A 244666-nucleotide genomic window follows, 5' to 3' on the forward strand; every position below is an offset into this window, starting at 1 on the left:
CCACGGACCTTTTGGCCACAGTGTGTCATGCCCTGAGCAAAAGCTAGTAAGCCACCTCTTACTTAGAGCGGTAAGAGCAGAAACGGCCCTAAAAACGACCCTTCTGCTTACTGAGCACCTATTGGGCACCTGACCCCAGACTAGGTGTGTTCATGCACAGATACCTGAAAAAGCCTGGCTGAGAGGTGGCCCCCCTCGGTGGCAGGGGACAAGCACAGCTGTTCAGTGCGATCCTTGCCCTGTCACTTCCCAGCTGGCAGACTTTAGGAAGCCACGTTGCCTTCGGTGCCTGAGTTTATAGACCTGCCAATGTTCAGGACGCATCCTAGCACAGCACCTGACCAGTGGGGTCTGACTTCCGAGCTCCTGTGCCCTCTGTTTCCCACGGTCCTGTGTGGTGTGGAGGCTGCTTCCCGCTGAGCTGCTGGCCTGTGGGAGACGCTGGCCCAGGATGGATGAGCCCAGGTCCCTTGGCTCTCCCCACCTTCCCACCTCCACTCCTCAGTCTCTCGTTCCTGACAGTGGCCGAAGCAACTGTGACTTGCGGACTGGCCCAAGCCAGGCCTGTGTGCACGTGAGCACATGTCGTGCACCGGTGTGTGTGTGTGTGTGTGTGTGCACGTTCTGTGGCTGGAGCAGGTGCCTTGAACCACTCTGATGCTCTGCAAGGGCAAGACAGATGTGGGCCCATGGTGAAGCCTGGATTGCGGGGTGAGTCCCAACATGTGACCAGCTACGCAAGAGGCCAAGGAAGTTGGAGTATCGCTCAGGAAGGATCGGGAACTGCAGACCCGCACCACATTCACCCCCGGAGCCCCCAGCGGACAGGCCTTCCGTGGCGCACCTCCTGTAAGAGTGGGGACCGACTGGTGTGGGCGTGTAGATCCAAGAGAACCGGTACCAACTGATGGGGTGGGGGACATTTGTCTGAGTCTGTAAGTGTGTGCCACATCAGCGAGGGCATGTAAGATCATTCATATTTGGGGCACCTGAGTGACGCAGCCAGTTAGGCGTCCGACTCTGGATTTCGGCTCAGGTCGTGATCTTCCGGTTCGTGGGTTCCAGCTCCACGTCAGGCTCGCTCTCCCTCTCTCTCTGCTTCTCCCCCTCTTGCACACGCACAGGCTCTCTCTCAAAATAAATAAATAAAACTTAAAAAAAAAAGAGATCACTTGTATTTAATTTTTTTTGAATAGCTAATAACCTTTTCACCTAGTACAAAAGTAAAAAGGTTTTCAGCGACAAGTGTCCTTCACGTCCTTGTCCCACATCTGCCCCGTTCTCACTTCTCCCTAAAAAGATCAAAGCCGTTCTTCATTTCTTATGTATCCTTCCTGAGTTTCTTTTTTTTTTTTTAAGTTTTTATTTATTATTTATTTTTGAGAAAGAGAGGGAGAGTGCAAGCAGGGGGAGGGGGGAGAGACAGCAAGAGAGAGGATCTCAAGCAGGCTCTGCACTGTCAGCACAGAGCCCCAAGTGGGGCTCAACCTCACAAACCATAAGATCACGACCTGAGCCAAAATCAAGAATCAGATGCTTAACTGACTGAGCCACCCAGGCGCCCCCTTCCAGAGTTTCTTTTAAATTTTTTTTTTAACATTTATTTATTTTTGAGACATAGACAGAGCATGAACGGGGGAGGGGCAGAGAGAGAGGGAGACACAGAATCGGAAGCAGGCTCCAGGCTCTGAGCCATCAGCCCAGAGCCTGACGCGGGGCTCGAACTCACGGGCTGTGAGATCGTGACCTGAGCCGAAGTCGGACGCTTAGCCAACTGAGCCACCCAGGCGCCCCTTCCAGAGTTTCTTTTTTTTTTTTTTTTTTAATTTTTTTTTTTTCAACGTTTATTTATTTTTGGGACAGAGAGAGCATGAACGGGGGAGGGGCAGAGAGAGAGAGGGAGACACAGAATCGGAAACAGGCTCCAGGCTCTGAGCCATCAGCCCAGAGCCCGACGCGGGGCTCGAACTCACGGACCGCGAGATCGTGACCTGGCTGAAGTCGGACGCTTAACCGACTGCGCCACCCAGGCGCCCCTCCAGAGTTTCTTTATACATAAATAAGCCCATACATACAAACCTGCATTCTTATTTCCTCCTGATTTTACTCAGCTTCATAGTATTCCATTAACCAGTCCTCTCTTGAGGCTCCATTGGTCCTGTTTCAACCTTTCACTTTAACAAATGTCGCTACAACAAATAACCTTGCACATAAAGTCACTTCTCACAACAGTGCGTGTATCTGTGAGCTGAATTCTCCGAAGGGGGGTTGTTGGACTAAAGCTTATATGCAATTTGTCATTTCGCCATATCTTGCCAGATTGTCCTCCATGGGGCAGGTGCCACGGCCTACCCACACGGCATGGCTTCTTGGATCTTAACCAGGATGGGCCACTGACTGTTTAGATGCACACATCTTGGCTTGGCCGATGGTACATGAGCCTTTCAGCCTCCCCAGCTTCCCATCCCAGCACTGGTGCAGGAATCTTGCACAACCACACAGGCCACCCCCAGTTCACGCTCCGTGTCTGTTCTCACTTTCTCTCCCGCCTCTTCCTCTGGAATAGTTACTAAGGCCGGAGCTTCCCTGCCCCCAACCACCACCCCCACACATACACAAATCGGTTCTGCAAAATAAAGGAAGTCGTCTGCCCACATTGACTCATTCAGCAAATCCATGAGTGCCTTCTAGGGGCCTGGCATCCTGCTACGTGCTATAGACATGATACGCAATCTTGGCCAGACTCCTTATCCTCTGAGCCCCAGGGTCCTCCTGAGTAAGGTGAGGGGTACAGACACAGGAAGTACCAAGTCCCCCACTAGCTCTAACGACGACATATCACCCCCAAATCACATTGTTAGTCTGTGTATATGTCAAAGGGAGGAAAGGCTTGGAGAACACCTCTGTGAGCTGATAAATGCTAGCACTTGTTTGCAAGGATGGTTTAAAGGCAATCAACCCAAAGAGCCCTTTGCAAGCTGGTGAGGAATTGCGCGTGTGTGTGTGAGTGTGTGTGTGTGTGTGTGTGTGTGTGTGCCCGTGTGTTCAGTGAGGTGTCCTGTGACCTCCTGCCCCCACCCCCATGGAAGAGTAAAACAAGCCTGGGTTTGGCATCAGCCTGTCCTTGTTTGAAACCCTATAGGCCCACTCACCGATTTTGTGACTGTGCACCTGCATTTGCCCCTTTGTAGAAATGGGGCGCCTTCACATTTCCCTCTCTGTGAATGTTGAATGGGATCCTAGAACTTAGCTTGTCGGGCAAGTAGGAAGGGCTCACCAAACTTGACCTGCTAGGAAGCAGGTTCCGAGAGCCAACGGTGGGGCTCCCATGACAGGGTCAGGCTCCGTGGCAGACCTGCTGGGTGCCCCCCAGCCAAGGCCACCGGCGAGTGTGGTGGAGCCGGCCCCGGGCTCTCTGCGGCGTCTGGACAGGCCGGGAGGCAGCCGGGACGAGAGACAGCTGGGAAGGTTGAATTGCTCGGTGGCTAGGGAGCACCTCCCTCCCCCGCCAGCGATCTGCATTTCAATGTGAGAAGGGAGGAAAGTAGGAAACTGCTCAAAGGGGTTACAATGATTAATCATTTAAAAAGCAAGATCTTAATTACAGGCCGCAATTTTTGCTATTTAAGGAGTCCATTAGTTGCCAGAAAGAAGAAGCAGAAATTATCACAGGTTATTCTCCCCCTAACGTGGAGAGGGGGTGGGGCGGCGGGGGAGAATCAGCTGCCGCTCCAAGCTGGGGTTGGGGGGTTGGGGGGCAGGGTCCCACCCGGGAGGAGGCCTGGCCAGGAGCCCCAGGGGCCTGCCTACCATCAGGGAGCAGAGGGAGAAAGATGCTTGTCAGAAACCTGGGCCATGGCACTGGGAGGTGGTGCGGGGGCAAGGACAGCTGCCCCTCTCTCCCCAGCTCTGGTGGGCTGGATATGCCACCTGTGGGTGCCCCTGGAGGCCTCCTCCAGGGCGGGGCAGCTGGTGGCCAGCCCCTCCCCCACCCCGGTGACCCCCACCCCCCACCCCGCCCCGGACCCCACCCTGCTCAGGAAGTGGGGTTAATTGCCAGGCCCTCCCCTCTGACCCCTCTGTGGGTTTTAGTCTTGTCTGGTCTCTGAGCCCCCAGGGCGTACAAAGAGGACCGGGTGTGGGGGGGGGGGGCAGTGCTAGGAGTCAAATCAAAATAACCGAGCCTCTTTAGCGGATTAATTACGATCCTCAGGGGCTGAAAGACCCAGAGATCAAGTCCCCACCCCTGCCCCGTGGCCTCCAAGGCTGCCGCCAGACTGCTTTCTCACCCTGGTCACCTAGAAGCCTGGGCACACTCCTACCCTCTGAGGGAGGCACTGCTGTCCTTGTCCCAGGTCCCGATCTGGGCTCCAGGCCTCCTCCCCAAGCCCTGGCTGGCAGCTCCCGAATCCCAGAAAACAGCCCCAGCGGACGGAGGGCTCCACCAGAGCAGGACCAGCTGCAAGAATCCAGAACCCAAATCCAGACGGTAGAGAGTGCCTGGTGCTCAAGTGCCTTCACAATTGGTAACTCAGGTGAGTCACAAATGGGAAGCGTAAGCCGGAACCAGGCCCCAGACTATCCTTATTCCTACGATGCCCTATGTTTAAAACAAGCTTGCAAGCAAGTCGCAAAGTTGACCAGCCTACCCAGAGGAAAGGTTTATTCCCTGCCAAGTCGGTTTGATATTAGGAGTAAAAGAAATGAAATCATTTCTATAAACAGTCCCTCCTGCCAGACTGATTAAGTGCCTGTGTGTGTGTGTGTGTGTGTCCGTCCATCAACCTCATCTGTTCTAACATTTAGGCCCCCAGAGGGCAGGCTGCTAAATCGGATTGAATGATAATTCCAGGGATTTCTGAGGCGGGGGGTGGGGGGGGAGGGAGACCCACGCCACGGATTCACAATACGGGTTTGAATTCAAAATAAGCAAACTGAGTGGTGGTGACTCTACCCTGGCTCCTGGCTCCTCCTCCTTAGACACTGCCCCCACCCCGTAGGGAGGAGAGCTTTTCCTTTAGTCAGCAGGTTCCCTGCCTCCAGGGGGAGCGTGCACAGCCCCTCCCCCATCTTCTCCTGCCCCTCCCCTTTCAATGCTGATTAATTGCAGTTAGGCACCCAAAACAGTCTGGGCCACATTCTTTCTTTTCTTTTAATTTTTTTTTAACGTTTATTTTTGAGAGAGAGCAAGAGAGACAGCACAAGTTGGGGGAAACATAGAGAGAGGGAGATACAGAATCCGAAGCAGGTTCCAGGCTCTGAGCTGTCAGCACAGAGCCTGACGCTGGGCTCGACCCATGAGATCATGACCTGAGCGGAGGTCGGATGCTTAACACACTGAGCCACCCAGATGCCCCAGGACCACATTATTTCTGATGCTGGTGCTTGTCACGGGGCTGCCTTGAAGCCACAGTAATCAGCAGCTTTTAGCTCGTCACTCTCCTGACACTCTTCACTTAGACCAGGCAACGGCAAATGTGATGGAAATAAGAACTTTATTTTCTGTTGTGTTCTTTCCGAGAACGGGAGTTGGAGGCCTGGGAGGAGGGCCTGGCATCTGGAAGCCACCCCTGCGAGTGATGCAAGATCGGGGTTCATAGCCTAGGGCCTGGCGGGGACACCTCCGCACCCAAGTCACCACTCAGCATCCTCGTGGGCCCTGCCCACCTCAGAGACCCGCAGAATGTCTGTGCCCGGAAAAGTTGTCTAACCTCAGGGAATCCTGGAGGGCATCCGGGACTAGGCCCCATCCTGGGTGCTGGCCCAGAAAAGCCCATGTGAAAATTAGGAAAGGGTACTCCCTCTGAGCAAATGCAGTTCTAGCAGGGCAAACAGCTTATAGATTGGGTTCAGGCCGGATTTTCACACCCCTGACCTCTGGGTGTTCAGGAAAAACCCTGAAACAAACAGATTGTATCTTACGCATGGGGAAACTGATGCCCCCTGTTCTAGGGCGTCCAGCTGCCAGGGGCCCAAACCCATTGTCTTATATCTCCTAGGCTGACCCCCTGGGAAGCTGCCAACCCATCCTCACAAAGACTTGGGGGGGGGGTGGGGCATCAGGACCCCAGCTAAAAGAAGCGGGTGACCCCGACGGCCCAGCAATCTGGGGAGCCCCAGACCCTTTACAAGGGGGCAGAGGAGCCAGAGAGGGGCAGGTAGCTTTTATTAACACTGAACACTGTTTTCCGTCTGTGTGAAGTTTTGTCACTGTTGAAGCACATCCACCTCCAGGATTTTGTCTGAGCCTCTCAATTGAACCAGGAAGCGGGGAGCCAGGGCCCGAGTGCGGAGTCCCCGCTAGAGATGCGGCCCAGAAGCTCGGAGAATGGGACTCACGCATCTCCTACGAGACGAAGCCGAGGCTAAGGCTAGATCCTGGAGCCCGTTGAGCTGGGACACAGTCCCCGATCAGATCGGGGACCTGGTGCCCTTCTGTGGGGAGAGAAACCCCCCGGATGCCCCCGCCTACCCATGCAAATCCTGGCGGCTCCTTCACTTAATGGCTGCAACTTACATCGCCCCCGAGGCACCGCACAAGATAGAAGACTGAGACTCATCCCCTAGCAGGAAAGTGCCTACCGGACGACCCTGGACCTCGGTTTCTCCACCTGTGGAATGGGCTTAATAACAGCATGTATTGTTATTAGTAATCACATCCAAAGGGTCATCGTGAAGACACATTGAGGAGCTGTGTGTGACGTTTTTGGCACAGTACCTGGTATACAGGAAACAGTCACTCCGCTCAATCACTCATTTAAATGGTAGCGATTTGTGTTGTGGGCCTAGGCCCAGGGATGCTGCTGGGATGAGGCGCATAGGCTCCGCCCCTCCAGAAGCTTTGTGTCCACGGAGGCAGAGACAGCCACATTGTGTGACAGGGCAGGGAGGCAAGGCCCATGTAATGGGGAGCTTCGGAGGGGCTGCTGACTCAGCCAAGGGGACCACGGAAGCCTGCAGGCTCAGGAGCAGTCTAGGCAGAGGAGGACGGACTGTGTTCCACCAGAAGAAAGGGGGGGTGCAAGGCCAGTCCACTCGCTTGGGGCAAGCGGAGGGAGGAGGGTGGGAGGAGGGGGAGGAGGAGGCCAGCTCCCAAGAAGCTTGTGTGAGCCCCACAGGGGAGCCTGGCCTTCAGGCACTGGAGACATGGGCACCGTTGAGCTCAGGGAATGGGAAGGTAGGAGAGAGAAGTGCCGGGGAGAGTTGGGACAGTCCCAAGGCGGGAGGAGACAAGCCAGGTTAGCAGAACGCCCAGCACTGGGGGGCAGGAAGTCTGGGAGCTACCAGCATAGGGAGGTAAGGTGTTAGGGACAGGGGTCCTCTCTTTTCGTTCAAATGGAGGTGCCATAGGGGCTGGCTCTAGTGCTGCAGGGACACCCCCACCCCCCACCCCGTGAGCACTGCCTCTGGGCCTGAGCCCCTGTCCTGGGAAGGAGTGTCCTCCAGCCTCCCGACAGCAATCTTCTAGACTCTGAGCCCTCTCGGGCTGGTGACCCAGTGTGGGACAACAAGGGGATCCCCTGGCGGCCCTCTCTGAACCCTCTCCTCTAAGTGCCAAAAGGTCTGATTGCTTATATTCTGCTCTGTGAACTCACGAAAGTCCCTTCGCCTATCTGGGCCTCAGTTTCCTCATCTGTGAAGTGGATCGGTTTCCTTCTGCCTCTCAATTCCTGGTGTTTACACCCATTTAGTCTGGGTGCTCAGCAGGCCAGCAGTGGGGGCTCCCTGCTGCCTTGATCCGTTAATGGCCCACACCCAGGGGGGGGCTGCGACCTACAAACGCAGGGATGGGCAAGAACCTGGTTACTTACTGACCAAGTACCACCCCAAACCTGCTGTTTGGCCCCAAACTGGCTCAGCCAGGGTCAGGCCCTCTTTAGGGCAGGCAAGAGGCCCAAGCTTAGTGTCTTTCCTCAGCTGGGGGGGTAGCTCCTGTTATCCCACATGGGACAGGTCTCCTTCTGCTCCAAGGGACATCAGGGGTTGGGGACGTCTCTGGCTGGCTGCCTCCCTCCTTCCCCGATTCATCCCTACAGCTGTGTCTGCACTCCCACCTCTGCCCTGGGCTTTTGTTAGTGATGAATTTGTGTGACATCTCAGAGGGAGGGCTCCCGGGTGGGCGGTGGGCGGGCAGATGGGAGGGGGAGGTGCTCCAGGCCCCCTACCCCCATTCTCCCGAGATGCTCATCTGCCCTCATTTGCAGGGCCTGAGTGAGCAGGACAGAGTCCCAGAGATGAGATGATGGCAGCATCCGGGGGAGGAGCAAGATGTATGGTGGGGCCACGGGACAGAGGACTGTCTGGTATAATACAGAGGCCACTATGGGGCTTCGAGCAACCTCTCTGGGAGTCGGCGCCCGATGAGTCCTGAGCCGGAGGGAGTTGAAACAAATGATCCTAACAGATCACACGCACGAATGGTCGGAGTGGGTGCAGCCCTGGGTTGAATCTACACTCTCCCACTTCCTAGCTGTGTGACCTTGCACAAGTCACTGGACTTCTCAATGTTTCGGCTCTCTGGTGCCTAATAGAAGGAAACAGTGATACCTATTCTAAAGGGTTCCTATCATGGAATAAAGTACCTAGCATAGCACCTACCATCCAGTAGGTGCTCAGTAAATGGTGCTGAGAGTATTGTTATTCTCACGGACAGGTGGTCCATAGTACCTTAGTGCACTGGGTCTTGTGACTGTGGGCAAACTGCATCCCCTGTCTGAGCCATCTGCGGAATGAAAGGCTTGATGGAGGAAGCCCAAGGCCTCCTGGCACGAGCTTTATGGTTTGTGGGCACTCTGGGTTGATGGGGCGGGGGGGGGGGGGGGCTGTGCTCACTGCATCATTTGTATGGGCTTCGAGAGTCCTGGGCCCCTGGAGAGGCTTCGACGTGGGAGGGGAGGAAGAGGGAGAGAAGAGATGAGGTGGGGTGGGGGGGAGTGGGGGGTAGGGGAGAGTTAGGGGAAGGATGGGAAAGGGAAGGGGAGGGAAAAGAGAAGAAGAAAGGGATGAGAAGCAGGAGGAAGGAAAGAAAGATGGGGGAGTGGAAGGGAAGGTGGAGGAGGGGGAGGCAGGGCAGGGGAGGGAGGGAGGAGAGGGGAGGAGGCAGAATGAGAGGGAAGACCCACCCAGCTGGGCTGCTGCAGTCTCTGCAGGGGAGAGCAGCCTGGAGTTAGCTCGCTCCCAGCGATCCCTGAAGGACTTCAGGCTTGTTGCGGGTGGGGCCAGGTGGCTCCCCTTCGAGGGCTGATGTCCAGAGCCTGACCCTGGAACCAGGGATGACCTTCTGGGTTCCAGGAATGGACCCCTAGAGCTTGGGTCACTGCCTCCCCCCACCCAGAGTTACACAGTTTGGGTGAGAACCATTGGCCAATAGGTGAACCATTTCCAACACGAGCACGTCCAGGGTGTTGTGCGTGAGCCCAGAGGCAGCTCCCTCTGGCCCAGATGAGGGACAGGCAGCGAGACAAGGGCAAAGAGCTCTTCTGTCTCTTTCCTGGAAGGGCCAGAACTTCCCCCACTCGGCGAAGGTGGCCACTCCCAGGGGATCGCTGGGGCTGGGTTGTCTGGGCAGATAGGGGGTCACAGCAGCCAGCCCTGGAGCAGCCTCTGGGACCTTGGCCATGTAGTTCATCCCTGGTTGGCATTCCTGCTCTCTTTCCTGAAGAGCAGTTAGAAGCACAGTCTAAGGAGTCAGACATCCATGGCCTTGAATTCCACTTATGAGCTGTGAGACCTTGAGAAAGTTATTTCTCTCAGCCTTAGTTTTCTACAGAAGGGTAACAGGGGAAGCAGAACGCTGTGATGTGGGGACAGGGCTCGACGGACCGGTGTGGAAAGGCTAAGGAGGTGAGGGAGGCAGTGGTAAAGATTTCTTTCTTTCCTTCCTTCCTTCCTTCCTTCCTTCCTTCCTTCCTTCCCTCCCTCCTCCCTCACTTTCTTCCTCCTTCCCTTCTTTCCTTTTTCCTTCCTTCCTTCCTTCCTTCCTTCCTTCCTTCCTTCCTTCCCTCCCTCCCTCCCTCCCTCCCTCCTTCCTTCCTTCCTTCCTTCCTTCCTTCCTCCATTCATGGTAGTGACAAGGGAGCGCGAGGCAGGCTGAGCGCAAAGTACAGGTTATCAGCATGCCCCGCCCCCAGGTGGGATATGTGTGATATTCTTTGGACACTCCTGGCCGCCCAAGAACAGGAGAAACGGAAGAAAGCAGATGGTTGACTGATAGAGATCAGTCCTGCAGGACAGGAATCTCCGTCAGTTTACGGATAACTTAGTAAACTGCAAGAAAAAGGCAATTTTATCCATAGTCTAATCTCCAGAAACCTATAGACTCCGTTTCCTGGAGCCCTAATAATCACCCTCATCAAGATGGAAGGGGGTTTAAGTGCTTGCCATGGCGATGTGGGAAACAAAGGCAAATGAAAAATGAAATTCCCTTACTGCCTACAGCCCAGTGACGAGTCCTTGAAACAGGCAGAGTGACCTCCCTCTAGGAGCTCAGCTGCCTCGATGATGATACTTTGGTAGGGGCAAAAGGGAATCTTGGCTTAACATTATCCTGACCCCCCAGGATCCTGTGAATCTCCTTAAACACATAAAAATTCCTTTGGAAACTTCCTTTATCTCTACCCCCCCACCCAAGATACATGCTGGCAATCAGACTCTGGGCTTATGACCCCCTGATAAACATCTGAAGGGTCTCTTGACTGAGGTTTTACCAGCCAGTAATAAATGACGTTTTCTTAACGGCCGCTAGCCCCTCAAGGTCCTGGAAATCTTAGTTCCAAAATTCCTTAGAGACTTACGCTGTCCTGAATCCCCTTCCAACCTGAAGGTATATAACTCGACACTCTTCACAACCCACCAGACAGCTCTCTGCCCACGGGTCCTGTCCCCGTGCTTTAATAAAATCACCTTTTTTGCACCAAAGATGTCTTCAAGAATTCTTTCTTGGCCGTCAGCTCTGAACCCCACCATCACCCCAAAACCCCATCAGTAGGAGCAAGGAGGACCCTGCAGCCCATCTCCCCTTGCTTTCAGCTGCCTCTTCAAGTGGCCTCTGCCCTGTCCACCCTAAGCTGCCTGTATGCCAGCAAAGCCCCCCCCCCACACCCCCAAATGCTATGCAACAGGTGAGTGGAGCACAGGGCATCTTCCTGGAGTCCCCTGGCCCCAGCGTTTAGCACCTGCTTTGTGTGTCCAGGGATGAGCAATGGAAGAGTAGTGAGCGGGTGGCCTGTGTGAATGGCCCCGTCCCGGGAAGGGGGGCGCGGGCAGAGGAGCTGATGTGAGCTAGAGAAGCAGGCCTTGGGCTCAGAAGTAGGTCTGGGTCTCCGGCTGCCTTCATGAGGAGCCTGGGAAACCCTCTCCCTGCCAGGCCACAGGCAGGGGTGGGAAGTCAGGGCCCACAGTGGCTTTGTACCCTACACAATTGCAGCCACTCTTCTGGATAAAGGGGCAGACAAAGGGGCCTTCGGAAGTGGCCACGCTGCTCAGCACCCGGGGAGGCCCCAGGAAGCCAGCTCTCCCCGCCGCCGCCCACCCAGGCATCCTCCCAACACGCCCCCACCGGCCCCACCATGGGGGGCCAGCTGGGCCCCAGCCACCCACAGCCTGGCAGCTGTGCCGGGGACTGATAAAAGCTGAGGGAACCTGCCCCCCCCCCCCCTTCAGAGGGCCTGGAAAGTACCGGAAGAGCGCCCCAGGGGTGGGGTGGGGGAAATGCTGCTTTCTCACTTTCCAGGACAGCAAGGACAGCAATGAGATGGTGGCTGATGAGAAAGGCCTTCAGGCCCCCCGGTGAGCGATGGGCCTCCTGAGGGGCCGCTGGTTTGCAAACAGGGCGCAGCTCCAGGAGGCCTGGACAGAGCTCCTGTTCTGAACCATCCCCACCACGGGCCACTCATATCCACAAGCCCCACGTCCTTCCCCAGCTGAGCTGTCAGAGGGCAATCTCCCCTGGGGGCCCAGTATCGGGGAAAACACTCCAGAAGGGCCCAGACTGGGGAGTCAGCAGGCCTGGGCTGGGCAGCTCCAGCTAGGTGATCCCAGCAGGGCCCTCACAGCCCCCTGGGCCTCGGTTTCTTCATCTCTAAATAGGGCTTGAATAGAAACAGTGCTTGCAGGGGCGTGCACTGCGTGAGGCGGTAGGCATCGGCCCCGACACATAGGCTATGCTCTGTAAATGGCATTTTGTGTATTTCTTAGGCCCTTATTTGAGCGTTCCAAATTAGTTGTGTCCGAAAGTCGTGCTGAGACAAAGGCTTCCAGCAGTCTTAGTAAAAGTGATGGGCTGGGGTGATGGGCACTGAGGGCTCCTTCCACAGTATCCACTTTTCAAAGGAACTTTTTTTTTTTTTTTTTCGGAATTCCTTTGGACTTACAGAACAGTTGCAGATAGTACAGAGTTCCGATGTGCCCTTTACTCAGATTCCTCAAACATTAACATCCTCTATAACCATGGTTCATTTGTCAAAATCAACGAGGTAATGTTTGTAAGATACAGTCAGCCGCCTTATCCGTGGGGGGTCCATTCCAAGACCCCCAGTGGATGCTTGAACCCACGGATGGGATGAACCTATACATGCTATGTTTTTTCCTATACATACATACCTATGAGAAATTTTAATCTATAAACCGGGCCCGGTAAGAGATTAACAGCAATCGCTAATAATAACCTAGAATAGTTAGAGCAACCCACTGTAATAAAAGTTATGTGAATGTGGTCTGTCTCTCTCCAAATATCTTACTGTGCTATACTCACCCTTCTTCTCTGATAATGTGAGATGATACAAGGATACAGAAGAAGGGAGGTGAGTGGCGTAGGCGCTGTGACGTAGCGTTAGGCTATTGCTGACCTTTGGACCATGTGTCGGAGAGAGGATCATCTGCTCGGGACCAAGGCTGACCTCCAGTAACTGAAACGGTGGAAAGCGAAACCACTACTAAGGGGCCGAGACGGTACCGTGAACTAAACGCCAGATGTATTTGGATTTCACCAGTGTTTCCAGTCATGTCCTTTGTTCCAGGGTCCAGTCGGGGTGCCATGTTGCCTTCAGCCACCTGATTTTCAATGGCTGAAAGGACAGAAGTGTCATTCTTCATTAGCTTCACAGACTCCCCAAAGGCAGAGCTCTCAACAGAGCTGTGTCCTCTGTGGGCCCAGGATCCGCACCAGCCATTCTGTGGAAGCAACAAGCCTTCCTTCCCCACCAGGAAGTGGGTTTGCTACGCTCATTAGCGCACAGGGGAGCAGAACTCTGGATTAGTGAAGGCCTTTGGTGGCTTCTTGCTGGCTTGGAAGTCCACAGGGGGAATTTCAGAGCTGTGCTGGACCACACAGATGGAAGCTGTGGCCCCCAAAGCATCTGAGAGGCCCTGTGTCCCTGCTGCCTGGTGCAGACACACAGCCTCAGCCCTACAACAGGACTTCCTATAGTTCAGAGGGTGGTTCCGCATCCAGATGTCCTTCTGGCTACCCCCGGGCACTTGAATGAGAATCAGTAGTCCCTGCCCATTCCTTAAGCCCACACCTGCGATTCCTCCCTCAGAGCTGCGTGGTGGGGCCCGACCGTGGGTACCTCTGAATCACAGCCCACCCTGGGAGCCGGGACTTGGCCGGACCCCCAAGAGCAGCGGAGGGAAGGCCCTGGTGGCTCGGGTGAGGAAGGGACAATACCCCCTTTTTCCGGCAGCTGGCAGAGCCTTCCAGGCCCTGAGCTTCTGAATACCTATTGGAGCCAGACACTGGACTCTGTTCCCCAGGCAGCCCCATGCCAGGCCTATCACCGCCCAGAGAGAAGGAGCCTTTCTTCCCTGTTGGCCAAAGCCAAGGCTCCCAAAAGAGCATCAGTGGCAAGGGCCGGGGGGGGGGGGGGCAAGGGAAACAGGTTCCCACCACCCTCGCCCAGCCTCCCCTTGGGAACCTCGGAGCTGGAAAGAGAAGTGTGTCACCCCCTTTGTGGGTCAAGTCTGCGCCCTCCTGACTCCGACACTACAGGATTCCCAGCCCCGCTTGGCCCTCTGCCTCCGTACCTCCCTACCTACTCACCGAATGCTCTGAAGACCTTTCACGGGCTCGGCCTGCTGGCCCGGGGAAGGCACACGCGCCGAAGCCTGTGGAGAGCTGTGTGCAGGTGGAGGGAGAGCCAGAGATCCAAAGATGAACGCTCACAAACAAGCACACGGCAGGGAACGGTTGTTGGAGCCCCATCGTGGGCGCTGGGATGGGGGCCCCATCACCTCATTCATCCTTACACAAGACACCGCAGACACACAAATATACACACCGAGAGACATAAACAGACACGCGTACCCATTGGAAAAGCAAAAACAAATACCTCACAGACAGACAAAGACAAACACCACAGACCCACAAAGATAAATGCGCCAAGGGTGTCCTATGGGACCCAACCTGGGGGCAGGCGAGTACCCCACCCACAGAGAACTGAAAAACAATAATAAAACCCACCTTCAGATTGTTTTTTTTTTTTTATCATCATCGTGCACCTCTAACTCTTCAGGCAGGTCAGTGATAAGACACTCTTCCCCCTCCCAAAATTATTTTGTTGATTCTCACCCGTTGGGGTTTCTTTTCATATTTTTTTCATATTGTTTTCACTTCATTCGTTCATCTCATTGTGGTAAAACAGAGAGACCATAAACTTTACCATATTAACCATTTTTTTGGTATTTTTTTAGTGAGGATATTTTAACCGTTTTAAAGCGTACAATTCAGTGACATTAAGCGCATCCACACTGTTGTGTAACCACCACCACCACCACCTATTTCCAGAACTTTTTCATCGTCCCAAACAGAAACTCGGTACCTCTTCAACAATAACACCCATTCTTCCTTGCCCAGCTCCCGGTAACCGCTTTCTCCTTTCTGTTTGCGTGAATTTGCTTACTTTAGCTTCCTCATATAGGAGGAATCTTACAACATGGGTCCTTTGGTGTCTTAGCCTGTTGGCTTTGATAATAAATATGTAGAATTCAAGTCAGCACATTTCTATTGCTTATCCTTTACTTAATCCCGTATTCTCCGTGGGCATTAATTTCAACAGCTCCTACCTCCACACTGGCCCCCAGGCAGGTTCCGATGGTCGAAAGTGTCCGAGTGGCCTCAAGTGTGGTTTGTCTCCAAACCCTAGCTCTGTGACAGTGAACTTGGAAAAACAGGACTTGAATCACTTAGTTTTACTTGTATTTAAAATTTTAAACAGGGGTTCCTGGCTGGCTCCGTCAGTGGAGCGTACAAGTCTCGATCTCGAGGTGGAGACTTCGAGCCCCACGTTGGGTGGAGAGATTACTTAAAAATAAAATCTTTAAAATAAGGCAATAGGCGCTCCTGGGTGGCTCAGTCAGTTGAATAGCTGACCCTTGATTTTGGCTCGGGTCTGACAGAGCCTGCCTGGGAGTCTCTCTCCCTCTCTCTCTGCCATGCTTGCTCCCTCTCTCAAAATAAATAAACATTAAAAAGAGAAATATAAACAAATAAATACATACATATATAAGTATATAAAACAAATAAGTAAAATATTAAACAGTGAACCAGAGAGTGAATTCTGAGGATATAATAGTTTTGTTCACGGGGCGCCTGGGTGGCGCAGTCGGTTAAGCGTCCGACTTCAGCCAGGTCACGATCTCGCGGTCCGGGAGTTCGAGCCCGCGTCGGCTCTGGGCTGATGGCTCAGAGCCTGGAGCCTGTTTCCGATTCTGTGTCTCCCTCTCTCTCTGCCCCTCCCCTGTTCATGCTCTGTCTCTCTCTGTCCCAAAAATAAATAAACGTTGAAAAAAAATAGTTTTGTTCAGAAAGTGTAAATTTTAGATTAAACAGACAATATTTTACTGAATTTGAGCAATTTGTTTAAAATGGAAGTTTCTTGGGGCACTTAGGTGGCTCAGTTGGTTGAGCGTCCGACTTCAGCTCAGGTCATGATCTCACGGTTCGTGAGTTCGAGCCCTGCATCAGGTTCTGTGCTGATAACTCAGCCTGGAGCCTACTTTGGATTCTGTGTCTCCCTCTTTCTCTGCCCCTCTCCTGCTCATGCTCTGTCTCTATCAAAAAAATAAACGTTTTAAAAAATAAATAAAAGTAAGTAAAATAAAATGGAAGTTTCTTGAGGGGCTTGGGGGGCTCAGTCAGTTATGCATCTGACTTCGGCTCAGGTCATGATCTCACGGTTCATGAGTTCGAGCCCCACGTCTGGCTCTGTGCTGACAGCTCAGAGCCTGGAGCCTGTTTCAGATTCTGTGTCTCCCCCTTTCTCTCTCTGCCCCTTCCCCACTTGTGCTCTGTCTCTCTCTCTCTCTCTCAAAAATAAACAAACATTAAAAAAATGTTTAATAATAAAATGGAAGTTTCTTCTTTTTAAATTGTTCCTATTTAATTCTAGTGTAATTTTATGCATTACTGGGACAGACCAATATATAGGGATATGCCCCTCCCCCTTTAAAAATAATAATATAGGGGTGCCTGGGTGGCTCAGTCAGTTACGCATCTGACTTCAGCTCAGGTCATGATCTCACAGCTTGTGGGTTCAAGCCCTGTGTTCGGCTTCTGTGCTGACATCTCAGAGCCTGGAGCCTGCTTCAGATTCTGTGTCTCCCTCTCTCTCTGCTCCTCCCCTGCTCACACTCTGTCTCTCTCTCTCTCTCTCTCTCTCTCCTTCAAAAATAAATAAACATCGGGGCGCCTGGGTGGCTCAGTCGGTTAAGCGTTCGACTTCAGCTCAGGTCACGATCTCGTGGTCCATGAGTTCGAGCCTTGTGTCGGGCTCTGGGCTGACAGCTCAGAGCCTGGAGCCTGCTTCCGATTCTGTGTCTCCCTCTCTCTCTGCCCCTCCCCCATTCATGCTCTGTCTCTGTCTCAAAAATAAATAAACGTTAAAAAAATTTTTTTAATTAAAAAAATTAAAAAATAAACATTAAAAAAATAATAAAAATAAAATAAAAGTATGTGTCCATTTTTTTCTTTTTTGCACTATAATGGTTATTGTATTGGTAATTTCATTTCTTTTTAAATGGCCTGACCTTATAGATGAAATTCAATAAAAGAAAGTTTTGGCTCCTTGCCATCTATTTACTGCCATTCATTTCATGATTATTGAAATTACTGCCAATAATTTTGTCTTATAGAAGAGGGATGGTGTTAAGTATTTGCTCAGGGTGTATGCTAGTTATGCCTCGAAAACACACACTACATCACACACACACACACACACACACACACACACACACACACACACACTGCTAAATGCCCCAAGCCACTGATCATAGAGTGGGTGGGTAGGTCTCAGTGGACAGCAGTCCTAGTGAAGGTGGGTCGCCGACCACCGGGCTCTGCCCTGACTGGGCGTCATTGGCATCTGGAGCTGACGGACAGGAGATGCCTCCGACTCAGACCCCAGAGGGCTCTCTGGAGCCTGCGGAACTCCCACCCCCTCTCGCCCCAAGGTCTCTTCCTCGCTGCACTTCCGAGGTCTACCACGAGGTGCCGCTGTGGCAAAGCGCCTAAGGGCCCCTTCCTAGCCCACCGAGCGAAGATTGCGGATGCCCCAGTTTGTGCCAGGCACCGTGCGCGGCCCTGGGATTCCAGATGGGTAAATTGCAGCCTCTCCTCCCCAAGTACGGCATAGCTTGGCGGGGGAGACTCACAGGGAAGCCGACAGGGACAGTGGCCAGTGGTTGCACTGCATGTTTCCACGGGCAGGAAAGATACTGCCAGTGCGGCGAGCAGAGCCAGGGAAACTGAAGCCTCAGAAACCACAGGAGCCAGGAGCAGGGGACATGTGTTCTGACCAGAGGTAGAGGCGTGCACAGGCCTGGAGGTGAGCAAGCATACTGGGGAGTCAGAAGGGGGACTGGCCACGGAGGGCCTTCAGTCCCAGCCTTTAGAGCTTGGTCTTTCCCAGTTGGGACAAAAGGGAGCCACCCAACGGTCTGGTTGGAAGGACATTTAGAGGGACACCTGGGTGGCTCAGTTAGCTAAGCATCTGACTTCAGCTCAGGTCATGATCTCATGGCTTGTGAGTTCAAGGCCCAAGTCAGGCTCTATGCAAACACCTCTGAGCCTAGAGCCTACTTCAGATTCTGTATCTCCCTCTCTCTCTCTGCCCTCCCCTACTCACACTCTCTCTCAGAAATAGATAGATATTAAAATTTTTTGGAAAAAAAAAGGAAGTACACTTAGAAAGTAGTCTTCTTCCATTGTGTTCAAAAAAATGGAGGAGACTCCCAAAATAAACAATATGTATACAACCAGTCATGAGTATTCATAGACTATATCTGCAAGATATACCACAATGAGGGACATTGGTTTCCTCTAGGGACAGGACTCCTGGCTGGGAGGAGAGACTTCCACTGTGTACATTTTGGTCATACTGAATTTTGAGCCATGGATTGAATCACCTTTCTGAAAAATAAACAGAAATTATTACATTGTAAAGTCTCTATGATAGAAAGAAACAAACTAAGGTCACTTTGGTTGTGTTGTATAGGATGAGTTGGAGAGACAGACTGGAGGCAGGAAGGCCATCAGAAGACTGAGGCATTGGTCCTGGGGAGAAATGGGGGGACCTGGGTTAAGCAGGGAGGCTGGGGGTGGGTGTGAGCACAGGGCTGGGAGTCTCCAGCCTGGTGACAGGCACAGCGTTCAGCTTATGAGCTTTTCTGGGGCTACAAAAATATAAGGGTCATGAAAATCAAAAATATTGCTTCCAGATTTTTAAAAGAAAAGTGCAAAATCCAAATGGACACATGTTTAATAAGCTGTCTATGGAATAGAACTCCATACCAGCCAGTCACCACACAACACACAGGGTAAATTATGTTCAATGTGAGTGCACCTTAATAGGCTTGGTATCAGAAAAGGGATGCCCCAGGGGAGCCCTCTAGGACCTGCCTGCATTCTATACTTCCAGGGCTGAAGCCAGGCCCCAGGGAGACTCAGAAGTCACACCCAGGTCAGGAGCAAGTTTCTGCGACTACAGATCCTTCCAGATATCCTCACATTGAGGCCCCTTCCTTCCCCAAAAGAGGAATCAGAGCAAGGGCAAGAGGAGGCAGCTCCCAGCAGCGGGGCTCTTTCAAGGAAGGAATGTATGGAGAAACAAGGTAGGATATCTGCCATGAAAGGGAAACTTGGGACCATCATGAGGGGTTGAGACCAACCCCTCCTTGGGCAGAAGAGGAAGCTGAGCCCAGAGAGAGGCAGAGATTGCCCCCAAGCCACACAGCCAGTTAGCTGCAGCACTGAGATTCACCCCACCTCCTCTCCCTCCCAGCCTTTGGTGGCCTTCACTGGGCCACTGATGCCCTGCATGTCCCACTCCCAAAGCCACCTCTGGGGGATCCCTCAGCCCTCCTCAGGCAGAACTGTCAACCACTCATGGCTCGATAAGGAATCCCAGGTCCTGCACATGGCTGTACCTTCTGGGGAGAAGAGTGGAGAGAAGGTCTTGGTATAAGCTCCAGGACATTTGCCTGACCCAGGAAGGCTCAAGGAACCACCTGTATTGCAAGCCTGTGAGTTGGCCTTCCCATCACACAGTTCCCTTATCCCAGAGGGCCTCCTTCACATCAATACATGAAAACCACCAGCTCGTCCAGCCTTAGAATCCTAATGTACACAAAGTAATGGATCTCCAGATTTGATTACATAACAATCAAAAACTTACATGAGGCAAAAAAAAAAAAAAAGCCTTAAATGAAGTTAAATGAACAGTGACAATTGGCAGAACACATCAACAACATAAATAAAAGGAGGAATAGTATCTATAATATATAAAGAGTTTCAACAAATTAATTTTTTAAAAGATGAGTAATCCAACAGAAGGCAAGGGTACTGTGAGTTAACAGCAGGAAAGGGGTTTTATATGATAGGAGGAGCTACACAAATCCGAGTGTCAGTGTTTTGGAAGAAGTCAGGGAAAGGAGGTTTATTCTCTCTCAGTGGGTACAGGACCAGCCTACCCTGTCCTGGCCTCTCTCTGGCTGAGAAATGTATTTTCTGTGTCATTCAGAAACCACACACACACACACACACACACACACACACACACACACACACACACACACACACACACACACAGAGCTGAGGAAACTTTCTCCTAAGAGCCCCTCTGTGTATCTTCTAAGATTTTTCAATCCCAGGAAGGGAACCCATGAATCCTATGAGAAACAGCTGGGCTTGAGGCCTAATGTGAACACTGGGTCACCCCACTACCTCCGCCCCTCCTCCTTCTTGCCAGAAGAGCTCCAGTTTTGTTCAGGCAGCCACCCCACTCCACACCAAAGGATTCCTGATTGGATCAGACCAGAGGTTTTCCATAGGGGCAGCAGCATCCCTACAGGCACTTCTATTTCTGTGGGACATTTTTGTTTGTCATAATGATGGGGGCACTGAAGATATTTGGTAAGCTTGGGTGGGGGCTAGAATTCCTGACATTTGCGATAACAAAGCTTTGGCCTAAATCCCACAAGACTTTTAAATGTCCCGCTAAATAGAGACATAGGTAAAAAAAATCTGAGCCCAGAATCTCATTCCACTTTACATGTTAACAGAGAAGTTTTTGTGAGCTTTAATATGTATATCAAATATATACCAGAGCACAACAAACACTGTGTACATTGAGAAATCTTCCCAAGAGTTACTAGGTAAACACAAACACGCACCAGGTGGCATTTTAGTCACCAAAACAATCCACCTGTATCTGTTTGCATCCATCACTGCCATGTTCATGGAGATTTTATATGGTGGTAAAGGTATCTCATTGTCCTTTAGAATACTTACACCTGAGCATACATCTTGAGCTACATATTATTATACATTTCATTTTGTTTTTCTTTTATACTCTTTAGGGTATTGTATTGGTGTATATTGTATTGGTGTTTTTGGTCTTTGGTCTTTGGATTTTTGGGGTGCTTTTTTTGCAGTTATATGCCTAAGTGGGTTTTAATTTCTACAGATTTCATTAGGCTAGTAATATTTATTATGCAAAGCAGGCACCAGGCCTGATGGGACTGGGAACCATTGGTCTGGGCCAGCTGGTGCCATCTGTCCTGATGATGACTATGAATCCATGGACTGGGTTGAGCATTTGCCTCTCATCTTTGGCGTGAACAAGCGGGGAATCACACGACCCTTATGGCCACTGGATGCTACCTTGTGATCATGAAATGGGAGTGCTTCCAAGGATAAAGCCCATATGGAGGATGAAGTTGGGTCCTTAGTGACATCCCTGGGCCTGATGCTACGATGCGCAAGGACATCCTTCCTCTGGACCTCCAGCTCTGGAGATACGGGTTCTTATTGGGAAGGCAGCAGCAACCAACTTTTGGGGACAATGGCAGGAGGGGGTTAAGATAGCACTGAAGCCTTGGTTTCCCCTTCAGAAAGAGGGAACCCTGGTGAGCAAGGAAACACTCTCCTCTTACTGTTGATACCAACATGGCTATTGATATTTCTGACCTTCTGAATGCCACCAGGATCCATGTCTCAGAAGGGACAGCAGCTGCTGGAGACCTATGCCATAGGCTTTCCTCCACCTCTGAGAAATGTTCTCGGGGCTCAAAGTGGGTCTAGCAGAAAAGCCAGGATTCTAGGTCTCCATAAGAAGTTGAGATTGAGTGTCCCTGGGTTAACCAAGAGTAGACTCAACACAAGCCACAGGAAAGTCCGCTTGGCAGAATCATGGCCTGTTACACACATCTGGAAGGGACTTGGGAATTTTCTGGTACAGTTTCACCGTGGATCAGTCCACATAGCATTGTTATGCTACAGTGACATCCCCCAAACCTTAGTGGCTTGAAACAACATCATTTTTCCTCATTCATGTTTATATGCCCACTGTAGGTCGGTGAGGGACCTCGGTTCATTATAATCACCCAGGGATGCAGGCCGAAGGGAGCTCCATATTGACCCCGTGCTTCCGCGACCACCAAGAACATGCCCAAACCCAAACTCGCTGCCCCTTAAAGCTGCTCCTGAAAAATGTCACATATCCCTTCCATTTGTATTTCATTGGTCAAAACGGGTCTTGTGGCCATGCCCGTGTTCACCAGACATGCAACAAAGGGTTGGGATATATAATCTTCCTGCAGGGAGCATGCGTGAAGGGATGCACACTAACTATAGGGAAACAGTACTACAGTGTCCCACACCTGGTTTACAGTTTATGTGGCCTTCCGGATTCTACCTGGGCTCCCAGAGGAACCTTTCCATGGGAGCAGATCTGACTGTGCCTGCTTCCATTTGAGGGCCCTCAGGGGGACCCCATCCCTGACCTGATGAAGTTCAAACTGTCAGCATGGCCATCAAAGCCATGCCCCTGCCCACTTCTCCAGCCCCTCTCCCTTTATCCCCCATTTACTTATGCATCCATAAATATCCACCGAATGCTGACCACTATGCCAAATTCTGGGCATGAAAGCCTATCAAAGACCACCCCTGTGAGCCCCTCAAGGGCCAGAACCACCTCTTGTTCACACCTAAAGACTCCCAGGTCCAGTCTGCCAAGGATCTCATACCTCAGGGCCTTTGCCCAAAGCCCTGCCACCCTCCCGCCTCCCGCTTCCAGCCCAGTTCTCCTCCCTGACTTCTGCAAACTGGGCTGTGCCACTCCTGGACACATCGCCCGCACAGCAGCTATGCAATGTGTCATTATAGGGCTTCCTCGCTGGTCTGTCTCCCCCAGCAGACTGTGGGCTCCTCAAAGATTATGGTGGATAATCCCCTGTGAAAAATGGTAACAGTTCAAAAAAAATTTATTTTTTTATTTTTATTTTTTATTTTTTTTTCAACGTTTATTTATTTTTGGGACAGAGAGAGACAGAGCATGAATGGGGGAGGGGCAGAGAGAGAGGGAGACACAGAATCGGAAACAGGCTCCAGGCTCTGAGCCATCAGCCCAGAGCCTGACGCGGGGCTTGAACTCACAGACCGCGAGATCGTGACCTGGCTGAAGTCGGACGCTTAACCGACTGCGCCACCCAGACGCCCCTCAAAAAAATTTTTTAATGTTTATTTCTGAGGCAGAGAGAGACAGAGCATGAGTGGGGGAGGGGCAGAGAGAGAGGGAGACATAGAATCAGAAGCAGGCTCCAGACTCTGAGCTGTCAGCATGGAGCCCGATGTGGGGCTCGAACTCACAAACCGTGAGATATGACCTGAGCCGAAGTCAGCCATTCAACCGACTGAGCCACCCAGGTGCCAAAAATGGTAACAGGTTAAATGTCAAACCATAAAGAGTTGTTAAATATGTCACAGGCATATTATGGGATATTCTGGAATGTTAAGAAAAAAAACAACATTAAAAATGATGGGATAATACTCTTTGAATTAACAAATCTCCTTTAGGATTCCAAACTCAAGGGACACCTTGAGAGGCGCCTCTCTCTCCCTCTCTCTCTGCCCCTCCCCTGCTGTCTCTTTCTCTCTCTCAAAATAAACAAACAAACAAAAACAAGACAGCTCTGTACATGCTGATACGGAACCGTCTCCAAGATTACTGTAAAGTGAAAAATGTGAGGGGCAAAACAGTTGTACAGTGTGCTAACTTTGTTGCACAAAACAGATACGGGGAAGAAAGTGTGCTTGTACACCCTTATAATACCTCTAGACAGATACAAAAGAAACGTGTTAATGGTTGCCTCTGTAGCGGGGAACCAAGGATGGGGCCCCAGGTAGGAGACTTACCTTTCTGTCTACCCTTTGTACAGACGGAATATTTTTTACAACCTACTTTAAAAAAAAAAAAAGTCAGGAAGAAAATGTGACATCCCAGCAAAGCATTCACGCTATCTTATTATCTTGAAGTAATAAATTCAGGTTTCGAAACTGTAGGTACATAAGACCCCTGCTTTTGTAGAGAAAAACGTATACTGCATCTCAATGTATAGGAAAATGTTGCATTATGTGCTATTTTAACTTGGTTTGATTTGACATTCTTCTGTTAAAAATTCAAACGATAAAAAAGGGAATAAATGGAAAAATATTCCCCTGCCCTCAATTCAGCTGCCTGTGTAGCCTCTGCTCGGTTCTTGCCTCTCCCAAAATTGTTAAAAGTCTGTAAGTTTGGAGCAGGACTGTAAGGGGTATTTTCTTTTTGGCCTTTTCCGAAATTTCTATATTTTCTCAGCGAGCCTATTTTATTACGGAAATAGGAAAAGTAAATACACTTTTTTTTTTTTTAATTTTTTTTTTCAACATTTATTTATTTTTGGGACAGAGAGAGACAGAGCATGAACGGGGGAGGGGCAGAGAGAGAGGGAGACACAGAATAGGAAACAGGCTCCAGGCTCCGAGCCATCAGCCCAGAGCCCGACGCGGGGCTCGAACTCACGGACCGCGAGATCGTGACCTGGCTGAAGTCGGACGCTTAACCGACTGCGCCACCCAGGAGCCCCAAAAGTAAATACACTTTTTAAGTGCTCGGGATTAAGAGGGGTCTTGAACCTCCTTCCTTCTTCCCTCTCTCTTTTCCTTCCTTCCTTCTTTCTCCCTCCCTCAGTCCCTCCCTTTCTTCCTTCCTCTCTAAAGAAACAGGCCTGGTGCTCCTGTGCAGGTTAGGGAGCGGCCTGGGTGGCAGAAGGGACCTTTCTAAGTTCCAGGAAAGGCCTCTAGTTCCGTGTTTAATAAAATCCTCCCTCCTCACCTCCTGCCCTGACTTGGTCACCTCCACCCTTCCCTCCCTCTCTACACCTCGGAGACTCAGGCCGCCTTTCAGATTTGAGGATGGCAGCCAGGAGAGGAAGCCTGTTGCCCTGTGGATTCTTCGGAGGAACTGAACACAGGAATTCCCTTCTGCCTTGTCCTCCCCCAGAGTCTCCAGAAACGGACCCGAAAAACAAAAAGGGAGAAAAGGAAGCAAGATGAAGAATTCCTCCTTTACAAGAGCCCAGGTTAAAAACAACGGGCCTTGGTAAAACCGCACCTTAATGAGGCTCCTTCCCAGCCTAATTGTCGCCATGGCAATGACCCCTAGCGGCCATCTTTAATTAACTCGGCGACAGAGTCACCAAATGAGCTCCTCTACTAAATTGCCCGCCAGCCCAGGCAGTCACGCGGCCCCTCCTCTGTCCTTTGGCCTCCAGCAAGGCTTTCTTCTTTACCTCCTGATTCTCCCTGGCATGGCCAGGGGAGGGGCTCAGACCCATGGTAATACTAATAACAACAACAGCAGAGTAACAATAATACCTATTATGCTAAGCGATTTATACGCATTATGTCTTTTAATCTTCACAGTAATCTTATGAGGCATGTACTTTTTCAGATGAGGAAACTGAGGCACAGAGAGACTAAGCCCGTGGGAGGGCTGGGATTTCAACACAAGCACTCTGGCTCCAAAGCTACCCTCATAATCCCTCCACTGGAGATGAAGTTCACGGGGTCACCTGCTTCTCTTGAGCCCAAAGACTTGGAGTTTCTTATCTGCTACTTTCCAGCTGTGTGACCCTGAGTCACTTACTTCACATCTCTGAGCCTGGTTTCTCATCTAGAACAGGGAAGGTGATTCAAGGGGGTCAGGAGTGGGGGCAGGGGCCTGACAGCCTCATCAGTTCTGTTCAGTAATGACTCCCAACTCCACCAGAACCTTCCTGTTGTCTTCACCCTGGTGTGGCTTCAGAGGCAAGATGGCATGAAGGTTAAGAGATAATAAATGTGATTATCCATCCAAAGCCCCGAGGACAGTGCCTGCCCATCGTGAGTGTTCAGTGAATATTAGCTGCTCCTGTTTTCACTAAGTGGATGCCCCTGTGAAAGACCTCCTCCGAGAGAGAGCAAACGGTCAGGAACGTGGGGAAAGAGGAAGCAGGGGAGGAGGCCCAGTTGCCACCAGTTTTAGAATAGGTGGGCGAAAGTCTCAGGTACCTGAGAATACACTGCAATGGCAGAGTCTAGCCGTTGACCAAAAATGGCAGCCTTCATCTTGCCCTGGCCTTGCCCACTGAGCACGCTTACATCAGCCTAACTAGATCAGATCAGGAGGTCCAGGTGCCAGCCACCAAGGCACATTAAAGCCAGAAGGAAGCAAGCAAGATTGACAGGCTCTACCCCACTCCACAACACATACCCCTCGGGGACACTCCCTAAAAGGTGCACAAGATATTTCTTGCTTTTCTATTCAATTGCCCAGAACTTAGTCAGATGTCCATACCTGGCTGGAAGAGAGGTTGGAAATGCAGTGTTCACCGGGGGCAGCCATAGGGAAAGGGAACTGACCTGAAGGCTTTGCCACAAACCTTTCAGTCCTTCTTCATACTACCCCAGAGTAATATTTCCAACCTACAACTTCTGACCATATCTAAATCCTTCAATGGCTCCCTACTGCCTTCTTCGTGAGCTCCAAATTTGTGAGCATGGATTATAAGGCCCTGCAGGATCTGACTCCATTGCTTTCCCTCGTACCTTTCATTCTAGCCTCACCAGGCCACTGGCCATTCTCCGGATAAGCCATGCTGCCATCGCTCCATGCCTTTACCCACGCCTGGAATGCCATTTGGCCTCTACTCCACTTAATTAGAACACTACCTCCTCTCTAAAGCCTTCTTAGGGACAGAGAGGAAGGTGTGACCAGGATAGACAGGAAAGGGTGTGCATTCAGACTTCGGCTGGGGAAGGAGGAAGCATTTTGCTGTCTAGGGATAAAGAAAGACCTGAGCTGGGGATGTGCTGGCCTTCCATACGCCAGCGGGAGGCAAGCTTGGGCTACTTTTCAGCCTCTGATGATGGATTCCAATTGCTCTTCTGCCTCCATCCGACCAATGAGAAGACTGAGACTTGGAGACAGGCAGTGAGTTACCCAAGGTCACACAGTGGCCCAGCAGGGACTCCTGGCTCCCCACTGGTGTTCACACTACACTTGCATTACTAGGCTGTAGTCTGTATATATAGATGTTTTATGGGACAAGGGACAGTCCTGGAGACATCATGCTGGGAGGCATGGTCCATGCAGGAACAGGATGGGCAAGCATGTCCTCAGACACCTCAGTCCCTCAGCAGCTCCCTTGGTAGCCCCAGGACAACACACACATCCACGGGGCCTGGGAGCTGCACTGGCCTGGCTCTGCAGTTCCTCCATGATATCAGGAGGGGGCGCAGAGCACCTCAAAAGAGGCCGAAGAGGCAAGGAAGCATCCGAGGAGACCACATGAGCCCATCTTCTGTCCTCAATCCACTTCCCTACTGTGGCCCCAGGCACCTGAGAGCCCAAGGTTCACCTTGTCTCTGCCCTTGGTGCTTGAGACTGGGGGCATTACCCTCCCCCTCCAGACACTGAATTCTCAGCCATTGTTCCAAACGCAGATACCAAGCTAGAAAGCCTGCCTCTGCTTCAAGGCTGCTCATCAGGGTTGTTTGGGGACCACCCTGGTCCTAGAGTCCCCACTGGCTGTCGGCGACATGGCACTCTCCCTGAGCCTGGATCCCTGAGAGGAATGCCACTACCATCTGCATAAATGACCAGCCAAGCAAAGCCAGACAACATTTAGGGGTATTATGTCTTTCCTGACTTGAAAACTAAGGTAAAAAGAGGTGTCAGTTGCTTTCCCAAGGGCAGACTGTGCAAGGAAGGTGACTCTGGAGGGCCTTGAGTTCAGGAGTACAGGCTGCCAAAGGGCATGTGGTCCAAGGCCACTTGGACTCAGACTCACTGGTTGTCAGGAGGCAAGAATGCGCCCAGCACCAGCCCCAATCTGGTCCCCACAAGGGAAAGGGCTGTGAAGTTCTGATCCCAGAAGAGGGAATGTCGAATCATTTTGCCAGCTGGGACCTTGAGTTCAAATAAAGAAGAAAATGAAAACCCCCTTAAACATATGTACCCTGGATGTCTTATTAAGGCAGATTGAACCTTAGAACTGGACTTTAGAAGCATGTGGAAGACTGAGGGTGTAGTCTGCCAACAGGGCACTTACCTGGCTGAAGATGTTTAGCCCAGTGCTTCACTATCCCTTGAGGTTCCTTCTTTCCTTTTGGCCTCCCTGACAGCTCCCAGTCCATCTTTCTCTTCCTTAGCCTGCCCCGAGTTTGTCAACACCAGCTACTATTTCCTTCCATTCTCTCTTGGTCTCCCCTCTAATCACCCCCCCCCCCACCATAGCCCAATTTCCTAAAAAGGACCTCTTCAAGGCTATATCCAAGGGTTCAATTCTCAATCCTCATCTAAGCTGACCTGTCAGCATATTGGACACTTCTGATCTCTCCTTCCTTCTTAAGACTTCCTCCTCCTGGCCTCAAGGACACTACTTTCTTTGTTCTCCTCCTAAAGACTCTCCTTCTTGATCTTCTTTACTAGATTCTCCTCATCTTCCTCCCTTCAAAATCAGAGTATCCCAGTGTTCAGGCCTTAGGGCATTTTTCTTCCTTCTACACTGAATCCATAGTGATCTCATCTTGCCTCACGGTTTTACATAAGGTCTATAAGGTGACAACTCCCAGCCTGGACCTCTCCCCTGAATGCCAGGCTTATATATCCAGTTGTCTCTAGGCCTTCCCTACCCTCCCTCCTGCCACCAACTATCTAACAGGCTTCCCAAATTTCAGAGTCAAGCTGATATCCAACCCCCCCAAAAAAAAATTCTACTCCTCCACTTACTCTCCCAGTTCAGGAAAGACAAACTCCATCTTCCAGTAGCTCAAATCAAACCCCACCCCACCCCCATCATCCTTGACTCCATTCTTCTTCTCACATCCCACCTCCATCCCCTCAGCAACTCATAGCAGCTCTGTCTTCAGAATACATAAGAAATCAACCAGTTCACTCACCAACCACTGCCCATCCTGATAGGTGTTTAAGGTGGGAGAAGTAGGCAGGGGCCAAGTCATTGAGGGGAAGAGCTCTCTCGGCTGTGGCAAGAACTTTAAATTTTACTCTGAATTATATGGGAAACCATATGAAGACTTTGAATATGATGACATCTGCCTCTTGAAAAAAAAAAAACTACTCTGGTGCTGAATGGAGAATGGATTAGGGGGGTGACAGGGGAAGTGGTGAGACCAGTAGGTGGATATTGAGGTTTGAAGGGGGAATAATTGATGGCGTGGACTACTTTCCTTCCATGAAGAATCGTCCACCTCGATGCCCTAGGAGCCCGTTTCAGAGGCGGAAAGGCGAGCCCGGGGTGTGGCTGAGCAAGCACACTCTGTGACCCCAGCAGAGGGGGCCCGCGTTTCAGCACCACTGCATGGACAGCTCCAGCCCCGCCTCAGAGCCTGGGAGTTCAGCCGGCGCGCGGCCCCCCGCCCGCCCCACGCCCTAGAAGCCTGCGGCTGGGGGAGGGGCCCTGGACTAGGCTTCGGCGAATTCCCTTCCCTTGGAAACCTCCCTTTGCAACCCTCTAAAACGCAGATAACAGTAATGCCGCTGCGCCGCCTCACAAAGCCGCCACGAGCGCGCACGGACTTTGGGGAACACCAAGGAAAGAGGTTGCCCAAGAGCAAGGCCCCTTAAGGGCCTCTTAAAATCGTTTCTGTCGCGGACTCCGGAGTTTATTTCCTCGACTTGGGAGAGCAAAAATGAAGCCACATCTGCGGCAGGCTGAAGGAAAGGACTATTTGAAACCTATTCTAGTAGCGTCCCCCCCCCCCCCCGCACAGTCCCAGGTAGCCAGCACCGCTCTGCGCTCTGCGTCGCGTCTCTGCATACCGAGCTCTGGAGAACTAAGCTATTTCTCCAAGACTTGGACAATCAGTCTGAATTGTTCCAGGCCCAATGCAGATTTTCACCCTCTGATAGCAGAGTTTCTCCCGGATGGAGTAGCACAGAGCTCCGTTCTCTCCTGTCCCCGGGGTCCCTGCCACCCTAACCAAATCTAATTTCCCTTGATGCGTCCGAACTGATTTTCTTATTTGGAGCTCAGCAGGATTCCTTCTTCTGGAGTTAGGGAGCACCACTTGGGATCCGCAGACTGAGGGGCCTTGCTGTGCCAACTCAGGCTCCTGAAGGCGCAATCTTGCTGGGTCAGGGAAGACAGTGGGGCCTCGGGATTTCTCTCCCTGAAATGACCTCTGGGTTTCAGGTCCGCAAAAAGGAGATTTCTCTCAGCTTCCCTAAGGGAAAAGGAGCCAAGAGTCGGACCCTGGCCTTAGGAATACAAGCTAACCACAGCAGGAGCCCAGCAGGGCATCCTCAGTGGTACCCACACTGCTAAACCCTGCAGCGACCCAGCTCTCTGCCAGGTCATCTCGCCACCTGCCTGGCCCTCTCTCCTCTCCTTCCCTCCAGTGTGGAGGCCCAGGAGTCTTCTGGGAAGCTTCCCATACTGGGAGGGGGGCTCAGTCCTTTGGCCTGCTTCTCTCTGAAATAGGGCAGGTGGCCAGGCTTCAACAAGACTGGGGTTTATGTGCCCCAACCTCAGAAAACTGCACACTGGGACAATAAGACAGATACAGAACTGGGGGAGTAGCTGGGAAAAGGTTTCTTAGCGTGAATGAGAGCCAAACCCAGATCTCTGACACCCCAGCTCCTTCTCTTTTTCCTTACTCACTAGGTAACCTTGGGCAAGTCACTTTTCATTTTATTGTTCTCAGCCTCAGTTTCTCCACCTCTGAAATGGGGGCATAAGGGTTCCTCCCAGGGGGCCTGCTATCAGGAATCACTGAGACAAAAGCAAGTCTCTTATCACAGCCCCAATAAGTGTTGTTCTGTTATTAAGATGTGGGTGCTGGGGCACGTAGGTGGCTCAGTCAGCTAAGCATCTGACTCTTGATTTCAGCTCAGGTCATGATCTCTCAGTTTGTGAGTTTGAGCCCCATGTTGGGCTCTGTGCTGACAGTGTGGACCCTGCTTGGGACTGACTCTCTCTCTCTCTCTCTCAAAATAAATTAATTAAAAAAAAAAAAAGATGTGGGTGCCTTGCTGGAAAGGGGGGTGGCTGAGGAGACTTCCCAGAATTAAGGGAGACTTCCCCCACTCCTAACCAGTTCATGTTCTGGTATCTCTCTAGACCTCTGGGACGTCCACTGAGGACGGGGTGCCTCCTCTCAGCTGAGTGCTGGGGGCTCAGCGGAGAAGCAGAATGCACGGCCCTGCACCACCTGGGCTTCCATAGCACAGGCCCCACCAGGACCCAAACCTGGGCCACGCCATAGCGAAGAGACCCTCGTGCTCAAAAAGTCCGGCCTCCACGTCTGCATTCATTCCAGGGCACATCACTGTGCCACTTATACCCCCCCCCCTTCCTGGCCTTCCTGCCCTTGCGACGCCGCCCAGCCCCTGGCAAGGACACCGCACACAGTAGGTGCTCTGTGAGGAGTAACTCCCTCCCGCTTCCGTTGGCCAGAGCCGGCTGCGCTGCGGCGCCTCGGGCTCCCCCTGCTGGCTCCCGTGGTAATGACCTGAGCCGTAGCCGCGGGGAGGAAAAGCAAGCAAGCTGTTTTTAACTATAGGGGACTCTCCTAAGGTACCACCACCAACCGCCCGCCCCCCGGCCACTCCCACCCCGTCCGCCACTTCCGCGAAAGGCACACGAAAAGAGGCTTTCAGGAAGATCTCATTTTCTGGCAGTTTTATCATCAATGCAAACAAAATGAAAAATGGACTCATTTACCCAACAAATATTTACTTTAATATTAATCACCATGGCTAACACGGAGCACTTACTTGCTGCCTGCGTGGCTCTCCTACATGTATTAGCTCATTTAACCCTCACAACAACGCTGTCGTGGTGGTGCTGTTATTATCCCCACTTTACAGTTGACGACACTCAGGCCCCAAGAGATGTGCCCCAGGTCAGGCCCAGCTGGTAAACAGCGTGGAATCCACCTCCAGAGCCCGGAGCCCCAGCCACAATTTTACACCATCGTGGTAAAACACTGTGGTAAGAAAAAGACATTGGAAGTGGCCTCAAAGCATTTCTTGGTCTCTAATTTCCCTGGGGAATTTCTCCTAGAAAAAGAAACCGACGAATGTTTTATCTAGACAGCGATGTTGGAATTTTGCTGGGCGTTTCCTGGGTATGTGTTTGCTTGTGGCAGCAGCAGTTACCAGGATAAGATAGTTTCCCTACATTTCAAAGGAGAGGTAAGGTTAAAAAAATAAATAAACAAAAGCATGCAAATCGCCAGCAGTTTGAGATCCCCACCCCTACCTCTCAAAACGACTTCCTTCCAGCAGAGAAGAGAATGAATCTTAGTAAGATTCAGTGGCCTGTTCTACACTCCTAAGAAGCCAGGAATCGAGAAGGAATTTGACCTACTGCTGTTCTTTGATGGCTTCTCCACCTCAAAGCGGATTCATCACTCTCTTCGTGAGCCTCTCCTTTGTTCCTGGGGGATGTGGATTAGGCCCCAGTCCCACACTCACCATGGGCCTGGGCACCGCTTTGGTGTTTGGCAAGAAGAGGGGCTGAATGAAATAAATTTCCCCATAAAATCTGACTGGTGATCATCCTGCCCTTATCTGGATCTTCCAGCAAAGAGAGCACACAATATTTCTCCATAGGACTGCTTCCCCCGTGAGACAGTTGGTAGGTTGGGTTCTTCCTTCTGTGGCTTCCCAGACCTAGCATTGCCCTGTGAGCCTTTCCTGAGACCTGGAGAAAGCTACAGATTATACTGAGAGCCAGATACCTGCCTTCTGTCTTCAGAGCCCAGTCCAGAGAGGAAATCTGGAAAGGGGAAATTTCTCTCCTCAAAAGGCATGGGGAGACCCACCTGAGCCTCAGAGGAAAATCCGGAGCATCTGGGGTTCACAGCATAGTGTGTATTTGCACGGGGGCGTGCCCTTCCAAGCCTCCTTATATCTGGTCTAGGAGAGGCTGGCCTAGATACACCAAAATACCGTAATGGTATTTCAGTCCCACAGTATTTTCCTGAGTTTCCATGTGTCAGTGTGGGCTAGGGGATGTGCACGTGCCCATGCACATGTGTGTTTATCAATTTCTGTATTTGAATACAGGCTAAGCATGGATCCAAGAATGTGACCAGAAGCAAGCCTCTCTCCTGGGGTGTGGGTGGGGTGACATCACCACAGTGTGCAAAAGCTGGTAAGTGTCCTACAGCCACAGAAAAAAATGGGGTCTGGATGATCCTAGGGGTGTATGTATACATACAAGTGTGCAGGAGTGCATGTGTATTCATAAGCAAATCCCAGTCTGAGTGGTGTGTGTGTGTGTGTGTGTGTGTGTGTGTGTACACAAAGACAAACCCCAGTCTGTTTCTATGTCTGGGTGACAGTGTCTGTGGTATGGGGCATATTTACAAACACTCCCCGACCCGGTTCTGTGACACTGTGATCTCGCAGCTGAGCGCACATGTATGCAAATTTGCATGTAAATAAGTGTGTTTACAATATAATCCCAAACCTATATGTGAGTGGCTGTGTTTGTGTGTCTAAATGTGAAGCTGTATCTGAATCAGGGTCTGGATGAGTCTGGGTGTACGAGTGTTTTACGTGCACACCCTGCCTGGTTCCCCATCCCCGTAGACATACTTGGGTGCTCTGACCACAGAGGCTGAGCCCAGACGGGTCCTGAGCGGCGGAGTGTGTGTAGGTGACCGGTGTTTATGGGCAACCCCACTAGAGCCTTTGTCTGGTGCCCACTCCCTGTGGCCCCTAAATTCCTCACCCTGGCAGGATCTTGGCTGTCCTTGCTCCCAGACCGCCTTCCCCAAGGAGTCCCTTTAACTCACAGCCCCTTCCCGGCCAGGGGGCTGAGAGTTGGGGGATATTCATCTCGGGGAGTTTTTGTTCCGCCTCATGAAAGGCCTCAATGGCTGGGAATACCATTCTAATTACAGGGAAGCCCAGCTTATGGAGGGGACACAAAGGGCTGTGATCTCATAGCAGCTCCTTCCATCCGTCAAATAAGGCTGTCTAATGACGGGGTGAGAGCTGTGAATGCCTAAAACAAACTCGAAAAGGAGGGAAAATAAAGCCGCCGGGGGCTTAAAATATATTAAATTACCCTGATTAGGAGTCGTGGCTTTGCAGAGCTGGTTGGAGGGGCTGAGGAAGCTGTGAGTCCCACTATTCACTTGGGGGGGAGGAGGGGTCAGTAGGTCGGGAGGGGTTCACAGAGCCCCGGCCCATTCTCATGCTAACACCAGGGACACACTGCAGGCTTAGTGGGCTGGAAAATAGAAATGAATTTGCCATAATCCTCCTCCTCCGGCTCCTGTCCCCAACCCAGGAGAAGTGGTGCCTAATTGCAGCTCCTTAGAGCCTGCTGGGCCCTGGGGCAGGGCCACACCCTGGAGCCTAGGCCCCTGGGCCTTCGCACCCCGTTTCCTCCTCTCTCCAGTGGGGTGGGCTCAGGGCCTGGCAACAGGTCCCGGTGGAGGGGTGGGGGGAGTGGCGGTGTGCACGTGTGTGAGTGTGCATACACACCCACGCTCACCCCTTCCGACGGTGCAAACCCTCACACCTACACACGCCAGGCGCAGACGCAAATATGCCTTCCCTCTACCTACACCCCTTCCCAAACGCACTTTTGTAGGCACACAATTTGTAGACACAGGGACTCCTCTGTGGGGGAGTACACACAGGCTTCCCTGTACTTTCACGGGCACCCACGCACGAGACAGGTTGCTTCTCAGATGACCACGTGCTGCCTCCCTGACATGAAAACACACACATGCACATAGCCCTTCAGATGTGCTCCCAGAACCAGGGACCTAGAATAATTTCAATGTTTTACAGCAAAGGATACTGGGGCCCAGAATATAGCCAAGGTACAGGCTTTTCCCAGGACCACCTGAGTGAGCCCTATCTCTGCTGCAAGACCCTAGATAATAAGCCTGGTCCTTACCTGGGCCTCAGTTGCCTACCATTAAAACAAGGTGCTTGGACTAAATGGCGCAGAAAACCCCCTCCAACTCAGAAACTAGGAGGGGCCGAGTGTCAGGGGCTACTCCCCCCTGCCCCTTCCCTGCCTCTGCACACTTAGCTGTGTATACACACATAACGCCACAGCGCACAGGACAATGATTCTGTCCAGTGTTCTGACAAACTAGAGGTCAGGCCTAGGAGCCCAGTAGCCTGCATCCGCACAGGTCCTGGTGCATGTGGGGGGCAACCACCTCGCCCACCCACCTTGAGCCTCGCTCATCTGTGGCTGGGTCCATGCGATTTTGCCAGTTTGTCACGCCAGGGAATCAGGGACGGATCTGAACCACAGAGCCCCACCGTGTGGCGCCCAGAACCCAGGAGAGGCATCCAAACAGGCTCCTCCTCGGTCGGGGGGCTCCCTCTGCCGGAGGATCTGGAAAGGCAGTGCAGGGAGGAATGCACGTGACCCTCAGACGTGACCCGAAGAGTCGGAGCAGTATGTACCCCACCCCTGTCCTCTGTTCCACTATAGGAGTCAGGGAGCCGTGGGCTAGACTGGAATGGAGACTGCGAGAGGAAACTGGGCAGAGAGCATGGGAACCAAGGCCCGACCTCCCTGCATCCTTCCCCTCGTGGTCTCTAGGAACATCCCCCTCCTTTCATAGCCCCTCAGAGAACCAGCAGACCCGGGTGTGTGGAGGGGGCCAGGGTGAGGGCAGACACACCCAGGCCCACCACCAGCAGCTGGCCAACCTGAGCCAATATGCCTCAGCGTTTCCACCTGTGCTGTGGGCGACGCAGGGCCCTGGGCAGCCAAGGAGAAGACCCAGAAAGGGCAGGAACCTCCCTCCCACCCACTCAGAGAAGGTGGGGACCCCAAACCTCCAGAAGACCTTTCTTGGGGGCCCTCAGGGTCAGCCGAGGCCCCTGCTGTCCTCTTGTCCCTGGAGGGAGGCTAGTTGCTGAGAATAGGGGCATGACCCCTGGCTGCAGTGGGAAAAGGGAGTACAATCCAGATCTTCCAAGCTTGGGCACCCAGATGCGGTGACGTGCTGATCAGGCATGGGATTGGGGAGGCAGAGCAGGGGTCTGGGGACCAAAGACACGTCCTATAGGCAGGGTTGTTCCAACGAACCAGGCTGTTCAGAAGGAGAGAAGATACAGGGATGGCAGATCCCTCCCCACCCACCCCACGGGGACCAAGGTATCTGCCCAGGGGCCACAGGTACTCCCAAGGTGGGGTGGGAGAACGTGGGTCTGCTGAAGCCTAATTGTGAGGTCAAATAACAGGCTTCATGCGCCCTAAGCGCTCTTCCTAGGCCCCAAGCATTCGCCGGCTGCTTCCCCAGCCTGTGACTTGCTTAGCTTTGTCAGAGCTCTGTTTTCGGGGCGGGGGGTGGTTTCTGGACCGAACCCCACAAGCCTTCTCTGGGCTTTCCAGCTCCAGGCCAGGCGGCCTGGCGCACCTTTGTCAAAGGGACTGTGGAAACTCCCCACAGGTCCGGAAGAACCCAGATGAAATGGGGGTGGGGGGAGATTTGGGGAAGGTGAGCTGTTTCAGGACCAGCCACGTTGGGTGGAGAGGGCATGGCTTATGCCCAGCGCTGAGGCCCAATGTAGCCAGGAAGGCCTCGCCTGGGCCCCCAGCGTTTGCCAAACGGCTGCCCTGGCCCGGGGCCTGGCTGCGCCCAGCGGGTAAGGGAACCAACCCCAGAGCTGCCTAGGCCTGCTCTGGCTCTTTTCTGCTCCTCCCCGGTTTTGGGGGAAGTTGGGTTGGATCCCTGAGGGATAGCAGAGACTGAACCAAGGGCGTGGCCAAGAAGAATGAAAACCGAAGGGCAGACTGGAGCGGACTGAAGCCCTAATTGCTCCCACCAGGCTCCAGCCATGCCTCAGTGACCAGTCCCAGTGTTTGGGGAGGGCGCCCTCTCTTCCCGGTCCCCGAAGCCCTTCGCTGCAGCCAGCTGCCCTGAAATCCATACATTCCTGAGGGAGCGCACACACCCACATCACATAGGCATTCAACATAAGCATACAAGAGCAACGAGAATTCGAATTCCAGAATTTTCTCCAAATAAAATAAAGCCGCAGGAGGCAACGCTCAGCCTCTAGACCCTGACGTGGGGAGGAGGCACCAGAGAAGGGGTTTGTTGGATACTCTACCGGAGCATCTCCCGCCGGCCTTTCCGGAGATGCCCCGGGGCCTGCTGCCCTCGATCTGGGGCGAGGAAAGCGCCCGGCGAACTCCATGGCCACAAAACGAGCCTGTGTGCCGTGGAGGCGGCCCACGAGCTGCCATGCAGGAACGCCCGAGTTCTCCCAACACAGGAGCCGCCAGAGTCCGATGTGTAGCCAGAAAGGCCAGAGATTGGGGAATTTCCAGTCGTTTTCAGTATAATGCATGTCTCCCTAAGTCACCCTCACAGTTCCGCGTCTGCCTCCGTGCAAATGGCCCACCCTATCAATTACCTCCCTTTACTCATAAAGAGAAACGGGATCTTGTTTTTTTCTAGAATATTCAAAAACGAGCGGCCGGATTTGGGTGAATTCCAGCGGGGCCGACCTTATTTTCTTCGGCACGATGGCGCTGCCAAGGCTCGGGAAGGATCTCCGAGGGCCGGTCGCCGGCACGGTGGTGGAGACCGACCGGAAAAGGGCTGGGGCCTTGGGGCCACCGGCGCTTCTGCGGAGAACCGCAACCCAGAGTTCGCACGCCCCCGCAACAGTCTGGGGGTCTCGTGCTCCGGCCCCGGCGCCTCTCGAGGGGAGAACCCAGGTTCCCCTGCAGGCCTCTCCCCCAGAGTCCGGGGCCGGGCACACTAGCCAGCACGACAGCGGGACCCTAAGGGTCCTACATAGTCTTTGGCAAGAGACTGGAGGCTGCATTTTCAGAGGCTGCCTGTCTTTAGCGTCAAGGGAACGAGCTAGGGAAACCCTAATATGCTGAGATTTTCTAAACATCCCGGATTCCTGAACACCCGTGACCATCGCCAGGAGCCAAGCAAGGGCTAGGCGGCAGAGCTGGGCTCTTGGCAGTGGCTCCGGGCTTCTATTTGTAAAATACAGAATGAAATCGGGAGAGCTGAATGTAGACAAAGCCATCTTAAAACGTTCGATTGGCGAAATCGCCACACTTAGCAAACACTTTCATTTTCAGAGCCGCCCGTGGCCGTAGGCAAGTCCAGAAAAATCGATTGTGTTTCCGGACGAATTCCACCCAGGGAACAACAGAGCCTTGGGAATGCTCGCCCGCCCCGCGCACATTGGAAACACATATATTGGAAGGAATGGCGGAGTTAGCCCTCAAACAAGCGAACCCTCCGGACGCAAACGTGCTTGTAAACTCACTTGCGCGACTTTGAGTTCATCTACACATTTATGCCTGTTTACCTGGCTTTTATACCCTCTGTGGAGCTGCTATATTTGTGTGGGCTAGGCCGGCCACCCCTTCTCTTCCTCCACGGAGAAACCTTAGCTGCGTGGGCCGGAAGCTACCATTCGGACCGGCCCCGGAAGAGCCACTTTTCCTTGTACTGGCCACGGTTTCACAAATTGAGTTGTCCCGATCCTTATAGTCTCGGTCCTGCACGCCCACGCCTTAACGGTCAGACCCAGGTGTAGAGCCCTACTGGAGAGAGGAAGACTGAGGATAGTGAAGGTTGGGAAAGAGAGTGCAGCTGCGGCCCATCGAGCCAAGGTTGAGGGGCACGGAGGACCCCTTGGCTCGCCGTTGCCAACGTTTTGCCCAATGTCTGGGGGACCCGCGGGATTGTGTGCAAATGTGTCCTCAGGCACCGTAGTGGGAACACAGGACTAGGCTTTTCCAAGACCGTGCATTCCGCGTGCTGACTTTTCCTATCAATGGAAGAGACGTGGGCAATTGACCCAGCGGCCTTCTCCTCTCCATCTATTGTGGCGGCTCAATCACGCATTTACCGAAAGAAAAGCGAGTTTATCTTAGCCTGGAGGAGCCTCGTGTTGCGTGTGTGTGTGACTAAAGGGTGGGGGAAATTCTGCAGCCACGACTGTGCAGATGGGCTGAGGATAGACACGTTCAGAAAAGGGCCAATTTCCCCTTCACAATGAGCGCTAAGTACCTGATAAATGGCGCTGGTGTTTATTCATGAGCAGGTACTTTGGAGATGGCGATTAGAACAGCCGCCCGCGCCGCCTCGCCAAGGTACTTAAAGCCGGGCAGGTGCAGCGCTGCGCGCGGCCTGAGCGCACAAAGCCCGCGGCCGCTGCGGCGCGGGGAGGGGCGTGAATGCGGGCCTCGCCGGGCCCCAAGGGCGCGCGGCGCGCAGGCACCTTAGCCTTTTGTTCTTCAGCCGAAGCCAAGGCCACTTCACCGAGGGGCGTCCCGGGAAAACCTCCCCTCTAATTACCAAGAATTTCCTACATCCCTCCTGCCGAAGCCCAGTCGGGCAACTCTCGGTCTGGCGGACGCGGGGACGCAGCGTGAGACCGGGTTCGGCGTTTGCGTAAATGCTGCTTACGAGCAGGCTGTTAGCTAACCAGCTGAGTAACTAACTCAACAACTAGGGAAGAAACAGAACCCGGGCCTGGGAACCACGCGGGCACGCAGTTCTGGCCTCCCCCGCCGCCGAGGCGCCACCTCTGGCCGCGCGGGTAACCTCGGGCTTTCAGGTTTTGTTTCAACTCCAAGGGGAGAAAATTGGGGTCTGTCTCTTTCCACAGCTTCCTGGCGCCAAGGTCGTGGGACAAACTCAATCTCGCCCTCAGAGTGGCTCCAGAATCCCTAAGAACCCCCAGTTTTCTGCCCATGATCGGCGGCCTGGGCGCGCGCAGAGAGAGTGCAGCTGGCGTCCGGCCTTGGGGGGCCAAGTGCAGCGTCCTCTGCGCAGGGACGCGGCAGCGCGTTTCCCTTGGGGCCCAGCCGGGCAACCTGTGTCTGACATCCCTCCCTGCTCCCCAGCATCTTCGAGGGTGCTTCATGTGCGTAACCTTGGGTCGGCTGAGGCGCTCCTGGGGTAGGCACCCCCGGCCTGTTCCCTGGGGCCTATTGGGGTCGCTTTTTTTTTTTAATCGTTTGGAAAAATAGACCAAGATCATTTCTCTCCAGTCCACAGAATTAGAGAGGAGAAATATGTGTTGCAAACAAGTTGGGTTCCCCCTGGGAAGAAAATTGTTTCAGAATGACCGTAAGCAAGGGGCAGGGATTTGATGTGACCCACCACGAGGCAGAATTTTCATTTGCCACCACGAAGAACCCGATGACTCTCCCATTCGATCAGACCAGGAAATTGTAGACACGAACCTTCATTATAGGTTTCCTTAGAACCTTGGGGTTCGAATAAATTGCAGATATAATAATCCCGATTTCCCCGGGGAAATCCGACCCTCGGCGTGTGCATGCAAACCGAAAGTGGTAACCCAGTAGAGCAGCAGGGAAGGGGCGAGGTCAGCCCAGTGCCCACGGCCCCCGGACGGCTCTGCCAGCCGCCAGCCGCGCCAGCCCCGGCCGGTGGCGGTCCTTAGTTAAAAGGATCGCAAGAGAGACAAGGCTTCACCTCTTGCCTTGCGCCAGAAGCTGAGTTAGGGTGGGAGAGTGAAGCATTCTCTCGAGTTACAGCCTGTGTCCCCTGCTCCAAGGAGACACCGGGGGATTAGGGGACCAACCGGTTACCGACAGAAGGCCAGAGACCCCAGACGCAGCACCCCCTCTCCTTGCGCGTCGCGGTGTGGCCAACGTCTTGCAAATAGCTTCATTGCACGACGGCCTTGGGTGAGTGTTGCGGGCTGTTCGGGGGCGCGGGACGGGCCTTGCCAATCCCCGCATCCGAAAAGCTGGGAGTCGGACCGCCAGGCGCTGGAGGCGACGGAGCCGGGCCTCTCCTGTCTCCACCGCAAGATGGCTGCCGGCCGGCATGTGGCTCCAAATTTAGGCAGAAAGTGAGAGATAAATTGGAAGGGGAGCGGGGCGTCGGTGGGACTAAAGACGATGCATTCCAAAGCAGTTTTTAGAATTTCCATTCACCAAACCTTTAAGGCACACCCAAAAGAAGCAGGTGTGGTCGGGAGGAGGGCCCTCCATACTAACTCCACCATTGATTTTCTTCACATTACAGATTTCGAATAAATCATAAAAATATAATGAATAAGATTCCTGGGGAAGCAGATAAGCCCAGCTGTCATCTTTGGCCCTGGACTCCTCAGATCGGCTCCCACTGGCTGAAAGTTGTTTTTGTTTTCCAAGGAAAACCATTTGGGCGAATGCATATGGGGCCCGCATGGGCGTCCCCAGCCTCGGATTCACACATGTCACTCTTTCGAAGGTCCACGGACCAAGGGCCTCCATCTAGCAGTCTAGGCCATGAGGCCTGCCAAGGGGGTGGGGGGTGGGGCTGGGTGGATATGCTCCTTTCCAGAACCTTTTCACCCATGAAGAGCCTTATCTGGTCTTGAAGTAGGTTGGGTCAGGAATCTCCAAAGGATTTTTGTTACTCCAGCTATGATGTCACAAACACCTTATATGTCAGCTGGTTGGTGATAGATAGAATCTCTATGTCCTGGAAAAGCCAGGAATATCTCACTAACCTGGCACCCTCCTCATCCCCAGGCCAGCGACAGATGTCAAGTGAGCTCTACTGAGTGTCACGTTCTGACCAGAAGGCTTCAAGGTGGAAGACAGACTCCTTGACCGGTCAGCTTGGTGTGTGTTGTTGCCCCCACCCCCCACCCCACCTCCAGCGACATCCTCGCTGCAGGGAGCCCCTCCACGAAGTAGGACAAAGGCAGCCCTCAGGATGAAGCCTGCGCTGGGGAACCCCCGAGAAAGCCCACTCTTCCCTGGTCATCTCTGATGCTGTTTCTGGGTTTGTGAGGAAAGGACTGAGGTTTCTCTGACCCAGGACCCTTGAAGGGTCTCTAGTAAGGGAGGACGCTCTTCCCCCACCCCCCAAGACCTGGACACACAGCCCCGTGTGGCACAGGTGGGCCACACTCCCCCAAGAAACTAGTTTTGATATCCACTTCACCAATGACTTTGGGGAAGGTCCCTCCCCCTCTTCAGCGTCCTCGTCTGCCCACGGGAGGAGGGTTATAAAAGAAGGCTCTTAACATCTCTAACCTGGGGCTCCAAGAAATGTGAGGGAAGGCAGCACACTGAGACTTTGAAGACTTCCGAGGACACTGGGGGCACCTGGGTTTACTCCCTGAATGTCTTTTTCTGAAACGTGGTCCTTTGATAACCAGTTTGGTAGTAGAGTTAGGCACAGAGACCCTGGAACCAGGCTTCCTGGGCTCAAATGTGACACAGCACTGCCATTTCCTACCCATGTGGCCTTGGGTACCCATGTACCCATTTTGCTCAGTTTCTCTGTGCCTCAATTTCCTCATCTCTGCAACAGAGATTAATAACGATCCCTATTTCACAGGGCACTGGACGGATTAACTGAGGTCATACATGCAGAGCTTCTAGAAGCATGCCTGGCACAGGTTAGCTGTTAATAGGAGCTGCCCAGACCCCTGGATGCAACCTCACTCCTCCCCAGTCTTCTGGGTTTTCCTCCACTGACCGTCACCATTTCTGTCCCTGCACCACTGCCAGGATCTCAGCCTCCTGTAGGTCCCAGCACCCGAGGAATGGGAGGGAGGAGGGCAGAACACCCATGCATTGTCTGCTTGCTGAGCACTTTGAGGACTCTCTGTGCCAGCCCTTATTTTCTGATATGGAAGGAAGTTGGGTCAGACTCCCTCCCTTTCTCTCTCCTCAATTCCACCCATAGACGGAGACAGCTGCGTGAGAACCTATGCCCTTGGCTTTAAAGAGGGAGAGAGTGAGGGAGACCCAGCTGATCCATTTCCACACAAGAGGGGTCCTGCTCAGAGGCGGTAGGACTATACTGCACAGAACCACAGATGTTCTCTACACACACACACAAACACACACACACACACACACACACACACACACACACACACACCAGTCAGCTCCCTGAGGGCAGAGGCTTTTCTGTCTCCTCTGCTGCATCCCAGTGCCTGAACACAATGCCTGGCACAGAACAAGCATCCCCCAAAAATAACATTAAGTCAATGAAAGGAGGAAGTGCCCACTGACCAGATCTGCTTCTGTGGCAGGTTCTAGTCTTAATTTATTTTCCACATTGAGAAGTGATAGTCAGATTTGGTAGCTAAGGGGAAAAAAAGAGAGAAGGGAAAAGAACATACTTCCAAGTTCTCTCCATAAAAGTCTTCTGTCTCAGCCTCCGGTTCTCTTACTTATCCGTGGGATCCTTCTTCCGACTTTTCCACCACACACACACCTCTAAGTGGTTAGGCTCCAGGAGAGACAAGATCCGAAGGGTCCGTATTTAACGTATCACCTTCAAAGACATTTGGGGAATCTATATGACCTCCTGGGGGTTGGGTTATCTGCCCACAGAAAGGAGCTGGTATCTTTCCACAGTCCAGGCCCCTCCTTGGCTGTTTGGTTAAACCGTTGGAAGACCAACTGGTGTCAGTTTTTTTCTTTTCTGAGGGAGGAGGGACATTGTTTTTTGAAAACGCAAAGTGACTTAGTCATTAAAGGTGATTGCTGTTAAAATAAATAACAGCTCTCATTCATGGATACATTTACATTTCTCAGGCACCTGACCGAGCACATCATCTTTTATCCTCACCAGGAACCCATGAGATCCATTTGCGAGCCCATTGTACAGATGAGGAAATGAAGTCATACGGTTGGTAAGGGAGAGAGTCAGGCTTTGAACACAATATTCCAAAGGCCGTTCATCCCTACTCTCTAACTCTTTTCTGTCTCTGAGTGATAAGGAAAGCAAGAAAACCCATGCGCAATCTGGTTTGGGAGGAATTTTCCATGACTAGCTTAGGAACAAAGCTAGAATGTTGGTAGTTCAGTCAAGCACACTGATTCTAAACCAAAGACACCTGGACCTCTTTCTAGCTTCGACGCCGAAGGCAATTTACTGAATGCCTTTACACTTCAGCTTCCCCTTCTGTAAAAGGGGGCTAAAGACCCATCTCCTTTAGTGGGGAGTTATTATATATGAATAACAAATGATTATTCCCTCCCCTCAGTCTACTTACAGAGTAGTGCTTAGTAGCGTTTAGCGCACTGCCCTTTGCAGAATGCCGCCTTAAATTTCCTCATTCCACCCATCCACGAGTCGGGGGCCTCAGCTATTAGGGGAGAAAATGGCAGCTTGTGCAAGATGTCACAACAACCCAGGGAGAATCAGAGCAGAGCTCAGGCCAGAAGTTCCTTCGCTGAGGAAGAGGAAGCGTCTCGAGCAGCATCTGCAGTTGGTTTTGCAGAAAAACGTTTCAGTCTCCCTTTTGAAAAGGGATGTAAACATCTTCCCAGGCTCCTCTGACATCAGCCTGTCAGTGATGAATCATTGGGAGCGTGAACACAGGCACTAGGTAGGTCACAGTCTCCATTTTTAGTCAACTTCCTGGTGGCCCCGCTGAGGCCTTGCAGGAGGGCCCAAGGTTTGATAAAGCGCGTGAAATCTCAGCCCCTCTGTGCCCTCGGGGACCCAGCCAGAGGGAGAGCAGAGCCTTACAGAGAGGAGGGTTCCCTTCTGACATTTCTTAGTTTTTAAATTTTAAAGCAATTGGCATAGAATTTGTCGTTTTGGGTTTTGTTTTTAATAACAAAAGTACAGGGGAGCAGCCTCTTCTGGCTGCTTCTTGCTTGTGAATGAGACCTCGGATGTAATGGACTAGAAGCAAAGCGCCCCTGGGAGATGGTATCTCAGTCTGAGCCAATGTTTAAAAAAAATCTCAATCGTCGACGCTTTTCAAATTTATGTGTGTTTGGTTTCAATTAATGGATCCAGAAATGATTTTATTTATTGAGTGTCTACTAAGCACTTGGCAGTGCCGCCAAAGGGGTTAAAAGGGGAAGTGATGTGGGGGAAATCTGGGCAGCCCTCCTGGAGAAGGAGGCAGAAACTTTAGCATGAATGAAATCCCACAGGTGAGAAATTTGGAGACTACAACAGGGAAGAAGACGAGAAGGGGAGCAGTGTGGCCTCAGGGGAAAGGCCATCTCCCCCTTTTTAATTTGCTAATTCCAGTTTGCTGTGAATTTAGAAGCCAGATATCAGGGATGTTACGTTAGAACCGTGTGTACAGCAGGAGGGCGTAAACGACTTCAGAGCGAGCATCAGGGAGAGGAAGGCAGGAACGGAGGGCAAGGTTTGGACCTCTCAGAAGCAGCTCTCTGTGCCAGGTCAGCTTGGCAGTGTGCCCGGCCGGTGAGGTACAAGCGAACACCTGTCCCCACACAGAATCCAGGAACTAGGCACACAGGGACAGAAAGAAGTTCTAGGCGCAGCAACAAGGGCCCGCTGTGGTCCCTGCACCGCCACTAGATCCCAGCCCGCCCGCCTTCACCCCAGCTACCACCCTTTGGCCCGGGGCCTTGATTCAGGTGCTAAGGTTGGAGCGAGGAGGGAGTGCCCTCAGCTGATTCTCCTAAGAGCCGAGCCACACGCACACATTCCGGGGCTAGATCCTAACCGGGGGCTCCTCCGGCCAGCATCGGAGGGGAGTCGAGGAAGAGCCAGAACCAGAGCTAGCGGCACAGAAAGTGGACACCAAGAGGCTAACCGACGAGAGATGGAGAAGCTAGACGCCCTTGGGAAAGGCCGGCGACCTCACCAGGCCGTCACCGGGCGCCCTTGCTCCCTGTGCCCTGGCCCCCGCCCCAGGCCTGGTACCCCCGAGAGCCCTGGAGCGGCAGCGCGCCCCCCGGAGGCCCGGTGGGGCTGCCCAGTCTCCCAGCCGCTTCCAGCACACGGCCCTCCGCGCTGTTCCTCCGGCTCGCACGGTCCGGGGCGGGGGGCGGGGCACAGGGGGTGCGGGCGCACCCCGCCACGGGTTCTTACCTCAGCGCGGGCATCCGTCCGACCAAGCTCGGTTTGCTGCTGGGACTGCGGGGCTGGGGAGGCTCCCACGGACGCGGACCGCGCCTCCCCCCCGCCCCGAGCCCCCAGACCCTACGGTGGCCCCGAGCGGGGGCGCCGGGACCAGGGGACAGGCGCCGCGCCGGCGGGAGGAGGCGGCTCCTGCGGGGCGCGGTGGGGCGGGGCGGGGGCGTCTGCCGGGCCCCGCCGGGAGGGGACTTGGGAGCGATTATCTTCCAGAACAAAGGAGGCCGGGGAAGGCTCCGAGCCCCCCGGGCCTGGCCCTGAACTTGAACTTGTACTTGACACTTCGTCCGGAAGGTGGCGAGGGAACCCATCTGAGCTAGGACGGAGGCTCATCCGTTCACCTCACGTCCCGGGGAGGGAGCGAGCCCGGGCCCCCCCCCCACCCCCTGGGCGCAGGGCGGGACCCTAGCATCCCCAGGTGCCCCCGGGCCCCGGTGCGCCCCAAAGTGCCTCGGACCCGAGGGCCCGGGTTTTCGCGTCCCCCTAGGAGAGTCAGGGTGCGGGCGAGGCCTCTGGGTCTCCGGCCGGGAGGAGTGGGCCGGGGCCCTGCCCCCCCGCCCCCCGACTCCCACCCCACTCTGGGCCCGGGCCGCAGCCGTGGCTGCGCGGGGCTGGCCGGATTCTCTGCACGTCGCGTCGGCGGCAGCTATTCAGCCGCTAATTGAACGTTAATGGCAGGTGCGGATGAGGTCACCGGAGCTGGCTTTTCTCACACATTTTTCATGCAAATTCGCGAAACTCTAAACAAATTTAAATAAAAAGCTCTTTGTGCCGCGCGCGCCCCTCCGTCCTCTCCCTCCCGCCCGGGGTCCTGGGTCCTGGCTCCTCCCGGGGCCTTGGGGCCCCGAGCCTGCTGCCCCGCGGAGCGCGGCCCGAGGCGGGAGCCGGGCGCCCCGCGGAGCGCCGCCTGCCGGCCAGAGGTGCACACCCTGCCGCGCCGCCCGTGGCCAAACGCGCCCCCGCTCCCGTGGGGCCGGAGCGAGAGAAGTGTCACTGGCGTCGTGGGGCAGAGCGAGGCCGGTGGCGCAGGAAACCCTCGAGGAGGCAGTGCGGGCAGTGGTTAAGTGCCTGGCACCTGGACAGGCGGGCCTGTGCTGGCACCCTGGCTACACTGGCACCCGCACCCACAAGGTGACCCATGGGCCACCTTGGTCGGCTTATACGACTTCACTCTCTCCGTTGGTTAAATAGGAAGTAAGATAGTGCCCAGTTATGCGTATGTATGTCTGAGGCTTAAGCCATGATTTAGGACACGAACAAGCACTTAGAATAGTGCCTGGCCCAAGAGAGTGGTGATTATTATCTGGGGTCCAAGGGCCTTGTGACCATGAATGCTGTGATTTTGCACATACATGGAATCACTTGTCAGGGGCTTTCAAGAGATTTACGACTCCTTGCATCCCATTCTGGTCGCAGAGATGAGATTCAGAGCCCAACTCCACTGCCTCTCACACCGTGTGCGGCTCAGCCCTCGGCTGTGTGGCTTTGCATAGTCCTTAGCCTCTGTTTCCTAGTCTGTAAAATGGGACTAAGTCTTGTGGAGTCATGGTGAAGGAGGAAATGAGAAACTCAGTTGGAGACTCAGAAGGGGCTTGTGAGCTGCCTCACAATCCAGAGCCTCCAAAGCTCCTCTCCTGAGGGCACTTCACCTGAGGGCACTTCACCTGAGGCTAGAGAGGCGGGCCCTGGGCCAGCCAGCAGCCTTCAACCTCTTACCCAAAGGACGCTAGCCCGGGTCAGGGAGACAGACTTTCCAAGAACTTGCTAGGAAAGAAACCCACTCTTTCCACCCATGCTAGGCCCCTTCCCACCCACCCCCACCACACGTTTTCTTTGCTAGTGGCTAAGTCGTACTGTCCTCACCCGTGTTCTCCCAGAAAAACAGACCAGAGGCATGGACGTTATCCACTGTGGGCTGGGAAGATGAGTCTGGAGACTCAGGGGGCAGAGTTCACAGGACAGAAAGGGGCCTCTCTCTCGGAATTTGCCCTAGTCTTCCCTCAGGACCATCCAGGGACCTACTGGCCTTGGAAAAGTCCCAGTGATTCAAGCTGACTGGGTGAGGTCTCTCCTCTCCCCACCTCCGCTTCTGCAACTTCAACTTTCCCCGAGCCTCCCATTAGGCCAGCCTCTGGGAAGCACTGGGGCAAGCCTGGGAGTGTCTTTTCCTGCTAGGCCCCTTCAGGTCAAGGAAGAAGCAGAATCCGCAGGAGTGCAGAGGAACCGCACTCGGGGGACTATGATGCTGTCTAATTGACCCTCAGACCCCACCCACCCCCACTTGCACCAGCTGGAGACCCTGGGCCTTCCCCAGAACCCTGCCCCAGCTCTCCAGTGCTCACTTAGGCTTGTCTTGACCAGCTGGGCTCCATCTTTGTCTCCAGGCCACCACCTCCAGGAAGCCCACCTAGACAATCCTACCGTCCCTGGACAGCTCTGGAGGAGAGACTATACTACCAGAGAAGACAAAGGCCCCAAAAGTCCAGGGCGGGACACACTGAGGGAGATAGATGGCATTAGGTGAAACTGGGGGAGGACCTCAGGCAAAGGACCATCTGCGGTGACCTTGCAGAAGAGGGGTTAATGTCTCTATGTGTGGGGGTTGGCAAGGGGGCATTGCAGCTTTAGGAAACTCCTTTAAGTGGCCCAGGCAGACAGGATCGCCTTGGGGTTAGGAGTCAAAGAGACTGGTTTGGGGGCAGTCTGGTTTTGGTTTTGGGGCACCTGGGTGGCTCAGTCAGTTGAGCATCTGATTCTTGGTTTTGGCTCAGGTCGTGGGTTCAGGCCCTGTGCCGAGCTCTATGGTGGAAGTGTGGAGCCTTCTTGGGATTCTCTCTCCCCTTCTCTCTGCCCCTCCCCTGCTCATGAGCATTTGCTCTCTCAAAATAATAAACTTAAAAATAGAGAGAGACTTGGTTTTGGACCTCAGTTCTGACCCTATGTGTGTGTGTGTGTGTGTGTGTGTGTGTGTGTGTGTGTGTGGCTTGGGACCTATAACTTTTCTGTGCCTCATTGTCCTGATCCCTAAAACGAATGTGCCAGTAATATTGGCAGCCCATGAAGTTATGGGGAGTCACTACAGCCCTCCTCGTGTGGCCATTGCTCATTTATTTCTTTAAGGTGGCCCTACAACCAACGTGGGGCTTGAACTCACAACCCTGAGATCAAGAGTCGGATGCTCTACCTACTGAGCCACGCAGGTGCCTAAACATGTGGTCACTCATGCTTCTTTCCTCCTCTCTCCGCTGGCCCCACAGCTGATTTGCGGTGACTGGCCATTGCTATCACCCAGGCCCCAGGGATCCCCGTGGGATTTCCCGCAGCTACTCAATCTGGCTCAGGGGTGCCTCTTTCCTCTGCTCCTCTCGGGCCCTGGCAGGTGGGTAGGGGGTGGGGGCGGCGGCCCCCTGGAGAGCTGCTACAGCAGCCGGATCCAGCTTGCAGGAGGCAAACCCACCCCGGACCTTGCTGCTACTACACCACCTGTTGCCTCCTCAGAGACACTTGCTGGTCCATTTACTTTTTTGCTGGGGGGGAGCGGGGGGACAGGGGCAAAGCAGGGGGAGGAAGCAATCCGCATTGGGCACCTACATTCAGCATGGTGGCATCTCTCTCAGGGAACACGGGAGATTTCACAGCTCCGTCCATTCGTCAGCCCAAGCCCACCAGCCACCCCAGCATGGTGACACCTTTACTGGGTGGCAGTGGTGGCAGTGGATGGGGGCACCTCCTCCCCTACCCTGGGCCCCAGCCCACCCCGAGACTGGACTGGTTCAGGCGTGTGGGGAGGGGACTAGGCCGGGGCTTCCAAGGGCCCCTCCTAAATAGGCAGCTCCTGAAGGTGGAGGGGCAAGGTCTACTCCCAGTGAAACAGGGAGCTCCCCCACCCCCCTCCCTGCTGAGGAGCTGGGACAAACTGATCACCTTCTCTTCCGCACGATGAAATCGGAATAATGATACCCACCTAAGCAAGACCCAGAGATACTAAGCCCGGCACTTAGTAGGCCTTTAATTAACAACAGCAGCCATGATGATGACGATGGGGGATTATTAGGCCCGCAAATGGCCAATGGCAGAGTCTCCGGGATGTTTTTTGCTGCAACATCACCAGCATCCGCTTAGAGCTCTTACCCTAATGTGGGTTAACAGAAGTTAAGCCTATTATATTCAACGGCCTCTTTAAAATTTTCAATACAAGTATTCCAGGTGCATGGAAAGGAAATAGAACAGTAGAGAAAAGGACATCCGTCCATCCCCAGAGACAGGAATCCAACACAGAGTTCCAGAAACTCTTCATATAGAAGCATATGCTTAGGACTGACTTCAATACACACAGGTAAGATCGAGCTCTATTGCCTGTTCTGCAGTTTATTCTCCTCAGGCAACAAACACGCTGGCCAACCTCCTGGATCAGTTTATACAGAGAGCTCTGCCACAGTGATTTTTTCAACTGTCTAATATTCCACAGTATGAATGGCCCACAGGTTCATTTCCATTGTCTTATACTCTCAAAGAGAAACGCTCTGACGAACATCCTTGTACAGACTTCTTGGGAAATTTTTGCATATATAACCGCAGAGTGAATTCCTAGCAGTGCAATTTGCTTGTGGCTGAGTATATATGTCTTTTACATTGTGATAATGCCACATTTCAGGAAATACTGTACAATTTACATTTTCCAGCCAACAGTGTTTGACAGTGTCTTCAAATAGACACATGATGATAGAGAAAGGCCCCAAAATAGCCAGCTGTGTGAGATCCGGGGGCCCGCTGAGAACAGGCCTGTTGTCCCAAGGGCAGTGCCCAGTGGCTTCCTCCTGTCTGGGCTTGTGCATGCCGGTGGCCCAGGGGGACCCTGAGTCAGAGGGGGGTGGGGGCCACAAGGGTGCTGGGAGCAGAGGGCGGACCAGCATGGCTAGAGTCCCGCCTGAATGGTTTCCTGTGGCCATTGTCTCTGCCCTGCCAGGTCTCCTTGGGGGGAGTCTGTTTAGGGGCCTGCGGAGAGGGGGTTGGGCAGGAGGAAGAGGAGGGTGCAGTCCTTGCCAAAGGCACCCAGGAATGTGTCGCAAGAGGAAGAGAAAGAGGAAGGGGGGGGGATCTCATCCCTGGGAGAGACGGGACGTCAAGAACCCCTGACTAATGAATAGTGAGTGTGCCCTTGAACCTCACTGGGCTTCGCCATTCTCAGGCACAGAACAAGAGCTGAGACACGTCTGAGCCCAGCTGCACGGGGACGGCGGCGGTTCATCTCAGACACTTTGACAGGCCGGGCCTTTTCCCTGCATAGCTCAGGTCCGCCTCCCAGCTCCCCTGGCAACGGCACAGCGGCACTGGCTCCCAGGTCCAGGCCCTGCCTGCTGTGAGCGGGAGGAGGGAGGAAGAGGAGCACCAAGGGGAGGACAGCTGGGGAGAGGGAGTCGTTAACTCCTAGAAGGCTGGAGCCCCTTGCTTTGGCCACCTCGCAGACTGCTGCCCTCGGTCCTCTGGGGCGGACGTACGGAGAGCAAAGAGCTTCTGTCTGCTGGAGGCCTGGTCAGAGCACCGCAGACCTGAAACAGGCACGTGGTGTGACAAGGGCAGAAACGGGGGCCCACTGGCCAAAGGCAGAGGCCCCTCCCTGCAGGATGGACGGTCAGGGCGCGTGTCCCCAGGTCCTTTGCCAAGTCCCAGGTGGGCATGGGTAGGGGTGGAGCTTGCCCCTTTGCCCAGGGCCGCCTCCTCCATCCTGGCCCCTGCCCGCTGCAGCCTCAGGACAGCGGCTCCTGCAGCTTCGACTTCTGCTTGATGTGACGATCTCCAGTGTCCTGGAGTGGCGTGGCTCTAGATTCTGATCCCGTGCCCTTGGCAAGACCCGCAGTTTTCCTCTCTGTCTCCATTTTCGGAGAAGCTGAAAAGAGGCTGTCCCATCACACTTCACAGGACAATCTAAAGATAAGAGAAATAATATGTGAGAAGGAGCTTTGCACTCTGGGGAGGAAGGTGTCCTATAAATCTCATTCAGGTATTATTAGGGCTGAAAGTAGGTACTTCTGCTCCCTGGGGCTGGGGGGAGGTGCTCACTGAAGGTTGTGTCAGAACCTCCCCAGCACAGTAGGACTGAAACTCAAAGGCAAGGGGTCAGGAAAGACAATGGTTTATGGTTTATGTCTGTGGCCTCTGGAACCTCTGGGTTCAGCTGGCACTGGGAGGTAAAAGACAGCGACCATATAATTTCAAGGTGTTTTACCCGTATTCTACCCCCCACTGCAACTTAATGAGAAACGTGTGGTTATACCCATTTTGGACATAAAGAGACAGTCTCAGAGAGGTAAAGGGCTGGCCCAAGGTCATGCTGGCCATATGAGGGCCTGAGCCCATGCTGACCTGACGCTATGGCCCACACTTGTGCCCACACTGTGACACAGCCACCTGGCTGGGGGTGCTGGGGAGAGGGGCCAGCCATCGGGAGATAGTGTCTTCCCCATGGACTGTTTCTGGGGGCTTTGGCTTCTAAGTCTAAAGGCCCTGGCCCAGGGAAGTAGGACGGGCCGGGTCCCCAGAACACTGCAAAGCCGCCCAAGGGGCCAGCAGCTGGCAGTCAGAGGCACCTGGGCAGACACCAGTCAGAGAAAAGGGGAAGAGAAGAGGAGGCTTCCGGTAAGAGGCCAAGAGGCCGGGAGCAAACCCAGCTGACAAGTGTGCTCTCCAGCGCAAGTCTTGCTCCAGGGCGGGTCACCTCCCAGCTTCGTGACACTTGCCAGCAGTGAGCTGGGTATTCATTTTTGTAGCCTCGGGGTGAAGGTGCCTCCCTGCATCCCAGGGCAACTTGAAGGGAACCAAGTTGGTTGGGTTTCCTGTGAGCCAGGGGGCTGGGGGGGGCGGGGGGGGGACTGCTGGCAGGCAACAGAGGAGAAAAAGCAGGGAGAACTTCCAGATTAGAAAACGTCACAGCTAAAAGGGACCTTAGAGGCCATTCTATCCAATGCTGCTTTTCCAGCTCCAGAAAGGGAGCTGGTTCACCTAAGACTCTGCAGCAGGAAGACGGACTGCAGGCCAAGTCTCTGACTTGCAGCTAAGTGGGGCTGTATCTCCCCATGGCCTTGTCACTCCACCAGGCCGCCTTGGGCCCTTAAAGGCAGGGATTTTACGCAATGAGGCAAAAAAGAAGGACCAGGTAAGAGGAGCTCCGTTGGCAAAGGGGTGGCTTCGGGAAGCCTTGAGGCCAGAAGCCTTCCTGAAAATGAGAGAACGCTCTCCACACCACCGCCACCACCACCCTCCCAATACTCCACAGCCAGTCACCGCCAGGATCCTCTCCTGCTGATGAAAGAACAGGCAGGAGGAAATGGATCTGAATGCAGACAGGCCCCTAATCCTGACCCATGATGTTTCTGAGAAGAAGGGACAGGAAGGAGGCCAGCTCTAAGGGATGTAGAGAGGGTAGGGGCTACCAGAAGCTTGTCCCCACAGAGCCTGGTGGCAGAGCTACAGCCAGGGCAGGGCCTCGAACTGGAAAGGACCTCAGCTCCCTGCCCTTTGTCGCCGGCTCCTCTGCCAGGCGGGGCCACGGCACCCCATGCCAGGCAGACCTGACCTGCTCAGAACGCAAAGGAGATAGAGGGAGCCCGCACCCTACAACCTTGTCAGCAACTGCCCTCGAGGGAAGTCTGTGCACTTGCTGATGAACAGACACGTGATGGAGCAGAAAGACACAAAGACAAATGAACTTATTCTGGCCCAGCTGTGCCCTCCTCCCTGGGCTGATGACTTGGGCCAGCTGCCATTCCGACTGGCCGGTGCCCACGGTTAAATATTCCGTATATCACTGCTGTCCTCCTCCCTCAAATCCCAGCCATATCACCTGACCCTGAGGAGCTCGACGCCGTCATACCTGCCCTGTACCTAGGGGAAAGGGAGAAGGCGAATGAACCCTATCGAGGGTTTCCTGTGTACTTAGCACTCCTCATTACAACTCTATAGATGAGAGTTTAGAGACTCGGAGACATCTAGGGGACTGCTGCACAGTAATGCCAGAAGCAGAGCCTCTGCCCCCAGCACCTCTCCCTCTGTCCCTCCTCTCCAGCTAAGTCCCAGGCTGGGGCCACCCTGTCCTGAGGTGCCAGAAGCCGCCCGAACCACGTGGATTTGTGCTCAGCATCTCTGCCTCAATTTCCTATCTCCCCAAGGCTCTCTCAGGGCTACTCAGTCTAAGCTGGTGAGCAAGGGAGGCATACTGCCCAGCATATTTGATTAGTTCTAGAACAAATGCGTATCTTTGGACCCCGACAGGTTGCCGGTGGGGGGCGGGGAGGAATTCCTACCACTTATGGATGTCTTTTTCTAACTGGGAAACGGCAGCCAGAGGACTTAGGAGGCTGGGGGTAAGGGTGGGGACAGCCACCAAACAATAAAAGCTTCGCCACGCAGAAATGGCTGGAGAGCCTTGGTCTTGGGAATTTTCCTCCCGAGGAACAAAGAACAAGGTGACGCCGGCCTGGGCCCTGCCACTCCACTGGGCACCGCTCACGCTGGGTCCAGCCTCAGGAGGGGGAACCGCGCTTGGAATGTGATTCCCTGGCTTTGCGTGACGCTCGGTTAGCAGAGTGCGACTCCCAAGATCCCCTGTCACCTCCTAAAGCCTCTGCCAGCCCGCCCCCCAGCACCACGCTGATCACCAGATTAAGGAGCTCAGGGCTACAGCTGAGGCAGCTAAAACCGGGAGGGCGGTGTGGGGAGGGGCAGGGAGGGCAGCGGGCAGCGTCCCAAGGCCCTGCCTCCCCTGTCTCCCTCCCCCACTCCTACTGTGGGTCCTTTTCTGTGTTCCTGCCATGAGCTCTAATCTCTGTGCTCTTCCTCACTGAGCTTCCGACATCCTCCCCCTACAGATACCCAGCTGGAGCTGGGACAGCCCCGGAGCCCAGGAGAGGGTAGGACGGAGAAGTGGCAGGGAGCGGCAGCCAGGGTATTAGGAGTGAGCGTGCTGGGCCGTGCAGACCGGCTGCAGCCACATGGGAGGGAAGGAAGGTGGGCGCTGGGAGGCAGGCCCAGAGCCTCCCTGCCTGGACTGAGAGCCACCTAAGGGTAATCCCAGAGGCTCCCCGTGGGTCCCTCTGGGCGGCTGCCGGACTCCAGGGCAAGGCGCCTCCCATATACCCGAGGGGAGAGCAGGAGGAAGAGCCAGAGGCAGGGGAGGCTGGCAAGGGCCAAGGGAAGGAATGTGGACGCTCAAAGCTCTTCCCCAAGACCCCCCAGCATTTCCTGAACCAAAGTCATCCCAAGTCATTTAAATGACAAACACAGGAAAAAGAGTTCCCTTCTGTAGGCAGGGTGTCACCAGATCTGTAACAAATGAGATGGGATGGGTCCATCCAGGATAAAGACCCCACAGGAAGGAACTGGAGGTTTTGGTACAGGGCTTTTAGGACTGTGAGCACCCCAGGCTCGGGGTGCTTCTGACCCAGGAGCGGTGGTGAGAGGGCAGGGCCAGTGGGGCTGAGGGGGGTGAAGGCCGCGGAGGGCCTGGGAGCCAGACCGCCTGGTCACTGGATCCTGAGACCCCTGCGCTTGCACACGAGGGGCCATGCCCCACGTCCCCCTCCACCTCTCAACGTTACTATGAGGAAACTCCCGACGGCCCAGTTCTGCAGGCTTCCAGCCCCTTCTCGACCCTGTCCCCCATGCCAGGGCCTGCAGGGGGCGACCCGGACATGCCCGGGGCATGGCCAGCAGCTGCTCTCCCTTCAGCTTCTCCTTTGCTGCCACCGCCAAGCTCCCTTCCGCTGGATGGGGGCAGGAGAAGGGCTTGGGTTGCTAACGGGGGGTCTGTGAGAGCCCGGGAAGAGACACTCTGCCAGCTCCTGATTCCCCACCCGCTCCCAGAACCGAGGTCCACGCTCCAGTGTCAACAGGAGTGAAATCTTTCCCACGATGCCCTCCTTCACCCCTGGCCAGAATTCACGGGTCCCATCCCTGTCCTTGGGCTAAATCGGCGAGTGCTAAATCAACACAGCTTTGCAATGCTCACCGTCACAGACATTCTGAGCTACAAGGAACCAAGAGATTTCGGAAGTACAACTCACTCATTTTGCCGGTGAGAACACTAAGATTCAGGGTGTCGGGGAGAATTGGTCTGCCCGAGGTCACAAAGCAAGCCAGTGGCAAGGACATGCCTCGCGCCTGTCTTCCAGACCCCTTTCCTGTTCAGGGCCTGAAAGAGGGCTTCTCCATCATATCCCAAAGAATATCCTGGCCCAACTGTGGGCGGCGGGGGTCTGGGGCCAAGGGAGGCCGTAATGCGATAAGCAGACTGGCCATCTGGCTCGGGGACGGAGGAGAGCCCAGACTGGCCGCTTCTGCTGCCCGTCCCGGGGGGCCCTGTGTCACGAGAGACAGACTGCCAGATGGACAGGCACTGGCTTGGGTCTGGGTGGAAGCCAGTGAGTTCCCTGTAGTCAGAGCTAACCAACTTTCAGACGTGCTAGGGTAAGAACAGAGGGGGCGGGGGATACAGGGAGCAGAGCCAGGCCCCCCAAAGGGCAGAGAGACAGAAAAGCAGGATGAGGACGCCGAAATTCCCACCCAGGCTCAGAGCCTGGCTCCCCAGGTAGGCCCGGCCCAGCTCAGCTCCACCGCCACAAACAGGTCCCCCTCCCAGGGAAAGGCAAACACATCCCCCCTGGCACCTTCTCAGACATGCATGCAAAACTAATTAACATGGGGAGACATGCGAGCAGCCGGCCAGCTCCACACCCTCGAGTCCACGCAAACAAGGCGAGCCCTTGTCCAGGGGACGTGCACAAAGCTTTGTTGCTAATTTAGGCATCTGTCTCTGTCTGGCCTGGTCCTCCTGCCTGTGCTGGGGTTTTTCCCAGCCCCTCGGACAATGCTGGGAACGGGCCCGCCGATCCCTTATTCAAATCACACCCAGGACAATGAGCTCATTGTGCAGGCCACAGAAAAGGGGATGCTGGGGTTGGGGGGGGGGGGGTGGTGTGTAACGGGGCATCAGGAGTGGAGAAGGGTAGGGGGTGGTGAGGAAAATGGGAACCCAGGAAAGTGTTTACTAACACAGCCCCTGCAGCTGCTTGGGCCCCTCTCCCCTCCCCCGCCTGGCTGGCAGCTGGGGAGAAGTCCTAGGACTCAGAGGTGGGGGCCCCAAGAATGGATGAGGGGCCCTTGTATCCACCGGGCCAGCAGTCAGCAAAGTCTGGCTCAAACCTCCACCTCTGACAGTCTATAGCCGCCCCTGCATGTTCACGGCCAGACACGTTGTTTTTATAGATTGGTTCCGAGGGGGGGGTTCTTTTTATTTCTTACTGCAGACGAGCAATGTTAACGTACAGATCCAAGCTGCAGAGGAGGAGACGGGGCTGGGGGGAGAGGTGCTGGCAGGCCGTGCAGGGTGGGACCTGCTGTCTCGGCCATTGTCTTCGGGCAACGTTTCATTTTCTCCTCCTTCCCAGCTAATAAATTAGAGAGGAGATGGTGAGCTGCGAAGGGACAGGCTCCCCACGGACGGTGGACGGCAGGCGGGCGGGCGGGAAGGCGAGTCTGTGAGCTCACGGCAGATGGGGCTCACCCAGCCTCGAGGCTGCTCACACCGCACCTGGTCAGACACTCCCATGCATCCCCACACAATGAGCCCCATTAAGAAAACCACGCGCACACACACGCGCGCGTGACACGGACGTGTGCGTGTGTGTACACATGTATACGCACATCTATAGAAATCTCCCGAGGTCCCCGAGGGGGGAGATCTGGGGCTTTGAAATGCCCTCCCTGCTACCAACAACCCCCAGCTCCTTGTCGCAGTGAGCGGCCCAGACAGGCCGATGTAAACAGACACACACAGCCTGACACTGACACGCAGACACAAAAAGAAACACACCCACCCAGAGGCAGCCCCAGACACACACACTGACAATAGTGTAATGAATGCAGGACGGGACGGCATTCAGTCAAAAGCCCACATCGCTGCTCGCCCAGCACCGGGGGTGGCTGCAAGGTTATGGACAGGCTGCGAGCCAGCTCTTGACGACCTGCTCCTTTGCTCCGTCTCCCAGGAGTGCAGACTACACGGGAGGCGAAGTAAGAATACGATTCCAGGCATCCAGATGGAAGCAAATGCCCCACGAGCCAGAAAAGTTCGGAACCGGTCTCAGCCCTTAGTCGGGCTCATCTGAACTGCCCTGAGGATTTTTTTCTTTAATACTGAAAGAGAGGTGTTCAAAGTCATATTAACTCTCCTGCATTTTAAGATGGTGTGGCTTAAAGTCAGGGCAAAGTGGAACCTCGTGGGCATTGTTTTCACAAGCAGCAGAACCCACAGGTTGGGGTGATCTCCTCTGTTCAGTTAAAATAATTTTGAGCAGGGTATATAGGATGCAGAGGAACACGAAGGGTTTACATCTCAGAGACCTAGTAAAAAGTGCTTCTAAGGATACAGGGGAAGGGGTGACCCCCTTCTGCACTGGCCCAGCAGAGCAGAAATGCATTAGGCTCAACCATATGAAAGTACCAATATTTGACTGTTTTAGATCGATAAAAAAGAAATTTCATATAGGTCAACTTAAGTAGGCAGCTGGTCCAAGAACCATCAGGGGATTTTCCTTTTTATTTCCTCCCCAAACTGGGTTCTTTTATTCCTGAATCAGAAAAAAAAAAAAAAAAAACCCATAACCCAAGACCCAAATCGACCTTGGATCACCCATCTACAGCCACATAACCGCATCGTGCACAGAGTCTGGAGCAGCCGCTGGAATGAACTGTGGATACGCACGTGCACGTGTACGCATGCACACACACGCACACACAACCCACGGCCTGTGTCAGGCCAGGACCCACCTTCGGAATCTTCCACCGGGGCTCCCACTTCTTCGTTCCCTGTCTTCTGATTCCGGAATGTGTCCTGGAGGGGACAGAAGGAACATGAGAGAACACGATGAAAAACGGGACAACCATGCTCTTGGCGTCTCCTCTGGAGGAGTGTCAGGGGCTAGCATGGGAGACTATGCACGCACTTTGTCCTGGAGGAAATGTCAGAGCTTCATCTCTGAAGCACCGCTGTCAACTGGCTACCAAATGTAAACCCAAGGCCAGTCTCTGTGCACATGACATTCATTCAGACTACCTCTAAAGAGGCACAAGGGAAGCCAGAAGGGTGCTGAGGCCACCCCGGCGCAGGGAAGGCCCACTCCTTGCCAGCATCTGGATATCCATGTGTCCAGTCCTGGGAAATCACTCTCCAGAACGTCTCTGGGTTCCCATGGGAGGAAAGTGGAAGGTTTTGGAAGCAGAGTCAAGAACTGTTCTGTATCCCACTATCTGTTTCTTGCCCACCGAGGGAAGCCTGCTTCACATACGCTCATCCTACGCCATCAGTAGCAGGTGGGTGGTCCGTACAGGAGCCGAGGGGAAGATACGTCCACTGAGAGTCTTCTAGTGGCCAAGGACCTGGGGCTCCATTCAAAGACCTGGAGCCACCTTCCATGCAGATGGAGATGGCATGGTCCCTCCTACATCTCTGACAAGTACTTTAACCAAAAATACCATGTAAGTTCTAGATTTATCTCTCTAAACAGACACACGTACACGCATGCATACATGCACGCACACGCGCGCGCGCACACACACGCACCCACACTGACTTCAACAAGAAAACCACCAAAGCAATAGTAATAATAAAATAAAACCTGTTTGGCCTTCCTGCTCCTGGGGGCAAGTGACAGAATGACAGCCTGCGGTCTGGGCGTTAGGGCCAGTGGAGTCATTTGCAAGGCGGGCCCCAGCCTAGGGGCTACGTGGATGACTCTTCCAAACTCCAGCTGTGTTGACAGGAGGCATCTGGGTGCCCACTGCTGCTATAGGGCAGGCTTACCTGCCAGCCCCTCTGCTCAGGATCCAGTCTGAGCAGAACCAGGAGAGAATTCTGGCTTGGATGCCCCAAACAGTATCTGATTTCTTCCAAGGAGGAGAAACCTTCCGTACGTGAATTCTTCCAGATGTAATTTATTATTTGATTGCATTGAAGATGTTCCTTGCCAACCTCACACACAAATCTCAATAGGTTCCTGCTATGCTGACTTCTAAGATCAAAGTTGTTCCTCAAACGAAGAAAAGGCAATTGGGATATCACAGTTCTATAAAGAACCAATGGAATCTGGAAAAGCAAAGTTCTGGCCCAGGCTAAATGGCAACTTCAGGTCACCACAGGCAAGGCATGAAATGACCTCTGACCCTGCTTTCCGAGGCTCCTGGGACTGGAAAGCCAGAAAGCTACAAACTGGTGAGAACTGTCATCCCCCAAGCCTGGCCTTCCCAACCTGGATGGCCAGATGAAATTCTGTATTACACAAGTTTAAAGTGCTGAGCACGGGACTGTGGTTTGCTTCTCTGTATCTGCAAGGCACTGTCCAGAGCCTGACACATAGCGCTCGGTCAGTAAATGTTGAGCGGATAAATGAACGCAATAGCAAAAATACAGCCTGGCATGGGAAGACTTCCGATTCCTGAGCTCTGAGGTTCCGTGGCATAGTCCAGAGGTGCTAAAGTCCTGGCCAAGAGCCATCAGAGGTGAGAGCCCAGGGGAGGTACCTGCTCGGCTCAGGCCAGCCCAGTAGCCTCCCACATGGATCTTGCACATGGTGGTGACAAGACCGGCTCCCTTAGCCTGCCCTCCACCCCTCTTATTCTCAGCCTCTACCATCTGACCTGCTCATCTGTACCCAGATTTCTGGCCCGGTCCCGCAGGAGTCTACCCTGCTGCTCCATCCCCAAACTTTTGTTGGGGAGTCCCTCCCCCGCTCAGCCTAGGAGACCTGTTTGGGTACAGTGAGGCTTCTCTGATGACTCCACTCCAAACTAATTCCTCCTCTCTTAACTCCCACAGTCTGAGTCAAGCCATCGACTCTTGAATGTGTGCTTTACTAGGCTCGTTTCTGCTTGGAGGGGCCAGGGAGCAGGTCTGGGGTTCTCCTGGGGTTCTCTCTGAACTGGAGCTTGGAGCTTATGCATGGTCAGTAAATACCATGGCTTATTCCAGAGACTGACAGAGAGCTGAGCCCCACGCCTTGTTGGCTGCTTTCCCTGCGCCTCCACACATTACCGACGTGCGGCCCACCAGGGAGATGGTCCCCTATGGCACAGCCTTGCTGGCTCATGCGTGCTCAGCCCGCCTCCGCCCCCCAACACATATACACCCATTCTCTAGCAGCAGCGGATGGAGGGTGCAAACTGACATTCCTGAGTGCACAAGCTCAGTATTACTATCCCCAATTTTACAGATGAGAAAACGGGCTCAGAGAGAGGTGAAATAACGTGCCCGAAAGGGTCTGAACTAGAGCAGACAGACCCCTGATGCCCATCGGGCCGCACGCACTGCTTCAAACCACCATGATCTTGAAACCTGCGATCCAATGACAAAAAAGAGAAAAACGAACCTGAAACAACTAAAAATGGGGTAAAGGAAGCTGCAGGCTCAATGTGGAAGGGGTGGCTGTAAACTTGAGCCTTTCCTCTCTATTAACACTCTCCCCAGCACTCCCCAAGGAAATGACATGCCCTCGGGGGCATCTGCCACCTCTCCTATCCCGGGCCACTGAACTCCGGGGACAGGAAGACGGTCTAGCATTCTCTGCTTAAGCACCAGACAAGACTGGACAGAGAAGTGGATCCCTCACCCCCCTCCAGAAGACTCAGTGCTATCTCAGGGGGATGTAACATTCTAGAAAACAGAGGCTCAGCCTCGCCCTGGGCAGGTATGATCCCTCGGCACCATGGGCAGACTGGTGGACTTTGGCCAACCCCTGATTTTACAGAGTGAGGCACAGCCAGGCTACAGTTCACACTGACAATCAGGAGGAAGCCAGGGTTGGGTGGGACACTTCTCACCCCTCCTAGAGTCTCACCAAGGCTCCCAAGGGCCCAGCACTGAGCCTTCCTACTCACACTCTCCAGGTACACTGCCAGCCCAAAGCAGGAGGCACTTCGGAGCCACCTTCTAGTAACCCAGATGGGCTCATGCTGTTCCCCAAAGCCCAGGCAGACTCCTTGGGAGATGAGGGCCCACGGGGGGACCCAGACTACCGCCTACTCAAGGGCTGTAGCTTCTGAGACATTCCCCATGCAATCACCCCATGACATCTGGCTTAGAAAAACAAGGGTAGACCCTAGATTACATTTACCATTCTTTCTGCTCCCCAAAGAGACAGGCCTTAAAGAAGATAAAGCATGCGCAGCGTTAGCACAGGACTCGGCACAGCATAAGTGCTCAATAAATGGTTCCTGTCACCATTATCAAGCGTCATTATGATTTCCTGACGGCCCATTCCTCACCTCCCAGGCTCGTGTGAGGAGCTGTCTTTTCATAAACTCAAGGCTTACTGAGGCTGGGAGACCATTAACGGAGTCCAGGGTTTCCGGGGCAGGAAACCGGAGTTTCTGACAGGAGAAGGGGGCTGGAAGCAAGGCTGGACCCATGGCCAGGAGTCCTCTGAGGTGAGAAGGCTCCTTTGCCCTCTGGCAGCAGGATGAGCCCAGCACCTCCCCAGAAAATCTCTCTGAAGACTCAAGGCTTGGCAGGGAGCCAGGGCAGGAGGCCTCTCGAAGAAGACGACGCTGGCTCTGAGCCAAGGCGCATCCCAGAAGCTTCAGCTCGCACAGAGCAGCACAGGCCGAGGGGAGGAGGGGCAGCCGGGAGAGGGGCAATGAGGAACCCTCGGGCCAAAAGAAACCTGCCTAAAGGGGGTTTAGTGTGAACTTGAGATGCACAGCCACCTTCCCATGCCCTGTGGTTTCCACACACCTGAGACACTACGAAATCACTATAAGCACAGGGACGCGGGGTGGGGAGGTGCTCTGCCCCCAGGACAACCCTCCTGTCACCTACATCTATGTCCACACAAACTCCATCCAAAGACTCCTGGGGGTTACCCACTGGTTTTCTTCCCCATCTCCTAAACTCCAAAAACAAAATGTTGCCTGTAGATTCAAGGCCTTCTGTCTCCAAGAACTGTGGGGTAACCCCCATTTAAGGGGCTGTACTCTGCACTTCTAAAAGCCCCATAAGACCTGAGCCTCCCAGTGGCCTCCAGCCTGGCGTTTCCATGGCCTTCTTCTATACAGAGAGCTCTCTTTGGCCAGGGACCTTCCAGGGACAGACGAAGATTCGTTACTGAACTTCAGGCCTGGAAGAGATCTTAACCCTCTAGTCTAGACCAATAAACTATGCGCCGCATGTATCATTTTAAACTTCCTAGAAACCACATTAAAAAGGAAGAAGAAACAGATCAAACTTATTTTAATAATGTTTTGTTTAACCCAGTATCATCGTTTCAGCTTGCTGCGCTGACCACATATCATGAGATCAACAGCGGTTAACTGGGCGGCCCAACTCTTGGCTCCAGCAACCTCCCCAGCTTTGGGAAGATGAGGTGGCCCAAGTATCTCTAAGGAGAGGGGAGCAGGGTCGGAAGGGGAGCCCCAAACTCCATCCCTACTGCTGGGCCCACCGGCCTTTCCTCCCGGCCTCCCAATTAATACCCGCCTACGAGACAGCTGAGTTTACGATAAATCAAATTCAGGGGGACGAGCGCAACACGAACCTGTTTGGAACAGGAAACCTGGAGGGGAGAAGAGATGGGTGTACTTGACATCACAAGCTCGGGAACAAAGACCAACAGAAAGGAACAGGAGGGAGGTTCGGCCTGACCTCTGCATTGGAGGCAGGTCTGGAGGAGGGCGTGCCGCCCCCAGTCCCGGCCACCCGGCTCCTTCAGGCTGCAAATACCCACGCTCCAGCACTGGGTCTGGTGAATTTTCTGCCGCGTCTCCCTGGAGGAACTACCCACAAAAGCTCCTCTCTGCTTTAGAAGGCAAGAACAAGTCGTGCATTTACCCGGTGCTTCTTACTCGGAGTCGCCATGCCAACACACAGTCATAATTACCGAGGAACGCGCCAATAGTGGCAGCATTGACAAAGACACTATATCAGGGCCTGTGAGCTAAGCAAGGTCAGGCTCCTCGCGCCCCCCCCCCCCCCAGCTTCCTGCCCACTTCCTTTATTCCACTCTGATCCATCTCTTTCCCTTCATTCTTTCTCTCCCACCCAGATGGTCTCTTATTATATTTTCTCTGCAAAGAAAGGCACTACAGCTCAGTGTATAAAACACTTTTATAGCAATTAGGAGACAGGTTCTCCTTTGAGTCCCGATTTTAACTTGTGGGAAAAGTCACTTTAACACCCAGGCCTAGTTATCTGGCCGTGAATGGGGAGAGTATTTCGGACAGTGCCTATTCAGCAAGTGGGTGCCTGCCTTTAATTCACCTACTAAATTCAGAGGCTGCTACGTATCTAGTGGACTCTGAGATCTCCTTTATGAGCAGCACCGGAGGTACCAGAAACTCAGAGAAACAAAAGAAGGTTCAGATCAGAGAGGCAGTTGGCTCTAATACCCTGAGAACAGCAGGGCCTGTATCTCCCCCCCAGGAAGGGTGCAAATCTCAGAAAAGAGGCCAGGAGCAGCTGAAGGGTGGGCTCTATCAGATTATAAAAAGATGGGTGAGATGGATGAGAACTATCAGCCTAAGTGACAAGCATCCTGAGGCCCCCAGTGAGACAAGGACATGCACCCATTTCAAATGAGAGGTCAAGAAAAGAAGGCAGACAGCCACCACCAGAGCCTGACACAAGAGCGCCCCAATTTCAGAACACCCAGTGCACCAACATCTGAACTTACAAAGGAGATAAATTGGACGCCGATGATTAGCATCACAAAATGATTATTCCCTTTGTAAAAGGCTTCACTGCAGGACTGCTTTAAATAGTGCATTTAAACCATGATCTGATTTGCTAAATTCGATTTATACACATCTACTGCCTAAGCTGGCGTGCGGCTGTATTTACATGTCTTCCCTTGGCACGGAGGAGGGGAGAGGCCAGCCATTATTTGGGGCCTTTAATCCTTGTAGACAGTAACTAATCTGGGGAGCTGAACCCTGTTTTTCTTCCACAGCTGGGGCTTTCGCTGTAAACTGGGCCTCAGCTCTCCACCCTGCTTTGCCTGGCCAGAGCCAGCCCAAAGATGATGGTCAGGATTTGGCCAGGATGTGTTGCAGCGTTTCTGCCAATAGGGGCTCCTCACCAAGAAGGAGACCCCCCTCTCCGCACCCAAGGACGACAACTTTCTGGTACAAATTTTCAGAGAATCTGGTCCGTGGCAGGCTCACTAAATGCATTCAGCACCTACAGTTATCATGCCAGGGTTCAAAGGCTGGCTACCTTTTGGGAGCCATGGAAACTTAGTCATCTGTACAAGTTCTGGGGACCTGGTGAACTACATTCTGCTATTTGTACTTAAGCCACAGGAACCAAAGCTGGGCTGGCACAGAAAGGCTGGCTCTCCACCCCAAGACAAAAGAATGGGTCCACCAGGTCTCACGGTGACTGTGCCGGTGTAATGGGGAAACCTTCGTCAGTTACTCTAAAGGGACTTACGGCTCTCATTGACAGCACAGTCCTTCAGGAGAGACACGACTCCTTCCCACAACACCAACAACGTGACAGGACAGTTAGGGGCCAGACCACTGCCAGAAGGTCACACCACTTGCTAAAAGAGAGAAATCTAAGGAATTCATGGGCTCAGGGATGCAACATTCAAAAAACCAAGTCCCGGGGCGCCTGGGTGGCGCAGTCGGTTAAGCGTCCGACTTCAGCCAGGTCACGATCTCGCGGTCCGTGAGTTCGAGCCCCGCGTCGGGCTCTGGGCTGATGGCTCAGAGCCTGGAGCCTGTTTCCGATTCTGTGTCTCCCTCTCTCTCTGCCCCTCCCCCGGTCATGCTCTGTCTCTCTCTGTCCCAAAAATAAATAAACGTTGAAAAAAAAATTATAAAAAAAAAACCAAGTCCCTTCAAAAAACAACTTAGAACCTCTCCCTCCACCACCCCCGCCACCATTTCCAAGAGCCAGAAGCTTAGTTTTTTAGAACCACGTATTCATTTACCAAATATTTACAGACATCCACAATGATGAGCCCGGCCCAGCAGTGGGAACTGAGGGAAAAGAAAGGAACAGACAGCATTCAGGTCCGAAGAATTTATGGAAGATGGAGGGGGTCACCAAACGTAACTGAACTATTTCACTGTTGAGAAACCCACTAAAACCTGCTCACGAAAGAATGGGAAACTGGGAATTGATTGGACTGGACCCCAGTTCTTGCTCTGCCAGCTAACTTTATGACCTTGGGGAAAATCACTTAACCTCTCTGGGTCTGGTTCCTCATCTGTGACATAAGCAGTTGACCTCCATAATAACCAAGCTTTAAATTTTCTATAAATCTTACAGAGGAAGAAACGTTCATATCCCTAAAATCCTAATCAGCTTCTTCTTCTTCTTTTTTTTTTTAACAAGGTTATAAATCGTCCCATTTTCTTCTTTGTCTTGGCTGCCAGGAGGCTCAGACCAACACTGAATACAACATTTATTTTAGGCCAGGACTTCAGGCCAGGAGATTAGGGGTGGGGGAAGCAGGGTAGGACAGGAGAGCTCTCACATGCGAGGTAGGGCTGTGCGGAGATGGGGCTTGGATTCAGGACAGACTCGGTGCTGGACAGATGAGATCACCACGGTGATGAATCCGTGTGTCTGTGCGAACGTATGCATGTGCAGAGGCTGTGGTTAAGAACTCAGACGTTCGGGCAGACAGCCCTGAATCCACATCTGGACTCTGCCACAACCTGGCTACAGCCAAAGTCACAAAGAGGGAATCGCCACCACTCTCCCTGTCAAGCTGAGGCCCGAATGCATGTGAAGTGCTTAGTACCCCGCCAGGTACGAAGCAAGGACTCAATACAAACACAAACGAACAGAACTGGAGTTTCTTAGTCACTGTACAAATGCCTTAGGGCAGCGGTGGATCAATAGGGGCAGTTAGAGGTGGGGGGTGGGGGAAAGGGAACCGCGCTTAAATCACTCAATCGGTGGGAAGGGGGCCTCTGCGGGGCCACTGCTCAGACTTTGGGCCGAGGCCCGGGTGGAGGGAGGGCCGAGCTCGGAGGTGCTGCTCCTGCGCGCCGGCAGCACCGCCGGGTGGATGCGAACGGAGCCTCCGGGGCCGTCCTCGGGCCAAGCGCACCAGACGCGTGCGTTCCTCCGCTCCCGGCCCCTGATGTCCGCGAGCCCCGGACCGCAGCCGGTCCCGGGCAGGGCGGCCTGGTCCTGCTCGCCGCTCGGGCCTCGCGGTGTCGGGGGAGAAAAAAAGCGGGCGTCGGCCATGCGCCTGACACGCCTCGAAAATAATGAAGAAGCGCGAGGCACGCGCGGTTCCGGACTCCGAGCCGGCGCCACCGCTCCGCCCCTACCCGCAGCGCGCGGCTGGGCGAGGAGGGCGCGGGCCGCACGCGTCTCGCGCGCGCGGCTCCGGCGGGAGCGCACGCCCCGGCCCGCCCGGGGCGCAGCAGCCGCGACGGAGGGCCCCGCGGCCGTCCGCGGGCCCGGCCTCCCGCCGTCATTGGCGGCCGAAGGGCCTTCGCCCGGAGCGCGGCGGCGGGGACGGCCGGGCGGGCGCGCTCGACGCGCGTTCCGCTCCTGTGGGCCGCGCCGCGACCTACCTCGTGCCCACGCAGCCATCTTGCCGCCGCTCCTCGCTCTCTCAAAATGGCCTCCCGGCCCCGCGGCGCCCGCCTCCCCGCCCGGCCCGGGGTCCGGTGTGCGCGGCCCCCCTCCCCGCGCCCACGCCCCGTGGCCGGCGGCACCGCGGAGTCCGAAGGCCGTAGGCCCACGCGGCGTCCCGGCGTACACGAGGCGCGGGTGCGGCCCCGCGTGCGCGCCGCTGAGCCCGCTCTCTGCAGCCCGGAGAGTGCGGCTGCGGCCCGGCTGCTGCGTGGCCGGCGGGAGGCCGCCGCGCCACCCCAGGTAGGAGGGTAAGGCTCCGGGGCTGCGCGCCTCGGACTGCCGCGGAACGCCGACGGGGAGAGCCCCCGGCGTCCGGGAGGCCGCGTCGGAGGCCAGAATCAGGGCCGCCTTTACTGGGAGCCCCACGCCGTGCTCCGCCGAACTGTATCACAGAGCCCAGAGTGCCTGTTAGGTGTGTGCTTAACGCCCGCTCCCGGCGTGTTGGGGAGGGACGCGGACGGGGATGACACCGGATCCGGGCCTAGGGAGGAGGAGGGGTTGCCTTTTTGGGGGACCAAAGTAGAAAACACAGACGCTCCACCGATCTGATGGTGGAATCTCCTAAACTCCGGACTGCCGGCCCGCGCGCCCGCTCTTGGCACCCCCGTGCAGAGCGAGGGTGCGGGCGTACAGCTCCTCTTCGCACACCCCGGCTCTGGCCACTCACCTTTCCACCCGCACGCCCTCCTACGAACGGTTGCTGACGGCAAGTTCGTGCCCGAGAAGAGGAGGGAGGCGCCTGCAGGGGAGTAGCTGTAAAACAGAAAGGAGACATCAGGCGCCCCCCACACCCACCTAGAAGCGTGCTGCGGCCCCCTCGGAGGCGGGGGTAGGGGACGCGCGTCCTCCAGGTCACGACAACAGCCCGGGGCGGCTGCTGGGCGCACACCGCATCTCAGTCTCGCTCGCCCAGGGCGCGAGAGGGAAGTCCAGTACTGGGTAAGGGGGTTCCGTCCCGGCCCCGGCGCTCCTTACCCGCCAGCGGGCCAGGCATCCAGCCACCCGTGAGGTGAGACACCTCCGTGCACCTAAGGCCAAGCGCATCGCGGAGAGCCTGCCGGCGACCGCCCTAGGACAACCCCGGCTTCCCCGACAGCACAGCTCCTGAGTCCTGACGCTCGAAACCTGCCCGAACCGGGACCCCGGGCCATTTTCCGGAAGCCCAAATGTTAGAAATGCAGAACCCAAGCTAAAGTGGGCCTCCTGGCGGCGTCCTCTTGGCCTCGCAAGTCAGTCTGGATCCTGCTCCCTTCAAATCTCTAAGGACACTCACATGTACACTTCCCTGGCCAGCCAAGCAAGGAACTTACACCTGCCCCGACCCCCCTTCCAACAGGGTGCTCCCTGGAGTCCTAATACGTCTCCCAGTTCAGGACCAGTTGGTATGGCAGGCGCTGGGGAAAGACGGCAGCTGGTCAATTCTCCACAAAACTCTGGCCATTTATTGGTGCTTTCACTCTCTCCAGCTGGTGGAGGTTTGAACTTCATATCCAGACATTCATATGCACCCCTTGCTCCAGCCTGGAGAAAGAGCTACCATTTGCTCAGCGCCCACTGTATGCCAGGCACTTCATTTGTATATTTTACTTAATTCTCACATGAGCCCTGGAGGTGCAGTTACTTATGTCACCCCCATTTCACAGATGAGGGGAAACAAGTCTAGAGAGGTGATGTGTCTTGTCAAAGATACACTGAGTTGCAATGGCAAAAGCATGCCTCCCCCCCCATCCCCCCCAAAAAACCCTGCCTCACAGGTGTGGGCATCCTCCCCCACCCAATGAGCTGCTGCCCTTATAGATGTGGATTGCCAGTTTATTAACCCAGTCTAGGATTGCCCTGGGTCCTCCACTCTAGCGTCTCAGCTCAGGAACTGTCACCCCTAGGGACAGAAAGGCCACAGGCCAGTCCCCCTGCTCTCCCCATGACCAGAGAACAAGAAATTCCTGCAGCCTCTCTGGGCACTCCAGAGGCATTTCCATCCTAATTCTTTAGCCCGAGTCCAGAACCTTGGGGGAATCTGGCAAAACCTCATGCTGGCCAATAATCCACTCCTGATTTTTAAAAATCCCAGTCCTGGGACACCTGGGTGGCTCAGTTGGTTAGGTGACTGACTTCGGTTTAGGTCATGATCTCACAGTTCATGGGTTCGAGCCCCATGTGGGGCTCTGTGCTGACGGCCAGGAGCCTGCTTTGGATTCTGTGTCTCCCCTTCTCTCTACCCCTCCCCTGCTCACGCTCTGTGTCTCTCTGTCTCTCGATAATAAATAAACGTTAAAAATTTTTTTTAAATCCCAGTCTACACAGCCAAAGAAGTGGGTGACCTGCATTATTACCAGGATAATTCACGCAGGAGAAAATGAGATGAAGGCGCAGATTGGCCATGATATTTTTATACACAACCCCAATGGAGACCTGAGGAGATTCAGGAGCTAAAAAGAGGAACATTGCAAGGAAATACCCCTCTTTCTGGTTTCCTGCAAAAGATTTCATCCCAACTGATAATCAGGCAGAAAGCCCTAACTCCCCCAGCCTCCAAAGCTGAGAGGCGCTTTTTCTTTAAATGACGTTAATGTGACGTTAATGTTTCTTTCTTTCTTTTTTTTTTTTTTTTCAATGAAGCCTCTGTAAGAGACAACCTCCATTTAAAAAATTATGCCCATTGGGCCTGATGTGAAATAAATTTTAGGAAATGGCAAGTTTGGGCTTTTTCAGAAGAGAGCCAGGGACACAGCCCCCACCCCCAGGCTGCCTGAGGTGATAAAGGGGCACCTGAAGGTTGAGACGAGACCGGGTGGGTACAACCAGACTTGGGAGGCACCGGGAACCTGGGAGGGGGGATGGAGGGCACAAGGGTCTGCAGCCACACTCCCCAGGGGGCGGAGGATAGCGGGTCCCTTTCAAAATAAACCCAAATCGGCGGTGTGAGACCAGCCTAGCCAGGATGGCTGTGGTGTCTGAGCCCCTGCCCCACTTGCAGTGCATCTCCACCCTGACAAGCCAGAGAAGACTCGAGAAATGCCACCCTGTATATTCCTGCAACACACAAAGCCCCGGGGTTTGGCTGGAGACAGAGGAGAGCAGCTCCACTCACAGCACCCCCTAATTCATAGGGAAGGGGCGCAAGACTAAGTTGCAAGCTGATGGGGAGGGGTGACGCTGACCACTGAGGGGTCAGAGGGCCTGTGCAGATGGAAGCTGAAAGGAAGTTCTAATTAGCACAAAGCCGGCACCTTCCATTAATAGCTCTCCGTGGGCTCCTGGATGCCGCTGAAGAGAGGCAAGTTGGAATGTGTGAGGCTCACCTGTCCCCAGCTCATTAACAGACCTCGGGTGAGAACAGGGCTGTCCTGGCAGAAGACCAGCCCAAATCAGCAACCCCTCCCCCAAATTTAATTACAGGTTTGACTTCTGGGCCCATCCGAGGGGAAAGTGTTTAGCGCAAGTCCAATGTGACTGTAAACATGAAATCTGGACACTCGCTCAGCCAGGCCTCTGAGGACAGTGCTCCCTCCAGACTTGAAATCAAGCCTTAAAAAAAAAAATAAGTCCTAGGATATATTCCATGTGTGTCGAATTCTAGATAGGTCAAAGCAGTCCACGATAAGAGGCATCAGAAGGCAGGTAAGCAGGGATTGAGTGAGAAGAGGCAGGAAGGAACCTTCTGGAAGTGAGGGAAAGGCCATCCATCTGAGTGTTGGCTACATAGGTGTAGAATGCACTTGTCAGAATCCATACAACTGTATAGCTATGATCTGTTTCTATATGTAAATTATACTTTTAATAATATATATTCAGGTGTATTATGCATGTGGCTTATCTCACACACATACACATACAAAGGCCTTGGCCCCTAACTGATTTCTCTATAGCCTGTGATATCCCCCAATGTGAATGTTCACACCCTTTTCAAGGGTCACCGTGGAGAAAGGGGCCAGAGCAGATGGGGAAATGGGGCTGTGCACATCTCACAAACGCACAGCCTTGGCTGGCCAAGTAGGGAGGAGGAATGTCTGAATTGAATCAATTAGCTGCAGAAAACTTCAGAAAAGAAGTAAGGCCCTTCATAAAAACAAAGCCCACTCCTTAATCCCCAAAGGCAATCCTCTCCCCCATTCCCATGGCCATTCCTCAGTAAACAAAGAAATCCCTCCTTCCACATCCACACCTCAATATTCATTATGAGCTGACGTTGGAGGCTGCACTCCAGCCTCCCAGAGCGCCCTAATGACTGGAAACCTAAGGGCAGAGACGGTAGGGGTTTTCCTAGGTTTCTTTCCACATCTCTCCTGTCCTCTTCCCCTGGTGGTCTCTTCTCTCTTCCCTCCTCTCTCTCCTTCCGTCTTTCTTCTCTTCTTCAAATTAGTGACTAAGCAAACCGAGGCAAGCAAATCAAGGCAGAGACATCACTAACTCTACTTTGTTCATTTATTTTGACAAGTGCAGTTTAATTTTAATTATTTATGATAATACTTCACAGTAGACGAGTAAATGTGCTGGGGTATATTTGGTAACATTAATGAAGTCTGCCTAATAGGAACCTTCACTCCAGCACCCCGCCTGCTGGAGAAGTGGGGTGAGGCCACTGGTCTGTGGTAGGGTTTTCGATTTTTTTGTGGGGGTGGTGGGGTGGTGGAGGGAACTTAATGGGTTTGAGGATTAGCAGAGGGAAAATTAACCTGATTCTGGAGAAGAGGCAAATACGCAAGCCCATAATCGTGTGTCGATGTGGATTGTGTGTATTTAAACACCGAGAGAGCACACTTTGTGATAAGGAGGCCCAGGCGTGCACACGTGCCACATGCATATTTACACATGAATCTCAAATGTGCAAATCAGCAGAGGCCCAAAGAAATTAGGCTCTGGGCAATTAAAAATTGAAATAAAAATGGAAAATGTGATACACAGAGTTCTATATCTCTTCAAAGTGCCTTTCTCCTACTTACCATATGCCTCAAGTGGGCAAACATGGAGAAAAATGTGGAGGATAATAAAGAGGGTAGGGGGTTTCTTAGCTGGTGATTACTTAGAAATGCTCCCTTCAACACACAATGAACCACGAGAAGCGGGTCTCAGTCAATGCAACGTCATTTTAAATGGGACTGATTTTTTTTATAGCTCCCCCTCAACCCTGCCACCATCCTTAATATAACTGATGGTCATGTAAGTGTATGATTTGATATGCAGACCTTATATATACAAGAATAGATATATTATATACACAGATGTGCAATCATTTGGTCCAAACACATAGAAATCTGGTATACCTCAAGATACATGCTCCAAAGTATTTACACTAACATTATCTACAATAACGATGGGTTTGTCATAATACAATTAATGCTTAATTTTTAAATGTAAAGAAGTGGTTAACCCTTTATTTAAAAATAAATAAATAAAATAACCCAAGGCCCCCTGTTTGTCATCTCTACATTGTTGCCAATGCCCAGGGTAGCTTAGGAACATTTAAAGACAGAGAAGCTGGGTACCTTGAGACAAACCCACTGCCCGCCTCAGGATAGAGTCCAGAATTCTCCCAGAGTCTAAAAGCCTAGCTGTGGTCCAGGTCTGGGGACAAGAACTATTAGCTAGACAATTACTGGATGATTCCAGCGGGGGGGAAAAACAAGGCCATTCCACAACTAAGGTATGCAAAAGGCTCAGAGATGAGGGCCAGGGCCCCTTTCTAGACACCACCACATGTGTGTGTGACAGGGTTAGGAGAACCTGCCTGCACCCACGAGGTGCCTTGTACCAACTCCCCACCCTCCAAGCAGAGAAATGTCTTGGCCATTAGGAAAGGATCTTCAGCTGGAGGCACCTGGCTCCCAGCTTTCTCGCCTGGGCCCCAAGCTCCTCAAACCCTTCTCCTTAAAGCCGTGGCCTGGCTCTGGCGTGGGAAAGGCAGTTTGGAGCTTTTCACAAATCCAGTATCCCCTTGAACCAAAACCAATTAGCCTGGCCCAAGGTCCTGTCATTGAGGCCCTGGCCCTCTTTTCAAACCCCTGCGGCTCAATTGCGGTGAGGGGCCGGCCAGTGAATGCCGGGACCACTTAAAGTGGTGCTTAAGCCGGACCGGCCTGGAAGGAAGGAACCAGCGCTATAGGAGGTGCAACGGCCCATTCTCAGCGCCACTGACCAAGGTTTTGTTCCAGCCACAGCCCCCACCCTGGCTCTATTTTTAAACACCCTCCCCTTCTCTCTGATTCCCAGCTGTCTGGAGGAGAGATGAAAAGCTGGCTCTAGGAAGCCATGAGACTCCCAAACTTGGCTGCCCCCAGACAGAAAGGACATCCCCAAGTTCTGAGTTCTGCCCTCCAGGGTCTTGCCCTCCCGGCTTTGGGAGCCGGGTCTCTAACGTTGGTAGAGCATCCACTGGATGTTCTCCGTGATGAGCCTACACACCAGCCCATCTTATGGACGAGAAAACTAAGACTCAGAGAGCGGAAGTGACTTGCTCCAAATCACAGCACTCAAGGGCAAGGCAAGGTGGGGGAAACCTCTGAGAGCTCCTGAACACCACTTAGGAAGAGAGAGGTAGAAGAGGTTGAGAGATAGACCAGGGTGGGATTTTGGACCAAGAGGAAAATAACGGAGGGGAGTAGACCTCGGAGTAATGGGAATCTTCCCGAAAGCGCCCTTGCGGGACAAACTCGGGGCCCTCCGAAGGCCCTGCCCATATCTTCCAACGTCCGCCTGCCCGACCCAAACCTAACAGACCCTAGGCAGAATGGGGTGGGCGTGGGGAGGTGCCACAGCCTTCCTGCACCCGTCTCCTCCCCTCCTTCCTACCCGTCCAGGCGCCGTCAAGACTCGCCCTCTGCGATGGGCGGCACTGCCAGGGCGCCCTGGCCGTCGCCATGGTGACGCGCATCCCACCCAGGGCCAGAGCTGATTGGTCACTCTATCCAGGCTGCCGGGGTTGGGGGGCTGGGGGTAAAGTCAAGGCGGGATGGGGGGCAGAGACACCCCAACACATGCACGCGCGCGAGATGCCAAGGGGGGAAATGAAGGCTATTAAAATGGCGCCGCGGCCTCCGAGGGGCCGCCGCCGTGGGAGCGCAGCCCCGGGTTGCAGAAATCCGGGCGGCTCTGCGGCCCCGCGCCGCGCCGCGCCGCCTGGGTCCCGGAGGGCGCACAGATCCCGCCGGGGCCGCCCCCTCCCGCCTCTCCCGGCCCGGGGCGCGCGGGCCGGCACACACCCCAGCTGGCTGGGCCCGCCCCGTGGCACGTTCGGGCCGGGCGAGCGCGGCGCGCCGGATTAGCCCGGAGCCCGCGGACCCGAGGGCGCGGGGCGGGCGCGTTTGGGGGTGTGAGGGCGGGGCGGGGCGGCGGCCGCGCGTCTAATCCCCGCGCTGCGTGTGGGAGCGGCCGGATCAGGGAATTAGCGCTGTAACTTCGGATTAGTAACGCTCGCTAAATGAGCGCCTAATTCCGACCCTTCATGCTTTTCAGCGTCGCGGCTGGGCCCTGGGAGGCCTCCTGGCCTCGCTCCCTCCGCGCTCTGGTCCCATTTCCCGGGAGGTCAGGCCGCGGCCGCGGACAGCTCCCCGGCCAGCCGGCACCAGGCCTCTGGTCGCGCCGCAGCCTGACTTTCGGCGGCGCCCGGCGATGCCAGCTTTCCATTCGCCGGGGCAGAGGCCCGCCAGATCCTACAGTCGTTCGGGGTTGGGAGTTCCTGGCCCAGCGAGAAGCAAGCCCTTGCTGCCTCGGTCACCTCGGTGGCTGCCCTGATCTCTGCCCCACCAGTGGCTTGCTGTGCGACCTTTGGCGAGCCACTGGGCCTTATTGAGCTCGGTATTTCTAGATGTCAAATGAAAGGGGTTGGGTGAAGAGCATCTCTGAGATCCCAATCAATTCTGGCTTTCAAGCTGAAGCTTCAATTGCGTTTTCAGGTTCCCCAAAGCCTTTTCGGATTGGGGCAAGGTGGAGAGGAGTAGTGCAGACTTTCGACAAAAGTGAAGCCCAAACATGCGGAGCCGAGGGGCCAGAGGAGGCCTGGGGGAAGGCTTCCCTGGGGCATGGGGACAAGGGTTGAGAAGGGCTCCTTCAGGCCCGGGCAAGTCAGAAAAGGTTTCATGGGGTGAGGCACCGATTTGAGCCTGTCCCTGAGACTTCAAGTGTCCGGAGGGGATTTGAACGTGGCCCTTTAGGGGAAGGCATTCATACCCGGAGGCCGAACTCGGGAGGCTTGGCCTGTCTCAGAGGGCCGTTTCTGGTGGGTGTGGGGCGGGTCCGGGAGATTAAGATTCCAGCGCACACAGCCCGCTGATGCCCCGCCGCTGGGATCCGTCCCCTGACCTGGGAGGTTTGAATCAACGGATTTTCGTAGAAAGCGGAAAGAAAACCGCATTTTCCCTTGCGCAGACTCCTCCTCCCCCCGGACCCAGATTTCAGAACTGCCTGGACGGTTTGGAACCCTGGTGTTTAAAAATAAAAACAAAAATTAAAAAAAAAACTCATTTGAACTGTATAGACACAGCTGTGAGGCTGCAAAGCCACTAGGCTCCTGATAGAAGGACTAGTTCTTGCAAAATAGCAAAGGGATGGGGGGTGGTGGGAAAGGAAGACGGAAGCCCCAGGGCCCAGGGCCAGCTGGCTAGCAAGGGAGGCAGGGAGCACAGGGCGAGGGGGTGGGAAGAGCTGCTCTGGTTTCCTGCGAAATGAGGTCAGGATCGGAGCCTTGGCTCGCAGGTGCGCTTGGAAGGGAAGGGCAGCCCAGGCTATGCCGCCCAAGGCCTGGTGGATCCTGAATCACACTGGTCACCCTTCTCCAGCCTCTTCCCAGGAAAAGGGGAGACTGGCTTTCAAGAGGGGGGGAGAAGAGACACGCAGGATCCATGAAAACCTTCTACCTGGTGATTACCTCTGGGGAGGAGAACTGGGGACAGAGGAAGGGCAACTGACTTTCCTGCCTGTTCTTTTGTTTTCTTATTTCATTTTTATTTTCAATAGCTAACACATCCATGTTGTTCAAAATTCAAAAGGTGGTATAGTGCAAAGTCTCACTCCACCATCCACCTTAGCCTCGAAGTTCCTCTTCCCAGGGCCAACGGATCTCCCTTTCATACTATTTGAATTTTCCCCCTTTACACATTCAACCTACTTTCAGAATAATTTTGTTAAGCAGAGGCCAAACACAAGGGGTGGGGGTGCTTGAAGGAATGAGAGTAGAAAAAGATTTCTATTGTTACAAGGGGACTTGGGCAGGTTCTGGGTAGGAGCTGGAAATAAGGGCCTTATAAATAACTGAGGAAGAGGCTCTGAGGAATGAAGCGGGCCAAGATGGGGGTGAAGTGGCCTGGGCCGAGCTCTGCCCTTCCGAGCTCTGTGCCTCTGGAGGAGTCATTTCAGACTTCCACATGTTTCCTGGTGTATATAAGGGCAAGGGGATGGGGGTCGTGTCTGGGTGGTGGCTCAAGTTCCTTCCAACCTGCCTGTCACAGCGCTCACACACCCACATACCTAGAAAGCCTTCCAAACCATCAAGGGGGCTGAATCTTTCTTCCCTGAGGCAAGGTAGGGTCCAGGGCTGGCTCTACAGCCACTCATCCTCCAGGAGCCCAGGTGGTTCCCCAAGCTTCCGGGAGCCCCGAGCTTCAGGACAAGTTGAGGTGTCAGAGGAAAACAGTAACCTGGAGGTAGGTAAGAACCTCAGGAGGGCCCCCAGCACTGTTTGCTACATGGGACCTAGATCCCCATGCAGTGATCAGGGGCGGCCCCACTCCCCACACCCAGCTAAGAGGGGCTGGGAGCCTGAGTGGCCGGGTGCGCTGCCTTGGGTTGCCATGGGAACGGAATGCAGATTTCCCCCAATTGCTTTTTTATTTGCTAGACATTGTAATACATCTTATGTTGGGGGGGGGGGGAAGAAGGGGGGGAATGACGCTGGGAGACTGCCTGCACCTTAACCACTCAGGGAAGTTGGGGAGGCTCGGGCGGGAGTGGCCTGGCCAGGGCTGGTGCAGAGGTGGCGCGGGGTTGGGCTCCGTCCCTCCCGCCCGCCCGCCCGCCAGCGCTTGGTTTGTATGCAGGGCAGGGCCCGCCCGTCGGGGAGGGAGGCCCCCGCCCCGGCCCCTAGCCATTGAGCGCACTCCTCGCCAGTTCTGCTCCGCTTCACGCTGCACACAGACCCCCCAACTGCACACAAAGGCAGCTGCCAGAGCCCGTGAAAAGTGATCAAATTATCAAGAACTTGACCTCACCGAGGGGCGAAGCTCCGGCAACCCCCAAGCCGTATGCTAATGGCGCTCAGGGGCTGACTCCTCGAATAATTCGATAAAGGCCGCTTTGTTAGCGGCGGGGCAGCCCCCTGCCCACCCCTTCAATCCCCCCACCCCCACCCCCTACCGGCCGCTGTCTCTCTCCCATCGCATTTGCATCCCAAAATCCCCGTCCGCAGCTCCGGGAGAGGATTGTTCCAGCCTGATTTATGGGGTGAAGGAGAAGGCTGGTGCCTTCCCCGCCAGCGACCCCTCTGCAACCCCAACCCCCTCCCTTCCCCCTGTCCTCTCCACTTTGGGGTTCCTGCTTTGGCGCTGAGGGATGGAGTGGGGGCGGGGAAAGAGGAGGAGTAGGGGGAAAGCTGGCAAGTTCCTCCAGGGTACGGAAAGTGTCCCTGGAGAGAGAGCCGAGGTCAGGTACCTGGTCCGGGCGCGGCCGCTCCGCCGGGCTGGAGTCCGCTGGGCCGGCACTGGGCTCCTCTGGGTTCCTCTGGCTCGTGCGGGCCGGGGCGGCCAGCGGGGCGGGCGCTCGCACACAGAAGTTGTGAGAGTCATTTCTACTTTCGGTTATCTAGCTTTATGACGGCTCTGTGGCACTCATACAGCTAGATAACCAAAGAGAGAAACGGGCCTCCCTTCGCCACCGCCGCTGCCGCGCCGTGGGCCCCACGTGCCGCTGCCCTCTGGGCGCGGGAACCGGAGCGGGCGCCGCTCCCGGAGCCCCAGGCGCACGCGGAGAGCCAGAGGGGACCGACGGACACACAGACACACTGACTCCCATAGCCAAGGCCGGCAGCCCCCGCCCAGTCCCCTCCCTCCCTCCTTCGCCCTCCTAGCGCGTCCCTCCCCGGCTCCCCGTTCTGTGCGTGTGGGCACCCGCGCCTGCAGCCCGCTCCGACGGCGTCCCAGGGCGCACTGAGGGCACCCGCGCGGTGCGCTTCGGCAGCCTCGGGCGCCGCGGCCGCCCCCAGCGCACTGGACCGCCAGCCCTCCTCTCGCACGCTAATCGCCCCGCGGGGAAGTGACGTCAGTCCAGGGATCGGCCAATCACAGGCTCTCATTCAAATCCCAGCCCCCTTCCCGCGCTCCGCACCACCCAGCCTTACAATGGCCTCGGCGTTCACGGCTTTCCTTCCCCGAGGCGGAGAGAGCGTCTACTCTGCCCTGAAATGCGTTAGGGCTGCGCTCCTGTGTGCGCACCGTCTGGCCTTTCTCCCCCCCAAACTCCTCTGCTTTCCCCAAGCGCCAGGGAGCCTAGCAGCCACCGCGAACCTTCAGAGTTAGGGAGCTCTGGTGAGGAGGTTTAGGGACACACGTGGTGGGGCGTGGTAAAGGTCTCTCCAGGGCGGCCAAGTGCGCACTTGGAAGGCCTTAAGCCGAGGGTAGGATCCGGTTCACCTTTAACTTCCCTCTTCTCCCCACGCCCGGCACCTTCCAGCACTAGCCCACGCGCGGAAACTGAGAGTGGAGGGAGGAACTAAGCGCGAGGGTCGATGTCCCACCCATAGTGTTCCGAGCCATGCCGCACTGGGGCTAGGCCCTGGTGCCCACTATACCCTGCCGCTGGGTCCCTCCTCTTTCGAAGAATTTAGGAAGGTACAACCGATTGTGTCCGCCGGCTTGGAGACGTCCTGGGCCTGAACCAGGCTGCTGGTTAAATTCATGTTCCACCGAAAAATGAACACACAAAGCCGCGCCTCAGCCCTCCTTCTAGGGCTCTCAGCACACACCCGGCCTACTCAACAGCAAGTGGGTCAACAGGAAAAGGGGCTGCCACGCTGGATCTCCCAAAATGACCCCCAACTGAGCCTGACCAGCAGACCAGGAGGCTCCTTTTGCAGCCTTCCAGAGGTGAGCGACCCATGTATGCCGCTCGTCACTCACCCCAGCCATCACTCGCTTCCTCCCTTCCTCCTTGATGCTGCGGCTACCCTCCAGCCTTGGGTGCTGGGATTCACCTTCCCCTGCCAGTCACTCTCAGGATGCACAAAGATTAAATATGAAAAAATGTGATATCTTTGCTCTCAGATGCTCCCAGAAAAAAAAAAAAATCAGTCCAGGATATAGGGAGAGAGAGATTCTGAAGCAAAACTGGCAGGTGAAGTCCCAGCTGTTGGTGGTCCAATATACATGGGTTTTCTCCTCTCGGGGCCCCCTAATGCTGCAGTCTGTGAGGACCACCATAAGCTTGGGCAGAGGCATCTATATGAGGGTACATTTTAGTAGGGCCTGGGGCACTGAACCACTCTGAGCCAGGCAAATCCCTGCAGAATGGGCTCCAAAGAAGAGAGCAGAAGAGGATGGTTTGGAAGAGATTTCATGATTTTTCTAAACATGCTTTTCTCCCCCATTTCCCCCTAAAAAGGACACGTCTCCGTTTTGTCAATTTCCTGATTTTGCCAAGTTCCCGTTGCCCAACCGCTTATCTCAATATTGTTCAATTTGCATCCTGACCCTAAATCCAAGGCGGCCTGCATCGCACTCCCATCCCAGCCAGCCAGTGCCAGACCAGACCTGGCATTTACATATCTCCCTCCAAATCCCATTTTGCATACACATCCCTTTTTCCAGAAGGCAAACATGAGCCAGACAGAGCGGCAGCAGTGGAGAAACAGAGAGGCTGGCGGCAGCCCTTGGGAAGGAACCACCCGAATTTGGGCCCGAGATAGTTAATTCCAAAGGATTACCATAATTGGGAGGCGCCCCTTGCTTTCCCTCCTCCTGCAGCTCCAAGATCCCCGCACTGTCTCCCCATCTTGGTGTGTGTGGGGGCGGCCTCCTGAGCCCCAGTCCTTCTGGGCCACCCGGGGTGGGAAGGGTGGGGCTGCGGAGGCGGGAAGGGGCGGAGAAGCAAGGTTCACCTGCGGGAGAGGAAGGGAGAGGGAACAAGAGGGGGGAGAGAGCGAGGAAGGAGCCCCTCGGAGTGTGATTTAAGCAGGATGCTGCACAAAATGGCTCCTCAGCGAGGCTCACGGTAACACAGCGGCGCCGGAGGCCCGACTGGCAAGCTGAGGGCGGGTGGGGGCTCTGGGAGAAAAAAACTAAACGCCCGATTTGGATTGAATTCAAATGTGGGAGGCCACTGTCATCAGGGCCACATCTCTGCTGCCCTTTTTGGGAAACTGAGTCCCTTCGTGGGGAGCAGGTGAGGCTGGCTGGGGGCTTCGGTGCTCTGCTTGAGTGTGACTGTCTTGGAATCCCTCCACCTCCACCTCCAGCACCTGGCCATCATAGCACCACTCCCAGGAAGGAAGCCACGGTGACATCTGGTGAGTAGGCTGCAGAGAGGGTGCTGCCCTGGTGGGTCACGACTGGCTGAATCTCTGTGGCCTGGTGTCTGGCCTCCACGGCCTAGCATAGTTTAGACAGGGGCCAGGAAATGGTCCAGGATGATGCTGGGTGGAGGCACATCTCATCTGGCACCATCAGATGAGGGTGGCAGGATGTAGGGCAGGCCCATTCCAAACTGGAGCGGGGAGAACCCCATCAGCCCTAGCCCCATCACCCTCTCATCTGCATGTTCTATGCACTTGGTCTCACACCAAGCCCCTGGCCTGGGCCTACAGGCTGCAATACAAGCCCTGTGATCATGGGGAAGCAGGCACTGGGTCTGCCTGAGTGTGGGTACTGATAGCAAAGCGCTTGTGGTAGTGGCCAGGCCCTGGCCACGGTGCTGAGAGCTGCCTATCAGACCTCTCTCTCCACAGCCTCATTTGCCCCAAACTTCCTGGTCTCTCCCTGAACCTGAGCTCCAGGGACATCAGCAGCTACTAGGAGAAAGTAACAGCAGCCCGAGAGAGCGCCCCAGTGGCAGGTGTCTCCTCAAGAGGAGGCTTCTTTCCTAGGTGTGTCTACCAAAGGCCAGAGACTCCATTTTTCATATCCAAACCTCCATCAAAGGCCAGAGAGGATCCTGGCCCCCACCCCCATCCCCGTGTCTATAGAAATGCCCATTCTTGCTGCAGCCACATGTGTGCCCTGTACCCCTTCAGATTCATACAACTGCAACGTCTCCCCTCCCCCCCCACACACACACACACTTGGCCCGTATACCCATCTAGCAGTCGCCTAAGGCAGGTGGCAGATACCTTGCCCGTGCACACACACGTATATACAAGCACTCTTGTACCCATTTGGTAACCTCAGCTGCTTGGGCTCCAAGCTGGCTTTGGCCCAAGTTCCTGTTTCGTGATGGTGGTTACACAGGGGCCGTGATGACCCACAGGAGTGTGTCTCCCCTTGCCCCAATTCAGGACACAGTGAATTAAGGGATTAAATGGAAGGAGAGTGGACAGTTCTGACTCTAGCCAACAGCCCTGTTCAAGCACCCAATATCCTGTGACCAGACTTGCCCTGATCAGGCTGGGAGCCTGAGATCCATGGAGCCCCCCAAACTCCAGTAGAGACCTGACACTTGCCAGGAACTAGCACTCCTTTCCGGAGCCCCTATGGGCCTTAATTAGGAGACAGTATCACCAGTCACAACCTAGGCTAGGTCCAGGATGTCCTTCCCCCCCCCCCCCTGCTTCCTCCCTCCCTTATTCCTCCCTCCCTTGTTCCTTCCTCAGGCCCAAGCTTTGATTAAGCTGGGTCTTCCTATTGTGTGGATTCTTGAAGTCCAGCACTGAACTAAGGCATATGGACCCAGCTTCCTGCACTCAGGGTCCCCAGGGATTCCACACCCACCTTCAAATTGACATGGTCACCTGGGCTATAGTGCCCTCTCTGGCTTCCACATCTGGCCTCCTTTTTCTCAGAAGCTGAGGCTCAGGCATCCAGGGTGTGGGCTCTGGGGAGGCCCAGGCTGGGCACAAACCCAGAAACACCCCACCTGAAAAGGCCTGGGCAGAACAGCACCTCTCCCCTGGGGTCTGCAGCAGCTGGCATTGCTAATGGAGGTTCCTGCCATTGAACCTCTCATGACACCCCCTCCCCAATGCCCACCTAGCCTACCCTCTGGTCTCTGTCCCTTGATTTAAAGCCAGACCCTCAAACTCTATCCTTTCCCTTTCTACAGCCAAGAACCCACCTCCTCCAGGATATGGCAGGCTCCAAAAAGGGCTCTCTTTCAGCCCCAGCACCTGAATTTCTCCCCAGTCACAAGGACTCAAACCATGTATTTCTGAATGCACACACTACTCCCATGATCTGACCCCACAGTCTCTCCCAGCTTCTGTTACCTCCCTGCTTTGCTGGGAGGCCAGGCTAGATCCCCCCCCCCCAATGTCTTCTCCCAGAGAAGCCCCTCACCACAGCCTCAACCCCCACTGCTGTCCTCATTCTTCCCAAGCTCCTCAGAGCCTGGGCTGGAAGAGGCTGCAGAGACACCCTCAAACAGATCCAAGAGGCCTGTTCTCGGGCACAGGGTGGGGAGTGCGGGGGGGGGGGGGGGCGACGGCCGGGGTTGGGCGGGGTGAGGAGCAGAGCAGAAAGGCTTTCCTAACAACTTCCCATTACAGAGGGGGAAAGCGTGCCATAAATCTTGTCCAGAGTGGGTGCTGTGTGTTGCATTATTTCTTAAAAAATTTTTTTTTCAGGAAGCCACTTTCTGGGTTATTATTTTTTGCGAGGGAGGGGATGAGACGAAAGAAGGGGGGTCAGGAGCAAAGGTGAGGAAGGGGGCGGTCCGGAGACTCCCGGGAGCCTCACTTGGGAAACATTCTCTCCTTTCTGGTGAACCTGTCTGCAGTCCCACAACTTCCATCCGGCCCCGCGCCCCTCCCCTTTCTGCACACCCAGAGTCTTAACCTCTGGGCGCTTCCCCCTGCCCCACGACCCTTGACCTTGGCCTTGACGATTTGCAGGGGATGTTGGGTCAGGCCCCCGAGGCTGAGCCCCGCCTTCCACCCGCAGTCAGAGAGCACCCCTCACCCCGCCGGGCAGCGACGCGAAGCCCCGCGCCGCTGGTGCTGCCCAAGGGGGCCCGAGCAGGGATGCCCCAGCCCCCTCTCCCAGTCCAGACCAGCTCCCTGACGCCGCCCTAGCCGAGGCTACCGCCCTCGCGCCCTAGCCCCCGCTCCCCAGCCTCGCTGAGACACAGCAGGCAGCGGCACTTACGGACCGGGAAGGGGGCCGGGGGCCCGCGAGGCAGCGGCGGGGGTGGGGCTGCTGCGGGGATAGCGGCTCCGCGGCCCCTGATGAGGCGCGGTCGCGGGCCCAGGCCCGGCTCCGGCCGCTCTCCAGGCGCCCCTGCCTCGGCGGGCGCACGGCCGAGAGCCGCGGGAGGCGGGCACGGTAGCGGCGGTGCGGGGGCTCCTGGCGGCGCGCGGCTTCTCGGGGCTCTGAGCGGCTCCCAGCGCCGCCTTCTCGGGCGGGCACGGCCCGCAGTGACGTCAGCGCGGCTCCCCCCGCCCCCCTCCCCTCACCCCGACCAGTGCGGAATGGAGGGGGCGGAGGCAAGCTGCGAGGGGCGCCCAGCCTCGCGCCCCGGCGCTTCCTTCCCCCCGCCCCGCTTGCCTCCCAGCTTTGCCCGGGGAGTCGCGGCGCCATTCAAACCTTCGGTCCTCCCCCCCACCCCCCGCACCGCCCCCGCGCGCTGCCAGGCTCGTCCAGAGCCACCAACAACCTGGGAGGTGGTGGCGAGCAGCGGGTTGGAAGCCTCGCAGGCAGCTCTAAGCTGAGGGATCCAGGCTGCTTTGGGGAGAATGGAGAGCTGAGGAGACGGGGGCGTCTACTCTCTGGGCCGAAAGGGGGCTTTTTACTCTAAGCAAGTGTTGGTACGCTGAGGGTATCTTCGCTGGGTTGATCGGTCCGGGGGGCCTCATGTAAGCTCGGAAGGAATATTTTGGCTTGCGGAAAGGTGTCCCTTTCGGGGCCGAGGGTTCCCTCCAGGCTTGATGCTGCTTTTCCAAGACCCAGTGCTGCTTTTCCCCTCCCCCACCCGCCCTGGACTGTGCACCTGAAAACTCCAAGCACAGGGCTGACAAGCGCCCCGGAGCCGCTGTCCAAATGCTGAACTCGGCCTCCTGAGAAGCGGGCTCCCGACACCCAGCTCCCCACTGCTCTCGGTTGCCCGCAGGGGAGGGCAGGGGGTTGTGGGACTCACCGCGCGAAGCTCCGGGAAACTTCGGTGTTCCAGGACGGTATAGGAAAGCTCCAGCGGAGGAGGCGAGCGGTCAAGGGGAGGCGGGAGCCGAGAGGGCAGGCAGAGCAGCTCGCCTTTTCGGTCGCCCTGCCACGCCAAACTACAGTCTTCCCCGAGCGTCCCGACCGCTCGCCCCGGGTCCCTTCCGCCTGCGTGTTTCTCCCGCCGCCACAGCAGGGGAGGTCCCTCCGGCTGAACTTGTCAGCGGGTCTCACCATCCATCACGAGCCAGACAGACAGGCCAAGTTCACGAGCAACGCTGTTAACCCCTTGCAAACCAAGCGCCTCCCGCAGGAGAGAGCCGCCTGGCTGGGGCGCGCTCTCTCTGATTCCAGAGGCACCACTTCTCACAAGCAGTGGCCGCTAAGGCTTTTTCCTTCTTCCCTACTTCTATCTTTTCTGAACAACTTGAGGAAAGGGCTAGAAGAGGGAAAGCAGATTTGTTCCCCCCTCCCACCTCAATGCATTTCCTGACAGTTTTTCCTGTCATTTCACTCTTTTGGTCTCCATAACCTCTACAGAGTCTCCTCTTGTAAATTTGTTGGATATCAGCGTAACTCACTACTTTTCTAAATGTCTTCCCCTTCTCCCATTTTGTGACTGTGCTCATTGTGGCAAAATGGGAAAGTTCAGAAAAACATAAGAGATAATAATAACTGGCGTTAATTGCTATGCCTAGAGGCCTGACTTTAAAAGAAAAAAAAAAAAAGGAATATTCTCACCAAAAGAATCTAGATTGCTGCTTGTATGGGATGGGGCGAGCCAAGGGGCAGGGGTACCCAGCCTTTCTAAACTAGATGGGGAAGGAAAAACAAAAACAAATTCTGAGAAAGGGATCAGAAAGGGAAACCCGTCCAGAAAGAAACTGCTAGAAGAGGCTTGGAGAGACTCAGGGGTAGACCCAAAGAGAGTGCATTTTCAGTCTCTGCTGTGGAACCAGGACAAAGCCCACACACTTCCTTCACCCCCTATTGACCCCTATTCTAGTCTCCAAAGCCCAGAGAAGCTTCTCTCAGGCTTCCTGGGCAGCCCAGCTCCTGAGCCTGGCCCCGAATGGAAGGCTGTGGGGGTTGGGGAGGCTGGGGAACCCCAGTCATCTCTGGGAGAACTTTCTCAGCCTCTCCCTGTGGTCAGGCAGACTTGGGCCACTTCCCCCTCCCCCCACATCCTATTGAATTCTTGGCGTCTGGTAGCTGGCGGCAACTAGGGCGACCTACCAACTTTTCCCCTGGGCATTTTCTCACCCCCTCCACCCCCCAGTGCTTTCTTTTCTTCTCCCTTCGCTCTCTTTGAAAGGAGGCACCCAGGCCCAGAACGTGTTCTGCAGTTTAACTACTTCCAAATTCTTTGTTCGGGTCACCCCGGGACTCCATTGTCCGCTATTGAGAGCAGGAGCGGGCGGGCGGGTGCGCCTCTGCCCGGCAGGCCTGAATCCATTAGGCCGCTGCTCTGGCCCCAGTGGCCCATTGAGGCGCCCGCCAAACCGGGCGCCGGCGGCCCCCCTCCCATCCTCTCCACTCCCGCCCTCAGCTGCCTTTTTTGGATGCCGCAGCAGAGTCACGGGATGCTGCTCCATGGTGAGAGGGTTATCTGGGGCTCACCCTGTCTGGAGGGACTGGACCACAGGTGCAGGCCTAGTATGATTTTGGCTGACTCTGTCCCGCCTGTACACCCTCGCTAGGGTCCTGTCCAAATTGGGTCGTTTGCCCCTTGGCACTTGGATCTGCCAAGCAGCTTTTCAGGAGGCAGTAGCCCTGACCTCAGGAATGGAGGTGGAGGGAAAGGTCGGTGACACACCTCCCTGGACTTCTCCAGCCTCCCAGCTGTACTCCTTACAGCCTGGATTTCCCCTTCCACTTTCCTCCGGGCCCAGACCCCAGCTCCCAGTTGGTGCAAGCCTGCCCTGAGTTAAGAGAGTGAAAGGAAGCAGTCCAGGTTCAGGGGGCAGGCCTAAGTGCCAGCCCCATGTGGCCTCACAGGCCAGTTTCCCCAGCATGGCTACTCTTCCTCAGTTTACCGGGAAAAGGACAAATGGATCCCAGGGTGTGCCAGGGCTGGGACCAGGCTGTCTGTCTCCAATATCCCACCCACCCTCTCCAGCCTCAGGACCCACGGAGACAGTGACAACGTGAGTTCCCCCAGCAAGCGCAGCCCAGAGTTGCGCACCTGTGTCCCGCGGCCCGCCTCAGCAAGTGTCCCCCAGCTCCTGTACGGAGGTGTATGCTCTCTGAGCCCGCGAAAGGCCTAGAAGAGACTGAGCATTCAGCCTGAACCCAAGATCGAGATTCAGAGGGGCCAGCATGCACAGGAGTGCCCAGGAAAGGGTCGGCTGCTGTTAATGTATCTCTTTTTGGTGCCTGAAGGTTCTTTCGCGCCGCCCCCATTCTGTCCCTCCTACTCCGGGGTTATGCGGTCTCTGAGTCCAGGGCGAACATAGACGCCCAGCCCTAGAGGTCACTCAGGCCTGGGTCAAGCCCGTCCTGTCCAGTTCGAGAATCGGCCATGCCGTTCCTAGGAGTTAAACTGGAGGGGAGATTCGCGGAGAAGCCCAGGGCCGGGGCCAGGGTATGAGGGCGGTGCCCCTCACCAGGGAGAGGCCGCCGATGAGCGCGCGGGGCGCACAGGAAGAACGCTGGCCAGGGAAGGGAGGGCGGCCACCGCTGCATCGTTCCCGCGCCCGAGTCCCCACGACTTGGATCCACAGGCCAGGACCGCAGGGAACTGGGGGTGGGGAGACTTCGTGGACCTGGCGGTGGCCTAGATGCGTAGCGGGGGATGTGAGACTAGCGCCCCCTGACGTCTCTGCTGGTAGCTGGAGCAATGCCGCCCAGCCATCCCCTTCCCACGAGGTTTCAGATCTAAAGCTGGGAAGGCTGAGGCCCGCGCACCCCCAAGACCCGGCCGGACTACGCTAGGGCTCTTGCAGGATGCAGGAACCCCTTAAAGTCTCCCAGGCTGCCACCCCCATGCCCTCCTTCTGTCATCCTCCCCATCCGTCTCGGGTCCTCCCGTCTGCAGTCCTGACCTCGCCGCTCTCCGGCCCCAGAGCGCCGCTCTGCGCGCTGTCCAACAGCGCCCTCTGCCGGCAGTTCCTGGGAGATGCAGGCGCACACGACTCAGGCGGCCGAGGCCAGCCGGCCGAACGGACTCGCTCCCTACCCCGGTGAGCTCTGTCCTGGCGCTTACCTGAAGGTTTGGGGTCTGGATAGCGGGGACAGGGAAGCAATAGCCGTCTGGGAAGCCCTTTCCCCGCTTGGTTCTTCTCTGCTTCTCAAACTCCACGCAAAGCACCCTCCCCCGTACTCAGGGCCTTCCCACCTATCAGCAAACAGGCCCTCCTGGTAGTGAGGGGGGGACAGCCAGACGTCAGGCCTACAGCTCACCTCCTCTTCTATCTGAGGCTGGAGACTCTGCTATTCTGACCCCCTTCTGGAAGGTCCCATGGAGACTGAGGTGGATGGGGCAGGCTCCCGACCTCCCCAGGGTTCTTGCAGCCAGGCAAGCTGTGCCCCTTGTCCTATTTCCAGCCTCACCTTCCCCATCTGTGGCTTTCCTTTCATATTTTCAGGACCTACGAAAATTAAGTAACAAAAGCCCCTTCTCATCACGCCTGAGGATCTCATCTTCCAAGGGCGAGTGAGAAATGAGTAAGGAAATGACAGGACATGCAGGCAGGGCCGGGGTTCGGGAGCCTTGAGATTTCCCCCAGGTTCTCACCTCCCTCAGCAGGACATCTCTGCCAGCCCAAGCATGACATTCTGGTCATAAGTTTTGACAGATTCTCGATATTCATTCATTCATTCATTCATTCATTCAACAAATACACACTGAGCTCCTACCATATGCCAGGCACTTCTGAAGGCGAAACTCAGAGAGGGTAAGTAACTTGCTCAAAGTCACACAGCTAGAAACTTCTAGAGCCAGGGTTTCAGCCTCAGATGTGTGCCACCTTACCCCCATCTCTCCTCTCTCATCTGAACGATTTCAGAAGTATCCTAACTGGGGCTTCACCTTAGAACTCAGTATGTCATTGATACCCCTGGGCACGGACCCTTCTGAAATATCAGTCTGAGGGCACCTGGGTAGCTCAGTCCGTTGGGCATCTGACTTCAACTCAGTTTATGATCTCAGAGTTCGTGAGTTCAAGCCCCACAGCGGGCTCTGTGCTCAGAGCCTGGAGCTCAGAGCCTGGAGCCTGCTTCGAATTCTGTGTCTCCCTCTCTCTCTGCCCCTTTCCCGCTCATGCTCTGTCTCTGCCAAAAAGAAATAAACATTAAAAAAATAAAAACAAGGGGTGCCTGAGTGGCTCAGTCGGTTGAGCATCCGACTTCGGCTCAGGTCATGATCTCACGGTTCGTGGGTTCGAGCCCCGCATCGGGTTCTGTGCTGCCAGCTCAGAGCCTGGAGCCTGTTTCAGATTCTGTGTCTCCCTCTCTCTCTGCCCCTCCCTCACACACGCGGTCTCTCTCTGTCTCAAAAGTAAATAAACATTAAAAAAAATTTTTTTTAATACACATAAATAAAATGTCAGTCTGCTGATGTCTCCTCGGTGCTGGCCCACCCAGGCCGATCTCTGGCCCAGCTTGAGCCCACCAGAGTCTCTCCCGGGCACCAAAGTGAGGCTCAGGTTGGGAGGGTGCATGGTCGGCCCGATGGAGGGGGTGCTGTGGTCAGCCCACATGATGAAGGAGCGGAGAAGCTGAGACGATGGAGCAGATGGGTAGGGAGGCTGGCAGAGAAAAGGCCATCAGGCTCCAGAGAGTGCCCGAGACTTTCTCAGACAGCTGCTGCTCCTTCAGTGGCGGGAAAGTGTTGCAGTAAGTAAGCCCCTTTCCTTTGGCCTGCTTTGAGTAGCATTCTGTTTTCTGCCACCTCCGGTTCCCTGACCCCACCCCCCTCCTTCCAAGCTTAGCTTTCCTCCCCCCCGTGTGACCTCCCGTCCTGGCAGCACCTGGCCTATGTCAAGGGGCTGCGGGGGCACCTCCCCTGGAATCCTCCCTCCCGAGGAACTGACCTGAAGGAAGTGTTTCTGTTGCGCCAGCAGCAGGGGCGCCACCGTGTGGCCATTATGACAAGCACAGTTTACAGTCCCTCCCCTGACAGCTCAGAAGGATGTGTTTATTGATTGACGTTAAAATATTTTAGGATTTGTATCTTCCAAATTTGCTCCCAGAGTGAGGATTTGCCAGCAGCTAATGCTCACTAGGTGGGTACGTCATATGAGACGCTATTTATTCGCAACACTTTGTTTTTAATCTTCACCACTGCCTTATGCCGCAGGTGCTCTTACTCTCATTCAACAGATGGGGAAACCAAGGCACAGAGAGGTTAAGTAATTTGCCCAAAGTCACAGCTAATCAGTGGCTAAACCAAGATGAGAACCAGAGTCCAAGTTCTTTACCGCTGTTACACTGCCTCTTTTTCTTTTAAGTTTTTATTTTTATTTTTATTTTTTTTAATTTTTTTTTCAACGTTTATTTATTTTTGGGACAGAGAGAGACAGAGCATGAACGGGGGAGGGGCAGAGAGACAGGGAGACACAGAATCGGAAACAGGCTCCAGGCTCTGAGCCATCAGCCCAGAGCCTGATGCGGGGCTCGAACTCACGGACCGCGAGATCATGACCTGGCTGAAGTCGGACGCTTAACTGACTGCGCCACCCAGGCGCCCCAAGATTTTATTTTTAAGAATCTCTGCACTCGGGGCGCCTGGCTGGCTCAGTCGATTGGGCATCCAACTTCAGCTCAGGTCATGATCTCACAGTCTGTGAGTTCGAGCCCCGCGTCGGGCTCTGTGCTCAGAGCCTGGAGCCTGCTTCAGATTCTGTGTCTCCCTCTCTCTCTGCCCCTCCCCTGCTCATGCTGTGTCTCAAAAATAAGTAAAAACATTTTTAAAAATTAAAAAAAAAAGATTCTCTGCACTCAGTGTGAGGCTTGAACTCACAACCTCAAGGTCAAGAGTCGCATCCTCCACTGACTGAGCCAGCCAGTCGCCCCCACTGCCTATTAGTAATAGTTTTCTATTATCCCCTTCTCAGTTCAAATAATCCAAATGTCCATAAAACCAACCTGCCAGTACTTGTCAGACTCTCTCAGCTTGTCTCTTTCCCTTGTATGACTGCAAGCCCAGCGAGGGCAACACTCTTACTCCTCTCCATGTTCTCAGCTCCCAACACAGAAGATGAAGTCAGCATTTAATGCACCCTTCTAGAAATAAGAAGCAACTTACATACTAAGTTTCTGCTTATTTTCATTGTTCCCATGGCAAATTCTGGCATCTGTCTTCTAGAGTCTGCCACCAAATTCCTTGAACTATTGTCCATTAACATCCCACACAGGTTTGGGGGCAGGGTCTGGAGAAAAAAAAAGGGGGGGGGATGGGGCCTCCTTGGGGACCACAAGTTTATCACAAGCCAACAATTTGGTAGCAAGGATACGAACAAAGCTCATAAAATACCAGGCTGTAGTGCACAAACTAGAAAGCTAAAACTGCCTTATCCAGACGCGCTCCAATCCTGTATTCTGGACAGGAATTGGGACGCGCTAATTAGAAGCAGTTTGGAGGGGGAAGGTGTGCAGGGACCACCTTCCAGTTGACTTTGAGCGATGTGTGAAGATGTGGGGCTTTTCCACCAACGTGTTCTTCAGCTTCCTGAGTGTCCATAGGCATGTCCAGAGTTGATGGTGGTGACTCTTCTGATTCCTGGATCACAAGCCCAGCAGCGTTCTCTTAAACCAACAGTTCTGTGGACTGCCTCTTAATTCCCTACTTTCCAGACAGTGGTGGAAATAGAGGCTCCTCTGGCAGGCCGGTTTGGGGGAGTTCTGAGAGTCATTCCTGCAGACCCAATCCACAGCTGCTTCTCCAGTGCTTCCAGCGTGTTGGAATTGCCTGATTCCCTAAATTAAATTCTGTTAAATTCTTTTCTGTTTCAACTATCAGAATGGTATCTGTTTCCCTGCAGGTGCCTGACTGGTGTAATTTTTGTCTCTTCCTTTGTTAATTTCACAAGTATTTCTTGAAAATATCACACAGATCAGAGGCGCCTGGGTGGCTCTGTCCGTTGGGCATCTGACTTCAGCTCAGGTCATGATCTCACGGTTCATGAGTCTGAGCCCCGTGTCGGGTTCTCTGCTATCAGCGCAGAACCCGCTTCAGATCCTCTGTGCCCCATTCTCTCTGCCCCTCCGCAGTTCGTATGCTCTCTCTCTCTCTTTCTCAAAAGTAAAAATAAACATTAAAAAAAGAAAATAGGGCATAGATTAGGCAGGGCACTGGGTGAAATGCCAGTCAAATGGTAGAGAAACAACCCGTGCCCTCCGACAGCCTCAGCCTTGTGCTGGTCTCGAAGACTGTGCGGTCTTACCACACTGGGGCGCTGTGTTCCCGTGAGCCCAGGAGCGGACACCATTGGTTCCCCAGCCCGATTCCCTCCCATCCCTCTTACCTGATCCGTCCTTCCAGCCCCCAGCACCTGCGGTGTCCTTGGGAAGATTGGAGCTTCGTCAGCTACATGAATGGAGGGCTGACTTTATGCCTCCGCTCCAGCTCCAGAGTAGCCCAGAGCCCATGATGTCTTGTGTATGAAAGTCCACTTCCCTCAAGGACAAACTCTGAGGTGTAACTCACACCCTAGAGCCCTCTATGGGGACAGGCTGAGACTTTGCTGGAAATCCCCTTTCCGCCCCTTCCCTGCTGCCCCACTCCCTTCCCAGCCCTCCTGGAGCACTTCGGTAGCATGCAGAGCCTTGCCTGGGGTCTGCTCTGGCAGAAACTGACCGAAGATGGCACCATCATTTAAAGGGGACATTGACTGACAGAGCGATCTGGCCAGTGGGTACTTTGGTCATCAGGCTGTCTAACTAGACAAGTCCTGGAGAGAGAAGACCAAGAAGATGCTTGTTGTGCTGGAACATGGGAAGGGCAAGCCTGTAAAAGACCAGGCAGAACAGCGTGAGCGGCCTCCAGAAGCCAGAATTGCCCTGTGATGGTTAATTTTATGCGTCCACTTGGCTAGGCCATCGTGACCAGTGACTTTGTCAAACACCAGTCTAGACGTTGCTGTGAAGGTATTTTTAAAGAGGTGATTAACATTGAAATTGGTGGGCTTTCAGTAAAGCAGATTTGAGTAAGGCATGATTTGGGTGGGCCTCATCCAACCAATTGAAGGTCTTAAGAGAAAAAGACTGAGGTCCCCTGAAGAGGAAGAATTCTGTCTCTGGATTGCCTTTGGGCTCAAGAGTATAGCACCGACTCTGCCCTGGGTCTCCAGCCTGACAGTCTGCCCTGCAGATCTTAGACTTGCTGGCCCCCATGTCTCTAGATCTCTAGATTTCTAGATCTAGCATGCTCTCTCTTGCTCTCTCACCCTATCTGTATCTCTCTGTCTCTCTGTCTCTCTCTCCACACACACACACACACACACACACACACGTAATATGGGGGTTAGGGACACTGATCCCTGTGCAATCAAAAATCCTCATAGAACCTTTGACCCCCCCAAAAAAAACTTAACTACTCATATCCTACTGTTGAGTGGAAGCCTTCCCAATAACATAAACAGAGAAGAAAAAGAAGAGAACAGAAAACGTTACCGGGAAAATCATAAGGAAGAGAAAATACATTTACAGGACTGGACTGTATTTATCAGAAAGAAAGCCACGTATAAGTGGACCCATGCAGTCCAAAGCCACGTTGTTCCAGGGTCAAGTGTGGGCATGTGGCAATATGGCAAGGTCCAGCACAGGATGGCAGGCAAGCCGGGCAGTGCAGGTCCTAGGTGGTGGCAGGCAGGACCGACACCCCAAGGACATGCAGGTCGATGGCAGGAACCCATCCCAAAGGTTCACCGAGGACAGGCCTGCCACCCCACACCCGGGCTGAGCAGCTGAGCAGAAGACACAGGGCAGTGGAACAGGACGGCCAGCCCCAGGGCCTTTCCTGACATCATCAGGCAGGTGTGTGCCAACATCTGGCACCTGCCAAGGAGGGGACCCCAAGCCTGAGACCAACGTTCTCATGGTCCCGACTCACACCCACTCCACCCTTTATTTGCCGTGGGACTTTGGCAACTGAGAACTTTTATGTCCTTGAATTTTCCTATCTACAAAATGGGGCTATCACAGCCCCCTCCTCTGGGGGTGATTGAAAGGATCAAATGGGATAATTGCTAGAAAGTGCTGAGAATAATGGCCAAATGCCAGTGACCAAAGCGCCTCAGCCGCTGGCTTTTACGACAGCAGCGGCCCACTCCACTCTGCGGTGTGGTCTGAAACACTACATCGTATACATAACAGGTTTTCAATAACTTGATCTGCCCAAACAGGAAATGGGCTTCTTGCTGAGGTGGTGAGCCTCCTGTAGCTGGAGGCGTGTAAGCAGAGCTAAGAGGATGGATGAACCGGACAGGGGTGCTTTCAGGCCACAGTTCATCTGGGGCTCCAGGAACCATGTTAAATCCCCACGTGCTGTTCGCCTTCCCCTCCCGATTCTCCATCTCCTTGCTTTCAGGCCCCAGTTTTCTGTCTCTGCGAAGCCCTTGTGGCTTGGCTGCCTCCCCATACCTTTTGGTGATCGAAGGCACCCTCCCAGCGAAGGCCACAGGATGCTAGCCAAGCCCTGGATAGCTCCCCGAGGGCCTGAAACAAGGGGACTTCGATCCTTGCTCTGGCTGCAGAGGAGTTGGGCAGGTACTCTTTCTCCCTCTCCGCAGACATTTCTGCTTGTCTTGGGGACTGCAGCCCCCGCACTTTGATGGTCCAGCTTTGACAGCTTGTGGAACAGCCATGTTTACCTGAGATTGCCTCCTGAGCCAGGGCCACCATGGACAGTTTGTACAGGTTGAGTACTATATAACTTCAGGGGTGCCATTCATATGGGCCCTGGTCCTTCCTTCCTCCCAGGGGTGCAAATTGCAGAGAGAGGGGGAGAGGGGGGAAGTGCATATCGGAACATGTAGGCGAGAAAGAAGGCCATTAAAAAAAACCATTCAATATGGTGTAAGTTAATATTACATTGTAAGTGAACTAACTGGAATGTAAATAAAAACTAAAAATATATATATTGGTATATAATTTATGTTTCAGAAAAATGAATCCTGCATTGTTCATGCAATGTAACCATAGAAAGTAGAGGTGGATGAAATCTTTTCTTCTGATGGGGCCCATGGAGAAGATCTGGATTCTTAACAGCGTGTGAACTGTCGTGGGAAAGCAGATGTTTGTGTCCATTCAAAAGTGATCAAAGAGGGGCACCTGGATGGCTCAGTAGGTGGAGCCTGTGACTCTTGGTCTTGGGGTTGTGAGTTAGAGTCCCACACTGGGCATAGAGATGACTTAAAATCTTTTTTATTTATTTATTTATTTATTTATTTATTTATTTATTTAATTTATTTTTGGGACAGAGAGGGACAGAGCATGAACGGGGGAGGGGCAGAGAGAGAGGGAGACACAGAATCGGAAACAGGCTCCAGGCTCCGAGCCATCCGCCCAGAGCCTGACGCGGGGCTCGAACTCACAGACCGCGAGATCGTGACCTGGCTGAAGTCGGACACCTAACCGACTGCGCCACCCAGGCGCCCCTAAAACCTTTTTTTAAAAAGCAAGTGATGAGGGGCACCTGGGGGGCTCAGTGGGTTAAGCATCTGACTCCGGCTCAGGTCATGATCTCACAGTTCGTGAGTTCGAGCCTCGTGTTGGGCTCTGTGCTGACAGCGCAGAGCCTGCTTCAGATCCTTCCTCTGTCCCCCATTCTCTCTGCCCCTCCCCTGCTTATTCCCCCCCCTCAAAATAAATAAATAAAAATAAAGTTAAAAAAGAAGTCTAGGGGTACCTGGGATGACTCAGTCTGTTGAGCATCCGATTCCAGCTCAGGTCATGATTTCACAGTTCGTGAGTTCGAGCCCCACGTCGGGCTCTGTGCTGACAGCTCAGAGCCTGGAGCCTGTTTCAGATTCTGTGTCTCCCTCTCTCTCTGACCCTCCCCAGCTCACACTCTGTCTGTCTGTCCGTCTCTCTAAAAAAAAAAGTAAAAAAAAAAAAAAAAAAAAAGGTGATCAAAGAAAAAAATTGAGAAACCCAAAGAGCAGGTGAGGTACCTCTGAGCGTCCAGCAGGGGACAGTGCACAGGGGAGGGCACTGGATACAGTGAGGAATGAAGGGGAAAAAAAGGCAGGGGGCCCAAGCCATTCAGTGCCAGCGGTGGGCAAGAGGGTGGCTTTAGGCCCCCCGTAACCTCCAACAGCCTCCCATAGTCACCCAAAGAATAGCAGCAATCAGGGTCATACATAAAGAAGGGGAGGAACACGAAGTGGTCAAGTACTTTCTGTCACTGTGGTCGGCTGAACATAGGCTCTGAGAACAAGTGGTGTGCCCCCTGGCAGGGAACAGGGCAGCGACCACATCGGTTTATTCACAGAGTACCCTGCATGCTTGGCACAGTCCTGGGCATGCGGTGGCCACTCTCTTCTGCCGGGATCCACATTCTGGAAGATGGTTTGCCAGGCTGCTATGACAAAGTACCACAGACTCGGTGGCTGCGACAAGGAAATTTATTTTCTCACAGTCCTCATGGTGTGACTGGGCTGGTTGCTTCTGAGGCCCCTCTCTTTGGCCTGTAGATGGCCACGTTTGTAGCCGGGGCGCAGGGGTGCAAGAGAACCCGGCTCCCAGGCTCCCCAACACCCCAGGCCCGGCCTCTCACCGCTGACAGAATCCGAAGGCAGAGGGTGAGTGGGGGTGCGACAGGAAAGGAGTGTATTTCAGGGAGGCCGGCACCGGGAGGACAGCGGACTGTCGTCCCCCGGACTGTCTCCAAAGTACAGAGAACACCTCCAGTTTATCTGAGGAGAATGTGGGACGGAGGCAGGTGGGCGCCCGCAGGTGGGCCGTGAAGTTCACGTCTCAGACTCAATCACGGGCGGGGTCTTGCTGGCTCGAGGCAGCCCCTCGTTGCTTGAGGCGGTAGTTTCTGTTCCCCTCCAGATTCTGTGTTTCCCACTCTCTCTCTCCCCCTCCCCTGCTCACACTCTGTCTCTGTCTCTCTCTCAAAAATAAAATATACGTGAAAAATATATATATTAAAAAAAAAAAAAAAAAAAGAGCCACATGCTCCACTGAGTGAGCCGGCCAAGCTCCCCTCCTGGTCTCCTCTTCTATGAGTCGGGGAGGGTCAGAGGGAGTGGGAGACACAGAATCCAAAACAGGCTCCAGGCTCCGAGCTGTCAGCACAGAGCCCGATGCGAGGCTCCGAGGCTCCAAGGCTCGAACTCACGAACTGTGAGATCACGACCACAGCGGAAGTCAGAGGCTTAACCGACTGAGCCACCTGGGTGCCCCTAATCCCTTCTTCTTATAAGGACACCACTCAGATGGGATTGGGGCCCACCCTAATGACTCCATTTTAACTTCTTTCTTTAAAGACCCTTCCTCCAATACAGGTACATTCTGAGGTAGTGGGGTTAGGACTCTGTTCTTCAACATGAATGAGGTAGGGGGAACCGAGATCAGCCCCAGCAGATGGGCTATATCCCAACCCCATCTCCCATCTTGGCTGGTGGACTCCAGGCCTGCCGGGGCTAGTGTAGATTTGGGGCACAGGGATTATCATCATGCAAAGACCGTCCCCCTCCATGTCCGAAGGAGTGTGGTCTTACCCGGTCTTACTCTGGGTCACCAGGTCTTTCTTGCTTCCCCTACCCCCCCCCCCCAGGTTCCACTACCACCCTTCCTCATGAAGCCTGCTGTGGCCCCTGCTGTCCTGTCCTGTTCTGATCCACACATGCCCGTCCCCCACCCAACACACGCTCTGGAATCTGCCATCGGCTTCTTGCACACCATCAAGTCCTACGTTCACCCTGGAAACTGGGACCGCTCCAGGCTGACGCTGGCCCTGATCACAGCCTGGTTGTGGAGGCAAACACTGTTTTTTTGCATTCTCCCTGTCCTGTTCCTGCTTCGAGCCTAGCTAGTGCCACCACCGGGCATCGCCTCACTCCAGGCTGGAGTGGGTCATAACGCCTGTCTCTCTAACGGTCTATTTTCATCGGTCCAAAGCCTCTTTGTTCCAGAGACAGGCTGGTACTGGATCGTGAGGGATCTTGTGGTATAAACCAGGGTCACGTTCCCAGCAGCCTGTGCAGGTGGCCTCCGTGGGCGTTTGTGCCTCAGCTAAATCGAAACGTAGTGACGCTACCCTTCTGTGCCACAGGGGCGGCTCCGAGCCCTGCTGAACATTTCGCCATCACCTCGGCAAAGCCCACGGGTGCACAGAAAGCATCTGCGGTGGGGAAGGCCACGTGAGACAAGAAATGGGTGGAAAAGAGCCGAAGTGTCCAGGCAGTCGCAAACACTGTGTCAGGGGTTACGTGGGACCATGGAAAAGTAACCCCTCTGTAGTGTCAGGGGTGTGGGTGCACAACATATACCGAGAATTACAAATATAGCAACATCGTGAAGGACGCCCACCAAAATGTTAGTGCCTGTCTCTGGGTGATGCGTTCCAGGAAGGTTTGAATCCTTCTTATCAGCGTGAGGGGTGGTGGTCAGGGCCAGCTTGGATCTGAATGGGATTCAGACAGCCCATCCGGGCTGGCCTGGGGAACGCATAGGACTTGCGGCCAGAAGGCTATTTTCCTGTTATCTTTGGGAACTACAATTCTGTGCCTCTATCCTATCAACTCGGATTGGAATCACGAATTCTGACGCGTGTAGGGGTTTTTCCCCACAACGCCACCAATCCTCCGACACCAGCCTGGTGTCCTACAATTCAACTCAGTTCTGACACTGTCTACCCAGAGACAGCACCAGACTCCGCAGGCTGAGGGCTCAGCCCCACAAGACCAGCCCCACGTCAGATGCCCATTGCAAGTCCAGACTGTTACCTGTGCTTCTGACCGTTCGGCTACAAATCAGGAGTTTCCACGACCCTCTCTTTGGGTTTGATTAATTTGCAAGAGCGGCTCACGGGTCAACACTAAATTACTGGTTTATTACAAAAGATACTGAAAGGTATGTGCCAACATCCAGATGAAGAGATACACAGGGTGGGATCCAGAACAAAGTAGCTTCTGTCCCGAGGGAGTTTGGGGCCTCACACAGTGGCACGTGGGAGAGTTCTGGAAGCTCTCTGGACACCTGCCTTTTGGGTTTGATTTTCTTACGCAAGATTTCAGTCCAGGGGCACAACTGATTAGATCATTAGCCGTTGGTGACTGATTCAACCTCCGATCAGAGGGACAGAAAGTCCCACTCCTCTATTTGTGGTTGGTTCCCCTGGAGACCAGCGCCTCCCCCACCGTTAGGGGATTTCCAAAAGTTACCTGATTAACATAAACTCAGCGGCGGTTGAAAGGGGCTTGGTATGAATGACAAGACACCTTTATGGCTCTGAAGTGATCTCAGGAACCGAGGACCAGAGATCAAATATTGTAACAAAAGATGCTCTTTTGTTAAGGAAAACAAGCAACATAATAACAAGATGCTCTTGTTGTTAAGGAAATTCCAAGGGTTTGGGATGCTGTGAGCCTAGAACTCTGGGCCAAATCTGTAACAGTATTTCTTATAAATCTCAGTCTCAAGGAACCTTCTGAAAGTTAATAAATTCTCACATGACAATAATAACAGCTAATCTTTATAGGGTCCTTATGAGGGGCCAGGTACTTGTCAAGCAGTTTGCTTTGACTTTGATGCATAGGTACCACCAATATCCCCACCTTACGGATGAGGAAATTGAGTCCATGTGAGGTTAAGTGACTCATCAAAGGTCACACAGCGTTAAGAGCCCAGCTTTTTAAATGTTATGTATTTATTTTTATTTTTTAGTTATTTTTTAATTTTTTAAGTTTTACTTATTTTTGAGAGGCAGAGAGACACAGAGCACAAGCGGGGGAGGGGCAGAGAGAGGGAGACACAGAATCCTGAAGCAGACTCCAGGCTCTGAGCTGTCAGCAGAGTCAGATGCCGGGCTTGAACCCATTAACCGCGAAATCATGACCCGAGCTGAAACTGGATGCTTAACCGACTGAGCCACCCAGGCGCCCCTATTTATTTATTTTTAAAATTTTCTTTATTAAGTAATCTCTATACCCAACATGGGGCTCGAACTTGCGACCTCGAGTTCAAGACTCACATGCTCCTCGGACCGAGCCAGCCAAGCACCCAAGAACCCGGCTTCTAACCACTTACCTGTGTCCACCCTTCAATGTTCCCTGTGGTGTTAGGAATAACAGCCCTCCCTCTTTCCAGCAGAGAAGCCAGGTTCTCAGGGTGCCTTCCGGAGGCCCCCTGGCGTTCAGATAGGCCTTGGTGGGTTAACAAACTGTGCAACTGTCCTTGAACCCAGGTGAGATGTCCCTAGGGGAATTCTGAGGGTGAGGGCTGGGGTCAGGGGCCAGAGTGAGGATCACCGATGTCACAGTAATTCCATCTGTACCCACAGGTGGTGGCACCCAGAAAGAAAGCCCGGAGCAAGCAGCAGTTCCTGCCTTTTTTTCCCTGTCATATGAAGCTTCTAAAAATGACAAAGTGATACACGCCTCTCACAGCAATGCATTGCAGTAGATAGAAAAAAGACTGTCATCCCCCTCTGCTTGCCTGCCCTCCACCCGAGGGAGCCAGGTTGCCCATGTTCTCCATGTTCCAGCAAACAAAGAACACACACATAGAGGGCTTAAAAAACAAAAAACAAAAAACAAAAAACCCAGGGCACCTGGGTGGCTCAGTCAGTTAAGTGTCTGACTTCGCCTCGGGTCATGATCTCACGGCTCTTGAGTTCAAGCCCCGTGTTCGGCTCTGTGCTGACAGCTCAGAGCCTGAAGCCTGCTTCAGGTTCTGTGTCTCCCTCTCTCTGTGTGCCCCTTCCCCACTCACACTCTTGAGCTCTCTCTCTCTCAAAAATAAACATTAAAAGAAAAAAAAACAAGGGGCAGTGAGGGTGGCAAAGAAAACAAAAAAAAACCCAGAACTGCTTAATTTTTTTGTTTGGTTGGTTTGGGTTGGTTTTTCTTTTTAAGTTTATTTATTTATTTTGAGAGAGAGAGAGAGAGAGAGAGACAGCACAGCTGGGGGAGGGGCAGAGAAAGAGAGAGAGACAGAGAGAGAGAGCGAGAATCTCAAGCAGGCCTCATGCGGTCAGCACACAGAGCCCAATGCAGGGCTGGAACCCACAAAACCACGAGATCAAGACCCAAGCAGAAATCAAGAGTCAGACGCTCAACCGAGTCACCTGCGTGTCCCTGGGTTTTGTTTTTAACAAATACGGGGTCATCCTATAACCAGCACTCTGCAACCTTCGGGTTTCCTCCAACTGAATATCACAGTCATCCGTCCAGACTAGTAAACAGTCCATTCTCCTTATTCACGGCAGTTACACTGCAGAAAGTCGCAGAGGACGCTGAATTAGCAGACGGTGAGCCCTTGCTCCTAGGGCAATGCAGGGTGAGGTTCTTGTGAGCCTCTGGGCACAACAGTTTTATTAATCGATCGATACATAACTACATAACCTCGTTTTATGTGTGCTTCTACCTAAAGACATCTTATTTAATAGATATTGCTGCTTCATTAACATTGAACTCTGGGTCAACCGCACTATGACTCATGCCTGAACGAAGCTTATCTATCCTGTCTTTGCTCTGTGAGGCGCGTCGCAGCCTTGTGCCTAGCAACACCAGATAGCACTTCAGCACCAAGCTTGGGGATCCTTTTAAACAGCAAAATCACCTACAAAAGGCATAAAAATGTGGAAAGCGTGGCCCTGAGTAAACTGTCAAAAGACATTTGTTTGCAGAATGAGAGCGGAAACAAGAAAGCAGAGGGTGACCTTGTTGGACCTCAGCTGGGCCCCTGGCAGCCAAGCCACAGGGAAAGAATGGATTTCCTTCTCCCTTCCAGAAGCGTCCGCCTAGAGCCTCTGAGGGTGTGAGGGGTCCCCCAAAGAGCAGCAGAGCCCACAGCACAGCCAAGTGGGGGTCTCCGAGGGAAATGGCCGTAATCCTGGCTCTACCTGTCCAAGCTAGGTGACCTCGAGCAAAACATACTGGGGGGCTCTGGGCCGAGGTCTCCTCACTTATAGAAAGTAATGGCCTCATGGGGAGGGAGTTCGTGAGGTTTAGCCACCGTGACATGCACGATTCCCTACTCAGAGGAGGTTTTGGTGGTGTGCCCACTTCCCCTGAGCTGGCCAGTCCAGCAGCAGGGCAGGTCATGTCAGGATAGGGCCAGAGAAGGTGGCCAAGCGCCTTATCTTCCTTTGGCCCAACCTCCTGAATGCGGTGTTCCAGGATTGAGCTGTTCGGCCTGACACTGAGAGGAGTGGTCTGTATTGAGGTCCCTCTGATCCTGAGGCCGTCACAGCCAGGCCGGACCCCAGTTCAGCCCAGGGCACTGGGTAGGGGTGGGGCAAAGGCTTTACCCCCCTCCCGCCCCCGCACAGACCCACCCATTAGCCCCTTTATCTTATAGAGGGGAAGGCCAGTCACTTAGAATTCTTTTGGCCACAAGCACCAGAAACCTGATTCAAACCAATTTTGGCAGACGATGGGAATGTATTGGCTCATGTTGTCAAACTGCAGCAAAGGAAGGGACGACAGGAACCTGATGTCACCGGGGTCTTGTCCAGCCCTTCTCTCTCCTTTCTGCGGATCAGATCAGCTTTCTCCACACTAACAGGTGCACGGCTGTGGTGACTTTAATTGTATACTCACCCACGTTTGAGACCTGACCCTCTCTCTTCTAGCTGCGGCTTAAAAAAGCCCCAAGCCAAGAGTCTGGTGGGTCTCCTTTCTCCCTGTGGGAGGCAGGGGGTGCATACTGGGGTGGGTGGGGGCAGTAACACAGGCCTGCCAGAGCAATCATAGTGACCTGAGTGCCCCTACCCCCTGAATGTGTATCAACTATGGAAGTAGGTAGTATGTGGAGAGGGAAAATGACGGTCCTTCTTTTTCTTTTTTTGAATTAAAATTTTATTTTATTTATTTATTTTTTTTTTTATAAATTTTTTTTTCAACGTTTATTTATTTTTGGGACAGAGAGAGACAGAGCATGAACGGGGGAGGGGCAGAGAGAGAGGGAGACACAGAATCGGAAACAGGCTCCAGGCTCCGAGCCATCAGCCCAGAGCCCGACGCGGGGCTCGAACTCACGGACCGCGAGATCGTGACCTGGCTGAAGTCGGACGCTTAACCGACTGCGCCACCCAGGCGCCCCTAAAATTTTAAAAAATTGTTTGAGAGAGAGAGAGAGAGAGAGAGAGAGAGCATGTGAACAGGGGTGGGGGGTAGAGGGAGAGAGAGAGAATCTTATGCAGGCTCCACACTGTCAGGGTGGAGCCCAACACGGGGCTCGATCCCACGACTGGGATCATGACCTGAGCTGAAGTCAAGAGTCGGTTGCTTAACTGGCTGAGTCACTCAGATGCCCCTTTTTTCTTTTTTCTTTTAAAAAAATTTTTTTAAACGTTTCTTTATTTTTGAGAGACAGAGAGAGACAGAGCACCAGCAGGGGAGGGGCAGAGAGAGAGGGAGACACAGAATCCAAAGCAGGCTCCAGGCCCTGAGCTGTCAGCACGGAGCCAGACGCGGGGCTCGAACTCACCGACAGTGAGATCGTGACCTGAGCTGAAATCGGGTGTTTAACTGACTAAACCACCCTGGCACCCTCTTTTTTTCTTTTTTAAATAAAGGTTTAGTTTAATATTTCTGAATAGGTAAGAAGTTCACAGTTCACAATTCAAAAGCTACGACAGAATTGAGGTGAGAATTCTGCGTTGTTCCGTGGAGGCATCATGCTGTTAGTTTCTTGCATTTCTGGGGAGGGATGGAGCTTTGGGCACTCCTCCTACGGCTTGCAGGGTGGAGGTGAGGCCACAGCCAGCGTTTGCTGCCCCGATCTAGCCTTGGGGGCCCTTGCTCCCTGGTGGACCCATCCTCCCCTCCCTGGCCCTGTGTGCCCCAGGTGAGTTCTGAGGCCTGGTGACCCTCTGCCACTCCTGACCAGAACTAGAGGATGTTGGCAGCTACCGCCAGGCCCTCCCCTCTCTGCCCCCACCTGCTGGATCTTAGATCCCTGTCCCCGGGCCTTTGCATAGCCCTTCAGACCCAGGCTAGAGAACCTTGGCTGGGCGGGCCGGGTCCGCACTCCGCCAGGTATGGGTTACTGAGGGGACCCAACGCACAATGACCCCCTCATGACACACTGAGTGAAGATGAACCGGAACAGCCAAATTCCACCCATTTAGAGTTGAGAGGCGAGGAGTCCCCACGGTGGCAGGTCTGGGGGGCCATTTTGTCCTCTCTGACCTTTGCATGGGGACGCATTCCTCCTCATGTCCCCGCCTCTCAGACACTAGTCACACTTTAATGGCTTTTGCTTACATCTGGGGGTCACAGAACCTCTCTGCAATCCCAAAGAGAGAGAGAGAGAGCTCACCCATGTTTTCTCTTCCTGTGGATTCCTGCCCCCTTGCCGAGGGCCCCATGCACGGGGCATATCCCTTGTCTGGAGCCACCAGGCTTCACCAGCAGGCTTCCCGGGTTCCTCTCTCTGACTGGTCCCAGCCTGCTCTCCTGCCAGCCTGTGCCCTCTGCTTTCCGAGATGCTGCCGGCCCCTGAGTTGAGGGGGTTCTGGTCCCAGGCCTGGTGCTCCGCAGCTCCTCCCTTTGGCCTCTTGGTTTCTGGGAATAGGGGCAAGGGGCCGGTGTGGCTTGCGGGCAGTTTTTTAAGGGCAGCCAGGCAGCCCCTGCCCTGGATCCTAATCCCCGGGAACCCACAGAAATGGATGCAGAACTTGGCCAGAAACATCAATGGAGCACTTGTTGTCCTCAGACCCGGTGCCGGGCCCAGGAGGTCCAAGGCAATGAAGAAACTGCCATGTGAGACTCCCAGGTCCTGGGCCAGGCAGAAGACGACACATGTCACAGGAGAGATGCCAATGGGATAGTCCAGGCGTGTCTGCTAGATCTTGTCTGTGGGAACTTGGCCTCCATTCCCATCATCTTCTCTGTTCCCCCCATGAATTACAGGGGGTAGAAGGCTAAGAACTACATTTCCCAGATGCCCCTGCAGCTAGGATGCTGGTTGGGATTTAGATTCTGCCCGCGAGACACACAGAACAGACTTGAGAGGCCAAAGAGGCAGGGGCCATCTTTCCGCGGTCTTAGCACAGACCAGCAAGCTCTGGCTGACAAGACGGTTGTCACAGCCCAACTGGGGTGACAGCCTGCAGTCACGGGCTTCACACTGTGGTGGCAGCAACAGTGGTAGCCTTAGCAACGGCGGCCTCCTTTCCTCTGGAATCTGGCTCCAGATCACAGCTGGGGTGTGTGACCTTGAAGTAAGTCACCTGCTGGGGCACCCCTGCAGCCCTCCCAACCATCCTTACTCACGTGGGTAAAGCCCTATATCGCATCTCTGCTGCTTTCCGAAATAACCAGACTGTTTCCTAGTTCAGGTTCTGAAATCCGAATGATACAACAGAAGTGGAGGTGAAAAACTTTGTTCTTACTAGGCAGAGTCATTGGTTCAGAAAGCACATAAGGGTTGGGCACCTCCTTTGTGTGGGCACTGGGCTAGGTGCTGGGGTATAAGAGGAACCGGACGTGGCCCCTGCCCTCATGGAGCCCTTGGCTGTTGGGGAGGATAAAGTGAAACCACCGTGGCATGTAGGATCCACACCACGGGTGCAGCGGGAGCCCAGAGGAGGGTCCTCACATCAAGCAACGTTTGGTTTCCGAGAACAGAGACCGTTCCAGACATTGTAATGTGGAAGAGACTCAGTACAGGAAATTAAGTACTTTGGAAGGTACATCCAAGTCTTTGGAAGGGCTGGATGATGGGCTCTCAGCTGGGCCTCCAGGACGATTTCTAGAACTTGGCCCTCTAGCAAAGCGACCACATCTGCTATAGTCATGGCCCTGCCTGGAACTGTGGACTTTGCATCCGTTCAGTGCTCCGAGTGATATGGGAGAGCTGGCGTGGAGGCAGCAGTGTGTCTGGTGGCCCTGGGCATGTTGTCCTCACAGATGAGAATGGCCATGGTCCCTTCTCAGGCTTCCTGAAACCATCAGGTTTGGATCGCCCCTATTGGCTGAGCCCCGTTCATTGACATTCAGTCTCTCTCAAGCCTGATTGGTCCATGGCTGCCTTGGCTCAGTACCTGCCCGGGGCCAGCCAGTTGTGGCCAGGGAAGCATGGCCAGGTCCCCGGGGAGTGCGGTGTGACAGGCGCCGGTGAGCCTCCTGGCAAGACCCCATGGCTGCTGACCCCACCAGATGCCAACTTCTGCTGCTTCCCTGCTTTATGCTCAGATGGTAATGATTACGTGGCCACCACTAACTTCTGCCACCCGAAGGTCTTTCTGGAACAAAGCAGGAATAAATAAATAACCAGACCAATCCAAACTGATTGGTACTTTGCAATGACCGAAACTGTCCATCATTTTTCCTGAAGGGTAAGAGACAGAATCTCTGCCTGTCAGAAACCCTGCCAGTGAAATGCCAAATGCAAGTTATTTCCTTCCGGATGCAGGTGCTGGAGATGGTCCCCTCCCTGCATGTAAACACCTGTTGTTGGAGTCTTGCTCTCATTTTTTTCCCATGTGAACGAATGACTTAATCCTTTTTTGTCCCTGGGATGGGGTGTGGTCTGTGCCCTTTTAACCGGAGAGCAAGACCATGTCTACACTTCTTGGTACTTAGAGTTTAGCTCAATGTACTCCACAAAGGAAATGTCTCTGCAAGAGACAAGTCTCTGCAAGAGAAAAGAAATATGCATTTCTTTTCCTCCTACAGCATATGTTTAAATGTTTGTTTATTTTTGAGAGAGGGCGGGAGGGGCAGAGAGAGAGGGGGACATCTGTGCTGAGAGCAGAGAGCGCGATGCCGGGCTTGAACTCACATCGACCCGAGCCGATGAGATCATGACCTGAGCTGAAGTCGGATGCCTCACCGACTGAGCCACCCAGGCACCCGGAAGCCCACGTTTTAGAGCTGAAAACCTTTTGTGACAAACAAATGGCAAGAAACCTATTTACCATCTCTGCGGGCCGTCCAGAGCTCATCCCAAAGAGGACATTGCTCGCCAGGCTGGGCCTGGCTAGGATCGAATTTAAAGGACAGGCGATTCACGATTTTGCAGCTGGCAAAACGGGCCACAAGGCTCTGACCGGGGCTTGGAGCCCAAGGATATTTCTCCTTTCAGAACCGATGCTTCCGTGCTGCTGTCTGGAAGGACAGCCTACACTGATAACATCACCCCCAGGGTGGGTCCTCGTGTGCAACTGTCCATCCCTACGGGGACTTTTTTCCCCAGTAGTTTGTAGAAATGTCAATTTCAGAAACTGACACTTGTTTCATAACCAAAATATGTGTAAGCATGGAAGAGCGTATCGGAGAAGGCAGTTCAATATCTTTCGTCTTTCTGGTCACATACACATGTGGATTGAGATTCTTGAGGATGATTAACATCAACATTTTATTTTATTTTATTTTATTTTATTTTATTTTATTTTTTAAAGTGTATTTATTTGTCTTGAGGAAGAGAGAGAGCACAAGCAGGGAAGGGGCAGAGAGAGAGGGAGAGAGAGAATCTCAATCAGGCTCTGCAGGGCCTGAATCCATGAACGGTGAGATTATGACCCGAGCCGAAATCAAGAGTCAGATGTTTAAGCAACTGAGCCACCCAGGCAGCCCAGACCATCAAAATTTTAAATTTCTTTTAATGTTTATTTATTTTTGAGCGAGAGAGAGACAGAGCACGAGCAGGGGAGGGGCGAAGATTATTTTGAAATTTTGTACGTTAAATTAAAATGTGTGATATATTCAAGGTGCATTTGATATACCAATTATGTATTATATAGTAATATGTAGTTGTATATATTATAATTATAATTAGGACGTGAGAGTTTTCAATTTATGGTAGAAATGTATCCAGTTTTTGTTTAAGATCCTTCCCTGGGTCAGAGACACCTCCGGTATCGTAAATAATGGTGGAGGTAAGGTGGAATCACGATTTGCAAACTGCTGAGCACGCTGCAAATTAAGTGTCTTATGTATAGCCTCGTCTCATCTTGGGAAATTTACTTCAGCAAAATTTAGCTGAAGACTTAAAAAAAAAAAAGTTCAATCATTTGTTCAGCAAATATTTAGCGAGCACTTAATCAGTGAGAGCTCTTTCCATCACAAGTGACAGAAAATCCAACCCAAACTAACTGAAGCAAAAAGAGATTCTTGCCAATTGGAGATGTCATCATTCACGGCTGTTTGATGATATGGAGGAAATACTGTTCATTTTTTGGAGGAATGCCTGATCGGCTCCGGGGGCTCAGAGCACCTCAGCCCTTGGCCAGGAGCCAGGGAGGGACACTGGCGGTAGGGAATGACAAATGCCTGCTTCTGTGTCCCAGGTTCCATGCTAGGACACAAACATGGACGGGGTACAGTCTCTTCCTGTCAGGGAGCTTCTCATCCACAAAAACAATGGTTTACTTTTCCATCAATTTCTTTTTTTTTTTTTTTTTCCCTGCCCTTCAACGACACAGGTTTGATGTAACCACGTATCCCCCTGGACTATGAAGCTTGTTGTGGAAACAGTCTATCATTCTCATCCCGGATTTCATATACGCCAGTTCGATCCCATCCGTGGTAGATGGAGACCCAGCATGGCACGACCTGCCCCCAAACGAGCCCTCCTGTTTCCACGTGTTTCTGCGAGAGACAGCTCCGAAGCGATGGGTGCCTTCTGCCTCCGGAAGCCGGGTCAGGCAGGTCTGGTTACTTCCGGGACGAGTGGCCTGGAGGTGTTCAGCCCTGGCACAACTTTTACAGAGGCGCTGACACAGAAGAATCATATCTTACTTTTTTTTTGAGCGATTACTCGGGGCGGGCATCGTTCTCAACACTTTGCACCTAGAACGAATTTCACCCTCACAGCAACTCCGTGGGGCTGGGGCTGTAAGTGCCCCATTTCACAGATGAGGAAACTAACAAACTGCAAAAAAAAAAAATTTAGTTAAAAGACACCGCCCCCTTTTCCTTAGCCTGGTCCCCTTGAAGTTCCCTTCCAGGGAGGGGGGTCCCGTTGGTCAAGCACAAAGGAGGAAGTCTCCTGAAAAGCATGCTGCTTTCTGACAGGTATGGGAGGGGCAGATATTAGTGTGACCTGGGATCTAATTTCAGTCACTCTGGCGTGAGTCAGCAGCAAACCAATGATCAGCGTTGGGCTTTCTTTCCAAACTTGTCTTGCCTCTGGGGGGTTCAGTGGGCTTGCAGAAGGGCCTGGTGGGTTTGGACACATCTCATGCTTGGGTTCTGATCCAGGCCCCCTACTCACCGTGGGATTTTTGGATAATTGAGTCAACCTCACGTTTGTTACCTTTGTTGCATTTGTTGCCTCAGTTTCCTCAACAGTAAAAGGGGAAGTAACAGAACCTCTATCCTAGGGTCAGGGCGAAGATTAATTTAGTTGACTGTTATGAGCCTTTAAAACAGGACCCAGCAGCTAGTCAGTGCTGGTTGTTACTACTAAGTTCCAGCCAGGCCCTGGAATAGGACATACAATGAGACACAAGGTCGGTCTTCGTGGGACTTTACAGCAGTGGAAGGGGAGATTTTTTCAAAAATCAGCGTTTGTTCCAATGAGGCTCATGCTTTGCAAGAAAGTACACAGTGTTTTCATTAGGAAGGGGCTTCTAATGAACTTGGTCTTCTGCCATGTGGGAAGAGACATCCAGGAAATTGTGGGGAAATGTATCTGGTTTTTCAGGTATTACCAGCAGGATGGACTTTTCTAGAAGGATGTGACAGAGCTCCCAGAAAAGGAGAGAGGAAGGAGGAACTGGGCTCAGAAGCCTGGAAATGGAGCAACCCAGCAGGAAGTGCTCATGCCTCCCTGTACCCTCCCTCACCAGGAATCACTGTCAACTATTTTGGCCCTGCCGAAGATTTTACTTCTGGGACGAGGGCACCAGACTGGCCTGAACTAGCCTGGTGAGAGGGGCAGGCATCTTGATGGACATTTCCTGGCACTGAACCTAAAGGGAGGGTTGTTCTCCCAGTGGATACGACACAGACCCAACAATAGCATCCCGTGGAAATGACATTCAGGCCAGGGGCTGGTTCTTAGCTTTTTTGTGTGCCATAGACATCTTCTTAGAATAATGCTGTTTATTTATTTATTTATTTATTTATTTATTTATTTATTTTTAAACTTTTTTTTTTCATTTTTTAAAATTTACACCCAAGTTCGTTAGCATATAGGGCAACAATGATTTCAAGAGTAGATTCCTTAGTGCCCCTTACCTGTTAGCCCATCCCTCCTCCCACACCCCCTCCAGTAACCCTCTGTTTGTTCTCCATATTTATGAATCTCTTATGTTTTTGTCCCCCTCCCTGTTTTTATATTATTTTTGTTTCCCTTCCCTTATGTTCATCTGTTTTGTCTCTTAAAGTCCTCATATGAGTGAAGTCATATGACACTTGTCTTTCTCTAATTTCGCTTAGCATAATACCCTCCAGTTCCACCCACGTAGTTGCAAATGGCAAGATTTCATTCTTTTTGACTGCTGAGTAATACTCCATTGTGTGTGTGTGTGTGTGTGTGTGTGTATACCACATCTTCTTTATCCATTCATCCCTCGATGGACATTTGGGCTCTTTCCATACTTTGGCTATTGTCGATAGTGGTGCTATAAACATGGGGGTGCATGTGTCCCTTTGAGAGAGCACATCTGTATCCCTTGGATAAACACCCAGTAGGGCAATTGCTGGGTCATAGGGTAGTTCTATTTTTAATTTTTTGAGGAACCTCCATACTTCTTTCCAGAGTGGCTGCACCAGCTTGCATTCCCATCTTTCTTTAAAAAAAAAAAACAATGTTTATTTTTGAGAAAGAAAGTGGGGGGGGGGGAGGAGCAGAGAGAGAGAGGAGAGGGTATAGAGGATCCGAAGGGGGCTCTGCACTGACAGCCTGATCCAGGGCTTGAACTCACTAACAGTGAGATCATGACCTGAGGCGAAATCACATGCTCAACTGACTGAGCCACCCAGGCGCCCCAGAATAATGTTTTTAAATGTAGGGGCACCTGGGTGGCGCAGTCGGTTAAGCGTCCGACTTCAGCCAGGTCACGATCTGGCGGTCCGTGAGTTTGAGCCCCGCGTCGGGCTCTGGGCTGATGGCTCGGAGCCTGGAGCCTGTTTCCGATTCTGTGTCTCCCTCTCTCTCTGCCCCTCCCCCGTTCATGCTCTGTCTCTCTCTGTCCCAAAAATAAATAAACGTTGAAAAAAAAATGCATAAAACATAGAGGATTGGAAAGGAAACCAAAGATAATGAAATATTACAATAGGTAATTAACGGCGGGTGGGTGGCTCGGTTGGTTGAGCATCCCAACTCATGATTTCAGCTCAGGTCATGATCCTAGGGTGGTGGGATTGAGCCCTGTGACAGGCTCTGCACTGAGCGTGGAGCCTGCTTGGGATTCTCTCTCCCCCCCCTCTCTCTTTGTCTTTCGCTGCCCCCCCTTCCCCCCCCCCCCCCCCCCCCCCCCCCCCAGCCTGCTCTTTCTCAACAATAAATACATAAATAGGTAGGTAGGTAGATAATATGCACTTCTTTATTAACTCATTTAAATGACAGGATCTAGCAGGGGCCTTGGGACACTGTTATTTTGATGTACAGATGAGTGTAAACAATAGTTTGAAAAATCTGCAACTCTTGGGAACAAAGTCTCAGGTATTGCTACTACTACTGTGGCTGGCCGCCTAACCTCACATGGGAAGGAGAAGCTAATTTCAGGAGGAGACTAGCAGAAATCATCCAAGTATTTCCCCCACTCAGGGACTCCCTGATTTAAGCAGAGGTCCTCTCCTGGCATTTTGCAAAAATGTTAACAGTACAAGATTAAGCGGAAACAACAACAAACAGATTATATAAAATAGTGGGTTTTCAGTTGATTTTTTTTTTTTTTTTTGGCCAAAAGAAAAACAGAACAAACATTTGTGTGTATACGAAATGCACCCAGAACAGTATGTGAAAAATATTTCATAAAGAAAAGGGGAAATGTGTGGAAAAATCAAGGCTCAATGCTGCCTTCCCAAGCCTTGGCTTGGGCTTCTCGCTGCCTCTCTGGGGGCAACAGGGGGTGGGGGGCCCCACCAGGCCAGGAGTGTGTTTCCTTGGGTATCTCCCCACCCTACCCCTGAAAAACACCCAATCGGTTTGTCCAATCAGTTCATGGTGTCCTGGCACGTGCACCGGCTGGAAGGCGGAGACCGACTTTCAGCGAGGCCTGAATTTTGTCCCTAATCAGCTCTGTGAGCTCAGGTTGACCTCGTATCTCTCTCGATCTCAAATCCGCGCAGCTGGGGCTCAGGCTCTTGTTATTCACGTGGGTCTTATTCCGCCAGGTACTTTACAGTCTCCACCACGGACGAAGGAGCATCGAAAGCAGAGCTGTCGCGGCCGCAGGAGCAAGAGGAGGTGGACACCGCGGCCAGAGACCGCAAAGGCTGGAAGGCTCCCCAGCCCGCAGGGAGCCGCAGGCACTTGTGACCGATGGGCAGATTCGGGTTCCACGATAAGGGAGCACTTTTACCCATCAGGATGGCCCAGGATGAAGACGGAAAGCGCGGGGCTGGCGACGGAAGCACCTTCCTTTCAGTTGAGAAGCCCTGTCATTCCGGCGAATCAGTCGACTGTAAACTGGGATTTCCGCAAAGGATGCCCCGCGCTCTCCGCTCTCCTACACCTGCGTGAGGGTACCCGCGGGTGGTGCATTTTAGAAAGGTGTCCCCCCTCCTGGGAGGCGTAGGCGAGCAACGTCACAGGGACGGGTGGGAGGGCGCAGTTACTTCCGAAGGTCGGGGCGTTCCCAGTTTTCAGTGTGTGGTGGAAACAGGCGACAACATTTCAGGTTGTCCCGGTGCTACGTTCCCAAGGAGGCGAAGAATTAACCAAAAATTGTTAGTACACCCACTGCGACCGCGGCAGGACTCGAACCTGCAATCTTCTGATCCGAAGTCAGACGCCTTATCCATTAGGCCACGCGGCCGCCCGACGCCTGGTGCTCTTTGGACAATCTAAAAAGTAATACTACCGCCCTCCAGCTTGCCTGGGACCAGTCCATTTGTTTCTTGGGCAGGGGAGGTTGGACTTTAGCTCCCAGAGTTCCGCAGGGAGAGCCCACCCGGAAGTCTCCGTCTCCCCCCTGCGGGCGGACCGGTCCACTTGCGGCCCTCCTATTGGTCGCGCCGGGAGTCTCCCGCCTGCCTCTCGGGTAGCCGCGGGACGGAGCGGGGCGCAGACGGGAAGTTGCGGCTGCCAGCGAGGCGGACCGGTCGGATGGAGGCCACACGCCACCCCGAGGCTGCGTAGGCCGCGCGGAGGGAGACGCCGCTCGGTCGGCCTGGGGTCGGGAGCCGCGGCCCGGGAAGCACCGGACGGACAGAGGTTTCCGGCGGGTTCGGCCCTGGGGAGGCCGGGTCGCTGAGCGGCGGCGCAGCCCCTCACTCTCCAGGCAGGGAGCGAGGCCCTGAGCTGGGCGGAGGCTCGTCCCAGGGCGCACCGCGGCGCCGCCGCCGGGCACGGGCACGGCCGGCCGGCCGGGCGCTCGGGGGCCGCCGCCCCCTGCGGGGCGCCCTCGGCCGGCTGGGCTACGGCCCGGGCGTGGGTGGGGGCTCCGGGGGACGGCTGCCCGCCCTGCGGGTTCGAATCCGGGGCCTGGCACCTGGCAGCGCTAGGCCCTCGGGCCGCGGCAGTCGCGGTAATGGCAGCCACCGTTTGCCGACGGCCGCGCCTCGCGACTTGTTCGCCCTGTGTCACCCAAACAGCGGTCCCGTGTGACAGGTAGAATCCGTAACCCCATTTTACAGGGTAGGAGACTGGGGCCTTAGGGAGCTTGCCCAAGGTCACGCATCTCCTAACGGCCAGAGCCGGGATTCAAACCCGCCGCGTCCTCCTCCAGGACCGTCACTCGTAGCCACTGCCTTCACCTCCCCCAAGTTCACTGATGAACCCGCTGGAAGCTCAGTTTCCTCAGGAGGGGTATTGATGATTCCCGTGGTTGTTTGGGGCTTCACTGAGAAACTGTCCCTAAAGGCTCCTGGCACGCTGCCCCGGACGCAGGAAGTGCCCAGGGAGCGACGGCTCGTCACCTAACACGAAATGCCTTGGGTCCAAAATAACACTTTGTGTCGTCTGTCTCCTTCAGGATTTGTGGGTGGAAGGCAGGCATGGTCAGACCCATTTCACTGACTGGAACGCAGAGACAGGACGTGTCTCTCTCCACGTCTTTCGGCCAGTAAAAGCAGCCAAGCTGGAGCCCAAAGCCCGGTGTCCTGACTCCCAGCGGGGGGCTCCCTGCACCAACCATGAGCCGCCTGCTCTGGAAGAAGGTGGCCGGCGCCACCACCGTCGGGCCAGGGCCAGTTCCAGCTCCCGGGCGCTGGGGCTCCGGCTCCGGCCCCGCCCCCGTCCCCAGCGACGGGCCGCCGCCGCCGCGGCCGCAGCAAGTGCCATCCTCGGAGGGCGGGCAGCAGCGGCACAACCCGTTGCACATCCAGATGCTCTCGAGAGGGCTTCACGAGCAAATCTTCGGGCGCGGCGCGGAGAAGCCCGGCGAGGCCGCGGTGCGCCGCAGCGTCGAGCACCTGCAGAGGCACGGGCTCTGGGGGCAGCCGGCCACGCCCTTGCCGGACGTGGAGCTGCGCCTGCCGCCCCTCTACGGGGGCAGCCTGGACCAGCACTTCCGCCTCCTGGCCCAGAAGCAGAGCCTGCCCTACCTGGAGGCGGCCAACTCGTTATTGCGGGCCCGGCTGCCCCCCCGGCCCCCGAGCTGGGCCTGGGCGGAGGGCTGGACCCGGTACGGCCCCGCGGGGGAGGCCGTACCCGTGGCCATCCCCGAGGAGCGGGCCCTGGTGTTCGACGTGGAGGTCTGCTTGGCAGAGGGAACCTGCCCCACGCTGGCGGTGGCCATATCCCCCTCGGCCTGGTAAGTAGGGGCTGGGCTCGGGTGGGGACTTCAGCTCACGTGGGGGGCCCAGCTTAATAGTTTGGCTCAGTGAACGTTTATTGAACTCCCACTGTGTGCCAGGCGGGTGCTCTTCTAGGGACTGCGGATTCCTTGGTGAACTCAAAGAGGCTTGACCCTAGCTTTCACAGAGCTTCCATTTTGGCGGGAAGATACAGGCAGGAAACAGACTCCCAGGCAGATGTCAGGTGGTGATAGGGGCCATGTGGAGAATGTCAGTAGACCGTTGTACTTGGGACTGACGGGGAGAGCACGTGTGGTTACCATGATTTGGTGCCTTTCCCCCCCTCCCCTCATAGCTTCCTGAGAAGTTAGTCCAAAATATTTAAACAGCATTTCTGTCTGCGGACGCTACTGGTTATTGTGGGCAGGAGAACTCTCCCTTTTGTGGGACTGTCCCAGGAGGTATAAGACATTTGGCGTCCCCAGCCGCTCTCTTAAATACCAGAGCGAGTATCCTGGCAAGTCACAAATGTACTCCACCCCGAGGCAGCAACCCCCCGCCCCCCACCGATCCCCAGTTGAGAAACATTGCTTCCTTCCCCCAGCCTCCCAAGCAGGCATTTTGGTCCCCAAAAGGTATATCCAAATCTCTCTTCTTTTGAAATAACTTTCTAAGTGCTACCCACGTTTCTTTTTCAAACAATGATGGCAGTCCTGTTTCTCCCCTTTTTTATTCTTCATTCCAGGATTAAAATACTATTTACAACCTTAAAGCTTTCAGGCATGGCCAGCAAAAAAGTTAGCAGTTTCTTTATTCCTATTGGAAGCTACATCTTTGTAAAGAAAGCTGCGAAATGTTAAATATGCAGTTGAAAATGGTGAAAACATGGCTAAATAGATAAGGTAGGCATTAATGGCTGCAAAGAGCAAAACTAGATTCCGCATTGATTTAGTTCCAGTGAAGATGAGCCTCTCAGTGCTTATATGTAACTCGGTCAAGATAGAGGGAATGCGCCCATCGTTTCAGAAGGTAAAGCAGGCCATGGTGGCAGAAGGAGAATTAGGAAACCAGTGGCAAGAAAGACTTGTCTTTTGATCTCTTGGTCCTTTTTGGCCATTTTACCTGAAGTCCCCTTTTCTCTTCCTCCTCCTTCCTCTCCCTGCCCTTCCCGTCCATCTCTCATCTTCATCCTGTTGCTGCCAGAGGTGCCAGGGGCACTGCTGAGGCCTGGGCGCATCTGGGGACCTGCCTCCTGGGAGCCTGGCTATGGTGGGGAGCAGGGTTACCAGGTGGGGGCCCTCATAGCAGTCCACTTCGCACTTGGGCATGTCCCCGCCCCATAGCTGTGTAACACCAAGTTCCAGAACAGCCGGAAACTTTGGGGGGGGGTGGGATCGGTGGGGGGCTTAGACATCCCATAGGGCAGCTTCCCAGGGCCGCCGGTAAGGACCGTGGTCATCAGCCGAGAGGGGCATCACACGGGTGTCAGCATTTATCTGAGATTCATAGGAGAAGCGTAGAGTATTAATGGCATTGATCTGACTCATCTTAAATTTTCCTAAGGTGTTTGCATTTTGGCTTTCTTTCTTTCTTTCTTTTTTTAATCATAAATTTATAGTAAGACCGCTCTCGTGCACAGCCGCAGACCCGGATCTTGGCACCAGCATGACTTTTTATTGCTACTAGAGTTCCTGTCCTCACCATAGCCTCGAATATTTGACATCTTCTAGCCTTTTCTTCAGGGGTGTTTTCAAGGGCTTTGAAAGCGGGGAGGAGGTTTCAGCCTGCGCCCCAGCGTATCAGCAGCAGTTGGAGTGTGAGTTAGATTTCAGCAGGTTGAAAACTAGGAATCTGTTTCTGCCAGTAGCCCCCTCCTCTTAAGAAACAGTTTCATGTTTGTTGAAACTGTTGAAGCAGATGGCCCCCGTCCCCCGCCCCAACCCCTGCAGAGGGTTGTAGGAAGCTCCTTTGCACCTGTGCTGGCCACACGCGGCCTGGTCACCACTTTGACGCTGACTGGCTCTGATCCGTTGGCATGATCTGTCGTTCACAGCAGGCTTTTCTTCAGTGGCCATTTCCGCACGCTTAGCCCCGCGGATCTTGAGCGCACTCCAGCCTTCCCCCACCCCCTTCGCCCCCCCCATCCTGAATTGGGGTCCTCAGTCCCTCCCGGCCCCGCCCCCGCACACGAGCACACGGTCCTTCCATTGCACAGCACCGCCCACAAGATGTGGGATTCGGTCTGTCCTTCAGAATCTGTCCAGCCATTAGGTGATTCATCCTGTACATGTGCAGCATTTGCTTTTGGTTTTTTGTTTGTTTTCTTTTTTTGCCACTTTCAACTAAAAAAACATTTTTCCACTTTGGATTCTGTTGTAATTGTCTCTCTCCTTCGCTAGCATTTTGAACACCTGCTGTCTTGTGCTTAGAGACCTGAGGGGTTGACAGCGTTCATAAACAGCACAGACTTTGTGAACACTGGACCTAGCAAGCGCCTTGATGGCCCGGGCTGGATGCCTGTGTTGGACACCCAGTACTGTGGCACTTAGTTCCGTTTTTATCCGTGGAAGTGAAAAGTAAAGGTTTTATAACCTCCCTCCCACACACCCACCTGACCTCCAGCTCTGTGAGGGTCAGGAGCACCCCTTGGTCTTCCTGGTGTCCCAGCCGCTAGTGCAGGACCTGGCGTGTGGCGGTAGGTGCGCGGCGGGTGTTGTGGGGCGGGAGTTGAATGCCTCTGTGCCGAACCCGTCTGCCTCTCGCCTCCCTCAGGTATTCCTGGTGCAGCCGGCGGCTGGTGGAAGAGCGTTACTCTTGGACCAGCCAGCTGTCGCCGGCTGACCTCATTCCTCTGGAGGTCCCTGCCAGCGCCGGCGGCCCCACCCAGCGGGACTGGCAGGAGCAGTTGGTGGTGGGGCACAATGTTTGCTTTGATCGCGCCCATATCAGGGAGCAGTACCTGATCCAGGTAAGGTTCCTGGGGCCAGCTGGAGGTTCTGGCGTGGGGTGGCCCCAGACCTCTGATCTCAGTGGCTAGGGAAGACGTTGCTCTTCTTGTAGCAGCTCAGGGCCTCCTGTTGACCAGCCTTGCCCCTGGTCTTTGTGCCCAGGACTCACCTGGTACAGGACCTGAGTCGTCACAGACTACTAACATGTCTTGTCTCTGTGGCGTTTTAGAGGTTCGTGTGGGTCTTTGGCCACACAGCCTGGGCTCACATCCTGCCTCAGCCAGGGACCAGCAGTGTGAGCGCCTTAACATCCTCAGTTTCCTTATCTGTAAAAAGAGAGATTAGATAGAGGCTCCTTAGAGCCTCGGTTTCGTTATCTGTCAAAAAAGGAAGCTAGCAGAAGCTGCCTTGTAGTATCCCTGGGGAGGTTTGAACAGTGCGCACGTCAGACACTCAGAACCACGCCCGGTGGGTGCTTGTGGCATCCTGAATTTTATGACCGGTGTCCTTTCATCGCCTCCTCACAACCACCCCAGGAGAAAGGGCAGGCGAGAGCAGCCTTGGCTTATAGCCGAGGCTCACACAGCCTTGTGAGTAGCAGGGCTGGGCCAGGGACTGAGCCTGGGAGCTCGGAAGGCCTCGTTTGGGACACTCTGTTCCCAAGGCGGCCCTCAGAGCTGTTGCTGGAGGCCGGGGAGGACTTGAGTGTTGGGACTGAGCCAGGCCCGCACCTGCAGGGGTGGCTCGGATTTGGGAGGGCAGGCCCGTCACAGTCGGAGAGAGAAGCACAAGCACGCGTGAGCTGGTCTTCAGCGTCGGAAGGCCGTGTGACCGGAGGAGGCCGAGGTGGGGCTGGTGGGTTGACGGCACCGAAGCAGGGCTGGAGTGGCCCCAGCCGCAGCCCCTCTCCTCCTCAGGGTTCCCGCATGCGCTTTCTGGACACCATGAGCATGCACATGGCCATCTCGGGGCTCAGCGGCTTCCAGCGCAGTCTGTGGATGGCAGCCAAACAGGGCAAGCGCAAGGCCCGGCACCCCACGCAGCGAGGCCAGAAGTCCCAAAACAAAGCCAGCGGCCCAGTGGTGAGAGCTCGCTGCCGGAGGCCAGAGCGGGGCGCTTGGGACCGTCTCAGCAGCCTGCCTGCCTGCCTGTCTGTCCCGAGGCCAGGCTGATGTGCTGTATCCCTTGCTCCGGGCCCCCAACCCTAGATCTCAGCCTGGGACTGGCTGGACATCAGCAGTGTCAATAACCTGGCAGACGTGCACAGCCTCTACGTGGGGGGGCCTCCCTTAGAGAAGGAGCCTCGAGAGCTGTTTGTCAAGGGTAGCATGAAGGACGTCCGTGAGAACTTCCAGGTACGGCGCTGGAGCGGGGCTCTGGGGAGGTGGGTGTGGCAGACCCTAGCCGACCCGACCCCGGGGAGTATAGCTGCCAGACCTGACCCTGAGACCTGGCGATGGTAGTGGGATGGCTGCCCACCCAGCGCCTTCCTGTCGCCTGTGCCAGGACCTGATGCAGTACTGTGCCCAGGACGTGTGGGCCACCTATGAGGTTTTCCAGCAGCAGCTACCACTCTTCTTGGAGAGGTGAGGGGGGGCCCCGGTGAGAACCCTGGGGGTCAGCAGGTTCCCGGTACCTGGGTCCTCTGTCTTCAGGTGGTGCCGGGTCTTTCTCAGGCTGTGGACCTTGGCCTTTCCGGGTTGCGAGAATGGAGCTACTCAGTGTATTGGTGGCCACCTGGGTCCTGGGCTCTGGGTTTCTACAGAGGCCTGGAGGGGAGGGCCGAGGGCTGTGCCCGAGTTTCACGTGCCTGGTCCTGGGTCATTCGGCACCCTCTCCGTACCCAGATCCTGAGCCGGCCATCTGAATCCTTCACATTCATCATGGTCATGTTTGCCAGTGAGTCACTCTTACGGTGTGGCCAGTCACAAGTGTCACCTAGCCTGGCTCAAATCTTGACTGTCCTAACTCGTTTGCCCTTGGGCAAGTCACTAGGTTTCTCTGAGCCTCAGTGTGTCCGTCTGTGAAGCACACACAGACAGTACCGGACTACCCCAGTTGTGAGCACAGCGCCTGGCACTTAGCTGTTATTCAGGGGGTGGCAGCCATTTTCACGTTTGGATCTGTAATTCCCGTGTTACCCCCGAGGATGGGGTTACCCCTATATCTATCCAGCTTATGGATATAGGAACTGAGGCTCAGAGAGGTGAAGCGACTTGCCCACTGTCTCACGGCTATGACGTAGTCAAGCTGGAGTCGAGAGCCTGGTCTCGCTTAAGAGCTGTGCCACGCGGGTGGCTGCGCTGCGGCTTTCCGGACTGGCTCAGGTATTGGGGCCCAAGCCCGCTTTGTTGTGGTCATCGATGACCACCCTGGCGTTTGCCCCCCAGGTGTCCCCACCCAGTGACCCTGGCCGGCATGCTGGAGATGGGTGTCTCCTACCTGCCTGTCAACCAGAACTGGGAGCGGTACCTGGCCGAGGCACAGAGCACCTACGAGGAGCTCCAGCGGGAGATGAAGAAGTCACTGATGGACCTGGCCGACGACGCCTGCCAGCTGCTCTCGGGAGAGAGGTAGCCAGGCCTTGGGAGGGCAGGATCTAGGGGTGCGTGGGCCGGCCAGAGGCCTGCCTTAGCTTGGCCGTCCCCTGCCCTGGTGGCCTGGCTCTGCAGGTACAAAGAAGACCCTTGGCTCTGGGACCTGGAGTGGGGCCTGCAGGAGTTTAAACAGAAGAAGGTGAAGCAGGTGAAGAGGAAGGAGCCAGTTGCAGCCAGCCAGTTGCCCACCGAGGGGGCTGGGGCCCCTGGGGATCCCAAGGACCAGGAAGGTGGGGAAGCACCGGTGGGAGGTGGGGGCAGAGGTGGTCCCTGGGGAGGTCCTGGGTCCCAGGGGGCCATCGGAAGGGGCAGCTTCAGCCTTCCAGGGAGGAGTCGGCCGGGCAGGTCTTGAGAGCCTCTTCCCCGCCCCGGGCCTGATCGTCCTGACCACCCCGTGCAGACCCCGGCCCCCCCAGTGAGGAGGAGGAGGCTCAGCGAGATGTCACGGCCCGCGCCTGCTTGGAGCATCTGAAGGGGACCGCAGAGATCCTGCCCAAGCGCCCCCAGCACCTTCCTGGACACCCTGGGTGAGTCCTGTCCCCTCCCGTTAGGCCTCCCGTGTTCCGGGCCCCAGCACAGAGGTGGTGTGCGTGTGGGCCCTTCCTGCCTGGCTGCCATCCGTTCTGCTGTCTTCCAGTCCTCCTGGCGTCTGCTCCCTCTGACCCCCGGCTCCCTGGTCTCACTCAGTACCAGTACACTGAACACCTGCCGTGTGCCGGGCCCACGGCAGCCACTGCACAGATAGGAACACGGCTCCTTTCCAGGAGCTCCTTCTAGGAGGAGCCAGGTGTGACGACCGGCCAGTGCAGCCGGTCTTTGTAACCACGATGAGGAGGAGGAGTGAGCAGGATTGAGGCAGTACCTAATTCTCTCTGGGGAAATCAAGGCTTCCTTGAGGAGGTGATTTTTTATCTGTGCCTCATCGACTGGCAGAGATGAGAAAATGGGTGGCCAGGGCGAACAGCGGGGTGCTGACTCGGCACCTGCGTGACCCCGGGGTGTGTCGTCTTGGGCGGGGTGCCTCACCGCCTTGTGCTGGCCTTCGTGAACTGTGTGTGAGAGGCGGAGCTTGGGAGGCCCTGGCGGGTCTCTAGAGCAGCGGTGGGGACAGATGTGCTGTCTCCTCTGGCCTGTCACCCTGTACGAAATGGAGCTTGGGAGGGAGCCCAGTCCTGGGCCATGCTTGTGGGCCTGACGTAGGATCTTTCTCTTCAGATATATGAATTATTCTAGGGGACTTCATGGGGCCCTGGCTCATCCGGTGACTATAGACTGAAGTCATCAGAAAGCCCAGGGGGCTTTAGAGGATGGGTGGGTCAGGTCACGGGAGAAGGAACCCGGGTTGCAGTCCCATGCTGTCCTCCCCCCACCACTGTGACACTGCTCTCTTCTGGCGGGGCGTAGGTGGTACCGGAAGCTCTGCCCCCGGTTAGATGACCCTGCATGGACCCCGGGCCCTAGCCTCCTCAGCCTGCAGATGCGGGTCACTCCCAAACTCATGGCGATGACCTGGGATGGCTTTCCTCTGCACTTCTCGGAGCGGCATGGCTGGGGGTACCTGGTGCCTGGGCGGCGGGACAACTTGGCTAAGGCACCGGCGGAAGCTGCCCTGGCATCAGCTGGGGTGGCCTGCCCCTACAGGTGAGGCTTAGGCTCAGGGCAGGGAGGGGCGGAGCCTAAGGACCCTTTCCCCCTTCTGAACAACGCAAGCCCAGCTCGGGCTAGTGGGAAGAGCTGGGGTCTGAGAGTCTGGGTTTTTTTTTCCGTGGCTGCCCTTTCCACCCGGGCCTTGGCGCCCTGTGGAGGTTTGACGCCCTGCCCTTGGGTCTTGCCGGACCCCAGCTGCCTTCACAGGAACATCAGAGCAGGGGCCGTCAGAAGCAGCAGGGCAGACGGGCTTGAGTGTAAGGTACTGAGCGCTAGCAATGTTCTGTGTTCGTAAACCTTTTGTTGCGGTGCTCCCCTCACGTGAGACACCGTGGTTATTCCCATCTTAGAGTTGGCAGAATAAAGGCCTAGGAAAGCCAGCTGACTTGTCTAAGGCCCTAAACCCTGAGCTTTTGACAGGTGTTGGGGACAAGCCATGGCACTTGACGTGGCCCGGGTTGAGAGTCCTGGCTCTGTAGGACAGCCTGAGTCATCCGCGGGGTCTTTGGGACAAAAGGCGCTGGGGTCCAGCAGGGGCGGCCGGGCTTGACCTCCCTCTGCTCCAGGGGAGCAGAGCTTTTCCAGGGGAGGCGGTGGCCGTGTGCTCGGGAGGAGCTTAGATTTGGGTCAGACCAGCCCTGGCACCCTAGCCTGCCACCGGTGGGCCGTGTCCCTTGTGATTTGCCACTCCCGAAGAACCAGGGAAAGCGCCGTCCGGCTCTGCCTCAGAGCTGGTTCTGAGGACTGACAGGGAGTTGTGGAAGGCCCCCAGCGAGCTGCCCGGCCCCGAGCGGGCCCCAGTAATCAGAGGCTGCTGCTGCTGTTCTCTGCCCAGAGCCATCGAGTCCCTGTACAGGAAGCACTGTCTTGAACAGGGGAAGCAGCAGCCGGAGCCCCAGGAGGCAGGCCTGGCGGAGGAGTTCCTGCTCGCCGACGACAGCGCCGTGTGGCAGACGGTGAGGGCGGCCCCGAACCTGGACTCTGGAGTCTCTGCTCCCTCCCAAGGACCCACAGCCTTGTTGGGGGCGGTGCGGGGTGGGGGTGGGGGATGACACTGGGGGCACTGGGTCACTCACCCCAGGCTGGCTTGGGCTGTGTGAGTGTCTTGGGGAGGGGCCGGTGGAGCTGGGCCAGCCTGGCCCCCTGCTTCACTTCTGGGCACCTGGGCCCATCCAGGTGGAAGAGCTGGGCTGCCTGGAGGCGGAGGCGGAGGCCAGGGAGGAGCGCTGTGGAGCAGCAGTCCCCGATCAGCCCCCGGCTCCGGTGAGCGGGGCTTCTGCTCTGGGCTTCTCTGGGTGGGTGCTGGGTGGCCAGGCCCTGCTCTTGTGCCCAAGTCGCTCTTCCCTGCCAGAGAGTTCCCGAGGTCTCCGGGGGGTTGGGGAGAAGCTGCCTTGCCCTTGGGTTGCCCGGCGTTTGTCGGAGGCCTAGGAGGAAGCCTGATCCTTGGGGCCGTCCTGCCATCTCCCAGCTTCCTGTTCGCCGCTTCAGGCCCTTTTCCCACGCCCTACCCCGTGGCCCTCGCTGAATGCAGGTGCTGGAGCAGGGCCTCATCTAGGTGTGTGGCCCCCACAGACTGCTGCTGGTGGCCCCAGAGCCAGCCAGCCGACCTATCACCATGGCAACGGACCTTACAATGACGTGGATGTTCCCGGCTGCTGGTTCTTCAAGCTGCCTCACAAGGTGTGTGTCCAGTTCACGGCTCTGCTGCCCTTGCTGTGCTCGGGGCCCACGGGCCCCCAGGGTGACTCGGGCCCGGAACCACCCTCTGCAGGAACGACACGCCTGATGGGGCAGAGCGTGACCCCGGACGGCTCACCGTCTCTCAGTGTGTTTTCCGAGGGGCGTGATGGTGGGACGGAATGACATAGGGCCTGTTGGGTGTCCGCCACCACATCTGTCGCATGATGGCTTCTGTTGACTGATGGTTAGTTGCCCGGGTCAACTGTGGTCCGGAAGCAGATGATCTTCCTTCTGACGTGTCATCAGAAGGTCACTAGCGGCCTAACGCTGGTCCCAGTGCCTGCGTCACTCCCCTCCCTTCATCTCACGTCAGCACAAGGAGGGTGAATGCAGTACGTGAGATGTCTTGAGAGGGGGAAGCCACGTTCACTTCACGTGTATTACAGGTCATTGCTCCGTTCTGTTCTATTAGGTATTGTTAATCTCCCTGCGTGTAGTTAAGTTTTATCATAGATACATAAGGAAAAAAGCACATATGGGTCAGCGTTGTCTGTGGTTTCAGGCATCTGGGGATCTTGGAACACACTCCCCACCCCACCCCCAGACAAGGGGGGGATGGCTGTGTCGTGAAGGGAGCGGGTGTGTTGCAGTCAGGGATTTGCCCCAGGCGGCTCTGCGCGAGGTTCTGGGCTCAGTGTTGGGCGGAGCTGAGGTGCACAGGGCATCAATGGGCTCTCTGGCCAGGGGTCTGCCACCAGATTCCAGCCCCTGCTTCCTCTGCCCTTTCCAGGATGGCAGCAGCTTCAATGTGGGCAGTCCCTTTGCCAAGGACTTCTTGCCCAAGATGGAGGACGGCACGCTACAGGCCGGCCCAGGAGGCGCGAGTGGGCCCCGTGCCTTGGAAATCAACAAAATGATTTCTTTCTGGAGGAATGCCCATAAACGAATCAGGTGGGCCACTGTCGGAGGGCAGAGACATGTTGTATATACCCCTGGCCACGCCGTGGTAGCCCTGGCCCCGTTCCCCCCACCTTGCACTCCTGACCTAGGGGCCCTGACCCTGTCTGTGCTGCACCGGAGGGACAGCCGGCTGTGGTCTCAAGGCCCGGCTACTGGTTCTGGTTCCGTGGGAACGCAGGCAAGTCTCTTGCCTCCCTAGCTTCAGTTTCCGTGCTTACGTTGAAAGAGTGGTGCCGAAGGGCCTTGATGGTGTAGCTGCTGGAGCCCTGGGTGTGGCTGAGGACCGTGGAGGGTTGGTGGCCTGAGAGCTGCATCCGGGACTGGGAGCTGGGTCCTGAGGCTGAGAATGGCGGTGAACTCACCCTGAAGTCTGGCTCGGCAAGGCGGGGGTGGGGGGTGGCTCCAGCAGCATGCTGCTGTGACAAGGGCACTTCCCTGGCTGATGAGGTCCATCCCAGGCGTGGCCGAGGCACTCGTGGCAGGACTGACGTAGTGGCCTGGCCAGGTCTCGGGTGGCTTATGCTCCTGAATGGTAGGTTTTTGGGCCCGTCCTGAATGCAGTCTGTGTGAAGAGGGGGAGGCTGGGCAAGGAGGAGGCACAGTAGCCTCCAAAGCTGAGCCTGGGGGTGGATTCTCCTCATGGGCGTCCTAAGCCTCAGTCCATCTGTTCCCACAGCTCTCAGATGGTGGTGTGGCTGCCCAGGTCGGCTCTGCCCCGTGCCGTGACCAGGTATGGCCTGCCGGGCGGTTGTGGGGATCGCAGAACTGAGTGGGGGCGGGCCCGAGGACCCCGGCAAACTGCCGAGACTCGTGTCCTCCCCCACCCTGCCAGGCACCCCCGCTATGATGAGGAAGGCCGCTACGGGGCCATCTTGCCTCAGGTGGTGACCGCCGGCACCATCACCCGCCGGGCTGTGGAGCCCACGTGGCTCACTGCCAGCAACGCCCGGGTACGTGCCCTCCGCGCCTCTGGACGTTGCGCTTCCTCTCCCGTGTCTCTAGAAACTGGGGTGTGGAGGGCCTTCGGTGAGGAGCAGAAGAAGGAACTGAAGACTGGGGCAGGCGGGACTCAAGTTCAAATCTAGCTCCACAGCTCGTCTGTTCCTTCAGCAGACGTGATCTGGGTACCGCCTCGTAGCCAGATGTTGACGTGTGCGTGATCTGTACGGCCGCTGTGGTGTTTAGGTGGGGCAGGGGTCAGGTCAGGCGTGGAGGGTGGGCGTCTTTACCTGTCGCCCTCACTGCTGCCAGCTGGCCCTCCCCGGAACTGTGGAGTTGGGGGCAGTTGTGTGGCGTTTTCTAAAACTGCCCCCTTGGGAGAGGCCCAGCATCCTCCCTCAAGTCTGGCTCCGGGGAGCGGGTGGGAGGCGTCTCACCGGGGTAGCTGGCGAGGGTCTGACCTCACTGTTCTGCAGCCTGACCGAGTAGGCAGCGAGTTGAAGGCCATGGTACAGGCCCCACCCGGCTACGTCCTCGTGGGTGCCGACGTGGACTCGCAGGAGCTGTGGATCGCGGCTGTGCTTGGAGACGCCCACTTCGCGGGCATGCACGGTGAGCCGGAAGCGGGACTGGGCCGTTCGCTGGCAAAAGGTCTCCGAGCCGCCCTTCTCACGCCCGCCTCTACCCGCTCTGCTCCTGCCCGCAGGCTGCACGGCCTTCGGCTGGATGACACTGCAGGGCAGGAAGAGCAGGGGCACCGACCTACACAGTAAGACCGCCTCGACGGTGGGCATCAGCCGGGAGCACGCCAAGATCTTCAACTATGGCCGCATCTACGGGGCGGGACGGCCCTTCGCCGAGCGCCTGCTCATGCAGTTCAACCACCGGCTCACACGTCAGGAGGCAGCCGAGAAGGCCCAGCAGATGTACGCCGTCACCAAGGGCCTTCGCAGGTGAGGGTCCCTCCCCCGTCTGTTACCCGCGGGGCCTCAGGCCTGCCCTGCTCCCCTTTACTGCTCTCCTCCCGTTTCCCATCCCCTGAGCCTTCTCTTGGCCCCTTTCCGTTCAGACCTCTGACCTTGCCCCAGGACGGTTTGTCCTTAGGTTGTGCCATTTGCTGCTATAATAACCTTACACGGTCTTCCTCATAGAGCAGAGGCTGTCCTTTTGTTGCGTTGCCACCGAGTGGCGGCACGTCGACAGCCGTGGTCGTGCAGAACACCCAGGGGGAACCGGGGCAGGCCCTGGGTGGGACAGCAGGAGTTGACAGGAAGGAGCCGTGCCACACCGGACTCCCTTGGCTGTGCGACAGGAGGGAGCCTCCCCAGGCTCCAGCTCGTTTCCTCTGGCGGCGCCTTTTGTGTGCTCAGGGTCGTAGTGGGCTCCTAGGAGGGTTCCCGAAGCAAGTGTTGGAGGAGAGGCGCACGGCCAGCTTCCGTAGGTACGCTCTGCGGCGACCGCGTCCAAGTAGCCGGCTACCTCGTGAGACCGAAGGGTAGGCAGGTGATGGTGTGGCAGTGACTGTACACGTGCAGACCGGGGGGGCGGGGCACCGTGCAGAGTCGGGGGGTGTGCGGCTTGCACGGGGGGCGCAAGAGCAGTGATGACAGAGGTCGGGCTGTCAGAGAATCTGAAGGCGTCACACGAGAGTCTGGGCCGAGAGCGCGGGAGGGGAAGCCTTGGTGCTGCTTTGAGGTGGTGAGTGACAAGGCTCCGGAGCCATGAGGGGACGGGCCTGGTGTTGTCACAGGCCGCGCTGAAGCCAGGAGTCGGGTGACAGGAATGGAGGTCATCAACCGGCCCGGCTGTGGTCGTTTTCTCCGGATGCCCTTTTCCCTTCAAGGAGCTTCCCATTTGCTACTGCCCCTCTGGCCAGGCTGCTGGCCTTTGCTGCCTCCGGAACTAAAACACGGCAGCTGTTGGTCATTTGGTGGTTCCTGACCGCGTCTGCGGCATCTGCCTTTGTGGTGGAATCTGTCCCTTACTGGGCTACCGTGGCCCAGCCCACAATAGCCCGGGCTCCTGTCTGGGCTTCACCTTTGCCCGGCGAGTCCCGTGCTGGCTCTCGGCTGGTTTCTCCCTGAAGCAGAGCCCGTGGGGATCTGGGGACACTCCTGGCCCCGGGCTTGGCACACAGGAGGCGATCCCACAGGAACGGTAATGATGACGCTGCCCCTAGGTACCGGCTTTCGGATGAGGGGGAGTGGCTGGTGAGGGAGTTGGACCTCCCCGTGGACAGGACTGAAGATGGCTGGGTTTCCCTGCAGGATCTGCGCAAGATCCAGAGAGAAGCTTCAAGAAAGTGAGAGCCCTCTGTGTACCAAGGACGGCGGGGAGGGGTCCGGGCTGGCCCCAGGAGAGCTGCGATGCCTTGTTTTCAGTTCTGAGAGGCTGAAAGGCAAAGCTTCCCCTTTTCCCCCCTGGTCCCCAGGTCACACTGGAAGAAGTGGGAGGTGGTCGCCGAACGAGCGTGGATGGGGGGCACAGAGTCAGAAATGTTCAACAAGCTGGAGAGCATCGCCACGTCTGACACCCCACGTACCCCCGTGCTGGGCTGCCGTATCAGCCGAGCCCTGGAGCCTTCGGCCGTCCAGGGGGAGGTAATCTCACTGTCCTTGGAGCCCGAGCAGAGGGGTCACAGGGGAGGGCAGGGCTCTTCCCCTCTGACCCATGCCCTCCTTCCCCCCAGTTTATGACCAGTCGTGTGAACTGGGTGGTGCAGAGCTCTGCTGTGGACTATCTGCACCTCATGCTCGTGGCCATGAAGTGGCTTTTTGAAGAATTTGCCATCGATGGGCGCTTCTGCATCAGCATCCACGACGAGGTCCGCTACCTGGTGCGAGAAGAGGACCGCTACCGCGCGGCCCTGGCCCTGCAGATCACCAACCTCCTGACCAGGTACGCGGGGCCCCGGGGCCTCTCTGGCCGGCCACGTGCTCCCGTGCGGGGCTGTGGACCAGGCTCGGGCATGCTCTGTGCGTTTTCACCGCCCCAGAAGTGCTGGTTTCAGGTTTTATGTCTAGTTGAAAAAGACGGTCTTGAAAAGACCGGTCTCAACTTTTAAGAAAGATTTCTTGGGTTTGAAAAGAATGTATGTACCCAGACCAGATCAGGTAGAGAGGTCTAGGAGGTGTTCTGAAGAGTGGCTGTCATCTTGTCCTCCCCTAGGCACACACCTTGGTTTTGCAGATCAAACGCCAGATAGCTTTTCTCCGTTAGGTGCCACAAGTTTGTTATTTCGACTATCAACAGAAAACGTTGTTAAATGTGACTTAGAAAGTATTTTTAATTAAGATTCCTAGTTTACGTGGCTTAATTAAATGGTAACTATAGTTCCGTGTTAGTCTGCCACTCAGAACCAGTTTGGGACCCAGATCTGTCCTAATGGGCAAATAAGTAGTATTCTACACATTAACACGGTCTCCACTGCCCTCTTACAGCTAAGGGTCCTCATAGGTTTTGAATATCATTTGGCCCAGTAAGTCAAATTTTGTACGTCAATAAAGCGGACCAAACCGTGGGGGGAGAAAAGATGTGTTTGGGTCCCTGATTTCATTTTGGTGTCGGCGGGAGGGGTCCGGCTGCTGGGTGGAGGGCTGTGCTGGACATGCCTGAGAGGAGATGGGGTCTTTTTCAGGTGCATGTTTGCCCATAAGCTGGGCCTGGATGACCTGCCCCAGTCAGTCGCCTTTTTCAGTACAGTCGATATTGACCAGTGCCTCAGGAAGGAAGTGACCATGGATTGTAAAACCCCTTCCAACCCAACTGGGATGGAAAGGAGATACGGGATTCCCCAGGGTGAGCTCCACACATTTGTTTGTTGTGCGTAGAACACAAGGTGGACTCGAAAGCCGTCTCGGACAGCGGGGAAGCTCAAGGCTGCCGGCGGCTGCTCCAGTTAATCGTGTGCCGCGGGCCCGAGGTGAACATGCTGTTCAAATCGCAGAGGAACAGGTTTCTAGAGAGCTGTTCACGTACACGAAGAAAGAAACCAGAACTCAAGATATTCGCTATGTACTATTATTCCCTCTCCAACCACACCAAAAATGCGTTTTAAGATTTATTGTATAAGCTCAAAGTGCATTCTCAAGAGAAAAACAAAACTGTGCTTTGAATAATTTGAACAAGTTAAAGCAACAACTTCTTTAGTACAGAACAGACACTCCCACTCCTCCGGCCTCCCCGCTCCCTTCCGGGCGCAGAGGTACAGTTCTCGAGGAAGCATCCTAACCAGCTTGCACTCTCTTTCAGGTGAAGCGCTGGATATTTACCAGATAATTGAACTCACCAAAGGCTCCTTGGAGAAATGAAGCCCGCCTGGACCGTAGCTCTGCCCGGAGGCCCTGTATTTGCTCCCGTGGAGCTTCGTCGGGGCGGTGCGGGCTCCCACACTCAGGCTTTCAGCTGTGCTTTTTGCAAAAGGGTTTCCCTCGGGCCAGCCCTTCTTCAGTAGCAGGACATGCCAGGCACGACGGCCTCTACCTGAAGGTGCAGTTGAGTTCAATGGGTTCAGAACCAAGACGCTAACACTGGTGCAGGCTGTGGGACAACGGGGCACTGTTGCTTGCTGGGTAAAAAGAGCAGAAGCCCCAAAGTTCACATTAACTCAGGCATTTATTTTTTCCTTCTCTTCTTGGCGGGTTCTTTGTCCTGTCCCTCGTGCTCTGACGCAGTGCCCTAGAAGGGGAGAGAAGTCACGCTCTAATGTGATAAGCCTGCTCAGAGGCAGTGGAAATAAAAACAAAAATCCTTTATCTTCTCACCAAAGCCTGTGGTGGTGGTGCTTTCTCCACAGACAGAACAACCTCCTAGGAGTGGGAAGGGGAAGAGGGGGGGAAGCCTCTAAAGTAGCGGAGCAGGCCCGTGCTAATGCCTTTCCTGCCTTCAGACACGGGCGAGGACAGAGGCTGCTGGGTGGCCCTGTGCCGGCTCAGTAAAAGGGCAGGAGACAGGGCCAGGTGTGTTACAGCCTGGGATGTGACCGCCCGAAGAATGTAGGTTCAAAATTTTTGAGAAGCGACACATCAGGGTGGCTTATGTCAATTTCCACATCAGACGGACCTGAGCCAATGAAACTTGTAGGAGCTCACGGGGCTTGGGGGTGCTGCTGCAACTGGAGGAGCTAACGGGCCAGAGGAGGCTGAGACGTGGGGGTGGGCCGCAGGAAGCCTTACCTGAACTCCTCACGGCGAGGCCCTCATGACGAGGGCCCAGGGAGAGGAAGCAGTCATTTTCCAATGGTTCAAAAGGTCACAGGAGACCCCATGGTGAGAACTTGTGTCACCACCCCCTTTCTAGAAAGGTCTACCCCAAAATGTGCACAAAACTGGGTAACTTCATATGGTGCCAAACTCCTAGCCCTTCTCTGACAGCCCTTAGTTTCGGCTTCGCCTGACCCCCTCCACCCCCTCCCCTCAGCCATGCTGCTCCCAGCCAGTCAGAAGGGTGGCCGGGCTTGCTGCGCTCCAGTCAGGAGCAGGCACTGACCTCGTCGTCGTCGTCCTCCTCCTCCTCCCGAAGAACCATATCCAGGATGTTTCCTTTGATCTTGAAGTCTCGTGAGGTGCTGAGCTTCATGTGCTGCATCAGGTTCACCTGCAACAGAAGGTTTTCCGACCTATATGACAGGTCCCGTCAGGGCCACCCGGAGGTGCTGCTGCTGTGCCTCCAACAAACCCTTCGGTGCCGACTTAAAGCAAGCATGTGCCCACCTGACCTGCTTTTCTATCAGTCCCTAATGTGAGGTTTGCATTCAGGCCATCAGATCACAGAGCAAAGGGCTGTGGTTTCCCCACACTGTGCCGCTTCTGTGTGCTAGGCCCCCTGGCAGGGTAAATGGAAACACTAGAAGATAATAGAGTATGTTTACCTTGGACTTCTTCGAAAGGTGGATGAGGAATTTTTCATACTGTTCGATGGCAAAGATGAGGTTAGGGATCGGCTTGGTTTCCCGAAGAACTCGGGCCTACAGGGCAAAGACGACGAGACCTAAATTTCAGATTCAAGGGCTTTCAGAGTTGTCCTCTGAAACAGTCCGCAGAGCTGCTCTTGGCTTTGCAGGAGAAAGCTAGATCTGCCCTCCAGTCAAATGCAGGATTCCTCATATTCTAGTAATCTAAGATTTCTGCCAGTTCAATCTCCTCGAAGGAGCTGGACGCGGATAAAGACAGCAGCAAATCTCTCCATTTACAATTCCTCAGTATCTGTTTTACAGACCGGCTGGAAGAAGGACCATTTGTAGAAATCTGGTTGCTTCCCTGACTTAACTAAGTGAGCCCACCAGTGCCTTTCTAGTTTTCACCATTGGGATCAGATTTCTCCCAGTCTGACTTGTAATCTGTGGGTCCTCCCAAATGTACACACATTGATGTGTTCTGTACTTTTTTTTTTTTTTTTTTTATAAAGCTCACAAGGGAGGACATTGTTATTGTTTTTTTATCACATTACCTTGGAGATAGCTCTACATCTGAACATTTCTATATCTGAACATTTAGATTTGTATTTTCTCATGCCTAAGTCATATCCTACGGTATAAATAGACCATAAGCCTTTTAGCCAGTCCACTTAGTGCATATCTTCCGTCTTAGTTTTTCTGGTATCTCACTTTTGCAAATGACACTACTACAACTGTCCTGGACACAGGCCTTTACAGTTTCTACATCCTAAAAGTGGAACTGCTGTAAAGCACAGTGTGGAGATCTTCTGAAATACAGCACTTACTGCCAAACGGCCCCTGAGAGGCCACTAGTGTGCACCTGTTCCAGCAGTGTCCTGGAGAACCCTCCTCCTGTCCCCTGACACTGGCATGTCCTTTAGGGGGCATCTTCCACACACATCAGCCCTTCCTAAAATAATTCCTTTCCAATAGGAATCCAAAGCCATTTCCATTTTTAAAGAAAGAGCTTGAGATTTTCTGGCGCTTTCTGAATAAAGTATGCAGTTTTTGGTGGAGGAAGATGTTCCACCTGAACATAAATCCTGTGAGCTGAGAAGCACACGTGCACCCACACATTTAGGTAGCAGCATTAATGAGCTCTAGTTCACACCTCTCACAACTTCCCCATTTATGTCGCACGGTTCAGTGTTTTTTATACTGAGAGTTGTGCAGTTACCACAATAGATCTTAAGACGTTTTCACACACCCCCCAGAGAAACGCCATGCCTGTTTCACAGCAGCCACCCCCCCACCCCAGACAACCACTAATCTGCTTTCTGTCTTCTCAGACCTGCCTATTCTGGGCCTGTCACATAAATGGAAGCCTCCAGGATGTGCGGTCTTTCTGTGACTGGCTTCTTTCTCAAGGCTCACAAGTGCTGCTGCGTCAGCCAGCAGTGTGGGCTGCTTACCATGGCTGTGGCAACAGCAGCGGTTTTCCCCTTTTTCTTCTCTCCTGTGTATTTTAGGCTCTGACTCCTCTTGTTCTGAAGAAATAGAAACAAATTCTCTCATTCCTGAAGATTCTTCATGGGAGCTAGCAGGCCAGTGGTCATTTTCGAAGAAGGGGAGGATAGCAGAATACGGGGACTCTATAGGGGACCACGTCCGGGTGGAGATAACTGACAGCAGATGCTGGAAGATGGGGAGCATTCTGTGATGCTTTACGATCCTCAGATTTTTTTTTTTTTAAATCGCTGGGAGGTTTACAATCTCCCTCTTGGAACTAGCACATGAAAGTGAGGGCAGGAATGACTGTTCTTGTACCAGACCCACCAAGGGACTGGAGAGGTACAAAGGGTGGTTGAAACGGGGACTGTCACGATGGCAGCAGGAACAGGGATTTCCCAACTCGGCAGTTGGCTCAAAGGGTTTCCCATGAAGGAGAGGAAGCTGGAGAGGATGCTCCCAGGGCCTCCAGCCTTCCCACTTAGAGGCAGACACCAGACATGTCCGTGTGCCACGTCGTTACGTGCTTAAGAAGGGTTCAGAGGTCATACGAACACTTTCCTGTGTTGTAAATAATCGCAAAAGGAACCAAAAAGTACAAGATGAGGCAGAAGACAGTCAAGACCTACGTCACATGTGAGGCACACAAAACACGGGAACCTTTACCTGAAGGGGCGTCGTGTGCCTTCTAGGAAGAAACACACAGGCCTCATGGGACAAGTAAGAGGTTTAAAAACGCAAAGCTGAAAATGGGGAGAATTGTACCACTAGAACCATGTGTGAGAGGCTGGAGTCTTAGTCCCATGGCATGTTCTGGAAATTAAGAAATGATAGGGATTCCAGAGGGGCTGGTATAAAGGTCTATTTTTAGTCCTGGAAGGCAGGGTAGAGAGTGAAGCCCTTTTAACAAAGTGGCAGGGAAACAGCCATAGATCGAACCCATGTGACCAAGTGGGAAGCAAGGGGTCTTTCTAGAGGTGGTACCCAAGATGGTATCCTGTCCACTGCCCATTCCTGCTGATTTAGGAAGGACTGAAATTACAGCCAGAAGAGGCACCATGTAAAGGTACATATTCTGAGCAGCATGCTTAAGGGTTTTAAATTACTGGTTTGCACTGCTTTCTTCTCATTGAGATCCAAGGCTGTGGGGAAAAGAGATGAGGATGTAAGAGAATAAACAGCTCTCTGAAAGACGTGGCAAATGCAATGCTGCTTTCTAGATAAGAGCTGGAATTAATGGAGCCATACACTTTTTGCCCAGGGTTGCTCATTAAATACATCTCACAGAGAAAAATGTCTGCCTGTGGATCAGCTGACTTGTCAGGCTTTAAGTCAAATACAGATGGGGAAGGGGGAAAACACCCTGAGAACACATAAATTGGTTTTTGTGTGGGTGGGTGGGGGAAATGGGTCAGAAACATATGCAAAACCCTCCAATACTTTACATGACAACAAACATCAGGTGTGATTCTGGAGGAGGGATTGGCAAACTACAGCTCATAGGCCAAGACCAGACCACGGCTTGTTTCTGAAAATGAAGTCTCATTAGAACATAACCAACTGAGCCACCAAGGTGCCCCGAATGTGGGTAAGTGACCGGCTCCCGATTTTGGCTCAGTTTATAATCTCCTGGTTTGTGGGATCGAGCCCTGTGTGAGACTTCACACTGAGCATGGAGCCTGCTTGGGATTCTATCTCTCCCTCCCTCCCTCCTTCTCTCTCTCTCAAAATAAATAAATAAATATTAAAACAACAACAACAACAAAAAAACCCCATGGTCACACTCATTTGTATACAGTCTATGGCTGCTCCTGTCTGTAAAGTCAGAGTCAGCTCTGACCGTGGTCTGCAAAACCTGAAACATTTACTACGTAGCCTTCTACAGAAGTTTGCTGGCCCTTGTTGTAGATTCAAACTATCTGGGTTCAAGTCTGCCTCTGAACTAGTTCTGTTCTTTGCATTTACCTCTAATCTATCTGGGGTTAACTACTGACCACAGGTGTAGTGAGAACGAATGAGGCAAAGCGTGAGGAGAGTTCCACACTACATCAGGCAGGCTGCAAGCCAGGGAAGGCTTCTCTGCATGTCTGCTGCTCCAATAAAATGAATATGGTCTTAGAGCACTGGTTCCCAAGCCTTACTCTTTGGACTGCCATTCTGACAAACGGTTAACACTTGTTATTAAAAAAGCAGAAGTTCTTGAAGAGATTTTAAAACTACTACTGAACGTATTTAATTATTGTTGGACCTCTCAGCAACTTTAACATGCGAACAGGTACCACGATTCTCTAAGATAAGGAATATGTACAAGTACTTCTCACAGAATCCTTGTTTGTTTTGAGGACTCGGTCTATACCGCATACTTTGTGAGATGTGGCCTTACTGGAGATGGGGAACTCAGAACCTGAACTGAGGCACAGAGGGACACATCCTGTATCTGGACAAGAGAGGTGTCTGACAAGCTAGCACCTATGTGAACAGTTTTGAGCAAGCATGCAGGCGAGGTCCCAGGAGACGGCCAGAAGAAACAGCTTGGTGAGAGCAGGTCATAAGCTGTGGCCAGACAGAAGACCTGACCCATAGCACGAGCCTGGCACAAAGGCCAGGGGACAGAGAACCTCAGCTATCAGCACACTATTCAGAACTTTTCTGGCCAAACGCAGATGACAGACTGCTCGGTCACTGATTCACAAGGGGAGGGGAGGAAGCACCCCCGATACCCATAACGAAGCAGTTACCGATGCAAGATGTGCCTATGCACAATGCAGAGGGAGAAAACAAGGAGGGCTTCACTATGAAAGCAGTCACAGTCCATTGCTTGAACTGACCCGTTAGTGAACATCTGCTGGACTCCTTGAAGATCAGGACTGCCCTGCAATACTTTGAAATTTAGTGACTAAGTGGCCTCCGGAGACAATGGGTCTTCAGTGCCCCTTTGGGACATTTGGCAATTTCTAGAGACATTTTTGGTTGTCACAAATGGGAGGCTGCTACTGGCATCTGGAAGGCGGAGGCCAGGGATGCTGCTCAATATCCCAGAATGCATGCAAGAGGCCCCACATCAAGGAATTATCCGGCTCAAGAGAGGCCAATAATGCAGAGCCGGCCAATCCCTGGTGTAAGCCAACAGTTAACAGTGACTCAAGTATTATAAGAACCTGATGGTATCTGCTGCCAAATGACATTTAAAATGTTTCCAAATCTTGAAAGAGCCCATCACTTTAATTTAGAAAGAGAAGAAAGAAAGGGGTCTGAGCAAATGACAGGAACAGCCCATATGCCCTCTGCCTCCTTGAAAGGGCTGCTGTTCCCAAATACATTGCACTGATCTCAGCCCTTTATGTGCTCACTCACACACTAAAGGATGGCTGATGGCATGGATTTAGAATCACCTAGAAATGAACCAAGTCACAGCCCAAGCATGCATATTCCTTCCCTGCTCCAAATGCAAGCATATCACTTTCTCCAAATTAAGTAAGACTTTTTTTTCTTTGTATAAATGAAGACCTCAAGCCTTGGCTTGATCCCAAAGGGGCAGTCACCTTTGGCTTACGGTAAGTAGGGAAGAAACTTCATATACACTTGGCTCACATGATCAAGCGGTCCCATGGGGACACAGGAAGTCCTTTCTTACTGGAAGATCTATTTTGGTACTGACTCTGAACCACTTACCTGAATGTAAGAAATGAAAGAATAGCACAGGGGAGTCAGATGAGAACCGGACAGTTTTACCTGAAGCAAAAGAGAAGAAAACCAATGTAACTGTAAGAATAAAATGCTTCCCCATTCCTAGGAAAGGAATTTGCAACTCACCAGCTTTTCCATATTTTTTGGAATTCCTCTGGAGCTCTGACACACCTGGAGATACTAACCAAAAATTTCCAGATTTAGTTTACATCCTCTAGCAACGTTCCCAGACACCTCCAGGTGACTCAGTGGGCTAAGGGAGTGGGGCTCACTGCTGACGAGATGGGAAAGAAAACAAGCTACCCTATTCACAGAGAAGCCTAGACACAAACTCTCCTTTGTCTCCTCCTCAAGACTCCTGAGCCCCCCAGACAACAGGCAATGAAGGGTTTCTATTTCCGACTTGCTCAGCTTACTGCTTTAAAAATCCTTCAGGCTGGGGTGCCTGGGTGGCTCAGTCGGTTAAGCGGCCGACTTCACCTCAGGTCATGATCTCGCGGTCCGTGAGTTCGAGCCCCGCGTCGGGCTCTGTGCTGACAGCTCAGAGCCTGGAGCCTGTTTCAGATTCTGTGTCTCCCTCTCTCTGACCCTTCCCCGTTCATGCTCTGTCTCTCTCTGTCTCAAAAATAAATAAATGTTAAAAAAAAAAAAAAAATTTTTTTTAATCCTTCAGGCTGATGGTCCCTACATCTAAAAAGCAATGACTTTGCCGTTTTTCCTTTAAAAAATGCCAACAGAGGTACCTGGGTGGCTCAGTTGGTTAAGTGTCTGACTTTGGCTCAGGTCATGATCTCACCGTTCGTGAGTTTGAGCCCCATGTTGGGCTCCATGCTGACAGCTCAGAGTCTTAATTGAAGCCTACTTCGGATTCTGTGTCTCCCTCTCTCTCTGCCCCTTCTTCACTCACACTCTGTCTCTCTCTCCTTCAAAAATGAATACAAGTATTAAAAAAATTTTTTCTTTAAACTGCCAATAAAGGGGCAGCTGGGTGGCTCAGTCGGTTGAGGGACCAGACTGACTCCAGCTCGGGTCATGATCTCATGGTTCGTGGGTTTGACTCCCACATCGGGCTCTGTGCTGTTAGCACGGAGCCTGCTTGGGATTCTCTGCACACACCGCCCCCCTTGGCCCCTCCCCGCCTGCACATGCACGCTCTCAAAAATAAACAAACGTTAAAAAAATGCCAACAGAGAGAAGAAGCTTTCAGCATTTCCACTACAGAAGTGTAGGAGCCACACCACATGGCCAGATCTGCACCTTCTCAGAGATGGCTGCACTGCTGTTTGGGGACACCACGTGGGGGTCTACCATCTTTCTTGGATTGTCTACACGTTTCTGAATATTTAATATGGATCACTGCTAGAATCAAAACTAAATCACTCAGTTCCTACCACCTTCCGAATGTTTGCTGAGGACCAAAATATTCCAAGTGCAAGAAAAGAGTTCTCTGTTAACAGATTAAGCATAAGGAGCATTAACTTACACTTAGGGCAAACTATGCCTTGCATTTACAAAAATTACCTTTCTCCTACCCAAGTACCTGACCTGACCAAAGTACCCGTAAGGCATTTAACACCTACTTGCTAATGGAAGGAGAGAAGGAATAAACACCTCTGTAGTGCCCAGACTGGTTTGAAATAGTGTAATTTGTGTGCAATAAGGAATCGGACTGAATTCTCTAGCTGTAGTTTAGATTAAGTCTAAGAAGGCATTCGAAGGGGCATAATTCTCAATTAGGGGTCACATACCTACATGCCAAAAAATAAGAGCCTCTAAAGGAGATTTAGAATTAATGTCATCAACTGTTTCTTCCTGGCCCATTATGGAGACACCTGCCACCTACTGACCAAACCAGAATCAAACCATGAGTTGCACGGAAATAAGCAAAAAGAGCTCTGTACAGAGGCCTCCACAACAGTGAGCTGCTGCCCTGGCCTAGTCTTGGGCTGGCTGGGGCAGCATGGGGGAGTGGCTCTGGTCACCTCTCTGATACTCACATATCTGACAAGTGCTGTGAGGATGGTGTACATTTTGCAAAGGTCCTTTAACAAGATGTCCACACAGCTGCCTGATGGCAGGGCTGTCTGCACCAGCTCGTGGAAAAATGTAAGCAGAGTTCCCAGCTGCATGATGATGGCTTTCTCGATAGGATGATTTGGTAGGGTTGCCTGAGAAGAGGCCTCTTCTAAAGGGAAATGAAATTGGCACATTCAGACCCACTGACCTTATTTTCCAGTTTAAGTGAAGGAAATTTAGAAATCAACTAACCACCATCAAACGGGAAGTCTGTAGGGACAACGAGCATGTAATTCATCATGCAGAGTGAATCAGTAGCCACACTACGGTCTACTTTTTCCATCATGCTGGAAATCCGGCTCAAACCAACAAACGAATCAAGCTGCCCTTTTACACAACAGTCAATCTGGATTTTGGTGGACTCTTTTCACTATTCTTGAAATGCCATCCTGAACGAATCTTACCTGATAACATTTCTTGGCTCACTTGTCCCTTAAGCTTGGTGATCAGCCAGTCCACTTCTTCTAGGACTTTCTCAGCCTGACTCAGAACAAGTAACTGTGAAAGCAAAGAATGTCCGGTGTGGCTCACTGGTGGAACACAGCAACCACAGCCACCTGCAGGCGGGGTTACAGGCCTCAGGACACGAGCCACTACAATTTACTCTTCACATGGAATAAAATGGAAGGAACGATAAGACTATTTCCCATGGCTTGGGGATCCACACTTACACAAACAGTAGGAGCAGCTGTTCTCAAATTCACCATCGCAAAGTGATTTGTTTTCTCCATCTCTACATCCTGAGGAGGCAAACACAGGGGAGATACAATGGCAGTAAAGCTGTCCCCCAGTCGCGATCCCCACTCAGGGTGCCGTAAGCGAAGGCTCGCTACAGTACCTCGTCTATGTCTCCGAGGTGCCCATGGATGTCCTGGGACAAGTCACGCAGCAGGATGACAGGACTCTTATACAAAACATGGAGGCTGAAGAGCAAATTCATCAAGCCCTTACAAAACGAGGCATCCTCTAAGAGTGGGAAGGAGAGAAAATTGATAATTATAACCCAGTCTTTAGGGGATGGCGTGCCTACCCAAAAACGTGGCTTGCCATGTATGATACCGCAGTGCTGCGCACAGTCCATCCAGGGCAGCTCTCCCACCAAGGCACACTTGTCCATGGGCCCAAAGAAGGGAGAGGTTTCCTATCATTAGGCAGTCACTATCGCTGTATAACTAGTACCCGGATCAAGAAACAGAATGTTTCCAGCACCCCAGAAACTCCCCTCCTACCTCACTTGCCCCAGCAAGGAACTGGCTGTCCTGATTTCTACCATCACATCTAGTTTTGTCCGATTTTGAACTTGATGTAAATGGAACCAAGCAGTAAGTACTCTTTAAGTACTCTGGTTTCTTCTGTTCACCATGATGTTTGTGCAATTCCTGCACGTTATGTGTTGGTAGTTTGTGTGCGTGCACACGGCCATTCCTTTATCCACTCCACTGCTGACAGACAAGTGGGTTTGTTTCCGCCTATTAAAATAGCACTGCTGTGAGGATCCAGGAGTGGGACTGCTGGACTGTAATCAGATACTGCCCAACAGCTTCCCAAGCGGCTACGTCAAACGCAGACCTCCACCAGCGGCGGATGAGAGGACTGACTGTGCCGCATTCTTACCAGTACTCGGTACTGTGGATCCATCTCAGTTTGGTTACTCTGGTGACTGTGTAATGAGTACCTTTCCTTTTTAAAATGCAATATATTTGGTAAAGATGATTTTATATAAAGCCTAAAAGGAAACAAGAAAGGAAACTTACCCTGGCTGTTTTCCTTGCAAATCTTGGATGTCCAGGATAACATCTGCACAAACTGGAGATTATTCAGATATTAAAGAAACATGCCAACAGACAAAACAGACCTAGGTGCTGTCAGACTGGAGGAGTCTAGACCTTTCCAAATCTCATCAGCTGCCAAAACATGTGCCTGGATCTAAAGTGATAATCTACTAAGAACAGCATAAAAATAAGTCTAAAATCATTATAAGAATTAGTGATTCTTCTCTCATAATATAATAAACATATGACTTAATTCTCAGTCTGTGCTCTCATTAAGGACCAAAGGTCCTGAGGTCCGGACTCTTACCCCCCTGAGCTTCCTCTACCCCTACCACCATGGTCGAGGACTAATGCACCCTTTTCCCCCTTCCCAAATGCCTCATTCTTTCCACACTTGAGGCATCTTTAAGAATATCAGTCTGGGGCGCCTGGGTGGCGCAGTCGGTTAAGCGTCCGACTTCAGCCAGGTCACGATCTCACGGTCCGTGAGTTCGAGCCCCGCGTCAGGCTCTGGGCTGATGGCTCAGAGCCTGGAGCCTGTTTCCGATTCTGTGTCTCCCTCTCTCTCTGCCCCTCCCCCGTTCATGCTCTGTCTCTCTCTGTCCCAAAAATAAATAAACGTTGAAAAAAAAAATTAAAAAAAAAAAAAAAAAAAAAAAGAATATCAGTCTAATGGAGAGATGCGGGAGAATAAGATCCTGGCCATAAAGACAGCAGAATTAGCTTCTGGGAGCCAAGAGGCCAAAGGAGGTCAGAAGGCAGTAGGGGAAAGAAAGGAAGAAGAGGCAAACAACCAGATGCAGTTTTCTTAGATAAGCAGAGGAGGCTTAAGGTCTTGGGATAGCAGGGTCCTGAGATGGCAGACACAAACCCAAGCTTGCCTGCTGCTCTGGCAGTTCCCTGAATAGGTTTTCAGCCACAAAGGCACTGGCATTCAGTATACTGAAGGCAAAATGACCAGGAAAAACTCAAAACTCCAATTTTGATCTGTTGAGGTAAAAAATAAATTGATGCTAATTCTGAAAGATCTCTGTGAACGGGTATAAAAAGGTCTCCAGAACACTGCGGGAAATGTAATAAGCTGGATGCAGAACAAGCTTTTGTGTGAAGACAGACAGGGCTGAGAATAAAAATCTATATTCATATTTGCTTCCACAGGAATAAAGCAACTCTTGAAGGATACTTCAGAAACTAAAAAACATTACTTATTTGGGGAAAAGAACAGAACAGGTGGAGGAGGACAGGAGGGAGACCGTTCATTGTGTCTTCTTATAATTTCCGGTTTTCAAATCATAGGACTTTATTACCCACTCAAATTTAAAAATATTTAGAGATTATCTGAAATGATGGGGGTAGGTGGGTGATGATTTTTGAATTCAAGCATTTTTCTGTATACATGGACCTTTCCAAATCCAATTACTTCCTGCAAATGTCCCCCCTGCCCCACTCCCTGACACTTTCTCTCCTGGTGCTCTGTTCGCTGCAGCAGCATCAGACAGTGAAGGGGGTGAGTGGCCTGGCAGCAGGACGACGTGAGGAGCTAGAAAGAGGGACTTGGTACCAGCTAGGAGCTGGACTCGGTACCAGCCAACCTTGCTGAAAAGTCAACTGCACAATGTGAGCCACCTTCATAATTAGTATGCTTTTATCTTAGAAAAGAGGGAACACCAAGAGCAAGTAAAAACAAGCGAAAAATGTTTGAAGTCACCAAAGATAAACAAGGTTTTTTGTTGTTTTTTTTTCTATAGTGCTTACTGCCGACAAGGGTCAAGGGCAATGGCCAAAAAAAAAAAAAGCAGTATGTTCTTGCCCTATATGGCTGCATATAATTATGTTATGGAAGACACAATATGTAGGAAAGGGAACATTTTCCAGATCTTATACTGACTCAGGAGCATAATTAAATATATTATATTATTTAAAAATAAGATTTAAAGAGGACATTTAGAGATTCCTGGATGGCTCAGTCAGTTAAGTGTCCGACTATTGATTTTGGCTCAGGTCATGATCTCATGGTCATGGGACTGAGCCTCAGGTTGGGCTCCATGCTGAGTGTGGAGCCTGCTTGGCCTCTCTCCCTCTCTCTCTGCCCCTTCCCCTCTCACAAGTGCTCTTTTAAAATAATTAATTAAAAAAAGAGGACATGTAGATATATACAATACAGTTGATCGTCGAACAGTGCAGGGGTTAGGGGCACTGACCCCCTGCATAGTCAAAAATCCACATAGAGCTTCTGACTTCCCAGAAATGTAACTATGAATAGCCGACTGTTGACCAGAAACCTATGTGTTACATCAACGGTCTATTATCGTTTATTTTGTACATTATATGTATTATACACTATACTTTTACAATAAAGCTAGAGCAAAGAAAAGCTTATTAAGGAGATCACCAGGAGAAAATGATATATTTATAGTACTGGACTGCACTTATGAACTGTACTTTGAATCCACATAGTTCAAACCTGTGCTATTCAAGGGTCAACTGTACTCCCTGCCTCTGAGGGATGCATGCTGGGTGGGACTAAGCAGCACTTCTCTCTACCTGAGGGGAGGATGGCTCCAGCAGCTTGGACAAGTTGGAGAGAACAGTGACCAGCAGGAGGGCTTCTTTGCCATTAAAGTCTTCCTCTTGGCTGCTAAGTAAATTCAACAAGGACCTCTGGGAAAGGAAAGCACATGTGGAAAAATCAGCAGATATATTCCTATCATGGAGAAGAGCCCTCTAGCCAGAGATTCCTAAGGCTGGGAAAGAAAGGATTCAATGCTACCAAAATTCCAAGAGGACAAAATCTGAAAATAGGCCTGGATCAAACAGATAGTTTTCTGCCCCATTACGGACCACAAATCTGAGGGTTCCCCTGAAAACCATGAACTCCTTCTCCTCTAACACCCTGCCCAGGAATGAACAGTGCACCCAACTTTGGGTGGTTCATAACTTCCAGAGGCCCATCCACCGACCTCACGTTTAGACCATGGCCCAAGCCCAGCATTCCACACACCTTTCTTGTTTCCTCTGCCCTGTTCCTCTCTCACCACCCGAAATACTCTCCGTTTTGTCTTCTTTCCTCGCTCAGTGTAAACTCCCCAAGGAGTTTTGTTTCTTTTGTTTTCCTGCTATATTCCCAGCACCTGAAACAGTCCCTGGCACAGAGTAGGAACTTTAATACTGTGGTTAGATATTAAGGCTTCAAAGGATGCCTGGGTGGCTCAGCTGGTTAAGCGCCAGACTTTGGCTCAGGTCATGATCTTGCGGTTCATGGGTTCGAGCCCCGCGTCAGGTTCTGTGCTGACAGCTGAGCCTGGAGCCTGCTTCAGATTCTGTGTCTCTCTCTCTCTCTCTCTCTCTGTCCCTCCCCCACTCATGCTCTGTCTCTTTCTCTCCCCCAAAAATAAAATTAAAAAAAAAACAAACAACTAAGGCTTCAATGTGTGACAAAATCAACCTATACATGGACACGAATCAAAGACGTAACTTCTCTACCTTAATAGTCAATCTCTTCATGTCAATTCTAACAGTGATTCTTGGAGGCAACAAATGCTATAGGCTGGGGTGGCTTAACACCTGTCCTCCCCAGAATCCTCTTAAATGCATGACCTTCCACTGAGTAGAGCTATGTCCTGTTGCCTGGATGGTGACCCAGAAGAAATCGTGCCCTCCTTGCTCACTGCCCGCTCCACCCACAGGTGGCCCAGCTAACAGTCCCCCTGCAGGAGCCCTCAGGCAAGCAGGGCAGCCTGCCAAGGCTTCTCACCTGAAACTGCCGGATCTGGAACGCTGCTCTGTGAGTGACACTGCCTTCCACCTCCTCTCCCTCCTCACCTGTGGCATCTAGGAAAGGAAAAGATTGCTATCTTCTCTGAAATGGACTATTACACTTTTTTGGCCTTTTGATATGAAGTTAAATTTTTAGAAAGCCAAAAAAAAAAAAAAAAAAGTCTAGGGGCAGATTTAAATATATTCCTAACATTCTGCCATTTGTTAATACCATCTTTCAATTTCCAGTCACTATTTGTGGTTACGTGTTAAAATCCAGTAAATGCCAATTCTGAATCCACTAGATGTCACTCCTTAGCCACATTAGGACTGCTCTCAGGTGTCCTCTGGTAGGTTAACAAATAGAATCACAAGAAGTTTGGTTAAGAAAGAGAAACCTAGATCAAGCCAATTTATCAAAATTGAAATGCCCACCTAGAGCCCTGAGAAAGTGCTGAATCTTGGGCTGAAAGAACTGCTGCACGGCACTGAATATCTTCTGTAAGCCCTCCAAGCACAGCAGGGAGATGCTCTTGCCTTTCTCTTTCTTTCCCGAATCTTCCACTGAAGTAGGAATGGAAGTGTATCTCCAAATTAAGACCCTGAAAATAGGAAAAGTGATTAGTGTCAGGTTCACCAAGGTAAATTTATATACTGTAAAATTCACATCCTATACATGTACAGTTCAATGCATTTTAACAAACTTCTATTGGTGTGCATCTATCCCCACAATCAAGACATTTTCATCATCCCAAAAGTTCTCCTAGGCTCCTCTGTAAGCCAGTTCTCTCCTCCTGATTTTCCAAGCACTCACTGATCTGATTCCTTATCCCTATGGTTTCACTATTTACAAAATAACATATAAAAATGGTAGCACTCATATGTAGCTTTCTGAGTCTAGCTCTCTTAAATTTTTTTAAAAATGTTTTTATTTATTTTTGAGACAGAGAGAGAGACAGAGCATGAGTGGGTTAGGGGCAGAGAGAAAGGGAGACACAGAATCAGAAGCAGGCTCCAGGCTCTGAGCTGTCAGCACAGAGCCTGATGCGGGGCTCGAACTCATGGACTGTGAGATCATGACCTGAGCTGAAGTCGGGCGCTCAACCGACTGAGCCACCCAGGCACCCCTTGAGTCTAGCTCTCTTAATGTAACATATACTTCCCTCGATTCACCTATGTTGCTGTATAGTTTGGAATTTGGAATTTTTTATGTAGACAATTATAATGTCCTTGTACATACAGTTATTTCTTCCTTCTCAATCTGGATGCCTTTTATTTCTTTTTCCTGCCTTACTGCACTGGCTAGATGCTGAACAGCAGCAGTGAGAGCACCGGGCAGGGGCGGGGGACATTCAGTCCTTAATCATTAAGTATGGTATTGACTGTAGGTATTGTGGATTCCCTTTATCAGATTAATAAAGTTCTCTTTTATTCCTAGTTTGCTGAGAGATTTTATCACAAATTTGTTTAATTTTCTGCATGTATTGAGATGACTATACAGTGTTTTCCTTTAGTCTGTTGATATGAACTGTATTGACTGATACACAATTTTTTTTAATAAAGTTTATTCATTTATTTTGAGAGAGCAGGTACAAGTCGGGGAGGGAAAGAGAATCCCAAGCAGGCTCTGTTATCAGGGCACAGTGTTTGGGGCTCAAACCCACAAACTGTGAGATCATGACCTGAGCTAAAATCAAGAGCCAGATATTTAACCTACTGAACCATCCAGGCGCCCCCTGATTTACACATTTTGAGCCAACTTTGCATTCCTGAGAAAAATTCCACTTAATTACATCATGTTCGTTACAAATTGTTAGGTTTAACTTGCTGATATTTTTTACATCTACATTCAAATGGGAAATTGGTCAGTAATTTTCTTACCATGTCTGAGTTTGGCATTAGGTAATGCTGGCCTCATAAAATGAATCAGGACATATTTATTCTCTCCTATTTTCTGGAAGAGTTTGCATAAATTATTATTTCTCTCTTAAATGTTTGGTAGAATTCACCAGTAAGGACATCTAATTACGAAGTTCTCTTTGAGGGAAAATTCTGAACCACAAATTCAGTTTCTTTTTCTTTTAAAGATTTTATTTTTAAATTACCTCCATCCTTAACATGGGGCTCAAACTCACAACCCCAAGATCAAGACTCCCATGCTCTTCTGACTAAGCCAGTCAGATACCCCTCAATTTCTTTTTTTGGATAAAGTTTATTTATTTATTTATTTATTTTGAGAGAGAGAGAGAGAGAGAGAGAGAGAGAGGGAGGGAGGGAGGGAGGCAGGCAGAGAGGGAGAGAGAAAGCGAATATTCCAGGCATGCTCCACGCTGTCAGCTTGAACTCCCCAACCATGAACGAGATCATGACGTGAGCCAAAATCAAGAGTCAGACGCTTTATCAACTGAGCCACCCAGGTGCCCCCTCAATTTCTTTCATAGTCACAGGATTATTCAAGTTATCTATTTCTTCCTGATTTCAAAAGATTTGTCCATTTCATTTATGTAATCCAGTTTACTGGCATAAAGTTGTTAGCCTTCTACCATTATCAATGTTTACTGTCTGTAGAGTCAGCAGTGATCATCTCCTGTTCTTCATATCTGATATCTGTGATTTGGGTCTTCTCTGTTTTCCTCACCAGTCTGGCTAAGATTTATTGCATTTACTGACCTCAAAGATTCAGCTTCAGGCTTCATCCCTTCTCTATGATTTGTTCCTGTTTTCAATGGTTCTACTTTGTCTTTATTACTTCCTTCTTACTTCCACTTTAATCTGTTTTTCTTTTTTTATTTTCTTAACATGGGAGCTTAGAGATGTGCTATTTTTTTCCTAACGTAACCACTGACGGTTACAAATTTCTACCTAAAACCGCATTAGCTGGATCATACAAATTATGAAATGTAGTGTGTTCATTTTCATTCTGTTCAAGACATTTTCTCATTTTTTACTTCCTCCTCCTTGAGTATGGATTATTCAGAAATGCATTTCATTTCTGAATATACAAGGATAATCCAGCCATTTAAAAAACATATTAAAAAAATTAAAAATATTTGTTACCACTTCCTTGTTTAATTCTATTGTGCTCAGAGAACATACAGAGTTCTATTTTAAAAATTTGTTCAGTTTATTTTATGGCCCAAAATATGGTCCATTTGATAAACATACCATGTGCACATGAAAAGAATGTACATTTTGAAACTGTTAAGTATTATATAAATACCCATTAAGTCAAGCTGGATGATCATGTGGCTTAAGTCTTCTATGACCTTCCTGATTTTCTAAATACCAATTCTCTAATGATTTCTAAGAGGGGATGAATTATTTACTTATTTCTCCTTCAGTTCTATTGGTTTTTGCTTAAAGAATTTTAGTGTTTTATTGTTAGCTACATGTACATTAAAGCTGTAATGCCTACTTGATGAACTACTTAGTCATTACAATATCCCTCTTTATTCCTAGTATTAGAAGAACATTTTCTATGTAAATAACATTCCACATTAAAGCAAGACTAGGAAAAAAGACTTAGTGACTGCACTTTCACTCTTAGGCTGCACCCAACTTCAAACCGCCTTCATCCCCACCCCGTTTCCTCTCTTGGAGATTCCACAGCAAATAGAACAGGTTTCTGAGGGTGAGAGTGACTTACCGAGTTATATCACAGAGGTTCTGAAAGATCTTTTCTGGGTTTTGGCCATCGGGGCCACTCACATGCCCTGTTTCCTTTAGCTGCTGTACCTTCTGCAGAGCCACACTCACTGCGTAGCGCATAAACTCATTGTTGGACCTTAGAACCGACAGGCTCTCTTCGTGGCTTTGGGCACTGTCCCTAGAAAGAGAGACAGAGAGACAGAGAGAGAGAGACAGAGAGACAGAGAGAGAGAGAGAGAGAGACAGAGAGAAAAACAGATTTCCCTACTGCTGTTGGGATCTGGAATTAGGTTTTGTAGGGACTATTCAGAAAGGCAGGACCTAGCAAGTTCTTACTTACAGACCCCAGGTACCCCAGGCCACAGTCACTGCCACAGCACCTTTTACAACCTTCATTCTCAGTGTTACCTCATTTTCTCTCCTCCCTCCCCCAATAGCTTCACTTTGACAAAATGAAAATGTCAGTCTTAGTTTCCTTTGTTGTTGTTCTTTGTTTTTTCAATTCAGGTTCTTCTTTTTTCCCTTTTTATCTGTTATACTATTCAAGGTACTTCGGCAGATTTCCCTACAATACCTTACTGCAACTATCCCTATCTTTTTGTTAAGTAGTCCATTGTTTCTGAGTTTTCCTTAAATAATTCAAGGTATTCTTTCAAGTGTCTACCTAGATTATCCAGCTTTCATTTCAAGAAACTTACGAAAAGCTCCTGACTTACTTCTTACTGTATATACATTAAGAACTGTGAATCCAAACTAGATAATACTAGTGAATCTAGGTAACTGTTACTATCTTCACTACACAGACATCTTTAAGCACTCTATTACCACCTTACCTGAAAAGAGCAGTGAGAAGATCAGACACAAATTTCATGGACAAAAAACTATCATTCGTTTTGTTGGCCACTTTAGTTTTGCCTTTACCAGCCTTTTCGTTAAGGATGTCAGAGAGTTTCTTGTAACACATAAATAAGCTCAGAACCTCCTCAAACTTATTCTTACTGCATAAAAGGAAAAAGAGACCACTAAGGATAAGCATCAGAGTATTGTAGTTTACTTTCACATCCAATAATAAGGAAACCCCAATGTTTCTTTAGGTGTTCTAGATGTTCTATTTTAGACACATTATAAATGAATGAACTTGCATTAACTCCCAGATCACTCTAATCCAGCTGTGTTTTTTTCTCTCTTATTTATGCCAGTCAATGCAGAGCATGAAAGTCCAGTACTACCAAACCATCAAAATTGCTCTACTGAAATTAGAACTTGAGTTCAGAGTCTGGAAATTTTGGCTAAATGGAAGCCTGCTAGAGGGACAACAATCCCCAGCCCCTGTGGCATATGTTTTGGTTCTCTGTCTCAGGCTAGATGTTCACAAAAGACAGTGTCATGGCCTTTGGTCTGTTAGTGCCTACCATGCTGCTAGAGTTAAAAACAAAACAAAACAAAACCAAACCATAAAATGGAGTCTTCATCAAATTGCAAGGAGAGTTATATGTGGCAGTACCTTACCTAAAATTACTTATGGAGAAGTTATATTCTATTAGAACCTCACAAACTCCCATCACAAGAGAAGCACAGATACTATTTTTGATGCCAACACAAGTGCTCTGAGAAAAATCTGCTGATTTATCCTAAAAGACAAAAGATAAAAATTAATAAGCTATCAGGGCACCTGACTGGCTCAGTCAGTGGAGCATGCAACCCTTGATCTCAGGGTTGGGAGTTTGAGCCCTATGCTTGGTGTAGAGATTACTTAAAAATAAAATCTTAAGGGGTGCCTGGGTGGCGCAGTCGGTAAAGCGTCCGACTTCAGCCAGGTCACGATCTCGCGGTCCGTGAGTTCGAGCCCCGCATCAGGCTCTGGGCTGATGGCTTGGAGCCTGGAGCCTGTTTCGATTCTGTGTCTCCCTCTCTCTCTGCCCCTCCCCCGTTCATGCTGTCTCTCTCTCTCTGTCCCCAAAATAAATAAACGTTGAAAAAAAAAATTTAAAAAAAAATAAAAATAAATAAATAAATAAATAAAATCTTAAAAAACAGGGATGCCTGGGTGGCTCAGTCGGTAAAGCGTCCAACTTCGGCTCAGGTCATGATCTCACGATTTGTGAGTTCAAGCCCTGCGTCGAGCTCTGTGCTGACAGCTCAAAGCCTGGAGCCTGCTTCGGGTTCTGTGTCTCCCCCTCCCTCTGCCCTCCCATGCTCATGCTCTGAATAATAAATAAATGCTAAAAAAAAACTTTTTAAATAAATAAATAAAATTTTAAAGAAAAGTCAATAAGCAGGGTGCCTGGGTGGCTCAGTTGGTTAACCGTCCAACTCTTGATTTCAGCTCAGGTCATGATCTCATAGTTTGTGGGATTGAGCCCTGAGTCAGGCTGTGCATGGAGCCTGCTTGGGATTCTCTCTCTCCCTCTGCTTCTCCCCTGCTTGCATGCACTCTCTCAAACTTAAAAAAATTAATAAGCTATTAAAACAGCCTCCATCGTTCAATAGAGCTGAGACTTAGCAATTACCAGTTCAAAGTCCTCTAGCTCACTCTTAATCATTCTGCTAGTAATAGATTCCAATAGGTCCTCCAGGTCTTGATAGACCCCCTCTTCCTCCTCCTCCTCTTTTTCCTGCTGTGGGGGCATCACTTTGCTCTTACACCAGGCCAAACAGTGTTGGACACAACATAACAGATAATCCTGTAGAAGAAAATAGTAAACATTCTTGAGTGTTTAACTGAAGGAGGCTGTTGATAATCAACATATAATTCTAACCTATAAGGCTAAAGTAAGTTATTTTAGCCTATAAGACTAAAGTAAGTTATGAATAACTTACTTAAGTCAACCTGAATTAAAACTGGAAAAAGTTAACTGAACTAACAAAGGTATTCTTGCATTCTTTCCTGACCTTTTCCCAAAACTGGCTTTGCAAGTAGTGGGCACCTCAGAATGCAACATCAGAATGTGCTATTTCTGATCTAGTGGAAACACCATGAAGCCTGGTTGTGAAGTTAAATCCTCTCTGGCTACTGAGTCCCAGAGGCTGTTCTGAAGACAGGAAAGGAATCGTTGGGAGACCAACCGAACATCTCCACCTCATGGCACAAAAGGCCCATTTATGGAGGCAGGATCTGACAAATGAAAGACCACCTCCTTCCCCATCATGGGCTCTAAGTTGCTTGGCGTGGTGGAGCTTCAGTTTTTATTTTCTCTTTTTCCTGTCTGAGGCTGGATAGTAAGAATAGAAAAACAACCTGTCCTAGTTCCCCTGAGGGTTCAAGAGTGCCAATTCTAGCTCTGCCTAAATCATACACTCCCTCCAGACTAATGAAGCAGGTCTCCTGGGTTCATCTGCTACCGCGTGACTTCCTTTCCCCATTCCACAGTATATTTAGTATATTATATAGTCAAAGAGGCACAAATGGGAGATGAAATGCTTCCTGGGGGAGGTGATGGATACCTTGATTTTGTAAAATGTGAACATGGAGATATCTTACCAATAGATCCAAGGTTTATGATGGGTAAGAAAAGATAAGGAGGGAAGATTTAAGAGTAAAATTTCATTGGGAGTACCAGAAGAGTGCTTTCAGGAAAGGTATCTTCCTGAAGACGGATTCTTTCAACAGGGTTGATGCTTTTACTTAACAATAAAAATAATGGTTATAGGAAGAATAAAAGTCTCACCAGTGGTTCTTGTAGACAGATTCGATCTCCTTGGGTTAAAATACAAGCTTCCAATTTCAGAGGTGGCAGCACATCAGGTTTTGGCTCATAGTACTGTTTTAACTATGTGTGGTAAGGAAAAAAACACACCAGGGCTCATGAATGCTTTTTCACTTCTTTAACTGGTCCAAGTAATGGCACCTTTAATGTTTAACACCATCTAAGACCTATTTCCCAAGTGTCCAAAGAACAATGCAACAAAATATGTGTTGCTTTGCCTCAACTCATCCTTTACCCTTGCTTTAGGCATCATGTTGAGATCTTTCCTACTCCATTTCCACTAACTTTCTCACAAAACATCGTGCTCTCTCACATCAATTCCTAAACCTACAAACCTACAACCTAAAGCAATCAGCATTTCCAATATAGTTTGATAGTTAAGAATATATAAATAAGCTCTAGAGTCAGAATGGCTGAGTCCAGGTCCCAGTTAAGACTCATGTGTTAATACTTTTGGTAAAGGCATCCATACCTTCATTCCTCATCTGTGATGAAATATTATTACTATAAACATATGAGGCTGTGTAAGAATTAAACATGCCAATACATGTAAAGTGCTAAAAACACTACTTAGCACAAAATAGAGACGAAGAAATGTTAGCTATTATTTCTCTCCTTTTTAGAGTCTGCACAATTTTACTGGTACACATACTAACCGGAGTTGGGAAGCAGTGTTCCATACCTTCAATCAATTTTCTATGCTTGTTAAGTATATGAATGTTGATGGGCTGATTATAACAGTTTGAAAAGATACACTATAGTTAATAGGATATAAATTTTGCATAGGATCAGGCTTGAGGCCCAATGGCAATCTTTAGATAAATAGTATAAGGACCTTCCAATAATTTCTACACATCCGAGATCTTAACTTTAAATGGAGCTTCTTCAGTATTATAACAAAAGTAATGACATACAAAAGTAGGGGGGATGGGGGAAAAAAAGAGAACTTTCTTTTTAGCCGAGTGGTGGACAGGAAAAAACTGCTACCTCCAACCTGGAGTGGTTCTTTTTCTTTTTTTTCTTTTCTTTCTTCTTTTCTTTTCTTTCTCTCTTTCTCCCTTTCTTCCTTCCTTCCTTCCCTTTCTTTCTCTTTTAAAGTTTATTTATTTCTTTTGAGAGAGTGGGAGAGCATGCACATACATGGGAGAAGGGCAGACAGAGAGGGAGAGTGAGAATTCAAGCAGGCTCTGCGTCATTAGCAAAGAGCTCAACATGGGATTCGATCCCACGAACCGCAAGACAACAACCTGAGCCAAAATTAAGAGTCATTGGGACACTCAAGCCCCCAGGCACCCGAGCTGCTTCTTTCTTTGGTCTCTCCCTGCCCTCTGAGTATGGGGGCCAGTTTCAGATCATACCTGGGAAGCTTCGAGAGAGTTACAAACCAAGAAACTCTCAATATATAAAAAAGGTTCAAATACCATATAATAAAATATTACTTTGCTATAAAAGGGAATGAAGTACTTATAAATGCTACAACATGGATAAACTGAAAACATTCAGTGAAAGCCATCAGTCACAAAAGACCACATATTGTACAATTCCACTTATATGAAATGTCCACAACAAATCTAGAGAGAAGGTAGTAGATCAGTGGTTGCTTAGGGCTAGGTGGGTGGGAGAAGAATGAGAAAATTAGGGGGTGTTAGCTAAAGGGTGTGAGGCTTTCTGAAGTGATGAAATAAATGTTCTAAAATCGATTGTGATGCTGGCTGCACAACTCAATGAATACACTAAAAACCAATGAGTCGTACACTTAATTTTTTTTATTTTTTATTTTTTTTAAGTAGGCTCTATGCTCAGCGTGGAGCAACATGGGGCCTGGACTCAACCCTGAGATCAAGATCAGAGCTGAGATCGAGAGCTGGATGCCCAACTGACTGAACTACCCAGGTGCCCCAAGCTGTACACTTTAAATGGGTCAACTATATGGTATGTAAATTACATCTCAATAAAGGTATTTTAAAAAATAGATTCGGGGCGCCTGGGTGGCTCAGTCGGTTAAGCGTCTGACTTCAGCTCAGGTCACGATCTTGCGGTCCGTGAGTTCGAGCCCCGCGTCGGGCTCTGGGCTGATGGCTCGGAGCCTGGAGCCTGCTTCCGATTCTGTGTCTCCCTCTCTCTCTGCCCCTCCCCAGTTCGTACTCTGTCTCTCTGTGTCTCAAAAATAAATAAACATTAAAAAAAAAATTTTTTTTTTAAATAGATTCAAGGAATGCTTAATGAATAAATGTTGAGTGTAAATGGTCTTATTTATGCCAGATATTCTCCAGCTGAACTCGTTTCGTAGTGATCTTTTGAAATCTTTTTTTTGAAGTAGTTTAAAAATCCTTTTTTAACCTGAAAAGTACAGAATATAACCCATGCCTCTGTAACCTAGATGTAATACATCCATATTTTGCTATATTTGTTTCACATCTCTCTATTCTTTTAGAAGTAAAACAAACAGATACAGCTGCTAATAGCCCTTATACAAATGGTTCTTCAAAAGGTCCTTCTGACTTAGGGTGCAGACTGAGAGAGAATATACCTGAGAGAATAACTGTTAAGATGATGCAAAAGGGCAGGTAGGTAAGTAGTAATTAAAACATCAGGACAGCATCACATACCCTAGGCATGTTCATAATGTACCAGTGTACTATTTGGGAATTATTCTATATTTTGGAAAGTCCGGAAAATGTCAATCACCTCTCCATGTATTATTATCTATTCTCTATATCCATAAACATATAAAATAAAATAAATGTATTACCTGTGAAAGTAGAGTCTGCATGATTGAATTAGCCAGCTGAGAGTTCCTTCTAAGGACATCATAGAACCCCTAAGAGGAATCAAATAGAGAGTAAGCTCTTTAACAGGTACGCTAAGTTCTAACTTTACTTTTTTTTTTTTTTTACTTTTCTTACTTTTTTTGAGAGAGAGCAAATGAGCGAGCATGGGTGCCCGCAAGCACAGACCAGCAGGGGAGAGGGAGAGAGAAAGAATACCAAGGAGGCTCCATACCCAGTGCAGAGCCTGACACAGGGCTCCATCTCACAATGCGAGATCATGACCTGAGCTGAAATCAAGAGTCAGACACTTAACCGAGTGAGCCACCCAGGCGCCTCTGGACAAGCATAACTGTAAACATTAAAACAAATTTTTTTTAAACAATACTATTTCTTTACACTATTTCTTAATTCTTTGAAAATGACTGAAATTATAGAGAAACGACTCAGAGAGTTTAGCTTATTTGCCTAAAAAGAACTAAAGAAATCTTTTTTTTTTAATTTTTAATATTTTATTATTTATTTTTGAGAGGGGCAGAGCATGAGTAGGGGAGGGGCGGAGAGAGAGAGGGAGACACAGAATCCAAAGCAGCTCCAGGCTCCGAGCTGTCAGCACAGAGCCCAGAGCCAGACGTGGGGCTCAAACTCATGAACTGCAAGATCATGACCTGAGCTGAAGTCATGATGCTTAACTGACTGAGCCACCCAAGCGCCCCTAAAAAGAGATCTTTGATCACTGAGAACCAGATTAATAAACTGACCACAATCATCATAATTTTTAAACAACAGGTCATTTCTGGATTTGGAGTACTTTGCTCCTTTACAGTCAAGAATGTTCTAGGTCTTCATTCTTTTGTCTCATCCTACATTAACAGCCTTCCCTTTTAGGACATTATTTCCACTTAGTTTCCAGCGCTTCAAAAATGTCTCCTGGCCCTGAGCACTCTAAATGACTGTGTGATATTTCTTCCCATCCAGTATTTCCCATAGTTAAAAACTACTTGGGGCGCCTGGGTGGCGCAGTCGGTTAAGCGTCTGACTTCAGCCAGGTTACGATCTCGCGGTCCGTGAGTTCGAGCCCCGCGTCGGGCTCTGGGCTGATGGCTCAGAGCCTGGAGCCTGTTTCCGATTCTGTGTCGCCCTCTCTCTCTGCCCCTCCCCCGTTCATGCTCTGTCTCTCTCTGTCCCAAAAATAAATAAACGCTGAAAAAAAAAAAAAAAAAAAACTACTTAAGTTAAAATCTTGGGTTGGGGGGGGCCTAGGTGGCTCAGTTAAGCATCTGACTCTTGATTTCAGCCAGGTCATAATCTCACAGTTCGTGGGATTAGGCCCTGCATGGGGCTCTGCCCTGACACTGTGGAGCCTGCCTGGGATTCTATCTCTGCCCCTCCCTTCATGTGTGCTATCTCCCAAAATAAATAAATAACTTAAAAAAAAAATTTAAATCCTGGGGAGAACTTTCTTTTTGGAACTGGGAAAAAGACTGTATGGTTCATTTGTGAGAAAAAGTAAATGAGAGTTGACCCCCTAAACATTTTTTTATTTAAAAAAAAAAAATTTTTTTTTTAACGTTTATTTACTTTTGAGACAGAGAGAGACAGAGCATGAACAGGGAAGGGTCAGAGAGAGAGAGGGAGACACAGAATCCGAAACAGGCTCCAGGCTCTGAGCTGTCAGCACACAGCCCGACACGGGGCTTGAACTCACAAACTGCAAGATCATGACCTGAGCCGAAGTCGGACGCTTAACCAACCGAGCCACCCAGGCGTCCCAACATTTTTTTTTTTAATTTTTTTTTTTTCCAACGTTTATTTATTTTTGGGACAGAGAGAGACAGAGCATGAACGGGGGAGGGGCAGAGAGAGGGAGACACAGAATCGGAAACAGGCTCCAGGCTCTGAGCCATCAGCCCAGAGCCCGACGCGGGGCTCGAACTCACGGACCGCGAGATCGTGACCTGGCTGAAGTCGGACGCTTAACCGACTGCGCCACCCAGGCGCCCCCCATCATTTTTTTTTTAAAGAGAAGACACAAAGGAAAATTAGTGTTAACAAATATTAAATTTTTAAATAATCCAGTGAAGAAATGGGCAAAAGACATGAACAGACACTTCTCCAGAGACGACATCCAGATGGCCAACTGACACATGAAAAAATGCTCAACATCACTCATCATCAGGGAAATACAAACCAAAACCACAGTGAGATACCACCTCACACTTGTCAGAATGGCTCACATTAACAACTCAAGCAACAATAGATGTTGGTGAGGATGCAGAGAAAGAGGATCTCTTTTGCATTGTTGGTGGGAATGCAAGATGCAAGCTGGTGCAGCCACTCTGGAAAACAGTATGGAGGTTCCTCAAAAATCTAAAAATGGAACTACCCTACGACCTAGCAATTTCACTACTAGGTATTTATCCAAGGGATACAGGTGTGCAGTTTCAAAGGGACACATGCACCCCCATGTTTATAGCAGCACTATCAACAACAGCCAAAGTATGGAAAGAGCCCAAATGTCCATCGATGGATGAATGGATAAAGAAGATGTGGTATATATATACAATAGAGTATTACTCGGAATCAAAAAGAATGAAATCTTGCCATTTGCAACTATGTGGATGGAACTGGAGGGTATTATGCTAAGTGAAATTAGTCAGAGAAAGACAAAAATCATACGACTTCACTCATGTGAGGACTTGAAGAGACAAAACAGATGAACATAAGGGAAGGGAAACAAAATTAATATAAAAACAGGGAGGAGGACAAAACATAAGAGACTCATAAATATGGAGAACAAACAGAGGGTTACTGGAGGGGGTTTGGGAGGGGGAATGGGCTAAATGGGTCAGGGGCACTGAGGAATCTACTCCTGAAATCATTGTTGCACTACATGCTAACTAATTTGGATGTAAAATAAATAAACACATACATACATATATACATAAAGTATCATCATCAAGGAAATAGTCATCTGCCCTACACCCTGCAACAAGTATGACCAGTGTTGATACCAACACATGAAGAGTTTTTACAAATCGATGATGTGACGTCTTTAATGAACAAATGAACACCAATATCCTAATAGATTAGTCCATGATCTGTATCAAGTTAAGTTTTAAAATTTGGAGCTACATTCAGTGCAGATTCTTTTTTGCATGTGGAGGACTGCAGAGAAGAGTTAACACAGTAGATCTGAGACTGTCATCCTTAGTAAAGCCTGCTTGCAAGATTGCCCCTTGATGGGTGGCTGGGAATCTGGCTGGTAAACTGTCCCCTACACCGATAAAAAGCTTTCCCTAAATGACAGAAATTTACTGTGTATAAACTGTACAATGTGGTTTATGCTGAATATTTTTATTTTCTTCTGGAAGTTTGGAATTTGGATATATGCTAATAAGCACAAGTGCCTATGTAAACCAGCACCCCGTAAAAACCTTGGGTACCAAATCTCTAATAAGCTTCCTTTACTGAGGAATTGTTATCTACTGATGTGTTGACACAACTCATTTGCTGAAGGAATTAAGTGCATACTGTGCAATCCCAGCTGGAGAGGATTCTTAGACGCTTGCACCTGGTTTCTTCCTGACTTTACCCTACGTATCCCTTGCTTCTGCTGATTTTGCTTTGTATCCCTTAACTAGAATAGAGTTAGCCATGAGAATTAATATATGCGGAGTTTAAAAGTCCTCCCAGAGAAATCTTTAAACATGGTGGTTTTGGGGACCCCCCCCTCCAATACAATAAACAATTGTTCCAGTACGGCTTGTTGACAAGATCATCCTTTTTCTACTAAATTACCTTGGGATATTGGTCAAAAATCCACTGAGCAACTTTATACTTTTTCAATTGTCTTGATCCTTCTAGGTCCTTTACATTTTATTTTTTTTAATGTTTCTTTGTTTTTGAGAGGGGAGGGAGGGGGAGGGGAGGGGAGGGGGAGGGAGAGGGAGAGGGAGAGGGAGAGAGAGAGAGAGAAGAATCCCAAGGATGCTCCAAGCCCGATGCAGGGCTTGAATTCATGAACTGTGAGATCATGACCTGAGCCAAAACCAAGAGTTAGACACCCAACTGACAGACACCCAGGCACCCCTAGGTCCTTTACATTTTAGAATCAACTTCATTTCTGTCCAAAAAATCCTGGGATTTCAGTTGGGACTGCACTGAATCTACAGACTTTTTTGAGACTAAAATTACTAGAAATACTGTGCTGAGCATTTCAATCTATAAACATGGCACATCCTTCATTTACCTTTTCTTCTTTAATTTCCCAACAATATTTTGAGGTGTTCAGTGCACATATCTTGTACATTCTTTGTTAAACCTATCCTTAAGTGTTTTATTTTTATCTATCATAAATTTTTTTTTGATTTCCAATTGTTCACTGCTAGTATAAAATTGTTTTCTGTATCCCACCTTACTAAACTTTTTTGTAGATTCTTTGCTGTCTACATACAGTGCAAATCAAGACAGCCACATTTCATCCTTTCAAATCTGTATGCCTTTATTTCTTCTTCTCGTCGTATTGGATAGAACCCTCACTATAATGCTGAACAAGTATCTTTATTCTTGACTATAGGGAAAAACATTTAGTCTTTCACCATTTATTTCAGACGCAAGTTTCAGATTCCTTTTATCAGGTGCGGACATTCCTTTTTTTTTTTTAATGTTGATTTGAGAGTGTATGTGTGCATATGTGTACGTGAGCAAGGGAGGGGCGGAGAAAGAATTCCAAGCAGGCTGTGCACTGTCAGCACAGAGCCTGACGTGGGGCTCGACCTCAAGAATGGTGAGATCATGACCTGAGCCAAAATTAAGAGTTGGATGCCCAACCAAATGAGCCACCCAGGTGCACCTCAAATATTCTTTATGATTCCTCACCTTAAACAACCTTTTGGCTAGCCATCACAAAACTACCAATCCTAACTGCATCAAGGAAGAGTGAACTGTACTTTTACAATCAGAAAACACTTACTAAAATAAAAAGGATTATTAGTTGAGGGTTGCTATATTTCTTCCACTCTGATTTACCTCATAAAGTATGAGTCGAACATCAGCCTGCTGGCCTAAGCATCTCCTCAAACTATCCATGATCTCAAGGCAAAAAGTTTCATTGGCAACAGAATTGTAACGGCTGTGAACATCCACGTGGACCTGAAAGGAAGAGAGGCCAGTTCTTGTATATTTTACCAAATTAATTTTCACAAAGAAGGTAAAATGAGCCTGTGTTCTTGGTCAAAGAAACTTAAATTTAGCTTTCCCCATATGCAAAAATCGTCAGTAGGATGTGATAAGTGTCACTCTTATTCTGGTTTGGAGTAAGAATTTTCAAGCATTTCAACAAAATTAACTCTTCTCTATCCCTTAAGATCTTCCTTGGCAATGTCAGATGCTTAGGATGGCACACAGATGATTTCACCACTAGAATCCAGTAGTCTTAATATACTTGATTATACTTAAAAGGTCTAAATGCTTCCTGAAATATTTTCAGGAGCTAGCACAATCTAGCTCTTTTTGCTTCCACAAAATCCTCAGAGTTTTATAGGTAGGTAATGCTTAGTTTAGAAATGGACAAGACAAAGAATTACAGCCCTTGTTTTAAATAATAAATCCAGTAACTATAGACCAAGACTCCTAACCCTTACTTACTACAGGCATCTCAGTGAGGTAGTTAATACTGACAGATCAAATCCTAGCTCTACCCTTCACTGCTTACATCACCTTGGGCAAGTCATTTAACCTTCCTCAGCCTTAGTCTTCTTATTAAGATGTGGATGATTTTAACAATACACTAATGACACCCACTGTTCCTAATATTTAGTCTGTGCCATATGTTATGAACAAGTTTTTTGGAATCACACTAGAGCAACAAAGGATTCCTAATAAGATTGTTTCATTAATTTGCTATTTACAAATCACACAGTACATAATTTAAATCAAAAAAAAAATTTTATTGCTCCAAAGTCTGAATTACCAAAATACTGTAAAAAGTCTTATTTTCTCAGATTACCAGGCTGTGCAAAGTAAATTAACTATTAAAAATGGGGATAATAATAACATCTAGACTCAGAGGATTACCAGGAAGATGAAATGACATAATAAATATAAAACACTTAGCACACCACCTAGCAGGACAAACCACAAATGCGAGTCACATTGCTAATTCAAAATTTTCTAGTAGTCAAATTCAAAAAGTAAAATGATGCTGGTGAAATTAACTTTAACATTTAACCAAACATATCAAAACTATTTCAATATGTAATCGAAATTAAAAATAACAAGCTATTTTCCCTTACCTCACACTAAATCTTCAAAATGCAGCATGCATTTTACACATACAGCGTGACTCAATTTGGCCAGACACACTTCAACTGAGCATGCAGTTCAACAACCACACTGAGGCTAGTAGCTACCGTGGTGAAGAGCACTGTCTAGCACACAGCAAACCCATCATTTTAAGTAAGTGTTAGCTGTTATCACTGCCATCATCATCAGACTCTGTTTCAGGGTCATTTGTACAACCAGAGCAGGAGAGAGAAAGAACAGCATACACATCACCAACTTCTGCACGAATGCACACGACAACCCAGCGTTAACAGTCCTTACCTGGCTGGCACCGATGGACTGACTGCACTGGGAGGAGGACAAGCTGCCCAAAACCTTAAAGTTCTTCAGAAGCAGCAAAAACCCAGCAACTGCAGCTTTTCGGGCATCAAGCTGGCTAGCTCAGGAACAGACAGAGAAATAGTTAACCAACAATATTAGCTTCACAGGAATAGGTTTCTGGGTCAGAAAAAGTCAGTTACCTCTGTACAGAAAAGGAAGATGAATAAGTAATGAAGCACAGAGCAAAATAAAATAAATTTATATACTCAAAATAAAACATCAGCTGTTCACAGCAGTTAGCAGTAGAGGAACTCAGCTGATTTCTCACTATCTAGTTAACCTCATGACACGATCTATACTTTCTTCTATGTGGGGAACAAGAGTACTGAGAAGCTATACAATGGGCCAATAACTCAAATATTAAGTACTAAGTAGGATAGAAACGGCTGATTGTCTGAAGGACCACTTCCCTTCTTTGCAGAGGAGTACAGTGCTTGGCGCCTTGTAATCCCTCCATCCAGAAAAATGATACATTCATCTCACTGAGGCTCAATGATCAATTCATGGGGGAGATGTTATGACATACAAACCTTGGCCTAGCAGACATACCTCTAGGTAAGGAATAACAAAAAACTGTCAACTCTACAAGAGGGATAATAGTATATACTTGCTGGTTGTTCCTCTGTATATCCACAAACACATTATAATAGAGTCAATGTGACATCAACTGAGCATCTTAGGGGTGCCTGGGTGACTCAGTTGGTTAAGTGTCCGACTTGGGCTCAGGTCATGATCTCACAGTTCATGAGTTCAAGCCCCGCGTTGGGATTCTGTGTTGATAGCTCAGAGCCCGGAGCCTGGAGTCTGCTTTGGATTCTGTGTCTCCCTCTCTCTCTCTGCCCCTCCCCCACTTGTGCGGTCTCTCAAAAATAAGTAACCATTAAAAAAAAAAAAAAAAATTGAGCATCATATATTTAAAGTACCAAATGTTTTCCACCTATTACTGGTCCCATAATACTTTTTGGGAGGTAGTAATATCATCTTTAGCTTATACACTAAGAAATAAAGGAAAAGAGATCAGGACGCATTGACTAAGCCAAAAAATACCTGAGACCGCTTAACAATTTAGTCTACAGTCACTAGACCATAACTCAATATTCACTAGAGTGAGTTTCTTGAATATTTTCCTAATGAAGATGTTTTCCTTTCAAGAACTCTTGCCAGCTGGCACTGCAACCTTGTCCTGAAGTTTATTCTAGGGGTGTACAGCAGAGTACCTAAGATCAGAAGCTCATATTCTAGCTCCACAAACCTTTGTTTGACTTCTGGAAAGTCACTTATCTTCTCTAGGCCTGAGTTTCCTGATCTGTATGGAGGAGACTGTAATAATTCTAACTTTACAGGTTACTCTGAAGACTGCATGAGATAAAGAACCCTGCACGTAGCACAAGGCTGTGCCTGATGAAAGCTGTTCTGTTGGGTTAGACATCTGCAGGACCACTGTGAACAGGCTGTACAAGGAGACGGCAGAGAAGATGGTGAGTAACATGAGAAGGCACTACTTCCAGGGCGCCTGGGTGGCGCAGTCGGTTAAGCGTCCGACTTCAGCCAGGTCACGATCTCGCGGTCCGGGAGTTCGAGCCCCGCGTCAGGCTCTGGGCTGATGGCTCAGAGTCTGGAGCCTGTTTCCGATCCTGTGTCTCCCTCTCTCTCTGCCCCTCCCCCGTTCATGCTCTGTCTCTCTCTGTCCCAAAAATAAATAAACGTTGAAAAAAAAAAAATTTAAAAAAAAAAAAAGAAGGCACTACTTCCCAGGGTCTCACGGGATTTTCAATACCTGGCAAACATGGCTTTCCGAAGGACAAGTATCAGGGAGTCCCTCACTGACATGCTGACCTTGAGAAGGGGCTGAAAGACAAAGAAGAAGTAGGTAGAAAACCCCCCAAGTTTATTAGCCTTTGCTCATTTCTACCCAAAACTGTCACTATTTGGCTTATATAAGGAAATTTGGTTCTGTTTTTACATACATGTTTCAATGCTTATTACACTTAGTAATATGGACAACAGCATACTTTGAAATACTAAATTTAAACTAATTGTGAAATGCCTTTAAACCTATCATCATCAAATTTCTAAGAGCTTTACAATTATCTCACTAACTTGACAATGAGTCATGGGAGACACAAGTGTGCCAGGAAGAAGGGGGTACACTTAGAAACAGAGTCTCGCTCGGTGCTCATGCACTTTTAATACAGTTTTATGCTTCAAAACCAAGGAATACAGGATTTCTCAGACATTTATATTTATGAAGAACCACATCAGACTTCCATTAGGCAGTTCAACCTCAGTTTTGCCAAATTCCTTAGGAGTCTAAAGACTTACCTGCACTGCCTTCAGCAGCCCTTGTACAGTTTGAAGCGGCAGAAAGGATAAATAGTCAAAAGTTTCTGTGACTTTAGCAGAACAACTTTGAAGAACTAAGGGTGCATACATGATGATATTTGAAAGCAAATCTGAAAAACAGAATCTATAGTGAGTTGTCTCAAAAACTACAGATATTTCAAATAAATGAAAATTAAATATGGGAAAATAAATGATAAAAGGTTTTTTGTGTCTTTTGTCAAGTATACTGCAATAGCAATTTCTACTGATCCTATGGTCAGTGTACTTTTTCTATGGTCAGTGTAACTAGGATATACTTCTGAAACTTTCTTTTGTGATAATATTAAGATTATAAAAATTTATCTAAAAGAAGGGAAGAAATCTGTTACAGTGTCAAGACAAGTAGCATACAATATCTTCATATTTCTAAGCTGAAGTCAGTATCTGTGAACTTTTATATTAGGTTTTTTTTTTTAATGTTTATTTATTTTTGAGACAGAGACAAACAGAGCATGAACAGGGGAGGGTCAGAGAGAGAGGGAGACACAGAATCTGAAGCAGGCTCCAGGCTCTGAGCGGTCAGCACAGAGCCCGACGTGGGGCTCAAACTCACGAACCATGAGATCATGACCTGAGCCGCAGCCGGACACTCAACCGACTGAGCCACCCAGGCGCCCCTTAAGTTTAGTTTTGAGCGAGCGAGAGAGAGAGAGAACAAGCATGAGTGGTAGAGGGGCAGAGAGGAGTGGGGGGAGAGAGAATCCCAAGCAGTCTTCGCACTGTCAGCACAGAGCCCGATGCAGGGCTTGAACTCACAAACTATGAGATCATGACCTGAGATGAAATCAAAAGTCAGACACTTAACCGAGTGAGCCACCCAGGAACCCAGCTACGAACACTTATTAGTGCAAGTATAGTATCGTCCTATAAGGAATATACAAAACCACACAAACATGATCTCTCTTCAAGAATTTTAATTAGGAGTCATAGAAAAACATATTTTGAAAGCATGAAAGAGATAAATAATGGGTCAACATCAAATATCTAACAATCGCAAACATTTTATTGCCTAGCAAATATTATAGAGGCTAAACAGGAGTTCAAAGGAAGAAGAGATTATTATGAGTTGGTGTGCTTTAGAAGAGTGAAGAGAAGTATTTAAGCTGGGTTCTGAAAGAAGGCTGACATTTAGATGCACCAAGAACCAGAAAGGGCTACTAGATGTAAAGGGAAAAGTATGAGGAAAAAGAAGTATAGGGCATATTCAGAAAAGGGGTTGGAAAATCCTGTGAAGTGGGGGTGAAGAATTCATAAAAATAAATAAGTGAAGTTAATGGTGAAAAGGCAGGATGGATCAAACTGTCAAGGACTTGAAGGGCCAGGATAAAGAGCTGATAATTTATAAGGAAGGTACTGGTGATTTCTGAGTGATAGAGTGGTATTTTAGTAACACCATGTGGTGGCATATGCAGGCTGACTTGCTGCAGAGAGAAGAGAGCAGGGAAATCAGAACCTATGGCAAAAGCCTAAATGCAAGGATGTAAGGCTGCAAACCAGGCAACAGGTGAGAAGGAAGGGCACAAAAATGAAGACAAAAGTAACAGAAAAAAATGAAAGAACTTAGGTACCAAGTTTGAGCTAATGAAAAGGAATTCCAACTTCTGGACCTTGGAGTCAGGCTTCAAATAATAGAAATATGAACTGAAAGTGGACTTTGTTGGAAGGAAACTGTATTGCATTTGAAATAAAAGGAAGAAAAACCTAAATGGAAATATACAGCAGGAATGGGGGCACTGAACCAAGGAATGAAGACAGTCTTGACATAAAGATTTAGGAGCCATGTCCACTGAAGCCCACAAAAATAAATGAAGTCATGCAAAGAGGTATGACATGTACAAGGAAAAGAATGTGTAAAAAGAGCAGACCTCTGCTTCCTACCATCATGGAGAAACAGTGACTAGATTTATCCTCCCACTTTAAACAACAATAACAAAAAGGGCCAAATTATATTAATAATTTTCAGACACTAGACAAGCAGGGCAGGCCCATGGTCCCCCAGAGAAGGGAAATAAATGGGGTATGCCTTAGAACTGCTCCATCTTACCGCCTAGAGAGTTCCTAGGCAGCAGCACAGAGAGGGGAAACTCCGAGCCCAGTGGTCTTCCCAATTTAAAGAGATGGAGGTGGGAATTCAAAAAGCCAAGGCAGCAAGAACTCACAGGGCAGAGTTCTAGAAAGGAAAGAGCTACACGGGAAGAGGGCCCTGGAGATGTGTGAGAAGCCCCCTGTGTATGTCAGTTGTGTTCTGGTAGGTGCATGATTGTGAGGAAGCTACCAGAAGCCAAGGGAAGACCCAGCAGCAAGAAGCAGGCAGATCTATTCTCAGAGGTCACAAAAGACAAATAATAGTTCACATTCACAACAACCACAGTGGAGACACCTCATAATATACAAGGTTCTATACTTAGGCATTTGTGAAACCTAACTAGCCTGAGATTAAAGGCTACCTGGTCTTGCTTAACACAACATAATCATCCAAATGATTAAATGTTTTCCAAAAGATTTAAAGCTCAAAATTATTTGAAAGAAAAAAAAAATCCATGAAATTAACAATGTAAAAATTCATAGTGTCTACTATCCAATCAAAAATTACAAAGCATGCAGGGTCTCCTGGGTGGCTCAGTCAGTTAAGCAGCCAACTTCAATTCAGGTGGTGATCTCACAGTTTGCGAGTTCTAGCTCCACGTTGGGCTCTGTGCTGACAGCTCAGAGCCTGGAGCCTGCTTTGGATTCTGTGTCTCCCTCTCCCTCTGCCCCTCCCCTACTCACATTCTGTCTCTCTCAAAAATGAATGTTAAAAAAAAATATTTAAAAAAAATTACAAAGCACGCAAGAGGTGGGAAAATATGACCCACGATGAGGAAGAAATAAATCCATAAAAACAAAACAGAAATGCTACAAATAATAAGATTAGTAAATAAGGATATTAAAAAAACTAAAATAAATATAATTTATATGTTCAAAAAAGGTAAGGGAAGCATGTTAAGGAGAGCAAAAATATGAAAAAAGATACAAATCAGATGTCTAAAGATGAAAAATTAGATTGCTGCACAAGATCTGGGAACTTGAAGTTATAGCAGTATCAACTGTCTAAAAACAGTAAAGAAGACTAAAAAAGAATCTGTAAGCTATATAGGCAATGTAAAGCAGCCTATTACATATGTAATGCAGTATAGGGGTGGGAGGAGCGTGTGCTGGTAGGAGGGAGATGACAGAAACGTTTTTGAAGAAATCGTATCTTGGGGTGCCTGGGTGACTCAGTAGGTTGAGCATCCAACTCCTGATTTTAGCTCTGGTCATGATCTCACAATTCGTGACATCAAGCTCCACCTCGGTCTCTGTGCTGACAGCAAGGAGCTCACTTGGGATTCTCTCTCTCCATCTCTCTCTACCTCTCCCCCACTTATGTTCTCTCTCTCTCTCAAAATAAACAAACATTTAAAAAAAGAGAGAGAGTATCTCAAAATGTTCCCAACTTGATGAAAAACACAAACCTACAGATTCAAGAAGCTTAACAAACTCCAACCAGAAACATGGAGAAAACTACACTAAAGCACATAAATTGCTTAAAACCACTGATAAAGAAAAATATATATATTATATAGAAAGGAACAAAGATATGAATGAAAGCTAACTAATTAGAAATGATGAAAGCCAAAAGAACAGTAAAGTAACATCTTTGAAGTACTAAAAGAGGGGCGCCTGGGTGGCTCAGTCGGTTAAGCATCTGACTTCGGCTCAGGTCATGATCTCACCGTCTGTGAGTTCGAGCCCCACTTCAGGCTCTGTGCTGACAGCTCAGAGCCTGGAGCCCGTTTCAGATTCTGTGTCTCCCTCTCTCTCTGCCCCTCCCCTGTTCATGCTCTGTCTCTCTCTGTCTCAAAAACAAATAAACGTTAAAAAAAATTAAAAAAAAAAAGTACTAAAAGAAAAAAACAAAACCCTGTCAATTTGGAAGTCTATACCCAGTAAAAATATATTTCAAAAAACTAACACTAAAGACTTTTTATGACACACGAAAAGAATTCAACAACAGCAGATCAGTAGTATAGAAAAATTTTTTCTGAAGAATTTGGCAAACATTTTTTTTTTCTATTTCCAGTCTTTTGAGGCAGACACAGGTTTACATAGAATGAAGTTGATTCTAAGAGCACACAAAAACTGAACACAAAGAATAAGACTAAATCCAGCAATCCAGAGTGATAGGAGTGTAAGACACTGAGCAGGTGCACTGGACAGAAGACTGACTGTTCAAGGTGGCTACCAACAGTCAAAGACTAAAGTCCCCACTCTGTAGGAGTACAAAGCTTAGTGTCTGAACAGTGGAGTCTATATTTGCTCCTTGAATTCTAAGCAGTATATGAAAGTTAATGGCAGTTGGACAGAAAATAATACTGGATAGAAATCTAGACACAAACAAAGGGAAAAAGCACCAGAAATGGTAAACACATGTGTAAAAGACATTTTCTTATTTTAAAAAATTCTTGGGGCACCTGGGTGGCTCAGTCAGTTAAGCATCCAGCCCTTGATTTGGGCTCGGGTCATGAGCTCATGGTTGATGGGTTTAAGCCTTGCATCAGCACAGAGCTCTCATGGGTTTCTCTGTCTCCCTCTCCCTCTGCCCCTCCCCTACTTGTGCACATGCACACTCTCTCAAAAGTAAATATTTTTAAAACATACAATAAAAAATTCTTGAAAGACACAATTGACTGTTTAAAGCAAACATAACAATGTAGATATAATTCAATAAACAGAGAAGTAAAATGTATGAGAATAGCACAAAAGTCACAAGGGCAGAAGTTAGAAATGGAAGTTATTTGTTGAGGTAGAATACTAGAAGGTAAACTATAGTAAGTTAAAGTATCATAAACCCTAAAGCAACCCCCCCCCCCAAAAAAAAAATTTAAAAAAGAGGTAGAGCTAATCAAATTGAGCAAGACAAAATGGAATTTAACAAAATTTTAAAAAAGCAATCTAAGGGCACTTGGGTGGCTCAGTTAAGCATCTGACTCTTGATTTCAGCTCAGGTCATGAGATTGAGGGCTGCATTGGGCTCCACGCTGACAGCACAGAGACTGCTTGGGATTCTCTCTCTCTTGCTTCTCGCATACCCTCTCTCTCTCAAAATAGATAAACAAACATGAAAAAAAAAAAAAAAAACCTCAATCCAAAAGAAGGCAGAACAGCAGAAAAAAAAGAAGAACAGATGGATAAAACAGAAAACAGCCAGATGATAATTACATTACATGTAAATGGAATGCCCTGATTTAAAGTTCATGATTATCAAATAGGATTGAAAAAGTAAAACACCTTTGTATGTGGTCTACAAGAAACCCTTGCCAACTATAAAGACATAAGTAAGTTAAAACTAAAAAGATGAAAAAAATATACAATGTTGCCACAGATCAAAAGAAAACCAGGGAAGTTGTATTAATACCAAAGTAGACTTCAGGGGGCACCTGGGTAGCTCAGTCAGTTAAGCATCCAACGTCAGCTCAGATCATGATCTCACGTTCTGTGAGTTTGAGCCCCTCGTCGGGCTCTGTGCCTCCCTCTCTCTCTGCCCCTCCCCAGTTCACACTCTGTTTCTCAAAAATAAACAAACATTAAAAAATAAATTCAAAGTAGACTTCAAAGCAAATATTCCCAGGAACAAAAAAGGTCATTTCATAATGATTAATGGGTCAGTTAGCTAAGAGGACATAACAATCCTAAATGAGTATGCCCCTAATAATAAAGTTTTAAAATACATATAGCAAGAACTGATAGAACTAAAAGAAACTGACACATTTATATTACAAAGTCAGAGATTCAACACTCATCTTAATAGTTAACAGAATAATTAGAAGAAAATATGTAAGAATACAAAAGACCTGAATCATCTGACTTAACTGAGTTATGGAAAACTCCACCTAACAACAGAGTATGTTTTCTTTTTTTTTTTTAACATTTATTTATTTTTGAGACAGAGAGAGAGAGAGAGAGCATGAACAGGGGAGGGTCAGAGAAAGAGGGAAACACAGAATCGGAAACAGGCTCCAGGCTCTGAGCTGTCAGCACAGAGCCCGACGCCGGGCTCGAACTCAACAGACAGCGAGATCGTGACCTGAGCCAAAGTCGGACACTTAACTGACTGAGCCACCCAGGCGCCCCAACGTTTTCTTTTCAATAGCACACAGAACATTTATCAAACTGAACCATATTCTGAGAATAAAACAAGCCTAAGTCTCAATAAACTTTAAAAAATTCGTGTCATAGGGGTACCTGGCTACCTCAGTTGGAAGAACATGCTTTTTTTTTTTTTTTTTTTTTTTTGACAGGATGCGAGTGAAGGGGAGAGAGAGAGAGAGAGGGAGAGAGGGGGAGAGAGAGAGAGAGAGAGGGGGGGGGGGAGAGTTAAAGAGGGAAGGAGGGAATATCCCAGGAGGGGAAGAGGGAGAGAGAGAAGTGAGGCTCACCCAAAGTGGGTCTTGTACTCACCCTATGTGGGATTTGAACTCATGAGCCATGACATCATTACCTAAGCTGAGTCAGACATTCACCGACTGAGCCACCCAAGCACACCCCCGCCTTTTTTTTTTTTTTATGTTTACTTTTTGGGAGAAAAAGTATGCAATTCTTGATCTTGGGGTTGTGAATTGAGCCCCACATTGGGGGTAGAGATTGCTTTAATTAATATTTAAAAATTCATGTCATAGATAGTATTATAACCACAAATTAGAAATCAACAACAGAAAAATATCTGGAAAACCTCCAAATATTTGAAAGCTGAACAACATACTTCTAAATAACCCATAGGTTAAAAAAAAATAATAATAACTCATAGGTTAAAGAACAAATCACAAGGGAAATTGAAAAGTATTTGTAACTGAAGAAAATTAAAAACAAAATTTATGGGATATAACTAAAGCAATATTTAGATGGAAATTTAGTTTAAAGCTCATATTAAAAAAGTTTCAAATTACTGACCTAAGCTGTTTCTTTTTTTTTTTTTTAAAGAGAGAGAGGAAAAAGACTGTGAGCGGGGGAGAGGGGCAGAAGGAGAGAAAGAGCGAGAGGGAAGAGAATCTTAAGCAGGCTCTACACTCACCGTGGAGCCCGATGCGGGGCTCAATCCTGGGATCCCTAACCAAAATCCAGAGTCGGATGCTCAACCAACTAAGGCACCCAGGTGCCCCAGTGACCTAACCTTCTAGCCAAAAAAAAAAAAAAAAAAAAAAAAAAGGTTAAACCCAAAGCAGTAAAAAGGAGACAAAAAAAGAGCAGAAATAAATGAAACTAAAAACAAAAAAACAGAGAAATTCAGTGAAACTAAAAGCTGTTTTTTTGAGATCAATAAAATTTTGGGGTGCCTGGGTGGCTCAGTCGGTTAAGCGTCCGGCTTTGGCTCAGGTCATGATCTCACGGTTCGTGAGTTCAAGCCCCGCATCGGGCTCTGGGCTGACAGCTCAGAGCCTGGAGCCTGCTTCAGATTCTGTGTCTCCCTCTCGCTCTGCCCCTCCCCTGCTCGTGCTCTGTCTCTCAAAGATAAATAAACATTAAAAAAAATTTTTTTTTTAATAATAAGACTGATGAATCTCTTGCTTCAGTGGTAAGAAAAAAGACAACGCACATCACAGCTATCACGAATAAGAAAGGGGACATCAATATAGAACCTAGAGTCATGAAAAGGATATTCTCAACAACTTCATGGCAATAAACTTGGTAACTCAGGTGAAATGGCCAAATTCCTTGAAAAACATAAACTACAAATGTTCTCCCAGAGGAGTGAGATAACCTGAACAGCCCTGTTTTATTAAAGAAATTGCAGTTAAAACCTTTCACACAAACGAAAGGAAACTTGGAGCACCAGGAAGAAAAAGCAATATAAACCTCCAGGTAAATGTAATAGGCCACAAGTTGACACTCTTTCTGTAAAGGGCCAGACAGTAACCATTTTAGGTTTTATAAGCCATGGTTTAAATGACAACTGTTCAACTCTGCTGGTATAGTGTAAAAACAAGATAGACAACATGTAAATGATGGAGTGTGGCTATATTCCAGTAATACTCTCTGTACTCTGAATACTAACTTTTTCAGAGGACATATTATTCTTTTGATTTTTTCAACCACTTACAAGAGCAAAATGAACCCAAAGCAAGCAAAAGCTAAGAAATAAGAAGCAGATATCAGTGAAATTGGAAACAAACAATGGAGAGAATTCACACCAGAAGCTCATTCTTTGAAAGATTAGTAAAACTGACAAGCCCCTAAGTTAAATCAGTGAAGGAAAAAAGATGCAAATATATCAGGAATGTCTTGATTTGCAGGTGACACGATCTCTATTTAGAATATTCTAAGGAATTGCCAAAAAGCAATTAGAATAAGGTTTAACAAGGTTGCAAGATACAATATCAATATAAAAAGGCAACTATTTCTACACGCTAGCAATCAGAAATAGACATTTTTTTTTTTAATTTTTTTTTTCAACGTTTTTCTATTTATTTTTGGGACAGAGAGAGACAGAGCATGAACGGGGGAGGGGCAGAGAGAGAGGGAGACACAGAATCGGAAACAGGCTCCAGGCTCCGAGCCATCAGCCCAGAGCCCGACGCGGGGCTCGAACTCCCGGACCGCGAGATCGTGACCTGGCTGAAGTCAGCGCTTAACCGACTGCACCACCCAGGCGCCCCAGAAATAGACATTTTTAAAAATATCATGTACAATAGCAATAAAAATATGAAATACTTAGGGATAAATCTGACAAAAGATATGCAAGATTCACACTGAAATCTAGAGAGCACTGCTAGAAGAAATTAAAGACCTAAATACATGGAGAGCTATACTGTGTTCAGGGATTAGAAGACTCAGTATTGTTAAGATGATGTCTCCTAAATTGATCCATTATTTAAGGCAATCTCAATCCAAACCTGAACAAGTTCTTTATAAAAATTGACAAACTAACTCTAAAACTTATTTGGAAATGCGAAGGACTTATAGTAGCTGAGACTATTTTGAAAAAGAGTAAAGTTGAAGGATTTACACTATTTGATTTTAAAACTTATTACAAAGGTACAGCAATCAAGACAATAACAGATCACTGGAACAGAAGATTCCTAAAATAGACCCACATGTATATGGCTAGTTGATTTCAACAAAGATAGCATGCTAATTTAATGAAAAAAATAATCTTTTACTTTTTTAAAAATTTATTTAGAGACAGCACAAGAGCAAGAGCACAAACAGGAGAGGGGCAGAGAGAGGGAGACAGAGAATATCCCAAGCAGGCTCTGCACTGTCAGCGGAGTTCACGAACTTCAAGATCATGACCTGAGCCAAAACCAAGAGTCAGATGCTTAACAAACTGAGTCACCCAGGTGCTCTAGAAAAGATAATTTTTTTAATGTGCTGGATCAGGGGCGCCTGGGTGGCTCAGGCAGTTAACGTTTGACTACAGCTCAGGTCATGATCTCATGGTTTGTGAGTTCAAGCCCCACATCAGGCTCCAGGCCGTGGAGACTGCTTCGGATTCTGTGTCTCCCCCTCTCTCTCTGCCCCTCCCCTGCTCACTCGCTCTCTCTCGGAAAATGAAAAAAAACACTAAAAAAATTTTTTTAAAAATGTACTGGATCAAATGGATAGCCAAAGGGGGGGGGGTGGGGAATGAACTCACACCATATAGGATTTAACAAAAATAGATCACAGATTAAAGTGTAAAAAACGAAAACTATACAGCTTCTAGTAGATAATATAGGAAAAATCATAGTGAATCTTAGTGATCTTGGGTTTGGCAAAGATTCTTTAATACATGACACAAAAAGCAGGAATTATAAAAAGAAACTGATAAATTGATAATTGATAAAACTCTTCAAACAACACTGTTAAAAAAATTAAGTAAAACCACAGACTAGGAGAAAGTATTTGCAAAACACGTATCGGACAAAGGACTTATATTCAGATTACATGAAGACTTTTACAACTCAGTAATAAGGCAGCAAACAACTCAATTTTAAAAATCAGACAAAAGATTCGAACATACAAAAAAGGCACATGTTCAGTATCACTGGGCTCTGGGGAAATACACATGAAAACCACAATGAGATACTATCAAGCACCTATCAATGACTAAAAAAACTAACCATACCAAGTGTTGGTCACAACGTGAGCAACCAGCAACACTGCTGGCAGGAATGTAAAATGGTACAACCACTTTGGAAAACAGTCTGGTGGTTTCTTAAACTATTAAACATAGATCTCCCATATGATGCACCCATTCCACTACCAGGTATCTTCCCAAGAAAAACAAAAGCATATTTCCTCAAAAAGACTTACAATGAATGCTCACAGCAGCTTTATTTGTAACAGACCCAAACTGGGAAAAACCTATATAACCTGTCCACAGGTGAGTGAGTAAACAAATTGAGGTTATATTCACACCAGGTAGTACTACTAACAATAAAAAGGGACCAACTACTGATACATGCAACAAATATGGAAAACTCTCACAAGAATTATGCTCAATGAAAGAAACCAGGCAAAAAAAGGAGTGCAAAAAAAGGAATCTTAGGATTCCATTTACCTAAGACTCAAAAATGGCATTCAATTTATAGACAGAAAGCAGACTAGACTGGAGACAGGGAGGTGGGGAGGAAGAGTAGGATGGAGGAAAGAATTACAAAGGGACACCAGGAAACTTCTGTGGGTGATCACTGTGTTGTTTCACAGGTGTACACATGTCATAAGTCATCAAACTGTATACCTTAAGTATGTACAGATTACGGTACTTCAATTATACTTCAATAAAGCTGTAAAGAAAGAAAAAGAGTAGAATAGTGTCAAGTACTGAACTTTGCAGAATCTTGACCCTTCAGGGTAGACGAAAAGGAATCACGAAAGGAGGAAGAGAAGAACTGATCACATGCAAGATAAGAAGCAAACTATTAGTTATCAGAGAACCTATCTAAAAAAGTTTCAGGGAGTTGTAATGATAGAGAAATGAGTTGTACTGATAGAGAAATTAGGAAAGTCGGTGGCTAAGAAAAGACCAGTAGATTTGGGATTAGAAGATATGTATTAGGTTAGCGTCCAGCTCTGGATTTTGGCTCAGGTCATGATCCCAGGGTGGTGCAGCAAGCCTGGCACTGGGCTCCGTGCTGAGCATGGAGCTTGTTTGAAATTCTCTCTCTCCCCCCACCTCTGTTCCTCTCTCCCACTCTAAAATTAAAACAAACAAACAAAATACAAAGAGAGGAGTACTGAAGCCAGAATGTCAAGGGTTAGCAGAATGGGAGGTCAATGAGTTGCAGCAGGACAGCACTCATTGGAGTAGTAAAACAAAAGGCAAAGTTAATGTAAGACAAGTTTCACTCATTAGTTACATGTTCCTTTCCTTCTTTTTGGAAAAAGAAAAAAAAAGTTTATTTTTGAGGCAGAGAGCGTGAATGGGGGAGGGGCAGAGAGAGAAGGAGACAGAGGATCCAAAGAGGGCTCTGCACTGACAGCAGCAAGCCCGATGTGGGACCTGAACTCATGAACCAGGAGATCATGACCTGAGCTGAAGTCGGACACTCAACCAATTGACCACCCAGGTGCCCCAGTGCTCCTTTTCCTTTTTTTTTTTTTTTAACATTTATTTTTGAGACAGAGAGAGACAGAGCATGAACAGGGGAGGGTCAGAGAGAGGGAGACACAGAATCTGAAACAGGCTCCAGGCTCTGAGCGGTCAGCACAGAGCCCGACGCGGGGCTCAAACTCACGGACCGCAAGATCATGACCTGAGCCGAAGTCAGCCGCTTAACCGACTGAGCCACCCAGGCGCCCCTCCTTTTCCTTCTTGATAATCACAACAACATAGAAGGATTTATGTCTCACTCGCATCATAATCAAAGATACTGCACTGAACTACTGTAGCATTAAAAACTTTTTTTTCCAGAACCAAAACAGTATTGACATTTACATGAATATATTCCCTAGAACTTTATCCACCTTCTCACAGCTCAGTACCTAAGAAATGACTGATGGGAGAGGATGCTCTGGTCACAACCCTGTTGAAGACTTGCTCGAGAATTTCTTGTCTGATCATCTCATGGATCTAAAAAGAACAGGCAATAAAATATTCCATGGTGACCTCCAGCTTACAGTTGTATCAATTCATGTTAGGCAGTATGAAAAACAGTCTGGATAGAAGTATAACATGACTTTATTTCAAAACTGTTTGTTTATTTTTGAGAGTGAGTGAGAGAGAGAGAGAGAGAGAGAGAGAGACGGAGCATGACTGGGGGAGGGGCAGAGAGAGGAGGAGACAGAACCCAAAGCAGGCTCGAGGCTCTGAGCTGCCAGCACAGAGCCCGACAAGGGACTCGAACTCATGAACTGTGATACCATGACCTGAACCGAAGTCGGACGCTTAACTGACTGAGCCACCCAGGCACCCCATGACTGTTTATTTCAAAGACAGATACACTGTCAATCATCTGGAAAGATAGGATCACTCAATTCTAGCCTCACTCTGTGCTCAGGTGACTCATTAGCAGGGCAAACTACCATGTTTATTAGCCCAAAAGAGAGCTCACATGAAAGTATTGCCACATGTTCGGTTCAGCATCAAACAGAACTAATTCTACTTAGGTATCCATTACATGCTAATACCCATATTTCTGACAGTATGCATGACTTATTTTAAAATTTAAAAGCCCATGAAAATTTCTGGAAATCTCAAAAATCTTCACCAAACCCTTCCTCGGTTTCTGGAAGGACAGTAGTCACCTTAAAAAAGAACTGTTTTCAATTTTCACTCAAATTCTTACATGAACTTGATTACTTCCAGGTACAGACTAATTTCTTTCAGACATCAAACTAACAACAGATTATTAGTAAATTATATTTTCTATAGATGCCTTGACAAAGCCAACATCTGTGTAAAACCAAAGGGAACCTCACTAGTTTTAAAAAACGTTAATTTAAAAACAATATTGGGGTGTACGGGTAGCTCGGCTGGTTAAGCATCCAACTTTTGATTTCGGCTCAGGTCATGATCTCACAGTTTGTGAGTTCGAGACCTGCACTGGGCTCTATGTTGACAGTGTGGAGCCTGCTTAGGATTCTCTCTCTTCCTCTCCCCATCTCCTGCTCCTGTCTGCACACGCTGTCTCTCTCTCTCTCTCTCAAATAAACTTTAAAAAACATAAAAACCAAAAAATATTAAAATCTTTTATTCTTTTAATCAGATTACTATTAAGAAGGGTCATTTATATCATCTAACACACAACTCTCAAGGACTACTGTATGCATTCACTTCATTATTCTGGATCAGAACCATAGATTTACATTTAAATTAGCCCCCAAATAACATTTCCAACAGACACTTTTGGCGTGTAGCTACATCAATTCAATGCCAAGAAGATGATGTAGAGCAATCATTAGCAAAGTTGTTTAGCCTCATAATCTAGCTTTTGTTTTAGCTGAAAGGAAATGAATTTTTAAAAGCTGTTTCAGAAATTAAGATTGAGATGATCACTGTCATATGGTAATGAATTAAAAAATAGAACTATTCTGAGTTCTTCAAAAACAGTGAACCAAAAAACATGATTCTTCAAGGTGGATGTTCTACAGTGACCTAAAAGATTTCTTGTATAAGAGCATCCAAAGAAGCTCCCAAACAGAAAATGATAAAAAATGATTTACTACTGGAGGAAGAAGAGGAAATCATAAAAATCTAATTGACATTTGAACATCTAAGAAAGAGAAAAAGGGGAAATTAAAACACATGAAAAACTAATACAAATAAAGAATGAAAATACAAACATTCCATCAAGCTGAATCTGTCACATTTCAATTACTATCCCGAGTTCTGTTCCTGGAAACTGCTGCATACTCAAAACTTCCTTGTCCTCCAAGCTCCCAGGCAAACGCCATGCCCCATTTATAATTTCACAGAATTAGGGAATGGCTGCCAAACTAGGGTCTCACCTTAAAAGTTTCCAACAGGATATCAGCTCCCAGTTTACAAGCATGCTGGGTTGGTTTTTTAGAAAGACATGAGCTGGTTTCAATAGCTTTTCCATCAAGAATCTTCTTTGGCCCATATGAATCCATTAAAATGAAGCCAAGTTCTACCAGGCCCTGAGTAACATGATCCCAACTATGAACACTGCAAGAAAACAAAGCTTAGTTAAAAAAAAAAAAAAAAAAAAAAAAACAAAACTTAGGAAGATACTTTACCTTTATATTCATTGTCATGTTTACACATTTCCTAAACTTGACCTGAATCATCAACACTATTCACATGAACCTTTTCTTCTCATGCATCCTTATGTCAGAATTCTGAATTCCTGGATGTACAGTGTTTCCACTAACAGAACACTGGGAAAATCCAAAAACTACAAAATATTCAAAAACATACAGACAAAACTGGAATATCTCAGTGTACTAACCATTATACGTTTCCATTCAAGATTTCATAACTGGAAGTTAATTGTTGCTTCTTCTACTTCTCCTATGACACTAACAACACTTAAAAAAAAATTTTTTTAATGTTTACTTATTTTTGAGAGAGACTGAGCATGAGCAGAGGAGGTGCAGAAAGAGAGAGGGAGACACAGAATCCAAGGCAGGCTCCAGGCTCCAAGCTGTCAGCACAGAGTCCAGTGTGGGGCTCGAACCCAAGAACCATGAGATCATGACCGAGCTAATGTCAGAAGCTAACCAACTGAGCCACCCAGGCACTCCAACACTAACAACACTTATATTCTATACATGCTTATAAATTTTCTCTATAATAGAGACCACCTTGTAGTCCTATTTTTACTCATACAGCCTGGCATAAAACCAGCATTTAGAAGGCACACAGTAAATATTTATAGCAGGGATATTTGCATTCATATTTATACATTCATATATTTATATCATATTCATCTTATAGTATGAATCAACGCACGATCTGATTTCAAAAGCATGAGCTAAAACTACAAATAACCTTTTGCATAGCAACAGAATCCTTGGTCATTTTATACCATTTAATGTTACCCACTCTAGTGGAAACGATATGCTTACAGTAACATTTCTATCATTATATCTACCTGCTAAACAGCTGCAAATTATAATACAGCATTAAAGAATAAAGGAGACAGTCGTGAACAGATTCTCGTAACATTTTGACAGGCTTTAATAATATTCACTCTGGAGATCTGGGATCAAGATAATGGACTGAGCACATGCTCCAGGCTTCTCACCCCAAATACCTACAAATGATAGAGAAGATACACACACCTGTGTGCATATGCCTAAATACAGTGCATATATACAACCCATAATAATGTGGAAAAACAAGAGGCATTTTTGACAGACTAGAAATTATAAAGAATCCTTAAAAAAAAAAATAATAAAGAATCCTTAAAAAGTCAAAGAAATACAAGGGCGCCTGGACGCCTCAGTTGGTTAAGCATCCAACTCTTGATCTCAGCTCAGGTATTAATCTCAGGGTCGTGAGATCAAGTCCCATGTTGGGCTCCCCTCTGGGCAGGGAGCCTATTTAAAAAAAGAAAAGTGAAAAGTAATCTAACACGAGAACGAAAGATGAAGCCACTGACCACACAGTGCAAAATGAAGGGGTGGCTCCAAAAGCAGATACCAAGGGCACACATGCCAGGCACTGGCAGGAACTCTGGGGCAACTTCTGTGACGACTGGCTGGAATCCCCCCACACGATCAGCTGGGTACACAGCATCCTTCCCTGTACCTTCTTCCCCAACAGCTCACCATACGCCCCCAGTTTATGCCAAGAAGTGAGCAACACTGAGCCTGTTGAGAGGTGGGATCTCTGAGTGGAGGAGCTTTGGCCTAAGAGGCAGAGCAGCACTGAGAGTACGGCAACATGCTGCAGAATCAGGGAGGCTAAGTCCTGGCACCCCCTACCTCTATCCTTACATCAGAGGTAAGTTGTATTAAACAAACATGGCATTCTCAGACAAATCAGGAACTCCAAAAGTAATAATGAGACGACCAATAATCACCACATGTAAGAAAAAAATACCACTTTGAAAGAAAAGCATCAAACTCAATGAAGAGAACTAACAACTGAGGTAAAAGGAACCAACAGAAGGAGATTTTAAAAGTCTAAAAAATATCCTTAATAAGAATATTACAGCATGAAACAAAAAAACACTTATGAAAAATGAACCAATTGTCAATTTTAGAAATGAAAAACATGACTGCTGGAGTGTAAAATTCAGCAGTTAAACCTGAGAGTAAAATAAACAGAGCTGAAGAACAAATTAATGAAATAAGAGAACTAAGGGATTTTTGTAGAATTTCACATAAAAAGATAAAAATCTGAAAAACTTCAAAGAAAAATTAAGAGACATGGCACACAGATGAAGAAATCCTACAGCTGGGGTGCCTGGGTGGCTCAGTTGTTTACGTGTCTGACTTTGGCTCAGGTCATGATCTCACGGTTCATGGGTTCAAGCCCTGCATCCAGCTCTGTCTGAGCTGACAGCTCAGAGACTGGAGCCTGCTTTGGATTCTGTGTCTCCCTCACTCTCTGCCCCTTCCCTGCTTGTGCCCTCTTTCTTAAAAATACATTAAAAAAAAAAAAATTCCTATAGCTAATAGAAGAGAATGGAGATAAAGGGAGGGATCAAAGAAAATAAGAAAAACAGAGTTTAAGAAAGACATGAATCCTTATAAGTGAAAGGGCATACCAAGTATCAAGCAGGAATGAATTTATTTACTTAATTTTTTTAATGTTTATGAGAGAAAGACAGAGCATGAGTGGGAACAGGGCAGAGAGAGAGGGAGACACAGAATCCAAAACAGTCTCCAGGCTCTGAGCTGTCAGCACAGAGCCCGATATGGGGCCCGAACCCACAAATCGTGAGATCATGACCTGAGCTGAAGTCAAATACTCCACCGACTGAGCCACCCAGGCACCTCAAGCAGGAATGAATTTAAAAAGGAACTTCTGTAAATTGTGTTAAATTTCAGAATATCAAAAATAGAAATGAAGTCTTAAAAATTCCCATCAAGAAAATAACAAATTATCTACAATAGTACAAAGAATCAGATAATCATCAAACTTTCATTAGTAATTCTAGATGCAAAAAGACAACGAAAAATGATTGTAAACTTAGAAGTCAAACTATTGTTCAGATGCAAGGGCAAACTGAAGACATTTTCAGGTATGACGAGACTCAGATTACTATCCTTTACTTTTTTAACGATTTATTGATTGATTGATTGATTGAGAAAGAGGGGGAGAGCAGAGAGAGAGGGAGACAGAATCCTAAGCAGGGTCAGTGCAGAGCCCGATCTCAAGCACCATGAGCCTGTTGCTTAACCAACTGAGCCACCCAGGTGCCCTAAAAGTTTACAAACCATATCAGAAAGGATTAATTCAAAAATTATATACTTATGGCATATTTTCAAGAGAAAAATATGAGACTCAAAAGAGAGGGAAACAAAGAAACCAGTCAAATTTACTATGATGCCTAAATAAGTGCTTATTAATAATAATCTTGGGGCGCCTGGGTGGCTCAGTCGGTTAAGCGGCCGATTTCGGCTCAGGTCATGATCTCGCGGTCCATGGGTTCGAGCCCCGCGATGGGCTCTGTGCTGACAGCTCAGAGCCTGAAGCCTGTTTCAGATTCTGTGTCTCCCTCTCTCTGACCCTCCTCTGTTCATGCTCTGTCTCTCCCTGTCTCAAAAATAAATAAAACGTTAAAAAAAAAATTAAAAAAAAAATAATCTTAACAAGAAGGAAGTGGAGAAACAATGTGGGCATTGAGGTTCTCATCCTGGAGAAAGTAGATTACCGTTCATTTACTACAAAATATCTAACTGTAACACAAAAGATTTCATACATGATTGTTAAACAGGGGAGTAAATATAATCTGGAAGTTGTACTGGTTCATATGTGATTTTTTTCCTAGTACACTAACATTTTGCACCTTTAAGTATCTGCAAGTAAACACAAAATATATCAACAGAGCTGAACACAGCAAACCATGGAGGAATACAGGACTGTTCATGATGCCCCTTACCCTGTTTTCTTCCTCTTGGCTTAGGCCACTGCAAATTGGTATCTGTGAAGTGTTTATTGTATGGTTCTTCCCAGTATTTGTGCATCTGGTTCTGGTATCCAGAATTTAGCCTCGATACTCCCCTTACTGTGCCTTTCCAGGTTACTGCAACTTGTTTAAGTGAAAATCCCATATTTACTGTAGCAGAACTTTTAAGTTAAGAATATATTGGGGAAAAAAGGAATATATCAAATGTCATTCTTTTCTATGGCTGAGTAATATTCTTGTGTGTGTGTGTGTGTATCACATTTTTTTTTATCCATTCATCTATCACTGGACACTTGAGTTGCTTTCATATTTTGGCTACAGAGAAGTAGATAAAGAGAATTAAGAGGAACTTCGAGTTGTAAGTCACAGAGATGAAAAGAACAGCATAGGGAATAATCAAAATATTTTAATAATGCTGTATAATAGAAGATGAATATATTTATCACGGTGAGCACTGAGCAATGTACAGAACTGTCAAATCAGTGTAACACTGCATGTTGATTTTACTTCAAAAAAGAGAATACATTGAATTTTTTAACTAGACTTACGCTGATCATTTTACAATACATACAAACATTGAATCATGTTATACATCTGAAATGTTATGTCAATTATATCTCAATTAAAAAAATCAGTGTTCTAATTAGAATGTCATTTTATTTTTTTTAGTTTTTATTTTTTTGAATGTCAAATACATTTTAAGTCTAGTCGCCTTATTTTCCCCACAGGTACTATCATTTTTAAAGTGTTAATTTTTAAAAAGAGGTTTTTTTTGGAATACACTGTTATGACAGACATGCCAAAAATCAACACTAACCAAATACAATAGCACCAAAATGTGCTAAGTGGGGTCCAGAAATTTAATCATATACCATATAAGATTATTTACAGGTTAATTAACTGACTGGAGCAAGTATGTGTAAATAACCAGCTGGTTATTCTAAGGAGTCTAGTAATATTCTCCAAATGCCTCCTCACTCAGGTTTGGTCCTACCTGGTGGTAACTGCCCACTCCACCCTAACTATAGATGGAAATGCTTCCAGGTCCTATGGCTGGGACTCCCAGGAGGGCAGCTTTCCAGGAATTTCCTGGCTAGCTAATATGCCTGTATCTTTAGCCCAACTTGAAGAGACTGGGTTGGGAAAATATAGGAGATACAACCATAAACCTCAGGAAAAAAGAAGAATAACCAGAAACAGAGAAGATAAAGAAGCTTTAAAGTTTATCAATGGGTAAACCACCCAGAAACAATGGATTCTAGCCTGAAATTTGCCTTATGTGCCAACCTCATGAAAATTCAATCTAAATCAGAATTCCCAGACGTGGAATGAGATCTACCTCAAATTATGATTTAAATCATAAAGCTTTAAAACTCATTTAATCCACAAAGCAAATATGACACAGTAAAGACTGTTACAACAGCTAATGTAGATCTTGAACTTAAAATAACATCCAGCATACCAGTCTTTTCAATTTGATTTAAAATGGATTTATCTAAAACTGCTAATTCAATTCCATCCATCAGCCTCAAACTTCAACCATTAAAATAAAACTTTTAATATTTTTTTTACTCACCTAAAAAGCCAATGAAGATTCAGGCCAAGAAAGAATTGCACCCACTTCAGTTCTGTATTCTTGTTATCAAGGAGGCCAAGAAATCAAGCCTTAGGATTTAAGGATTTTTTGATACAGGAACAGCTCACTTGACCAATTAATTTTAAGGGATTTACCCTTGATATGTGGAGTCAATAGCTGTAGTCCTCAATTTTCTCTGGTGGGCCACAAGTGTATCAGACTTCATCTTTTAACACCAAATACCTTATGAACCTACTGGGGTTTGGCTTCATGAACTCACCTATTCTTCACCACTTCCAAGATCAAGGTTGAAACACAAGACCTATGAGGGACTAGATTCTGAAGAAATTTTGAGCCTTGGAGAAGCTGAAGATCCTTAAAGCTTTTTACAATTGAAGTTTTTAAAAGGTCAAACACCTAATGTAATGAAAAAAATAGCAAAATGAAGAAAAAATGACAGCTCATGCTATAGAATCTGTTCACGCTCACTGCCATACACTCATTTCCCTAAAATAACTGTTTCACTAAATGAGTAGGATACAAAAATTAGGACTTTCAATGGGAACTTGAGACAAGCATTCCTTAGGAGAGAAAAAGGGCTAAAATCAATACTAATACTACCCACAACCAGGGAACACAGATGAAAAAAAAAAAGGGTAAAGGATTTTATATTTTCGTCCCTGCAACTAGCCTGTTCTCATTAATTTCAACTCCATCAAGGACAATTTCTTAGAAAGCTACAATATAATAAAACTGCTGGTGAATTCTTCCTACTAAACTTCCTACTGTTGTCACTTAAGGGACTGTGTGATAGGTTTCCACTCTTATTCCCACCTCACCATCTGGCTTTCCACACCACAGGAGATAAAGCTATGAACTAATTATCTGAAGAAGTCTTCAGGTAGCCCCCAGAAAACAGCACAGGCCCACGTGTCTTATAGAGGAATTTGCTGCTAGCAGAATAGGCTAAAGAAGGGCTCTATTACTCCTTATCAAATACAAAAGGAACCAAAAAGTCATCAATAAATACCTGTTCCTCAAATCTTTTTATTCTTGTTATAGAGAGCAGGAGGGCAATGCTGAAGGGACATGTATTATTACTGAAATCTCCTTGCTGTCGTGTCTATAAAGAAAACAAAAAAGAGTCGTTATTTACAGTAATCTTAAAAGTATAACATAACCTATTGAAAACAATCTTTAAACGGATCAGAAACCTGTGATCAGAAGCCTAGGACCTAAAACTACAGAACTTAAAAAACAAACAGTATCGGGGGCGCCTGGGTGGCGCAGTCGGTTAAGCGTCCGACTTCAGCCAGGTCACGATCTCGCGGTCCGTGAGTTCGAGCCCCGCGTCGGGCTCTGGGCTGATGGCTCGGAGCCTGGAGCCTGTTTCCGATTCTGTGTCTCCCTCTCTCTCTGCCCCTTCCCCGTTCATGCTCTGTCTCTCTCTGTCCCCAAAATAAATAAACGTTGAAAAAAAAAAAGAAAAAAAAAAAAACAGTATCAGAAAATCTTTAAAACCTTGGATTAGGTGAAGATTATTTAAAAAAGCATAATTTTTATCGGAAAAAACGGATAAACTGGACCTCATAAAAATTCAAAACTTTTATGCTTCAAAAGATACCATTAAGATAAGTAAAAGACAAGCCACAAACTGGGAAAAACACTTGCTAATTATACACATGGTAAAGGACTTCTACCCAGAATATATAAAGAATTCTTAAAATAAGACATGTAATCAAAAACTGACAAAAGACTTGAATAGACATTTCCCCAAAGAAGATAACAGAACAGCTAATAAGCACATTGAAGAAATGTTCGATTGTCATTAGTCATTAAGGAATTGCAAAGCAAAACTTCAGCGAGACACTGTTTCATACATATTGGAATAACGAAAATAAAAAAGACAAGAACAAATGGTGAGGATGTGAAGAAACAAGAACCCTCATATAGTGCTGGAGGGAATGTAAAATGATAAAGCCACTTTGGTAGTTTCTTAAAAATGTAAACATAAATTTATCACACAGCACAGAAATTCCACTTATAGGTATCTATCCAAGAGAAATGAAAACATATGTTTTCACAAAGACCTGCATGTGAATTTCATAACAGCGTTATTCATAATAGCCAAAAAGTGGCTATTCAAGTAGAAGTGGAAACAATCTGAAGTGGAAAACAATTCAAATATCCATCAACTGATGAACAGCTAAACAAACTGATATATGTATACAACGGAATAACTATTCAACAATAAAAAGGAATGAAACACTGACAGAGGCTACAACATAGATGAACCTTGAAAACATTATTATGCTAAATGAAAGAAACCGTACACAAAAGATCATATATTGTATGTATGATTCCATTTGTATGAATTCTCTAGAAAAGGTAAATCTGTGGAGACAGTAGATTAGTGGTTGCCTGAGCCTGGGGTTGGGAATGTGAATTAACTAAAAAAGTGTGAGGGCACTCTCTCGGGTGCTCTCTCTCTCTCAAAAATAAACATTAAAAAATATTTTTAGAAAGGAGGCAGAAGGTGCCTGGGTGGCTCAGTAGGTTAAGGGTCGAATTCGGCTCAGATCATGATATCACAGCATGAGTTCGAGCCCCATGTCAGACTCTGTGCTGACAGCTCAGAGCCTAGAGCCTGCTTCGGATTCTGTGTCTCCCTCTCTCTCTGCCCTTCCCCCACTCAAAAATAAATAAACATTAAAAAAAATTTTTTTTAAATGTTTATTTTTGAGACATAGAGAGACAGAGCATGAACGGGGGAGGGTCAGAGAGAGGGAGACACAGAATCTGAAGCAGGCTCCAGGCTCCGAGCTGTCAGCACAGAGCCCCATGCGGGGCTCGAACCCACGGACCGTGAGATCATGACCTGAGCCGAAGTCGGATGCTTACCCGACTGAGCCACCCAGGCGCCCCCCCAAAATCTTTTTTAATAAAAATGGGCGTGAGGGATTTTATAGGGTCATGAAAATGTTCTAAAACCGGATTATGGTGATGGTTGCACAACTAGGTAAACTTATGAAAAATTACTGAATTGTAAACTTAAAGTGGATGAATTTTATGTAAACTATACTCAGTAAGTTTAAAAAATAGGTCTTTGAGGCCTAAAAGAAATAATACCCAAAAGACAAAAGAAAAAATATAAAATCAAAGATAAAACAGAAAACCAACAAACAAAAATAAAACAGTGAAAAGATGAAGAAATACAAAACTGGTTCTTTGATAGAAATCAATTAATATAGTAAGATAAAGCTGAACAAAAAGAAGAGTGAACAGATACAGACGAGATAGAAGAACTTTAAAGTCTAGCTCCACATTACAGTCTTTAAATATTCTTTCCTACAAAAGGGACCCACAGCTCCTTGGAGAAATGCCTGATACCCATATGGATGGCACAAACAAAGCACAAGGCGAGCCTTGGTAGGTAGTGCTCAAGAGTCACGTCAGGACGACACATAAGCCAACTTGAAGGATCTAACTGGCCAAATACGGGTCAATTTGAGTAATGAATAATGAATATATTGAATTAAAAAGGTCAGTGGGTACACAACATTCAAAAAATACAGAGGTCGGGGCACCTGGGTGACTCAGTCAGTTAAGCATCTGACTTTTCATCTCAGGGTCATGAGGTAAAGCCTCACAAAGGGCACCACGCTGGGCGCCTACTTAAAAAATAATAATATATAAAACAAAAAAATATATACAAATAAACAAAGGAGGGGGGGAGGCTTTTCTGACGGAAGAAAGCCAGCTAATAATGTAGAGGGAATGACAGAATTTTTTGTAATTTAGGGGTGCCTGGGTGTCTCAGTTGGTTAAGCGTCCAACTTTGGTTCGGGTCATGGTCTTGCAGTTCATGAGTCTGAGTCCCACACTGGGCTCTGCAGTGACAGCGCAAAGCCTGCTTCGGATCCTCTGTCTCCCTCTCTCTGCCTCTCTTTGCACACGTGCTCCCTCTCAAAAATAAAACCATAAAAAAAACCCATAAACAAAAAACATAAAAAAATTTTAAAAATGTTTTAATTCTACCATTTTGCAACTCCCAGTATAATTACTAATTAAGGCCAAGAATCATCAGTAGATGGGAAAACGAAAACCACTGGTGAAAGGCTGCTGAGGATTTTCACACCATCTCAAGTTATGAGCCCATAGATTACTTTCTAATTACAAAAGGAAACATATTATCTTTGCAAATGAAGAAAACTGATGGTTTTTGTCTTAACCAAATGACTTAGCATCACCACTAAGAAGACAGCCTAATATCATGAGCCTTCTGCTATTTTGACACCACAGAACAGTTGGCAAACTACAGCCTGTGGGCCAAATCTAGCTCACTGCCCATTTCCATATAGCCCTTGAGCGAAGACTGACTTCTACATGTTTAAATTGTTGAGGGAAAAAAAAACAGAGGAAGAATATTTATGACACATGAAAATTAAATTTCAACTGTCAGTGCCCATACAGTTTCATTAGAACACAGCCACACGTTCATTTTTGTCTCTTGTTACAACAGTAGCGCTGAGTAGTGGTAACAGAGACCATATGGCCTATAAAGTCTAAAATAAAATACTACCTGGCCCTTTACACAAAGTTTACTGACCTCCTACAAGAGAAACTATACAACATCACTTATGAAATAGTCCTGCCAAAAATGTTGAGTATCTCATCATGAGGAAACTATAGGACAAATCCAACAATGCGAGACACAAGACAATTGGGCTGGATGCTTCAAAAAATTCAATTAAAAGATACTAATCCTATTCTTTCCTTTTAATGTTTATTTATCTTAGAGAAACAGAGAGGGCAGGGGGGAGAGGAAGACAGAGTCCGAAGCAGGCTCCAGGCTCTGAGCTGTCAGCACAGAGCCCAACGCGGGGCTCAAACTCACAAACCGTGAGATATGGCCTGAGGTGAAGTCAGACTTCCAACCGACTGAGCCACCCAAATGCCCCAATACTAATCCTTATTCTTAGGAAACACATGTGGAAGTATTCAGGCACTAAATTGGACTTCTACTTTTAAATGATTCAGAAAAATAATATATGTCAGAGAGATAAGGTAAATGTGGCAAAATATATATATATATTTTTTAACGTTTATTTATTTTTTTTGTGACAGAGAGAGACAAAGCATGAACGGGGGAGGGTCAGAGAGAGGGAGACACAGAATCCGAAACAGGCTCCAGGCTCTGAGCAGTCAGCACAGAGCCCGATGCAGGGCTCGAACTCACGGACCCGCGAGATCATGACCCGGGCCGAAGTCGGCCGCCTAACCGACTGAGCGACCCAGGCGCCCCCAAAATATTTAAAAACTGGTGAATCTAGAGTTGCCTGGGTGGCTCAGTCAGTTAAGTGTCTGACTCTTGATTTTGGTTCTCAGGTCATAAACTCGTAGTTTATGAGTTTATGCCCCACATGGGGCTCTTTACGGATAGCATGCAGCCTGCCTGGGATTCTCTCTCTCTCTGCCCCTCCCTCTGCTTGCACACTCTCTCTCTCAAAATAAGTAAACATTAAAAAAAAAACCAAAAAACCCCAGCTGAACCTAAGTGAAGGGTATATAGGTGCTCATTGTGCTACAGCGTTTCAACTTTTCTGTGGGTTAAAATTTTCAAAATAAAATGGAGGAAAAAATAGGTCCTTTATCTGTATATTACTTTTCTTTCAAAAGAGCTCAAAACACCTCTAATTATTATCTTATTACTTCATAATTATTTAATGACAAATGACTTAGTTTCACAAAATCCCATAAACACACTACTAGAAACAGGCAATATCCCAATTCTTAAATGGGGAAGCAGAGATCAAGGTTGAAGCTCACAAAAGACAATGATAGAGTTAGGATTAAATGTTAAGTTTCCTGTTAAACAGTATTTTTTTCTTTTTCCTTATTTTTTTTGAGAGGGGGAGCAAGTGAGCAAGCAGCAGAGAGACAGAATCCCATGGCAGGGAGGCGGGGAAGGGAGGGAGAGGGAAGGAGGGGGAGGGGGAGAGGGGGAGAGGGGGAGAGGGGGAGAGGGGGAGGGAGGGAGGGAGGGAGGGAGGGAGGGAGGGAGGGAGGGAGGGAGGGAGGGAGAAGCAGGGCTTGAGCTCACCCAATGTGGGGCTCGAACTCCCAAACAGTGAGGTCATAATCTGAGGTGAAGTCAGATGCTTAACTGACTGACCCACCCAGGCATCGCTTTTTTTTCTTTTTCAAACATTAGAATATTGAAGGTTTGGATTTAAAATAGAACTTGCTTAAGAATGTGATGACGTCATATATTTTCTACTTTCAAAGTAAAAGGCATCCTCTAGATTAAGGGTCATTCTACAATGCTTCCACTTTTTCCCTGTCATTAACTAGCTTGAATTCAAACGCCCTGTTTCATAAAGAGATCCCTGGATCACCTGAAGAGTTTAGGGCTACCTTGAAGTGTTTCAGGAGTTCTCTGCCTAGTTCACAGTCCAATTTGATGGCAAACACAGTATGTAGAATAACGGTGCCTTCCACATGACGAAGTTCACCTGCTGGCACAGTAACAAGATCCAACAGCCTAAAAGATTCAACAGAAAGGTATGAGCTACGGTTTGAACAAGAGACAATCATGCACATCCTCAGATAAACAAGTAGACCCAACTCAAGCCGAACCTGTACCATCACCGGAGGCAGGCAGTTAAGTATAAATTCTACTGCCTCGTTCCTTGCCCCTTTGTAACACAACCTCCTGAAAGAACTGTCTACTGTCATTAATTCCACTTCTTTACCATTTCCCAGTTAAATCTAATTCAATTAGGCTTCTGTCCCCTCCCTACCCACTCCCCTCAATGCCATTTGACTATTCTTTTTTTTTTTTTTTTAATTTTTTTAATGTTTCTTACTTTTGAGAGAGAGAGGGAGCATGAACAGGAGAGGGGCAGAGACAGAGGGAGACACAGAATCCAAAGCAGGTTCCAGGTTCTGAACTGTCAGCACAGAGCCTGACGTGGGGTTTGAACCCACAAACCCTGAGATCATGACCTGAGCCAAAGTCGGATGTTCAACTGACTAAGCCACCCAGGTGCCCCCCCCATTTGACTATTCTTGCAAGGCTTACAAATGACCTCTATGCTGCCAAAACCAATAATCAAGTCCCATCTTAATTAACAGTTCAGCAGATATGATACAAATGACCACTTCTTTCTTGAAAAACTCTTCTCCTCTGGGTCATTGTCACTGAACTCTTCCCCCCAATTTTTTTTTTTTGCTGGCTCACCTCCCTTTAAGTGGTGGAATGCCTCTGAGCTCAGTCTTGTGTTTCTCTTTCTTCACAATTTCCCTAAGGAACCCCATCCAGTCCCATGGTTTTAGTTCTTTCCCAGTCTCTTATCTCCAGTCCTGACCTCTCCCTACTCCAGACTGTCTACTCAATACCTCCATATGGGATGCTAATATACATCTCAAACTTAACATGGTTAGGACGTGCGGGCGATCTGTCTGCAACATCTGTCACCCCATTGATCGCCAGGGTTGATTCGGCTGATCTGGCTGGCTAGGCGGGTGTCCCTTTCCTCCCTCACCGCTCTATGTGCATCCCTCCCGAAGCTGTGTGCTCTGTCAAAGAGGATGAGCTTCCCCGATAGAGGAGGACTGTTCTTTGGTCAAGGGTATATGAGTAGCTGCGCTCCCCTGCTAGAACCTCCAAACAAGCTCTCAAACTTCACATGGTTAAAACTGAGCTTATTTTGTGCAACACCTGCTTTCCTGTCAGTCTTTCCTAACTCAGTGTATAAGACCATCTTTAGAGACACCTGGCTGGTTCAGTCAGAACACACAGCTCTTGATCTCAGGGTCATGAGTTCTAGCCCCACAGTGGGCATTGAGCCTACCTAAAATTAAAAAAAGAGAGACAAGAAAGAAAAGACCGTCTTCTTATCAATTGTGCAAGCCAAATAACAAAAGTTACCCTAGAGTAGTAGAAGCAGTAGGCCGCAACAGGATTAACAGCATGAGCTCTGTGGCCAAACTGCCTGGACTGAAATTCCAGCTCCATTTTATAGCTATGTTGGGATAGCCCTTCATTTCCCCGTGCCTCAGTTTACACATGCATAAAGCTGAGGCAAATAGGGTTGTTGTGAGGTTTAAAGTGCTTAGAACACCTGACACAGGGTAAGCACTCTACAAATGTTTGCTTTAAAAAAAAACAAAAAAACCAAAACCCTCTTTTTCAAAATGCCATGCTGCATCTTGCATTTGTACTCACTAGTCACTATCCCACTAAAAATGTTCTTTTCCCTGATCTACATATCGTGGCTCTTCTCATCCAAGATTCGGTTAAAATAACACCCTCTCCAAGAGGTTTTCCTTGACCACTGAACCTAAAATAGCTACCCTGTCACTATCAGACCATCTATTTAAATTATCTGCATAGCACCTTCTAATATTTTTCTTATTTATTTTCTGTTCTCTTCTCACAGTATTTAAACTCCTTGAGGAGCAGGGACCTTGTCTGACTAGTTCATCACTGTAGTCCCAGGGCCGTACAGCTCCCGGTACAGAGCACTTTATAAACAGTTTATAAACTTGCAACTTACAGAATAATTACCACTATTCTCCTGGAAAAGCTACAAATGAAAGAGTAGAAGAGCTGCTCAGCAGCTAAAAGAGGGCCAGGGAAGTTCTCTGCTGAGGTGAAGGCAGGGACTGAGAGGTTAAGTAACAATGAAGTAAAACACATAAGATGCCTTGCAAAAATGATTTTATTTCAATACTGTATTACTCACTCATCACCACTCTGTTCCTCATTGTGCTGCTTATCTAGCTCATTGAAGAAAGTTATGATTCCTTCCAAAGCCTTCTTTCTGTTTCCCTGGAAAAAAAAAAGGTACAAAATTAGGTAAGGTCTCCCTATAAGGCCAAGATCACCAAGCTGAACTTAAAATACTTTTTCAGCTTAGAGTATTCTCGAGTATGAATTTAAACAGAGAAATGACAACCTCAAGTCACAGTTAGCATTTACAGAACATTTTTTCATGTTGAAATTGGGTTTGAGGGGCGCCTGGGTGGCTCAGTCAGTTAAGCATCTGACTTCATTTCCATTCATGATCTCACAGCCTGTGAGTTTGAGCCCCACCATCAGGCTCTGTGCTGACAGCTCAGAGCCGGGAGCCTGTTTTGGATTCTGTGTCTCCCTCTCTCTCTGCCCCTCCCCTACTCTGTCTCTCTCTCAAAAATAAACATTAAAAAATTAAAAAAAAAAAAATCCGGTTTGAAACAGCAGATGTTATTAGATGATGGTATTAGACTTCAGTTAAGGGACCACTAGTCCACCCTTCGTGAGATTTTTACCCCCTTTACTACTACACACACATGCCAAATGTGGTAGTACAAGAATAACAGGTGTTTTCCTTGGCTGAAGAGCCTGACCCTTTTACTAATCATATCATCATACGTGAAATGAAAGCATTTATGCCCTAGTATGTAAACCAGGAGTATGAGTAAACTGAATGCTCTTAACTGACCATCCCACTAGAGTTTAAAAAGAAAAAAAAATACTTTTTTATGTGTACCTTTGAGGAGAAAACCAGAAGCTGATAGACCAAAGGTGGTATTTCTTGAAGATTCAACTTGGAGAACATCCTCAACACTTTTTCCGTCACAAATTCCACCTCTTCTGCAGCCAAAGGGACATCCCTGTGGATCAAAGACTCTGAAGGCCAAAGCTATGGCCTTAGTTGGGAGATTAGAATATCATATTAGAATTAGAATATTGTAACTGCCCTTTGGTTTTTCTGTAACAGAGAACCTTAAAGGGAACCAGAAACCTTACATAAGGGAAGTTATCTCAGAAAAAAAAAATCAGGGTCGCCTGGGTGGCTCAGCCGGTTGAGTGTCTGATTTCTTGATTTTTGGCTCAGGTCATGATTTCATGGTTTGTGAGTTCAAGTCCCACATCGGGCTCTGCACTGACAGCATGGATGGATCCTGCTTGGGATTCTCTTTTTTTCTCTCTCTCTCTTGCTGCCCCTCCCCTGCCTGCTCACACACTCTCTCTCAAAATAAATAAAATATTAAGAGAAGAAAATCACAGTTTTTGTTTTTTTGAGAGAGACAGAGTGAGAGCTGGGGAGAAGGGCAGAGGGAGAGAGAGAATCTTAAGTAGGCTCCACACTCACTGCAGAGCCTGATGGGCTCTGCCTGATGGGCTCAATCCCACAACCCTGGGATCGTCAATGACCCAAGCCGAAATCAAGAGTCGGATGCTCAACTGACTGAGCTACCCAGGTGCCCCCAAAAATATTTTAAATAAGTAATTAAAGGGGGAAAAATTCGAGGGGAAAAATCCTATAACAGAAAACAAAGTTACCATTACTCTTATTCAGGGGAAAGTGGTGCTTGAACTTGCTAAATTTCAATTTCTAGCAGGCCAAGTTCACACAGCAGGGCAGGCATACAAAGGAAATAAAGATGCTTACTTGAACATAGAAGTGAGCTGGATTACATACTGCTGATCCCATCTGGTTAAAGAAAATGACAAAGAATATGAAAGTTTATCTCATCTTCACTTATTTGCATATTCCTTTGTAAAATTAATGAGGGAAAAATTAAGGCCATTTCTAGTTTGATTTGGTACCACTGGGAAATAAGATCAAAGAATGAAATAACAGCTTTTAACCTACGAGACTGGCAAAATCAAAGTCTGATGACATTCAATGCTGGGAAGATTTGGGGAAACAAATGGTCTCCACGTACGATTTTAGAGAGTGTACACTGATAGAACCCTTCTGGGAAGATAAGCTGGCAATACTTATCAAGTTTAAAAATGCACATAAGCACAGACCCACCCAAATTAGTATTAGAAATCTATCCCAAGTACATGCTTACAAAGGTCACCTAGATACATAAGGATGTTCATTGCAAACACCTTTTATAATAGCAAAAAACCAAATAACCATATATTATTTATTAGAAAAAATATTTTTTTTTTATTTTTTTTTTCAACGTTTATTTATTTTTGGGACAGAGAGAGACAGAGCATGAATGGGGGAGGGGCAGAGAGAGAGGGAGACACAGAATCGGAAACAGGCTCCAGGCTCTGAGCCATCAGCCCAGAGCCTGACGCGGGGCTCGAACTCACGGACCGCGAGATCGTGACCTGGCTGAAGTCGGACGCCCAACCGACTGCGCCACCCAGGCGCCCCAGAAAAAAATATTCTTAACAATTGGAGACTAGCCAAATACAACAGAATAGTATGGAACTATTAAAAGGGATGACGTAGAGTCGTATATTCTGACATGAACAGATGCAGTAAATGAAAAAATGCAAGGTATATTGTGATGTATATTGAATAAACTCTAGTGTAATTAAAATCAAATAAACATATAGGCACACATGTGCTGATACATACTTAAAATCATGTATATTTTAGGGATCTTATGTAAGGAACCATAAAAGCTGTTATTTCTGATTTGGATAATCTTGGGTGTTCGCTTCTGGTTCTTTTCAATGTACCCAAACATAATCATTGTATTACATAACTTTGTATTCTCTATATGGTAAGGATTTTTCAATTTGATGGTTTTATATATTTTACTTCTAATGGGTCTAAATTTCATGGAGTAGCTCTACCTTAGCTTACACAGGTTACTTACCATAACTTAAATTTTTCTATTATACTATGTTTAAGTTGGTCACAAATTTCTGTGGTGAACAGGCCTACGTATGAGAATCTTCTTATTATGTTGGAGTCTTTCCTTAGGGTGGATTCCCCTATTTCTGGCTTAAAGGTACAACATCATTATGTATCCCACTCACTCAAAAAAAAACATAAAAGATATAGCAGAAGGGTGACCTCTCAGCCTTAAGGACCTTGGGACTCCAAGTAATGCTAGAAGACAACACTGCTCTGTTAAGATGAAGAGTCAAATAAACTATATGTAGTTTAGAACAGAAAATATAGCAACTAATCTCTCAAAAATTCATTGCAAACTAAATGGTTTTACAGTGGTACATTATAAGCAAAAACACAGACCAAAAACTTAGTGATAAAAATTCCTGACATCAACAGTAATCCTTTTTTTGGCCACATGCATGTCTGAGAAAGTGCTACACGTTAATGAGAAAGACTCACCTGCCAGAACACAGGGTGTTAATCAGTTGCTTCTTACATTCTTCCCCACTTAGTTCACCTAGAAATGAAAAATATACTGAGATAAATTTGATTAAGTGACTACAGAAAAGGCCACTAAAATTGGGAAAAAAAATTACCTTTTCCATAAGCCACATTTTCCTTTTTGGCAGCAAGGGTAGTGAGAATAATGGGTAATAACTCCAAAGATTTTCCATTCTTTAGCCTGCCCTCCTTGATAACACTAACAAACTCACTGGCTAATTCAACCAGTAATGGTCCTGGAAAATTGTGAACCTAAAAATTCATGAGACAAAGAAAATGTTAAGCAGAAATCTAAATGTTTCGTCTCTCCAAGAAATAAAGTCTTTTGCTGAATAGAACTGGCAATGAAACCCAGAACTGGTCCTATAAGGGATCCAGGAAGTCATTCTGCTCTGGTATAAAACTTTTGATCATAAAAGATTTCAAAGGTCAGAATCCTCCATCAGTTCTCCAATGTTTTCAAATACACCAACTCTTCAAAGATATCAGATGCCCACCATATCAGAAATTAACGTAAACATGGGTTTATGGATCATCCATCAACTTCTGTTTTTTAATAGTTCTTATTCGTAAGTAGGAACTATGCTAGGTTTGGCACATTAAAGTTTCCCTTCCCTCAACAAATTACAACCCCCCCCCCTCCAAATTTACCCTCTTACCTCCACCATTAGTAATCCTAAAATCTCAGATGCTACTTCTTTCTGCAAATCCCCTGACTCCACCAACTGGATTGAGCGAATGTATATCTTAAGCCTCCTAAGAGCTCCAGCTTCCTCAGAGCAGGGGGAACCTTATTGTTTTAAATGAATAGTACAGAAACAAAGAAAGAAGAAAGTTGAAGGGCAAACAGGAAAAACAGCACTATAGTTTAATAAAGAAGCAGAATTATCAATTTACTGATTACCATTGTGTTTAGAGCAGCAATATTTAAGAGCTTTACAAAAGTATTTAATTTAGGTGGATGACTGAAATGTCATCTTTTCTTCTTCCACCTATGTCACTGATTTTTAAAATAAGTTCATAGTGCAGAAAGAGAAATACCTTCTAAAATATCTTAGAGCCTTTTTTGGGCCCAGTAACCCAAATTAAATGTCTTTAACATATTCCACTTTAAAACATCATCACTGAGGGGCGCCTGGGTGGCTGAGGCAGTTGAGCATCTGACTTCAGCTCAGGTCACGATCTCGAGGTCTGTGGGTTCGACCCCCGCGTTGGGCTCTGTGCTGACAGCTCAGAGCCTGGAGCCTGCTTTGGATTCTATGTCTCCCTCTCTCTATGCCCCTCCCCCGCTCATGCTCGGTCTCTCTGTCAAAAATAAACATTAAAAAAAGTTTTTTAAAAATCACTGAATAATGTCAGTGGGAATGGCAGAAAAATAAAGACCTCAGAAATCCTTTCCTCCATAAAAGCAGTAAAAACACTGATAAAAATAATGAAAATCAACTTGTTCACAACTCTGAAAATTAATCAAAGGCTTACAAAAATCCAGGGAGTGTTTACTTAAGAAAAACAGCTGAATCTCAGTAAGAACAAGTTTTGTGGTATTTTAACATGCCCTCAACTCCCATAGCACCCCCCCCCCTGCCCCCGCAAGCTCAGGTAGTCTTTAAAACCAATAGCCCCACAGTCCTGGTAAAAGCCGAAAGCCAACAGCCTAGCAGCCCCTGGGGGGGACAGAATATGGTTGAAACACCTCCAAAGCCCAATTCCCAAAATAAGAACTGTCATTTGACCAGTCTGGCTGTTCCCTAGAAATTTTCATTACCAAGCTTTGTCTTTCTTTTTTTTTTGAAAGTAAACTCTACCCGCGACATGGGGCTTGAACTCATGACCCCAAGATCAAAAGTCACATGCCCTACTGACTGAGCCAGCCAGCTACCCCAAGGCTTGTCTTTATTTGACCTTTGAACTCGTTCAGTGCAAAAGGCCATTTTTACCCAGGACATCTGTCTAAATCAGTTGCAACTGATTACTATTTTAGATGCTTTGAGGCAGCAATAATAGTTAGGCAAGCAAGAAGCTGACCAAAAAACTTAAAAGGAAATCCTGGAGAATATGCGCATAGGGGGCTTTGAAACATTCTGATGTATCCCAAGGAATCTAGTAAGCCATGCAAATACACTCAGGGCTATCTATGCACAGGCACAGGGAGTGTACATGGCAAAGCAAGACCCAAAAAGACCTTAAACTCTCCCCTCTGGCTGACTGTGAGGCTCTGCACAAGTAGAAAGACTAAACAGGAGTTATAAAACACCTGAACTCTGAAGGTGTACCTCCAACATCACAGGGCTCCTCAGCAAAGGCTGGGAAACTCAATGGTTCCAGGCATTTAAGGAAATCTTTGCCCCATCAATCATTAGCTAACTGCAAAGCTAACCAAACAGACTTCAGTGGCCATACCCAACAGTGCCCATACACAACAAACAATATTTTATATTAGTTCAGAGGAGCCACCATAAAGACAAAAGGAGTATCAGAACAGCAAAAACATATCTGGAAGAGGAGACTGGTATCTCATTTCCAGAGTTCCCACAAAATATCACTTAAAATGTCCCAAGAGTATGGCCCATATCCAGGAAAAAAGAGAATCAATTAAAAACTGTCCCTGAGAGAGCCTAGATGTTAGATTACTAGACAAAGATTTTAAATCAGCAGGACAGGCACCTGGGTGGCTCAGTCAGTTGAATGTCTCTTGATTTTGGCTCAGGTCATGAATCCAGGGTCATGGGAACGAGCCCTACGTCAGGCTCCTCACTGAGCGTGGAGTCTGCTTAGGATTCTCTCTCTCTCCCTCTCTCTCTGCTCTCCCCCCTGCCTCTCTCCCCTGCTTGAGCACTCTTGGACTTAAAAAAAAGTTTTAAGTTTTTTAAAAAAAAGTCTTTAAAGTTTTTTTTGAGAGAGAGCAAGAAAGGGAAGGGCAGAAAGAGAAAGGTAGAGAGAATTCCAAGTAGGCTCCACACCATCAGCACAGATCCCAACATGAGGCTCAAACTCACAAACTGTGAGATCACGACCCAAGCTGAAATCAAGAGTCAGACACTTAACTGACTGAGCCACCCAGGTGTCCCCAGAAAAGGATTTTAAATCAGCTGTTTCCAATATGTTCAAAGAAAAGGAAACCATACCTAAAGAACTAAAGGAAAATATTAAGAACAATGTCTCGCCAAATACTGAGTATCAAAAAAGAGACAGAAACTGTAAATAAGTAAATAAAAATTCTGAAATTGAAAAGTACAATAACTGACCTGAAAAATCCACAATAAGGTCTCAGCAGATCTGACCAGGTGGAAGAAAGAATCAGAGAACTTAAAAATAGGACAACTGAGGGGGCACCTGGGTAGCTCAGTCAGTTGAGTGTCTGACTTCAGCTCAAGTCATGATCTCACAGTCCGTGAGTTCGAGCCCCGCATTGGGCTCTGTGCTGTCAGTTCAGAACCTGGAGCCTTCTTCGGATTCTGTCTCTCTCTCTGCCCCTCCCACTCACGCTCTCTCAAAATATGAATAAACATTAAAAAAATTTTTTTTTAATTGGGCAACTGAGATTATCCAGTCTGAAGGACAGAAAGAAAAAGAAGAAAAATGAACCAGCCTCAGAGACCTGTGGGATATCATGAGTGCTAACACAAGACATAATCAAAGTCCCAAGAGAAAGACAGAAAGGGCTGAAGAGAAAAAATAATAGCCTAAAACTTCCCAATTTTAACAAAGACTAATTTACACATTTAAGCAGCTCAATAAATTCCAATAGGATAAACCCAAGAGAACCACAGGTAGACATCCCATAACAAACAGCTGAAATCAAAGACTCTTCCTCATAACAAAGGCCATCTGTGGAAAACCCATAACAATCATACCCAACTACTAAAGATTGAAAGAATTTCCATAAAACATTAAAAATACAAGAATGTCCACTTTTGCCACCTCTATTCAACACAGTATTAGAATTCCAGAATAGTTAATGTATTTAGGGACACTGAAACGGTACACTTAAAAAAAAACAGCAAAGACAAAGAAAGAATCTTGAAAAAGCAACAAAAGAGAAGCAAGTCATCTGGAAGAGTATTCAATATAATTAACACCTGGTTTCTCATCAAAAAAACCAACCCTCCAACCCCCCCCCTCCCCTGCAACACTGAAAGGCAGAAGGAAAAAGGATAAAGGCACCTGGGCAGCTCAGTAGGTTAAGCATCCCACTTTGGCTCAGGTCATGATCTCGCGCTTTGTGAATTCCAGCCCCACGTCGGGCTCTGTGCTGACAGCTCAGAGCCTGGAGCCTGCTCCCGATTCTGTCTCTCCTCTGTCTGCCCTCCTCTATTCAAGCTCTGTCACTCTCTTTCAAAAAGATACACATTAAAAAAAAAAAATTAAAAAAAAAAAAAAAGGAAATGGGATAACACAAACTGCTGAAAGGGCTGTCCAACATTTCTACAACCAGAAAAACCACACTTCAAAAATGAAGGAGAAATTAAGAATTCCTAGATTAAAAAAAAGAGAGAACTTGCTGCCAGAAGACTTGCTCAGTGCTAAAGGGAATCCTTTAGGTTGAGATGAAGGACACTAGACAGTGACTTAAATCCACATGAGATAGCACCAATAAAGGTAACTACATAAGAAAATACAAAAGTAGTAGTAATTACTTTTTCTCCTGATTTATAAGACTTGTAGAAAGCAATAAATAGAAATCAGTGTTGATTGGGGTGCCAGGGTGGCTCAGTCGGTTGAATGTCTGAATCTTGATTTTGGCTCAGGTCATGATCCCAGGATCATAGGATCAAGCCCCATATCAGGCTGCTTGCTGAGCGTGGAGTCTGAGTTTCCCTCTCTCTCTCTCTCCCCGTCTCTCCCCCCTGCTCATGCGTGCTCTCTCTAAAAACAAACAGGGGTGTTTGGGTGGCTCGGTCAGTTAAGCATCTGACTTTGGCTCAGGTCATGATCTCTTCACTGTTCATGGGTTTGAGCTCTGCAAGCATCTGACTTTGGCTCAGGTCATGATCTCATCACTGTTCATGGGTTCGAGGTCTGCGTCAGGCAGGCTCTGTGACAGCTCAGAGCGTGGAGCCTGCTTCAGATTCTGTGTCTCCCTCTCTCTGTCCCTCCCTGCCTCTCAAAATTGAATAAATGTAAAAAAAAAAAAATTTAAACAAACTTAAAATTTTTGTTGATGGGCAGAAATATGTAAAGATGAGTTTGTATGACAGTAGCCACACACAGGAGGGAGAAAAAAGAAGCTATATAGAGAGCAAAGTGCTGTAAACTATTAAAACTAAGCTGGTATTAATCTGAACTAGACTGTTATAAATTAAGACATTAGTTATAATCTTCAGCGCAACCACTACGAATGTAACTCAAAAACATAATAAAAAAGATGACAAAGGAATTAAAATGGTACACTAGAAATTATCTATTTAACACAAGACACATAAAGTTAAAAAAAGACCTAAAACAAAGAAAACAAATAGCAAAATAGCAGATGTAAACCCTACCTTATCAGTAACTACAGAAAAGGGATCAGACATTCTAATCAAAAGACAAAGATTGGCAGAATAAATTTTTTTTAATTTTTATTTAATTTTGAGACAGAGATGAGATGAGATGAGAAAGAAGAGAGAGAGAGAATGACTGGGGGAGGGTCTGAGAGAGAGGGAGACACAGAATCCAAAGCAGACTCCAGGCTCTGAGTTGTTAGCACACAGTCCAACGCGGGACTCGAACGTATAAACTATGAGATCATGACCTGAGCTGAAGTCAAAAGCTCAACCGACTGAGCCACTCAGGAGCCCCTGGCAGAATAAATTTTTAAAAATTCATTTATATACTGTCAACCAGAAACACAATTTAGACTCAAAAGACACATAATTTGAAAGTTAAAGAATGGATGGAAAAAGATATACCATGCAAATAGTAACCAAAAACTTGGATTGGCTATACAAATATTAGGAAAAAAAGACTTTTAAGGGGCACCTCGCTGGCTCACTTGGTTGAAGAATCATCTGATCTTGATTTCGGCTCCAGTCATGATGTCACAGTTTGTGTGATCAAGCCCTGTGTCCGGCTCTGCACTGACAGATTCTCTGACGGACTGATTCTCTTTCCCTCTCTCTCTGCCCCTCCCCCACTCACACTCTCACTCTCAAAATAAATACCTCAAAAATATCTCAAAAAATATATACACCATGCAAATAGTAACCAGAAACTTAGATTGGCCATACAAATATTAGTAAAAAAACACTTGGGGCGCCTAGGTGGCTCAGTCGGTTAAGCGTCCAACTCTTGATTTTGGCTCAGGTCGTGATCTCAAGAACCTCGGAGATTAAGCCTTACATCTAGCACTGTGCTGATGGCACAGAGCCTGCTTGGGACTCACTCTCTTTCCCTCTCTCTCTCTGCCTCTCCCACGCATAAGCACACTCACTCTGTCTCCCAAAATAAAAAAAAAAAACTTAAAGAAAAAAAGACTTTAAGGGGCACCTGGGTGGCTCAGTTGGTTAATGAGTTGTCCAACTCTTGATTTTGGGTCAGGTCATGAGCTCACGATTTGTGAGATTGAGCCCCGGTCCAGCTCTGCTGACAGATTCACTGATAGACTGATTCTCTCTCTCCCTTTCTCTCTCTGCCCCTCCCCCACTTGCACGCTCTCTCAAAATAAATAAACTTAAAAAAAAACACATTTTAAGGGAAAGACTATTACTGGAGACAAAGGACATTTTATAATGATGAAAGGTCAATCCATCATCAAGATACATACAATTATAAATATATAAGCATCTAACAAAAGAACTCCAAAATATACAATGGAAAAACCAAAACAACTGAAGGGAGAAATGGACAATTCAACAAATGAAAACTTCAATACCCTACTTTCAATAATGGATAGAACAATTAGAAGATAATCAAGGAAATAGACATAAACACACTAAATCTGACATCTATAGAACGCTTCGTCCAACAACAAAAGACACAATTTTCTCAAGTGCACATAGAACATTCTCCAAGATAAACAACATATCAGGCCATAAAAAAAATTCTGAGTAATTTAAAAGGACTGTAATCATACCATTTATGATCTGTGATGACAGTGGAATGAAACTAGAAATCAATTAACAGAAGGAAATCTAAGCAATTCACACATATATGAAAATTAACACAGTCATAAATACCAATGTGTCAAATGAAGAAACACAAGAAGTTAGAAAGTACCTTGAGATGAAAAAAAGCAAAAACACAGCATTGCAAAAGTTATGGAAAGCAGCTAAAGCAGTGCTTAGAGGAAAATCTATACTTGTAAATGCCTTTATTAAAAAAAGAACAACAACAAAAAAGATAAATCAATAACCTAATCTTCCACCATTAGAAACTATAAAAAAAAAACTAAACCTAAAGCAAGTGAAAAGAATATGAGTAAAATCAGACCTAAATGAAATAAGGTATAAAGGAATAGAGGAATACAGAAAAATCAAGGAAACCATTATCTTTTTCTTTGAAAAGATTAAAAAAAAATGGAAAAATCTTGAGTGACCAAGGGAAAAAGGAGAAGGTTCAAGTTATTAAATCAGCAATGAAAAAGGAGTGTTACTACCGATCTTACAGAAACAAAAAGGATTATAAAGAAATACTATAGGGGCGCCTGGGTGGGGCAGTCGGTAAGCGCCCGACTTCAGCCAGGTCACGATCTCGCGGTCTGTGGGTCTGAGCCCCGCGTCAGGCTCTGGGCTGATGGCTCGGAGCCTGGAGCCTGTTTCCGATTCTGTGTCTCCCTCTCTCTCTGCCCCTCCCCTGTTCATGCTCTGTCTCTCTCTGTCTCAAAAATAAAAAACGTTGAAAAAAAAAAATTAAAAAAAAAAAAGCCAGGATTCCAAAACCAAAGACATCATTAAAAAAACAGATCAGGGCACCTGGGTGGCTCACTCGGTTGAGCAACCGACTTCGGCTCAGGGCATGATCTCATGGTTTGTGAGTTCGAGCTCCACATTGGGCTCTGTGCTGACAGCTCAGAGCCTGGAGCCTGCTTCGGATTCTGCCCCTCCCCCTCTCATGCTCTGTCTGTCTCTCTCTCTCTCTCTCTCTCTCTCTCTGTCAAAAGTAAATAAACATTAAGAAAGGTTTAAAAAAAAAAAAAAAAAGATCGGGGTGCCTGGATGGCTCTGTTGGTTGGCTTCAGACTTCTGCTCAGGTCATGATGTCACGGCTTGGTGGGTTCAGGCCCCCACATCCAGCTCTGTGCTGAGGGCTCGAAGCCTGGAGCCTGCGTCAGATTCTGTGCCTCTCTCTCTACCCCTTCCCCAGCTCGTGTGCTGCCTCTCTAAATAAATAAATAAATAAATAAATAAATAAATAAATAAATAAATAAATAAACATTAAAATAAACATTAAAAATAAACATTAAAAAAAAAAAAGATCAATATCCCTGTGACTACAAACACAAACATGCTCAACATTCAGCAAACTGAATCCAGCAACATATAAAAAGGATCATACGCTATAACCAAGCAGGATTTACCAAGAATACAAGATTGGCTCAATGTATAATAATCAATGTAATATATCATATAAATAGAACAGCACAGAATAAAAATCACATATATCATCTCAGTAGACAAAAATGCATCTGAAAAACCCAATACCCTTTCATGAGGAGAACATTCAACAAACTAGGAAAAGATGGGTACTTCCTTAACCTAATAAAGGGTATCTATGGAAAACCCACAACTTCACACTCAATGATAAAAAAAATTGAAAGATTTCACCCTGAGATCAGGAACAATATAAGGATGTCCATTTTCACAAGTGGGGCAGGGGCAGAGAGAGAATCCCAGGCAGGCTCCTTGCTGTCAGCACAGAGCCCAGCGTGGGGCTTGATCCCACTGACTGTGGGATCATGACTTGAGCCAAGATTAAAAGTCGGACGCTTAACCAACTGAGCCACCCAGGCGCCCTGAGAGACTGCAGCTTTAGTTGATTTTGTAAAATTCCCAAAGTCTCAGTGGTGCTTTAAACAGTAAGAAAAGCATCAATATGGGCCACAAGTAAACAAATCTACCAATGTACTCGGAGGTAGAAGAGCATTAGTTTTTATTACCTTTGAAGATAGCTCGCAGGAGCGCTCCAGCAGCTTTTCCTTTCACTGCCTGATTCTGAAGGAGATTAGCCAACTGTAATCAAAGAGAGAAAAAGCTACAAACCTCTGGCAACAATTTCTCTACCCAGTGACCTAAATTCCCAATATGAAGCACATTTATCCGTCAAGTTCATATCCTTCAGAGACTTTGGGTATCACGAATAACGTTTATTAAGATAGAGCAGAGTAGATCTTAACATGATGCACAGCTGTCAAGACTGAAATTTGTTCATATATTCATTCTACAATTGTCTAAGCACAATAGAAGTTACTAAAGAGAAAAGAGAGTGACACGGTACTTTTTTTTTAATCAGTCTTGCCCCTTATGTAGAGAATGGTGGGGGGTTTATGAGTGAAATGATAGGTTAGAAGACTGTTCTAGAGTTCAAGTGAGAGATGATAGTGGCCTAGACCAAACAGCAGGGAAGATGTTACCGGTTGAACAGTGTCCCTCCTCAAATTCATGTTGGAGTTCCAAACCGTAGGACCTCAGAATGTGACCTTATTTGAAACTAGGGTTGTTGTAAATGTAATGAGTTGCAGGCGTTAAGACTGGCGTTAATACAACAAACATCCTCCTAAGAAGGGGAATCCTGGACACAGAGACACATAAAAAGTGAGTGTGCCACGTGAAAATGGAAGCAGAGATCAGGGTGATACAAGCTAAAAAATGACAAAGATTATCAGCAAATTGACAGAAGCTAGGTGAGATTCTCACAGCCTCAAAGAAACCAACATCACTAGCACCTTGATCTTGGACTTAGAGTCTCCAAAACTGTAAAAATAAATTTTTGTTGTTTAGGCTACTCAATTTGTAGTACTTTGTAAATGGCAGGCCTGGCAAACTAGTAAAGGAGATGAAGAAAAGCAGACAGAAGATACATTTGAGAGGTCAAATCAAAAGGATATGCTGTGGTCTGAATGTTTATGTCCCCATAAAATCCACATGCCTGACGTGACAGTATTTGGAATGGGACCTTTGGGAGGTAATTAGGTGATGAAGGTAGAACTCTCGTGAATGGGATTAGTCCACTTGTAAGAGATCCCACAGAGTTCCCTAGCCCTTCCACCATGTGAGGATACAACATGAAGTCTGCAACCCAGAAGATGGCCTTCTACTGGCATTCTCATCTCAGACTTCTAGCCTCCAGAACTAGGAGAAACAAACATTCCTCATTTATAAGCCTGCTGTATTTTGTTATAGCAGCCTGAATGGACTAAGACAGACTTCCTCAGTTTAGAAGTGAAAAGGGTGTGATGATGAAGGAAAAGCAAGCAAAGCTTCTGGCCAAAGCAACTAAATGTGTAAATGTGGCACTAGCCGTTGACATGCTGAAAATCTGGGATTCAGTGAGCATTTGAATCACCCAGAGGGTTTGTTAAATCGCTGGGCTACAGTTTCTGATTTAGCAAATCTGATGTGGGATTCAGAACTACTACTCTTAAGATATCCAAGTGGAAATGCCAAGTAGACAACTGGACATGCCAAAACGGAGCTCAGTGAAGAAAGAACTCAATGGAAATGTAAGAGACCATTCAGGGAGAGATGTAAAGAGAGGAAAAACACCAACATTCAAGGATTAAGAAGAGAAGCAGCAGCCCACAAAGACTGAGAAAGTGAGGCTAACAATATCCATAGAAAGGAATGTCACAGAAGCAGACTAATATAACAGTGAATTTGTTCTCTTCCACAACTACACGTGCCTGATCTTTTGGACTCGAGTCCATTTCTCCCTTCTTAAATACACAAGGAAGTACCTGACTGCTCTGCCTGAAACCTCTCAACAGAATGCTCATCCCTTAACATAACTCTCAAAGGGGGATTTGTCAACCCTTTTGTCTGATTTTCTCCCTCCCTCCAAACCCAGAGTACATCGGGCAATGCCTGGAGACATTTTTAGTTGTCATAACTGGAAGGGTGCGATAATCATCTAATGGATTAAGACCGCGGATGCTGATAAACACCCTACAAGACAAAGGACAGCACCAGTCAGCAAAGAGTTACACAGTCCAAAACGCAAAAAGCGGTAAGGCTAAGAAACCCCAACTCATCTTGAAACCAATGTTTCATTAGAAGGCAGTGTGGCATGGGAGAAAAAAAAACTGGATCCAGAATCAGAAGATGAATCCTGGTCATGACACTTACTAACTTCATAACCTCAGCCAAATTATTTCACTGTTATGTGGGTCCATCTCCCCACCTCCAAGGACTGTTAGGAGGAATAAATTAGATGACAGGTAGAGGACTTTGCACAGAGCCCAATGTACAACAGGTATTCAAATACAGTTCTCTACTCCCTCTGTCCTCAGCTCTCCTCCTTCCTCCATTTAGATCTTTCATCTTCCTTTTTGACTTTATGCTTTTTACTGCATTTTAAAACACAAAAGTCAACTAAGATTACATGTCCTTATTTTTTCAGAAAGCATGAAAGTTGTTCTTTTAATTGGGAGGCTGGAACCACCAAATTAATGGCACACTCCAAAAACAAACTTTTTTTTTTCACAGAACATTCCTCACTTTGCAATGTCTGATATTTTCTCACGATTACAGAGTCTATGCATTCCCAGTCTCAACACAGGTGATACAGCATCCTTCCCATAGTATCACACCTGGAGGCATGTGATGCCCATCTATCCCTCACTGGTAATATTAATTCTGGTCATTCAGTCAAGGGCGTTGCTTAATTTTCCCACTTTGTAATTACTTTCCTCCCTCCTGTTGCAACTAGTGAGCAGTTTGTAGACAGACACTTTGACCATGCACCTATCCTGCTCATCTAATTTTCCCCTAGTATAATGGAAAAGCCCAGCAACAACCACCATTACCAGGTTATCAAAGTCAGTATCACCAGAATGACACAGACATCAGGAGCCCAGGGATACAATACACTGAAAAAGGTACAGCACCATTTCTGGGCTCCTTTTATCAGGGATGAATGACCTCAGGCTAACCATGGGACACATCAGACAGGCACCAATTGAGGAACATTCAGCAAAATAACCGATCAATACTCTTCAGGGTTATCAATTATCAAGATCATGAGAAACAAGGACAGACCGAGGAACTGTTGCAAACTGCAGAAAGGGAAAAATAACAAGTGCATGTTGTATGATGAGCAGGATTCTGGGGGGCGAGAAACATCAGGGGAGAAACAGGTTTGCTAATGGTATTGCACCAATGTTAATTTCTTAATTCTTAAAATTGTGACTAAGGTTATGTAAGATGCTGAGGAAGATACCCAGAAATTCTCTGTATTATTTTTACAACTTTTCTGTAAGTCTAAAAGTAGCTTAAAATAAAAACTAAAAAAAAAAAAAAAAAAAAAAAAACCTCCCTGGATTTAGCACCCACTGATGTTTCTTGCCTGATCCAATCTTCATCATGATAGCTGCAAAATGGTGTTTTTTTTTTTTTAATTAAAAAAAAAAAAAAAATTTTTTTTTTCAACGTTTATTTATTTTTGGGACAGAGAGAGACAGAGCATGAACGGGGGAGGGGCAGAGAGAGAGGGAGACACAGAATCGGGAACAGGCTCCAGGCTCTGAGCCATCAGCCCAGAGCCTGACGCAGGGCTCGAACTCACGGACCGCGAGATCGTGACCTGGCTGAAGTCGGATGCTTAACCGACTGCGCCACCCAGGTGCCCCAAAATGGTGATTTTCTAACTCTAGCACAGAGGCAAGACCTTCCTTCTCTCCATTTATTTTTTTATTATCAGTATGGACTCACAAATTTATTTTTCAATAGTTTATAATTCGTAATTGAACTTAATTATTTTGATGTTCTAATGGTCCCAGATTTGGGTGATGGAAGCCCCTTTAAGCTGGTTCCTATGTCTTTGTGACATGCCCTCATCATTTTTTCTGGGCACTTCTTTACTTTCTGGTTTATAAGATGTTCCCGGCTCATCTTGTATCCATCATGCCCACCCTTGAAATTCGCCCTTTCTCTGAAAAGCCCTGGTTCCTTTCAGTGGGGAATGATTATTGATTATTAAGAGACCAAAGATCTAGGTCATGGGTGTACTTGTTACTACTGTGGCATCTTAACTGCTTCTTAGTTCTTCCAGTGAACATAGCTAAAGAAAAAAAAAATACACGTGTACATGCAAATACATACAAATATGTATGTGCATGCAGATATGCATATACACACATATACATGAGAACCATAAATTCGTATCAATACTTCCATTTCTAATCTATCCCCACGGCGTTCTTTCTTGCCTTCCTATATCCTAGATTTGTATGTCCTTTCTAACAGTAAAAATGCCAACATCAACGCATTTACTCATTTGCTGAACTCTGTAATCTAAAATCATTTCAGAATTGCTTTGCCCGTGCCACTACAATAAGTAATTCTATTTTAAAATTTCAGGATTGGTTGGGGCGCCTGGGTGGCGCAGTCGGTTTAGCGTCCGACTTCAGCCAGGTCACGATCTCGCGGTCCGTGAGTTCGAGCCCTGCGTCAGGCTCTGGGCTGACGGCTCAGAGCCTGGAGCCTGTTTCCGATTCTGTGTCTCCCTCTCTCTCTGCCCCTCCCCCGTTCATGCTCTGTCTCTCTCTGTCCCAAAAATAAATAAACGTTCAAAAAAAAGAAAATTAAAATAAATAAATAAATACATAAACAAAAATAAATAAAATTTCAGGATTGGGGAGCCCTGCTGGCTCAGTCAATGGAACGTGCGACTTTTGATCTCAGAGTTGTGAATGTGAGCCCCATGTTAGATGTAGAGATTACTTAAAAATAAAATCTTTAGGTGGGGGGGGGGTGCACCTGGCTGGCTGGCTCCGTTGCTATAGCATGTGAACCTTTATCTCGGGATTGTGAGTTCAAGCCCCCACATTGGGTAAAGAGATTACTAAAAAATAAAATCTTAAAAAAAAAGTTCAGGGTTTATTTGTTATCTGTCCCTCTAACCAGATTCTAATCATGGTCTCACTGCGTTTGCATTCCTACCAGCAATGTATGAGTGACTGCTTCCCTGGTCTCGGCAAGAGTGTACAGACAAGCTGTTCAATTTTTCCTACTGACAGGTAGTAATGGTTTTACTTGAATTTTCTCTTATGAGAAAGCATCCTTTCTTATGTTATGGTCATTTTTATGTCACTGTGATTATCCTCTATACTCCTTTTGCTCTTTTTAATAGGATTTTTTGACTTTTCTCCTCCTTCATTTATTGTTATTTATGAATTAGGAATATTAACCCTTTGTCTGTGAAAACTGCAAATATCTTCTCCCAATTTGTCATTTGTGTTTTGATTGTGTATGGTATTTTTGGTCATGTAAATTTTATAGATATGTAGGTAAATTTATCAACCTTTTAAGGTATCCAGATTTTGAATCCCAGAAAAGCTTTCTCTGCACTACAGTTCAAAGGAGGAATTCATCCACGTTTTCTTCTAATATTTAGGTTTGGTTTTTACATTTAGACCTCTGATTGTGGAGCTTATTCTTGAACAGTGTATGCAGAATACATCTAATTTTATCTATTTTTTCTAAATGGCTAACTAGTTGTCCTAACACTATTTATTACATAGGATCTTTGCCCCAATTATTTGGGATACCACCTTATAATAGACTAGATTTTATGTGTTGGGTCTATTTTGAGACTTTGTTATTCCATTATCTGTTTTCCTCTCACGCACCAATATCACATTCTTCATTACAGAGGGTTTTTGGTATGTTCACTGTTCAGTAGGGCTAGTCCTTCCTCAGATATCTTCCATTTCAGTGTTTTCCTAGCTATTCTTATTTTTCTATATGAGCTTTGTTTTTATGTGTATGAAACGCTATTGAGAGATGCCTGGATGATTATATCAGTTAAGTGTCCGACTTTGTTTCAGGTCATGATCTCAGGGTTCATGGATCTGAGCTCCACATGACAGTGCAGAGCCTGCTTGGGATTCTCTCTCTCTGCCCCTCCTCTACTTGCACTTTCTCTCTCAAAATAAATAAACTTAAAAAAAATGCTATTGATTTTTACACAATTTTATATTCTGCTACCTAGCTGCCCTCTTGTTGTAGATGGTTTGATCATGGATTCTTCAGGATTTTCCAGGGGTACTATTATGGTATCTGCAAAGACACATGGTTTTACATCTTTTTTCTATTTTTATGCCTTTCATTGTCTTCTCTAGACTAATTGCATTGGCTAACAGACCAGAACAATGTTAAATAGTGATGGAGAGAGTAGGCATACAGCCTGGTACCTGATCTTAGCATAAATGCCTCCAGGGTTTCCCATTAAGATGCTAACTTGAATTCTCCAGAAACCAATATTGCACTGTATGTTAACTAACTGAAATTTAAATAAAAACTTAAAAAGAAAAAAAAGAAAAACAGGATGCTGACTTTCAGATCTATACATGTATTTTATCTTATTAAGGAAAAAGCCACCCACTCCTATTTTCTCAAGAGTTTTTACTAGGAATGAGTGCTGGATTTTGTCAAAGGCTGTCTCTAATTTCTGAAGATAATCACATGGTCTTTGTGGTAATATACTTTCTATTACTGAACCAACCTTGTATTCTTGGTATAAACTCCATTTGGTCATGGTGTATTTTTTTAAATCTGGTATTAGACTCTGTCCTCTAGTATTTAATTTAAGGTTTTTGCATCAATATTCGTAAGTGAAAATATGCTATCTTTATCAAATTTAGGGTTCAGTGTTACACTTTATAAAAGCATCTACAAGTTTTCCTTATGTATGTACATATCCTTATGTATTATATATGCTATCAAACAAATTATGTAGCACTGAGACTATCTCTAACTTCTGATTTCTATGTTTGGTAGAAGTCCCCTGTGAAATTATCTGGGCCTGGTATTTTTGTGTGACTTAACTGCTTGATTAACTCTTCCTTCTATGGAAATTGGTTCCAGTTAAGCTTTCCATCTCAAATTGGGTCAATTTTATTAAACTGTATATTCTTAATTATCCATTTCCTCTAGATTTTCAAATTTATTTGCATAGATATGTATGAAGTAGTCGCTTACTATTTTTTGACATTCTCTCTTTATTAATAGTTATTTCCCCCTTCTCATTTCTTATTTTGTACATTTGGGTTTACCACATTGTTTTCTTGATTAGTCAATGGTTTTGTCTAATTTTTCAAGGAATCAGGATTTTGATGTATAAATAATTTGATCTACTTGATTAGTTTCCATTTTTATTTTAGTACTTTCTTTGTGCTCTTGTTTACTGCTTTTTGATAATTTATTTATTTCCTTTTAATTGACTTAGGTGATTTTTAAAAGTATTCCATGGATTCTGATATGTAGTATTTTCATTATTTTTTTAGAAATCCTATAATTTCTGTTGTCATATCCCTTTTTACCCAAAAATTGTTTAAAAGGTATTTTATTTCCCAGTAGAAAATCCGTTTGTATTTATTTCATTTCTGATTTCTAGTTTTACTGAATTGTGACCAAAGAGGGTGGTTTATACATTTCTACCTTATGAGACCTATCAATGTTTTCTTTGTGCTTTAGTACATGACACAAATCTACATGTTTAAAAAGATATACATATATATATATATATATATACACACTTTTTTTTTTTTTTTTTTTTTTTTTTAAGATTTTGGTTTTGGACAGAGGGTAGGGAGGCCTACGTGCCTCAGTCAGTTAAACGTCTGACTCTTGATTTGATTTCAGCTCAGGTCACGATGTCGCAGTTCAGAACCTGTGTCAGGCTGTGCAGAGCCTGCTTGGGATTCTCTCCCTCCCTTCTGTCTCTGTCCCTCCCCTGCTCACGTGCTCTCAAAATAATAAACTTAAAAAAAAACTGTAATATTTTATTTTTTGGGTGCCTGGTGGCTCAGTCATTAAGCATCTGACTTTGGCTGAGGTGATTATCTCACAGTTCATGAGTTTGAGTTCCACATCAGGTGAGCTCAAGCCCTGCTTCAAGTAAAACATAAGCCACAGGTAAGCCCCACTTCTTTCTCTCTGCCCCTTGTGGGATTCGTTCTCTCTTTGCCCCTCACTCACCTGCACCCTCTCGCTTAAAAAAAAAGAAAAAAAATTTTTTTTCTTTTTTTTAAGCAATCTCTACACCATATGTGGAGCTTAAACTCACAACCCTGAGATCAAGTCACAGGCTCCACCAACTAAGTCAGCCGGCCCCAAAGATCTATTCTTTTATTAAAGTATTCTCCACATATTTTATTTTATTTTATTTTATTTTATTTTATTTTATTTTATTTTATTTTATTTTATTTTATTTATTTATTTATTTATTTATTTATTTATTTATTTATTTATTTATTTATTTATTTATCCCAACGTTTTTATTTATTTTTTGGTACAGAGAGAGATAGAGCATGAACGGGGGAGGGGCAGAGAGAGAGGGAGACACAGAATCGGAAACAGGCTCCAGGCTCCGAGCCATCAGCCCAGAGCCTGATGCGGGGCTCGAACTCACAGACCGCGAGATCGTGACCTGGCTGAAGTTGGACGCCCAACCGACTGTGCCACCCAGGCGCCCCTCTCCACATATTTTAAATACTATTCGTATTTTCCATCTCTTTACAATCTTTGCTTTGTTGAGGTATCCCCAGGTCTGTAATCCACTTCACTAATTTCCTCTTTAGCAGTGTTTAGTCCACTGCTAACTGTCAAGGTTTCCATTTCTAGAAGTTTTCTGTTTTCCAAATCTATCCCTTCTTATTTTATGGATTCTATTTCTTCATTTACATATTTGAGTATATTAAAAATCATATTAAATATTTACATGAAATATATATACTTTTTATTTTAGAGAGAATGTGTGGGGGGGGGGCAGGGAGAGAGAGAAATCTTAAACAGGTTCTGCACTGAGTGTGAGCCCATGACATGGGGCTCAATCCCATGACCCTGGGGGATCATGACCTGAGCTAAAATCAAGAGTTGAATGCCACCTAGGCACCCCAAATATTTGTGTACTCTAGAGTACCTTTTAGATTCCCCTATATTCTCTAAATCCTTCAATGTGAATTTTCCCATTGCTGGATATGTCAGTCTTTCTTGTCATGGATTTTTTTTTTTTTTTTTTGAGAGAGAGACAAAGACAGCACGAGCGGTGGAGAGGCAGAGAGAGAGGAATAGAGAGAAAATCCCAAGCAGGCACCACACTGTCAGCACAGAGCCTGATGAAGGACTCAAACTCACAAAAATCATGAGATCATGACCTGAGCCAAAACTGAGAGTCAGACACTTAACCAACTGAGCCACCCAGGTACCCCTCTTGTCATGGACTTCTTTATGTGTTTTGTAATTTTTTACTCTAAGCATATCTTCTATGGACATTAAATAAAGTGAATGTATATATTGCTGGAATACTTAATAAATTTGTAGAGGATATAAAAAGATGACTACTACACTGGTCAACAGAATCAAGATACAAAAAGATCTTGATAGAGCAAAATGCAATTAATTTTAAAAGATAATTAAGATATAAGTATATAATTTTATATGTGGGTTCTAAAAACTAACTACAAAAATTCAGAGATGAAGAAAATTAGCCTAATACCAACATCCGCAAAAATGAGTTGGGATTTTAGTTGCTTGTAAAAGCAATGAGACAACAGTACGATATCATGGCCAAAAAGGTGATTCTGCATTAATGGGAAAATAAGAGAAATTTTGTCCAGTTTGAGGTATTAAACTTTTGAGGCAAATGTTAACAAAAGAGAAATGTTCAGAAGACTGTGTCTGTGTCAGCGAAGGAATTTTGCTAACAATTATTCAGCGCGGGGTGCCTCAGTCGGTTGAGCGTCCAACTTCAGCTCAGGTTATGATCTCATGGTTCATGAGTTCAAGCCCCGCATCGGGCTCTGCGCTGACAGCTCAGAGACTGGAGCCTGCTTTGAATCCTGTGTCTCCCTCTCTCTGCCCCTGCCCCACTCAAACGCTGTGTCTCTCCTTCTCTCTCAAAAATAAACATTAAAAAAAAATTATTCAGTGTCTACTAGATGGTTTACATGCATTAACTCATTTCATCTTTACAAAAGCCAAGAGATAGAGATCTTTTCTAGGGATAAGCAAGAATCAGAGAAGTAATTCACAGCATCTATTTATATCATGAATTTTGTTCTAGTTCTTATTTTTGCTTATTATGGTTAATGTTAAGGCCTCTTCAAGTTCAAAAGCATATAAAACATAAGTTATAAATCAACAAACTAATTAAAAGTTGGTTTTAACCAAATCTTAATGTCTATAGAATAACTCAAGCTGCAACTCATGCAATGGCTTGTCTCAAAAAACTGCTACAAAAGCAGTCCTGCTTTTGTTAATTAAAAAAAACAAAACAGAGCCCACCCCTACCTCAATTCCCAATTAGTGTCACATTTTAACAGAAATTACAACGTACCACAACACAGGCATGCAAAAATTCCTCTAAAAACATAATATGCAAAGTCTTAACTCGTTTAGACATATATACTTAATATTTAAGGTTAATGTTAAGGAGGGATTCCTTTCCATACACAAATATGAATAAGCTAAGAACACATATAATGCAAAAAGGAGAAGTGTATCAGGAGAGTAAGAAGATTCACAAAAGAATCTCAAAATATTTGGAGCGCCTGGGTGGCTCAGTCGGTTAAACATCCGACTTCAGCTCAGGTCATGATCTCGCAGTCCATGAATTCAAGCCCCGCATTGGGCCCTGTGCTGACAGCTCAGAACCTGGAGCCTGCTTTTGATTCTGTGTCTCCCTCTCTCTCTGCCCCTCCCCTGCTCATACTCTGTCTCTCTCACTCTCAAAAATGAATAAATGTTAGAAAATAAAAATAAAAAAAAAGAATTTCAAAATATTGTACTGCTTATGAATTTATCTTTTTTAGGGGAAAATATTAATAAAGAAGCATCAGTAGGCAAAATGTCACATCAAAAACTATAATCAGGACATTACCTTCAAGGAGTATTGTTCTAATAACCTTAAAAGTACCCTAATTTGTATGTATGTACATATGTATTGTATGTGTGTGTATATATTTATATATAATTGCATAAATACTTAAATGCTATATAGTTGTATACAAATGCCCTTCGATTGTCTATTTTCTTCCTCTCCCCATTTCTTAACATTTATCAAAAAATCCTTGTTTCCTAAGGTGAGTAGGAGGTAAAGTGGCAGAGTAATTTTTCTAACATGTTCTTTGAATTGGTCATCATGCTTGACATTTGCTTTATAGCAGAACATGCTTAATACTTACATCATCTTCTTTCACAGCCTGAAGCAATTCCTGCAGTTTGTCTGCTGTTTTTTCTCCTGCTAGAGATAATATTTCCTGGTCCATTGTTGCTCTATCAGGGAACTGTAAGGGAAAAGTGTCAGAGCTGGATGAAACTTCCACAAGGAAACAAGCTTGACTGTTTTCCTTCCCTCCCTGTTAACTGAGTACTTTATACATTATCAGGAGTGTACACAGCAGGTACTCCATAGGTTAAGGGCTACTAACCAGTATGAGTAGGTGATTTTCATCCAAACCAAAATAATTTGGAAAATTCCCTGCAATTTCTGTATTAGAAACTTGTATTCTAATCAAGTGGTTTCAGAATTTTTGCCCATTTTAATTTTTTTAGCATCTACCCAGCACACTGTCTAGAACAAAGCTAGCACTTAATAGTGTGATAAACTATAAATATACACACAAGAATATTATTACAAGCATATAATAATATTTCACAAATGAATAAACCAAAAACACTATAAAGGCAAAGTGCCAATGAAATGGTATGAAAACTAGTAAGAACTTTAACAAGACTGGGGTGCCTGGGTGGCTCAGTCGGTTGAGCGTCCAACTTTGGCTCAGGTCATGGTCTCACAGTCCGTGAGTTTGAGCCCCGCATCAGGCTCTATGCTGACAGCTCGGAGCCTGGAGCCTGCTTCGAATTCTGTGTCTCCCTCTCTCTCTCTGTCTGTCTCTCTCTCTCTCTCTGTCAAAAATAAAAACATTTAAAAAAATTAAAAAAAAAAAAAAAGAAGAAGTTAACAAGACTAACGAAATAAATGTGTGCTCAAACGTCAAGAAGGCATCCCAGCAGAGGAAAGCTTGAACCGGAACTCAAGAGATTAAATTAGGTAGTCAAGATAACCAGATGGTATACTCTATACACTGCTGGGAAGGAGAATGACACGAAGAAAGGCTTTTATAGGGAGAATTTGAAAAACTTATTTGGGGAAAATGAGTAAACTGCCTGAGGTACAGAGTTGAAGTAGAGGAACAGTGAATAGGATGGCTAGAAAGACAGACTGGGAATAAACTGTACAAGACCTTAAATGCCAGGTTTAAGGGATTTAGCTTTTATTCTGTAAATAATAGACAGCAATCAAAACTTCTGGAGCAAAAGAGAATCTGCCTGATTCAGATTCTGCCGGTTTAAGACTGGAAAAGGTTTTGAGGAAACAATCTGGTATCAAGCATGTAGATTAAAGTAGGGAGAGAGAGGGGGCGCTGGGTGGCTCAGTCAGTTAAGCATCCTGACTCTGGCTCAGGTCATGATCTCACAGTTAGTTCAAGGATTCAACCCTGCGTCAGGCTCTGTGCAGACAGCTCAGAGTCTGGAGCCTGCTTCAGATTCTGTGTCTGTCTGTCTCTCTCTCTCCCTCCGTGTGTGCGCATGCGCACTCTCAAAAATAATAAATAAGAGACTCTCAAATACAGAGAACAAACTGAGGTTGGATGAGAGGTGGAGGAGAGAGGAAAATGGATGATGGGCATTGAGGAGGGCACTTGTTGGGACGAGCACTGGGTGTTGTATGTAAACGATGAATCATGGGAATCTACCCCAAAAACTAAAAGCACGCTTTACACACTGTATGTTAGCCAATCTGACAATAAGTTAAATTTAAAAAATAATAAATAAACATTAAAAAAATAAAGCACGGAGAGAGTAAGGATAAGGAGCAGAGACTAAGAAGTTACTGAGGCCTATTTTAATGATAGAGACAAAGGCCTATATTCAGGTGGTGATCCTGGGAAGTGTAAAGGAAAAAGGTGAAAGGCAGGGACATTAGGAAGTAGGATTTAGTGAGCAGCTATAAGAGTATTATGGGTAGGGGGAAATGCAGACTGGTGGAAAGACCACCTGCTGCTCCTCCTGTATTTCCTCTTATGTTTCCCATCCCCGTAAGTTGTACCACCATCCACTCAGACTGAAACCAGAAGCCTGGACAACATTCTTAACAATTCCACCGCCCTCCTCCACATCCACTACCAAGTCCTGTCAACGTGAACCCCTAATCAGCTCTCAAATCTGTCTACTTCTGAGATCCACTACTCCCCCATCACTCCAAAGTCACCACCACCTCTCACCTGAACTACGACAAAAGCTTCCTAACTTGTCCCCCACACAGCAATTAAAGTAATCTTTTTGTTAATGCAGCTGAAACTCCATCTCCATCCTCACCTTAAAACTCTTCAGCCATCTTCTCTATCAGTCCCATATCCTGAAGTCAGGATAAAAAAAAGTCCTGCAGGGTCTGGCCCACACCTAACTCTACCCTTAATCCCTATATACTCTAGCCACACTGAATTGCCTTCAGTCCTTCAAATCCCAAGTTCTCCTGCCACAGGCCCTCATAGATGTTTTTCTGTCTGGAACTCACATACATACCCCTCCTTTCATCCCCTGCCCTCTAATCTTTTAATTCCTACAAATCCTTCAGAGCTCAGCTCAATCTACACTTCCCCAGAAGCTCCGTCTAGGTTAAACACTCCCCTACTGCATCCTTTGAAGGCAACAGCAATTTCTCTTCTCTCCTTAGGGTCCCTTCCCTAAGGAGAGGAAAAAAAGATGAGAGAAAAGAAAAAACAAAAAAACTTCAAGGTAACCTGGCTATGCGCCTACGTGACAACATCCCTCCTGATCTTATGTACTACTTAATCAGACGACGTGTTTGTGTGTGTTACCATGTACGGGAGACAAAGAAATAGAAAATGTATTTAAGAAAAAAAAAAAAAAAAACTACACCACGGGAAGTTCGGGGCTCAGTTCTTCGGGTTGGAACCCAACTGCGCGGTGCCAACAGAAATAAAGTTGCTTCCTGGAAAGAAAAGCCTCGGGGTCATGACTCTCTGTGCGAGAATCCTACTACGTCCCCATCACCACACCTTTAAAGTCGTATTTCTAGGGGCGCCTGGGTGGCTCAGTCGGTTAAGCGTCTGACTTCAGCTCAGGTCATGATCTCACAGTCGGTGAGTTCGAGCCCCACGTCGGGCTCTGTGCTGACAGCTCAGAGCCTGGAGCCTGCTTCAAATGCTGTGTCTCCCTCTCTCTCTGCCCCTCCCCTGCTCATGCTCTGTCTCAAAAATAAATAAAAATACTAAAAAAAAAAAAAAAGAAATGTAAATTTAAAAAAATAAAGTCGTATTTCTAATGCTAGCTGAAGGACTGTATCTCCCCCTTGACTATGAACTCCAGGAGGCCAGGGGGCCATGTCTGGTTTTGTTTACCAGTGAACCTCCAGTATTTAAACACCGGTACCTGCCTTATAACAGGCTCCCGATAAATTATTTGCTGAATAAATCACTGAACTCCTTACGAGTCCCAAGACCCGCTCATTTGACCCTCATACCAACCCTGTCGAGTAGGTGTTATCAGCCCCAATTTAGATGAACGTCTTTTAGAATTTGGAGGGATAAAGTAATCGCCCCAAGGTTAAAAGGCCAGCAGTGGAAGAGGCAGAAATAAAGCCTAGGTCTGCCCAGCTCCCGACCCCCAGATCGCCTGCTCCGACCCCCTTACCCCGGTTAGAGCCCGGGGTGGGCAGAGAAAATGCACGAAGGGCATACTGACCAAGAGAGACGCGCAGCCAGAAGCGGAAGATGCTGAAATCAACCTATCCCAGCAGGTGCGTTTTGCTAAATTCGGCCGACCACCAGAGATGAGTAACTAGCGGGCGGCTGCGCAGCGCCGGTGCGCCCGGCACACCCCTCGCCCAGAGGCGCCGAGCTTAGCGGCCCCGGGAACGAGACGCGCCGGGTTTCGCGCCTGGGCTTCCCCGAGAGCACCACGTAACCACAAACAGAAACCCCGACAGCACCACGTAACCACAAACAGAAACCCCGGAGCGAGGCAGCTGGCGATGCCGACCGTGACTGAGCTAGAGGCGGAATGGGGTTACGTTTCTCGGGCGCAGGAGCTGAACCCTGACGGAGAGCGAAGAATCGAAGACGAGCGCGGAGAGGGTAGCACGGCCGGGAGGAGGGAGCCGCGGAAACCGAAAGACGCGGCGGGAAACACCCCAGAGAAAACACCAGAACGCCAGCTCGGAACGGCAGCCCTCCCGCCCTCGCGCACCCGCTCCCCGCCCCCGGCGCAGGGTCCCACGGCCCGGGCAGCGAGCCCCCTCGGCACTGTTACCTCAGCTCCACCGCTGCTGCGAACTTCCAAAAAGCCCGCGCGGCGGGACGCCACCACACTTCCGTCACGAGACACAACAGGCCCCGCCCCCAAGGCTTATTTCCGCTGCCCGGGCGCACGCGCGTGGGGTGTACCATTAAGGCAGAAGGGGTGTGGGGTGCTCGGAAGTTCCCACTCCCAGCCTCGGGTAGGCGTAGCTTGCAAACTCGCGCTCAGGACCGCAGAGAGCATGCGCAGTGTGGCCTGTACGTAGACGGAGTGTGGTCTAGACCCGTCAAGCCGTTCTCGTGGACTGTTAGGGAAAGAGTCAGTGAGATAGGGGCCAAATCAAGGGATGGCCCCCACAGGTCATCTGTGGGGAGCCCTCGGAAGGCGGAGGGCAGATGAAGGTCTCCCATTCCTTGTGCTGGGGAGGTGCCTGTAATCCCTAATATGTAAATGCCACGTGGCCAGGAGGCTTTTTGTTCTTCCCATTCCAAAACCTCAGCGTTTAGGGCATAGCCTGGCAAAGCAGTAGATGTTCAGTAAATATTTGTTAAATAAATAGCCAACAGTAGTGGGGCGCCTGGGTGGCTCAGTTGGTTAAGCTTCATGACCTAGGTCATGATCTAGCCATTCCTGAGTTGGAGCCCCGGAGTCTGGCTCTGTGCTGACAGCTCAAAGACTGGAACCTGTTTCAGATTATGTGTCTCCCTCTCTCTCTCCACCCTTCCCCACTCACGTTCTGTCAGTCTCTCTCTCTCAAAAATAAACACTGAAAACAAAACAAAACAAAAAAAAAAACAGTAAAACTAAGAGCAACGGAGAGGAGGATCGAGTCTTAAGTTTGAAGAAGCCGGGGTGCCTGGGTAGCTCAGTCAGTTATGTGTCCGAGTCTTGGTTTCTGCTCAGGTCATGGTTCACAGTTCCTGAGATCAAGACCCCCATTTGGGCTCTGCGCTGATAGCGGGGAGCCAGCTTGGAATTCTCACTTTCCCTCTCTGTGCCCGCCCTCCCCCCCCCCCCAAATAAATAAACATTTAAAAGAGGGTGAAGAAATTTGTGCAAAGGGCCTGAGAGCAACAAGCGAGCCCCTGGCTAATACTTGGGGTGGGGGTGGGAAAGCAGGCGCTCCGAAGTCCTTTTCACATCTAGGGTAGTGGGGGAACAGCTGAAGTGGAAGGGTGTGATTGTATTCACATTGTAGAAAAATATCTCTGGTAGGTGAGTGCCGCAGAGACTTCGGAAAAGATGATGCGGGTGAGAGGGACTGAAGGCTGGACGTTTTCGGGCCTATAAATTGTCCTGGAAATAGGAGGTTGCAGTGGGGACAGGCAGAATTGAGCCAACAGCATGTGAAAGAGATTAGCAAATCCAGCGAGCTGACCGAGCACAAGGGCTTGGGGGAGATGTGGGAGGAGCTGAGGAATATTCAGCCTTGAGTGACAGGTGGGGGTGGGTTGCTACTGCCAGGGAACTGATACAGGGAACACGGGGAAAGGTGCAGGTTTGGGGAGGGGGGCGGGGGTGGTGATGACGAGGCCTCAGATTTGGACTTAACCAAATGTGAGGTTCCTGCGGGGTGGCATGTGAAGGAACGCTAAGATCAGGGGCATGCAGTCTGGAGCCTGAGCCCCAGTCTGGATGGGATGGGTCTAGTTGGCCAGTCCAGGAAGAAACATAGCTGCTGGAAGAGAATGATGCCTCTTAGCTGTCCAAGGCTGCTCCTTGCTTATGACCCTTCTCAAGCAAGTTTTACTTCTACTACATTCCTGGCCCAATATCGATCTGTAATGTGTGTAATAAGCAGCTGATTTGGAAGATTATTCCTGAAAGGAATCATTTTAGCTTGCCAAGACGACTTTACCTCATCTCCCCACAAAACCTCCTTCCCAGGCTGCTTATGGGACTGGGCTATACAGCCACAAATTCGTAGGTCCGTGTGGTCAAACAAGCTCACGTACCTTTTCGACCCTCCATTTGTGCATCCCAGGGTGCACTTACTGAATTGCCTGCGTCAGTGTCTACCCCGTGGCATTGACAGTTCAGGGTCTTTTCTCCGCCGGTTGCGTGAATGTATCATCTGTGTTTTCCATTAGCACTAATGGAGGGTACACATGCAAAGGAAAAGAACAGACGCCCCACCCTGGTGCAGGCTTCCTTACTAAGTAGCAACTAGACTCCTACACTGGGCAGCTAGTGACAAACTGAGTTTAGAAAATACAGCCAATTCAAAACAGGTTTGCAATAGAGGAACTAAATGTTCTTCAGATCTTGTCAATAGTTCACATTTGTGTAAGAACATTATAGCTACTGATATTTTTGCAAGAGTCCAGAGAAAAAGGACAAATGGAGGCCCCCTATCATTCAGGATACTTGATCCTGAAGTGTTGAGGGGCTTCGTATGTTTGCATGTAAACACACAGCCTGAAGATTCACACCATGCCTCCTCCCTAGAGCTGCCGGTGGCTACTGTCTGGGCCTACGGCTGTGCACACTAGACCTGTCCTGGAGAGGGTCGACCTGGGAAGGACGAGTTTTGGAAAGCTACCCAGAGTGTGGTCTGAAGGAAGGCATATGGGTTTCTTAGGGTACACCCTCTAGGTTTCTTTTGTTTGTTTGTTTCTTTTCTTTTTAAAGTAGGCTTCATGCCCAGGGCGGAGCCCAACGCAGGCCTTGAACTCATAACCCTGAGATCAAGACATGAGCTGAGATCAAGACTCCCAACACTTAACTGAGCCATCCAGAAACCTTCTAGGTTTCTTGAGCTCCTCATCATCTACGAAGGTAGTTAATAAGGCACCCACCCAGCCCAAGAGCTCCAGTCGTCTGGGTTTAAGGGCAATGTTGCTTGAGAGAAAAATCAAGGTAGTATGTATAAAAAGACTGGCACTTAGAAACACTTCATGGTGTTAGTTCCTTCCAGCAATCCCACATTTGGGTATATAGATAGAAGAATTGAAATCAGGGTCTCACCCTTTGTATACCCGTGTTCGCAGCAGCATTGTTCACAATAGTCAAGAGGCAGAAACAACCCATATCTTCATGGACAGCGAACATATAAACAGAATGTGGTATATCCACACAATGGAATCATCTTCTGCCTTAAAAAGGGAGGAAATGCTGTCATTTGCCACAAAACCTAGAGGAACTCTAAGCACATTATGCTAGGTTAAATCAGTCATAAAAAGACAAATGCTGGGTGGAATCATACTCAAAAGGAGCGAAATTCACAGAAACAAAAGTAGAGTGATGTTTACCAAGGGCTGGGTGGAGGGGCAAAAAGGGAGTTATTGTTTAATAGATACAGAGTTTCAGTTTTGCAAGATGAAAAAGTTCCAGGGGTGCCTGGGTGGCTCGGTTAAGATTTCTACTCCTGATTTCAGCTCAGGTCATGATCTCAAGGTCATGGATTGAGCCCGAGTGGGGAGGGCGTGGAGCCCGCTTAAGATTCTGTCCCTCCCCTGCTCTGGGTGCACCCGCTCCCTCTCTCTCAAAATAAAATGAACTTTAAAAAGTTCTGGAGATTTGTTTCACAATAATATGCGTGCACTTAACACTATGAAGTGTACACTTAAAAATGGTGAAGATAGGGGCACCTGGGGGGCTCAGTGGGTTAAGCGTCTGACTTCGGCTCAGGTCATGATCTCACGGTTTGTGAGTTTGAGCCCCGAGTCGAGCTCTGTGCTGGCAGCTCGGAGCCTGAAGCCTGCTTCAGATTCTGTGTCTCCTCCTATCTCTGCCCCTCCCATGCTCATGCTCTGTCTTTCTCTGTCTCTCAAACGTTAAAAAAAATTTTTTTTTAAATGGTGAAGATAGAAAAAAAGAAAATGGTTAAGATAATTAGCCAAAAAAAAAAAAAAAAAAGACAACGCTACTCGGGCAGTTCACAGGATTGTTAAAGAGAGCCAGTTGAGTCCACCCTGGAGAAATTCCAACTTGGTAGTGTTTGAGACAGAGGTTTAACAGCTTACTATGTGCATCCTCAGTGTCTAGGAAAGTGACATACAGAGAATGCTTCACAAATATTTGTTAACTGGGTGCAAAATCAGGAGCTCACCCTTAGAAAAATACGGTTTTAAATCATCTCAATGAGGGGCGCCTGGGTGGCTCATTCGGTTAAGTGTCCAATTCTTGATTACCGCTCAGGTCACGATCTCACAGTTCATGGGTTTGAGCCCTGCGTTGGACTCCACATTGATAGTGCAGAGCCTTCTTGGGATTCTCCCTCTCTCCCTGTCTCTTTGCACCTCCCCCACTCTCTCTCGTTCTCTCTCTCTCTCTCTCTCTCTCTCTCTCTCTCTCTCAAAATAAATAAAGTTAAAAAAATTATCTCAATGAAATGTTCCATTTCAAAACCAAAATGTTGGCTTAAAAATGTATTACTACTCTTGAAGCTTCCTTTGAATTTGCAATCATTTGAAGATTAAAAGTTCAAAACAGTGGGTACCCAGGTGGCTCAGTGGGTAGAGCATCTAACTCTTGACCTTGGGGTTGTGAGTTTGAGCCCCACGTTGGGAGTAGACGTTACTAAAAAACAAAACACTTTAAAAGTTCAAAACAACAAACAAAGGGGGGCATCTGGGTGGCTCAGCCCATTGAGCGCCTGACTCTTGATTTCTGCTCATGTCATGATTTCAGGGTTGTGGGATCAAGCCCTGCATATGGGCTCCGCGATGACAGCAAGGAGCCTGCTTAAGATTCTTTCTCCTTCTTTCTCTGCCCCTCCTCGGCTCACACAGACACTCTCCTGCCTCCTCTCAAAATAAATAAATAAACATTAAAAAATAATAATAAGGTTAGTTCTCTTCCCCTATTCAGTCTCTTATTTCTCAGAGGCCTGGAAGACAGGACCAGGAGGGAGGACAGTAATCCTTAAAAACTGGCCTCTCAACAATTGGTGATATTTGATTAAGGTTTGTAGATGATCTAATTGTAACAGATCAATGTTCATTTCCTGACTTTGCTCATTGTACTGTGGTTAATGATGAGAATGTCCTTGTTTTTTTGGAAATACATCCTAAAGTGTTCAGGAGAAGAGGGGCATCCGGTCTCCGGCTTACTCTAAAATGGTTTAGGAAAAAGGAAGGAGTGTATCTGAGAGAGAATGACAAAGCGAGTGTGGTCACATGTTAACATCCAGGCGAAAGGCACATGGGTGTTTTTCGTACTCTTCTTGCAACTATTCTGTCAATCTGAAATTATGACAACAAAAAACCCCAGCCCAGTGGTGAATCTAGCGGACTGCTCTGGCTTATAAATAAATAATCAGTGAAGTTGCCCTTTGAGGGCCCATCTTTGCGCTTCGATGAGGAGAGGGAGACAACCATCCGCCATCTTCCCCCTCCACCCTTTTCTGCTGTCATCCTGCCTGGCTGCAGAACAGGGGTGGCTTGTGTGTCTCACAAAGGGCCTCTCAGCTTGCTTCTGTCCCCATCTCCCACTTCACCTCAGCTACTCACGTTCTTGGGCCCATCCTCTGCCACCTCCCAAGTCACGACTCAGATGTCAACGTCCCATCTGGTCAGTTTGCTTGCTTATTTACTCCTGCTTGTTCATTCCCTGATCTTCACTGTCCCCCAGTCCTCCCTCTTCAATTCCAAGCTTTAATACTTAAACCACATTTTAGCCAATATCCTCCATTTGCCCCCCGCCCCCGTCTGTCCTTCCAAACCACCCAGCTGGCAGACTCTGCCCGTTTGAAGCCAGCCTTTCCCTCCATGGGAGGGACACGTGGGCCTCTGGGTTGTGCTGGAGAACTCTCTTGACTGTGTCCATGGGTACCTCTGAGAAGCCATAGGAACCAATCTCCAGGGGACCTCAACATTTCCACAACCTTCCCTAGTAAGTTTATCCCGCCTTCATGAGGATGATTTCAAACATTTCTCTTTTTTTACTCCCAGCAGATGACCTCAGCTTTACCACCAAATCTTTTTTTTTTTTTATGTTGATTTATTTTTGAGAGAGACAGACAGAGCGTGAGCAGGGGAGGGGCAGAGAGAGAAACAGGGAGACACAGAATCTGAAGCAGGCTCCAGGCTCTGAGCTGTCAGCCCAGAGCCCAAGGCTGGGCTTGAACCCACGCACCGTGAGATCACGACCTAGGCCGAAACTGGATGCTGAGCACCCAGCCACCCCTCATTACCCCCAGGTAACTTTAAGGAAGGTGCAGAATGTCCCTTGATTTGGGTTTTCCCATTTCCCTAAGGAGTTGATGCCAGGGCATTCCTTGGGGTCCTCCCTCTCCCAGGAATGGCAGTGGCCAGACTCTTGCCCCCGGGGCTGCTCCCAGGAAAGCGAGGTGATGTCACCTTCCCCAGGAGCCAGGAGTGACTTCCCTGGGCAGTCACACCTGTCGCTCTCCCTTCTGGAGGGGGGAGCACAGCCTTGTGTGTTGAAGGATGAGAGGGCTTTAGAGTGACCAGGACCTACTCCCGGCTGCGCAGTTTTGGGCAGGGCCCCCATCTTTCTGACTTAGTTCCCTCTTCTGTAAAACGGGGAATACACCCCCTACCTCACATCTGGAAGGACTGGATGAGCTACCGCAGGTAAGGTGCCTGTCACAGTACAGAAAGGGGGCACAGCAAACTGGAGCCCCCTCTCTTCCTGCCCCCAGCCTGGCAGAGGAGAGCCAGGGAGCCCACGGTTTTCTGTCAACACGGCCAGCACAGGTGTCTGGGCCAATGAGGGCACTGTCTCCCCTCACACAAGGGCACTATTGTTCCAGGAGCGAGACATGAATGTGACTCGGCGGTGGGGGGGAGTGTGCGGGGCAGAGGCAGGAGAAGGCCTGTGAGCAGCAGAAAATGCCACAGAAGGCTCTGCTCCCTAAAAAGGGCCCTGTGGCCTGCTAGCTTCCTGAAGAGTTGCGTGCAGGCCCTCCTTTGTCAGGGCTGCGCCGTTAACCCGCGAGTGTTCTCCATGCACAGGACTGTTCTTCGTGAAGCACCCCATCGCCTGGCTTTGACAGGCCACTGGGGCCACTGTGATTCCTTCCTGCGGGGCAGCCTGAGCTCTCCCCCACCCTCTTTACCTCCCAGGAACCTCACGCCCCGTGAAGTGCCCGGGAAAAAATCCAGTATCACATCCAGATTAGTTTGCTAAAGCTGCCTTAACAAAGTACTACTGCAGGCTGAGTGGCTAAAATGACAGGAATGTATTCTCTCACAATTCTGGAGGTTAGACATCCAAGATCAAGGTGTCAGCAGGACTGGTTTCTGCTGAGACCTCTCTCCTCGGCTCGTAGAGGTTCGTAGAGGTCAGTCTTCTCCTTGTGTGTTCACACAGTCTTCCCTCAGTAACTGTGTCCAAATTTCCTCTCCTTGTAAGGACACCGGTCACACTGGATTAGGGCCCACGCTGCTGACCTCATTTTATCTTAATTACCCCCTTTAAAGGCCTTATCTCCAAATACACTCACATTCTTTTTTTTTTATTTTTATTTTTTTTATTTTTATTTTTTTTTAATTTTTTTTTCAACGTTTTTTATTTATTTTTGGGACAGAGAGAGACAGAGCATGAACGGGGGAGGGGCAGAAAGAGAGGGAGACACAGAATCGGAAACAGGCTCCAGACTCTGAGCCATCAGCCCAGAGCCCGACGCGGGGCTCGAACTCACGGACCGCGAGATCGTGACCTGGCTGAAGTCGGACGCTTAACCGACTGCGCCACCCAGGCGCCCCCTTTTTTTTTTTTTAAATGATTGTTTTTGAGAGAGAGACAGAGAGATGGACCGTGAGCAGGGAAGGGCAGAGAGAGAGGGAGACCCGGAATGGGAAGCAGGCTCCAGGCTCCGAGCTGTCAGCACAGAGCCCCACACAAGGCTCGAACCCACTAACCACGAGATCACGACCTGAGCTGAAGTCGGCTGCTTCACCGACTGAGCCACCCAGGTGTCCCTAAATACACTCACATTCTGGAGTCCTTGGGGGATAGTACTTCAATACTTGGAATTTGGGGAAACACAGTTCGGCTCATAACACCATTTTGCAAGTGTCGAACAGAGGCCTAAGAGAAATTGTGGCCTCAGTCCATGGCTCGTAGTAGACAGGGCCAGGCCTAGAATCAGGTTAGGATACCCCCCTCTTTGTCCTTTCTCCGCTTCCTGCACCCCCAACCGGGCCACCATTGGCCTGCCCCAAAGAGGAAGAGGATGGTCCTCAATCAACTTCCCCACAAATCCTCAGAGCTGGACGTCAGAGGTCAGGCAAGGTTGACCACAGGCGGAAGGGGGACAGGGCCAGAAGCTCTCGGGCAGTGCTTTTCAAACTTTTGTGTGCATAGACTCCAGGGGCTCCTTGTAAACATGCACATTCTGACTTAGCCTGTCTGGAGAAGAACCTCACACTCTGCATTTCTAACAAGCTCCCAGATAACGTTGATGCTGTTGGTCTACAGGCTATATTTCAAGTGGTAAGGTTTAGACCGGCGCTGTCCATCGCAAATATAAGGGGAGCCATTACAATTGCAACTAGAAAATTGTACGTTTTCTAATAACCGCACCAAAAAAAGTAAAGAGAAGCAAGTGAAGTGAACTCGTATAGCTTCACCCCAATATATCCAAAGCAGTACTGTGTCAGAACACTAAGCCATGTAAAAATCCATAGTAAGAAATGTTATACTCTTTTTTGTACCTAATCTTCAAAATCCAGCAGGCATTTTATTTATTTATTTATTTACCTACCTAATTTATTTATTTTAGAGAGTGCGTGTGAGCAGGGAGAGGGGTTGAGGGAGAGAGAGACTCTTTTTTTTGTTGTTGTTTATTTTTCACTTTTGAGAGAGACAGAGCGTGAGCAGGGGCGGGGCAGAGAGACAGGGAGACACAGAATCCGAAGCGGGCTCCAGGCTCCGAGCTGTCAGCACAGAGCCTGGCGCGGGCCTTGAACCCATGAACTGCAAGATCATGACCTGAGCCAAAGTCAGACACTTAACCGACTGAGCCACGCAGGCGCCCCGAGAGAAAGAGAGACTCTTAAGCAGGTTCCTCCACGCTCAGCACGGAGCCCGGCGTGGGGCTCGATCCCACCATCCTACGATCACAACCTGAGCCAAAATCAAGAGTTGGACTCTCAGCTGACTGAGCCACCCAGGCTCCCCAACCGGCAGGTGTTTTATACGCACAGCACATCTTGTGTTGAACTCTAAGTTTTTATCAGAAATACTTGATCACAGAATTTACAGTTGAGGAAGTATAATCACACACCTAAGGGGCTCCTGGGTGGCTCAGTCGGTTGAGCGTCCGACTTCGGCTCAGGTCACGATCTCATGGTTCGTGAGTTCGAGCCCCGCGTCGGGCTCTGGGCTGATGGCTCAGAGCCTGGAGCCTGCTTCTGACTCTGTGTCTCCCTCTCTCTCTGCCCCTCCCCCATTCATGCTCTGTCTCTCTCTGTCTCAAAAATAAATAAACATTAAAAAAAAAAAAAAAAGAATCACACACCTAACTTCTTCCAAACATACTTAAAAGTCTTCCAATAACTGCATCCGGTATCCACTTTTAAATTTAAGTGAATTAAATTTACAATTAAAAAAAAAGAAAGTTACAATTCAGTTCTTTGGTGCCAGTATCTGATTTCAGGTGCTAAAATACTACCTGTGGTTAGAGGCTTATGTATTGGCCAGTGCGGGACTAGATGCCAGGAAGCAGAATGATAGAATGAGGGGTTCCCCAGCCCCAGGGAGACTTTGGGAGGGAAACAGCCCAAAGCCAGACAGTAGCCAGAGCAGGAGCCCAGGGAAGGGGCTGTTGGAAGGAAAGGACTCAAGGTTCCTCAGCTGCACCCCAAGATCCAAGCCCCAGGTGTTGCAGCCTGCTCTAGAGGAATGGGTCTAGAGAGACCAGTGGGGGTCAGGCACTGCTCCCCGGGACCACCCCTCAGAGACACTCTCATAAGCCCCTGGATGTCTGGAGAGGGCATGGGAGGGTGAAGGCATCCCAAACCTATCCAAGTAGGAATGGGTTGAAAAACAAGAACTATTTCTGGGGAAAACCAAAAAGCATTTCTGGGGACGGAGTCTGGACAATGTCCCATGCACAGGATCTTGACCCCTGCCCCAGGTACCCCCAGGAGGCAAAATCAGGACCCAGGATGACATTATGGAAGCCCGCTTGGAGGTCAGACCAAGGATGAGTTTTAAAACAAGGAGAATTTTCCAGTAGTAAAAACAGGGGGGCTCCCTGCCCTTGGAATCCCAGAGAAAGGATATTCTAAAGGGATCACCACCACACCCCTCCCGCCGCGCTCAGGGGAATACCAAAGCAGAGACTGGGAAGCCACCTATTGAGGGGCAGCAGAGGGGTTTCTTGTTTTACAGAGGGGTGGATAATGTGGGTCCTCTCCACCCAGATGCACACCGATTGCGTATTTGGAGTAACTGCCACCATTTACTGTGCATTTATATTTTCTAAGTGCCAGGCACTGAACTAAGCACTTTTATCGTCACTAAAGCCATGAGCCTGTCCTCTAATTACATCCCTACTTCTCGGAGGAGGAAACTGAGTCACTGAGTGCTGAAGTCACTTTTCACAGCTAGAAGGTGCCAGAGTTAGGATTTTTTTTTTTTTAACATTTATTTATTTTTGAGACAGAGACAGAGCATGAACAGGGGAGGGGCAGAGAGAGAGGGAGACACAGAATCCGAAACAGGCTCCAGGCTCCGAGCGGTCAGCACAGAGCCCGACACGGGGCTCGAACTCACGGACCGCGAGATCGTGACCTGAGCCGAAGTCGGACGCTTAACCGACCGAGCCACCCAGGCGCCCCCCAGAGTTAGGATTTAAAGGTGGGCGGTCACATTCCAAAGCAGGCTCTTATCACTCTGCCATACTGCCTAGAAGGCAGGTCAGCCTGTCTGGCCCTCGTCCCACTCTGCCTTAACCAGCTACCTTTCCCAACTGACCCCACTCACTGTGCAGGTGACATCTACCAGACCAGGTCCTGCTGGGCTGGGGAAGAGTGACAGGCCTTGGCTTTGCCACCGCTGCCACCGCATCCACAGTCACATTTAAAATATCCCTCCATCCGGGGGCAGCGGGGTGGCTCAGTTGGTTAAGCATCTGACTCTTGATCTCAGCTCAGGTCATGATCTCCTGATTCATGGGATCCCGCCCCATATCAGGCTCTGCGCTGAGGACAGAGTCTGCTTAGGATTTGTCTCTTTCTCTCTCTGCCCCTCCCCACCTCAAAATAAATAAACATCAAAAAAAAAATTCTATCTCTTGCATGTCTTTCTCAGAACCCCTGCAACGAGAGACAGAGAGGGCAAGGAGGAGGGAATGGGGCTGGCCCACATCCCACCCCCACTGCCCGGCTTCCACATGGCTGAGCAGGAACTCAGGAGCAGACGCACACAAAAGAGGGCTTTGAGGTGGCTGCAGCTCGGCCCAGGCTGATCCCCTCTCCCCCCTGGTGCCTCACTTGCCCCTATCTGGGCCTCCCTGTAAACCTGATTTAACAGGAAACTGTGGGCTTTGAGAAGTTCCTTGTGACACACTAATCCCAGCCTGCTGACCAGACCACGCCCCCAGCGGAGGCAACCTCCAGGCTCCCCGAGAAGGAGGAGGACACAGGCACCAGGTAGCCCTAAGGAGGAGCTGGTGACCTGGCAGGTAAGTCAGTAGCAGGGGTCTAGCTGGGCCAGGGAGCCCAGGACTGGGGTAAGGAGTCGGGTGGGGGGGGGGTGCCTGTAAAACTGAAACCCACTGGCCATTCTCCATGTTGTGCCAGATCAACCTGATGGCAGATTTAGCAAATAAAAAGACAGGACACCCTGTTAAATGTGAATTTCAGAGGAACGACAGATACTTTTTTTTTAAGTATGTCCCATATACTGCATGGGATGTACGCACACTGCATAAGTAGTTGTTGTGCCTCTGAAATTGACATGTAATTGGGCATTCTGTGTTTTATCTGGCAACCCTAGATGGCAGGGAACAGCCTCAACGTGGAATGGTGATGAATGTTTTTTCATGGTATACAGTTCATAAACCAGTATTTTAAAACCTCAAAATTAATTAGATTGGGCTTATTTAAAAAAGAATTGCAGTATTGACTTTAATCCTCTATTTCTAGGATCTAAGGTCTTGCCCTAATGATCTGCTTAACTGGCTGGGGGTATCCAGTCACTATCTCTCCTGTCTAAGCTCCAGTTTGATAAGACTCTCTATTCCTGTTCCAGAAAAACCCAAGTGAGGCCACAAAGGATTGCAGTCTGTCTATCTCCGTGCCCACACATTTGGAAGTCTACTTGCCAGAGAGAAAGCTTAGATTTCGTTCCTGTTGGTGGATTTCCTACCCTGGCTAGGGCTGGGGAGCAGCAGAGGCAGGGAATGGGAGATCCTCAGACATTCCCTGGGATCCCCCAAGCCTCTCTGGGCACGCTAGAGCAACGATCAGTGTGATGCTAAGAAAGGGAAGGGAAGTTATGTTTTAGAGCAACACACTCACCGTGCTGCGTACCTTACAGAAATGATAGGATCGTCATTACAACTCTATTTGGTAGGTACAGTTAGTATCCCCAATTTGCAGATGAGGAAACTGAGGCTCAGAAATGTTAACTAACTTTCTGAAGGTCATTCAGGTGGTAAATGACAACTCCTGATTCGAACCCAAGTTTCTCTGACCCTAAAGGGTTTTCTGCGACATCCATTCTCCTAGGGAGTTTGCCTGGAGATGTCTCAGCTTTAGATGTTACAGCAGTGGTTTAAGTCCTACCTCTGCCACTTACCAATGGTGAATAGGTGACAAAACTGACCAGTGGGGACCGGGTCAGTGACGGCTCCTTCAAGGCCCTGGGGTATTTAGGCAAGAAAGGAAAAGAAATCTGGGAACAGGAGAGCTATCTCCAAAAATACTCAGTGGGTTGAGCAGGTTGTCCTGTGGACAATGGATGAGATTTGTTCTGGTGGCCACGCATCGCTTCTGTGTACATCATTTAATGTAACCTTCATAACCCTTCCATCTCCCTTTTACAGGGGACAACCAAGACTCAGGTTAAAGTACATAGTCTGCAAGTGGAAGAGACAGAATTTGAACCCAGCTCCAACTTTTGCCACAAGAGGCTGCCTCTCCGTGCCTCTCGGTTAAGTCACAGCTGGGCTTAGCCTGATCCCTGGCTATTTCTGGTTGTGTGATCGTGAACAAGTCACTTATTCTCCCTGGAGTCTGTTTCCTCCTGTGTAAAATGGGGGGAATAATACCGGCTCTGGCTCTGAGATAATGGATTTGAAACTACTTAATGCATCACAAAGAACAGAACACACACCCAGTATTTTGATTATGTAACTAGTCCTCACCCGTGCAGAGCATGAATGCACCGAAGGGGCCATCCACCACCAGGCTGGGAAGTTTGTGGGATCCCCCTTTGGGCAGGAGAAAGAGGGCCACACCTAGCAGGAGGGATTGCCTTATCCTGCAGTGGTCATGTAATTTCAGAATGGAAGCCAAGGCTACTTTTTCCCTGGCTGGACCAACTCATCTTAAGAACTAGGGATTGAGGTATTTTTGTACATATTCCTTCTCAAAGGAGACTTTCCCAAAGTGTAACCCAAGTATCATTTTCTTCAGAGTCCTCTGGGATGCTGCTTTAAAATGTAGATTCCTGGGCCGCCTGGATGGCTCAGTCAGTTGAGCTTCCGACTTCAGCTCAGGTCATGATCTTGCGGTCCGTGGGTTTGAGCCCCACATCGGGCTCTGTGCTGACAGCTCGGAGCCTGGAGCCTGCTTCGATTCTGTGTCTCCCTCTCTCTGCCCCTCCCCCACTCATGCTCGCGCGCGCGCGCGCGCTCTCTCTCTCTCTCTCAAAAATAAATAAACATTAAAAAAATTATTTTTTACATGAAAATATAGTGCAGATTCCTAGGCCTGCCCCAGTCCGGACCTCCTGAGTCAGAATCACAGAAGGCAGGGCTCAGGCACCTGCATTTTAAAAAGAAAAAAAATTTTTAATGTTTATTTGTATTTGAGAGAGACAGAGTATGAGTGGGGGAAGGGCAGAGAGAGAGGGAGACACAGAATCCGAAGCAGACTCCAAGCTCTGAGCTGTCAGCACAGAGCCCGATGCAGGGCTCAAACTCACAAACTGTGAAATCATGACCCGAGCCATCAGACGCTTAGTGACTGAGCCACCCAGGCGCCCCAGGCACTTGCATTTCTAACAGATTCCTCTGGTGATTCTTAAGCACTCAAAAGTTGGAGATCCATTGTTCTGAGACGTAAGAGAACTGTCTTTTCATAACGCTGCAGACTTGACTCTTACAGTCTAGGGAGGAGGCTGCCTGGAGAGGCCAGGACAGAAGCTGGGCCCTTCTTTTTCTGACACCTCTGAGACTTCCAGAAGCAGCATGTCAGAGGGGGTGAGTACCCCTGTGCCTTGGGTCTCCCCTCCGTCTACCTTCCTTCCTCCACCCCCTTCCCTCTCCCCCTCTGTTTCTCTATTGTTTCGTCTGCTCAGGGTTAAGGGCATTCACCCACACAACCTCCCAGTGGTCCGTGACCCCACCCAAAGGGAGGAGGCCGTAGCAGTGACTTTGGACAGAAGTACTAATTTAGGGTCTGAGCAGGCCCACTCACCTGGCTTGCTCAGGCTGATGGGGGGCCTCTCCCTGTGTGTTCCTGACTTCTCTCTGCCCAGGTGGGCACATTCCGTGTGGTCCCTGAAGAGGAGCAGGAGCTCCGTGCCCAGCTGGAGCGGCTTACAACCAAGGACCATGGGCCTGTCTTTGGCCCGTGCAGCCAGCTCCCCCGCCACACCTTACAGAAGGTGAGGTGGCCCCGGGTACAGCGAGGGGAGGGCTGACAAGGGGGCGATGTTGACAGCATCCTCTCTCCTGTAGGAAGAAGGGTCCAGCCCTAGCTCTCCAGGTTACCCTGAACCTAATGGATTGGCCTGTTCTAGGGGGCCATCATCCTGGAGGTTAAGGCCATGGCAGCCACCTGGGCTGACCAGACACCTGGGCCAGCCTATTCCAAGACTATAGCACCAACAGAGTTCCCTGATGTCAATGCCAGAACCTAGGGCATCTGGACCGGGGATCATCCTAGACTCAGATGTGGGAACACTGGTTTGCAAGCGGTCCTGGGGAACAGAAATCCAACTGCTGCCTCCACCTGATAGCCAAGAGGCCTGGGTTCTAGAATCAGACCTACTTCCAACTTGCTGTGTGACCTCGAGCAAGTTGCTTTCCCTCTCCGGGTCTTACCTTATGAGAAGGTTGTTGGAGCAGCTCAGAGCGCATCAGACCGTGCTCAGTGGAGAGTGGCCGAGCTGTCCTGGAGCTGAGCTGAGCCTGGGCTCCTGCTTCCATCTCTGCTGCTGCCCCTGGACACCTCAAGGGAGATGAGCTCCCCCAGATCGGAGTCCCCCCTCCTTTGCCTTCCCCTTGCTCTTGCTGTCCAAGGACAGAGCTGCCGGAGGAGGCACGCTTTAGAGTTCTCCAGGCGCAGCCTAGGGGAGGAGAGTGAGGCTCGGCGGGGGCAAGGAGGGGGCGGGCTGCTATCTGTCGGTACCTTTGTCTTTGAGATCAGAATTACGCCTGAGGAGCTGCCAGCCCCAGTGGGAGTCTCAGCTCCACCTCCTCCTGCCTGGGTGACCTTCACCTCTATGGGCCTCAGCTGGCTCCTCCTGAGGCATGGTGCTAGAATACCCACTTTCTGGTGACTTGTTGTGGCCCGAGGTATTTAGCAGAGTGCTGTGTGAGGGTTCCAAGAAGCGTCACTAGGAACGTTTGCACCTTTGGCGGTCTCCTGCCAACAAACCCAGGAGGCGCGGTTTGACCCGATTTTCCGCGAATGTAATGGGCCGCGAGAGGTGCCGCCGGGGCAGGTGGCGGCTCTTGGGGGGCAGGGGAGCGACGGCCCCGGCGGCCACCCCTCCGTCCCTTCTGCCAGTCTGGCACCGGTAGGACAGCCCCCACGTGCGCGCCTTGCGCCCCATGTGTGACTCGCCGCCTCCACCCCACCCTGTTCCAGGCCAAGGACGAGCTGAATGAGAGGGAGGAGACCCGGGAGGACGTGGTTCGAGAGCTGCAGGAGCTGGTGCAGGCGGAGGCGGCGTCTGGGCAGGAGCTGGCCCGGGCGGTGGCCGAGAGGGTGCAGGGGAGGGACAGCGCCTTCTTCATGCGCTTCATCCGCGCGCGCAAGTTCCACGTGGGGCGCGCCTACGAGCTGCTCCGAGGTGAGCCCGCGCGGGACGGACGGCCTGCAGCGGGGAGGTGGGGAGGCTGGTGTTGGCTTTCACCCAGGCGCCGAGGAGGCTGCCCCCTCCATCCCTCCTCCCTTTTCCTGCCCTGTGAGAGTCAGCCTCCCCGAGCCTCCTTATCCTTACCCGCAAAATGGGTGTGTGAACTAACTGGCCGCCGAGATCCCTTTCAGCTCCGACAGCAATGAATGAGTGTGGCCGCACCGCGTGCCCAGAGAGCCGGCTCCTCTCTCCCAGTTCTGGGACTCACTTGATAGACCTGAGTCACCCCGATTGCGCGCCCAGGCAGGAGCGCGTTCCCCTCACTCCTACCCCAGCCTAGGCGTGGGCTCTGGAGGGCGGCAGGAAAGGTGGCTGTGTGTGCAGAGTGGAACTGGGGATGGTACCAGCCCTGGGAAGGAGCCCAGAGGACAGGGCGGCCCAGGCCCTGCTGGCTGGCGGAAGACGAGTTTCCCAAGGAAATGGAATCCTCAGTGCTGGGGGAGAGAAGAGAGCAGGTCCTCCCGCAGGCCAACGGTTCTCCTTTTCTCCCTTCTTCCTTCCCCGAATGTTAATTCCCTCCTGTGATGTGCCGACCACTCTTATTTATTAAATTTAAAAAATTTTTAATGTTATTTTTGAGAGAGGGACAGCGTCTGAGGATGGGGGGCAGAGAGAGAGGGAGACACAGAATGCGAAGCAGGCTCCAGGCTCCAAGCTGTCAGCACAGAGCCCGACGCGGGGCTTGAACTCTTGAACAGCGAGATCATGACCTGAGCCCAAGTTGGACGCTTGACCGACTGAGCCATCCAGGTGCCCCTGCCAACCACTCTTTTAGGCCAAAGGATGCAGCAGAGAACAAAGCAGACAAGACGTCTGCCTTCCTGGACTTCATGCTCTATTGGTGGAAATCACAAACCGGAGAGATAAAATTACAGAGACTGTGTAAGAAGGGATAATGAGGAAAAATAAAGGAAGTGGATATAAAGAACTGAGGGGTTGAAGTTTTAGGTAAAGCGACCAGGAAGGCTCCAGTGCAAAGGGGACTTTTGAAGAACATGGGAAACGAGATAACCTGGGGGAGGAGCAATAGGGCAGAGAGGGGAGGCCTTGGGGATGTACCCAGAATGCCGTAGGACCGTGGGACCGGTGAGGGGGCCAGGGGCATTCCCTAGGCAAATGCTGCCCAAACACCTCCCTGGGCCTGGCCTCCCAGGGTTCAGTGGTAGAGACAAACCACGGACTTGTTCAGGGTGGGTGACGGTGGGGTTTGTGGGGGGTGGAAGTGCTTCTGGAAGCTGGAAGGTCCTTTGCATTCTGCTTGGGGTTGAGGTTTTCTCTTGGGGTCTTTTCCCCATCCCTGCTCAGCTAACCCTGTGCCCACCTGGAAAACCTGTCCCTCTGCCCGTAGGCAAGAGGAAATCACAAATGTAATAGTCGTCTTCAGGTTTAGGATTATACATCACGCTTGCACGGCTTACAAATGGTGTTCATACCTAGAATCTTGCTTGGTTACTGCAGCAGTTTGGTGAGATAGGCCAATGTTTTCCTCCACAAGGGACACAAAAGGTTGAGGATCCTGCATCAACACACAGGATGCACGTTGAGGAGCCGGGCAGGAGTCCAGGCGTCTGGAATCTTTCTGTGCCAGTCCCAGATGGACAGGCTCCCTGAGGGGCTCTTCTGCTCTCCCTCCGCCAGGCTACGTGAACTTCCGGCTGCAGTACCCTGAGCTCTTTGATAGCCTGTCCCTGGAGGCCGTGCGCTGCACCGTGGAGGCTGGCTACCCTGGTGTCCTCTCCAGTCGGGACAAATATGGCCGAGTGGTCATGCTCTTCAACATCGAGAACTGGGACAGTGAAGAAATCACCTTCGATGAGGTCAGTGGGGGCTCGCCTGGCTCCCTCCCATCCCCTGGGCTGGGTTCCCCTCCCTCAAACCTGGCCTCTTCTGGACCCTCATTCCTGGCTCCCCAGGGGGCTATGGTCTGTTGGGGAGGGGGAAAGGCCGGCCCTTTTCTGGGCAGGGGAGAATTCCTGGGGTGTGCCACGGCAGCTGGAAAACCTAGAAGCCTCCCAGAAGGGGCCCACCGGCCCATACATGACTGCCCCCTGGCGTTCCTGCCACGTGGGCGTGACAGCTGTGGATCAGCCCTGCCACACGCTGAAGGCTGGGGGCGACACACACAACAGGGATTAATGGACTGTGGACTGGGAGAGATTCTGGAAAGCCCAGGTTTCAACCTACTGACCAGCCTGAGGTCTCTGCATGTATTTATTTATTTCGCCGTATGACTTGGAGAATATGCTTTTTTTTTTAATTTCCTTTTTAAAATCATGCTATGTTATTTTTTTCATGATAAGTGTGCTCTTTAAAATTTTTTTTTCAACGTTTATTTATTTTTGGGACAGAGAGAGACAGAGCATGAACGGGGGAGGGGCAGAGAGAGAGGGAGACACAGAATCGGAAACAGGCTCCAGGCTCTGAGCCATCAGCCCAGAGTCTGACACGGGGCTCGAACCCACGGACCGCGAGATCATGACCTGGCTGAAGTCGGATGCTTAACCGACTGTGCCACCCAGGTGCCCCGATAAGTGTGCACTTTAATCGCCATCCCTTATATCACCCATCCCCTCCCACCTCCCCCTCTGGTGACCAGCAGTGAAGAGTCTGTTTCCTGGTTTGCCCCCCTCTCTCTCTTTTTTCCCCTTTGCTCATTTGTTTCTTCAGTTCCACCTATGAGTGAGATTGTCTGGTATTTGTCTTTCTCTGACTTACTTAGCGTAATACTCTGTATTTCCAACCATGTTGTTGCGTGTGATAAGATTTCATTCTTTTTTTATGAATGGGTAATATTCCATTATATAGACACCACATCTTTATCCATTCATCCATCGACGGACACTTAGGCTGCCTCCATAGTTTGGTTATTGTACATAATGCAAAAAACATAGTGGTGCGTGTATCCCTTCGAATTAGTGTTTTTGTATTTTTTGGTTTCTGCATTTATATATATGTGTGTGATTTTGCTTGTCAAGCCCTTAAGAGAGCTACCCTAGGTGGGTGAATTAGGGTTTGTCTTGGGAGACATGTGCCACCAAGCCTTAAAAAAATTGTACATACTCACTTTAGAAGATGCTGTCTAGCTGTCCTGACATCATTTCTTGAGGAGTTCATCTTTTTTCCCAATGATTTGAGATCTTTGTCAGTCTATATTTTCATATATATTTGGGTCTATTTCTGGACTTATATTCTGTGTCATTGGTTTCTGTCTATTCATGCTCCAAGACCACACACTGTATTTGTGTGTGTGTGTGTGTTTAAGGTTTTATTTTTAAGTAATCTCTACACCCAGCACGGGGCTCGATCTTAACGACTGTGGGATCGCGTGTGACCTGAGCCGAAATCAAGAGTTGGACACCCAACTGACTGGGCTATCCAGGAGCCCCTCATTAAATTTGTCTTAAGTGTTGCTGTAAATGGGGCTTTTTCTGCCATTATATCTTCCGATTGGTTATTGTTTGTATATATGAGAATTATTGTTTTAGTATATTGATTTTATATTCTGAATTCTTTTTGTTACTTATGTTAATTTTAGAATTGATTCTCTCGGGTTTTCTAAGAATGCTGTCATATTATTGTAAATAGAGGTGATAGTTTTTCTTTCCCTTTTCTACTTGTGCCTCTGATTTTTTTTTTTTTTAACTTTGTTGCATTGGCTAATGCCTGTAACAGAGAGTTAAATGGTGGTAGAGATAGTGAAGTGCTTATCTTGTCCCTGATCTTATCAGGGATACCTATGGTGTTTTACACTAATTAAGATACTGGCTTTAGGACTGAGTGTGTGTGTGTGTGTGTGTGTGTGTGTGTGTGTGTGTGTAAAAGACTTTAAAATAGTTCTCTTTCTTTCTTTCTTTCTTTCTTTCTTTCTTTTTTGGTGTAAAAAGGTGATTTTATTAAAGCACGGGGCGGGGGGAGGGGACAGGACCCATGGGCAAAAAAGCTGCCAAAAATATTTCTTCTTGGGGTACCCAGCTGGCTTAGTCGGTAGAGTATGTGATTCTTGATTCAGCGTTGTGAGTTTGAGCCCCGTGTTGGTTGTAGAGATCACTTAAAAATACAATCTTAAAGGGGGCACCTGGGTGGCTCAGTCAGTTAAACATCCGACTTTGGCTCAGTTCATGATCTCACCATTTCTGAGCTTGAGCCCCTATTGGGCTGTCTGCTCTCAGCACAGAGCCCACTTTGGATTCTCTGTCCCCCTCGCTCTCTGCCCTTCCCCCACTCACATTCTCTCTCCCTCTCTCTCTCTCAAAAATAAACAAAACATTTAAAATAAAATAAAATCTTTAGTATATGTGCTGCCAAAGCGAGCACAAAATAAAATAAAATCTTTAAAACTATTTAAAGAATACTTTTTTCTTATTATATAAATGATATCTGCATATCGAAAATGCAAAAAAACCAGAAATTAAAAATCATCCACGATTTACCACCCAGAGATTTCTGTCATTGACATCCTTCCAATCCACTTTTTCTAGAAACACACATACACATGCACACGTACACATATTTTTTCCTATAAAAATGGGATCACACTCTACAATAATACGTCATGAACGAATATTTTGCTCTGTAATTCATATGTATATAATTTTTTTTAACATTTATTTATTTTTGAGACAGAGAGAGACAGAGCATGAACAGGGGAGGATCAGAGAGAGAGGGAGACACAGAATCCGAAGCAGGCTCCAGGCTCTGAGCGGTCAGCACAGAGCCCAACGTGGGGCTCGAACTCACGGACCGTGAGATCATGACCTGAGCCGAAGTCGGACACCCAACCGACTGAGCCACCCAGGCGCCCCGTATATGTATACAATTTTAACTGCTCCAGAATATTTCATGGCATGAACGTACCATAACTTCACCAGTCCTTTATTGTTGGACATTTAGGTTGTTTCCAGTGTTTCTACCCTTATAAGGGTACGGGGATAAACACCCTAGCATCTCACCATGGATATGACATTCAAGGTTATTTTCTTGGGACACAGCCACGGAGGTGGAATGTTCCAGTTTAAAGCCTGTGACAAATTACCTCCAGTAAGGGATGCGCCGGTTAGCTCTCCCCCTCAGGACCTTAAGCCTTAATTATCTTTGCAGTTGGGTTTTTGGGTTTTACAGCCTTTTCCTTCTGTGTCTAAGATCTTGCAGGCATATTGTTTCATCCTGGAGAAGCTACTAGAGAATGAGGAGACTCAAATTAATGGCTTCTGCATCGTCGAGAACTTCAAGGGCTTTACCATGCAGCAGGCTGCCGGACTCCGGGCTTCCGATCTCAGGAAAATGGTAGACATGCTCCAGGTGGGGCCTCAGAGCTCTGTCCCGTGGGGGCCTCTCACAGGGCAGGAGGCTGGGAGGCTGGGCCCAGTCTCCTGCTTTAACCGTGCGGGCAAGGACCTAAAAGGAGGACCGCCTAGCTCCCTAGTGAGCGATGGCAGCCACGAGCGCTGGCATGGCGGCCAGCAGTGAGCCACGCACGCTCGTGAATTCCTTAACTCCTTGAGAACAGTCCCTTCCCTCTTGCCCATTTCATTTGACAAACCTCAGAATTGGGGCTCAGAGGTTCGAGTGGCTTCTCAAGGTCGTAAAACCCTAAAGTGGCAGAGGGCAGACTTGAACCTACGCCGTCTGACCTAGAATCCCGTTCTCCGTCCACATATGTCACACTGCCTCTCTCTGAAGGTGACTTTGTCCCAAGAAATGGGTTATCACTGATGTCCCCGACAACTCGGTCCAGTACATGCTGACGTGTCAGAAGTCCTTTCTCAGAGCTAACCCTAAATCTGCTTTATGCTTTATGTGTATCTGGGAAAGGAGGGGTGGGAGGTTGGGGTCTGGGGGGTGCGCTGAAGGATAGTGAGACATGACAGTAGTGTCCCTGGGGTTTATAATAGTTTCCAGGCCGCTCAGCAGGCTAACGGGTGTGAAAAAACTCAGGTCACCTAAAAACCATTTCATTAAAAACATTTTTTTTAATGTTTATTTTTTTGAGAGAGAGAGAGAGAGAGAGAGAGAGAGAGAGCATGAGCAGGGGAGGGGCAGGGAGAGAGGGAGACCCAGAATCTGAAGCAGGCTCCAGGCTGTCAGCACAGAGCCCGACGCGGGGCTTGAACTCACGAACTGTAAGATCATGCCTTGAGCCGGAGTCAGATGCTTCCCCGACTGAACCATCCGGGTGCCCCTCATTTCTTTATTCCACCAAATAACGAATGGCAAGGTTCGGTGCATCAGCAGGGAGAGGGCGGGGGTGCCTGGCCTCCGGGGCTTTCTCCCTGCAGTTTGGAGCCCCGGCGAAGCCAAGGTTCCCCCGATTGCTGGCCCGGGGATGGAACCTTTGGTGGGCTGTCCTTCGGGGCAAACTATGTGGTGAGGCAGGTCTGTCCTCCAGCCATGGGGAGCGGCAGAGGGGGAGTGCGTGGGAGCCTCTGAGGGCCCCGCGGCCATGGGTGGGGCGCTCTCTGCCTCTGCAGGACTCCTTCCCAGCCCGGTTTAAAGCCGTCCACTTCATCCACCAGCCGTGGTACTTCACCACGACCTACAACATGGTCAAGCCCTTCTTGAAGAGCAAGCTGCTGGAAAGGGTGAGGGCACGGGGCCACACGGGGAGGGTGCCCGGTGCTTATCTGGTGAGCGCGTGCGCGCGTGGTGGTGCTGTTGGTAGCAGGAGAGAGTTCACCGGACAAGGGGGACGACGGTGGGAGGAGGTGGAGGGGACCCCACGGGAGCCCTCCTCAGACTCCGTGCCACGGTCCTGAGCTGAGTGACAGCACATCGTGGAGGAGGACACCACCGGGCAGGGCGGGCACGCTGTGCCTTTCTCCTCCTGTCCCTTTCCTCCCCTCCATCCCCCGGCCTTGGGGTACCCCCCCTACTCAGCTCTGTCTCCCCTGCTTCCCTGCAGGTCTTTGTCCACGGAGATGACCTCTCTGGCTTCTTCCAGGAGATCGATGAGGACATCCTGCCCGCCGACTTTGGGGGCACATTGCCCAAGTATGATGGCAAGGCGGTCGCTGAGCAGCTCTTTGGCCCCCGGCCTCAAGCCGACAACACAGCCTTCTGAGGACTGACGTCTCCGGCTGTGCAACCTGTAGTTAGCATCCCGGGCTCTCCTCGGCCGTCCTGGCCCCAGGAGGTTGGGAAAAGGGCTGCCTGAGGTGGTTCCTCTGCTCCTCCCTGTGCTTGGATGAGTTCAGGTGTCACCCTCCTCCCAAGTTCAGGGACGATAAAGCAGGGGGAGTTCCCTTGGACAAGAAGAATTGGGGGCAGTTATATTCCCACAGCCTCTGAAGCTCAGAACAGTGACTTGCTCGGGGTTGAGTTTCAAAGACTCTTCTAATTAAGCCTCTCGATGATTTCCTCTCTAGCAGTGTTGCCTCTCAGGGTCTGTGAAAACAGGCAAAGAGGCTGATTTATAGGTCTCTCCCCTGCCTAAATACATAAATAAATAAATAAATTTAATTGAAGGATAAAAGAGTGGGGGATATAAAATTATCTGGCAAACATGGCAATTTTGGCGACCGGTAGGCAGGTGAGGGGGTTTCCATATGGAATTCTGGGATTTCTGTGGAAGCAGCTTCGAAGTGGCTCCATTTTGTGTTAGCCTGGTCCCCTCAGTCAGGGGCAGTGTGATGCGTGCAGTGATGGTCCAGAACTTGGATCCCCTTCCAGAGTGACGGTTGTGTCCCCTCCTGTTTGGGGTCTCCCCACCAAAGGCGCTCTCCTCTAGCCCCCTTGCCTGTACTGGTAGGTTTTTTTTTTTGTTTGTTTGTTTTTTTAATGTTTATTTACTTTAGAGAGAGAGAGAGAATGAGCAGGGGAGGGGCAGAGAGAGAGGGAGACACAGAATCCAAAGCAGGTTCCAGACTCCACACTGTCAGCACAGAGTCCAGCTGGGAGCTCGAACTCGTGAACCGAACCGCGAGATCATGGCCTGAGCCGAAGGCAGTCCCTTAAACGACGGAGTCACCCAGGTGCCCCGTCATCTGTACACGTAGGTAAAACTACCAGTCTCTGGGGCACCTGGGTGGCTCAGTAGGTTAAGTGTCTGCCTTCCGCTCAGGTCATGATCTCGAGGTTCGTGAGTTCGAGCCCTGAGTCAGGCTCCGTGCTGACTGTGGTCTCTGCCATTCCTGCGTGCACATGCTCGCTCTCACTCTCTCTCTCAAAAAAAAGAAAAAAAAAAAGATGTATAGATGATATCTCTGAGTACTCTTGTCCTAATGTTAATCGGTGAAAGTTCTTTGTCTGCAGCCTGAGGCACTCAACCGTGATAAACTTTCATTTTCCAGCTGTGCGTCTTTTGACACATGCAAATGCTTTCCGTCTGTAAAGTTGGCTTTCCTCAAGGGGTGATTTTTGAGCGTGCTCATTTCTTTTTTCTTAAAGTTTCTTTACTTTGAGAGAGAGAGAGAGTGCACACGCAGGCAAGTCGGGTAGGGAGAGAGAGAGAGAGAGAGAGAGAGAGAGAGGATCTCAAGCAGGCTCCGAGCTGTCAGCGCAGAGCCCAAGAGCTTGAACTCACGAACGGTGAGATGGTGACCTGAGCAGAAGTCAGACACTTAACTGAGTGAGCCACCAGGGCGCCCCAAGCGTGTTCATTTCTACCAACGAGACTCCCCGTTAGAGGCTCCCGTCTGCTGAGCGTGCCGCTCCCTCTTGGAGAAGGACTGGCTGCTGGACACCGGGCGTGCGGTCATCGATACTCCTCCCGAGATCCTCCACTGATGTTCCTTGTTCCTGTAGACAGATGCTTGTTCCCATGGTTTAGCCAGTGTGGTGGGTGAGGGTTGGCTGGCCCAGCTGCCCCCCGCCCCCCGGAGTGACCCCAGTGATCATCCCAGGGCTTTTCCACTCTTGCCCCTCCTTGTGGGCATGAAGCACCCTTGGTACTGAACCCGCTTTTTGGGAAAGGACCTTCAGCTATTCACTGGGCTGCAGGTTCAATCCAGTCCCATCTGCTTTCACTCCAGGAATTTTTCTTTTTATTTCTTTTTATTTTTTAAAGCTTTTTTTAAAA

The 244666-nt window shown here is 49.1% G+C and overlaps 3 protein-coding genes, 1 long non-coding RNA gene and 1 other non-coding gene across 13 annotated transcripts; 2 read left to right on the forward strand and 3 right to left on the reverse strand.

Annotated features, from left to right (window-relative positions):
* Positions 1-29582: 29582 nt before the first annotated feature.
* LOC123385799 lies at positions 29583-39020 on the reverse strand. The gene is made up of 3 exons (XR_006598838.1): positions 38855-39020; positions 38148-38385; positions 29583-30037 (listed from the first exon to the last, which is right to left on the reverse strand). It is a non-coding gene; the product is annotated as an uncharacterized LOC123385799 (long non-coding RNA).
* Positions 39021-112591: 73571 nt separating this feature from the next.
* TRNAR-UCG lies at positions 112592-112664 on the reverse strand. Its single transcript has one exon. It is a non-coding gene; the product is annotated as a tRNA-Arg (tRNA).
* A 471-nt stretch (positions 112665-113135) lies between these two features.
* POLG (DNA polymerase gamma, catalytic subunit) lies at positions 113136-129888 on the forward strand. 3 transcript variants are annotated; one of them, XM_045058814.1, is made up of 23 exons: positions 113139-114602; positions 117358-117553; positions 118451-118615; positions 118742-118888; positions 119040-119119; positions 119924-120106; positions 120206-120360; positions 120531-120657; positions 121535-121771; positions 121973-122039; positions 122653-122733; positions 122954-123040; positions 123350-123457; positions 124248-124408; positions 125094-125147; positions 125250-125367; positions 125833-125968; positions 126063-126309; positions 127536-127658; positions 127788-127956; positions 128046-128254; positions 128994-129154; positions 129608-129888. In XM_045058814.1, exons 1-23 carry the CDS (start codon positions 113983-113985, stop codon positions 129664-129666), a joined length of 3690 nt encoding a protein of 1229 aa, XP_044914749.1. In that variant the 5' UTR covers positions 113139-113982; the 3' UTR covers positions 129667-129888. The 3 variants fall into 3 exon arrangements, with proteins under 3 accessions (XP_044914748.1, XP_044914749.1, XP_019687451.2); XM_045058813.1 differs by lacking the exons at positions 128994-129154; positions 129608-129888 and adding an exon at positions 129187-129480 and having other exon boundaries at positions 113136-114602; XM_019831892.3 differs by lacking the exon at positions 121973-122039 and having other exon boundaries at positions 113140-114602; positions 122613-122733.
* On the reverse strand, positions 129404-234835 carry FANCI (FA complementation group I). 4 transcript variants are annotated; one of them, XM_045058809.1, is made up of 38 exons: positions 234614-234835; positions 215283-215384; positions 204039-204111; positions 195622-195752; positions 195058-195214; positions 194921-194978; positions 193265-193306; positions 192359-192482; positions 191573-191658; positions 189240-189366; positions 183853-183945; positions 183103-183239; positions 177150-177330; positions 175185-175272; positions 163143-163273; positions 162598-162668; positions 160761-160875; positions 159186-159308; positions 154139-154207; positions 151348-151449; positions 150190-150363; positions 149189-149310; positions 148513-148677; positions 147678-147857; positions 144467-144633; positions 144030-144106; positions 142820-142936; positions 140258-140309; positions 139342-139469; positions 139175-139243; positions 138908-139001; positions 138425-138612; positions 136554-136607; positions 136413-136472; positions 132704-132778; positions 131226-131321; positions 130844-130951; positions 129404-130033 (listed from the first exon to the last, which is right to left on the reverse strand). In XM_045058809.1, the coding sequence occupies exons 1-38, from the start codon at positions 234716-234718 to the stop codon at positions 129971-129973; spliced, it is 4104 nt and encodes a 1367-aa protein (XP_044914744.1). In that variant the 5' UTR covers positions 234719-234835; the 3' UTR covers positions 129404-129970. The 4 variants fall into 4 exon arrangements, with proteins under 4 accessions (XP_044914744.1, XP_044914745.1, XP_044914746.1 ...); XM_045058810.1 differs by having other exon boundaries at positions 129404-130038; positions 130843-130951; XM_045058811.1 differs by lacking the exon at positions 234614-234835 and adding an exon at positions 219436-219572.
* On the forward strand, positions 230792-243121 carry RLBP1 (retinaldehyde binding protein 1). Of its 4 annotated transcripts, none has more exons than XM_019831893.2 (8): positions 230793-231022; positions 233658-233767; positions 234046-234174; positions 235383-235587; positions 237292-237470; positions 240793-240951; positions 242121-242231; positions 242552-243121. In XM_019831893.2, the coding sequence occupies exons 2-8, from the start codon at positions 233756-233758 to the stop codon at positions 242708-242710; spliced, it is 954 nt and encodes a 317-aa protein (XP_019687452.1). In that variant the 5' UTR covers positions 230793-231022; positions 233658-233755; the 3' UTR covers positions 242711-243121. The 4 variants fall into 4 exon arrangements, with proteins under 4 accessions (XP_019687453.1, XP_019687452.1, XP_011281059.1 ...); XM_011282757.3 differs by having other exon boundaries at positions 233673-233767; XM_019831894.2 differs by lacking the exon at positions 234046-234174 and having other exon boundaries at positions 230792-231022; positions 233673-233767.
* The last annotated feature ends 1545 nt before the right edge of the window (positions 243122-244666 follow it).

The sequence above is a fragment of the Felis catus genome, chromosome B3 (genome assembly GCF_018350175.1).
Source record: "Felis catus isolate Fca126 chromosome B3, F.catus_Fca126_mat1.0, whole genome shotgun sequence".
NCBI classification, from domain to species: Eukaryota; Metazoa; Chordata; class Mammalia; order Carnivora; family Felidae; genus Felis; species Felis catus.

Bases quoted from the DNA above. Each gene is read 5' to 3' on its own strand.
- POLG (XM_045058813.1), top strand. From the start codon at position 113,983: ATGAGCCGCCTGCTCTGGAAGAAGGTGGCCGGCGCCACCACCGTCGGG. The intron at 118,889-119,039 runs GTACGGCGCTGG...CGCCTGTGCCAG, and splicing joins ACGTCCGTGAGAACTTCCAG to GACCTGATGCAGTACTGTGC. The intron at 123,458-124,247 runs GTGTGTGTCCAG...TGCCCTTTCCAG, and splicing joins TCTTCAAGCTGCCTCACAAG to GATGGCAGCAGCTTCAATGT.
- RLBP1 (XM_019831893.2), top strand. The intron at 234,175-235,382 runs GTGAGGTGGCCC...ACCCTGTTCCAG, and splicing joins CCCGCCACACCTTACAGAAG to GCCAAGGACGAGCTGAATGA. The intron at 237,471-240,792 runs GTCAGTGGGGGC...TCTGTGTCTAAG, and splicing joins AAGAAATCACCTTCGATGAG to ATCTTGCAGGCATATTGTTT.
- FANCI (XM_045058809.1), bottom strand. From the start codon at position 234,718: ATGGAAGCAGGAGCCCAGGCTCAGCTCAGCTCCAGGACAGCTCGGCCA. The intron at 189,367-191,572 runs GTGAGTAATACA...TGAATCTTTTAG, and splicing joins GAGGAACAGAGTGGTGATGA to GCTGTTGGATCTTGTTACTG. The intron at 154,208-159,185 runs GTAAATCAGAGT...GATTCCTCTTAG, and splicing joins TTCGACTCATACTTTATGAG to GGGTTCTATGATGTCCTTAG.